This window comes from Ursus arctos, unplaced genomic scaffold, assembly GCF_023065955.2.
Source record: "Ursus arctos isolate Adak ecotype North America unplaced genomic scaffold, UrsArc2.0 scaffold_23, whole genome shotgun sequence".
NCBI lineage: Eukaryota > Metazoa > Chordata > Mammalia > Carnivora > Ursidae > Ursus > Ursus arctos.
The window spans coordinates 20,188,058-20,476,415 of record NW_026622908.1 but is presented as its reverse complement, the minus strand read 5'-3'; the positions used below and the strand labels follow the sequence as shown (position 1 = coordinate 20,476,415).

Here is a 288,358-nt window from a genome sequence, read left to right as displayed (position 1 = left end):
AAGAAGCAGGCTCCCAGCAGAGGAGCCTGATGCGGGGCTCGATCCCAGAATGCCAGGATCACGCCCTGAGCCGAAGGCAGACGCTTAATGACTATGCCACCCAGGTGCCCCATACGAAATGATTTTAACTGGATTGTAGGGTATGTGCAGGAAAGTGGAGGATAAAATAAGACTGGAAATATGTGATGAGGCCGTATTGCAAGGTGTCTTAAATGACAGACTGAAGAGTTTGTGTTTACTTCCACAGAGAGTAAGGAGTCACTGAAGATTTTTGAACAGGGTATAGTGCCATAGGAACCCTACTATAAGATTAATATGGCAGTGACATACAGAATGAACTCACGTGGAAAAAAATTAGAAATGAGGAGACCACTTAGGGTCATCTTAAAAAATTTAATGGGTGTGGATGGTACCATATTAAAACAAGGAGCTACCACTTTTTCTGATTAATTTGAGAAAGATTAAAATATAGAGGAGAGGAAATGAACACTCTAATGTTATGTTGGTGATACATTAGTTCAACTTCTCTGGAGGGCAGTCTGGCATCATGTATAAAAAGGCCTTAAAAAAAAAAGCCTTAAAAATGGTCCATTCTTTTTAATTTAGTATCAAGAAGTTTATGCCAACAAAGTAATCCTGAGCATCTGCAAAGATGTAGTTCTAAAGGTGTTCCTTTCATTACCATTTAAAACAGAACAAAACAAATGTAGCCCAGATACCAGCTATACAGTTTCTCCTCTTTTTTTTTTTTTTAAGATTTCATTTATCTATTTGACACAGAGAGAGAGAGAGAGTGTACAAGCCGGGGGGGGGGGGGGCGGCGGAGGGACTGCAGAGGGAGAGGGAGAAGCAGGCTCCCTGCTGAGCAGGGAGTCTGATGCGGGGCCAGGACCCCAGGATCATGACCTGAGCCAAAGGCAAACGCTTAACCAACTGAGCCACCCAGGAGCCCCCAGTTTCTCCTCTTGAAACCATCCCACCTGAGTCAGGACTTGGCATTTAATTCACTGTAGAGAACTCACTGCATTTAGTTAGCTATGTTGAATTTACTAAAGATTATGTAGAAAAGATGGAAGAGAGTTTTTTTTTTTTTTTAATTGAAAAATGTTCAGCAAACTTGATAGATCACTCTCAGACATTTCTGCTTTCTCTGCAGTGCTGGGCAAGAATTCTCATCTCTCCAATCCTTGTCCACATAGCACTTAGCCTTGCCACCCACCCCCCTTCCTTCTTTTACTGTTCAGACTTATTTTTTCTGCTTTGACTTTGGGTCTCAAAGTCTATTCTGAGTTAAGCTCTTTTTTGAAAAGCTGGTTTCTATTAGAAAAAAAATTGTTGTAAATATTTGTGGAGGATATAAAAATTACTCACAAGTTACACAAAACATTGGGAACACATATGTTAAAAAAGAAGAAAAGAAAGGGAATTTGTTAAACAAATTATGGTACAGCCTGTTACTCACTAATACTTATTCACTCTTTAGAAACAGTTCCTCCCTAGGTGAGTGTGTTCACTTCCATGGTTTTGAATATTGTTTATGTGCTGACAACCCCCGGATTTATACCTCTAGCACAGATCTTTCTTTTGTGCTCCAGATACATATTATCTCACTCCAGACTAGCATCTATACTTGATATCTCCACTTGATGTCTCACAGACAGCTCAAGTTTACCATGTTAAACTTGGTCCTGCCCCACTCTGGTCTTCCCAAACTTGAAAAACAGCAGTGCCATCTGATAAGTTATTAAAGTCAGACCGCAGGCATCCTTGATTCTTTTCTTTTTTGCTACCCCATATCGAATTCATTAACAAGTCTGTTTAGAACTGCCTTCAAGACAGAGTCATCAACCCCTTTTCACATGCATTGCTACCCCCACTCCAGAAGGAGTTTCCACACAGAGAGCATATGATATGTAAAAGTAGAGACTTAAGAGAGCTGGATTGTCCAAGGAAACTACAGATGTACAGGGCGGTGGTAGGTCCATGTGTTTTTAAGAAGATGAGGTGGTGGAGAAGTGGGAGATAACGGGGTTCAGAACAAAGGCAGTAAGTTCTGTTGGGACCCTAACCAGGAACCTGAGGGAAACACATAGGCCATCTCTTTATTTATTTTTTTATTTTAAAGATTTTATTTATTTATTAGAGAGAGAGAGAGAGCACAAGCAGGGGGAGCAGCAGAGGCAGAGGGAGAACCACGCTCCCCACTGAGCAGGGAATGTGATGCGGGGCTCCATCTGAGGACTCTGGGATCATGACCTGAGCCCAAGGCAGATGCCTAACCGACTGAGCCACCCAGGTGCCCCAGGCCACCTCTTTTTAGAAATACTAGTAAAGAAAAAAAATCATACCAACACAGGGCAACAGTGCAAGTCACAGTCTTTTAATAAACAAGGGGATGTTACAAAACTTTTTCTATCCCATCTGGAAGAATAGGTCTGGCTAAAGGTACAGTATCAAAGGTGTTACTATTAAAAACAGTGATTAGAAAAGGAAAGATAATAGTAACACAAATGTTTACGTTTAGTAATTGGTGAATTTATTTAATCTCAAAGTCAGAACTAGCTTTATGTTGGCAGATTATAATTTTGGAGGAAGGCCCAATATATATTTACTTTCCTCTCTCTCTCTCTTTTTTTAAGTAGGCTCCATCTGAGTGTGAAGGTCAACACAGGGCTTGAAGTTGGGACCCTGATGCAAGAGTTGAGATCAACAGCTGGATGCTTAACCAACTGAGCCACCCAGGCGCCCCCCTTTCTTCTTCTTCTTTTTTTTTTTTTGTGTGTGTGTATTAAAACATTTGAAATTAAGGTATAATTTATAAACCACAAAACTGACCCTTTTAACATGTGCAGTTCAATATTTTTAGTATTTTCACAAGGTTGCAAAACCATCACAAATATTTCATTCTGGAACATTTTTACCACGTCCCAAACAAACCCCATACCATTAACAGTGACTCCCCAACTTTCCTCTCTCCAGTCCCTGGAAATTATTAATCTACTTTCTGTCTCTATGAATTTACCTATTCTGGATATTTCATATATATAAAATCACAATATGTAGCCCTCTGTGACTGGCCTCTTTCATTTAGAATAATGTTGTCAAGATTCATCCATATTTGTATCATATATCAGTACATACTTCATCTCCTTATATGGCCAAGTAATATTCCTCTGTATGGATATGACATATTTTATCTATCCATTCATCATTTGATGGGTATTTGGGTTGTTTCCACTTTTTAAACTTTTGTGACTAATGTTGCCATAAACATCTGTTTACAATTTTTTATGTGGATGGTGTTTCCACTCTTTCAGGGTATATATCTAGAAGTGGACTTGTTGGATGATATGGTAACTCTGTGTTTCACTTTTTTCCCCAGCTTTCTTTTTTTTTATTGAATTACGTTTGACATATAACATTATGGAAGTTTAAGGTGTAGGACATTTTGATTTGATGCACATATATATTGTAATATGATTACCGTTGGAGCAATGGTAAGCACCTCTACCACATCGCGTAATTATCACTTCTTTTTTGAAGTAGGAATAACCAAGATCCGGTGTCTTATCAAGTTTGAAAATTACAATGCAATACTATTGTTCATACTTCATGTTTAACTTTTTGTAGAACTACCAACGTGTATTCCAAAGTAGCCACACCCCTTTACATTCCCACTAGCAATGGATTCCAATTTTTCCACATTTTTGCTAACACTTGTTAGTTTGTTTGCTTGTTTGTTTGTTTAATTATAGCCACTATCATGGCTTGCTTTCCATTCTGCTCTCACTTGCTGGCTGAAACCTGATATTTCACTCATCATTCTTTATTTTAAGTCATCTGAAGATGATTGAAACTGGTAGCCCACACAATGTTTTAAAAAAATCACGAAATTTCTACAAACCTGGAATATTTGGAAGTTCTGGTAATACTGGGCAACATTTAGTCATAGTGGAGTAGGGACCCTGTAATCTTCATCATCTTCTTAAGTCTTACATTTTGGTGTGCTTTCCACATTGATTTTTTTTTTTTAACCTGGCTCCATAGATAATTGAATTTGTAGTTTTATTTATTTATTTATTTATTTATTTATTTATTTATTTATTTAACAGAGAGAGCGCACAAGCAGGGGGAGCAGGGAGAGCGAGAGGGAGAAGCAGGCTCGCTGAGCAGGGAGCCAGGTGCAGGGCTTGATCCCAGGACCCTGGGATCACGACCCCAGCCGAAGACAGACGCTTAATGACTGAGCCACCCAGGCGCCCCTGCAGTTCCTGGTTAAAGTCATTTGGCATAATTTAATTTTGAATGTTGACTTTCAGAGCAAAATACAATGTATTCCAAATAGAAGTAGATTTAGAAATAAATGTAACCAAAGTGGTACATAAACTTTATGGGGAAAATTATAAAAGGTTATTGAGAGAAATCAAAGAAGGCCTAAATAAATGAAGAGAAATAATATATTCAAGGTTTGAAAGGTTCAGTTCTCCCTCCTAGAATCTAATTCAGTACAATACAATAAGAATTCCAACAGGATTACTTATGAATACTTAACAAAATAATTCTAAAATGGATTTGGAAAACAGAGGTCCGAGAATAACCAAGACACATCTCAAGGAGAATATGGTAGAAGGAAAGTTGCCCTATCAGATTATCACATGACTTATAAAGCTGTAGTGATTAAAATAGTGTGACATTAAACTAATAGATCAATGGAACAAAATCTAGAGGCCAGCAACAGAAACATGGGAAATTTATGACTTAATATATGAATAGATACATCATTGCAAATCATAAGGATAAAAAGGACTCTTCAATAAATGGTACTGGGACAATTTGTTATTCATATGAGGAAAAAATTCAGTTCTCATATGATACATATGAGAATGAAAATAAATTTTAGGCTGTTTGAAGATTTACACATAAAAACCCAAGTTTAAAACATTGAGAAATACATGTAGAATAATATCAAGGAGCATACCATCATCACATCAAGGAAGGGAAAGATTTCTTATGCAAGACACAAAAAACACATCCCCAGAGAAGAATATTGATACATAAAATAATGTTTTCAGCAAAAGACATAACGAAAAAAATTTGAAAAGACAACTCATAAGAAGTATTTTCAAAACAGATAATTGACAAACAATTGGTATTTTAATAATTTTTTCAAATCAACAAGACAAAGACAAACAACCCAATAAAGATGTTCAGAGGAGGTCAGAATGGCCAAGAAATATATGACAACATGCTCAATATCATTATTAATCAGAGAAATGCAAAATAAAACTATTATCTGATTGGAAGACACGAAAAAAATCTTACACTTCCAAGTTCCAAGCAAGATCTATGGGAACTCATGACCACTGTTAGGAAGAGTAAAACTGGTAAAAATAACTTCAGAAGACAATTTGGCATTATCTTAAATTTGAAGATGCCTATAACCTTACCACTCAGTGGTTCCACTACTGGAGTACTTTTGTCCGCGTGCAACAGGATAGAAGTACAAGAATATTCTTTTTTTTTTTTTTTAAGATTTTATTTATTTATTCAACAGAGAGAGAGACAGCCAGCGAGAGAGGGAACACAAGCAGGGGGAGTGGGAGAGGAAGAAGCAGGCCCATAGCGGAAGAGCCTGATGTGGGGCTCGATCCTGTAACGCTGGGATCACGCCCTGAGCCGAAGGCAGACGCTTAACTGCTGTGCCACCCAGGCGCCTCTACAAGAATATTCTTGGCAGTTTCGTTTGTAATAGTAAAAAAATTGAGTTGGTCATCAACAGAAGAGTGGATAAATACATTTTGGTATGTTCATCTAATGCCATACAATACAGCACTGAAAACAAATACAGTTGACCCTTGAACAACACAAGAGTTGGGGTAACACCCCCCACTTCTCTATAGTCAAAAATCTACATATAACTTTGGAAAGAAAATCATAAAAGGAAATACATTTATAGTACTATACTGTATTTATCCAAAAAACTGCATATAAGAGGACATACAGTTCAAACTCATATTGTTCAAAGGTCTACTGCATATCAAGGTAACATAAAGCAATGTTTAACAAATGAAATGTTGATGAAAAAAAGTTATGGGAACGTATTTATATTTACACGAATTACATAAGGTTTAAAAGCATGCACAAACTAGACAATGTATTGAATAGGGATATATTCACATGTAGGAAAACTGTATAGAAAACCAAAGAAATGATAGAAAAGGAGGAAATGACAGGAGGCTGGTTGGTTACTTCTGTGCATGGGTGAGAAGATGAATTCAAGGAAAGATAAAGAAGAGGTGATATACCAATGGTATGTTTTAGTTCCTAAAAAAAGTAGTGGGTACACCAAGGTGGGTGCATATGTGTGTATTAAACACACTGTTTATGTATGAAATAGTGAAGTAAAATCTTGTAGGAGTTTTCATGAAGAAAGACAGTGGGGACGGGGAAGAGTTAATTGGGAACCTGGTGTGTGTGGAAGTGTCAAATGGGGAGGGAGGGATCACTTCAGAGTTTTGCCCAAGGTTGGCCTTTTCCAAGATAGGGGTTGTATTTCTTTCCATCTGAGCCTCACAAAAAGAAAACTGGGAAAAGGTATATTTTCTTTTCTTATTTTGCACAAGAGATTACTACCCCTCGGGGCATAGAACCGAAAACATTACATACACTAACAATGTGAAAAAGCATAGTAAAGGAATTTTCTTTTCTTCTCCTTTAAGTGGCTTGATGAATTTGGAAGAGCACTGGATTAAGAGTCAGAGACCCAAGTTGCTAGTTTTGCTCTGTCCTTAATTAATTGTGTGACCTTGGGTTACTAATTCAGTCTCACTGGATCTCGGTTTCCCTTAACAAGATGATTTCTAAGGCTCAGCTTTAAGTTCAGTCATTCTATGAGTTAGAGAGCCTCTCAACCAAAAAGAAAGTGGGCATGTACATTCATCATTTTAATAAAGATATATTCTATTAATTTGGAAAAGCCGAAGTGAGTATTAATTTTCCTCCCACAGTCTTAATGAAGAAATAAAGAAACTAATTTTCCATTACCATTCAAGGGACAATCCACTCCTTCACAGATTGTGAAATTAATGTAACAGATCCAGCCAACTGAACAGTCTATGCATCTTTCTTCCCTTCTCCAATTCCAAGCCCTAGAGCTGTATTTTATATAAATAAAGTTTAAAAAGTTAACTAAAAATTAGTGCAGTTTAAAAACTTAGTTTGTATATAGTAATGTAGTTAGAGCAAAATGCCTGCTGGCAGTTGCCGGTATCTTTGACTTTGTACCATTTATTGAGTGTTATCTATGTCTGAAGCACAGCAGATATTATGAACTCTATTAATTATAGTTTTGCTAATTAAAATCCTTGTATCTATAATGCATTCTTTTCCTAAGGTGTTCAGGGTAGTTAGCAGATATTAAATCATTTGTCTTTACAACATATTAATGAACCTAGTAGGAACAAATATTACTCTCATAATTTAGAGAAGAGTATTAAAAGTCAAAGAGTAGGTCATGATCATATAGCCATTTTTTTGGTCATGAATTTTAGGGCTAGATCTTTATATATACATACAATATTTCATGTATTATATATGTATATTATATTATACTCTCTCCCTCCCAGATATATTCCTCCCCCATCCACTTCTTACTGAGGGGCAATTCCCTATTGTGTATAACCCTACTGGGAAGCAAGGGCCTGCCTTCCACTACTAACATGGAAAAGAGGGATGATCTTCCCTTTCCCAAGCCTGGGGCAGCCAGGGTAAGGACACTTTATCTACGATCCAGAATTTGGCATTCTTGCTCAGGGGTTTGAATCCTGAGGGAATAACACACAGATGCAGAAACAATTTAGGAATGAATTACTTGTAATAGCAAAGACAGCAAGAGTCTACAATGGTGTTAAGTGTCTGATGTCAGCTGTGTCTGTGGTGTGACTCTTCTCAACGTCCTCGGTAACCTGCTCCTCTGGTTTTGTCTGGGTTGTGGCTCTGGCCGTTCAGGCTTCCTTGGCATCTGCCCCTTTTTTGAATCTCCTCCAGCTTCTCATCGATTTTGTGAGCTGCTCAATTCCCTTCCAACAAATTCTCTTTCTGCTTATGTTGGCCAGAGTTGATTTCAATCGCTTGCACACAAGAACATAGATTTCCTTAATCTTCCCTCTATTCAAGACACCTTATTTTAATCACTGAGTTGTCCTATATACTTAAGTTTTGCATTAAATTTAAATTTTTTTCTACCGTATTAGTTGAAGCCTAGCTGCAAAATCATAAGAATTCTGTGTGTATAGCCTTTAGAATAATGCCAAACATATATTTTCTACTGGACCTAATCAGTAAAATTAAAATGGAATCATAGATTGAAAATATTTCCATTATATCAAGCAAGGAAAGGCAAGATACAAAGCAGTATGTATAAAATGATCTTAATTTTATAAACATTTATCTGGAAAAGGATAAACAATGAAAATATTAATGGGGTAACATCTGGGTAGTAGGATTATAGGTTAGATTTCTTCTTTGTGCTTTATTTTGACAATTAAAAAATTAACACGTATTAATCATAATGATGAAAAACTCATAATAACTTAAAATTCTGTTTCTTACGGAAATTTACAAAATTTACAAAAATGGAAAAAATAGTTCTTATCCTACAAACATAGAAAGAAAAGTAGTCACCACTCAGCTTCAACAATTTGTCAGGACACATATCCCTACTCCACACTAATGCTATATTATCAACTTAGAAAGATGTTTTTCATCTCACTGATTATTTCTTCTCTCCCATATGTTACCCTTCCTTTTAGGAATTTTTATTCATTATCTCTTTCTTCCATGGCTGTATTCCTTATTCTTATATTTTTCTTTCCTTTATCCTTTATTTCTTTAGTTTGGTTTAATTTCTAAGTTTGCTCCCTACTTTACAAATTCCACTTCCAACTTTTGTTGTGTCCTGCTCTCAGTGCAATTTTAAATTTGGTGATCATGTTTAAAATCCAATCTTTTTTATTCTCAAATTGTTTCATTTTTAAGCATGTCTATTTTGATCTCATAAATTGCAATTTATTCTTGGACCTTACTGGGAATAAGAATCGGAAAATTTTCTAAACTTTTCTCTTGTTTTTGAGACGAATTTATTTTAGAAGGAGCCATTTCTCTGATTCTTCTAGGTCAAGGGTGGGCAAACTACAGCTCCAAGGGGCCCGTTTTTGTAAATAAAATGTTATCGTAATACAGCCACACTCTTTCGTTTACGTAGCATCTCTGGCCGCTTTTGCGGCATAGCCGTTACAGTAGCTGCTTTCCTGCTACAACGCAACACTGTCTTGTTGCCACAGACTTTATGGCTTGGAAAACTTAAGATTTTATTATTTGGGCCTTTATGGGAAAAGCTGACCCCTTTTTCTAGGTGGTTTCTTAGTTTTGAATTCCAGAATGTTTTCATAGATCCAGAGAGTTTTATTTGCATATCGGTAAGTACTGTGAACAAAGGGTTAGTACCAGAATCAAATGGGGGGGGGGGGACTTTTCAAATGTTTCCAGCGTTCAGCCCACATTAGAGCTACCGAATCGGAGTTCTCTGTTGTGCCTCCTTTCTTCCTCACACTGCTCTGGCTCTGTTGTTCACACTGTCCTGAAGATGTCCTGACCGTTCTGCCTGTATGTCCAGCTCTGCGATTTGAACCTGGGGAGGGAGGGTGGGTGAGGGCTCCTGCCTGGAAAAAGTCTACTTGGAAGACTAACTCTTTTTCTCCATGCTTTTGCTGATTTCTCCTCTATGTTAACACAAACTGATAGGAATTAAAATGTTATTTTAAGCTCTTTTGGCTTGACATAAATAGCTACAATCGGTAACTGAAATAAACTTGAATTTTTAACCTTTAACTGGTTTTCTGTTCACAACATAAATTTTATGCATATTAGGAAGTTCACATAGGGCAATGTCAGTTAAACATTATTATCTTGGGTCAAATTAGTTTACTATTTCATAACAAGAAAAGAAGACTTTCCAAAAATGAGTCTTAGACCCTGAGTAGGCCACAGAATGAACCACAGATTTGGAATTAGGATTAGTTCATGTGACTTTGGGAAAAGTATTTGAATTTTCTGGTCTTACCATCAGAATTATAGTTGAAATCGAGGATTTTCTTTCCTTGTGGCCCTAAAATTCTTTAATGGTACTCTTGAGCACTCTTAGAGTCCCTAACAGTAGTTAGTTCCAGTGGGTCTCCACAGAGCAGCTTGCGGTGGTTCAGGGGGCTACTCACGAACAGGGTGGGGGGTGGGGAATAGAAGGGCAAAGGCATAAAGATGCAGAAATTAACTGAAAATTGGTACATTTTTTTCCCCCAGGACTGGTTCTGATCTCTTTTACTAGGTCTTGTGAAATTGTTCCTACCTGACTTTACAAGGATGTTTTAAGCCACATTTGGCTAGAACATGAATTTCTATGTTAGGTAAATTTTATGTGAAGAATTTTTTTCGGAAAATTACTTCAAGTTGGCCTTGTGCTTAACTTTTTATTTAACTCAGATCCATGTTTTGGATGCAGTTTCATACACTTGATTTGACTTACTGAACTCTATGAATAAAGGGGCCCAACAAGCATTTTAGTATATTTTATAGCAGTATATGTTTTAAGAGCTCTTTCATCCTTTTCCTACTTATGTGGAATTCCTACAAATGTCATGAAGTTTTACCGTGATTGAAATGAAGGAAGGCTGTGTCCTTGAAAAGTCTGTCAGCAGTCTTTAGGTATATAAATGGTATTACCTATTTATGACCGTCATATAAAAGTTTAAATAGCATTAGCATGAACTGAATAAAATAAGACGTTGAAAATATGTCTACATTAACAACTGAAGAGAATTGGAGTGAAAATTGAATAAATTATCTGGGTAACAGACTCATTGTTTCACTATAAGTTTGGGACAGAGCATTGGAAGAAGCTTGCTATTCAGGTGGGGTAATGGAAATGCCTTCTTTCAGAAAAAAAGTTTGAGTTTGAGTTGGTATATCCAGGGTTCCAAGAACAGAACTACTTTTTCCTGATTAATTTTTTTTTTCTGTCCTCTTAAGATGGTTTGTTTCTGCATCCACTTCCTTATCTCACAGTTTGAGTCAGGGAAAAATAGGTAGATGTCTTATCTGTATTCTACAATTAGTTCTGGAGGAAGAAGGCAGACGGCAGAGATTAACGTTCCACAGCATCATTTAGCAAAAGTGGGGATTTTTTTTTTAATCTCAATGTAAAAACTCAGTGAAGAATATCCCTATTTCATGCATCAAATGTATTCAACACAGATACAGCTTGGGTAAACCTTTGTTTTGAAGTTATGGATTAAATCTTTAACTACAGGATAAAAGAAGAGGGGAGAAAGTGTGGAAGGCTCAGAGAAACTCATATACACCATTTCTGAGAAAATACTTGGCTTACGGAAGAGAGGAATAGTTTAGTATTTGAACCCCTAAGCAAAAGGTAACTCCCTTCTGGGTCAATTGACTGTCACTGTGAACATGAAGCTGATTAAATCCCTTGCTCCTCTCGTGTGTGTGTGTGTGTGTGTGTGTGTGTGTGTGTGTGTGTGTTTTAAAGATTTTACTTATTTATTTGACAGAGATAGAGACAGCCAGTGAGAGGGGGAACACAAGCAGGGGGAGTGGGAGAGGAAGAAGCAGGCTCATAGCAGAGGAGCCTGATGTGGGGCTCGATCCCATAACGCCGGGATCACGCCCTGAGCCGAAGGCAGACGCTTAACCACTGTGCCACCCAGGTGCCCCTCCTCTCTTGTGTTTTAAGCAGCTCTCGTTAGTGAATTATGACCATGAAGAGAAGAGATATGAGAAATGGTATCTTCAATTTAACAAGAATACCGTATCTAGTGAATTACCCATAAAATGGTCACATAATGGACTTTCAGGTCATACTTGAATTAAAGAGTCGTATCTAGAAGCTAGTCTACAAATATAAATCTATAACATTATGTCACATTATAATATCTAGTAGAATCAATTAATGGATACTATTTGGGTCATGGCAACACAGGATAGCTGTAATCTAATGGTAACATACAAAGTTCAATGTCTAGTTCTTAAGTTAAAGGTGTAAAAGCTCAGTTTTATATGTTCTCTCATGAAATTAATTTGACTAAAGAATTGAATCATATGAACCAAATCAATAAGTGATCATTAATATTCAATAAGAGGTTCATGTGGGGAGCTCCTGGGTGGCTCAGTAGGTTAAGGCGTCTGTCTTCGGCTCAGGTCATGATCCCCGGGGTCCTGGATGGAGCCCTGCATTGGGCTCCCTGCTGGGCGGGGAGCCTGCTTCTCCCTCTTCCTCTGCCTGCAGCTCTGCCTACTTGTGCTTTCTCTCTTTCTCTGTCAAATAAATGAATAAGATCTTAAAAAAAAAAAAGAGGTTCATGTGGTTTAGTGTATTAGTCTACTGGTGAAGACAAAGTAGGATCAGAAGTTGTTATGGTAAATAAAGTTTCAGAAAAAAGGGATGATCTGAAGCTGTGATAAGAACAAGAGTAGTTATTACAACAGTAATTATTAGAGAGTGGTCCACAAACTTTAGCATACTAATCACTAGGAATTTTTTGTTAGAAAACCTTTATAAAGTAGAGTGAGTTTCTGTTAGGAAGAATTCCGTGTATATGTAAGCCTATTAAATATTATGGATGTTTGTCACTTGCTTTTCTATTTTGGTGTAAAATTTTCTCCTTGATCTTCTGTCACTTCTTTATAGTGATAATGATGTCATGTCACACTAACTAATATCATCACAGTTATACCAATAATATCACAGGAGATATTAATGAAGACTCTGAGAGTTATCAAGACGATGACAAACATTTCGAGTCATTCAACAAGATTAAATTATGGTTGATGAGTCCTGATATTAAGCACATTTTACTGTGCTTGAAAACTGGTTGTGCATTTATTAGTAACTCTTTATAAACAGAATATTGAAATAGGTAGATATTCCATATAGCAATCATACCAGAGAAAGAAAGAACAATAGGCAATCAACCATGAACTCCCATATTTGGGAGGCCTGCCTAATGGAAAATATCTTTCTATTTGCGGTGTTACTGTGGTTCAAATGTGGTCATCAGAGATATTGGTTAACATATATGATTAAAGATACTGGGTATTTGCTATGCATCCAGGGCTTTATGCTTATTACCTCAATTGACTCTCATAATCATCTGAAAAGGTAGGTGATGTTATTATCTATGCTTTAAAGATGACCAAATTGAGGCCCTCTTCCCTACTCTGGGTGATCTTATCTATTCCCCAGGATTAAATACTTTATACTGTTGATTCCCAGATTTGTATCTCCAGCCGAGATCCTTATCTGAGCTTCTGACTCATATTTCAGTTGCCTTCTTGATTTTTCATGTGGATGTCTCACAGATATCTTAAACTTAATTTTTGCAAAAACAGAATCATTGGTTGTAGGTGATGGTATTGGGTGTCTATTCAACTCTCTTTCCTCCTTTTTTCTTATTGTTAGAGTCTTGATTTTGTTGGGTCTTCTATACCCTCTGTACTATGTGGCTCAGGGTAAGATGACCCTGTTCCCAGCTCTAGTAGCTCTTAATTGATCTAAGCTTATCATGATTATCTCATTTCTCACATCAGTGATAGGTTTAAGATAGGCATGTGAGTTTGAGCCGATGAGAGATGTCTGCTGGCAGGATTTTTCTCCCTTCCAAGTAGTTACTAGACAATATGTCCTTCTACTTCGTCCTTATATTGTTGTCCCTGGATGTGATGCTCAGAACTGAAAGCTATCTTGCTACCACTGTGAGAATAAAGCAAACACCGGAGGAAAGCAAAACAAAGAGAACCACTGAAAAGTAAAGCAGAAGACTTAACAAATCATATCTGGAGTCCTCCTTCTCTTGACTTCCTTTTATCTGAGATTAACTTCCTGGTATCTGTTGAATGGCTCAATTGAAGTTGAAGTTTTTTATTATTATTATTTTTAAAAGATTTTATTTATTTATTTGACAGAGAGAAAGAGCCCAAGCAGGGGGAGTGGCAGAGGGAGAGGGAGAAGCAGGCTCCCCATTGAGTAGGGAGCCCGATGCAGGGCTTAATACAAGGACACTGGGATCATGACCACAGCTGAAGGGAGATGCTTAACCATCTGAGCCACCCAGGTGCCCCAAAGTTCTTTATTATTTGTAACCAAAGTTATCCTGATAAAAATTTTTACCCCTAAAGTGTTGACCTCCTTTCTTCTCCATTTCCCTAAATGGACACGTGACCTACCTAGTAGCTCAAGTGGAAACTCTGGGATTCGTTGTTTTACTTCCCCTCACCTACTGCATCAGTAAGTATTGCAACTCGGAGAAGTAAAAGAGAGGGAAAGAGTAGAATACTATTACTCTGAGGTTTCTATACTGATTAACTGGGAGAATAGTACAATGATAACAGCATGGCATAAGTAAAGGGGTCAGGAAGAGGATCTGGTTGAGAGGACAGAGAAGATAAATTTCATAAACTTACTGAATTTGTCTCATTGCTTTTCATTATGATTTGAATTACAAGTTAAAAAGAAAAACCCAGTATATTAGGGGAAAAAAGTAAGTCTTGGGGAGAATATGTTTAATTAATATGTTTAATTAGAAAATGCAAATTTTCTAATAGAAATAATTTGTAATTTTTTTCTTCTATGTAGTGTGTATAAAATAAAGTTAAATAAAAATCAATAAATCATAAGCTCAGAATAAACTTCTCCCACAGTATATGTAATACATGTATTACCTCTTGTGGTTGATTAATCCATCATCCCGATATTGACAACTAAAATTCAACAACTAATGGACATGTTACATTCTTATGTATTGTCAAAGCAAAAAGCCAGAGTGAAAACCCATATATCCAGCCCATTTTAGAGAGATTTCTTTTCTTTTTTTTTTTTTAGAGAGATTTCTATCACAATTTGTGGCACTACCAACTATTACATGAAATTCTTTGAGCTATATGCAACTTTGACTTTAAATTTTAGTATATATCCACAAACATTTATTACATGTATATCATGGGCCAAGCACTGTGCTGAGGTTGCAGATACAAAGATGAATAAAATACAATCCCTTCCCACAAGCATGGAAACAAATAACTATAATGAAACGTGGTAAGTGCTGTAGCTGTAACAAGTTATAAGCACTTGTTTTCACTATAGCCTTTACTACCATAGGCTGTAGAAACCTGTTCATTTACTCTGTGCATATAACATTATTCTCTGATGCAGATATTATCTCCTGTTATTCTCCCAGGGAGTCATTGTGCTTATTCATGACAAATTCCAAGTAGCTCCAGGCCTATTAATATAAGATATGAAAACTCTGATTATAGAGAACCTAGTTTGGGAGACATGTAAATATGCTCACTCCCTTTGCTACATCAAGTAAAAATGACATACGTTCACTCTCTGACAATTATGGTTAGGGTCAGGGTTGGATTAGAGGCTTTAATCTATGTCAGGTGTAAAAATTATTCTACATTATAATAGATTCACATTCTATTCATAAAAAAGAACACAGATTTTGTAGTGAGGAAAGCTTTTTCTTTTCATAACATGTAAAGTTATATGAGATTGAATGAGAGGAGGAAATGAAGACCAAGAGCTAAAAGGCAAAAATGGGGGGTGCCTGGGTGGCTTAGTTGGTTAGGTGGCTGACTCTTGATTTTGGCTCCAGTCATGATCTCAGGGTCCACGAGATGGAGCCCTGTGTCGGATTCTGTGCTGGGCTCTGTCCTGGGTGTGGAGCCTGCTTAGGATTCTCTCCCTCTCCTCTGCTCCTCTCCCCCAACGCCCCTTCCGGTTCACACTCTCACGGAAAAAAAAAAGATAAAAATAAATAAAATAAAAGACCAAAATGGAAGAGTGTGGGAGAAAGAGAAAGATCTTAACCACCAGCTGGGCTTGGATTTAGATGCTAGATGGTCACCTAAAATACAGCTCACTCATTCATTAGTTCATTCAATCAATATTTATTGAGTTCTTAGAAACAATAGTCATGATAATAATAGTAGTTATAATAAAAATAACAATAATAACAATAACTGTCAGCCCTTATTGAATGCTTACTATTTGCCAGAAATGGTATGATGCACTTTATGCACCTTCTCTATCATATTTACACCTTAGGGGTAGGTCGTCATCGTCTTCTTCTTCTTCTTCTTCTTCTTCTCCTTCCTCTTCTTCTTCTTCTTTTTAAGATTTATTTATTTATTTTAGAGAAAGAGAGAGCACATGAGCAGGAGGGGCAGAGAGAGCGGGAGAGAGAATCTTAAGCAGACTCCATGCTGAGCACAGAGTCCAATGTGGGGCTCGATCTTGTGACCCTGAGATCACAACCTGAGTTGAAACCAAGAGCTGGGCACTTAACCGACTGTGCCACTAAGGTACCCCAGTAGGTATTACCCTTATTCCCATTTTACTGATGTGGATTTTGAGGCACAGAGAGATCGAGGGCCTTGCCCAAGGTCATAAGTAGTAAATGGCAGAGTCAGGATTTGTATCAAGCCATTTGCTCTTAACCACTATGTATGTGCCATTCACTGTGCTAGCCTTTAAGATATTTAAAAGTAAATAGGATCAGAGTCCCTGTCCTCAAGGAGTCTGTTAGGAGAAAGAAAGTGCAAATAATTGCAATGAGGTGTGATAAATACTATAACAAAGATATGTAGAACGCAGTGATTGTACCAAGGAGGGAATGGGATTAATTTTTGCTTAGATGGGAGTGGAGGGTTGATGAAATTTCAAAGAGGAGATATGTGAGCTAAGATTTAAAGAATAAAGTGTTTTTAGGCAGGCAGAGTGATTGAAAAGGTACAGGGATCAGCATGTGAACAGACTAAGAGAACTTCATGATAGGGTGAGGTAGTGGGGGGGGGGGCGGTGTGAGGAGGAAGACTACAAGGATATGCCAGGCAAATGGCTGAACTATGTGGAATTCTTGGAGGAACCAGAAGAGTGGTCATTTCATGGCTTCTCCTACTGTGTGTAAAAGAAAATTTCTACTACAGCTTAAAGCAAGTCTACATAGTTGTAACTTGAAATAATAAAGCTTTAGAATTTATCAAGTTTTCTTAAATACTTTGACAATTGAAAAAATAATTTCATGAATTTAAATGTTGAATTACATTGTGCTAAAGTTTTCTCTGATCCTTCTCAGAATTCAAAGATATATTTACAGCCTTAATCTTTGTACCAGTTGCTGGATTCTGTCTTTTACACTTGAGTTCTCTTACATTTTTGTGCATTGAAATCTATTTTTTATAGGTTATGAAGGATTTGAATGTACTGATGTACCATGAAGTTTTTTAAGAAAATCCAGCTATTTCAGAATTATTATTTCAAAATTTTCACTACTACAAATAGCTCAGCTCTAAACACCTTTGTAAAAATTGTTATTCTTTCTTCTCCTGTCTCTAGTTGATTATTCCCCTTGGAATATTATCTCCAAAGTGGGAAGTGGGTGAAAAGATACACTTAGTATTATTGTTCCTGTTAACATAATGATGAGGTTATTTTTCAGTGATTAACTAAACTCTTAAAATAAGCACTTCAGTTGAAACCAGGGTATTTTCCATTGAACTAGACATAACTATAATGAATAGTTAATAAAAGAGATATAACAAAAAAATTCTAAAACTTATTTTAAATCTCTCTTCTAGGAACAAGTTGTATTTTATACTTACCAGGCATTGGAAAATTTGCGTAGAATTAGAAGGGGATCAGAGGATATTAAGTTAAACTCCTTAACCTCTCTACACCTTTGCTGCCAAATGTGCAAAAAGTATAATACTATAATAATATCATATATAATATGATAATAGGGTTGTTGTGGATAATAAAAGGAGATGATATATGTAAAACACTTAGCTCATTATCTGACACACAATGAATTATCAGCAAATATTAGTCATTGTTAGAGTATAGCTGTTATAGTTAGCATACATCAAATTGAAAGGTTATATTCATTGGCATTTATATGCCAGGCATTGTGCTAGAATTTTGTATGCAAAATTGAACAAAAGTAGTTCCTATTTTCATGGAGCTTATGTTCTAGAATATAGACAATAAACAGATATACTATGTTAGATGACGATTGTGCTATATGGAACAAAGTAAGGCAGGGGTTGAGTATATTGTATGGGTGCTACTTCTTTTATAGAATATTTGGGAAAGTTCTGCTAATATGGTGACATCTGGACAAAGACCCGAAGGAAGGGAGTCAGGAAAAAGAGTTTCAAACAGATTTGTATTTGGATATATGGTTAAATTTTTGAGGATGAAGATAATTTCTTTCAGATTTTGACAGCGCAGCAAAAACTATGCAGGAGGCCTGAAATATATTCCATTCTGTGTTAGGTGCTGGAGTAGCTGGAATCATCAATATGTTTGTTTGTTTATTTATTTTGATCATCAGTATGTTTAGAGCCATAGTTTTTCTCTTAATTCGTTAAAAAAAATCAACATTTAATTTTTGAACACTAACATTTTCACATCATTCAACATAAAAAACTATAAAAAGGAGTTCAGTGAGGTCTTCTAGTCTTTCCTGTCCGGCTCCACACAGTTCCCATTGCTCCCAAAAGGTAACACATTAGATTTTTCTTAAGTCTTACAAAGATTAAAAAAAAAAAATACGGATAGATAAGCCAATACATATTTTGCTTAAAGTAAACAAAGAAAAACCCCGAACAATCAGAGAAACTTTCCATAAGCTTTTTTTTTGTTTGTTTTTTGTTTTTTTAATCAATCACATTTTGCCCCAGGTGCGCCTACGACCAGCTTCTGGCCTGGAAACCGGAAGTTCTCCAGGGTGGGGAAAGGTGAACCGGAAGCTGTGGGAGTGAGAGGTCGTCGGCTGACGTGACTCAGAGCGGTTTTTAGCCTGCGCTTTTCAGAAGCGGTTCTCATCTTTTCAACCAGCGCCCATTTAAGGGTTTAACCTGCATTTCTGGCCGCCCGACCCATCCTTCTTCTCTCTGGCCGCCCAGGGGTTGACTTCGCCGGGAGTCTCCTGACTTGGGTTGGTGGTGTCTAGAATCTTCCACCCACCCGACCAGGGAGAAGCCTTCACCCTTGGACCTCGCCGTCTTCGCTTGGGCTTCTCATGGCTTTTCCTGAATCGGTATCAAGGCTGCCGGTTAGTAATGTGAGTCTTGTCTGTTCACTACAGAGATGCGCGGGAGCCTCCAATACGTGTGTTTTAGGTTTTGTTTGTTTTTAAACCTCATTTTTGTATTATGAATAAATGTAATAATGGTCGTCATTCTGTGAAAAATTTCAAACAAGTCTGGTGCTTAAAGTTTGCAACATTTTGAACTGTTACTAGTGAATCTCGACGTTCTTTGGTGGGCGTCACTTTGCAGAATGTTTGAAGCATGGTGCAAAATTCGGCCGCAGTTAGCAGTTGCGGAAGTGTGTAAATCCCTGAGGAAAATGTCTCCAGTTTTCTTTATTCTTATAGTAATGTTATTCCTTCTGAAGTGCCTTGCACAAGCAAACTGAATTTCCCTGGGAATAAAATGACTGGCCTGCCAATCCCGATAATGCTGAATTATAGATTTACATTATTCCTGTCATTGTTTTATCTACCACTTACCTTTGCTTTTGGAAATAATCAGTGACAACACTAAAGGCATTTATGGGAACCTTTATAATCAGTACACTAATTTAGAAAGAGAATGTGAAGGTTCCATTAAGACTCTTCCGCTTAGACTAATGAGATCCTTTTACTTTTGGTTATTTGCTGTTTTGCCTTAGTTGTGATAAATGCCTGTGGCTGCTTTGTTTTGTACCTTGAAGGAAAAACCCTTATGAGATAGTCCAACCTGAAAATCAGCAAATATTATGTGGGTGGAATTTATTTTACAGTCTTTCACAGTTGTCTTTTCCAGCCATTTCTTCAGCCAGTTTTTGTGTTCAAACCCTCCTTGGTTTCAGGGTTGACTTGAAGTAGTTCTTGAATTCCTTATTTTTTTTCTTTTTAAAGGATTTATGTATTTGAGAGAGAGAGAGAGCGAGTGCGAGAGGGGGGTGGGGCAGAGGGAGAGAATTTCAAGCCGACTCCACACTGAGGCAGAGCCCCTACCAGGGCTTGATCCCAGGACCCTGAGATCATGACTGGAGCTGAAATCAGGAGTCGGGTGCTCAACTGACTGAGCCACCTAGGTGCCCCAGTAGTTCTTGAATTCTTGAGGTATATTCCCCACTCGATGATTTATCAAGTGTGCTAATGTAAGTTGAGAGAGTATTTTAATTTTTATACTGCTTCATACCATAGTATCAGGAAGGAACCTGGTTATCAGTTTTTATATCATAGTGCCCACTGGGTGGCAGCATAGCGTTTTAAGTTTCTTCAGCGTTGACTGGATTTCCTAACTACTGGTGCTCTAATAGTGTTTTTCTGATAGTAATAGACCTCTTTCATATGTTGAAAGTTTATTACATGCCAGGCACTGGACTAAATGCTTTATGAGCATTATCTTATTTAAAACGAAAAAAAAAAAATTCCATGTCAGTGACCTAAGGATTCTCATGTCTCTTTATACCATACGAGGAAGCTGTGGGAAAGAGACTAAATAATAATGCAAGGCTGATAACCACACAACCTGTAAGTAGTAGGGACAGAATTGACACACAGGTGCTTCACTACTACTTCATGTAAATCAAATTAAGGTTATTGTTAAGTTTCACCAAATAGTGTAGAACTTGGAGTTAAGACATGAGAAATCTGTGGATATTATGAAAGAGGTAAGAATTGAATATCAGTTTTATATAATGTGCTTCAAGACTGTTGAGGGTGCATGGTTTCCAACAAGAAGTATTTCCTAAATTGTGCTCCGAGGAACACTAGTCCTGTGAGATGCTTCAGTAAGAAATTTCCTGTGGCCAGAAATACTCTCGGAGATTTATTAAAGGCTTTCCAAAGTCCTGTAATAAAGGAATCTGTCTAACCCAACTCACAGCATTTTTGGAACTCATAGCATTCTCAAACTTTCTGATTATAGCCTATATTAAGAAATACATTTTACATGCAGGCCAGTATAAATGTGTATATACACCTGAAATACTGAATAAGACAGACAAAACGATTACTTACCTTTAGTATGAGCAATTTATTTTTTTTCTATTTTATTTTTTTCTAGTCTATTTTTAAATGATAAATATCTTTGTTGAAGATAATATTCTTCTGTCAGCCCTGGTAATACATTTCATGTTGGGAAATTACCTTTATAATCAATTCAAGCCACTAGCCTAGTAAGAACATAGAACAATTTCATGTGCCAATTGTTAGAATTTCCCAAAATACATTCTTTGGTACACATGTTCCCCAGAATATTGAATGTTAAATTATCGAAAAAAAAAGTGTTCCATGGTTAAGACAACTTTGGAAATTGAGGTTTAACAGGTTCTAACTATTGCTAATGGTACTGTTAATTTCTAACATGAGGAGGTAGTATGCAGCATTTCCCAGATTTATTTGACAGTGGAACCTATTTTTAGAGATGTGTTTTGTGGACCTCTTGCCCTCTACTTTGGAAAATGATCATGTAGATAATTAAGGGAAAATGTCTGTTGTATGTATTTTGGGTGAGAATTTTTACTGTAAATTATTCATGTAATTTTCATCATTTATTTCTTCTGTTTACTAATAGGGGCGTGACAGAAGTATGTCAGGAAGCTGTTCAGCTTTCTTAGTTTTCTTATGACCCATGGAAACTTTCTCTTAATAATAAGAAAAGCCTTTATGAAAATCTCTGGCACTGGGGGCGCCTGGGTGGCACAGTGGTTAAGCGTCTGTCTTCGGCTCAGGGCGTGATCCCGGCGTTATGGGATCGAGCCCCACATCAGGCTCCACCGCTATGAGCCTGCTTCTTCCTCTCCCACTCCCCCTGCTTGTGTTCCCTCTCTTGCTGGCTGTCTCTATCTCTGTCGAATAAATAAATTAAAAAAATCTTAAAAAAAAAAAATCTCTGGCACTGATTCATATAAACTAAAACTTTATTTTCAGTTTAAATTCAATAAGCAATAAATTTCTAGCTATGTTAGAATCCCTCTTATTAGAATATTTTGGAAATTTACTCTTGTTTTTTCATATTTGAAAAAATTTGGAGTTTAGTATAATTAAAGATTTTAAGTGGTTAAGAATATTTAAAGGATTTTCTTACATTTTACGTATAGGTGACCAAAATTAGTGTTTGTGTATTTGATACAAAAATCTCTTGTATTGCTTTAGATTAGTTGAATTTACAGTACTTTTATTTTTCAAAAAATTTTTAAAAAGATTTTATTTATTAGAGAGAGAGCATGAGGTGGGGGGGGAGGGAGAAGAAGAACCTCGGTAATTTTTGTATCTTGGCCCTTTCACTTTATTCTTCATTTTGCTTTCTAAGAAAGAAAGAAATGCTATCCCTTCCCCCACCCAACCAAGGCTAATCATTCATCAGTGTATTTCCCCTCTACTCAATACTCAACTCTTAGACGTCACTTCTTCAGTTATCCCCTCTCTCCTCATTTAATTCCTTGGTCTTTACTGACTTCTTTCTGTAAAATGTATGTTCCAATTTCTCTCCTTCCCCTACCTTTCCTTGATTACTTATGACTCTCCTATATCTCGCTTCCCACCTCAGTTTGTGAAAACTGCTCAATGACTTCCTACTTTCTAAATCAGTTTGTGTAAGAATTACCCTCCTATCCTTCAGCCAGATTTGATTTTCCTTTGCTCAGGGTCTGTCTCAAAATCCTTTTTTGAGAGTTGTTTCTTGATTTCCTCAATAGCCTGAAATTTCTTCTCCATAGATAAATCAGAGTTTTACTGCTAGAAGAATTGTTAGACATCATGTTCTCCAATTTTTGTTATACTTATAACTATTTTGGTAATGACACATATTTATAAATTAAATAAAAATTTAAACAGTTTAGCATCTTTATCTTATAGGTGAAGTAATTGAGGCTTGGACGTTATGTGCTTTGAATTCTTTGAACACTTAGAGCACACCTCTTTTTCTATTATGTCTTATATCATTCCTACTATTATCATGTCTGGGCTTACATTTATTTGAATGAATGCTTTATCTACCTTTCTAGACTTTGAAGATAAAGACCATTCACTCAAATTTGTATCATTTGCAGTTTCTTAAACAGATGTGTTAAATTATATCAGTCTTGGTTCTTTATTGTCTCTAGATAATAAGTCTAATTTAAAAAAATCCATCTGTGGACATTTTCCATTTTCCTCCATTACACAATTATTCTTCCGTAGGTTTTTCTAGGGTTGTGATATATTTCTTTTAAAGTTTATCACAGTTACAGGGCACACTGGTTGTATATCCTACGTTATTTGACTCATGGTTTCCAAATATTATCCTCCTCACCTTTTTCAAAGGTAGGAGTTATCTAGTCAATTCATTGCAACATGCAATGCAACAAATGTTGAATGCCTGACTTTTGTATATTATTGTATTAGTCAATGTGAGGATACAGAAATGAGAGAGACTTGGCCACTAGTCAAGGAACTTACGATACAATGGCTAATGTAACCATTGCTAATATAAGATAGAGTAGGAGTGCAAATGTACTCAGTTCCTATTTGGCACTATCCTATATGTAAAAGACCCTTTGGTCCTTCACTTTTAGAGGAGATACACTCTCGGAAATGTAGTATTTATAATACTATTGTATAATAAAGCATCTTGATGGAGTTAAGGTGGTTTCCCATTGAGTGTTCCCAATCCAAGATCAGATCATTAAATAATGTTTGTATATTTTTAGATCATGTTATGGCATTTTTTTTCTCAATCTTTTCCAGTCTACACACACACCAGCATGTGTATAATTGATGAATACAGTTTTTCACACATTCACTTTTTGGTGACAAATGTCATCCATATTTTACATTTAAATATTAATAATTATTTATGAAGGAGATAGGCTTATGAGACTGATTTAGCATTCAGTTCAAGTCAAAAGAGTGTTCCTAAGAATAAAAGGCAATATGATGAAACCAATTTAAGTGCTATTTAAGGAAGGAAAGGAAACTTGGAAGTTCTAGCTCTTTAACAAAGAATTTGGGGGGGGGGATTCTTTCTGTTTTAGTTACTGAAAAATCAAATTGTTTTTTATATTTGTAAAGCTGTAGTTGATGATTTTGCTTATACTCTTGAATGTTTTAGCTAATGTCAAATCCTACCAATTGTTATTATGTGAAATGATAGTGTGAAATTGATGCTGTTATAGTATAACAATAAGGACGTGACTCATGTATTTTATGTACACATGCATTCAACTGTAGTGACAAATAGCTTCATGCTGTGTGATTAAATGCATATTAGCGCTTGCCCTAGGCATTTGATTATTACCATCTTTACTTCATTACATTACCACACTGTATGGCCATATAATTTATAAGATAATACACACATCACTTTGTTGCTGATAGGAATTATTCTGTTTTATGGATGGTGTCCTTTAATTTTGCCTTTCATGGATTATAAAATTGGTTAATATCTGCTGAAGTGAATCACTGGAGAAGCAAATAAAGATGTTGGCCTCAGGTCACAGTGTCATTTGTGATACTGGCAAAATCTTACAGGCTCATTTATCCCTGTACATGATTGATAACAGCATGGGTTAAATGGAGAAAGCTTTGCTTCTATTAAAGGATCATCATGAATGAAGACCTCCCACTTAAAAGTCAGGCATGATGAGAAGACAAGAGACTATCTACAGGTCAAATTAAATAACTTAAATAATTTAAGTAGAATGACAGTGTAATTTGTCCATTTTGTGTTATTACCCTGACCCCTATCAGGATTATAGGCTAACTTCCTTTCCCCTGTAGAGTATTTAAGATGTAATTTTTAATAAATACTTTCAAAGATATAAAAGCCTTTAGAATGCCTAAATTGTGGTAAAATATAGATTTTTATTATGTAGTTTTGAAAAAAGCTCTTTTTAAAAGAATGACAATACTTGCAAAATATAAAATCAGTAATGGGGTGAATGCTGAGGTAATGTTATAAACATTTTATATTGGCTTTATTTTTAAGACTTTTTAATAATGAAATATTATAAATATATTTATTATGTTATAAGCATATTATTATAAATATTTACAAATATAAAAATAAACTTATTATAAGTTACTATAATTAAATGAACTATTTCTAAGAGTTTGTTATTAACGCTTTGGTGCCAAATGTTAAAAATGAAGATATAGTCAGCATCTTTTAATGACTTCTTTCCTATATGGAATCATTATTTGAGTTTATTCAAATTGAGTTTCAAAATAGGGAAAAGCACATGCATTTTTGGAGATTGCTATAATAAAATCAGTTTTGAAATGTGAGAGTATTTTGATCTGTAGAGTGAAAAGTAAATGAAACCTCAAATTAAATATTTTGTATATCCTTTAAATGACCAAAAAGGCATGTTTTGTCCATACTAGCATCCTCATTTCTTGTTCACTAGTTGTTGAACCCGTATTTGCCAGGACTTTAATACATTACCTCCTTTAACCCTCACACCCTGTAATGTAAGTATCGTTATCACTGTTGTATAAATGAGGAAACGGAAACGCAAAGAGGTCACACAGCTAGTAAGAGAAGGCAGAATTTGAATCCACATCTGTTGTGGAGTCTTACAGGAATTGATAAAAATGCATATGTCTTTTTCAAAAACACACAATAAAAATCTATATTTTAGCACAAAATTTCAAAACTCTTGTTCCTCACATTTTCAAGCTGTTTTTAATAGTATTGTAAAACTGTTTTGGGGGGGGGTCCTGGGTGGCACAGTCAGTTAAGCATCCAACTCTTGGTTTCGGCTCAGGTCATGATCTCAGGGTCGTGAGATTGAGCCCTCTGTCAGGTTCCACACTCAACACAGAGTCGGCTTGGGATTCTCTCTGTCCCTCTGCCCCTCCCACTCCTGCTTTCTCTCTCTCTCTCTAAAATAAGTAAATCTTTAAAAAACAAAACAAAACTATTTTTAGACTCTGGCTGACAGTATGAAATACATTTCACATTGTGATCCAGTACACATGCATGAATTTACATTTATATATAATTAATATGAAAGCTTAATGAAACTTACTACATGTGAAGATTGCCAATAAAGTCTAATCTAGGGGCGCCTGGGTGGCTCAGTTGGTCTTGGTTTCGGCTCAGGTCACGATCTCAGGGGTTGTGGAACTGAGCCCACTCAGTGCTTAGCGGGGAGTCTGTTTGAAGAATCTCTCCCACTGCCCCTCCCCCCACTCATTCTCTTTTGTGCAATCTCTCTCTAAAATAAATTTTTTAAAAAAGTCTAATCCTGTTCTTTTCTCTTCTCTTTTATAAAAATGCTGCTTGCAACTAAACTGAATTCATATATCTCTCTGAGGGTTCTCAACTGAAATATTCTGTAACAACTTAAAACATGATAAATTTATTTCCTCCATTATATATGCTCTTTACAGAAAGCAGAATGGAGAAAATATCACTTGTGCTTTGATCACTGAAAGATAACTACAGTTTTCATATGTATTCCCTTTCAGTGTTTTTTTGATGACATTTATATGGGTATGGTTTTAATCATGATGTTTATGTAATTTTGAATCCCGTTTTTTAAAAAGGATTTTATTTATTTATTTATTGAGACAGAGAATACAGAGAGAGCATGAGCAGGGGGAGAGGCAGAAGAAGAGGGAGAAGGAGACTCCCAGCTGAGCTAGGAGCACAATGTGGGGCTTGATGCCAGGACACTGGGATCATGACCCAAGCCGAAGGCAGATGCTTAACCATCTGAGCCACCCAGGTGCCCCCCGCATATTTCTTTTTTAAGTAGGCTCCATGCTGGGCGTGGAGCCCAACGTGGGGCTTGCACTCACAACCATGAGATCAAAACCTGAGCTGAGATCAAGAGTCAGACCCTAAACTGATGGAGCCACCCAGGTGCCCCTTGAATCTTAAAAAAATTTAGTATGTACTTCATCAGTGATGTGTATATAATGTAAATAATTAAAATTTTTTACAAGTTTTGTTCAAAAAACCCAATAATTTACACTGCCATTTCTTCTTCTCCAGAGCAACTACTTTTAAACTCTTTTAGCTTATTCTCTAGCCATTTACTTCCACATGTCTAAATAATATACTTACCATTGCTACTTCTTGATTTTCCGGTTTTAGGCATTACCTAATGACTATACATGATTCAAGGTGAAGATTTAACTTTCTTTCATCCTGTGCCCTAATCTCTCTCCCTTCACATACTATCCAACTATCCATGTTATGATAGTTATGTCATAATCTCAACTATATCAGTATTTAGAGTTATATTATTGTGACTGAATAAATGCTATTCATAACTGAACCATTGTAGTATGCTATGATTATTTTTCCTTTCCTGTACAACATCCCCCAACCATTGTCTTGTTTCCTCCATTGCTTGCTTTTTGATTTGTTCATTACTAATTCAACCCCAGACTTTTCTCATTTATATAAAACTCTTATTAGTGATTTAAAAACAGTTGGTAATCTGTTCATTTCATCCTACTGAGTAGCTTCCTACCAGAGCCTACTAAAGCACACCCGTCTAGACTGCTTGCCCCACAAGCTCCCTTCACCATTGCAGGACTTTGTTTCCTCTCTCTCTCTCGCTTAACGCCCCTTGTTTCCTGGATTCCATATGTTCCTCTTCCTTGCAGAAATCCTTAAGTAGCTTCCTGAGAAAGGATGCATGGAAGGTAAATTGTTTAGGACACTGCATGTCTAAAAATATCTTTTACCTCCACACTTGGCATGGCAATAAAATTCCAGTTTGGTAATAACTTTCCCTTATGTTTGAAGACTTAACTTCTTTATTCTAGGTTTTATTGTAGATATTGAAAACTCTAATTCTTCATCCTTTGTATGGAATTTTTTTTCTTTCTGGAAGCTTATAGGACCTCTCCATTTTCTCCAGTGTTCTGTTATTGCACCATGATATGTCTTGGTGCCAGCACTTCATTAACTTTTTGCAAACTGCAAACTTATATTTTTTAATTCTGAGAAAATCAATCTTGACAATTTGTCATGATTTATTTTATTTTCTTTTAAAGATTTTATTCATTTATTCATGTGAGACAGAGGAAAAGAGAGAAAGAGAGAGAAAGAGAGGAAGGGAGGCAGAGGGAGAAGCAGGCTCCTGGCAGAGCAGGGAGCCCGATGTGGGACTCAATCCCAGGACCCTGGGATCGTGATCTAAGCCAAAGGCCGATTCTTAACCGACTGAGCCACCATGACAACTTGTCATGATTTATTCTCTAATTTCCGTATTTGCTTTTTTGGAATTTCTAGGGTATAGTTATTGGACCTTCTGAATTAATCCTCTAATACTTTATTCCATCAATTCTATATTTCTTTGGCTTTTTGTTCTTCTGTTTGTAAGATTTCTTTAATTTTGTCTTTATTTCTACTAAATCAAAAAAAAAACGGTTTATTTCTGTGACTCTTCCTTTTATCATAGCATCTTCCTTTTTTCATAAATGTAATATATGGTCTTTTAATGAGGATGTTAAAGATGTTTCTTTCGAAAGTGTTCCCTCTGCTTAATCTTCGCTTCCACTAAATTGCATTTAAAAGTTTTTCATTGGTTTTGGTCTCTGTGTTTGAAATTAGACACTTACCCTCAAAAGTCTATTGGTCTTTAGCTCTCTGCTGCTGTTTAAGAATGAGGCACCAGAAAAGTGCTTGGAAGCTCTAAATGTACGGGTACAGCTTATGGACTGTGGTCTTTATTATAAGGTAATCCAACTAAAACATTTTGTGCAGAAGCTCCCGGTATCATATTACTTATGTCTTTTCTCTTGGCCCAAATTCTCTTGAAAACACATTTCCAGTTTCCTGCTTCGAGAGCTGTCTGGTTGTCAGCAGCTGTGGGAGCCCTGTAGAGGAAGAAGGCTGGTCAGGCAGGGCTCTCTCAACATTTGGTATGTACTTTTCAGTATAGTAGGTCCCCCCAACCCCTGAGCTGTTATTCCTTATTATAGAGACTCTGCTTTTATCACCTTTAGAACAGCTTCTAATCTGTCCAGATGAGGAAAGGGCAGTCATCTGGCTAACTAGAAAGAGAAAGGGACTCTGGGATCTAACCTCTTCTTAAATAGATTTCCAAGCAATTGTCCTGTTTTTGGCCTCACATTTGCCTTCACCTTTAGTGGTGTTGGTATCACTAGACCTTTGCAGGGGTGAGGGGGAGGGGCCAGGGAAGGGGTATGGGGAAGGGGGTTGGTGAGCAATGTAAGTCAGATTGCTTCCCAATTTTCCGTATTACTGGCTTTGCTTTCTCAGGTCTTGTAAATGCTACTACTCCTCTATCTGCCTGCCAAAAAACAGTATTTTTTGTTTTTGTCATAGTTTTCATTCGCTTTGCCCAAGGTTTATGCCTAAAATTGCCTGCTGTTATTTTAGTGGGGCTGAACTAAATACTTGTGTTCAACCCACTATCTTTTAAAAATTTTTTTTATTGATTTATTTGAGAGAGAGAGAGAGTGCACACAAGCAGCGGAGAGGGTCAGAGGAAGAGGGAGAAGCAGATTCCCTGCTGAGCAGGGAGCCTGACATGGGACTCGAGGATCCCCGGGATCATGACCTGAGCTGAAGGCAGACATTTAACTGACTATAAGCCACCCAGGCCCTGCAACCCACTACGTTTTTTTTTAGAGAATGGTTATGATTTTTTCTTTTTAAGCTTTTATTTATTTATTTGAGAGAGACAGTGTGAGAGAGAGTGAGAGCATGGGCAGGGGCCGGGGGAGAGGGAGAGGGAAAGACAAACTCCCCACGGAGCAGGGAGCCTGATGCGGGACTTGATCCCAGGATCCTGGGATCATGACCTGAGATCAAGGCAGACACTTAACCAACTTGAGCCACCCAGGCGCCCATGATTTTTTTTTTTTTTGAAGACTTTATTTAAGACTTTATTTATTTGTCAGAGAGAGAGAGAGTGCACACAAGCAGGGGTGTGGCAGGCAGAGGGAGAAGCAGGCTCCCTGCTGATCAAGGAGCCTGATGAAGGACTTGATCCCAGGACCCTGGGATCATTACCTGAGCTGAAGGCAGATGCTTAACTGACTGAGCCACCCAGGCATCTCCCCAGCCCACTATCTTTAACTGGAAGACTCTAAATTCTGTTTTTGTTGTTATTGATTGTTTGATTTTTATAAAACATAACAAACATTTTGTTGTAAACTACATAAACACAATATTAAGAGACAATATAATGTAGTGGTTAAGAATACAGGCCTGGAACTAGATTATTGGGGTCATATCTTGGTTCCATCTCTTATGTGTAACCTTGGGCAAATTACTTAATCTCTTTATGCCTCAGTTTTTTAATTTCTGAAGTAGAAATACTAAGAGTAAATATCTCATAGAGTTGTTTGGAGAACTAAATATAGTGTTGAGAGTGTCTTGCATATATTAAGTGCTCAACAAATATTAGCTATTTTCATTTTAAGTGGCTGCATATATTGTACCAGGTAGTGTTAACGTAATGGACTTTTTCTTATTCCCGGACATTTAGGTTGTTTCCAATTATTCTGTCTTGTTTTTATTAATAAGTAGTAGTAAATATCTGTTAATGTGGAAATTTTCTACATTTAGGATTTTTTTTCTTTTGAATAGATTCTCTAAAGTTAGTATACATCTGTATAGTTTATGACTTTGAGACATTCTAAATTGTTTTTTGAAGGATTGTTTCTACTTATATTTCTTTTTTTTTTTTTAAGATTTTATTTATTTATTTGGGATAGAGAGCTGAGATGGAGAGCATGTACACAATTGGAGGTGAGGTAGGGAGAGGCAGACGGAGAGGGAGAAGCAGGCTCCCCACTGAGCAGGGAGCCCAATGTGGGGCTCCATGCCAGTATCCTGGGATCATGACCTGAGCCAAAGGCAGATGCTTAACCGACCGAGCCACTAATGTGCCCCTCTACTTATATTTCTACCAGAACTGATTGAATGCCAGTTTCACCATCCCTTTACTAGTACTAGATAGTATTTTTAAAAGATTTATTTATTCATTTATTTTTAGAGAGAGAGGGAGAAGGAAGGAGAGAGGCAGAGCATGCACGTGAGAGGCAGGGCAGGGGCAGAGGAAGAGGGAAAGGGAGAGAATCTTAAGCAGACTCCCCGCTGAGCGCAGAGCCCACAGTGGGGATTGATCCCAGGATCCTGAGATTATGACCTGAGCTAAAATCAAGAGTTGGATGCTTAATCGACTGAGCCACCCAGGGGCCCTTAGATAGTAATTTTTAAAAAAAATCTGTGCTAATTTGATAAGTAAAAATGTTATTTTAATATAGTTTTTTTTTTATTATTACTAGTGTGGCACTTGCCTTTAATCCAAAGATAAAAAGCAGTGCGTTTGCTCTTGTATTTTAACCCAGAGAAGTGTGGTAAGCTGTTATGGAAAGCCGTTTTTATTTGACCCCCAAACCTTCTTCCTTTTTCCTGCTAACAGTACCTGAAATTCCCTAAATAGTCTCACTTCCTCAGGCATCGTGAGTTGCTGAGATTAACCTGGATTGACTTCACCTGCAGCTCCCGAGGTTGAGCTTGTGCGCTGCGCTTCCGTCAGGCCTGAGCTCAGAAGTTGGTTCAGGGTTGGAAAGGTAACCTATGCAGCCCCAAATAGGCAACCTTAGGACTTTTATCAGGATGCAGACTCTCTTTTCCTTGTGGGAAGAGGGAGCAAGGAAGTATGTCGCTCTGGTAACCGCCTGCAGCCATTTTGTCATTATTAAAGTCATAGCCTATTGAGAATGTAGCCAACATCAAGGTAACATGGGCAAAAATTACAAGAATAACAGTCCAGGTGCTAGTTACATTGCTTGCCTGAAGTCAAACCTGATTCTAGACTCTTAAGTCAGATAAGCCAGTACATTTCCTTTTCTTTTTAAATCCAAGTTGAGTTGTGTTTGCTGTAACTGCAACTGTTATTCTCCTCACCGAGTTAACAGAAATGGTTGGAAGAGCGCTTCCTACTTTTTTCAGCTCATGTCATGCAGAATTGGAACATGATAACACAGTATTTGTACAGTGCAGAGGGGCATGTGGACAAAGTTAATCCTGGCCAATTGCAACCAGTTCTGGGTGTTTTGGGCTTTCCCAGGCTGTGCCCAGCCTTTTGTACAACTGAGTAACTTCTTCATAGCCAGTAACTTCTTCATAGCACATAGTCCTACCACACCAGTTGGGAATCTCTGGATTAGGACAGAATATTTATAAACTTAAGATGCTGGGATTGATTCTCATATGCTTTGTTTATTTTGCTTCTTCTACAACATTCCTGACTCTGATCATAAATTTTAAGAGTGTACTGAATAGGGAAACAAATCTTATATGCCCTGGTTCAGATTTTGGGAATATTTGCAGATTTGGGGTATTTAGCACTAATTTTCTCTGATTCTTTATACAGAAGATTAGAGTTGTCACCAAGTTTCCCATTTTCATTTTTGAGGCCTGATTACAGTGCTCATCATTTTAAATAGGGCTTTAAATCAGCATTTGGTAAATTAAAACAAGGAAGCAAAAAAAAAAAATTTTCCTAGACAGGACCTAAATTTCCTATATATTTAGAAAATGTTTAGTGACCAAGTAATTATGGCATGCTCAGGTTAATTCGTATCAGTGGTTCTCACACTTTAGTGGACTTGTTAAAGCAGGTTTGTTGGGCCCCATCTGCAGTTCTTGATTCAGTAGACCTGAGGCCCTGGAATTTGTATTTCTAAAAGTCCTTTAGACTTTTGTTGTTGATCCAGGAACCACACTTTGAGAACCACTGATTTATTTCATTGCTCTTGTTGTTCGTTTAACACTGTCGATTATTAAACAGGTAATATAATTTTCTGCTTTTGAATAGAGATGTTATTCCCAAATTTGTAAATATTTGGCTAATGATTTTGAACTTTGAGTATTTAAGATAAGTAACATTATGGGGTGCTTAGGTGGCTCAGTTGGTTAAGCATCCAACTCTTGATCTCAGCTCAGGTCATGATCTCAGGGTCATGGGGATTGAGCCCCACATGGGGCTCTGCACTGGTCACGGAGGATGTTTGGGATTTTCGCTTTCCCTCTGCTCTTCCCCTAACCTGCCCCCCTCCTACATGTGCATGTGTGCTGTCTCTCTCTTGCTCTAAAAAAAAATGTTATATGTAGCAAATACTGAGTCACTAAATAAGTGTACTTAAAGTGTATTTATTTATTTTTTAAAAAGATTTATTTATTTATTTGAGAGAGTGTGTGCATGAGCGGGAGGGGCAGAGGGAGAGGGAGAGAGAATCTAGGGCAGACTCAGCACTGAGCACAGAGCCTCACAAGGGACTTGATATCATGACTCTGAGATCATGACCTGAGCCAAAACCAAGAGATGGATGCTTAACTGATTGTGCCATTCAGGTGCCACACAGTGTATTTCTGATAAATGAATAACGTTTTGACATTGACTCCCCATATAAAATGGAAGGATCATTCTGATGGAAATAATTTAGTCTTCTCTAGAAATAAAAATCACAAATGAAAACGTAGCAAACGTCTTCAGTCAGTACTTTAAATCCCTTTTGAGATATGTGTGTATGTAAGTAATAGATAAGATCTGTTAAAGAAGTACAGCGTTCTGGTAAAATAGTAATAATACTTAAAACATTTGTATTATTATGGATAATATTTTTTAGTTTCAATAGTGTAGAAATTGACATCAGACATATTACAGATTTTTCCTGCATTCTCTTTATATTTATTAATTTAACTCATTGGGGTTGTTAATCCATCAAAAAATATGTTTCGAGCTTTCAACAGTGTTGATCTCTTAAAATATGAGCCTTTCTTTTTGGGTTAAACTTGAAATTTATTATCAGATTAGGAAACTGGTTCTCAGAAAAATTAGTCTTTTACCCCAAGGTTTCACAATTGTCAGTGTAGTCAAGTTTTTTGGTTTTTTTTAAAAGATGTTATTTATTTATTTGAGAGAGAGAGGGATAGAAAACACGAGGTGGGAGGAGGGGCAGAGGGACAAGCTGACTCCCTGCTGAGTGGGGAGCTGACTCGGGGCTCGATCCTAGGACCCCAAGATCATGACCTGAGCTGAAGTCAGAAACTTAACTGACTGAGCCACCCTGGTGCACTAGAGCCATCCAATTTTTATGCAAGTGTAGGCCTGAACACGTCAGAGAAGCAACTTAAGGATCAAGTGGAAAATATAGTTGAAATTGCTTTGTAATATGTAAGAAGTTGTATAAAAATAAACTCTTAGGGCACCTGAGTGGCTCAGTCGTTAAGCATCTGCTTTCGGCTCAGGGTGTGATCCCAGAGTCCTGGGATGGAGCCCCACATCAGGCTCCTCTGCTGGGAGCCTGCTTCTTCCTCTCCTACTCCCCCTGCTTGTGTTCCCTCTCTCACTGGCTCTCTCTCTCTCTCTCTCTCTCTGTCAAATAAATAAATAAAATCTTAAATAAATAAATAAATAAATAAATAAATAAACTCTTTTCTAAGGGCCCCTGGCTGGCTCCGTTGGTAGAGTGTCTGACTCTTAATCTTGGGTAGTGAGTTTGAGTTCCATGTTGGGTGTGGAGGCTACTTAAAACACAAACAAACAAAAACTCTTTTAATTGCCATTCAGTTCACTGAGTTCTTACTTTTTGCCTAGAACTGTATTAAATGCTGCAGGATCGTAAATGAAACAAGTGTAGAATAGCTTTTGCACTTAGAAAAATCCCATTTGAAGAGGCAAATTGAACACAGATAAAAAAAACTGGGGAATTATTATTAAATCTTGTGTTGAATTTAAGCACACAACAGGAATTTAGATCATGGAGAGGTCAGAATGGGATAGAGTGGTCAGGGAAGGATTCTTGGAGGAAAAGGGTCTTGAATTGGACATAAAATATGGATAGAATTTCAATAAGGAGGGGTTGAAAATTTATTGTAGGTATAGAAGTGGCAATGAGCATGGATTGAGCATGTATTAGGTAGGAGACAGTAAGGAAATTATAGTAGGGGGCATTTTGGTCCTTTGTTGGGACCTCTACTGTGTACAGAAGATGAAAATTGAAAAGGAGGATGAAACTAGAAAGTGGAGAACCCTTAAAAGTCAGGTAGATGCATTTGGACTTGGTTTGTAGATAAGAGCAGCCCTCTTGAATTTGGAGAATGATGAGATTTAAGTGGTATTTTGAAAAATAATTTTGGAGAAATATGCAGATTAGATTGAAGTGGGGGAGAAGATTAAAGGGATAACAGGAAAAGGTGATTATAACTCGTCTGAGGTAATGAGGGTCTGCCTCGATTGATAGTAGTAGGAGTAGTGATGCAGAATGAATCTAAGGGCCAATTAGAAGGAAGAACAAACAGATCTATTTAGATATTAGATTTAGGAGATAAAGGGGAGTAAAAGAGAGAGAGAAAGAGAAAGACAAAGAGCAAAGATTTTGTGAGCCTTCATCTTGGAGATTTAAATAACTATGTGATATTGCTGACAGAATTGGAGTTTAAAAGATTTGAGGGTGAAAAAGTACAAATTTTGATCTGTTAAATTGGAGCTTAAAAATGAGTACTTTTGAGATAGTTGACTGAGGATGCATTGGGAATTGTTCACATGGTAGACAATAGATAGAACTTTTAGCTGGAAGTAAATTTAGAGATAAAGTAAGAAAGTAGATCTAGAAAGGTCAAGCAATTTGTCTGCAATCACGTGACTACCTATTAATAGATTTGTTAATGTCAGCTGATTCTCAGTCTGTTGCTCTTGGAATGATTATGTGCCTATAGCAAGAGTTACTAACCTAAATACCTTTGAGGACTAGGGAAATGAAGTAAATTCATTCAATATTCAAAAAATATTTATGTAATCTTGGATATTATTCTATTATCAGGCCCTGTTCTAGGTGCTGAAGGCATAGCATGGCCAGTATAGATGAGATTGTACTCTCACAAAGCTTATTTTTTATTTATTTATTTTTTATTTTTTTTTTTAAAGATTTTATTTATTTGACAGAGAGAGACACAGCCAGTGAGAGAGGGAACACAAGCAGGGGGAGTGGGAGAGGAAGAAGCAGGCTCCCAGCGGAAGAGCCTGACGTGGGGCTTGATCCCATAACGCCGGGATCACGCCCTGAGCTGAAGGCAGACGCTTAACGACTGAGCCACCCAGGCGCCCCACAAAGCTTATTTTTTAAAGATTTTATTTATTTATTTGAGAGAGAGCGAGAGAGGGAGGGAGGGAGAGAGAGACAGTGCATGTGTGTGTATATGCATGTGCGCAAAGGGGGAGGGGCAAAGAGGAAGGGGCAAAAGGAGAGTGAGAGGGAGAGAATCTCAAGCAGACTCTGCAGAGAGCATAGAGCCCACTGCCGGGCTCGATCCTATGACCCTGAGATCACGACCTGAGCCAGAACTGAAAGTTGAATGCCCAACCAACTGAGCCACCCAGGCATCCCTCAAAGCTTACTTTTTAAAGGAGGAGATATAATGAAATTAATAGATAATTAACAGATAATTACTGAAGAATAATGTGTGGTGCATATTGAAGAACTTACATTTTTTTTTTTTTGGTAAAGATTTATTTACTTATTAGAGACAGAGAGAGAGTGTGCAACTGGGATGAGGGACAGAGGGAGAGAGAAGATCTCAGGCAGACTCCACACTGAGTGTGGAGCCCGATGTGGGACTTGATCTCACAACCCTGAGATCATGACCTGAGCTGAAACTGAGAGTTGGATGCTCAATGGGCTGAGACACCCAGGTGCCCTTGAAGAGGTAACATATGACCCGAGACCTGAAAAACATGAGGGAAATTCTGTGTAAATGTGGAGATAGAGCATTCCTTGAAGAAGGAAAGGCAAGTATATAGGCATTCAAGCTGGAATAAATTTGCTGTGTTTGGAACTGATAGATTTATTTAGTACCACGATGTGCCAGACGTAATGCTAGGCTCTGGGGGACAAGAATGAATAAGATAGAAATACTGGCTCTCACAACTGAGTGGCACATCATCTAGATTTGGACTACCTGGTACACATTTCTATTGGTAAATTGATGAACAGTGTAAACATATAGTTATGGTCTTGCTTGTTATTGTCTCCCTTTCATCTTTGCGAGACTAGTATTTAAGGTCTAGCACAAATGCTGTCTCTTCTGTAACATTCCTTGTAAGCCCTGTTGATAGAATCAATTGCTTTCTTATCTGTATTTTCATAGGTATTTTGTATATGCTTCTATTTTCACACTGTTAGTTTCTGTGTCTGTCTTTCCAGCCAGGTTGTGAGCTCATATCCTGAGAAAGTTCCATAGTGCTCCACAGTATGCTAGGAACCTAACCATAAAGTTTCTGTAATCATCTACTCTGTGCAATTCATCATGTACTTTTTTTTAGGATTAACATTGTTCAATGTGGTGTTCTATGCCCAGCAGAATTTATATAGTTATGTTGGAGGTGGGCTTTGAAATCTTGTTTGAGGATTCTAAACATGATGGATTAACCACATACATTTGTTTTTCTCACTGTCATTAAAATCCATAGAAAGAGTATTGACTCACAGAGACAAGGGAAAATGGGTGCCTGTCAGAAAGCAAATAGAGGAGTGGTGATTGACTTAAAAGTATTTGGAAGTATGCTTAGCACTTGGAAATACCAAATAACCTGAAAGACAGGAATAAGGCTTGGGCATAAAAAGGAAGATTTGTTGCAAATCTATGTGTAGAATACTTGAACCACCCCAGGTCTCCTTTCCCAGAGAGGATGGGAAATTTAAAAATTTCTGAAAAACATCGAACCATTGCAATTCCAATCAGGACTATACTAGGCATAATGGACAGGGATGAGTCATGGGCTTGCAAATAAATATTGAGTAAAAATCTACCCACTGAACTGTGGGATCCTTACCTTCCATCTGTCATAGTGTTAAAATGCTGTATATATAGTAACATGTATCTCTTTAAGTTACCTTCTGTCATACTTCTACCGGAATGGATGTGCCAGATAAAATCCTCTATCTTATTCTCTTGCACTCCAAGACAGGAGAATGGAGAGTTTTTCTTTGGAAAAAATGAAAGGCCCAAGAGAAAAGATGTCTACATATTGATGTTGGGGAGGCAGTCCCCTAATGAAAAGATTGTCTTGCCATATGATCACACGGTAGTGAAGGCTATTAGTAAGCCCTCCCCCAGAGCTTCCATTCAGCTTTCTAGCATATTACTCCATTTTGAAAAGTAACAGCTTTATGAAGATGTTATTCACATGCCATACAGTTCATTCAAAATGTATAATTCATTCAGCTTAACTGACTGAGCTACCAGGTGCTCCAGCAATTTGCATTACTTTTAGATATGAACAGATAGCAAAGGATCAGCAGACATTTGAGAACAACATGAAAGAGATGAAAACCAAATAGAAAAAAAGAACTTGCGGAAAGAGACAATGCAGAATTAAAATGTTAAAACAAGAAATTTTGAATATATGGCTGCATAGCAAACTTAATGGCTTAAAACAACGATTGATTATTTCTCATAATTTTGTAGGTATGATGGGTGTTGTTTTTTTTTCTTCTGGTCTTGCCTAGGCTTACAGCTGCATTCAGCTTGTCGATTGGTGGAGGGCTGGGCCTCTCCCTCTCCATGTAGTTTTGTGCTTCTTCATGGTATGATAAGGCAAGGCAAGGGAGGTTCAGAGCAGCATTCTAAGAGAGCAAAGACTTCAAGGCCTATTGGTCAAAAGGAATCCTAAGGCAATCCCTAAAGGGGAAATAGATTCCGCCTTTAGAAGGGAAAAATGACCATATCACATTTAATGGGCATGATGGGAAAAATTTGAGGCCATTAAGCAATTTAACAGAATTTACCTGTTTTATATTTTTCACATAAGCAAAATATACCCATCCCCTCCCAAGACCTCCAAAATCTCACTCCAGAACAGTATCAGACTCAATATCCAGAATCACTTGATCTTTACCAGGTATAAATGTGGTTGAGTCTCCTGGGCTGTAGCTTCTCAGATATCGCTTCTCTTGATCTAGGGATCTGCCAAGTAAAAAAATCATCTGCCTCCCAATCCAATATACACTGATGAGACAGGGACAGGTAACCACAATAGACACTTTCATTTAAAAAGAGGAGAAAGAACATTTGGTAGTCATTAGTACGTAGCAATTCTGAAATGCAGGTTGGCACATGTTATCATGGGCATGGAATGTTCCCTGATTAGGTTTTTGTGATATTGTGGTTTATAATAAGAATGTATTGATGAAATTTGGTCTTCATCTTATTTCTGTCACAGAACTCCTAACACCTTTGGAATTTTCTAAGCAATAAGAACAGTGGGAACATCTTTTGTTAGTATTTGGTTTTTTGTTTTCTGTTCTTGAAAATAGCTGTAGAGATACAGGTGAAAGAAATGTCGTTATTCATAACAAGCCCTTTCACCCACATCTGAGTTTATGTTAATGAAGTGACTTTTGGAAAGCTCCTAAGGATGGGGCCTGCTTGCCAGGGGAACCAACCATGTGATGAGAAGGTTGGAACTTTCAGGTTCCCTCTCCCACCATCCTAGTCCAGGAGGGGAGAGGGACTAGAGATTAACTTGGTCACTAATGGCCAATGATGTAATCAGTATGTCTAAGTAATGAAATCTCCATAAAAATCCCTGAACAGCAGGGGTTTGCAGAACTTCTGAGTTGGTGAGCAAGAATGCACCTCTGGGTGCCTGGGTGGCTCAGTTGGTTAGGCGTCTCACTGTTGATTTGGCTCAGGTTCTGATCTCAAGGTTGTGAGATTGAGCCCTGTGTTGGGCTCCAGGCTGGGCATGGAGCCTGCTTAAGATTCTCTCTCTCCCTCTGTAGCCCCCCACTAAGAGAATGCATCTCTGAGCCAAGAGGGTAGTGTACTCCAGACTATATAAGAACAGAAGCTTTTGTGCTTAGAACCCTTCTAGGTTTTTCCCTATATATCTCTTCATCTGGCTCTTTATTTGTAATTTTTAATATTTTTTGTAATAAACTGGTAATCTAGTAAGTAAACTGTTTTTCTGAGTTTTATGAGCTGCTTTAGCAAGGTAATTGAACCTGAGGAGGGAGGGGGTCATGGAAACCTCTAATTTGTAGCCAGTTGGTCAGAAGTAGAGGTGGCCACCTGGATATGCAGTTGTCATTTGAGGTGGTGAGGGGGCAAGTCTTGTAGGACTGAACCCCCAACCTCTGGGATCCAATCTGATGATATTTTTAGGTAGGTAGGGTCAGAAGAGTTGAATTGTAATTCACCAAGCTGTGGAGTGCCATGGTGGTGTCACAGAAATGTCTGGGATGGATTTACCCCCCATTTATTCGGTGATCAGAAGTATCAGAAGTGAAGTATTGTGTGTAGTGTAAAGAAAGTAGAAGTGTTCTTTACACTCTCCATTCTGTTCCCCTAGGGTGTTCCTTCTAGTCAATTTTTTTCTTTTTGGCTCTACCTCTGGATTCTTGGCTCAGCTCTTTGAAAGGGTTTCATTTTCCATAAGAAATCATCTCTGTCACTGAGTAGTTGTTTCAGTCTTGTTTTCTACCAGTAGAACTTTGGTGGCCCAGAAGCCTCTTCATTTTGAATTGTCTCAGTCCGTTTAGTTTAAGCTGGCAGTGCTTCTACCAGTACCTGTTAGAACAAATGAAAATGAACAAACAAAAAAGCAGAAACAGACATAATACAGAGAACAAACTGATGATTGCCAGAGGGGAGGAACGTAGGGGGAATGGGCAAAATGAGTAAAGGGGAGTGGGAAGTACAGGCTTCTAATAATGGAATGAATGTCACGGGGATGAAAGGTACAGTATAGGGAACAGAGTCAGTGGTGTTATAATAGCATTATATGATGACAGATGGTAGCTATACTTGCGGTGAGCATAGCATAACGTATAGCACTGTTGAATCACTATGTTGTATACTTGAAATGAATATAACAGCATGTGTCAACTATACTTCAATAAAAAAAAACACCACAAAATTTTCTGGATTTCCTTTGAATTTTTTTCTCCAAAGCCACATCCATAATTCTTTTCAATCCTGACCTGCCTCTACCTGGGACATATCAGGCTGCTGTGAGATAACTCTCTTGAGATTCTTATATAGTAAGATTGCCTTGTATTTTTCTGAGGCATTAAATGGTCTTTACATCCATGCCCTTGGTTTGATATTTATTTTGAGCTTTTTCTTAGTGTGAGAATTTTTGTTGATTAGAGATATACTAGAAATGTGAATTTGCTTTATTTTCCAACCCAGAACATTTGGACTCTTCATATTCTCCACAGATTTGACTTAATGAACCTGAACAAATTTTCTTTAATTTTCTTTTCTTTAGTTCATCTCTCCTCTTATATCTTTCATATTCATACTGTTTTGATTATTATAGCTTTGTAAAATAGTTTGAAATCAGGTAGTATGATACCTCTAGCTTTGTTTTTCTTTCTCAGGAGGTCTTTGGCTACTTGGGCTCTTTTGTGATTCCATACAAATTTTAGGATGTTTGTTCTATTTCAGTGAAAAATGTTATTGAAATTTTGATAAGGATTGCATTAAATCTGTAGATTGTTGGGTAGTATAGACATTTTAATAAAATTCTTCCAATCCATGGACATGGAATATTTTTACATTTATTTGTGTCATCTTCAATTTCTTTAATCAATGTCTTATAGTTTCAGTGTATAGGTCTTTCACCTCCTTGATTGAATTTATTCCTAAGTACTTTATTCTTTTTTGATGAAATGTAAATGAGATAGCTTTCTAATTTCTCTTTCTAGTAGTTGGTTATTAGTATATAGAAATGCAACAGGTTTTGTATATTGATATTGTATCCTGAAGATTAACTGAATTAATTTATTCTAATAATTTTTTGGTGGTGCCTTTAGGGTTTTCTGTATAAATGTCATCTGCAAATAGTGATAGTTTTACCTCTTCTTTTCCTATCTGGATGCCTTTTACTCCTTTTTTCTTGCCTAATTGCTCTAGTTAGGACTTCTAGTATTTCTGTTACTCTGTTGAATAAAAGGTGAGAGTGGGCAACCTTGTCTTGTTCCTCATCTTAGAAGAAATGCTTTTAACTTTTCACCCTTCAGTGTGATGTTAGCTATGGGCTTTTCATATGTGGCTTTTGTTATGTTGAGGTATTTGTTTTATTTTTTAATTGTCATTTTTAGCTATTATGTTTTTTTTAAAGATTTATTTGAGAGAGAGAGAATGAGAGGGAGAGAGCGATCATGAGCAGGGGGGAGGGGTGGAGGGAGAAGCAGATTCCCCATATAGGACTCTATCTGAGGACCTGGGATCATGACCTGAGCTGAAGGCAGATGCTTAACTGACTCAGCCACCCAGGTGCCCCTTAGCTATTATGTTTTGAGGGGCTTTTTATACTGATAAAGGATTTATATCTTCAGCCTTGTACTACCAAACTGTTTTCTAAAGTGGTTTTGCCAGTTTACACACTGATAGTGACTGGGAGTTTCCATTGCTTCATTTTTTCAGTGATATTTGATATTGTCAAACTTTAAAATTTTTGCCAATCTGGGGAGTATGTTGTGAAATCTTGGGGGTTTTAATTTTCATATTCCTGATTACTAATGAGACTGAGCATCTTTTCCTGTGTGTATTGGCTATCTGGAGATCCTCTTTTATTAAGTGTCTGTTTAAATATCTTGCACACTTTTCTATTGGTTTATCTGTCATTTTTTTTTTTTTAATGTTGTAAGGTCTTTTCGGACCTGCTTGATTTTTCTTTATTTTTTATTTTTATTTTTTAAGATTTTATTTATTTATCTGACAGAGAGAGAGATAGCCAGGGAGAGAGGGAACACAAGCAGGGGGAGTGGGAGAGGAAGAAGCAGGCTCCCAGCAGAGCAGGGAGTCCAATGCTGGGCTCAGTCCCAGGACTCTGGGATCATGCCCTGAGCCGAAGGCAGACGCTTAACGACTGAGCCACCCAGGTGCCCCGTGTCATTTTCTTTTTATTTAAAATATATTCTGTGATATTACTCCTTCTTTGGTGATATGTGTTGAAAGTATCTTTTCTTGCTTTGTGATTAATCTTTTTATTTTCTTTATGACATTCTTTGATGAACAGAAGTTCATAATTTTAATAATGAATGTTATTGTCTTTTGCTTCATTACCAGTGCTTTTTATGTTTTGTTTAAAATATCCTTTCCTAATCCAAAAGTGACTAATATATTCTGTATTACCTTCCAACAGCATCGCGGGCATACCTAGGAGATACTGTGGGTCTAGTTCCAGACCACCATGATAAAGTGAACATTGCAATAAAGCAAGTTGAATGAATTTTTTGGTTTTCCAGTGCATGTAAAAGTAACATTTACACTATACTGTAGTCTATTAAGTGTGCAATATCATTATATCTAAAAAAATGTACATATCTTAATTTAAAATACTTTATTGCTAAAAATTCTAACCATCATCTAAGCTTTCAGTGAGTTATAATCAGTGATCACAGATCACCATAACAAATATAAGAATAATGAGAAAGTTTGAAATATTGTGAGAATCACCACAGTGTGACTCAGAGATACAAAGTGAATAAATGCTGTTGGAAAAATGGTACCGATAGACTTGCTTAATGCAGGGCTGCCACAAACCTTTGATTTGTGAAAAACACAATATCTGCCAAGTGCAATAAAGTGAGGTATGCCTATGTACTTTTGCCTTTAAAATTTGGTTATCTTTGTACATGATATGAAATAAGGGTTAAATTTAATTTTTTTCTAAAATAGATACAGTCATCCCAGAACTATTTACTAAAAACAAATAGTCCTTCCCTTTCTGATATGATACACACACACACACACATGCACATATCTGGGGGTCTAGGTTCCCAGTTTCATTTCATAGGTCTGTTTGTCTTCCCCAGCATTATTATCACACTGTCTTTATTGCTGTAGTGTTATAATAGGTCATCATAATTGATGGAACAAGTCTTCACATTTTGTTCGTTTTTTAAGAGTATCTTGACTATTCTTGGTCATTTTCATTTTCATTTCCATACTAATTTTAAAATTATTAAGTTTTGCAAGTTGGAATTCTGGCTGAGATTGCACTGAATTGAATTTTTCAATTGGGGATAATTGACTTCTTTTCAATGTCAAGGCTTCCAGTCTATGAATGTCATATATCTTCATTTATTTAGGTATTATTTAATCAAGGTTTATATTTTTCTACCTAAGGGATCTTGCATTTGTTTTATTAGATTTATTGTGAGGTATTTTATTTATTTGATTCTGTTGCAAATGTTATTTTAAGTTTTATTTCCAAGCTTTTTTCTTAATGTATAGGAATACAGTTGGGTTATTGTATATTGTTTCTGCTTCCTTCTAGCTTGTTAAATCCTCTTATTAATTTTAATACTTAATGTGTAGTTTTCAAAAGACATTCTGTTTTCTCTATTTCTTTAGTGAACCAGTTTTATTTCTTGCTTTTCGGTCTATATACTCTTAATTTCTCTTTCTTATTGTATTACCTTTAATAAAATGTAGTGATAATTGCCTTATTCCTGATCTAAGGGTGAATGCTTTCAACTTTTCACTGTTAAGTATGATGTAGCTGAAACATTTTTATAGATTCTGCTGATCAAATTAAGGAAGTTCTCTTTTGCTTATTGTTTTCTAAGAGTTTTTTGGTTTTCGTTTTAGAGAGAGAGAGAGCACAAGAGGGGAGGGGTAGAGGGACGGGGAGGGAAAATCTTACTTAGGCTCCACGGTCATCTCAGAGCCCAACATATGTCTCAGTCTCATGACCCTGAGATCATGACCTGAGCCAGAATTGAGAGTCGGATGCTTAACTGACTGAGCCACCCAGGCACCCCTGAGAATTTTTTAAAAATCATGAGTTGTGTATTTTCTGATGCTTTTTTCTTTATGATCATGTGATTGTTTTTCTTTTACCATCTTAATGTAGACAATTACAGTAATTTATTTTTTAACGTTAAACCTTAGATTTCTGTGATAAACCCAAGTTGGTTATGATATATTATTTTTATCTATTGCCAGTTTCAGTATGCCATTATTTTGTTTAGAATTAGGATCTACTTTCATGAGCTATATTGGCCTATAATTTTTCATTCCCATATTTTCTTTGATTCTTTGTTTTGGTAATTTCATATGCTTTAAGTCCTTTGAGATTTAGTTGTATTCTTTTAAGATTTTTTTTCATATTTTTTACTGTGATATCTGTAGATAAAGATTTTTAAAATCCATTTTGGATTCACTTCAATTATTTTTATTTTATTTTGTTTTATTTTATTTATTTTAGAAGGAAAGAGCGAACGAGAGAGAGCACGTGCACACATGGGAAAGGGGCAGAGGGAGAGGGAAACTCAAGCAGACTCCCCGCTGAGTGCAGAGCCCGAGGTGGGCCTTGATCTCACAACCCTGAGATCATGACTGAGCTGAAACCAAGAGTCGGACATTTAACCAACTGAAACACCCAGGCACCCCTGCAGTTCTTTTTTTTCTATACAGCATAATAGAATTTATGTGAATTAAATATATACACACATAACACTATGTATGTTAAAAGGATAACCATAGATTCAGGAAGGTATATCAAAAGTATTAGGGGTGGTCTGTAAAGATTGAGGATGGAACTAGAAAACAAGTACTAAAAAGCATAAAATAATATTAAAGGATGGAAACTGCATGGACCAAAGATGTTTGTAAGCCATGAACTAAGTACAATTAATTCAACATGAAATTAAAACAAAAAATTGACTCCTTTCTCTTCAGTTTCTCAATGCAACCCATATGTTTCTTGATTTTCAGTCAGAATTAAATGTAGTATCTTTGGATTCACTGGACTTCTTGATCTGAATCTTGGTGTTTTCTTCAGTTCTGGAAAATTCTCAGCTGTTATTTCTTCAGAATATAGTTTATGTCTCTTTATTTCATTCTTCTTTCTGGAACTGGTATAGCCTCTCACTTTATATTCCATATTCTTAACATTTCTGCTGTACTGTCCATTTTTATATTTCCTTGCTGCATCCTTGATATTATACCTAATCTGTTTTCTAGTACACGAAATCTCTCTTTAGCTATGTCTAGTCTTTGCCAAACATATTGTTCTCAGTTGATTATATACTTTTCATATCTAGAAATTATACTGGGATCTTTTAAAAATCTTCTTTGCAGATAGTTCAAACTTGACTTTATTTCTTTAAACATAGTAAGCATAGTTGTTCAATTTTTTTGTGATAATGGCAAAATCTGTAGTTGTGTGTTTGTTTCCATTATCTTTTTTTTTCCTGCTTGTTCTCATAATGCATTGTTGTATTCCATGCCTGATTATCTTTATGTTTTACTCATTGTCCTTGAAAAATAATTTGTGAAGATTTCTTGAGTACCTACAATACAGTTACGTTTCTCTGGAAAGAATTTTTATTTGGTTCTGTCAGATTCTTATGGGCACTGCCAGTCTAGAAACATTGAAATCCTTTTCATAAGTTGAAGTTTCTTTCACCATCCTATGAAACAATCTTTGTTAACAAACTCATCTGAAATTAAGTTGTTTACAACTTTCTGGGATGTGACATTTTTTATTTTCTTCCTCCTTGTCTCCTGCTCCCTTTCTTCTTTATGTTTCATTTTCTTGGCACTTAGGCAATTATTATATAGAAGGTGGGTTATTTTTGCTTCAGTCTTTCCTAAGTTTAACTCTTCTAAATTCTACTTAATTTAATAGGTCTCTTATTGGACTTCCTATTCTGGCAGGCCCTAGGTTTGTATTCCCTATCTCTCAAACCGGAGATCATCGATGCTGTTATTTAATTGTATTCAATTTGGCAAATGCCCACAGGGTAAAAATGGCTTTTTGTGTTTAGTTTATTTCTTGGCTCATGGTCTTTTTGAATTTGGTTTCATTATTTTTTTTTTATTATCTTGCTAGGTCTTTGATACTTTTAAGAAAGTTTAAAAATATTTTATTCAGAATTATTAGTTGTTTTTAGTTGGAGGGTTCATCCAGGTAACATAGCCCATCATTTTTAGGAGTGGAAGTTTCCCTTTTAGAAAGTTTCTTGCATACACATCTGTGATGGTTAATTTTATGGGTCAAGTTGGCTAGGTTAGGAAGGGTAAATCATTTTAAAAAATACAAAAAAAATATATTGACCAAATGTATTTGGCCAAACACCTGTCTAGATACTGCTGTGAAGGTAATTTCTAGATGACAGCAACATTTAAATCAGTAGATTTTGAGTGAAGCAGATTACCCTCCATTACGTGGGTGGTCCTCATCCAAACAGTTGAAGGCCTTAAGAGGAAGAGACTCAAGTTCCTCAAAGAAGAAGGAATTCTGCTTCTGAACTGCCTTTGGTCAAGTTGCGGTATCAACTCTTCAGTGAGTGTTCAACCTGCTGGCCTGCCCTGAACATTTCAGGTTTGCCAGACTCCCAACACATGAGCCAATTCCTTAAAGTAAATTTATCTCTCTCTGTATGCATACATCCTATTGGCTCTGTTTTTCTGGGTAATGCTTACTAAAATAATACCTATCAGAATGACTAGAAAAAAATATTGATAACCTCAAATGCTGGTGGGGATTTGGAGGAGCTGGATCACTCATACATTGCCAGTGAGAATGGAAAATGGTACTACCATTTTGGAAAATAGTTTGGCAGTTTCCTTCACAACCAAAAGTGGACTCTGTTCATTCAGCCCAGCAGTTGTACTCTTGGACATTTATCTCTAAGAAATGAAAACTTACTTCATGTAGAAACTTGTATATGAATGTTCATTCATGGCAGCTTTATTCATAAAAGCCAAAACTGAAAACAACTCAGATATCCTTCAGTGAGTGAGTGCATGGTAAACAAGCCATAGTATGTCCATACCATGGACTATGACTCAGGAATAGAAAGGAATGAACTGTTGGTACAAGAGCTTAGATGAACTTCAGGGTGATTATTATGAGTGAAAAAAAAATCCAATCTTTTTTTTATTAGGGGAGATTAATTAATTAAGTGATCTCTATACCCAACGTGGGGCTTAAACTCACAACCCTAGATCAAGAGTCACATGTCCTACCGACTGAGCCAGCCCGGCCCTCCTGAAAAAATTCAGTTAATATGTTACATGACGTATGATTCCATTTATATAACACTGTTGAAATAACAATTATAGAACTAGAGAACAGATTAGTGTAGCTGTGGGTATGGAAACAAAGAAGCTGCATGAGGGAACCATGGTTGATGGTACAATTCTGTATTTTGATTGCAGTGATAGTTACATGAAGCTATAGATATAATAAACTTGCAAAGAATCATACACACACGCACACACAATGAGTGAATGTATAACTGGTAGAATTATTGTAAATTCTGTGGATTGTACCAATGTCAGATATACAGTTTTTATATTGTACTATTATTCTGCAAGATATTAACACTGGAAGAGGCTGAGTGAATGGTGTATAGGACTCCCTGTACATTTCTTTCCAACTATCTATGGATTGATTATTATTATGAGAAGTTGAAAAGAGAAGTTTCTTGCAGCCTGATTCATACACTAGCTGGGTTGAGAAAGATATATAAGTGCCTTGGTTTTTAATAAAAGGCAGCTACTCCATTCTTTCTCTTTCTACTTTGTAGGTTTTAAAGATTGCATTACTATTAGTATTCATACCATCCTTACAGAATGCTGTATATCAAGGCAAAGTTAGGAAGCATTGTGTCTGGCAACCTTGGTACGAAGCAATTACTGAAGGGTCAAGCCTTGCCTGCAACTTTAGGAATCTAGCTTTTAGGACATGGGGCTTGGGGGCATGCCAAAAATTTAGTCCCTGCAGATACTAAAATAACAGAAAGTCTGAGCCACAGAGAAACTGGGGATGGATCATCATTGCTCAGTGTTTTGTGTATCAAGATCAGAATAGGAGTGATGACAAAACTGTTATTCAGTGTTAAACCTAGAGGATTATAGGATACACGTTGTTACATTTTTATGGTACCTGCACTTGTACTTTAAAAACTTCAGTTAAAACCTTTTTATATTACAGGAAATACATGTTAATTTGGAGAATGATTTTAAGACTGATTCGTCATCCTCTACCTTTGCTCTTCAAAGTTCTTCGGAGACAATGTTTTCTATTCAGCTGTTACATTTCAAAACAAGTTTACTGGAAGCGTTAGAAGAGTTACGTATGAGAAGGGTAAGCTCATTTTTAAAATGTTTTTTTAATCAAGGAACTTGATTTTGTCCAGCCATTTGGTTTAAGGGGGAAAAAAAAGGCCTAACAAAATAACTTCTTATTTTGAAAGAAGAAATACAGTCCAGATAATGAAGTAAAAGAGAAAAAGGCAGATACAGTTGATATCACAGAAGGAAAAAGAAGACTTTATAAGCAAAAAGTAAAATGGATTCAGATTGTTAAATACTTAATAAGTCAGCCAGTATTTACCGAGTACCTTGGAGAGCATAGGTAGCACATGGTTAGACACTGGCTGATAAAAAAGAGCTGCTCTTCAGGAGATTACATTTTTGTTAAAGGCTATGAGATAAGTGCCTATGAATGATTAAGTAATGAAACAGGGCAATACATTTTTAAGTGACAAAGTAAATGTATGTAGTAAGTATTCTGATTCAAAGAATAAAATGTCCTTATTTTTTAAAGTGATAACTCTTGAGGTATTTATTTAGAAAGGAAATATCTACATAAAATTAGTTTTTTAAAAGATTTTTAAGAAAGATTTTTAATTTATTTGGGAGGGAGGAAGGGAGTATGAGTAGGGGGGAGGGACAGAGAGAGAAGCAGACTCCTCACTGAGGAAGGAGCCCCGTGCGGGAGTTGATCCCAGGACCTGGGATTATGACCTAAACTGAAGGCAGCCGCTTAACCAACTGAGCCACCCAGGTGTCCCTATATAAAATTATAAAAGTTGTTTGGTTTCAGCAGATCTGTATCGTTCAAAACCCCTAAAAGCCTTTCATTTCTGAGACTCTATGGGTCTAAATTTGAAGCTTTTCTTGTCAGTTTTTGTATAAGACAGATAGGAGTTGGTACGATTATGGAAAGAAGAAAATAGATTCTAAAACTACTGTAATTATGAACTAGGGATGGGGTCATTAGGATTTATATATAACTGTGAAAATAGAACAGAAGAGACAGGAAAGAGGGTGCCTGGGTGGCTCAGTTGGTTAAGCGCCAGCCTTTGGCTCAGGTCATGATTCCAGAGTCCTGGGGATCAAGCCCGTGTTAGGCTCTCTGCTCAGCAGGGAGTCTGCTTCTCCCTCTTCCTCTGTCTGCTGCTCTGCCTGCTTGTGTGAATAAAATCTTAAAAAGAAATCTTAAAAAAAAAAAAAAAAAGGAGAAGAGACACGGAGGAGAATCAATAGAATTTGGTGATTTCCTGAAAATGCGCTATGAGAAAAAAGATCTGAAACAACATTTTTATTATGGGATTCTTGTTCCAGGATTTATTTTTATTATGGGATTCTTGTTCCAGGATTTAAAAATATTGAAACTTGTTATCATAATAAGAAAATTTAATTACCACAATGTTCATCCTATATAAAGGGACTTATTATCTGTATAATTAAGGCCTATTTAATAAAGAGAAATCCTGCTAAAAAAAGATATGTTGGGTAAACAGTAAAAAATGATTTTTGTAAGAATAGCTTTAAATGGTATTTTTTCTAAGTTAAAGCAACTTTAGGTAATTATTTAGAACTTCATATTCTGTTTTACTGTGTTTCAAGCATTATATTTGGTCTGTTTATATTCCCAACTTAAAAAATAAGCTTCCTTTAAAAATCTTTTGAAAGCTTCAGGATAGCAACAGGAACTGTGTTTTTAATAACTCAGTGCAGAGGTATATGCTACTTTTAATAATATTCTTCACTGAAAGAAGAACTTTTCTCTTATGAAGGGGAAAATTCCTCCCTTTTATTGGAAAAAGAGATGTATTGATTTTCGCATTTACCATGATGGTAATACTTTATCCCTATTGTGAAATTTTAATATTCTTCCCATATTTTATTAGGAAAATTTTGAAAATACACAATAGTTGAAAGAATTTCACAGTAAACACCCATATACTCACCATGGTGGGTAGAATGAGGGCATCCCAATGATGTTTACATTCTCCTCCTCAGAACCTTTGAATATGTTGCCTTACATGGCAAAAGGGATTTTGCAGGGGTGCCTGGGTGACTCAAGTAGTTGAGCCTCCAACTCCTGGTTTCAGCTCAGGTCGTGATCTTAGGGTTGTGGGATTGAGCCCCACAATGGCCTCTGCACTGGCCATGGAACCTGCGTGGGATTCTCTCTCTTTCCCTCTGTCTCTCCCCTGTTCTCTTTCTCTCTCTCAAATAAATAAAACTTAAAAAAAAAGATTTTGCAGGTATGATAAAGTTATGGATTTTGAGATAGAGGGACTATGCTGAATTATGCAGGTGGGCCCAGTGTATTCATAAGGGTTTAGAATCAGAAGGAAGCAGGATATTCAATATCAGAGAAAAAGATGTGATGACAGAAGTAAGGGGCATGGTCAGAGAGAGATTTGAAGATGTTGTGCTGCTGCCTTTGAAGATGGCAGAAGCAAATCATGAGTCAAAGAATGCAGATGGAAGCTGGAAGAGGCAAGGGATTTTTCTGTGGAGACTTCAGAAGGTATGTGGCCCAGACAACATCTTGATTTCAGTTAAAAACATATTAGACTTCTGACCTCCCAAACTGTAATAGAATAAATTTGAATTCTTTTAAGCCAACAAATTTGTTTGTTATAGCAGCACTGAGAATCTAATACACCCACCACCCAGATTCTACACTTGATCTCATATACATCCATCTATCATTGGTCTTATTTTTATAATGCATTTCCATGGAAGTTTGAAATTAGTATACTTCAGCATGCATATCATTAAAATTCAGTATTTATGTATTTTTCTTTTAATATAAAATGTACGTACGGTTTACCCTTGAGCAACATGGACTTGAACTGCACAAGTACACGTATGTATGGATTTTTTTTTTGATAAATACACAATACTGTAAAGATATTTTCTCTTATGATTTTCTTAACATTTTCTTTTCTCTAGCTAACCTTATTTTAAGAATACAGTATATAATACATGTAACATACCAAATATGTGTTGATCAACTGTTTACGTTAGGTAAGGCTTCTGGTCAACAGTAGGCTATTAGTACTTAAGTTTTTCGGGAGTCAAAAGTTATATACAGATTTTTGACTCTCCTGGGAGTTGGTGCCCCTATCCTCTGAGTTGTTCAAAGGTCAACTGTACAATGAAATGTATAGTTCTTAAGTGCACCATTTCATGAGTTTTAACAAATGTGTATCACTGTGTCATCCAAATCTTCATCAAGATACAGATTATTACTAACTCCCCCAGAGAGTTCTTTCATGTCCTTTTTCACTTATTCCTCATCCTTATCCATCCAGAGGCCACCATTGTTCCTTCTTTTTTCCACCAGGGATTAGTTTATTGATGTTCTAAAAATTCATATAAATGGAATCATTACAGCATATATTCTTTTATATAAGGTTTCTTTTACTCAGCATATTTTTGAGATTAATTTGTTATTGTAAATATCAGTAGTTTTTTTCCTTTTTATAGTTGAGTATTATTCTATTATATAAATATTACACAATTTGTCCATCTGTTGATGGACACCTGGGCAGTTTTCAGTTGGTGGCTCTTATAAATAAAGCTACATGAATATTTTTGTACAAAATGTTGGGAAGGCATGTATGACACAGCTAAGCAAGAAAAGATCTTATCTGGAAACAATTTATGAGATGTTGATTAACTCACATGCCCTCCCTGCTTTCCTGAATCTTCATGGAAAAATTTTAATATTTCCCCTTGGTAGTCTGTGAAGAGATATTTTTATTTAGCATTTTAAAAAGAAAGCAAAAAAGAATGAGATCCAATCAAAAGTAATAATTATATTTAATTTGTAAAGCTAAAAGGAGTAGAACTAAAATACTGAGCTACAATTATTGATATGCTTGGGTGGAATTGATTCTTAGGTCCTTGTATTGTTCAGGAGGTAAGATCTTGGCCAGCAATAGACTTTGTTTAGTTATGAAGGCATATTAAAAATTTCAGGTTAATCAGCAAGTGAATAGGGTTTGTATCATCCCAAATAATAGAGAGAAAATATGCAATCATAATAAGGTATCTTTGATTTGATGTTGGAAATAGCCATAAAGAAAGAGTAATTTTAGGTTTTAGCTGTCTCCGAAGCTTTATCCTGGTTAAAAATACTGGTGCTGTCTTCTGTGTATTCCAGAAACTGGCCCAGCTAATCTACATTTTTTCTAATTAGTTTTAATACTGTAAGGTTTATTAATGGTAAGCTAAAGTCTTTCTTTTCTCTTTTCTCTCTCCCCTCCCCTTGCCTTGCCAGAAAATGTCTTTATTTTGCCATAGATTTATAGATTGCCATTTATGTTCTGTCAGTATTTTGAAGAGATTCTGTTGAGTTCTTTTGTTGCAGTTGAGAAGTTTGATGTTCATTTAATTGTCCCTCTATAGGTAATCCATCATTTCTATTTGTTCGTTGGAGCTTCTTTTTATCTTTAATGGTCTGCAGTTTTAATATGTCTATATGATAATTTATTTACATTTCTTGGGACTCATTTTGGTTCCTGAATCTTAGGAAAATTTTCAGCCATGATCTTTTTGAGTATTGCCTCTCCGTTATTTCTTCTGTTATCTTCTTCTGGAACTCCCATTAGAGAGCTTAAATTGGACCATGTCATTTTATCTTTTATGATTCTTAACTCTTTTATATTTTTCGTGTATTTGCCTCTCTACTGCATTCTGGGTGTTTCATTTTATTGTTTCCTAATTGTCTCTTCAGATGTTTTTACTTGTTTGCTAACTTGCTTAGAGTTTTACATTTCAATGACTATGTTTTTATTTCTGTGTTCCTTCAAAGAATCTGCTGTGGTTTGAATATTTTTGTTCGTCCAAAATTCAAATGTTGAAACCTAATGTCCAGTGTAACAGTATTAGGAGGTAGGGTCTTGAGGGGTGATTAAGATATGAGGGATAGAGTGGAAGAAAGGGATAAAGAAAGGGGGGTAATCAGAAGGGGGAATGAAGCATGAGAGACTATGGACTATGAGAAACAAACTGAGGGCCTCAGAGGGGAGGGGGGTGGGGGAATGGGATAGGCCGGTGATGGGTAGTAAGGAGGGCACGTATTGCATGGTGCACTGGGTGTTATACACAACTAATGAATCATCGAGCCTTACATCGGAAACCGGGGATGTACTGTATGGTGACTAACATAATATAATAAAAAATCATTAAAAAAAAAAAAAGATATGAGGTATAGAGCCCTCATAGATGGGATTAGTACTCTAACAGAGCTCCCTAGCCCCATACACAATGTGAGGTTATGAACTGGAGAGCATCTGTCACCAGAAATAGAATCTGACCATGTGGGCATCTCGATCTTAGACTTCCAGTCTCCAGAACTGTGAGAAATTAATTTCTGTTGCTTATAAGCACTCAGTCTGTGGTATTTTGTTATAGAAAACTGAACAGATTAAGACAGCATCTAAAAATTTAATGTAATGCCAATCAACACCCAGGGGTATGTTTTTCAGAATTTGGCAGGATGATTCTAAAGTTATATCTGTAAGAAAATGTATAAATATATATATATATCAAATCCTTATGTTGATATATATGCATATATCAAATCCTTAAGCTAATACATTATTATATATGTCAATTTTATCTCTAAAAACTGGAAAAAGAGTATGAGTATAGACAAGAAGCTTTTCAAAAGATAAGAATGAAGTGCTACATGCTTTATCAGATATTAAAACATGCTCTAATCCTATAATAATTAAAAATGTGACACTGTTGTAGGAATAAGCAAATCAGTAAAAGAATAAATCAATCCAATGGGGAAAATAAGGACAGTCAGTCAATAAATGGCTTTGGATGATTCATAATAGTTCATGCACAAAAATAAATTTTAGGAGAAAAAAATCAAATGCAAAGGAAAAGCGTATATGTATGTTAGAAAATATGAGACTTAATTTTTATAGTCTCAGGAATAGAGATTACCCTACCTAAAAGAAAAGATGGCTAGATAAGATGACATACAAATTATTAGCTTCTGTGGGATAAAAGCTGCCTTAAACAAAGTCTAAAAACCAGTGGCTGAGGGGCACCTGTGTGGCTCAGTTGGTTAAGTGACTGCCTTCATTTCAGGTCATGATCCCAGGGTCCTGGGATCAGGCCCCACATCGGGCTCCCTGCTCTGCACGGGAAGCCTGCTTCTCCCTCTCCTTCTGCCTGCCTCACCCCCAGCTTGTGCTCTCTTTCTCTGTAAAATAAATAAAATCTTTGAAAAAAAAAAAAAAAAACCAGTGGCTGAGAGAAAATATTTGCCTCATGCCAAATGGAAGAAAGGATCAATATCTTATTTGCAAAACATTTATACAAATCAAAAGACAACACAATAGAAAAAAGAAAAATATTAATAATCATAAAATATACAAAATTATGCTTACTACTAATAAAATAAATACAAATTATTGAAAAAATAAATGCAAATTACTGAAAAAATATCAATACCAGTGTTGGCAAGGTTTTTCAGGAATGAGTATTGTTATATCCTTTCCTTATGTGAATTAGTACATATGATAAATAGATATTGACTTCTATGTCTCTAAATTTAAAATGTAGAATTTCCTGATCACTAAGTATGAACAATTTACACTTTAGGATAATTTCTTATGTGGGCTTAATTGAGTAAAGAATTTTTACAGTGATATATCCTATAATGTTGTAATGGGAAAAATTATAAACAATATAAATGTCTGTCAACAGAAGGTAAACAAGTGATACTGTTACATTAGTAGTTTTCAATAAGCCATACTTCTTGGTATTCATACCCTTGAGTAAGTTACTCCCATATTAGCTTAGCCCTGGTCATGTGACTTGCTTTGGCAAGCAGGACGCTAACAAGCATGATACAAAGCAGGGGCTGGATAATACTTACACATGAGGGCTTATTCTCTTGGAACATACCCTTTTGGAAGTCAGCTGCCGTGCCATAATCCTAGAATAGATTATTTAATGATGAGAAGCTGCGTGAGGAGAGACACTGGAGTGAGAGAACATTATGGTAATTGTAGCCTCAGTCAAGCTAGCAAGTGAATGCATTTGCATGAGTAACCTGACCCATAGCGTGTGAAACAGAACTGCCCAACTGATCTTCGTCAATGTGTAGAACTGTGAGGCTTAATAAATTGTATTTTAAATCGCTAAGTTTTAAGGTAGTATCATACGCAGAATTAGTGACTGAATCAGATATGTAGAATATTTAATGTAGCTCTTAAAAAGAATAAGGTAGGTACATATGTACTAACATGGGAGATGTAGATGGTCTGTGGTGGTATAGGACCATAAAAATAACCCTGCAAGCTGAAAACATGCAAAAGGATCTTAATAATAAATTAATACAAGTTGTGATTGTTCTGTGACTTGAAAATATTTGTGAAAACATTATATACTCTCTCACTTTCATTATAAATGTAAAGGAAAATGAAAAAAATATTTAGTATACTATAATTTAAGCATTTTATTTATTTATTTAGAGAGAGCACATGGGGGGAGGGGCAGAGAGGGAACGAGAGAATCTTAAGCAGGCTCCACACCCAGAGTGGAGCCCAACACGGGGCTTGATCTCATGACCCTGAGCTCATGACCTGAGCCAAAATCAAGAGTTGGATGCTTACCTGACTGAGCCACCCAGGCACCCCTTAGTATACTATAATTTAAAATGTTAGATACATTGAGAATTAATGTGTTTTATTTCTTCGTGAAACACTTATTCAGATAATTTGAGCAGTGCTTGCCTTATGCTTGTCATGTCACTTACAATATGGAGTTAGTGTTATTTCTCTGCCTTTGCAAATTATAATACACCTATTCAAGTTTGGATCAGCTTCCCACCTTTTATCCTTTGTATTTTCAATGTTGTCAGATACCTTTGAGAACTCCTTCAGTGTGCTGTTTTTGCTGGCATTACTAATTCTGGGACATCTTCATCCTTTTCATCACAATCACTTTCCTTCCACAGTCACTTTTTGTTTATGTTCATATGTTTATCTTCTCTCTGTTCTTCTGGCTGCATTACTAGGGTCTCTCAAATGGCAGTAGTGTTAACATTCTTATGGTCAGCTATTCTTCTTCCTTTTTTTTAAAATAACAATCTGATTTTTATTCCAATATTTAGAAAATTGCTATATACTTTGAATGGATGTACAATGATGTATGAAATAATTATAACAAAGCTCTCTAGAGAAACACATTCAAGCTTAAGAAAAATTCCACAAATGGTTGACACATTTTCTATATTTAAATTTGAATATTTTTTCACATGAAATAATTATAATTAAGCACACGATGAAATATAAAAGCACAAAGATGGAAATCAGCTTAGGTATCAGGTAGTCTTTATGAATAAGACTCAAGTCAAAATAAAAAATAGAGAGATATATGACCATATTGAATTTTGTGTCTACTAGAATTAAAGGAGCATGAAAATATGTATTGCCCACTGGCCAATTGGCCAGAGGAATTTTCTAAAGAAATCTCTCCATGTTGAACTAAAAGATAAATAAAATGTTAATTTTTAAAAGTCTTCTTTTGGAGAATAAATACGACATTAATTTAAATTTTTGTTTTATGAACTGGATTGACAAATCTAATTTTATTTTGAAAAATTATTGAGAAACAAACATCCACAACTCAAATGAAAAGTGATAAGAATAAACTATATGAAACCTAAGTAGTCCTACATAACCAAAGGCTAATACTTAATATATAAGATATCACTGCAGTCAGAATTGACTTACATATATTTTCTCACTTCTGCTTCATCTTTTTCTCTCAGAGTATTCTCTTTATATTGGAAGTATTAAATGTGTATTTTACAATATCTTCCAAAAATCCCAAACACAGAGACAATATTATTATATTTGTACTCAAACTATAATAAAACTTAGGGGATCATAAAAATCACATTCATTTGTTAAACATATAACTATATTGTAATTATTTCAAATTTCATTAATATCCCATTGATAGACTGACAGTGTAGCTATTTCTTCTATAACTCCATTTATATTTTATTCGAATTTCACTTCCAATGTTATTCTCTCTCTTTTTTCTTTTTCTGCACTTTCATCTTTGTTGGCCAATTCCCTTTTTGGATTATCTGTTTTTGTAAAATGTTATGTGGATTTATCACTAGAAGATAAGAAAGAAAACACCTTACATGCTTTACTGTCTTGGCATAAACTGAATAACAGATACACGTGACCAGTCATTGACAGACTGTGAAATAAGTGATGTGATTGATTACTGATCCTGATCTGTTACTTAGAAATGATTTGTGGATTGAAGAGTTAGCAGTGAAATTTGTGCAATTACCCAGGATATTGTACCATGGTAACTGAAATTTGAACCATGTTTTTAGGGAACTGGTGGCGTTTAACCAAACAAGGTAACTGAAATTCATGTTTATTGGAATCGTGAGGGCTGCTTGTATATTGTTAAATGAAAAATGCTGGTTGTTTTTTAAAGAATTAAAGTAAATGTTTGTCTAGCCAAAAAAAAAAAAAAAACAGTTCTGGGAAGATATATATTAAATCATTAACTACAGTTATTTTAGAAGAGTAAAGTTCTTCATAGTATTTTTGTACCTGTTCTGTAAATTTGAGGCTGTTTTACAATAAAAGATTTAACATGATATAAAGTATTCGGCATGCCAAGAAATGCTATATGATCAACACCAATATAAAAACCAGACAATAAAAACAGTATTTTTTTATATGGATATGAAAAAAGGGGCATTTTATTTTATTTATTTATTTAAAAGATTTTATTTATTTATTTGACAGAGAGAGAGACAGCCAGCGAGAGAGGGAACACAAGCAGGGGGAGTGGGAGAGGAAGAAGCAGGCTCCCAGTGGAGGAGCCTGATGTGGGGCTCAATCCCAGGACTCCGGGATCCCAGGACTCCGGGATCACGCCCTGGGCCGAAGGCAGATGCTTAACGACTGAGCCACCCAGGTGCCCCAAAAGGTGCATTTTAAATAGAAAAAGAAATTTAATGTTATAATTAATTCATTGAAGAAATTAGAAAATTGAGAAAATAAGGGAAGAGATGGAGAATTTTATCTGAGACTTGAAATCTTAAAAAATAATCAAAAGGAAATTCTGGAAGTAAAATATATAATACCCCAAATTAAGAACTCCCTGGGTTTAACAGCTGCTTAGATAGCAGAAGACAGGATTAGAGAAATGAATAAGAGAAAATATCCAAATGATAAAGTGCCACCTACAGATTTAGGAAACTCTGCAAAACTTACAAATGTGATGAATACAAAGAAAATCACACTCAGAGGCGTCATAGAAGGACTACTGAAAAACCAAATGGAAAATCTTAAAAGCAGCCAGAGTGGAAAAAGATCCAATATTTTCAAAGGCACAATAATACAATCGGTAGTGGACATCTCAGTAATAATTATTCAGCCCCAAAGACAATGCAGTGACACTTTAAAGTACTAAAAGAATAACTACCACCCTAGAATTCTGTTCTCCTAAAATATCCTCAAAAATGAAGGTGTGAATCTTAATTAAATTTTAAATGAATTTTTCTAAGTGAAAGAAGCCAGATCCCAGAGGCTGTGCAATATCCAGTGCATTTTTATGACATTCTGGAAGAGACAAACTATAGGGATGGAAAACAAATCAGGTGTTGCCAGGTGTTGATAGGCATTGACTATAAATGGAATGCATGAGAATTTTGGGGAGTGATAGACCATTGTGTATGGTAAAGTAGCAGTGGAAGCATTACTTCGCATGTCTGTCAAAACCCCTAAAACTATGCCACAGACTGAACTATACAGTATGTGAAAATTCAGTCAGGATTCAGGAGAATTCCAAGATGGAATGCAGACTGTGAAAATATATGTAACTGTTTTACTAACCAAATGACATCACTTTAGTGAAAGAAATGGGTGGGAAGAGAAGCTGACTTAAGTAACTTTGGAAAACAGTATTTGACAAGATACTGTAAGGATTACACCAAAAAGGTACACAAACACTCTCTCTGGTTGGTAAATTTGTTTCTCATGGGAATAAGACTGAAACTACAGGTATACCAGGGTTAAACAAATAAGCAAAAACTGTAGATAATGAGAGCTGAGTAGAATGTTTATCTCTGTTGAAGGGGGAAGTTACAAATAAGCATGACTGAGCCCTGTGGTGCTAGATTGGAGTTGGAGATACAGTATGAACTCATGATTTCATGATATGCAGATGAAAAGATACATAAATACAGAAGTATATATGTATATGAATTAGTATATTCTAGCTCTGCTGAAAAGGACTAGAAATAGTGACACCCCAGTATCAGCAACCATATCTAGGGCCCAGATCTTGGTTCTAAATATCATTATCTAATAAAAGAAACCAGGACTTCTTGGAGAAATGGCTTATTCCAGGATTGGATATCCTGTAGTGCTGGAAAGTAAGGAACAACATCTCAAAAGGATGCAGAAGCCAATGTGAAAGAGCTCCTCATGGACAAAGCTGGAACAATTTGAGCAACAAAATAAATAATGATAGTATTGGATAATAACCCAAAGAATAAAGTAAATATCCATTATTTCCTACTGATAGAAATAAATGATTGAATAGATAAATGGGGGGAGACAGAACAAATCTCCTTTACAGGAGATTACAATTAATTAATGTAGAAGGAAGGAGAGAAATAGAAAATTGCCCTTAGAATATTATAGTAATAATTACTACAGTCAAGGTCCACTGATGAATGCTAAAATTAGTGGGTGAAACTTATAGATGAAACAGAATAGTTGCATAGGAGTATCTTCCCCAATTTATTTGGCAAGTTACTGTGATTTTTTTAAATTGAAGTATAATTAACATACAGTGTTATATTAGTTTCAAATATACAGCATACTGATTCAGCAATCTTATATATTACTCAGTGCTCACCACAATCAATGTAGTCCCCATGTGTCACCATACTATGTTATTACAATATTATTGACTATTTTCCTCATGCTGTAATTTTCATGTGCATGACTTATTTTATAACTGGAAGTTTAATACTTCATAATTTCCTTTATTTCACCCATCCCCACCCACTTCCCCTCTGGCAAACATGAGTTTGTTCTGTGTATTTAAGAGTCTTGTTTGTTTGTTTCTTTGTTCATTTGTTTTGTTTTTAGATCCCACATGTAAGTGAAATTCTGTGGCATTTGTCTTTTGTATCTGAGTTAGTTCACTTAGCATAATACCTTCAAGCCCATCCACATTGTCCCAAATGGTAAGATCTCATTCTTTTTTATGGCTGAGTAATATTCCATTGTAAATACATACCACGTCTTCATTATCCATCTATTAGTGGGGACTCAGGTTGCTTCTATATCTTGGCTATTGTGAATAATGCTGCAATAAACATAGAGGTGCATCTACCTTTTTGTATTAGTGTTTTGTTTTCTTTGGGTAAACACCCAGTAGTGGAATTACTGTATCTTATAGTATTATGATTTTTAATTTTTTGAGGAATCTCCTTACAGTTTCCTAATAGTGGCTGCACCAGTTTACATTCCTACCAACAGTGCACAAGAGTTCCTTTTTCTCCACATCCTCACCAACACTTGTTATTTCTTGTCTTGTTGATTCTAGGCATTCCGACAAATGTAAAGTGATACCTCATTATGGCATGGTTTGCATTTCTCTGATGATTAATGATGTTGAGAATCTTTTCATGTATCTGTTGTTCATCTCCATGTCTTCTTTGGGAAATTTTTCAGGTCTTCTGCCCATCTTCAATTCAATTATTTTTTTGGCATTGAGTTGTATGCATTCTTTTTTTTTTTTATTGAAGCATAGTTGAGGTACAATGTTTCATTAGTTTCAGGTGTACAACATAGTGATTTGACAAGTTTACCTTATGCTGTGCTCACCACACATGTAGCTACCATCTGTCACCATGTAACACTGTTAGTTCTTCATATATTTTGGGTATTATCATTTGCAGATATCTTCTCTCATTCAGTAGGTTGCCTTTCAGTATTGTTGATGGTTTCCTTCACTATGCAAAAGCTTTTTATTTTATTGTGGTCCCAATAGTTTATTTTACTTTTTTCCTTGCCTGAAGAGACATATCTAGAAAAAGGCCAAAAATCAAAAGCCAGTTACTGCCTGTGTTTTCTTCTAGGACTTTTATGGTTTCATGTCTCAGGTTTAGGTCTTTACCCCATTTTGAGTTTTTTGTGTATAGTGTTAGAAAGTGGTCCAGTTTCATTCTTTTGCATGTAGCTGTCTAGTTTTCCCAACACAGTTTGTTGAAGAGACTGTATTTTCCCCATTGTATATTCTTACCTCCCTTGTTGTAGATTAATTGACCATATATCCATGGGTTTGTTTCTAGGCTCTCTCTCTCTCTCTCTCTCTTTTTTTTTTTTTTTTTTTTGAGAGAGATAGAGATCACGAGCAGGGGGGAAAGATAGAGGGGGAAGCAGACCCCCCGGTGAGCAGGGAGCCTGATGTGGGACTCCATCTCAGGATCCTGGGATCATGACCTGAGCTGAAGGCAGACGCTTAACTGACTGAGCCATCCAGGTGCCCTAGGCTTTCTATTCTGTTCTATTGAACTATGTATCTGTTTTTGTGCTAGTACCATACTATTTTGATTCCTACAGCTCTGTAGTAGATCTTGAAATCTGAGATTGTGATACCTTCAGCTTTGTTCTTTCTCAAGATTGCTTTGGCTATTCAAGGTTTTTTGTGATTCCATAAAAATTTTAGTATTATTTGTTCTAGTTCTGTGAAAAATGCTCTTGGTATTTTGATAGGGATTCCATTGTATCTGGAGATTCCTTTGAGTAGTATGGACATTTCAACATTTTTAATTCTTCTAACCATGAGCACTGAGTATCTTTCCGTTTGTTTTGTTTTCACTTTTTTTCATTAATGTTTTATAATTTTCTGGTTAAATTTATTTTAAGGGGTGCCTGGGTATCTCAGTTGGTTAAGCGGTTGCCTTCGGCTTGGGTCATGATTCCAGGGTTCTGGGATCGAGCCCAGCATTGGGCTCCCTGCTCAGCAGGGGTCCTGCTTCTCCCTCTCCCTCTGCCATTCCCCCTGCTTCTGCTCTCTCTGTCAAATAAATAAATAAAATCTTTTAAAAAATTTATTTTGAGGTATTTTATGATTTTTGGTGCAATTGTAAATGGGATTGTTTTCTTAATTTCTCTTTCTGCTGTTTCATTATTAGTATACAGAAATGCAGTGGATTTCTGTAGATTGATTTTGTATCCTTCAGCTTTACTGAATTCATGTAACAGTTCTAGTAGTTTTTTGGTGGAGTCTTTCAGGTTTTCTGTATATAGTATCATGTCATCTGCAAGTAATGAGTATTTTACTTCTTCCTTACCAATTTGATACATTTTATTCCTTTTTCTTGTCTGATTGCTGTGACTAGGACTTCCAGGACTATGTAGAATAATAGTGGTGAGAGTGGACATCTTTGTCTTATTCCTGATCTTAGAGGAAAAGCTGTCAGTTTTTCACTATTGAGTATGATGTTAGCTGTGAGTTTTTCATATATGGCCTTTATTATGTTGAGGTATGTTCCTTCACTTTGTTGAGAATTTTTATTATGAATGGATGTTGTGTGTTGTCACATGCTTTGTTTGCATCTATTGAGATGATTGTATGGTTTTTATCCTTTCTCCTGTTAATGCAATGTATCACATTGATTGAATTGGAATATTGAACTCCTTTGCATATAAATCCCACTTGATCCTGGTGAATGATTTTTTTAATGTGTTACTGGATTTGGTTTGTTAATATCTTGTTGAGGATTTTTTGCATCTATATTCATCAGAGATATTGGCCTCTAGTTTTTTGTTTTGTTTTGTTTTTTTGTAGTGTCCTTGTCTAGCTTTGGTATCAGAGTAATGCTGATCTTGTAGCATGAATTTAGAAGTTCTCCCCCCTCTTCTATTTTTTTGGAATAGTTAGAGAAAAATAGGTATTAACTATTTTTTTAAAGATTTATTTCTTTATTTTAGAGAGAGAGCATGAGTGGGAGGGGCAGAGGGAGAGGGAGAAAGAATCCCAAGCAGACTCCATGCTGAGCATGGAGCCTGATGCAGGGCTCCATCTTACAACCCCGAGATTAGGACGTGAGCTGAAACCAAGAGCCAGATGTTCACCCAACTGCACCACCCAGGTGCCATGGTATTAACTTTTTTTATACATTTGGTAGAATTCACTTGTCCTGTCCATGTGGTCATGGACTTTTATTTGTTTGAAGTTTTTTGACTACTGATTCAATTTTATTAGTAGTAATCAGTTTGTTCAAATTTTCTATTTCTTCTTGATTCAGTTATGGGAGATTATATGTTTCTGGGGATTTATCCATTTCTTCTAGGTTGTCCAATTTGTTGGCATATAATTTTTCAAAATATTCTCCTATAATCTTTTGTATTTCTATGTTTTATCTCTTCCTTCATTTCTGATTTTATTTGAATCCTCTTTTTTTCTTGATGTATCTGGCTAAAGGTTTATCAATTTTATCTTTTCAAATCAACTCCTGGTTTCATTAATCTTTTCTATTTTTTTTTTAGTCTCTATTTCATTGATTTCTGCTCTAATCTTTATTATTTCCCTCCTTTTACTAGCTTTGGATTTTGTTCTTTTTCTAGCTCCTTTGGTAGTAAGGTTAGGTTGTTTATTTGAGATTTTCTTGTTTCTCAAGGTAGGCCTGTATTGCTGTAAACTTTCCTCTTAGAACTGTTTACTGCATCCCAAAGATATTGGACCATTGTGTTTTCATTTTCATTTGTCTCCATCTATTTTTTGATTTTTTCTTTGGTTTCTTGGTGGACCCATTCATTATTCAGTATCATGTTATTTAGCTTCCATGTATTTGTGTTCTTTCAGGGTCTTTTCTTATAATTGATTTCTAGTTTCATAGTGTTGTACTCAGAAAAGATACTTGATACGATTTCAGTCTTAAAATTATTGAGACTTGTTTTGTGGCATAGCTTGGAGAATGTGACTTATCTTGGAGAATGTTCTTTGTACGGTTGAAAAGAATGTGTATTCTGCTATTTTCAGATGAAATGTTTTGTATATATCTGTTAGTTGCATCTAGTCTAATGTCTTATTCAAAGCTACTGTTTCCTTGTTGATTTTCTGTCTGGATGATCTATCCATTGATGTAAGTGATATGTTAACGTACCCTACTATTATTGTATTACTGTCAATTTCTTCCTTTATGTCTGTTAATAATTGCTTTATGTGGTTAAGTGCTCCTATGTTGGGTGCACAAATATTTATAATTGTCATATCTTCTTGTTGGATTGTTCCCTTCATCATTACATAGTGCCTTTCTTTGTCTCTTGTCTACAGTCTTTGTTTAAAAGTCTATTTTGGGCACACCTGGGTGGTTCAGTTGGTTAAGTGGGTGACTTTTGATTTCGGCTCAGGTCATGATCTCAGGGTTGTGAGATTGAGCCCTGTGTTGGGCTCTGCCCTGAGCATGGACTCTGCTTGGGATTCTCTCCCTCCCTCTCTCTCTGTCTCTCTCCTTTTCTTAAAAAAAAAAAAAAAAAAAAGAAAAAGAGAAAGAAAGAAAGAAAAAGAAAGAAAGAAAGAAAGAAAGAAAGAAAGAAAGAAAGAAAGAAAACTGAGAAACTATCATAGACGAGAGAAGCCTAAGGAGACATGATGACTAAATGTAACATGGTGTCCCAGATTGGATTCGGGAACTAATATTGGTGGAAAAACTAGTGGAATCTGAATAAACTCTGTAGTCTAATTAATGGTATTGTAACAATGTTATTTTCTTAACTTTGGTAAATGTACTTATGTAAGATTTTAATGTTAGGAAAGGGGGGTAGAGGGTATACATGAACTCTATTATCTTTGCAAGTCTTCTGCAAACCTAAAATTATTTCAAAATAAAAAGTTTATAAAAAAATTAGGACTTTGAAACAGTGAATATTTAAGAAAATCTATAGTACAAATTGATTCTTTTTAATTTTTAGAGATATTAGGCATGCAAGACTGTATTTGGTCATTAACATTTAATGTGCATTTACTATGCCAGGTTAGAGATTATAATACTTTATAACAAAGGGGTGTACAATATACCCTGAGAATATGGATAAGGACATGGTTAGCTTTACCCCGGGGGGTAGTGAGGGAGGCTTCATGGAAGGGGTAACTCATGCAGAGACATTATGAATGAATAGGAATTTTGGGTCAGTCTTTCTAAGGGTTTATCAATTGTCTTAGTCTTTTTAAGGAATTAAATTTTGGCATTGCCGATTCTCTCTATTGCATATTTGTTTTATATTAATATCTCCTCTATTTCCTTTTTAATTTGCTGTTAGTTTTTTTAACTTTTGGAGATGGATATTTAGTTAACTAATTAAAACTCTTTTCTTTTCTTCTTTTTTTTAAAGATTTTATTTATTTATTTGACAGACAGAGAGACAGCCAGCGAGAGAGGAAACACAAGCAGGAGGAGTGGGAGAGGAAGAAGCAGGCTCCCAGCAGAGGAGCCTGATGTGGGGCTCGATCCCAGGACTCTGGGATCACGCCCTGAGCCTAATGCAGACGCTTAACGACTGAGCCACCCAGGCGCCCCTGAAACTTTTTTCTAACATAAAACATTTAAGGCTATAAGCTTTCTCTTGGCATTTCTTTAGCTAGATCCCACAAATTTTTATAAATTTTATCTTCATTACCATTCAATTCAAATTATTTTCTAATTTTCACTGTAATTTCTTCTTTGATTCATGAGTTATTTAGAAGTGTATTGCTTCTTTTAAAAATATTTTACTTTTTGTTAACTTTAAACAATTGATTTTCAGCCCAATTTTATTATATCGATAATATGTTTTTATATAATTTCAATAATTTAATATTTGTGGCGTTTTGCTTCATATCCAAGCATATAATCAATTTTGGTAAATATGCCAACATAAATGAACTTGAAAACAATACATATTCTATATTTCTTGCATGCAGTATTCTATGAATTTGAATTTGGGCAATTTTGTCAATCTTGTTCAAATCTCCTATATCATTATTGAGTTTTTTGTCTTTATTTTCCTTTTTCCTTTTCTGCCCATGTTTCAATCTGGTTATTTTCTTCTGTCCATTTACTAATCTCTTTAATTTATTTAATCTGCTGATAAAGTCCATCTATTGAGTTCTTAATTTCACTTCTTGTTTTTTTCAGTTCTGAAATTTCCATTTGGTTTTTCTTATATAATTTTCAGTCCTCTGCTGAAATTAATTTTGTCATATAATTTATTGAGCATATTAGTTTTATATATTTTATTTTATTATTTTTTAAAGACATTTTTCTTTTCTTTTCTTTTCTTTTCTTTTCTTTTTTTTTTTTAAGATTTTATTTATTTATTTGACAGAGAGGGAGACAGCCAGCGAGAGAGGGAACACAAGTGGGGGAGTGGGAGAGGAAGAAGCAGGCTCCCAGCGGATGAGGGAGCCCGATGCGGGGCTCAATCCCAGGACTGGGATCACGCCCTGAGCCGAAGGCAGACACTTAACGACTGAGCCACCCAGGCACCCCTAGTTTTATATATTTTAAAGTCTGTGTATACTCCAATATCTGGACCTCTTATGGATCCATTTCTGTTGTCTCCTTTTTCCTCTTGAGTTTGGTCATTTAACTTACCCCCCAGGTTGTAGGGTAAATTTTGATTGAATGACTGCATTTGTGCATGAAAAGTTGCAAAGAAAATTTGAGGCTTTAGATGATGTTATCTTCATCCAGAGAGTTTAATTTTTGCTTTTGGAAGTTAGGATGGGGCAGATAATCTTACCCATCAGAGACTGAGCTTATTAGAGGCTGAGTATCCTTTGAGGGCTAGTTTATTTCCATTCTCTACTCTAAGAGTGTAGCTCCTTGGCCTTTCATCTAAAATTCTAGGGTATTTTCCAGAATCCCTCCTTCTTGGTGTATCCTGAACAGTAAGTCAATCCCCATAAGACTGCTGGTGGATCCGCCTCAATTCGTCAGCCTCTAGTGATCTGATAAATGGTGATTGTCAGGATCATCTTTCTGTACTTCCTTCTCTCTATGATCTTGGAGATTTGTTTTTTAAAGATTTTTATTTATTCGAGAGAGAGAGCGCACCCAAGTAGGGGGAACGGCAAAGGGACAAGCAGACTCCCCACTGAGCGCAGACCCTGACACGGCTTGATCCCAGGACCCTGAGACCATGACCTGAGCCAAAGTGAGACACTTAACAGACTGACCCACCCAGGCGCCCCAGAGATTTATTCTTAATGATCAGTCTTTTTTTCAGGATCATGAAATAGTAGAATTTTAGAGGTGAAAGTGACTTGAGATAACTTGTAGTCCAACCTAAAGCCCAGAGCTTTTAAGATACTAGTACTCTGATCACTCTACTCCTTGTCTAAAGCTCTTCCATTAATATATATAATAAATTAACTGGACTGACTAATGCAGTCAACATAAAATTGGGCCATACTATAAAGGGTTAGATAGTAAAGTTTCTTTAAAGAAGCAAAACACAATAGACAATAAAAGTCAAAGGAAGAGACTTTCTTACTCCACCAAACTGTATTTAAGTACCTAACTATGCTGTTTAGCGAAGTTACTCATTTTTTTCCATATCGACCTAAATTGGTAATGACATTTTTAAAAATTTGAATGTTTTAAATTAATGATCTTTAAATAAACAATCTGAGGCAACAGATAAGTTTACATTGAATCCATAATGTATGTTTTTTAGAAGTTAGGCAACATTTCTGGTGATTCCCTTATCAGATTACATAATAACTGATGAGTGGGGGTGAACAAATGACAGAGGGGTCACAAATTCATTTCCCTTCAGGATTTAGACAGTTAGCATGTGATATGAATAGGGTAGGAATTGCCTTTGTCTTCGGTTCATCTTATATTTGCTATTCAGCTCCAGAAACTTGTTGCCATAAGAATAATGGGCTCCATATTATCAGTTCTTCCAATTACTGAAGAGAAACTAGAAATCCAGACTTTAACGTGAAATCTATTAGATTGTAAAAATAGGAAGTGGGTTGAAAGTTTTTAAACAAACTATATTTCTCAGCCAAATCATCTATACGATGGGGATAAAAGAACTCTACCATAGAACTTTCACTTTTAAAATATGCATTCATTTGATAACCTTTGAAAAACCATTACTCAATCTTGCCCTAAGAGAATTTGAAGTTTAATCATCACCTAATACCATGCAAATTAATTACTATATTCTCACATCGTATATATTATGTATGATAATAGAATTACGAAGAAAGTAGTATGGGAGTTCAGGGAAAGGACACATTAAATTTATTAAATATGTGAACAGAAGGAAATCTTAGAATTTTGAATTAGCAATATATAAAAGCCAGAGGAAATTTGGGTATTCTAAAATAGCAATGATTTGCTAAGGAAATTGTGAAGGAAAACTGGGTATAATTAATGGTATAATATGTGGTACATAACATTAAGCAGCATTTCAGTGCCCCATAAGATTAGTTATGTTATGGGTAGAATCATACCCCTTTATAATTATAATGATTTCTAGAATATATATCTCTATACCACATGGAAAACTGATAAAATGGGTGTTACTACAATGCTGAAAGGTAATATTATAATACACTTTTACTATATTAGGATTTTAATTTAACTACATGCTTTATAGTAAGCATCATTCTCTTTTTATTGGAACTTTTCATTTTCATCTTTCATTAGTTCTTCAAGCAGCTTTCAAAAATTAACAAAAATCCTTACTGTCAATGAAAAAAATCTATTAAATTTGATAAGAAAATCCCATCTGTAACTTCAATAAAGTATCCAAGAATATAGAACCTTAAAAGTGTTTATTTTTTATTATCTGCCTTAGGACTACAAGGATTTAAGTGTTTTTACAAAAACAATAAAAGAAGAGTAATTTGATGGTTTATTTACTCTTTATAACCTTTAGAACGTGTCATGCTTTTTTTAAAATGCTTGCTTCAGGCTGTAGTTTTACAAGATGTGCTGTGTATTGGTCAGGCCTCTTCAGTTCTTGACCCGGAACAGATTTAGGGACACAGTACATACAGCAGGCATATGTCCAAGCAGCCAAAACTGTAACTGGGTACTTTTAGTCTCCTGTTCAAACTCATAATCCACCTCCTATGAAATTGTCCAATTCAGTTTCTCATGTTATCAATTAAAATACTAATCGTTCTTTCAGATAATTTTTTAGTTTGATTAGCTACAAAGTATTCAAGATAAATATCACTAACATGCATGGAATAGCCTAGAAGTTCATATTTTGAAGAACCTCTTTCCTAATTAGTATTTAAGCTACTGTTTTCATATTATTCAACTTAGTCTATTACAAAGATTTCTGAGAAATATTCTTAGAACATTTGTAGCAATTCTTAATGCTTTCCTTTTTCTATTCAACAAATATTTCTAGTTGTTATTTTGAAATGTTTTACCAAATATCAGAACGTAGTTGTATATTTAAAATAGGTAATATGATTTTGAATGCTTTTCTATCTTCTGTGGGATATGAAGATTACATTCTGAGATTTTTGAAGGAAAGGGGTGTATCATAACAATCCGTATTGTCCTACAGCACCCAAATCTCTTATAGGTAATAAAATGGCATGTTTAAGAGGCGCTGGAGACAGATCATCTAAGTTCAAATACTAGCTCTGCTGTTTAGCTGCTATGTGCGTTTAGGCAGTTACTTATTCTCTTGCTAATGTAGTTTCCTGATCTATAAAATGGTGATAATAAGAGTACTTACCTCGAAAAATTATACCTATGATTAAATTAATACATAAAAAGTGCTTAGAACAGTATCTAAATCACAGTAAGATCTCAGAATCCATTTAAAAGAGAAAAGTATAACCAGGCTCACATGAAGAAAGCAGCATCTTGCACATTTCCCATCCAACTGCTTTGGGATTTGATAAGATGCATATATCTGTGAAATATAAACCCTTATCATGATATAAAATGTTTCCGTCTACCTAGGCCAGTTCTGTCCTACTCTCTCCCCAAGAAGCAACCCCTCTTTTGATTATTTTCCACTGTCAATTAGTTTTGTTTTGTTCTGACATTTCATATAAATAGAATCATACATATGTACTCTTTTAGGTAAGGCTTCTTTCACTCAGCATGTTTTAAATTCATCCATGTTGTTGTGTCTATCAGCATACAGATTCATGTTTGTTAAGTGTGCACCTATTAGTTTCATTTACTCTGGAGTGATTATAAAATGTGTTGTTAATTTTATTTTCTGCATTTTTATTGTTAGTGTATAGAAACATGATATTTTGGGTGTTGATCTTATATCCTGAGACCTTGTTGAACTCAATTAATTAGTTCTGGGAGATTTTTTTATAGATTCCTTGGGGTTTCCCATGTATACAATCATGTCATGTACAAATAGAGACCATTTACTTCTGTCTGATTTGTTTCCTTCCTTCTTTTTTTTCTCTCTCCTCTCTCTTTCCTTTTTTGCCTTTTCTGACAAGGAATGATAGACATATCAATCCATTCAGTCTTTTATCATTACATATGATGTTAAGTATAGTGTTTTTATGAATGCTCTTTATGCAACTGAGGTAATTCTTTCTATTCCAAACTGGCTGAGGGTTTTTATTATGAATGAGTTTTGGGTTTTGTCAATTGTCTTTTCTGCGTCAATTGTTATGGTCACGTGATTTTTTTTCTTTAGCATGTTGATATGGTGAGATATCAATATTGTTGTTGAATCAGCCTTATATATCTGGAATAAATTCTACTTGGTGGTGGTGTATCACATTTTATATATTGTTGGATGCCATTAGCTGATATGCTGTTGAGGATTTTTCCATCAAAACTTGTGAGATGTATTGGTCTTAGTTTTCTTTTTTTGTGCTGTCTTTATCTAGTTTTGGTATCACAGTATGCAGGCCTTATAAAATGAGTTGGGATGTGCTCCTTCCTCATTTATTTTTCTGGATGAGACTGTAAAAATGGCGTTAATTCTTTATATGTTTGGTAGAATTCTCTAAAGATGAAACCATGTGGGCATGGACATTTTGGGGGGGGGGAGTTCTTAACTAGTGGTTATAAGGCTATTTAGATTGTCTGTATCACCTTGGATGAGGTTTGGTAGTTTGGGGTTTTGAGGAATTGGTCTATTTCTGTAAGTTGTCAAATTTATGAGCATAAACTTGTTTGTAGCATTCCCTTACTAACTTTTTAATGGTGCAGTATCTTTGTACATAGTTTCTTTTAGCTCTTAGAGCATATTTAAATTGTTGATGTGAAGTCTTTGTCTGGTAAGTCCATTGTCTGCACTTGCTCAGAGACAGTTTTTTTTAACTTTTTTTTTTGCCTGTGTATGGATCACACTTTCTTGTCTCTTTATGCTTTGTATTTTTTGTTGAGAACTGGACATGGACATTTTGAATATGTGGTAACTCTGGAAATCAGATATTTTTTCTCCCAGGGTTGCTGTTTGTTGTCATTTTTTGTTTAGTGACTTTTCTGAAAACATTTTGTGAAGTCTGCTGTTTCTGTCAGGTGTGGCCACTGAAGTCATTGTGCTCTTAATTTAACGATCAGCTAGTGCTTTGTTTGGCAGAGATTTCCTTAAATACCTGGAGCCAAAAGAAAAAAACAAAACAAAACAAAACCTCCCAGGCTTTGCAGAAGGGCTCTCTCTGTGTGTTGGGGCATAGCTTCAGCTCTGTATACAGGCACTTTTTAAGTCTACCTGTTGAATTTTTCAACAGAAGGTTCAGATTTCTCTAGTGATACCTTGTATTTATGGTGTAGACTAATTCAGGAGTATTCCATGATTTTAAACAAAATCAGAGGACTTTTCTAAATAACTGCTTCCTGCTTGGCTTTTGGCTTTGTTCCTTGACTTTGGGTCTTCCCTTTGTGCTGCCTCCCAGAGAGAGTCTGTCTTTGCAGCCTCCCAGCTGATCCCTGTTCTTTTTATTTGAGGCTTGTTTGTCAGGTCGTGGCTGCAGGTAGGGGGAATACGGGCATTCTCTGACTTTATTAAGCTTCAGTTCTTAGGTGAAACCGTGTCTCAGGGTGAGGTCTTCATAAGAGTTCTGATCCTTCTTTTGTTTTTAATGCTGGGCCTACTGTATTCCTTAATTCCTGCTGTTTTTCTGCTCCTCCCCCCGTGATAGAGCTGTTATTTTATTTTCCTGGCCTGCTTCCAGCTGCAGTGGCTTTCCACAGCTCTCACACTGTAGTTTTTATTGCCTCTCCCCCTGTAGATTAAGCTCTTGCTCCTTAGGGGAGATGAGGAAGACTGGTCTGTCTAGGTAGACTTTTCAGTGGTGGCTCTTGGTCCCCTTTCCCAGCTGTACAGGGATTTCCACTAGTGTTCTTAAGTATAGTTTTTTTTTCCCTTTCCCTTATAGATTAAGATTCTTGGTCTGTAGGGGAAATAGGGAAGATGCGTTGTGACTGCTCTTCTCTTCTCCAGCCAGTCCTACAGAGGAGAGCCTCTAAGATTGTTGGATTCTTCCCATCCTTCCCTGTAAGCCCTTTGTGGGCTTCCTGGAAGAAAGACCTTGTAAAAAATATAAAAACTCCTTATTTCTGGGGTCCCTGGGAATTCACATTCTTACACTGGTCCACATTCTGCCTTTAGCAATTTATTAAGAACTTTCAGCTGAATTTTCTTATCAGGACTCAGTGATTTATGTCCCAGGTAAGCAAATGCTGTGGTTCTCTTCTCCCTGCAGTAGAGAGTTAACCAGAGTTTGGATTAGTTGAATGATCTGGGACCTCAGTTCTCTGATGGGTTTGTCTATTTAATTTACAATTTGTCCAGATTCTTTTCTTGTTGTAAGCAAGAGAGGATGCTCTTTTTATCGCTCTGGAAAGAGCTGAAATGTAAAATTTTAGAGTCCTAATTTCCCTTGCATTTTTCTTTTTGATTTAGGAAGCAGAAACTCAATATGAAGAGCAGATTAGTAAAATTATTGCAGAGACACAGGAACTCAAATGGCAAAAGGTGAGGTTTTGTTTTGTTTTTAAGATTTATTTACTCCAGAGAGAGTGCACATGGGAGTGCACGTGAGTGGTTGGGGAGGGGCAGAGGGGTGAGAAACTCAAGCCAACTCCTCTGAGCATAGAGCTGATGTGGGGCTCAATCTCACCATCCTGAGATCATGACCTAAGCCAAAATCGAGAGTTGAACGCTTAATGAACTGAGCCACCCAGGTATCCTCAAACTAAGTATTTTTAATTTTTATTTCATATTAGTCTTTTTAGCATCTTTAGCATCTTTTTACCTTTTAAAGAAGTATTGTAATCCTTAATTGCAGTTTGAATTTTTAAATTTCCTAAACATATTTGGGGATTGTGCATCATTTTATTTTATTTATTTATTTTTTTATTTAAAGATTTTTATTTATTTATTCGACAGAGATAGAGACAGTCAGCGAGAGAGGGAACACAAGCAGGGGGAGTGGGAGAGGAAGAAGCAGGCTCCTAGCAGAAGAGCCTGATGTGGGGCTCGATCCCATAACGCCGGGATCACGCCCTGAGCCGAAGGCAGACGCTTAACCGCTGTGCCACCCAGGCGCCCCTCCCCCCTTTTTAAAAGATTTTTATTTATTTATTCGACAGAGATAGAGACAGCCAGCGAGAGAGGGAACACAAGCAGGGGGTGTGCATCATTTTAAACAAAGTCTCAAGAGAGTTGTGACTACAATTGTTTTTAATAATAGTTGGGCCACCAGAACACTGAGAATGAAATTTTTTCCCAGGCTTTCTGATAATAATGCTGAAAACTACTATGATCTATTTAGTGTCTGAGACACACATTATGTATTACAAAGAAGTCAAAATATTTTTAAGAAGTGAAACCTCTTTATTTTCCCAGACTGTTATTACATACTGTAATCAAATATTAAAAAAAAAAAAAAACAGTATCAGAGGGACACCTGGTTGGCTTTGTCGGTAGAGCCTGTGACCCTTTTCCCAGGGTCATGGTTCAAGCACCGTGTGGCGTGTGGAGACTGCTTAAAATAAAGAGAAAAACAAAAACAATCACCAGTATCATCAGATCTGATTCTCTCTCTAGCCTTATTTATATGGAAGCATTTTTGATAGTACTTCTCATGCCTTTCCACTAAAGTAATCTTAATAGCTAAAAATTGAATCTTAATTATGGTGGCCCCCTTCTTTTCACTGTTTGGCAATATTGAAACAGGAAGTTGGAGGTAACATATCAGAATCAGAATTCAAGCGACAGAGGATAGCTCAACCTAGAAACGATGGGAATTTTGAGACCAGACAGGCCCACAAGGTTGTGTAGAATGTGGAAGTAAAACTAGAGTTGGATTTTATGAGGCACAGGTCTCAAATCTCTCTGCAGAAAGGAAAAACAGATAAACACCAAGCACAAACTGAAACTCCAAACAGATTTCAAAATGTAAAGTCATATCTTATTTTTGGATAGAGAGAGTCAACAGTATAAAGTTATCCAAATCCTTAAGTTAATCAGTATGTTTAATACAATCCAGTACTAAGAGTGTGTTTGCTGTACTTAAGCTGTTCTAAGGTTTATGTAGAAATAAATGTACAAGAGTGTCTGCGAAATTTTTGAAAAAGAACAGGGCCAAATAATTACACTAGGTTCTTAAATATATTATTATAAACTACAGTAATTAAAGTAGCTTGGTGTAGCATACATGGATAGGTATTCCTCAGAACATAATAGAGTCTAGAAATAGATCCAAATTTTAAGATAAATTAGTGAGTGATAAAGGTGGCATTTTTTTTTTATTCTGACAAAATTGTAAACTTTCTTCAGAATTTTCATGTCCTTTTTGATCTAAAACAGTAAGTAGTTATGTGGAGTGAGTGTTAAAGCTGTCATCTTTAGAACAATAAAAACGTGCCCATATACTGTATAAGAGTGGAGTTACAGAGAAATTTAAGTTCCTTAAGTTTCCTCAGTAAACCCTTGAGGCATAGCTCTCCAGGTAAATTGTTGACTTTCCCAGGACAAAACAAACAGGTCACACCATCTTGATCTAAAGGAACACTATAGAAAGCAGACCTATATTTACAGTGGTAAAATGTAGAGTCAGAGAGCACTGAAGATAAAATAGTATTTGGGCTCAGTACTACAAAGAATTGGGGCCACAGTTATTTATTTTTCTTGAACAGATCTTTATCTTCACCCATTGGGTTTCTTGACTGGGAAACAGCAGTATTCAAAGATCGGTATAAAATGTGATTGAACCATTCTCTTTTAGGCTTTTAGACTATTATTGGCTTTAGTTCTTCTGGTTTTAGAGATATTATGTAAAATTAGATAGAGGTTTTCTGCTAGTATCAGAAAGACATTTTGCCCACAAAGAGTGCCACTTCAAAGAAATCTTAATTTGGTTTGATCATACAGAGAAGTACCACAAAGTTAGTATCGAAATTAGCTGTGATCTGATTACAATAGAAAAATCCTCAGGGATCTTAAAAAAAAAATCGGAGAAGAATTTAATTTTGCAGTTCTGTTTACATAGTAGATTCCTTTCTCTTATGCTAATGGGTGTGGTGTCACAAAGGAGAAAATAATATGTCTCACTTGAGGATCCGAGATAACAATTGGAGGCTGAAACAGTGGGGAGTATCTCTGGATTATTAGAGATATTCACTATCTGACTAGCTCATTGACTCTGAGGAAGAGGTTATGTGATGGTGGCAGGATTTATGGTATGAGTAAAATATTTGCAAAATTTCTTTCAATATTTAGAGAAATTTCTCTTTGCCAGTTTGAGGATAAAATGGGAAGTTGGGTGCATGATTTGCCCTCAGAGCAGTATCATTGATTTGCCCACTTGATTTTTTTCCTCTTCATTTTCTTAGCTAGTTCAGGAAAGTTTTTCCCCAGTGTCCTTTCTGTTTATAATAAATATCTACAAGTGTCTTTACCAAAAGGCTCACTCCTTCAGTGCTTGATGACTGGAGTGGGAGCATTAAGTTGTTTTATCTGTAAGGCCTCCAGTTTATTCTGCTTTTGTTCAAAGGCTTTTTGAACATCTGGATTTGAGATCTAGTAATGGGTTATTTCCCATTCCAGTTTTTGTTGCATGTTAAATCTCCTATTTCCAGGTTTAAGGCTGGTCACAAAAAGTAAGTAGAAAGCTAGAGGTCACATTTACTTGAGAATGCACTCTTCAGAGAACCTATCCCCGAGGTCTTCAATAAATTCTTTCCTTGCTTGCAGGAGTGGAATAGAGTCTAATTTATTTTCACAGAAAACTGGACAATAACCTCTGAAAGATTTTTTCCAACTCTATAGCTTTTCTAAACCTGTCTGGTTTCCTGTGCATTTTGTCATTTCTTGTCATTCTTGGGATTTTCTCACTATGCTTTTTCCATTCTTTTTTTTTTTTTTTTCATTTGAGAATATGAACCATTGGTACAGATCTGGGAACTGATAGTACAATTTTTAAAAATTAGCTGTAAGATTTAAAATATTTTTAAAGTTTATTTTATTATATATTTTTTAGTATTCTCTATGTCCAGCACAGGGCTCAACCTCACACCCCAGAGTACAAGAATCACATGCTCTTCAGACTGAGCCATCCAGGTGCCCCAAGAATGAAAATATTTTAAAGTAATTGCTAACTTCAGAAAAAATAAAAAGCTCTGTTAAATAGAAATGTAATTACGGTATATTATATGGCTGAGCATTGAATAAAAATTGCATACTCATGATAGTATAAATACTGAAGATTGATTTAAGTCAGTTTTTATGTAACTCTGTTGGAAGAATAGAGGGAGCAGATGTTAGGTAATGGTTGTACAAGAAAGACAAACTCCCAACTATCATAATAGAAGTCCGATAAAATTTTTAAGTTGGTAAATCAACATATATCTAGAAACACGGAGTCAAATAACAGAAACATTTGAAGCAGTTCCCACTTTTAGATCTAATTTTTTTCAATTGTGAGAATTATTCACTAAACATAGAAAAAAAAGTTTGAAGTCATCTTGAATCTGAAGAACAGAACACACAACTTCTATCAAAAAAGGAGGGAGAGAAGAAAAAAAAAGAAATAGAATCATATATATGGATTTTAAAAAATGCCCTGTGGTGGTTTTGATTTTATTTAAAAAAAAAATTGCTTCAGTGAATTTGAAGAATTGTGTCCTCATGTGAACGTTTGCGCTTAGAAAATAAAATGGGTTTCTTTGGGAACTCTAAAAGACTGTAGGTGTCTTGTATATGAAGACTATTAATTTTAGGGGTGCCTGGGTGGCGCAGTCGTTAAGCATCTGCCTTCGGCTCAGGGCGTGATCCCAGCGTTCTGGGATCGAGCCCCACATCAGGCTCTTCTGCTGGGAGCCTGCTTCTTCCTCTCCCACTCCCCCTGCTTGTGTTCCCTCTCTTGCTGGCTGTCTCTGTCAAATAAATAAATAAAATCTTAAAAAAAAAAGACTATTAATTTTAATAACTTTCGATGAAATATTTTCTTGAAGAAAGTGTTGGAGTCAGCCATGTTTAGAGTTTTGTGTGTGTGGGTGTGTGTGTTTGTGTGTGTGTTTTAAAGATTTATTTATTAGAGCGTGCGCGTGCGAGCAGGGTTGGGGGAGAGGCAGAGAGAGAATCTCAAGCAGACTCAGCATGGAGTCTCGGAGCCCCACGTGGGGCTCAGTCCCATAACCCTGAGATCATGACCTGAGCCCAATATCAAGAGTTGGATGCTCAACCGACTGAGCCATCCAGGTACCCTGAGCCATGTTTAGAGTTTAAAATTTTAAAGAAATGTGTTTTATCATAAAGAAGTAACTGAAAGAATAATTATTGTATGCTGATCAGGTAAAAAAATCATAGAATTGTTTAAAGTTGCATTTCAAGAGCATACAATAATATATGCAATGAATGTTTAACTTTTATTTAAATTATGAACCTAATTAAAAGTTAAAACTGAAAGTTATTCAAATTTATGTTTTAACTTTTCATAATTTTGTAAAATAGGAAACTCTTCAGAATCAAAAGGAAACATTAGCAAAGCAACACAAAGAAGCAATGGCAGCTTTCAAAAAGCAGGTAATTTTATAAGTATAGACAAACACTACAGTTTCAAATATTTCACCCCCTCTGCCCCATATGAATTATTACGGCATACTCACTGAAGACAAACAGAGTATTAATGGAAGCAGGAGATAAAGTTATTTTGAATCACAACTGACACTTAGTAGAATGAGTTAGTTAAGGAGAGAAATTGGGAAAACTGTTTTCTTGGAGATGTATTTTCATCTGTTCTAAATAAATAAGATTAGTGATGTGTGTGCTCTTGTTCTTTCTCTCCCTTCTCCCCTTTCTCCCTTTGATTAGAATATCCTAGGATCTCACCTTTTCTGCTTTCCTCCTTTACCCAAGCAAGAAATAGAATACTGATGAAAAGCTGAGATGCAAGGGGGGAGATGTGAAGGATGACGAGATGCATTTATCATGCACTGAGGCCTTCATAAATACTATCAGCAGCTAAGAGCAGAGAAAAACATTATATATAATGAATAACAACTTCTTCAGTTATTTTGAGTAATACAGCTCTTCTTTACTACCTCAAATTTTTCTTCAGTCCCTCTTTAGAAAATGTAAGTGTAAGAAATGTGCTCCTGAAAAATATTCTCAAGAAATTTTTTCCTTATGGTCATTCCAGCATCACCATTTTTTCTTCCTTTTTCCTTCCCTCTCTTTTTGCCTTTTTCTCCACACAAGTGTGTATGTTTAGAAAGGGAAATACACCTATGTAAGGTAAATCACTAGTTGGTTGAGGTTGTTTGTAGTCCACACTGTAGTGCAGATTTGTTTAAGCAGAGGATAAACTTTCTTCCTATTAGTCTGAGATTAGCCTCACCAAAGGTATGGGGGCTTTAATTGAAGACTAAGGAAGCAGAAGCCAAATATGCCAGATAGTATTCTCTAGGAGAGGGCAAGTCTGTGTCTCTTTTATCACAAGGGACTTTGGGCAAAATAAGAATATCTGGGTATCTGAAGGGTAATGGAGAAAGTGCTCTTGGGCTCTCCCCCCACCCCGTTGTTGTTTGTTTCCTTTTTTCCTCCCCTCCCTTCAACTACTCCTCTCCTCTTCCTGATTCTTGAATGTGAATGAGGGATGTGGAAAATGAGAAGGAGAAGTTCCAAAGAAAAATTTTATTTCTTGACAGTTTTACCTATTCTTGTGTTGTTTATAATATTTTGTTTTCTTTGGCATGTTGACCCTACTTACTCTGCTTTAAAATACCACTATTTATGAGACACCTACATGCATTTTTAAAAAAAATTTCAGAAAATACTGTCAATGCTAATACAGATGATACTGATTTCATAAAAGTGTGCCTTCAGGAAACTTTATATGTTATTATTTAAGAGTAGATGGCAAAGTACTGACACGTACAAGAAAAAAACTCGTGGAAGGAAAAACTAAATTTTCAAGGATGATTGGTATTCCTAATCCTGTGATTAAATTTTTCATTTCTTTTGGTGACTGGCTTTTTACCCTCTTGTATATCTTTTATTATTTTCTCAGTGTAGAGGTAGCACGTTCACATTGTATTAGGTTCAAACAGGATAGACATGTAAAATACTTTTATAGTCTTACCGACCAGTGTAAATCACTGCTAACAGTTTACTTACCTGTATTTTCATTTTTAAAATTATTTATCAGTTGCAAATGAAGATGTGTGCCTTGGAAGAAGAAAAGGTATTTATTAATTTTTTTAATAATTTAAAGCATAGTTAAATGCATTTAATTATCAGTTGTTTACCACAATGAAAAGGAGTATTAGCAGTAGATTAATGGAGACTGTTAATTGCTTAAAGTCTTAGAAATTGAAAAGAGCCAAGGAAATCATGTTGCCTCTGTCATTTTACAGTTGGAATACTAAAGCCTAGCAAGACTAAATGACTTGCTGAGCTGAAGCTCTCATTCTGAAGTGGTGAAGTTGGGACTAGAACCCAGATCTCTTCAGCCCCCAAATTAATGTTTTTTTCTATTCTACTGCAGTGTTTCTATTAAGTATATTTTTAGTGCTTTTTCAGTGTAATTACCTGTTTAAACATTAAAATGATTTGCGTCTGGATGCAGACCAATTGGAAAAGAAGACACAACTCTGAACTAGAAATTCACCTAGCATTAAATATTTTCTCTAATTATTTAATAGTTAATACATGTTTTTATTATGTCAGTGGGTATACTATTTACAAAGCCCTTTAAAAAAATTCTCCCATATCTTTATAAGAGAAATATACTTGTAACTTATTAATTAGAATACATTTATTCTAGCTGTGTTAATTAAATAATTTCATAGTATCCATAAATTCTCAGGAATGCCCTACTGATAAAATGATTATCATGCACTGAAGCCACCATAAATATTTGTTATAATATTATACTGATAAAATGTTTTGTTATAATTTTCATTTCATGATATTTGTAATCTTATAGAGGCCTTATTGTATGTTCATGATCTTTTTTGAAGTCATTGGGAATGTAAGTTGTGTTGCAGATCCAAGTTTAAAGCTGTGGAGTGTTAGTTTTGTAAAGAAGAGGTTTTGGTTCTTGAGCTTTTGTATCTTGCCCATTAATAATATCACTTACATTGGAAAGTACTGAAATACAGTTTTTTTACTTAAAGGGAAAATACCAACTTGCTGCAGAAATAAAAGAAAAAGAAATAGAAGGATTGAAGGAAACATTAAAAGCATTACAGGTAAAGTAACTTAGTATTGCTTAAAAAATAATTTGGCATATTAGCATTATATTAGTAAAATGTCCACTAAACATGTAAGTTAGCAAAACAAAGCTGACAAAAATTCATATATCATGTAACTTTGTAATTTTTTCCTGAAAGCCTTGAATTTCAAATTAGTAGGATTTTTCCTCATCTTTTATTTTAAAAGGAAATATTAAAATAGCTTCATTATTTCTTACTGTAATATAATTGTTATTTTTAACACTTTATTAACGAACAAACCAAGTCAGACCTATATATTATAACTGATTACCTGTGGTCCTTAAAAGTGAAAATAAAATAGCATTAAGCTAGTCATGATTATTTGTTATGTACTGTGCTTATTTTCTGCAAATACAGAGATGCCAAAAGCATCACATTTGCCTCTAGGCTGTACACAGTCTCCTATAGAATACAGACGTATATAGCTAATGATGTTTCGTTAAGCGTATTTACTGAAGGTCTACAATGTGCCAAGCACTGGAGATATAGCAATGAATAAAAAGGACAAAAATAATTTACTTTTATGGAGCTTCCATTCAAGGTGGGGGGAAGACAAGCAATAAAATGAGATACAAAGTAAAATAAAGATTGTTAGGGGAGAAGATACAGGATTTTGAAGTTATCACCCTATAGATAACATTAATTACAAAGACCAAAATATATTTTTATAATGGAAGTATCCTGATGGTCACTACCTTAATCAGGTAATTCACATCATAGTGTGGATTTCCTTCATGGTTAAGCATATAATAAACTTTCTTTCTTTAGTTGATTAAGGTAGTAAGAAGGTTTCCTTTTCTTCATATCCTCACCAATCTTGTTATCTCTTGTCTTTTTAGTCATAGACATTCTAATAGGTGTAAAGTGATAACCTCTTTGGGTTTGATTTGCATTTCCCTGATGATTAGTGATCTTGAGCACCTTCTTATATACCTGTTGGCCATTTGTATGTCTTTCTAGAAAAGTCTATCCTGGTCCTCAGCCCATTTTTTATATTGGTTTTGTTTTGTTGCTGTGGAGTGTATGAGCTTCTGATACATTTTGGATATTAACCCCAATCAGATACATGGTTTACAAGTGTTTCTCCCATTTTAGGTTGTCTTTTCACTCCATTGATTATTTCCTTTGTTTGCAGAAGCTTTTTAGTTTTATGTAGTTCCAGTAGACAATTTTTGCTTTTATTGCCTGTGCTTTTGTTGTCATATTAAAAAATATCACTGCTTGTGCTAATGTCAAGGAGCTTTTCCCCTCTGTTTTCTCTTCTGGTAATTTTATGGTTTCAGGTCTTATGTTTAAGTCTTTACTCTATTTTGAGTTGATTTTTCTATATAGTATGAGATTTTGTATATGGTGTGAGATAAGGGTCTGATTTGTCTTCTGTATGTGGATGTCCAGTTTTTCTAACACCATTTATTGAAGATTATCTTTACCCCATTGTATATTCTTGTTACCCTTGTTAAAGATCAGTTAGCTGTAGTTGCCTGGATTTCTGGTCTCTCTAGTCTGATCCATTAACCAATATCTCTGTTTTTATACCAATAGCATACTGTTTTGATCACAGTAACTCTGAAATATATTTTGAAATCAGGAAGCATGATGCCTGTAACTTTGTTCATGTTGCTCAAGTTTACTTTAGCTGTTCTGGTTTTAGGGGTTTTCATGGTTCTGTATGAATTTTGGGATTTTTTTCTATTTCTGTAGAGTTTCATATTGTGATTTTGATAGATTGCATTGAATTGGTAGATCACTTTGGATAATATATACATCTTCACAATATCCTTCTATCCATGAACACAGGATATCTTTCCACTTATCTGTCTTTTAAAATTTCCTTCATCAATATTTTATAATATTCAGTGTACAAATAATTTACCTCTTTGGTTAAATTTATTCCTACATATTTTTTTTAGTTGTTGTGAATGGGATTGTTTTCTTAATTTCCTTTTTGGATAGTTTGTTGTTTGTGTATAGAAATATGGCTGATTTTTGTGTGTTGGTTTTGTATCTGCAACTTTAATATATTCATTTATTAGTTCTGACAGTGTTTTTGTTGAGTCTTTAGGGTTTTCTACGTATCTGATCAAGTCATCTCCAAACAGAAAATTTTACTTCTTTCTGATTTGGAAGCCTTTTATTTCTTTTTCTTCTCTAATTGCTCTGGCTAGGACTTTCAGCACTGTGTTGAAGAAGGTGGTAAGAATGAGTATCCATGCCTTCTACTGAATTGGTGGTGATGTTTATCGTGGGCTTTTTATATAAGGCTTTTATTGTGTTGAGGTAAGTTACCTTGTGTACCTCTTTTGTTGAGAGTTTTTATCATGAATAGATTTTAAATTTTGTCAGATACCCTTTCTACATCTATGAGATGAACATATGGATTTTTAAATTCTGTTAATGTGATGTATGACATTGATTGATATGCATATGCCAGACCATCTTGCAGCCCAGGGATAAATCCCATTTGGTCACAATGTATGAACCTTTAACATGCTGTTGAATTTGGTTTGCTAGAATTTCGTTGAAGACTTTTGCATCTATGTTCATCATGGATATTGGCCTGTAGATTTCTTTTCTTGTATTGTCTTTTTCGGACTTTGGGATCAGAGTGATACTGGCCTCATAAAATGAGTTTGGAAGTGTTTCTTCCTCTTCTGTATTTTGGAAGAATTTAAGGTTTGGGATATTAATTCCTTAAATATTTAGGAGAATTTATCCATGAAGCTATCTGGTTTGGGGATTTTCTTCCTTGGGAGGTTTTTAATTACTGATTCAATTTCCTTATTTGTGATGGGTATGTTCAGACTTTCCATGTCATCTTTCTTCAATTTTAACAGGTTGTGCGCTTCTAAGAATTTATCCATTCTTCCAGGTTGGCATATAGTTGTTTCTTTTTATTTCTGAGGCATCACTGTAATGTCTCCTTCCATTTCTGACTTTATTGATTTGAATCTTCTTTTGGTTAGTCTAGCTAAGGGTTAGTAGATTTCATTTGTCCTTCCAAAAAAATAACTCTTAGTTTTGTTGATTTTTTTTCTATTGTTTTTCTTTTTATTATTTATTTCTGTTCTAATCTTTATTATTTCCTTTTGCTGATTTTGGGATTCGTTTGTTACCTTTTTTCCTAGTTCTTTGAGATGTAAGATTAGATTGTTTATTTGAAATATTTCTCTTTTTTAGTGTAGGCATTTATCATTATCAAATTACCCATTAGTACTGCTTTTGCTGCATCCCATAAGTTTTGTTATGTTGTATTATTGTTTTTATGTGTCTCAAGATACTTTTTAAATTCCCCCTTTATGGACACAGTGATTATTCAAGAGTGTTGTTTAATTTCTATATACTTGTGAATTTTCCTGTTTTCTTACTGTTTTTCTTGTTTCCATTGTAGGTGGAAAAGATATTTGGAATGATTTTGATCTTAAATTTGCAAAGACTTGTTTTGTGACCTAACATGATCTGTCCTGGAGAATGTTTCATGTGTACTTGAGAAGAAATGTATTCTTCTGCTGTAGGGTGAAAAGTTCTGTGTACATCTGTTAGGTCTATTTGAGGACCTCATCCATAGTGAAGTTTAAAGATTAAATGCTTGATAGATTTTCGTCTGGATGTTTTGTACATTATTTAAGTGAGGTATTAAAGTCTCCTACTATTACTGTATTTCTGTCAATTTTTCCCTTCAGATCTGTTGATATTTGCTTTATATATTTAGGTGTTCTGATGTTGGGTGCATAAACAGCTGTTATAGCTTCCTGTTGAACTGACTTCTTTGCATTATATAATGACTTTTTTGTCTCCACTTTTTTGTCTCCTTTTGACCTGAAGGATATTTTGTCTGATATAAATATAGTCACCTGTGCTTTATTTTTGGTTACTATCTCTGTACTTTCAGCCTATTTTTGGTTACTTCATCTCTGTACTTTCAGCCTATTTGTGTCCTTAAATCTAAAGTGAGTCTCTTGTAGATAGTACAGTAGTCCTCCTTTATCAATGGGGAGTATGTTTCAAGACCCCCTTGGATGCCTGAAACCATGGGTAGTACTGAACTCTAAATATACTGCTTATTTCCTATACATAAATACCTATGATAAAGTAAATTAAGCACAGTAAGAGATTAACAATAACTAATAATAAAATAAAACAATTATAAACAATATATTATAATAAATGTTATGTGAATGTGATCTCTCTCTTTTTCTTTTTTTTCTCTCTCTCTTAAAATATCTTATTATACTAAACTCACCCTTCAGGGCACCTGGGTGGCTCAGTCGGTTAAGCATCCGACTTTTGATTTCGGCTCAGGTCATGATCTCAGGGTTGTGAGATTGAGCCCCACGTCAAGCTCCACACTCAGCAGAGAGTCAGCTTGAAGATTCTCTCCCTCTCCCCCTGCTCTCTTTCTCTCAAATAAATACATTAAAAAAAAAAAAAACCTCACCCTTCTTCTCTTCTTTTGATGCTATGAGATGATAAAATGCCTATGTGATGAGATGAAGTGAGGTGAGTGATATAGTGTTAGGCTCCTATTAACCTTTTGATGGCACATCAGGAGAGAACTCATCTGCTTCCAAATTGCAGTTGACCATGGGTAATTGAAACCATCCAAAGTGAAACCACAGATAAGTGGGAACAGCTGTGTATCACTTGATTTTGTTTTTTTTATCCTGTCACTCTGTGCCTTTTGGTTGGAAAGTTTAATACATATACATTTATAGTAATTATTGATAGGTGTGGAATTACTGTTGTCATTTTGTAAATTGTTTTCTGTCTGTTTTGTGGTAGTTTTGTGCATCTCTTGTCTGCCTTTTTTATTTGATGTTTTTGTAGTGATTTTCTCTGATTTTTTTCTTTATCTTTTGTGTATGCATTATAGGTTTTTATCTTTACGGTTATCTGAAGTCTTGCATAAAATATCTTGTACTTATAACTATTTTAAGTTGATAGTAACTTTAACTGCATACAAAAGTACTACACTTTGCCTCCTCAACTTTGTGTTCTCATAACCAGTGTTTGCATCTTTTTATATTGTGTATTCATTAATACATTTTTATTTCTAAACTTTTATATAAGGGTTAAAAGTAATTTATGTACTACTCATTCAGTCTTGAATTTCTCTATGTTTGTCTCTATACTTTACGAATGAGAATTATACTTTCATGTGCTCTTGCATTGTTGTTTGGCATGTTTTTGTTTCAATTTGAAGAACTTCCTTCATTATTTTTTATAAAGCAAGTCAAATGGTAACAGATTCCCTTAGTTTTGTTTGTTTGGGAAAGATTTTTCTCTCTCCTTCATCTTTTAAATGATAGTTTTGCTAGGTATAGTAGTCTTGGTTGGCAGATTTTTCTTTTCATACTTAGAATATATCATCCTACTCTCTTCTGGCCTGCAAGGTCTGCTGAGAAGTCTTCAGATAATCTTATTGGAGTTCCCTTACATTTGACAAACTGCATTTCTCTTGCTACTCTCAGAAGTCTCTTTTCTCCTTGACTTGACAACTTGATTATAATGTGTCTTGGCATATTCTTCTTTTGGTTCATTCTGTTTGTAGTCCTCTGAATCTCATGAGTCTGGATGTCCATTTCCCTCCCAAGATGTGGAAAGTTTTCAGCCATTATTTCTTTGAATTAGCTTTCTTCTGCCCCTTTGTCTTTTCTCCTTCTGGTACACCCCAATGCTTATATTGATTCCTTCGATGCTGTTTTATAAATTTTTTAGGCTTTCTTCACCCTCCTTCACTTGTTTTCCTTCTCTGATTGAATAATTTCAAATGATCTGTCTTCGAGTTCACTGGTTCTTCTATTCAATAAAGAGTGGCCTTAAAGCTCTCTCTAGCATTTTTTAAATTTCATTCATTGCATTCTTCAGCTCTACATTTTGGGGAAGGTTCTTTTAAAAATTATTTCTATTTCTGTATTGAATTTATTTTTGCAGAGTATTTTCCTGATTTTGTTGATTTTTCTATCTATAGGTTTTAAGTAAATTGTTTTTTCCTATTAATGACTTATTACATGATCCTCTGGTAAGGCACTTTGTCTTCCTGAGCCTCAATTTCCCTTCAGGTAAAAGGGAAAAGAAATTGAAAACATTAGAATTTCCCAAACAATAAAAAAAAGAATTTCCCAAACAAGATCACTTACTTTATTAACCAGTAACATAAGTACATTACTCTGGATGTCAGGAGTAAGGAATTTGGGGAGAGGTCTTCATTCAGTCACCCAGTAGAGGCATGAATAAGAGAGCATAGATAGAAAATGGTAAAACTTGGATTGGGAGTAATGAATGACCTGTCAGATTTTCAGCTCTATAGTTCTATGACGTAATGTTATTTCACTAAATTTTAAACTTACTGAATTTATAAATTAAGATCGTAATTACTCTTGCAGAACCGAGGGCATATTTAATACATAATGTATTGCTTGTACCATTGAAACATAATTTTATTAGGCCTTAACCACAGTGACAAAGGGAATTATATTCCTGTAGTGTGTAAATTTATCCTTGAGGAATTTTTAGACGTTTGGATACTTTTGTAGTTTGGAGAATCATAAACTTACAGAGATGTTGGAAATACAATATAAAGAACTTATTTTTTCCTGAATGATTTAAGAGTAGTATGCTACTCTGATACCCTACTACCTCCAAAACTATAGTTTATCTTTCCTACAATCAAGGATGTTCTCCTACAAAAGCATAACAACACCATCAAAATCAGTAAGTTAACATTGATACATAATTATAATCTGATTCTCATGCTCCAGTAAGGTTTTACTAGTTATCTTAATAAGGTGTTTTATAGCAAAAAGATCCAGTTTGGAATCTTATGGTGCATTTATTTGTCTTATCTCTTTAATCTCTTTTATCTAGACTAGTTCCTCAGTCTTTGAGTAATTTTTATGACTTTGCTCTAAAAGATTACATACCAGTTCTTTTGTAGAATGTCCCTCAATGTCTGTTTATAATGATGTTTCCTCATGATTAGAATTAGTTGTATATCTTTGGCGTAATATTACAGAAGAAATGTCTTGTTCTTTTAACTGAATCCTATCAGATGGTTCATGATTTCATTTTCACTATTGGTGATGTCCACTTTGATCATTTGATTAAGGTAGTATCTGACAAATTTCTCCATTGAAAATGTACTTTTGGGGCACCTGGGTGGCTCAGTCGTTAAGCGTCTGCCTTTGGCTCAGGGCGTGATACTGGCGTTCTAGAATTGAGCCCCGCATCAGACTCCTGCACTGGGAGCCTCTTCTTCCTTTCCCACTCCTCCCCCTGCTTGTGTTCCCTCTCTCACTGGCTGTCTCTCTGTCAAATAAATAAAATCTTAAAAAAAAAAAAAAAAAAGACAACGTACTCTTTTCCCCTTTGTAATCAGAGTATTTTGTAAGGAGATACTTTGAAATTGAAATTATGTAAATATTCTGTTTCTCACCAGACTTTTACTATATTCATTTATTTGTTTATATCAGTATAGACTCAGTTTGTTTTTTTCAATGGATTAAAATCTATGACTATCATTTATTTTGTTGCTCAAATTATCCTTGATTTGGCTAGTGAGAGTCCATAAAGCTGATTACTGAGTCCTTTGGGTATGTCTTCATTCTTTCAGCATTTTCCTGCTTTTAGATAAAAGCAAAATGTGCCAGGATCATTTTGTAGTGATGACCTTGCACTGGAATGAATCATTTCTCCATTCTCCATGGAAAATGGTATGTAGAAGCAAAGATCTGGGCACTGTTGTGCTCATTACTATTGATACATCACTGCTCTTAGACTTTCTTGGTGAACGGAGATCTACGTATTTACATACAAATATAATTTATGTTTATTTATAATTTATAATGTTTATTTCCCTAACAACCTATGTATATCAAAAACCCTGAATTCACATTACCCCCAGTTTCAATATAAAACCCTGAGGTTAATTTTAGTTTATTTCCTTTCTGTGTTTATACATTTCTTTCCTCTTACAGTGAGAAATGTGACATTCTTTATCCTTAATATATGTACTTCTTTGATAAACTACCCTGTATAAAACCAGTTTACCATTTTGCCATGCCTTCTTTCCTAATATGGATGCCCTCTTTTCCCTGCTTGAACTCTGACACCATGAACTGGGTTGCTCTTTTTCAGGGTTGCCTCCTCACCTTATTCCGCTTCTTTTTAAATTTTAATTCCAGTATAGTTAATATACAGTGTTATTAGTTTCAGGTGTACAATATGGTGATTCAGCAATTCCATGCCTCACTCAGTGCTCTTTATGACAGATGCACTCCTTAATCACAGTCACCTATTAATCACATCACCATCTTCCCATCCACCTCCCCTCTAGTAACCATCAGTTTATTCTCTATAGTTAAGAGTCTGTTTCTTGGTTTGCCTCTCTCTCTCTCTTTCTCTTTAAACTTTGCTTGCTTGTTTTGTTTCTTAAATTTCACATATAAAGATGTTATGGTATTTGTCTTTCTCTGACTTATTCTGCTTAGCATTATACACTCTGGCTCCAACTATGTCATTGCAAATGGCAAGATTTCATTCTTTTTTTATAGCTGAATGATATTCCATTATGTGTGTGTGTGTGTGTGTGTGTGTGTGTATCACATCTTCTTTATCCATTCATCAGTCGATGGACACTTGGGCTGCTTCCATAGTTTGACTATTATAAATAATGCTGCTATAAACATAGGGGTGCATGTATCCCTTTGAACTAGTGCTTTTGTATTTTTGGGGTAAATACCCAATAGTGCAATTACTGGATCATAGGGTAGTTCTCTTTTTAACTTTTGAGGAGCCTCCATTCTGTTTTCCACAGTGGCTGCACCAGTTTGCATTCCCACCAACAGTGCATGAGTGTTCTTTTTTCCACATCCTCCCCAACACTTGTTGTTTCTTGTGTTTTTGATTTTAGCCATTTTAACAGGTGTGAGGCGATATCTCAGTATAGTTTTGATTGGCATTTCCTTGATAATCAGTGGTGTTGAGCATCTTTTCATGTGTCTGTTGGCCATCTGTATGTCTTCTTTGGAGAAATGTCTTTCATGTCTTCTGCCCAGTTTTAATTGGATTATTTGTTTTGGGGGTGTTGAGTTTTATAAGTTCTTCATATATTTTGGAAACTAACCTTTTATTAGGTATGTCATTTGCAAATATCTTCTCCTATTCCATAAGCTGCCTTTTAGTTTTTTTTTTTTTTTAAGATTTTATTTATTTATTTGACAGAGATAGAGACAGCCAGCGAGAGAGGGAACACAAGCAGGGGGAGTGGGAGAGGAAGAAACGGGCTCACAGCAGAGGAGCCTGATGTGGGGCTCGATCCCAGAACGCTGGGATCACGCCCTGAGCCGAAGACAGACGCTTAACCGCTGTGCCATCCAGGCGCCCCTGCCTTTTAGTTTTGTTGATTGTTTCCTTTGCTGTGCAGAAGCTTTATTTTGATGTAATCCCAATAGTTTCTTTTTGCTTTTATTTCCCTTGCCTTGGGGAACATATCTAGAAAGATATTGCTACAGCTGATGTCAGAGACATTACTGCCTGTGTTCTCTTCTAGGATTTTTATGCTTTCAGGTCTCACAGTTAGGTCTTTAATCCATTTTGAATTTATTTTTGTGTAAGGTGTAAGAAAGTGGTCCTGTTTTCCCAACACCATTTGTTGAAGAGACTGTCAACAGTTGGATATTCTTTCCTGCTTTGTTGAAGATTAATTGACCATGTAGTCGTGGGTTTATTTCTGGGTTTTCTATTCTGTTCCATTGATCTGTGTTTCTGTTTTTATACTGGTACCATACTGTTTTCATTACTACAGCTTTGTAATATAACTTGAAGTCCAGAATTGTGATGCCTCCAGCAATTTGCTTTTCTTTTTCAAAATTGCTTGGCTATTCAGGGTCTTTTGTGGTTCCATACAAGTTTTAGAATTGTTGGTTCAAGTTCTGTGAAAAATGCTGTTGGTATTTTGATAGGGATTGCACTGAATGTGTAGATTGCTTTGGGTAGCACAGACATTGTAACAATATTTGTTCTTCCAGTCCAGGAGCATAGAATTTCTTTGTGTCTTTCCATTTCTTTGTGTCATCTTCAATTTCATTCATCAGTGTTTCATAGTTTTCAGAATATAGGTCTTTCAACCTTTTTGATTAGTTTTTTTCCCTAGGTATCTTATTTTTTGTGCAATTGTAAATGGAATTGTTTTCTAGTTTCTCTTTCTACTGCTTCATTATGGTGTATAGAAATGTAGCAAGTTTTGCACATTGATTTTGTATCCTGAGACTTTACTGAATTAATTTGTCAGTTCTAGTAGTTTTTGGTGGAGTCTTTTGGTTTTCTTTTTCTTTTCTTTAGTAATCTTTACACCCAACATGGGGCTCGAACTTATGACCCTGAGATCAAGAGTCACATGGTCTTCCAACTGAGCCAGTCAGGTGTCCCTCAGGTTTTCTGTATATAGTATCACGTCATCTGCAAGTAGTACCTTACTCAGCTTCTTACTCTCCACAGTAGATTTCTCTCCTTCTCACTGGGATCCTCTTTTCCTCATTCAGGCCTTATACCCTGTTCTGGAATGCTGCCACCATGACCTCTTCATCCCTTCCCTGTGGACACCTACCCTGCCCTATCCTGCCCCATGGACTTAGGACTGAATTGTTTAGGAAGGGGAAAAGGTTAAATATTTTTCTTTTTTTTTTTTTTTAAGATTTTATTTATTTATTTGACAGAGAGAGACAGCCAGCGAGAGAGGGAACACAAGCAGGGGGAGTGGGAGAGGAAGAAGCAGACTCCCAGGGGAAGAGCCTGACGTGGGGCTCGATCCCAGAACTCCGGGATCACGCCCTGAGCCGAAGGCAGACGCTTAACAACTGCGCCACCCAGGCACCCCAAGATTAAATATTTTTAAACATAGTTTTGAGGAGTTTTATTCCCCAAAAACATAAAGCCAGTTAATGGAAAATTAATGGGAAAATAAGGTTTGCTATAAAGAAATGTATTTTATAGTCATCTTTTAATAAAATTTTTCATAAAGTGATGGATAGCTATAATAGGAAGACATTTGTACTTTATTTTTGAAATTGTCTTCTGTACTTAATAAAGTAATTAGTGTCAGTATAGTTTTTTTTCTATATTAGAAAGATGTCTGTATCTTATACTGTAATCTACTTCTGTGTAATTTTAGAATGAAAAAAAATGTGTATAATAGCCTCCATAAAATGATTTCATGTCAGTCTAGTTATATTACTTTCAAATTCTACTTATGTTTCATAGGAATGTCACTGTGTGGTAGCTTTTTAAGTTGGGAAGTGCTCTAGAGATGTTGATAAAATGTAGGTGTGGGAGCGCCTGGGTGGCTCAGTCATTAAGCGTCTGCCTTCGGCTCAGGTCGTGATCCCAGGGTCCTGGGATTGAGCCCCACATTGGGCTCCCTGCTCCGCTGGGAACCTGCTTCTTCCTCTCCCACTCCTCCTGCTTGTGTTCCCTCTCTTGCTGGCTGTCTCTCTCTCTGTCAAATAAATAAAAATCTTAAAAAAAATGTAGCTGTGAATTATGATTCAGAAAGAATTAAATGCAGAGTTGTTAATGTATGAAAAATAGTGACTTGAAAGAATTTTGTAAATTTGCTCTAGATGTGTGAATTTTACCTTTTGGCAAATGGTAGCTATGTTAGTGAAGGTTCTTCAGTGAAACAGAACCAATAGTATATAGATACAGGAAGAGATTTATTATGAGGGGTCGGGTTACCCAATTATAGAAGCAGAGAAGTGTCACATTCTACTTTACTGTTTCCACTGCTTCAAATGCTGATGTCATCCAGAAACACCCTCACAGACACACCCAGAAATAATGTTTTATCTGGACACCTTTTGTTCTAGTCAAGTTGCCACATAAAATTAAATATTACAGTAACAAATAATAAATTCAGGATTGAAGTGAAAGTATTCTGAAGTTTGTTTTCCTCTTCTTTTTCTAGATGACTTCTTACCCTTTTACTTTTCTTTTGTCTGTATGCTTTAAAAAATACTCTGATCTCATACCATCTCGTGTCTTTCAGAATGGATCTACGTGCTGCAAAGGACTTTCAAATATATATCTCCAGCCCCAAATCCTGCCTGGATTGACATGAAATTTGATATATTCAAAACCATGAACATGATATTTTTGCTTTAGAAAATATCCCCCTCCTGAAAACGTCTTTGTCTTTTCTTTCCTCATTAATTTTAGCTTCCTTTATTCCAGTTGCAATTTTTTTCAGCATTCTCCTCTGAGTATATCCAGAATCTGACCACTTCTCACTACATTCATTATTAAAACCCTAGTCCTCTTTCATTCCTCTTTCATCTGAATTATGACAGTAGCTTATTAAGTGGTTTTCCTGCTTCCACCTGTGTTCCCTGTTAGTGTTAACAGAGTGATCCTTTAAAAAAAGTAAGTCAGGCTATGTTACACTCGTGCTTGGAATTTTCATTGTCTTCCTGTCTCAGTCAGTGTGAAAACCTAAATCTAGGGTGCCTGAGTGGCTCAGTCAGTTAAGCATCTGCCTTCAGCTCAGGTCATGATCCCAGGGTCCCAGGATCAAGCCCCACGTTGGGCTCCCTGCTCAGTGGGAAGCCTGCTTCTCCCTCTGCCTCCGCTTGCTGCTCCCCCTGCTTGTGCTCTCTCTCTGTCAAATAAATAAATAAAATCTTAAAATAGAAACAAACCTAAAACCTGAATCTATATCATGCATTATAAGACAGACAGTGATTTGCCCCCCTTGCCTCCTTTTCTCTGAACTCCTCTATTGCTGTTCTTCCCCTTGCTTGTTTCCTTCCAGCCACATTGGCTTTCTTGTTCTTTTGTGTATGTGTACTCGTTTAATTTTATTGTAACAAAGCAACTTGTACACTTTTAACATTTAAAACTGAGCATCATCTTTCCTTCCAGTGAAACAAAAAGATATTTAAAATAAACAGGAACAAAATTATAGTAGAGAATATCAATTCCAAATAAGATCCTATAGGTTCTGCTGATTCTCCCATCGAGTGGCAGGGTTCAAGTCATCATTAGGAGAGAATTTTATTTTTAAAGTGTCAACTTTAACTCCAGGATGTCGTTAAACATCAAAATTAAATGTGCCAAAGGAGAAGACATGTTGTCAAAATGTCTACTTAACCTACCCAAACCTCTCAAACTTACCTTTTGCTGACGCTCTATAACCCCATTTTTTAAAGTTTTTTTTTTTTTTAAAGATTTTATTTATTTGACAGGGATAGAGACAGCCAGCGAGAGAGGGAACACAAGCAGGGGGAGTGGGAGAGGAAGAAGCAGGCTCATAGCAGAAGAGCCTGATGTGGGGCTTGATCCTAGATCGCCGGGATCACGCCCTGAGCCAAAGGCAGATGCTTAACCGCTGTGCCACCCAGGCGCCCCTAAAGTTTTTTTTTTTTTTTTAAACAACAGAAAGCAGACAGATACATGTTGGTAAGTGCTAACTCTCCATATTCACATAGAGACACAGTGTAATCTCTGAGCCCAGTATACAGAGAAAGGATGGAAAAAAGCTAGAATTCTGTGCACTACTACACAGGGGCCTACACCCTCTAGTTTCCAGCAGAGCTAAGAGAGCAGAAGATTTTTTTTTTTTTTCCCCACAGAGCACAGGGGTGTTGATTCCATAAAATTTTTGTTGTGACAGGAAGGAATAAAAATGAATTTGGAACAGAAAGGGGGAGAGATTCTTTTCCCAGTGTATTCTGCTCAAGGTATTTCCCCCCAAAGTAAGTTAAGAACCATGGGATAAAGGGAGAGAAAAGAGACTTCAAAAAACAGGGCAAATAAACACAAGAGGAGGGGGAGAAGAAAGACTGCAGCTTGCTCCCAGGGACTGGAGAAAATTCAAAAAGGAAGGGTGGAATCCGTCAGTGTTTCATTAGTCATCTTCTCCTTCATTCCCTTCTTCCTCCCCCTGATCATCATCTTCATCTTCTTCACCTTCCTCATCAATATCTTCCAATCCATCTTCATCATCATCATCATCTTCTCCTTCCCCTTCCTCATCATCCATATCAGGAACCAGGTACTGTGATGGATTTGGCCAAATATCATCTTTGATGACCTCTCCTGACTCATCTGCACCTGCATCAGAATGGCCAGTAAACCAGAAGAAGCTCTCCGGTTCCTCAGGCTGTCTCTTCCTGCTGTCTTTATTCTTTGTTTGACTTGAAAGTTTTGTCAAATCCTTTCCAGATTTCCATTTGATTTCAGTGGACTTTGAAGATGAATCACCACTGTTTATGCAGATGAAATTCTTTGGAGAGAACTTTATTTTTGCAGTAAGGGTTTTCATCAAAATAATAATCTATTCTGTAACCTGATTTAATATCATCAAATTATGTCGCTTCAACTCTTGTCAAATAATGCAGTGCCTCTTCATCTTCCTTCCCAAGCAGTACAGACACTTGTGGATGGTTGACAAATGTTGTTACCCCAACATTTGGGATTTTGGCAATCAGTTCCAATCTTTGAAAAAATGGTTGGTGGAGTTTGTTATATTTCTGTTCTACTTTCAGAATCTCCTCATTGGCTTGTTCATTAAGTCTGTCTATTTCATCTTGTACTTCATCAGTATGTTCAGTTGCTTCTTGCCGTTCTGTTTCTCCCTTCGGCAAGTGCTGAGAGGTCGATGTCTCCTCTGGCTTGGGGGCAGGAGGCAGTCTCAGTTTCTTTGTTTGAGGCAGGATTGAATACTGGTGTTTGGGGGTCATGCTATGAGGAAAGCCCACGAAACAAGGGCAGACACACGTCTGCAAGAAGCTCCAGTTACTCTTTCTTGTTGTTCTTTGAACCCTCCACATGTCCTCCTACCTTGTGGTCTTTGCAGTTGCTGAAATTATCTTCCTCACTCCTATCAAGTCTTGACTCAAAAGATGCCATCTCAGGAAGGATTTTCTTGAGCATCTTATGTAATCTCCTTCCTTGATTTATTTTTCTTTAGTGCTTATCAATATTTAATAGACTATATATTTTAGCTTATTTATATTGCTTATTTTCTACAATCCCCAGAATTTAATCTGGACAGGGTTTTTTTTTTTTTTTTTTTGGTTCAGTATTATACCCCTAATGTGTATATTAATATTTTACTTATGGTATGTATTTAATATTTGTTGAAGAAATAGAACACATATGACCTATTCCACAAAAATGAAATAAAATTATCAGCTTATTCAAGGCTGTATGCTAGATTGATTTCATAGGAAATGTGAAGTAATTATTTTTGCTTAAAATTTAACAAAAACAGTTTAAGAAAATGAGCACTCATCCACAGCTGGTTGGAGTTTAACTTGGTCAGCTACTCTAGAGGACTATGTAAGAATTTTTAAAAGTCTACGAAAAGGAACAAATACTAGGAATTTTGCTTCTTGGAATTTATTCTGCTAAAATGAGTAGCTACGAGTTCTTGGTACAAGCATGTTTATTTCACAGTAGTGTCATAAAACTGCAAACTGGGTAAACCTACAAAAATGAGAGTGATTTGGTAATGATATTAAGGTAAACAGTGGAATACTGTGTAACCATTAAAAAGTTGCATTATGGATCAATTTGTCATAGAAAGGTGCTTGTTTTATATTAAGTAAAAATGGGTCACAAAATAGTACATATGTTATTATTCCACTCCCCACTGGCTCTTTTTTAAAGTATAAATGCATAGAAAAATAACCAGAAGTACTGAATTATTAATGATTGTCATTTCTGGGTTGTGAGATGATTTGTTTAAAACTTTTTTCCCTATGCTTTTCCATTTTACCAAATTTTCTTCAATGAGGAGCTGATACTAAGTAGCAAACTCTCCTAGACTGCTCTTGCTATCCTGCTTGCTTTATTTTCCTTCATAGTAGTTGTCACTCTCTAGCCTTTCTACTTTTTACCTATATTTTATTGTCTGGCTACCACTACCCTCACTAAGACAGAAAGCTTCTTAAAGGCAGGGATTTGTTTAGTTCAGTGCTGTATCCCAGAGTCCTAAGGAAAGTGACGGTAGGTGCTCCATAAATATGTGTTGAATAATTAATGAATATATTGTTTTTGTTATACAGAAGAAAGTTATTGTAACCACCATCTTGAAAAAAATGTCCCAAGGAAAAAATAGTACATAGGAAATAAACACCACATTTTATAGCATACAATTTTAATATCAGAAGGAATTTGTAACAGATGAGTGCAGAATTATGATGAATTTTCTCTTTGTTTTTTCAAGGTTTCTAAATATTCTTTACAGAAGAAAATAAGTGAAATGGTAAGGAGATTACAAAATATACACCCACTCCCCAGATTAGCACATAATGTGTGTAGTATCTTGGTCAATATAAATGTGGCACTTATATTAAAGAAAGTTGAAACTGGATATTAATATTCCCTTTAAAGGACTGAATTACAATTTCAAATATGGCTTAAATGAATTTACTTCATAAATTTATTTCTGGATTACATGGTGTTTATATATTATAAAATAAATTTAACCCAGTTCCCAGATTATTGATAGAGGTCTTATTTTAATATCAAAGAACAAGGGAATAAGAACAATAAACCTATTATTTTATTATCTTTTCTAGGTATTTATGCAAACATGTAGTTATTATTGATTGCCTGAAAAATTAAAATAATACAAAGTTGCATTTGAATATGTCACTTGGGATATGGTACTCATTCTTTATCATTCAACAAGTGATTGTTATGCCTTCCACTTCTATAGTATATTAAAAATTAATATTTATATTTTTACAGCATAATATTTTATGGAATATTTACTTTGATATTCTCTCTTCCTATCCCTATTTAATTCAGAAGAATTTTTTTTCCTGTATTTTTGATTGAGCAAAATTCTCCCATATCCACTTAAATTCTCTGAGGGCTTTTTGTGTGGACTTATGCTATTTCAATATTCCTTCTTTGGAGTAGACTATAAGACAAGTAAAAGTAATTTTTGAGTGAAGTTTACATATTTATGAGAAGTAAGAAACGAGAGATTACTTCTTATTAACTACAGAAAAATAAAGTAACTGTTTTGCTTCTTGAAATTGTTTTTGGTGTGTTAGAAAATAAAAGAGCCTTAGATTGCTAAGCTTGATTGGATAAAAGATGTGAAAATTCTGTCGCTGTTCAACTGGAAAGACTAAAGATAATATTGTCAGACTATTTTAAACTATGATTTTAATTAAGAAGCTGAAAAACTAGATTCTGGTTTAGCTTTAAGTACCATGACATTTGTACTGAAAGTCATCTTCAACGCTACAGTGGTTTTACACAAAATATAGTGAAATTGAATAATGTGCCCTCTGACCTGGGAGATAAGGCTACAAGTTAAAGATCAAAAGCGACATAAAATGTGTTTTATTTTATTCCACTTTAAAATTTCATCAAACAGATACTTATAGTCTTAGAAAAAATGAAAACAAGTTTTTAGTCACGTCTGAGTATTTTGTTAATGTGAATGACAACCTCTTAAGAACCTTCTAAAACGATATTTGAGTTATAGTGACATTTTTTTCTGACAACTCAAAGCATTAAATTTTGCATTAAAATAATTTATATACTGATACGTACAATTAATATTTTATGCCCATTCTAAACAAATTAAATGTGTTTTAGATAATTGATTTAAGATTTAAAAATAATCTTTTTTCTAAACATTCTTACATTATTCTTTTTACATTATTCCTATATAATTCAAATGACCTTTATTCAAAGTACTCGGTACTTAAGTTAACCTTATTTATTCGGTATTTAAGTTAACCTTATTTTATTCAAATCATTTTTCTTTTATGTAACTTAATTCTATGGGCAAGACAGGAAATAAAATGGTCACTTGTGTCAAGGCAGGATTTTGGGAAGCAACTGATAAAGTTAAGTGTCCAAAAAGAAATAATTTAAAAAACAGTATTAAGAAAATTGTAAAGAAGTTCATGATCTCCTATAGGCGAGCCCTTAATTATTAGTGAATTTCTGTCTTTTGGGAATTCAGTAAGCTGATTTTTCTGTAAAGGTGGTAATATGTCTCTAGATAAATTAACACAATTATGAATTGAAGGATTCACCTAGCTCTAAAAGTACCCTAACCTTCTATTGAACAAATGATCACATTGATCATTACCAGTAGAAGGAATGCAAAAAAATAAAAAATAAAAATAAACCAAAGAACATCAAATTAACTATTGTGATTTGGTGATTGATGAAAATCTTTCCTATTGTGTTCTCATCATTACTGTATTAGGTGACTGTGTTTTGTAATGAGTAGCTGATAGGACTTAATTAATGAAGTAAAAACAAATCCAACCATTTCTTAGTTCAGCCATTTCTTAGTTATAGTTTATTTTTTTGTATATCACTTTCTTCTAGAGAAAAGACATAAGATTTATTTTTCTTTATTAAATTAAAATAAAGTTTGAATATGAAGGTTTCATATGATTTAAAATTACCAAATTTTTTCCTTTCATAGTAGAAAGTTTTTAGAATAAAGACTTGTCTGGAAATAATCTTCATAATTATAAAGATAATTTGTATCTGTACACACAAAGTATTTGTGTAACTTTAAGTTGGTTTTTGAAGTATTATATGTCTTATCTTTATGACTAAAAAAGGTAAAAATATCTTAAGAAAGATGCCATAGGTTTTTTAAAAAGTGAGTTTTATAACCCCATTGATTTATTTCGGGGTCATATTGAAGAAATTGAAAGGTAAGTTGCAAAATAGATTTGAAGAATGTATGAAGTTTCTTTTTGAGTTTTTATCTTTTTCTCTAAAATTTACTTTAATGAATTATTTTAAGGGAAATTAATTTTATTCCCAAAGGTTTTCAAATCGGTCTCCATATGGAGATAAGAGGAAATGAGCAGCTATACCTTTTATTAGTAAATGTAATTGTAAAAAGTTGTTTGTAAATACTATTTAAAAATTATTCCTATTTTAAATGCCTCAAAGCTTTAATATAATCTTTAGATCACGCACATGTGCACACACATGTGCCTGTACACTTCACTTTTAATTATGCAGATACTGTCTTCTTTTCCTCTAATCTTGTTTTTCATAGATTGTTAAAATTTAAGTTTGTATTTGGAAAGCAGTGAATCCTAACATTTTCTGTGTATAGAGTCTTTGCATTTAGTAGCAAAATTTTGTAAAAGAAGAAAATAGCTTGAGCCAATTCACAGAGGTAAAAAGAACAAAACCAGTATGTACTTAACTATTTCTTAGTCATCTTAATAAAATTATCTTTACTATGATATAGTATGTAATATTAAAGTTTTAATAACAACGCTATACAGTTATTTATATTATTCTTTAAAATGTTCTTGGGTTCTCAGGCAAGTGATACCAATCCGTTTTTGTTGTTGCTTCCCAAAGAATGTAAGCTATTTTCTGACATGCAATTAGTGGCAAACTTGACAACTAGCCTCTTCATCTTATTATCAAAATGAAATCAGAGCGGCCAAGTAGGTTCATATATGAACAGTCCCGTATGGGCCTGTATGGGCTAATGAGCTATGTGTGCCCATGTAATTTGAAAGTCTTTATAATATCATGGCCATTGAATTGGTTAATGTATTTCAAAATCAGAATTATGTCATGCAAACAAATAAAACTTCATTTTACTTGAATTGACTTTGGCTTTGAACAAAGGATGTTGGAATAAGAGTATATCACAAATTATTCCAATGTGTATAGAGCTCTATGTAGAGAAAACCAATTAAATCACTTTAATCTTTACTACAGTTTTAGTTATCAGGATTATTCATCTTTACAGGCATTGACAGCCTACTATATTTACCATTTTTTAACTGAAAGGTTAAAGAGGCCTATATTAATATGTAGTGGACAGTATTCTCATAAAGGCTACATAAAAATTGATCAAAGCTGAAAAAAGTGAAAAATTCCTTGACCACAATGCTATGAAACTGGAAGTCAACCACAAGAAAAAAATTTGGAGACCACAAATATATGGAGGTTAAATACCATGGTACTAAATAATGAATGGGTCAACCAGGAAATAAGAAATAAAAAAGTACATGGGAACAGATAAAAATGAAAACACAACAGTCCAAAAGTTTTGGGTGCAGCAAAAGCATTTCAAATAGGGAAGTGTTTAGCAATATAAGACTACTAAGAAAAATCTCAAACAACTTAACCTTACACCTAAAGGAGCTAGAAAAAGAACAATGACAAAACCTAAAACCAGCAGAATGAAGGAAAAAATAAAGAGTAGGGTAGAAATAAATGATCTAGAAACTAAAAAAAAACACGGTAGAACAGATCAACGAAACCAGGAACTTGTTCTATGAAAAAATCAACAAAGTTGATACATCTCTAGCTATACTTATCAGGAAAAAAAGAGAAAGAACTCAAATAAAATCACAAATGACAGAGGAGAAATAACAACCAATACCACAGAAATACAAACAATTAGAATATTATGAAAAACTATATGCCAACAAATTGTACAATCTAGAAGAAATGGATAAATTCCAAGAAACATAATCTACCAAAACTAAAGCATGAAGAAATAGAAAATTTGAACAGACTGATCACCAGCAAAGAAATTCAAAAAACTCCCAACAAACTAAAGTCCAGCACCAACTGGCTTCTCAGGCGAATTCTACCAAACTTTTTAAAGAAGAGTTAATAGCTATTCTTCTCACACTATTCCAAAAAATAAAAGGAAGGAGAACTTCCAAATTCAATTTTGTGAGGCCAACATTATCCTGATATCAAAACTGGATAAAGACACCACTAAAAAAAGAATGACTGTCCAGTATCCCTGATGAACATAGATGCAAAATATCCTCAATAAGTTACTAGCAAACCAAATTAAACAATACATTAAAAAAATCATTTACCACGATCAAGTGGGATTTATTCCAGTGATACAAGGGTGGTTCAATATTTGCAAATCAACATGATACATCACATCAATAAGAGAAGAATAAGGACCATGTGATCATTTCAATAGATGCAGAAAAAGCATTTACAAAGTACAGTATCCATTCATGATAAAAAAAAAAAAAAGCCTTAACAAAGTAGGTTTAAAGGAACCATACCTCAACATAATAGAAGTCTTATAAAACCCACAGCTAACATCATCCTCAATGGGGAGAAAATGAGAGCTTTTCCCGTAAGGTCAGGAACTAGACAAGGATGTCCATTCTCACCACTTATTCAACATAGTTCTAGAAGTACTAGCCACAGCAATTAGACAACAAAACAAAATAAAAGGCATCCAAAACGCCAAGGAAGAAGTAAAACTGTCCCTATTTGCAGATGACATGATACTATAAAATGAAAACCTGACAGACTCAACCAAGAACTATTAGAATTGATAAACTAATTCAGTAAAGTCTCAGGATACAAAATCAATGTGCAAAACTCGTTGTATTTCTATACACCCATAATGAAGCAGCAGAAAGAGAAACTAGAAAACAATTCCATTTACAATTGCACAAAAAATAAGATACCTAGGGAAAAAAACGAATCAGAAAGGTTGAAAGACCTATGTTCTGAAAACTATAAAACACTGATGAATGAAATTGAAGATGACACAAAGAAATGGAAAGACACAAAGAAATTCTATGCTCCTGGACTGGAAGAACAAATATTGTTACAATGTCTGTGCCACCCAAAGCAATCTACACATTCAGTGCAATCCCTATCAAAATACCAACAGCATTTTTCACAGAACTTGAACCAACAATTCTAAAACTTGTATGGAACCACAAAAGACCCTGAATAGCCAAGCAATTTTGAAAAAGAAAAGCAAATTGCTGGAGGCATCACAATTCTGGACTTCAAGTTATATTACAAAGCTGTAGTAATGAAAACAGTATGGTACCAGTATAAAAACAGAAACACAGATCAATGGAACAGAATAGAAAACCCAGAAATAAACCCACGACTACATGGTCAATTAATCTTCAACAAAGCAGGAAAGAATATCCAACTGTTGACAGTCTCTTCAACAAATGGTGTTGGGAAAACAGGACCACTTTCTTACACCTTACACAAAAATAAATTCAAAATGGATTAAAGACCTAACTGTGAGACCTGAAAGCATAAAAATCCTAGAAGAGAACACAGGCAGTAATGTCTCTGACATCAGCTGTGGCAATATTTTTCTAGATATGTTCCCCAAAGCAAGGGAAATAAAAGCAAAAAGAAACTATTGGGATTACATCAAAATAAAGCTTCTGCACAGCAAAGGAAACAATCAACAAAACTAAAAGCTTATGGAATAGGAGAAGATATTTGCAAATGACATACCTAATAAATGGTTAGTTTCCAAATATATGAAGAACTTATAAAACTCAACACCCCCAAAACAAATAATCCAATTAAAAAATGGGCAGAAGACATGAAAGACATTTCTCCAAAGAAGACATACAAATGGCCAACAGACACATGAAAAGATGCTCAACACCACTGATTATCAAGGAAATGCCAATCAAAACTATAATGAGGTATCACCTCACACCTGTTAGAATGGCTAAAATCAAAAACACAAGAAACAACAAGTGTTGGGGAGGATGTGGAAAAAAGAACACTCATGCACTGTTGGTGGGAACGCAAACTGGTGCAGCCACTGTGGAAAACAGTACGGAGTTTCCTCAAAGATTAAAAGGAACTGTGTGATCCAGAAATCACAGTATTGGGTATTTACCCAAAAAATACAAAAACACTAATTCTAAGAGGTACATGCATCCCTATGTTTATAGCAGCATTATTTACAATAGCCGAGCTATGGAAGCAGCCTGTGTCCATCAATAGATAAAGAAGATGTGAGATATTCTTTATCTATATGTAAAATATTCCACATACTATGGAATATTATTCAGCTATAAAAAAGAAGGAAATCTTGCCTTTTGCAAGGACATGGATGAGCTAGAAGGTATATATTAAGCAAAATAAGTCAGAGAAAGACAAATACTGTATCATCTCACTCATGTGGAACTTAAGAAAGCAAATGAGCCAAGTTAAAAAAGAGACAAACCAAGAAACATACTTTTAAATATAGAGACCTGATGATTTACCAGAGGGAAGGTGGGGGGAGGGGGAGTGAAATAGTGATGAGGATTAAAGAGTGTACTTGTCATGATTAGCATCAGATTATGTGTGGAATTGTTGAATCACTATATTGTACACCTAAAACTAATATTAGATTGTATGTTAGCTAACTGGAATTAAAATAAAAACTTTAAAAAAAATTCCTTGGATTGAAGTAATGCTTTTAGACTAATTTAAGTGAAATTGTGTTAGGTTTCTACACATCTGCTGAAAGCAAGTATAATTCTCTAGATTGAAGAATTAAGTGGTATTTCAGAGGAATGGAATATGGTTCATTATTTTTCATTGTTTAGTTTTTGAGAATAGTAACTACCCAGGTAGACATAAGATCTTCAGGGTAAGTACAATTGTCAGCTTGTTTGTGTTTGTAACTATTACTTGATTAATTCAAATGACTAAGTTGTGAATTTGAAAAGCCCATAAAAGTATATGAGAAACTTTCAATTAATCCTTTGTGATCATTACTAACAATATTATCACTTTGCTTAAAATCTTCGAAAAACTTACGACTGTTGGGGGCGCCTGTGTGTCTTAGTCGTTAGGCGTCTGCCTTCGGCTTAAGTCATGATCCCAGCGTCCTGGGATCCAGCCCTGTGTTGGGCTCCCTGCTCAGTGGGGAGACTGCTTCTCCCTCTCCAGCTCCCCCTGCTTGTGGTCCCTCTCTCGCTCGCTCTCTCTGTCAAATAAATAAATAAAATCTTTAAAAAAAGAAAAGTTAACATTATTATCAAATTTGCCAAGAGAATATAGTTAGGTACAATTTAAATTGTAATGTGTATTCTTTCTTAATATTAAGGCTTTTCTTTTTCTAAATAAAATTAGTTAAAACTATTGAAGGTAATTTTATCACTTAAGGAATAATAATGACAACATATTGTACTTGTTCTGTGGCAAGCATCTGTTCTTTGCTTTTTATGTGTATTAATTAATTTTATCCTCAGAGCAACCCTATAAGGGAGATACTTTGAGAATTTTTATTTTAAAGATACAGTGGATAATTTCTGCAAGGTCACACAGCAACTAAATTACAGAGACAGTATTTAAACACAGGCAGATTAGTTTTTGACTACTTTGCTATATTTGCCTGTACTTTGGTTTTAAGCAGTAGAAACTGGCTCTGTTTAATTTATGCAAAGGGAAATTTAGTGGAGGCACTGAGAATCAATCTGAGTGAAGAATGGGTTCAAGAATGAGCAAAGACCAGGGTAATTCCAGAGTTTGTGAAGCAGGATGTAGGAACCCAGGAAAGAAGTCTCATCAGTCTGGATAGAATCACTACTGACATTATTTAGTTTTATAGTCATTTTGTTCAAGTTTCAAATTCCGAAAAAGTAGAAATCAATTGGTTTATTTTGAGTAATATGCCCTTCACTTGACTAGGGGAAAATAGAGCATGTGAATTTCAATTCTACTAGATTGTAATGAGGAAGAAATACTTCAAGTAAATACTTGAAATTGTGATAATATTGGATAACAGAAACAGATACAGGCCAGGTAAATCTAACAGATTTACACTGCTGCAACTCCACAGGACAACAATTCATTCAGAAAACAATCAGTGCCGGCGAATGGACTCACACTGTTCTTTATCACTGCTCATTACGGATGCTGAAGTGTGTGGCAAAAATGAATGAAAGTTGTGAAACCAATCAGTGATTCTACCAATGCCAAGTCAAGATGAAAACCTTTAAAAAAAATGTTACTGATTTTATCAACATAGTATTTCTTTTTAAAATTTAAGGTCAAATTTCTAAGTATGACAAAACAAGCTGCTTTAGCCAAAAGCAGTGAATGCCCATATTAAAATATATGTTGGGTCCAGTTTTTACCAAGTATGTTTCTCAGCCTAAGTAGACTATCTGCTATTACTGTATTTCTTCCCTGTCTCTGATGGATATTATCTTCATAATTCAATTTTTTAATGCAATGAGATGGGGCTATACTCATTAAAATCAGAAAAATTACTTGAGTTTCAATACTGCACTCATAATTTGTGCCCCCAAATTAGAGGAAATCATTTCTTTCCTAAATTATCAAGTATTGCTTTAATATTCCCGTGATTTTGCTTAGTGCTGGCTTGGACTAATTAACTTTCTATAAATGAAACTAGTTGATTTTTTTTTAAAGATTTTATTTATTTATTTGCCAGAGAGAATGAGAGAGCATGAGCAGCAGGCAGAAGGAGAAGCAGGCTCCCCACTGAGCAGGGAGCCTGATGTGGGACTCGATCCCAGGACCTTGGGATCATTACCAGAGCCAAAGGCAGACACTTAATTGACTGAGCCACCAAGGCGTGCCTGAAGCTAGTTGGTTTTTAAAAAGAAATTGTAAACAAGGGCAGTATAAATTTAAAAGACTATTTTGTTACAAGACAAAAAAGGCTTTAATTTTACATAGGTTTAGAAATATCTCCTTAACATTTCCTCCCTATGGTGTATTCAGCGCTTTTTCATGGCCTATTTCATAACAAAATTTATTAAAAACAATTTTTATGTATGTTTAAATATATGTGTGCGTACATGTTGTATATATGTGTGTTATATATTTATAACATTTTAAATAACTTCAAAATAGGAACAAAAAGTCCAGTTACATCTTCTGGCTAAAGAAGATCATCAGAAGCAACTGAACGAAATTGAGAAATATTATGGCACAATAACAGGTCAATTTGGATTGGTAAAAGAGAATCATGAAAAGTTAGAGCAAAATGGTAGGTACTATCTTATTCAACATATATTTAATAGGGAGTGATTAAATGGGCTTGTTTATAATGAATAAATTGAACTTATCTGCTACCGGTAATACTAAGTGGCATTTTAGTATTATTTAAATTCAATAATAATTACATACATTGCATTAAGGCTATTTTCCCTGTCCATTTTAGTGATACTTTCCTTAAAATGGGTGTTGAATATAATATTTTTCTAAATGTTTTTCATGTTGCAGTACAGGAAGCAATACAGTTAAACAAAAGACTTACGGCTTTAAATAAAAAACAAGAATCTGAAATATGCAGTTTAAAAAAGGTAGGATTTATACAGTTTCATAGTATCTGGGTAAAATTATAGTCTAATTTGTTTATGAAATAGTATTAGAAAAAGTTGGGTAGATATTTTTTGGTATAAAGAAAAAATGTTTTAAATACAGATTCATAAACTGTGAGTTATGATTCCAATTAATGTAATGAATGAATTTGTTCTAACCCATTCAAAATATTCTATGTCACCAGTGGCATGCCTTTTTGTGGTGACATGAATAGCCAATATTTACTGTATGTCTGTCTCATTAGCACCATTTATTCGTTCATTCTTCATTCATTCAAGACTTGAATGACTGTATGTCTCAGGTACTATGTGGCACTGAGGATACAGGTCTGAAGAAAATAAAACATTTTCCTGGTTTTTTAAAGTTTGTAGTCCAGTGGAGGAGTTAGACACAAAATACATAATCACATAGACCAAATAATTTAAAACTTACAAATGATTTAAAGAAAAAGTAAAGGATGTGATGACATTATAATCAATGAATTTATTACATTAGAGGTAAAGGGATAGGGAGGGAAGAGAATAATGTTTCAGGCAATAGAGATGTCCCCATACTGGACCCAAAAAAACAACAAAAAGATAAGTTACTGGAACCCAGAGAGCAAGCATCACACAGAGTAGGTAATACTCTGACAAGGAGAACAGCATGTGCAAAAGCCTTGAGGCAGAAAGGAGTTTTAGTAATCACTTCTCAGACTTTTGGCTAAGATTAAGTATAGAAAAGAATTTAGTATATGTGAGGGACAGGAGAAAGTCTGGTATGGCTGGAGCATCATGAGTGAAGGAGTACATTGGACATTCAGATCTAAATTGGCAGAAGGCCATAAACATTTTATTCCTCATGTCACAGTCATTAGCTCAGAAGTAGACAAGTGGCCTTAGTTAGTGGTTATAAGCCAGGAAGCATATGACCCCCACTGTGGTTGTCAGTCATTTCTCTACACGAGAAACCAAACAGGAGGAACCTGACGATGTGGATGTCAGATTGGTGTGAAGTAAAGAAACCTATTCTTTGATGAACCCTATCATTCCCCCACCTCTAGACTTTTCAGTTATGTGAGTCAGTACATCTCCATTTTTATTTATGTTAGTTTGGTTTGAGCCAGTTTAATTTTCTAGTATTTGCAACTAAAAATATCTTCACTGATACAAGGCGAGAGTGGTATGAGAGGAAGAAGTAGGCAAGGCCTTGTTCTTACTTTCTCGGAGAATGACCTTGTTTCCTTTCCTTACTCCTTTCAAAGCCCCATCTGAAATAATACCACTTTGGACTATCTTCCTGTCCCTGAGAGAATTGAGTACCTGTCCTTACTGACACTCAATGAATGAATAAATGCTTTAAACTAACATTTACTAAGTGCCACTTAAATACTTACAAATAAATTACACTTAATAGTTAATTTATCAGTGTGCAACATACCTTCCATTTGTCCCTCCAGATTCAGATGTATACATCCTTTTCTCCATGTAAGGCTTATCTATATGGATTCTGTCAGTGGTCCCACATCTTCCAGCTTCCCGTTGAGTTGGGCCAGTGGGGAGCAGCCTGGACAGGAGACAGGAGGAAAGAAAGAGGGTGAATCAGTATATTTCCCCCTGCCACCCATTCCCTCCCTTTGAGATCACTTCAGGGTGGCCTTGTCCCTCAACCTATCCCTAGTTTTCTCAAATTGGCCTACCCTGCGTGATGCTCTCTTTTTGGGTTCAGTAACTTACCTTCTTGTTTTTTGGGTCCAGCATGGGGTCCAGTCTACCGTTAGCCCCTGGAACTTGCACCATATTTTATGGTTCCTTTATAATGTGCCCACACTTTTGCAAATAAATCATCTTCAAATTATCCTAATTTATGTGTACCATCTATTTCTTGTGGGATCTGATGACACACTTGGTTAGAGTGTTAATATTAGTGAGGCCAAGTTTCTCAGTTCAGTTTTTGTATAAGCTGGTTGGTTCATTCAGTACAGAGAAATTTCTTTTTTACAAGAGTTACGCCCCAAACCTCAACAAGTCATTTTTGCAACACATATTGTAGATTTAATAAATAAATGAATATGGATGATATTGTTCAGATACATCATAACTTTTGAGGAAAATTTAAATTTTGGGTCAGTATTTTCATCGTAGTTTTAAATGGAGTCTGCTTTTAAAAGGGAAGAAAAAACACCCCAAGCATTTACAGCTATATGTGTCCATTGAATTTCACTATTTTTATTTATTTAAATTAACAAACTTTATATTTTAGAGCATTTTTAGCTTCACAGCAAAATTGAATGGAAAGTATAGAGCGTTCCCATTTACTACCTAACCCACACATGTACAGTCTCTCCCACTATCAAAATCCTGTATCAGAGTGATGCATTTGTTACAATTGATGAACCTACATTGACACAGCAGTATCATCCAAATTCCATTGTTTACAGTAGGATTCACTCTTGGTTTTGTACTCAATCTGAGTTTGGGCAAATGTTTAGTGACATGTAACCACCATTATAGTATCATACAAAATAGTTTTACCGCCCTGAAAATCCTCTGTGCTCTACCTTTTCATCTGTCCCTTCCCCCAACTCTTGGAAATCACTACTCTATTTCCAGTTTTGGAACCTTTTCCAGAAGGAAAAGAATCATATAGAATGTAGCCTTTTCAGATCAGCTTTTTTAGTATTATGCATTAAGTTTTGTCTAATGTCTTTTCATGGCTTGGTAGCTTTTTTAAAAGTCCTGAACAATATTCCATTGCCTGGATTTACCAGGAACTATCCATTCTACTGAAGGACATTTTGGTTGCTTGCAAGTTTTGGCAGCTATGAATAAAGTTACTATAAATATCTATGCACAAGTTTTTGTATGCACATAGTTTTCAACTTTTTTGACTAAATACCGAGGAGCACGATCGTTTGGATTGTATAGTAAGGTATGTTTCGTTTTGTAGAAACTGCCAAACTGTCTTCCAAAGTGGCGGTATCATTTTGTATGCCCACCAGCCATGAATGAGAGTTCTTGTTGCTCGATATCCTCACCAGCATTTGGGGTTGTCAGTGTTTTGGATTTTGCACATTCGTTAATAGGTGTGAATGGTATCTCTCATTGTTTTGATTTGTATTTCCCTAATGACATCATATGTTGAAAATTTTTTCATATGTTTACTTGTGATCTGTATGTCTTCTTTGGTGAGGTGTCTCTTCAGATCTTTTATCTGTTTTTTAGTTGGGTTGTTTGTTTTCTTATTGTTGACTTTTTAGAGTTCTATGTATAATTTGGATAACAGTCCTTTATTGGATATGTCTTTTAAAAATATTTTCTCCCAGTCTGTGATTTGACTTCTCATTCTCTTGATATTGTCTTTTGCAGAGCAGAAGTTTTTAATTTTAATGAAGTGCAGCTTATCAATTTGTGTGTGTGTGTGGATTGTAACTTTGGCATTGTACCTAAAAAGTCATCGCCTATGCAGAGTCTGCTAGATTTTCTCCTGTGTTATTTTCTAGTTTTATAGTTTTGTATTTTACATTTAGGTCTATGATCCATTTGAGTTAATTTTTATGAAGGGTCTAAGGTCTTGGTCTCCCCACCCCCCGTTATTTTCCATGTGAATGTCCAGTTGTCCCATCACCATTTGTTGAAAAGATTAGTTTTGCTCTTCTGTCAACTATCAGTTGACTGTATTTATGTGGGTCTGTTTCTCGGCTCTCATTTCTATTCCATTGATCTAATTGTCCATTCTTTTACCAATACCACATTGACTTGATTACTTTAGTTTTATAGTAAGTGCTAAAGTTGTGTAGTGTCAGTCCTCCAACTTTGTTCTCCTTCAGTATGGAGTTAGGTATTCTGGGCCTTTTGCCTCTCCATAGAATTAGTTTGCCTGATACACACAAAATAACTTGCTGAGATTTTGATTGGGATTGTAATGAGTCTATAGATCAAGTTGGGAAGAACTGACATTTTGAAAATTGTGGGTCTTCCTATTCATAAACACGGAATATCTCTCCATTTGTTTAGTTCTTTGATATCTTTCATTAGAGTTTTATAGTTCTTCTCATATAGATCTTACATATAGTTTGTTAGATTTTTTACCTAAGTATTTAGTTTTGGGGGTGTGTGAATATAAACAGTAATACATTTTTATTTTCAAATTATATTTATTCATTGTTAGTGTATAGCAAAGTGTGAGATCATAGAAAATATCTGCCCCCATTTTCTATCACTGGCAATTCCCTAAGTTGTAAAAGCACTAAGAATATCTCTTGTTCTAGTATCTGGTCTTTCACCCTGTCCTTGACACTGGGCTCCTAAAACCCTTAGAAATTCTTAAGTGGGGGCGCCTGGGTGGCATAGCGGTTAAGCGTCTGCCTTCGGCTCAGGGCGTGATCCCAGCGTTCTGGGATCGAGCCCCACATCAGGCTCCTCCGCTGGGAGCCTGCTTCTTCCTCTCCCACTCCCCCTGCTTGTGTTCCCTCTCTCGCTGGCTGTCTCTCTCTCTGTCAAAAAAAAAAAAATCTTAAAAAAAAATTCGTAAGTGATAAGAGCGCTAGGGGCATCTTTTATTTCAATAATGTGACTCTGGGTGGAATCCTGGATGGCTTCTGCATGGGGGTTGGTTACCAGAAAGAGCAAGTCATGATTAGAAGCTTAAAATTTTTAGCCCTGCATCTCCCCTACCTCCCTCTACTCCACAAAGGGGAAAGGGGCTGGAAATGGAGTTAATAATTGATCATGTCTACATGAGGAAGTCTCCATAAAATCCTAATAGTACCATTTCAGACTTGATACACCCCAACTCCACCAGGATAGAATCCTCTGTGCTCAGGACTCTCCCAGATATTGCCCTTTGTATATCTTCATCTGACTGTTGATCTGTATCCTTTATCACATCTGTTAAAAAACTAGTTAAGTGTTTCCCAGTGTTCTGTGAGCTGTTCTAGAAAATTAATGGAACCTAAGAGGGGGATCATGGGAACCTCTATTTACAGCCAATCAGTCAGAAACATCTGGACTTGGAATTGGCATCTGAAGTGGGATGGGAGCAGTCTTATGGGACTGAGCCCTTAACCTTTGGGATTTGACCCTGCCTTCAAGTAGATGGTGTCAGAAGTGAGTTAAATTGTAGGACGTTCAGCTGGTGTTGTTGCAGAGAATTGCTTGGTGGGGGAAAGCCTCCACACATTTGGTGTCCAGAAGTGTCAGAAGTGTTCCGTTTAAAGGAGACACACAGGAAAAAAACACAGGAGAAAGAACTGGATTTTTCCTTATACAAGAAGGAAGAACTGTAGGTTTTTCCAGTACAGAAAGTGATGGACTTTCGTATATTAATGTTATATTTTACAACCTTGTTATAGTCACTTATTAGTTCTAGGAGGTCTCTGTTGATTCTTTTAGATTTTCTACATAGTCAATCATGTCCTCTGTGAACAAAGACAGTTTTATTTCTTCCTTCCCAAATCTGTATATCTTTTTTTTTTTTTTTTTTTTTAATTTCCTGTTCCTGTCTTGTTGCATTAGCTGGGGATTCCAGTATGGTGTTGAAAAGTTTGGTGAGAGGGGACATCCTTGGCTTGTTCCTGATCTTAGTGGGAAAGTGTGAAGTTTCTCACCATTAAGTTTGATGTTAGCTGTAGGTTTTCTTTTTAGATGCTCTTTAGCAAGTTGAGGAAGTTCCCCTCTATTCCTAGTTTGCTAAGAATTTTTATCATAAATAGGTGTTGGATTTTGTCAAATGCTTTTTCTGCATCTTTTGATATGATTATGTGATTTTTTTCTTTTGCCTATTGATGTAATGGATTACATTAATTAATTTTTGAATGTTGAACTAGCCTTGCATAACTGGGATAAATCCCAGTTGGTCATGGTGTATAATTATTTTTATACATTGTTATATTCAATTTGCTGTTACTTTGTTGAGGATTTTTATATCTTGTAATGTCTTTGTCTTGTTTTGCTATTAGGATAATGCTGGCCTTATAGAATGAATTCAGAGTAGTCCCTCTGCATCTGTCTTCTGAAAGAGATTATATAGAATTGGTATCATTTTTTCTTTTAATAGTTTCATAGAATTCACCAGTGAACCCATTTGGGCATAGTGCTTTCTGTTGTTAGATTATTAGTTATTGATTCAATTTCTTTAATTGATATAGGTCTATTTAGATTGTCTATTTCTTCTTGTATGAGTTTTGGCATATTGTGTCAAGAAATTGGTCCATTTCATCTAGGCTATCAAACTTGTGGGCATAGAGTTGTTCATAGCATTTTTAAAATTTTCCATTTAATGTCCATAGAATCTATGGTTATATCTACCTTTTCATTTCTGATATTGTAATTTGTGTCCCTTTTTCTTAGCCTGGCTAGAGGCTTATCAATTTTATTGATTGTTTCAAAGAATCAGCTTTTGGTTTCCTTGATTTTCTCTATTGATTTATTGTTTTCATTTTCATTGATTTCTACTCTAATTTTTATTATTTCTTTTCTTCTGCTTACTTTGAATTTACTTTGGTCTTTTTCTAATTTCCTAAGTTTGAAGTTTAGATATTTGACTTTAGATTTTTTTTCTTTTTAATTAAAGTGTAGTTGACATGTAATGTTACATTAGCTTCAGGTGTACAAAATAGTGATTTGGTAAGTCTATACATTATGCTATGCGCACCGCAACTATAGCTACTATCTGTCACCATACAATGCTACTATGATACCGCTGACCATATTCCCTATGCTGTATCTTTTATCCCTGTGATTTACTTGTTCTGTGACTGGAAGACTGTATCTCCTACTCCCCTTCATCTATTTTCCCCATAGCCCCACCCCTCCCCTCCCCTCTGGCAAACATTAGTTTGTTCTCTGTATTTATGAGTCTGTTTCTTCTTTTTTTATTTGTTTGTTTTGTGTTTTAGATTCCACATATAAGTGAAATCTTATGGTATTTGTCTTTCTCTGATTTATTTCTCTTAGCATAATATCCTCTAGGTCCATTGTGTTTTTGCACATGGCAAGATCTTATCCTTTTTTATGGCTGATTGGTATTTCATTGTGTGTATAGACTACTTCCTTATCCATTCACCTATCATTGGACACTTGGGTTACTTCTATATTTTGGTCCTTTTTCTTTTCTAATATCATCATTCAGTGGTATACATTTTCCTGTAAGCATTGCTTTCATCGCATCCCACAGATTTTGAAAAGTTATGTTTTCATTTCGCTCAAAATATTTTAAAATTTCTCCTGAGATTTCTTCTTTGACCCATGTGTTCTTTAGAAGTGTGCTACTCAATCTCTGAGTATTTTGGTTTCTTCAAGCTACCTTTTATTGATTTCTAGTTTAATTTTTTTGTGGTCTAAGAACAGAACTTGTGTCATTTTTATGTTTTTAAATTTGTTAAGGTGTGTTTTGTGGTCCAGAATGTGGTCTATCTTGGTGAATGTTCTGTTTGACCTTGAGAAGAATTTGTAATGTGTTTTTGGATGAAGTAGTTTTGGATGAAGTAGTCTATACATGTCAGTTATATCCATTTGATTGATGGTGGTAAGTTCAACTTTACCCTTCTGATTTTGTGCCTGCTGGATCTGTCCATTTCTGATGGAGGGGTATTAATGTCTCCAAATATAATAGTAGATTCTCTATTTCTTTTTGCAGTTGTTAGTTAGTTTTTGCCTCCTGTATTTTGGTACTCTCTAGGCATATACACATTAAGACATTCTTATGTCTTGGAGTATTCACTCCTTTATCATTATGTATGCCCCTCTTTGTCCTTGATAACTTTCCTTGCTCTGAAATCTACTCTGGTTGAAATTAATATAGTGATTCCTACTTTATTTTGATTAATGTTAGCATGGTATATCCTTCTCCATCCCTTTACTTTTAATCGATATGTGTTTTTGTATTTAAAATGGGTTTCTTGTAGACAACATATAATTGTGTCTTGTTTTTGGATCCACTCTGATAATTCATCTTTTAATTGTTGTATTTTAGACTCCTGATGTTTGAGGTGATTATTGATGTAATCTGGATTAATATATACCATATTTTTTTGCTGTTTTCTATTTGTTGCCTCATTTATTCCTCTTTTTTTGTCTTCCACTCTTTTTCTGCTATTTGTGGCTTCAGTTGAGCATTTTATGATTCCATTTTCTCTCCTTTCTTAGTGTTTCAATCATACTTTTTAAAAAACGTTTTTAGTCCTACCCCTAGAGTTCACAGTATATCTGCATTAAACCAAGTTCACTTTCAAATAACATACCATTTCATGGGTAGTGCACGTACCTTATAACAACAAAACAGTCCTGATTCTTCTCTCCTGTCACTTGTATCATAAGCTTACATAATCAGATACATCATTGTTATTATTTTGAACAAATGATTATTTTTTCAATTTAGAATAATAGAAATGAAATATTTTATTTACTATCACTTATTCCTTCTCTGATATTCTTCTTTTTATTAGGTACATCAGAGTTTCTGACCTATATCACTTTCCTTTTCTCTGAAAAACTTTTTTTTAACATTTCTTGCAAAGCAGGCCTACTGAAAACAAATTCATTCAATTTTTGTCTTAAAAAGTCTTTGTTTCTCCTTCACTTTAAAAAAAAAGATTTTATTTATTTGTCAGAGAGAGAGAGAGAATGCACAAGCAGGGGGAGTGGCAGGCAGAGGGAGAAGCAGGCTCCCCACTGAGCAAGGAGCGTGATGTGGGACTCAATCTCAGGACCCCAGGATCATGACCTGAGCCGAAGGCAGACACTTGACTGACTGAGCCATGTAGGCATCCCTCTCCTTTACTTTTGAAGGATAATTTTAGAGGATACAGAAGTCTAGATTGGTAGTTTTTATCTCAACACTTTATTTCATGTCGCTCTCATTTCTTGTACGGTTTCTGAGAAGTCAGATGTAATCCTTTGCTCTTTTGTAGGTAGGGTGTTTTTTCCCCTCTGGCTTCTTTCAGTATTTTTTTTTTTAACTATTGATTTTCTGAATTCTGAATATGATATGCCTAGGTATAAATTTTTTGGTCATTTATCCTTCTTGGTGTTCTCTGGGCTTCCTGGATCTGCGGTTTGGTGTCTGACATTACTTTAGGGAAATTCTCAGTCCTTACTGTTTGAAATATTGCTTCTCTTCCTTGTTCTCTTTCTTTTCCTTCTGTTATTTCCATTATGCATATGTTACATTTTGTGTAGCTGTCCCACAGTTGGTGGATATTCTGTTCGGCTTTCCTTAGTTTCTTTCTCTTTGTTTTCAGTTTTTGAATTTTTGCCATCACATCAAGTTCACAGATATTCCGCAGTCTTGTCCATACTACTGTTGAGCCCATCAGAGGCATTCTTCATTTCTGTTGCAGTGGCTTTGATCTAAAGCATTTCTTTTTGATTCTCTCTTAAAATTTCCATTACTCTACTTACATTATCCATTTGTTCTCCGGTGTTTTGTCTACTTTTTTTATTAATGCATTTAGCATATTAGGTTTTTTTTTTAAATTCCAGATTTGATAATTCTAATATTTCTGCCATATCTGACATGGGTTCTGATGCTTGTTCAGTCTCTTCAAATTGTGTTTCTTGCCTTTTAGTATGCCTTGTAATTTTTTGTTGAAAGATGGACATGACATACATATGAAAGGACCTGTAATAAATAGCCTTTAGTAATGTAATGGTAAGGTTCAGTCGGGATGGGTGTGTGAAGTGTTCTGTGATTAGGTCTCAGTCTTTTGGTGAGCCTGTGTCACTGGACTGTGAACTTCACAGTACTTCTCAGTTTTTTCCCTCTCTTTGGTGGTACAGCATGGTTGGAGGGGGCTAGATTTCAGTATTACCCTTTCCCGAAGTAGTTTAGGCTCAGGTCCAATAATTTCTCCCTACATCAGGCCTTGTTAAGAAGAACAGAATGCCCCAGCATATTTCAAAATGGTTCCTTTTCCTCTTTTCCTCCTGGAAGCAGGAGGGAATTTTTTTCTGATACTGTCAGAGGACTTGGAAGTGAAATTCACAAAAGTGGGGGGGGGTTCCCCCTATGACTGTGTCCCCTGATTTTTTTTTTTTTTTAACTCCCAGAGTTTTCTACATTGAGCCTTTAGCAATTAGTCAATCACAATTCATGCTTTCCTGCACTGGCACTATTTCCTGCAGAGGTTTCTGTTTGTGGGTTTCTGCTCTGGTAATTTATAATTCTTTATATTCACCAGTCTCTCTCTCCAATTATTGAGGTAGCTGTTTGCCTTATGACCTCATTTCTCTGACAGATCTAAGAGGAGTTGTTGATTTTCAGTTTGTTCGGCTTTTACTTGTTGGCAGGACAAAGTGCTGTCAGGACAAAGTTTAAGCTCCTTACTTGCTAGACTGGAAATAAGTCCCCCTGGTTTTATATTTATCTATAATTTTACTGAAATTAAAACTTTATGAAGAATCTAGAGTAACAGATTTAAGTTTTGGAGAGGAGTGTTTTGTGCTGTGAGATAAATAACATATACTTTTATGCATAATTCAAGAAATCAGGAAATTTTACTACATTCTGTTTTAGCATCATTTCAAGGAAAGTGGGATTACTTAGGATAAAGATTGAAGTGACTTCTAAATGCTAAGCCAGCGTCCAAAGGCCATTAATATTTGTAACACTATTCTATCTATTTCTTTGGTCTTATAACTGCCAATAAATTGATTTTATATTCTGAAGGATCAGAAAGGAAGAGCATAGGAGTAGCTCAGTATAAGAAAGAATGGGTGGTAATAAGCATATGTTCCTATCCCTTAAAAGTCTTAAGTCTGCCTAGCAAACTAGACAGTTTTTATGTAGAAAATATTTATTTTCAGTCACATCCTAGAATATTACAAATGTTTTTTTAATATAAAGAGAAAAGCTGTAATTTAAAAATTTGCCTGTAGTCTCAAATTAGAGGATTGTGAAAAGAACCATTCATTTTTTTCAATGTAAACTTCAAATGCAGATATAAATAACTAAATACTGAGACTGAATAGTTGTGAATAAGCACATATTCAGTGAATAAGCACATTCATTTATTTTTTAATATTTTATCCATGAGTTAACTGATTAATCATATTAAGTGGTTATATTAAAATTTTCATATGCTTTTTAGTTGTTTTTGCATCATTATGAAAGGATTATACCTCCTAAATTTCTGTACTAAGTTATGTAGTTTTTTTCATTAAGTAAGGACAAATGTTTCATTATAATATTATATTTCTAATAACGTCTAGTTTAAGACTGACCTGTAGATGGAGACGGTGCTCATGTAAATCCCTGGAGAGACCCCATTAGCAGATTAGGATAAAAAGAATGTCTCTTTCTTTGCACAAGTACAATAGTGTTGCTCAGGAGCACACTTACCCCTTTTTCCTCAGGTCTTGGAGCCCTGCCAGGGCTAACTAAATGTACTGATATGTCATGCAGTGGTGGCCTGTCTCTCTAGAGAGCATTATAGTCAGTGACTGTGCTACCAAATAGTTCTTGGAAGAGAGAGAGTGTATGAAAGGGTAAAGTGAGAGAATTTTCTTACCTTGAGATTTCCAAGTCTAAGTAGCTAAACGAGTGAAAATTTTAAAATATATTTTAACAGCCATTTTTAATACTTCAGACATTCTAGATATAAGTATTTTGTATTTTGTATGTAGTCTTAATTTTCAACTTTAAGAAAGCTTTTTTCATTTTTTATTGTCTTTTTTAGAAGCTAATCCAGTCTAGTAACATTGGTTATATCACTCATTTAAAACTTTTAATCATTAATTTTCCCAAAGATAATTTTTCTTTTCTTTTATTCTGTTTTATGATTTTGTTCAGAACAGTTAAGCTATTGGTTTGTGATAAGATGGATTTTTCTTTTTTTTTGGAGCGAAGTTAAACAGACCAAACTTAGTTGTTAGATTAAACTAGATATTACAATTCCGAATGCTGGGTTCAGCATTATGGCAATCGTGAAGAATTCCTGATACTATCTGTGAACAGCATTCATAACCTCTGCTATTTGTCTGAGTAAACGTCAGAGCACTCAAGGAGATAGTGATATTTAACAGACTACCCTGTACCAGAAAAGGGAGGGGTAAAGGAAAAAAGAACACGATATTTATGACTCTAGGAACTATAAGTTGTAATTTAATGAGATCAAAGCATGTGCTGTTTACTTGCTGCACTAACAGCTTTGAATAAAATGGTTAGAAAACAGACAATGTACTAAAAGTTCAGGATATTTAAAAGCTATAAGGGCTATAAAATCAAAAGCATATTTTCAGTGGAAAATCATTTCGTGGAGGTCTCTGATTTTAATTTATTATGCTCTTAAGATTAAGTAATTAATATGTAAGAGAAAAAGAAAGACGTAGAAATGATTAGTTTTTACTTTTGTCAGCCATATCCTGAGTTTTCACTCTTACTGTCCCCTTTCCCACTTCCTTGTTGTTTCATAACAATTTTTGTAATAGAAATTGATGCATTTTAGAGTATCTCCTGGAAAACTTAGCTGATTACAACAGCTCCATGTTTTCAGTTGTTGAAAGTGTAGAAAGTCATAGAAGTTTGTTGCACTTTGTAACCTTGACAGAAAAAATAACTTTTAGAAAAATGAATCCGCTTTTATTAATTCAGAGAATTATAAGCCCCTTGATATAAATAGAAGTTTCAGCAACATATACTTCAGTTTAATTGTACTGTTATCAATAGAACATTTCATCTTATGATTGAACCTAGAATAGATCACTAGTATAAAATTAGTATAAAAGGCATCTAATAATTTCTAAGTTGTTTGAATGTTTATTTCTGACAAGTGTATATTGCTTTAGAAAAACCCAATATAAAAAAATTAAAAGTTCAAAGTTACAAGTTTTAAAACTACCATTTTAGTACACAAAAAAAGCAGCTTGAAAGGAAGTTTTTGGAAACACCATTGTGTAAAGAAAGATGTACATTATTTTAAGCCCAGTATTATTGGTGGCTTTTTTAAAAAGTAGAATCAGGGGGCGCCTGGGTGGCACAGCGGTTAAGCATCTGCCTTCGGCTCAGGGCGTGATCCCGGCGTTATGGGATCGAGCCCCACATCAGGCTCCTGTGTTAGGAGCCTGCTTATTCCTCTCCCACTCCCCCTGCTTGTGTTCCCTCTCTCGCTGGCTGTCTCTATCTCTGTCGAATAAATAAATAAAATCTTTAAAAAAAATAAAAATAAAAAATAAAAAGTAGAATCAGTTGAGTACAAAAGATTTGCTTTTAATACTCAGATGATACTTGACTAAATACTGAGTAACTATAAAAATTAGCCGAACATCCTATAAATCTGAGTTGAGATTAAAACTTTGAGCTCCTCTAACAGACATTTTTTCCTTTGAATTACTCTCCTAAATTTTTAAGAAGTTAAAGTAATTGCTGAAATTACTGATTTTTTAAAAATATATATCCTTCAATAGCCATAGTCAATTTGACTACCATCCCATGTTTTTAAATGTTTCTCCAGGGTGGAAATAATAAGGTCAATGCATTCTTTTGTTCAATAAGTTTGTTAAGTCAAAGACTCTCTAGTTCTAGAGTAATGTTTTAGTATACTGTCTTATTTCTGTAATTGTTGTTTTCTAGCATATTCTTGGATCTGTACTTATAATGAAGAATTAACCTATTTTAAATTCACAAATTTAGGGCTGTTGATTATAACAGTCGAGGTTATTTTCTAGCCAAAAAAATACTGTTCTTTTAAAGTTAACATAATGCTAGTGACTCACCACTTACTAAGCTTCATTTTTCCATTATTGTACTAGTCTGTTCACATTTAAACCAGGAGCATCTGTCTATATAACATGGTGATCTGTAGGGCTGTGGCTGTTAACATTGAATGGAGTGAAACCAGCTGGTTCAACCAGTGACTAAACCCTCAGCACTATACTTAAACCTACCACTTTCTATTCAGTCTTACAAATTGACTGTGAACTATTGTGTCATTAATAATACTCTGGCTGACATCGACTGCTCTCACCAAGTATTTTTATTGCCATTTTTTTTATCCTGAATAAATCAACCTTTGCTTTCATCAAATCTTATTTTAGGTAAAGATAAGTCACATTTGTTTTCATAATCATGTTAATCACTTTTCTTTTTATAGGCATTATAATGTTTAGTTCCTTTAAATTCCTTGAATATATTAAGCTGCTATGGGATAAGTATAAAACATGGCACCTTTCCTTGAGGAGCTCATGGTCTACAAGAAAATTTTTATTGTTTTTAGCTATGAAAGAATGAATCTTAATTCTTTAAATAAATAAAAGGATATTTAATTATATCATTATTAAGACTTTGAATAAAATGGTTAGAAAACAGACAATGTACTAAAAGTTCAGGATATTCAGGAAATCTTAATTCTTTAAATAAATAAAAGGATATTTAATTATATCATTATTAAGACTTTAGACTATTTTGAAAGTAGAAAAAATATTCCTAGAATTCCCTTGGATTCACCTTAGTAGTAATAATAGGTAACAGTGCCTGGCACATAGTAGATGCTCAACAAATACTTGTTGTGTGGAGTATTACACACACTGTTTTTAAAAAGTCAAATCTCTGGGGTGCCTGGGTGGTTTAGCCATTAAGCATCTGCCTTCGGCTCAGGTCATGATCCCAGGGTCCTGGGATCGAGCCCTGCATCGGGCTCCCTGCTCAGCAGGAAGCCTTCTTCTCCCTCTCACACTCCCCTTGTGTAAGACTCACTGTCTCACACTGTCAAATAAATAAATAAAACCTTTAAACAAATTAAATTTCTAATTTACAGATGAGGAACTTGAGACAGAAGGAAGTTAAATAAGTTACGTAAAGTTACATAACAAGGAAATAAAATCAGGACTGGAACCTAGACAAATTTGACTCCAGAACCTACAATCTTAACCATTCTAATAGTGATAGTAGCATAAGCAATTTACATCTGCATAAGCTTCTTCTCTTTCTTATTCCCCATTAGAAAGCATATATTTATTAAAAAGGGAAATTGTTAACTATTCATACTCCTGAAATACCAATTCCTTATATGCCTTGACTCTAAAGATCTATAGACAACAGTGTCCCTACCCTGAAACTTTACCGTGAAACACTGCTTCTTTGGGGCTCTTTCATTCGGCCCTCCTCTTTCTCCAGCCAGAGCATCCTTTTCTACCATCTGTACCATTATACTCTCAAATCTGTTGTCTCTGCTTCTAGTCCTTCAGTCCCCAGTAATTCACCCAGTCCTTTAGTCTTTTCCTGCCTACACATCATTCCCTGCATAATATTTCTGATTTATTCTGTTTATCTTAACTCATCACTTTACCTTTTTCTTTAAAACTAAACCTTTCAACTACGGTCATCTCAAGAGAGGTGCTTGACCCAAACCTATATGGGTGTTGCTTTTCTCTTTTCCCCCTTTTGTTTTCTTGTTTTTAATATGAGTAGAATGATCCCTGCCTTTCTTGTTTTATATATGTGTAATAAATATATTTTATTTATTAAATAAAGCACTTCAGAAAGTTAAAAATGCCATAGACATTTATGGCATTATTTTTACTTGCAAGTAAAATTAAGTTAAGATTAGGATTAAGGCAGTTTTATTAGATTCAGCTTTTCTGCCCCACAGACTGTAGGGGGTTTATATGTATTGTCTTTCAAGACAACTGAAACACAGACTCATTTGCCTTTAAATTCCCCTATCAGATAGGAAAGTCTGAAATTCCTTCTGACTCATCAACTGCTCTTTCTCTCTTCATGCTTGAACTATTTTCTATTTTTACAGCATCTGTTTCTCTCCAAACTATCTTCTTCAGATCATCTCTACATTTCATAGAATCATAGAGATCGTCTAATCTTGTTTTTTGTCTTTCTTTGAGCTGCAGAACCCTCAGTTCAAGATGTGGAAGCTCAATATTAAAACGAGTAAGGTAGGGCTGGTTTTGCTTGAAAGGAGGCTTGGAGGAACACTGGCGCTATACCTAGGGGCTCTTTCTCCTCTATTAGCATCTATGATTGGTCTCCATGGAAATTCTAGGACTTCTTGGAGCACAATTTAAAAACCAGTAACTGGATCCAACCTCTTCTTTTTTTGTAAAGAGAACCGAAACCTAAAGAGAGTAGATGAGGGGTGCCTGGGTGGCTCAGTTGGTTAAGTGACTCTTAGTTTCAGCTCAGGTCTGATCTTTCCATCATGGGATCAAGCCCCGTGTTGGGCTCTGGGCTCAGTGCAGAATCTGCTTCAGATTCTTTTTCCCTCTCACTCTGCCTCTCCTCACTTGCTTGCTCTCAAATAAATAAATAAATAAATAAATAAATAAATAAATAAAATCTTTAAAAAAAGAAAAGAGTAGGTGAATTACTGTCAATCAACTTGTAAAAAATATTTTCCATTTATCTTCTATTATACTATATAATATTTGTAGTCAGTAATATTCTAAACAACCTGTGTATTATACAATGTTAGCTGAAATTTTTCTTGTAGTGGCCATTGTGATAATTCCCCCAATATTCAGTCCACCTTATATGATCAGTGTGTCTCTAAGACAGTTAATGTAATCTCCATTTGGGATGCCTGGGTGGCTCTGTTGTTAAGCATCTGCCTTCGGCTCAGGTCAAGATCCCAGGGTCCTGGAATCTGAGCCCCGGCATTGGGCTCCCTGCTCAGCGGGAAGCCTGCTTCTTCCTCTTTCACTCCCCCTGCATGTGTTCCGTCTCTCACTGTCTCTGTCAAATAAATAAATAAAATCTTTTAAAAATATATATATAATGATCCATTTTTCATTCCAGTGTTTGGTTCAGGAATGAGCCTGTGATCTGGTTCTGGACAGTAGGAGGTGGTTCAAAGAAAAATTTTCTTACTCTTTAGAAGAGTTCCAGGAAGAGACAGTTGCTATGCAGTACCTAAATTGGTCTCTTGTTATAGTCCCAACAATGGAAGAAAGAGGATGGTCCCAAGACTGGAAAGTGGAGAAATGAAAATATCCTAGTCTTTGGTAATACCCAGTCTTTATTAAATAACCTAATCATCGAGTGCCTGAATCAACCAACACAAGAACCTGCCCAACTTTTTTTTTTTAAGTTTTTAATTCCAGTATAGTTAATATACAGTGTTTTATTAGTTTCAGGTGTACAATATAGTGATTCAGTAATTCTGTGCATTACTCTGTGCTCATCGTCATAAGTGTACTCTTAATCTCTTTCATCTCTTTCACCCATCCCCCCCACCCAACTCCCTTCTGGTAACCATCAGTTACCTTGGTTTGTCTCTATTTCTCTCTCTCTCTCTTTTTTCTTTGCCTTTGCTTGTTTGTTTTTTAAATTTCACATGAGTGAGATCATATGGTATTTGTCTTTCTGTGACTTGTTTTGCTTCGCATTATATTCTCTAGCTGCATCCATATCATTGCAAATGGCAAGTTTTCATTCTTTTTTATGGCTGAATATCCCATTGTGTACACACACACAAACACACACACACTACATCTTCTTTATCCATTCATCTATCATTGGCCACTTGGGCTGCTTCCATATCTTGACTATTGTAAATAATGCTGCTATAAACATAGGCGTGCATGTATCCATTTCCCTTGAATTGGTGTTTTTGTATTTTTTGGGTAAATACCCAGGAATTCAATTACTGGATCATAGGATAGTTCTCTTTTTAACTTTCGAGGTACCTCCATACTGTTTTCCACCATGGCTGCACCAGTTTGCATTCCCACCGATAGTGCACAAATATTCCATTTTCTTTACATCCTTGTCAACACTTTGCTGTTTCCTGAGTTTTTTATTTTAACCATTCTAACAGGTGTGAGGTAACAACAGATCATTATAGTTTTGATTGGCATTTCCCTGACAATGAGTGATGTTGAGCATCTTTTCATGTGTCTTTTGACCATCTGTATGTCATCTTTGGAGAAATGTATGTTCATGTCTTTGCCATTTTTAATTGGATTATTTGTTTTGGGGGTGTTGAGTTTTATAAGTTCTTTATATATTTTGGATACTAACCCTTTATTGTATATGTCATTTGCAAAAATCTCCCATTCCATAGGTTGTCTTATAGTTTTGTTGATTGTTTCCTTTGCTGTGCAGAAGGTTTTTATTTTGATGTAGATCCAATAGTTTATTTTTGCTTTTATTTCCCTTTCCTTGGGAGACAGATCTAGAAAAATGTTGCTACAACTGGTGTCAGAGATATTACTGCCTGTGGTCTCTTTTAGGATTTTTATATTTTCAGGCCTCACATTTAGGTCTTTAATCCATTTTGAGTTTATTTTTGTGTATGGTGTAAGAAAGTGGTCCAGTTTCATTGTTTTGCATGCAGCTCTACAGATTTCCCAGCACCGTTTGTTGAAGAGACTGTCCTTTTCCCATTATATATTCCTTCTTGCTTTGTCAAAGATTAATTGACCAAGTAACTGTAGGTTTATTTCTAGGTTTCCTATTCTGTTCCCTTGATCTGTGTCTATTTTTATACCAGTGGCATATTGTTTTGATTACACAGCATTGTAATATAACTTGAAATCTGAAATTGTGACACTTCCAGTTTTGTTTATCTTTTTCAAGATTGCTTTGGTTATTCAGAATCTTTGGTTATTCAGAGTATATGAGGTTCCACATAAATTTTAGAATTGTTCTCGTTCTGTGAAAAATGCTCTTGGTATTTTGATAAGGATTGCATTAAATCTGTAGAGTGCTTTGGGTAGTATAGACAGTTTAGCAATACTTGTTATTCCTATCCATGAGCATGGGATGTCTTTGCATTTCTTTGTGTCCTCTCCAGTTTCTTTCATCAATGTTTTATAGTTTTCAGAGTATAGGTCTTTCACCTTTTTGGTTATTTTTATTCCTAGATTTTTTTTTTTTTGTATAATCGTAAATGGGATTGTTTTCTTAATGTCACTTTTTGCTGCTTCATTGTCAGTGTATAGAAATGCAACAGATTTCCATACATTGATTTTGTATCCTGTGACTTTCTGAATTCATTTATCAGTTCTAGTGGTTTTTTGGTAATGTCTTTCAGGTTTTCTATCTATAGTATCATGTCATCTGCAAATAGTGAAAGTTTTATTTCTTCCCTACCAATTTGGATGCCTTTTATTTCTTTTTGTTGTCTGACTGCTGGAGCTAGGTCTTCTAGTACTATGTTGAATAAAAGTGGAGAACCTACCCAACTTTGGACTTCATGTTATGTGGAAGAATAAATGTCATTATTTGTATGGTTTTCTGGTACTTGTAACCAAAGCATCCTGATACTGCCCCTTTGTGTTTTTAATTACAGAATATTGTGTTTTGTACGAAATAATAGATGTTTAAAATATAAAATGTGTTCATTTTATAACATCTGTTGATAGCTCACTTTTTAAGGGTCTTTTGGTTCAAATTCCTTTGGCTCCTTGATTATCCTTTTTCATCCATTCATCCAAAACTCTATCCTAAGGTCTCTTTCAGTGAGCTCTCATATTCTGTGATTCAGTCATTCACTTCATGTGGATGACTTTATATTTCCAGCCTCACATTTCCCTTAATCTCAGTTCTGTATTTTCAACTGCCTGCAGGTCCTCTCCTTTTATGACTTACTGTAATTTCAGGGTCAGCAGGGCACACATTGGATTAATTATTCATTCTCCATATCCCTCCTTTCTCCCTCCACATCCCCCAAAATTCATGCAACTCTCCTTCCAAAGAAGTCCTCTTGCTGGCTATGAAGATGAACCATTGCTGGGACATTGAAACTTCATTTGAGGGAATTCATCACATGTAGCCTTGTATAATTTGAAAAAATATGAATGAAGGACTTTTAAAATTTTAAATAACAACCTATGGCTCAGGTATAGTAATTTGTGCTTTTTTGGCTTTCTTAACAGTCAGTCTGAGAACATTGTTCATCTCTTGTTTCTTATTGTTTTAATACATTTTCATCTATTTTATCAGTGAGGCAGATTTCCCATTTCCTTTCCATTGTCATGCTTTCTCTTTCATATTTCGTGGTTTTTCTTTTCATTTCTTTTAGCTTCACCTAGACACTCTGGAATAATCTTTTTTCTTCATTCCCTTTGTCTACTCAGTTATAACTTCCTTTAGAATATCTCATATTTGCCATTCTTTGTTTCTTAATAGTATAGACATTTATCATCTCATGCCTGTGTTAATAAAATAGCCCCTTAGCCAGTGTTCTTTTATCTGTGTTTTATTCATTCTTTTTTTTTAAAAAAAGATTTTCTTTATTTGAGAGAGAGAGAGAGCAAGAGAGAGCACGCATGAGCATGAGCAGGGAGAGAGGGAAAAGCAGTCTCCCCGCTGAGCAGGGAGCCTGACATGGGGCTCGATCCCAGGACCCTGGGATCATGACCCAAGCTGAAGGCAGATGCTTAACTGACTGAAGCACCTGGGCTCCCTTGGTTTTTATTCATTCTTGTTGCCAAACTAACTTTACTAGGTCATTCGTTCGATACATTGCTTGTGTGTGCCTGACATGCTAGATACTTAGTATGTATAGAAGGAATGGTAGATGGAATAGTTCTCTTTTGCCTACCGAATCAAGTCCCAATTTTTTTCCAGCTTTATTGAAATATAACTGATGTATAACATTGTGTAAGTTTAGGTGTACAACATATTGATTTAGTCCCATACTTCTTTAACTGGTTTTTCACAGCTTCCATGGTCTGGCCCCATTCTATATCTTCAGCATCGTTTCCTGCTACTTCTTAAGCATCTTCTGTTCTACTTAATGCAAAATCTTTGCTGCGGTTGTCATAATTCTTCATTATTCCTTCCTTTTTGTCTTTGCTTTCCTCCATATCCCCTTCCCACACTTAAAATCCCTTCTCTCAGTTTACTTGTGTTAAATAGGATTGAGTCAGGAAACAGGTGGCGCATTGGAACGGGTAAAAGAGAAAAGTTTGATGCAGAAGCTATTTACAAAGTTATGGTAAGTTTTCAGAGTTCAGGGAAACCATGAGGAGTACTAAAGCACCACAGGGATAGAAAGAATGGGGAAATGATTATACCACATAAACCTGAGGGGGTAAGGGAAAGAAGCAGATACTGGGAACCTGGAGACAGCTGTAGGTACAGCTGTAGAAGAAGCGGAATTCAGAAGCTGTGACCTTTGGTAGAGAGCTGTTGTCATTTTGTGGCCCTGTAGGGAGGAACCAGGGAAATACCTCAATCTCTTTGTCTTCCCAGCATACTGATTTGCTGGTGCCTTCCAGAGATTGAACCCAACCAGGAGCCAGAGGGCAAGAAAAACTGTTTGCTATATCCACAGATATCAGCACACAGGGGACAGAGCAGTATGAAGAAAGGGTGGAGAGTGAGGACAGACAAATGGAGGATATCCAGGAAACTACTCACTCTTCAAGGCCTACCTACTTTGTTCAGACTTCTTTCATTATTCAGTTCATAATGATTGTTCTCTTTGTACCGGCTATTAATTTGTCTGCCTGCTTTTCTAAGTGTCAAGTCCTATCTCTTGACCCACGTGCGGTTACTTTAGCAGTCCTCTTATGCAATGTACATATCTGAGAGGGACACGTGAACCAAAACTGTTCATCCTTTCTCCTGGATTTCGAACTAGGTATTGAGTTATAATTGGGTGACTTTTTAATGTGGCACCTGAAGCTATAACATGTAGAACTCTGGACATGTTGACAGCCCTATTTTCTGCTGCTCCTTTTTCAGCTTCCTGAATATTACACTGTTGATTTTCCACCTACCTTAGCTGACCGTACTTCTCAGCCTTCTGTATGAGCTTCTAATGTAATCCATAGGTGTTGGAGTTTTTTAGGACTCGGGCATTTGCCATTTTCTTTCTTCTAACTAATAACTCTAAGTGATTGCCCCTGTTTCCATAGCTTTATATACGATTATATACTATATATATGTATCTCCTATGCACTGATACTTGAGAAATACATGTTTACTTTAGAAAAAAAGATACTAATCAGTGCAATGAAGAAAATAACAATTTCCTGTAATCTCACCACCCTAATGAATTAACTTTTTTTCTACAAGAGAGTTGTTTGTTATTATTATTTATTCAGTTCTTACATACAGTCTTTTAAAAAGTGAAGTATATTAGGACTCTTAACTCCAAGATGATTTTTGTCAGCAAAGGAATTTGGATGTTGGTCATCTCAGACTTGGAAAATGGTCAGAAACAAGGGAAGCTATGCAGTATCCAAGACCATACCATAAAGGCAACTTCCACTCCTGAGTGTTGTACGTTGTAGGTTGTACTGTCACTGCTGACTGTGGTGGATGTTGCTCCTGCTCCAGTGGTACCGTTGTTGTCCATGGAAACGTGGTATTACTAGCATTGCCCCTAAAGCCTACCCATAGAAGGATTTGCAGCAGTTCTTGTTCTTTGTGATACTACTTCCTGATCCAATATCCGGGACAGGTGCGTCTGATTAGCCGAATCTGGCCTCATGCTTATAAAGCTAGTATCTGGCATTTCTGGGTCCTCTAGTGGACAGTGGATTCTTATAATGTAGAATTCCTCCAAAATTCAAAGGGAGTTCAGATACTGTGTAGTTAAGAATGTGAAAAATCAGATTCTTAAGTATTTAATATAGTCAGTATACACAGAACAGCAGAATAATAAATTGCACACCAATTCAGAAGTTGGTATTTCAGAATTATAACGTGTTTGGGTGACATCTTTTAAGTTCAGTGGACATGTAGCTTTACAACGAAGACTTCTTTTATATCTTCCTCAATTCTAATAATCTGTAATGATGCTAGAGTTATTTTTCTGAATTACAAATTTTATGTCTTTTTCCTACTCAAAATCCTTCAATTATTAATTCCTCATTGCCTATAGGATAAAATTAAAGCTCTTTTTAGTTTGGCCTACAAATGCCTTTCAGTATTTGAATCCTGTCAGATTTTTAGCCACAACCATGAATACTCTGCTCTTTCTCCTCCTCCACAACATATTAGCTCCAACCGTATCCTAATCTCTTTTCCTGAAAAGTATCATACTCTTTCATGTTTGTATATGTTTGTGCATGTACAACCTTTTTGTCTGGAATGTCTACTTTTTTGTCCTCTTTGCAAATTTTTCTTTAAAGACCCAATTCAGAATCCACTCTTCCTAATAATGCCTTCTTGATGCCCTCAACCAATCTTTTTCTTTATGCTTCTGTACATTTCTGTAATATATCACTCATCATATTAGATTATGATTCTCACATATATTTTTTACTAGATGCTAATGAACGTGGAAATTGATAATCTTTTATTATTTTTTTATCTCAGAAGATTTTTGTTAAATAAGTAATAAATGAAAACACCCTGCTTCTGGCTGGTTAGTTCATTTGGTTAGTATTATGCACTTTTTAAGGGGGAAAAAATCATGAATTCTATCCCTGTAGCATTCCCACCTTGGCTAATTGTCTTGCAAGGGAACTAGGGGAAATAGACCTTGGTGGACCAGTAGTATTATCTTGATATGTGGAATGCAGTAAATTATAATGATAGGTTTAAAATGGACTTTAAAGCTGTCAGAAAAGTACCTTTCTTTGATGAACTGTTTATACTGAATTTACTGTTTATATTTCTTATGTTTAGGAACTAAAAAAAGTTACCTCAGACTTGATAAAGTCCAAGGTCACATGTCAACATAAGATGGGAGAAGAAAACATCCATTTAACAATTAAAGAACAAAAATTTCAAGAACTTCAAGAAAGACTTAACATGGTATTTAATTAAATGTATTCATGTTTATATAATTGTTTTTGTAAAATGAGAATTTCAGAATTATAATATAAAAACGTTCCTTTGTAAAGTTAATATACGTAGTTTAAAAAAGGTATTGCCAATTATTTTTCATTATTAGGTAATTTTTTGCCATTATCAGCAAGAATTTAAGACAATACAATTTGTCTATAACCATTTTATTTCCACTTTAATATAATGTAGGTAATCTTATGGTACAGTGGTGTCTCCAGAAAAGCTTTTGGAGATGAGGAATTTTGTGATTTTTTAATGTGAGTATTTAAAATTTGCACAGCAGCCTGTGCTGGGTATCTCGTACCACCTCTATTTCACTAGGTGCCACTCCTTCACCAGCAAACAAACGTGGGTACTCTCGGGCAGGAAGGGGCCATGACTCTCCTAAACGTATTGAGCACTGAATTAAATATAGAATTTGCTAAATTTTATATCATAACTTTAAAATCACTCAATTTTTTAAAGGAGTTGGAATTAAATAAGAAGATTAATGAAGAGATCGCACATGTTCAAGAAGAAAAAAAGGCAAGCAATCTTAAGACATTTTGGGAGCCAGTAAATATTTTTAAAACCGGGTATAATGTGGGAAATAAAAAATTAAATTAACAAATGGAATCATGTCTAGGTCAATTCCTGGCACATAGTAAGCTCCTGGTTAGGGTCTATTGAATGGATACATGTGTACCATTTTAACCGGGCCGGACATTTCCTCCATTAAAAAATAAATCCAAGGGTACAAACTTCAGGTATAAGATGAGTAAGTTCTGGGAGTTAATGTACAGCATGATGGTTTTAATTAGCAAAACTGTGTTATATATTTGAAAGTTAAGAGTAGATCATAAATGTTCTCACCACACACACAAAAATGGTAATTATGTGAAGTGATAGAAATGTTAATTAATCTTATTAGGGTAATCATTTAGCACCATATATGTGTATCAAATCATCATGTTGTATACCTTGAATTTACAGAATGTTATTTGTCAATTGTATCTTAATAAAGTTGGAAAAGTATTACATAAAAATATTTAATGAATAAATAAAAAGAATAAAAATAAATCAGTTTTTTCCTTGATGGTTTAGACCATTGGTACCCTAGCAGATAATTATTGAAAGGTCTGTATGCTTAGAGCATGCATTTATAGGATGTTATGCTCTCATTTGGATCTATTCGATATTTATAATTCTTCTATTTAAAAAAGGTCTGTGAAAGAAAAGTTCTTCTGTTTCTTTTTTTCTTTTCTGTTTTTCCTCCATTTCATTCTGAATATATACCATGACATCCTAGCTCATTAGCAATATGACATTTCAGTAGCGATGCATTTACTGTTTTTAAGACAAGCCAACAAAAGTTTTGGTTTTAAATTCTTCACATTTTCCAGTAGTGTCCCATAATTCATGGTCCATTTCAAAAAACTGTTAGTTATTTGAAAAACTCTTAGATATAGTACTTTGAAAGAAGTCATATAATGTAATTATTTTATATATTAAGTTAGTAAAAAGTGCTAGTAGTTTATTTCACTGTCTTATTTATTATGGTGTTGAAATTAAACTATAAAGATAATAAGTGAAGAAATCAGAAAATGTAGTTTAAGAATGAATTTAGAAACATACCTACAAACTTAAAATTCTTTCAACTGATATATGTGTACTTTTTTTTTTTAAAGGGTATCATCATTTCTTTCCAACATATGCAACAGTTACTTCAGCATCAAACTCAAGTTAGTACTGAACTGGAAGCAAAGTTGAAGATGTTAAAAGAAAATAATCAGGTTGTATATAGAGATACAGATAGTATATTTCCATTTAATGAGCTTTACCTGTCTAGTTGCATTTATCTGCCCAACTTTATCTGAGATAATTTTGAATTTTAGGGGTAAGATATGGCCTTCTTCATCAACTTGGTATCAATGTCTGAAGTAATGAACATATTTTTTTAACATTTAAGTTACTAGTTTAATATTCGATTTTATTAAGTATCTGACTTAATTTTGTAACAGATTGGATAGGATTTTTTTTTTTCTTTGTCTTAGAATTGTGACCAAGACCAAAACTGAAAGTAGAAGAGAGCAGTTAGTGAACTTCCACAAATTGAGGGCAGATCCAAACAAATGATTGGAGGGGGGAAGAAGTTATCACCACTGATGTCTTGGGAATGAGAGTTCAATAAGAGAGGCTTTTCTGTTACATCCCTAATTGGGAGGGGGAGTACATTTTCCTGCATAAGCTAAATGAAGGACTCTATGTAAAAATCATGTAAAGACTGGGGTACAAAAAGGGGAAAGTGCCATCTTGTCTTAGAGATGGATGCTTGAGATGCTGTAGAAACTTGACGGTCCACTCTGGTGTTGCCAGTAGAGTAAATTGTGGTAAGTTCATATGGAAGAACTTGGCATATGTTTCTTGAAGTTTGGTATTATACCAAGGACATATAGACTAATGCACAGTTATGGTCCAGAGATTTCAGGTTTTTGGAGTGATATGTACCAATGGGGCTTGAAGTGTATTACACTTGTCTGATGCTATATGGCCCAGGAAAGTTGCAGAAGAGAGAACTTTGGTGGTTTCTTGGCTCCACATGATGGAACATGGAGGTTAGGAAGGACAGAAACTGTCCTGTGTGCCACTGGCCAAGTGATGAGATGTCCAGTTCAAGAGAAGGAGCTGGGGACGGGTTCCACTGTGGTGACCAGTGGAAGATATTTGTGCTCCTCTGAAGGGATTCTTGGTAATGAAGGTGAAGCTGAACATTCCTCAAGAAAACTACAGTTGCCTCCCATGTAAAGACCACTATCCGCAGAGGCCAAGGCCACCTTCCTGGGTATGTAATCAGTGCAGTTGCATAGGGACCCATACTCAGAAGGGCTTTGTGCTTCAGCTTTAATGTTCTGTGTTCACGCTGTTGAAATGTTTATTAATTTTTATCTTTGAATTTATGTTTTGTAAATTAAGTCTGATGGGAAGATGGAGCATTGGGGGCTTGGAGCCTAAGCTTTCTCCTGTCTCCTACTGCCTCTTAGGACCAGTTTTTGACTGCTGGCTCTTCCAGGCTTTGTTATCCTGGGCCCTGCCTGGCCTCATCCTCTCTGGTTCTGCCCCACCACTATTGTGGTCACATTGATGGGGAAAGGTCTGTGTTCTGTTGTCCCTACCTTTGGTGGTAAGGAACAAATATAACAGGCCTAAATATAACAGGGAGGGTCTGGGTCCACTGCATGCGCCCTGCAGCACCCTCTGTCTCAGGGTGGCCATGCGTTGGCACCTTGGGTAGATGACTTGGCAGGGAGTGAGTCCTCAATCCAGATACTGAGGTATATCCCTGCCTGGCAGTTGCCATCAGTTGGGGGTTACCCATCTGCCATGGATTGGGGCAGAGGTCCCATGGGACAGAAAGATTGACTTCCCCACCTCCATCCTGGACATAGTACATGGGTCTAGCAGCTTACAGGAGGTAGAACCCCATTGCAGGTGGATCTTGCATGTGCTGAGTTGTGTGGTGAGACTCTTAGGCATCTGTGAGGGTCTGCATTTGCCCTGTGAGTATCCGCCTGCCCAGAGATTCATGACATTAAATAGAAAATAAAAAGCACCATGATAAGTTGACAGGGAGAGAGAGAAGGGGGGGGGGGTGCAGTGACCATGAAGGAAGGAAAAGGTTTTGTATTTTAGTACCTTCAATAGTGTGTTTTCCCTGCTTTTTTTGTTTTGCATTGGGCCCCACAAATTATGCTGACTTCATCATCACTGAATGGAACCACACTTAACCTGAACAATGCAAGATCTGCCTCCTCACCATTGATGTTCTCTGACTAATCATGTAAAGAGAGTTTTGCCTTCTTTGCCTGCCCCCAGTACTGTAAAACTTAGACCTGGGAGAGGGAAGCAGTATGCTGGATCAAACTCTTCCTTCCTCTTTTTTTTTTTTTTTTAAAGATTTTATTTATTTATTCGACAGAGATAGAGACAGCCAGCGAGAGAGGGAACACAAGCAGAGGGAGTGGGAGAGGAAGAAGCAGGCTCACAGCAGAGGAGCCTGATGTGGGGCTCGATCCCAGATCGCCGGGATCACGCCCTGAGCCGAAGGCAGATGCTTAACCGCTGTGCCACCCAGGCGCCCCCAAACTCTTCCTTCCTCTTAACCCTTCACCTCCTCCAGTAAGACTAGTGAAAAAAATTTCTCTGGAAGTCCAGCCATAAGTAAGTGTCCCCCCACCTCCTTTACCCACCCTACAGATAGATGACTGGGGCTTTCTCTAACATTTTGAACCTTCTCCCAAGAAACATAGAATAGAATTTACCCAAATTCTTTACCCTGAATTACCCTGAATACCCCCGAATTTACCCTGATTCTCTAGAATCAGGATTGTTTTCTTGTCCATTTAAAGGAGTTGAAACAGATTTTTTAGGATGAACAAAATATTAGTGATCAGCCAATCCACTCATTTCATTTCATGGTGAACTAGAGATCCAAAAAGTGTAATCAAGGCTTCTTAATTAGCGGCAAACCCCAAATTAAATTTTTGACCTCATTCTGCTCTAGCACTATTTCTACAACATTACATTGTTAGTGTATTCTTCCTAGATCTGTGAGACCTGCCAACTTTTGTTAGATCACTTATTCGAAAACCACAACTTTTGAATTACCCTTCATGAGCTCTAAAGGCAATGTTTATGTGTTGTTGAATTCTGCGGCGTGTGCAGTAGTCAGAGACAGACAGTCACGTGTTGCTTTGAATTAACAGGGCCTGTAACTATGGTCCCAGGATCTTTTAGATGTAAGTGCCAATATCTTGTATAATCCAGATGCCTCTTTAACTAGCACCATTATTATTTGAGCCTCGATAGTACACAGAAAAACTAGATTTCATATGGAAATTTCATGCAGAGTATTAGCAAGAACAGGATAGAATTGTCAGCTTTTTATTTTGATAAATAAGGACATTAAAAATAAGCAACACCATCTGTCATCACTTTTATAAAAAAGAATATTTTAACGCCACATATTAAGGATATAATCTCAGAATAGATACAGTTCTTTACAAGAAAAGACATTTGGTGACTTGTATAGACTTTGCCATTAACTAGTGAAATTTTGTCATGGATCAGTACTTGTTTACAGACTGGTGTTGGAGAACTACTGATATATAGTATAACAAAATATTAATGTTGAACTGTTGCTGAGGATTATGCTGCATAGATATCTCAAGTGTTTTCTTGAGGAGCATTCTAATTCCACCTGTATTAAAAGGGATCATTACTCTTCATAATGGCCTACTTTTTTTCAGTGCCGTGCAATCATGCTGTCCATCTGTCTCATTTTTTTAATAGTACAGTTTGGAGCATAGAGACCTGAATTTCCATGATAGAAAATATTTTCTACTATGATTTAATCATAGTTCAGTCTAAACCTAAGTGTAGTTCTGCTGCTGTAGTCATCGTGTTCACAAGAATAATGTACTTAGTTTGCTCCTATAGTCATAGTATTAACCAGGATAAATTACTTAGTTTTTGGTATATTAAAACATTAACAGATGATTCTATTTTGACTTGATGCAGTATCCAATTTTTCAGAATGGTTTTGGGGTTTATTAATCCAAATGCAAATAATTTTCTGATAGTGTCTAAATTCCATGAGAACAGTAACAGTTTCGTGCATGTAGCATTAAGAGTCTAAAAGAGTATCTGGCACACAGTAGGAGCTCATTAAATTGTATTAAATTAATGAATGAATAAATTCAGAATCTTTGTTAAGCTCAGATATTGTCAGATCTGGGCTTCTGGTTAAACATGTTGAATTGAGCCTACACATTAACTTCTGATTTCCTCCTGAAACTGCAATAAAATGACATTAATAAATCCTCAAGGACAAGTAAATAAAGAGAGGAAACAATAAAAATTAAGTTTTAAATGGGAACCAGGTGGAAAATTAGTAATTTACTTAGCAGATTAAAGAAAGTAGAAACCAAGTCAAAGGTGCAGAAATGCTCAGGAATTGCAAGCATCACCTCTAGAAGCTGGATGTGCAACTGAAGCCAAGAGCTAGAAGGTGTATATAAGAAGGTAGAAGCTCTCATGTCTCCGAATTCTCTTCCCTACCCTGCACAAAGAGGCACTGCCTGTCTTCTACTTGGCAGAAGATTTATGTTGGAGAGTTTGAGGGACAGCTGAGATTGGGAAATCCAGTCGTGTTCTCGAGACAGCTTATACCAGGGAGATCTGTTAAAGCTGCTGTCATTTTGTGAGCTGGTTGTGAAACTAGTGGTAGCTTGAAATTGCCCATGGTTGGAATGTTTAAAATTGGCAAATGCTGTAAAAAAAAATTGTTGGAGCCAGTTTGCCAGTATGTTCCTGAGAGAATTATATTGAAAACAGGGTGAAAAATCTAAATACTGAAATCTGAGATCTTCCTGCTCTGTTTCCCCATTTAGAGGACAGCTAGCCTTACCACTTCCAGACAGGAGAATGAAGATTCCTTTCTGGGGGGTGGGGGGCACCTGGGTGGCTCAGTCGTTAAGCGTCTGCCTTCGGCCCAGGGTGTGATCCCAGGGTCCCGGGATCGAGCCCTGCATCAGGCTCTCTGCTCTGATGGGAAGCCTGCTTCTTCCTCTCCCACTCCCCCTGCTTGTGTGCCCTCTCTCACTGGCTGTCTCTCTCTCTCTGTCAAATAAATAAATAAAATCTTTAAAAAAAAAAAAGATTCCTTTCTGGGGGAACTAACTTGCACAGGCTGTTACAGTTAAACTCTCCCAGTGAAATTACTCAACCAGATCAGCCTACCGTGAAGCCCATCATTTGACAAAACTTTCAACCAACTTTTTAATACTTCATTTTTTAAAAAAGATTTTATTTATTTATTTGACAGAGAGAGAGACAGCCAGTGAGAGAGGGCACACAAGCAGGGGGAGTGGGAGAGGAAGAAGCAGGCTCCCAGCGGAGGAGCCTGATGTGGGGCTCAATCCCAGAACGCCGGGATCACGCCCTGAGCCAGAGGCAGACGCCTAATGACTGAGCCACCCAGGTGCCCTAATACTTCATTTTTAATATGAACATGCAGTTAAAGATCACTGGGCACTTGACAAAGTCTCTACCATGCAAATCAGACAAAACAGATAGGGTAATGAAAAAAATTTAGAGAAACTAAGAAAATATACTCCATTAAGAGAAATATTTTTATTAATCCACAAAAAACAAAAATTAGGAGTCTTTAGAAAAAGAAACACTCAGAAAAAAAAAAAGAACGTTTAAAATAGTTTAGTAACATAAAAAGTACAATGAAAAGTTTGGAGGGTAATATTGAGATAGTTTTCCAGAAAGTAGAACCAAAAGACAAGAATATGGAAAACAGAAGGGAAAGAATATTAGGGGTTCAGTCCAAGTCTAAGTCTAGTGAGTTTCAGAGATAACAGAAAATGGAAGGAGAGGTGAAAACCAAAGAAATAATATTAGGATGTAACCTAGAACTGAAGAATTTGAGTTTGTTTTGCTCAACACCAATGCATATCATTATGAAATTTTATACTAAAAGAAGATTCTAAAACGCTGTGGAAAAAAGAATTAGGTCACATACAAAGGATTAAGAATAAGAATGGCAACAGAATGACTTCAGGTTTCTCACTGGTAGTCTTGGAAGATAGAAGATAATTGAACCATGCCTTCAGTGGTTGGAGAAAAATTGATTTTTTTAAACATTTTTTAAATGTATTTGAGAGAGAAAGGGAGGGCACTGAGGGGGAGGGAGAAGAATAAGGATACTCCTCGCTGAGTGTGGAGCTCCACACAGCGCTCACTCTTAGGACCCTGAGATCATGACCTGAGCCAAAATCAAGATTTGGAAGCTCAGCTGACCAAGCCACCCAGGCACCCCCGAGAAATTGATTTCTAACGCAGAATTGTACTGTATTCAGCCAAGTGAATCATTATATATATTGGTAGAAAAAAAATATTTTCAAACATGCAGGCCTCAAGAAATGTGCCATCTGTTCCTCCTTTATCAAGAAGTAATGGAAGGTTTGCTTTACCAAGACAAGGGAATAAACCAGGAAAGAGGAAACAATAGGATCTAGGAACCAAGAGACCAACCCCAGAAGAGAGGAAGAAACCCTCAGAGGTCACCTGATCAGTGTATCAGACAGAAAAAGCAATAGGTCCAAATTGTAATGGAAGGATGGAAGGTCTCCAAACTGTGGAAACAGTATCTGATATAGGCAGTTTCTTTTAGATGAGGGTATGGGTCAGGACAGGAAATGATTGACATATCTAATACACTGTTTTAAGAAAATAATGTTCTTGGTCATTTATTATTACTAAATAGATACTATAATATATTCTCTCACATCTCCTTTAAACTTTGATTTGTATATCTTCCAAAATATGGTGTTATCAGTATAAATATACTGTATTAGTTAGAATATTAAAATAGTAAGCATCTATTAAATAAACACATTGTAAATATTTAGAAACTGTTCTATTGTTATATTTGCCTATAAATTAAGAAGAACATGACTTCTGTAAAAATATTTACATTATCTTGAAGTAAAAGCAGTCAAAATAGGTATTCATTGCAGGCTATCAAAGTACAATAATGTTCTTTATGTGCTAGAGGAGAATTTTAATGTTAAAACTGTAAAATGCTTTTTATTAGATATTTCCATAGTTTTACATTATTACTTGTCATTGTATATTGGTATTGTAGATATAATTGAGAACTCTTTAAATAGATGGAATACTGTGAAGCCTTTACAATGAGATAGATCTGTACTTAATGGTTTGGAAAGTAAACAAGAAATACTCATTTTTTTTTTTTTAAGAGAAGAAAGATTACAGAAGAACACGGTATGTATGGTATGGTCTCTTCATTATTTAAAAAGATATGTGTACTTATATGCTTAGAGACAATTTCTGGAAGGCTATACAAGAAACTGCTAGAGTGGTTACCTCTGGCGGCGGAGAACTAGAGAGTTGATAGAGGGACACATGACCTTTCTTTCTCTGTCCTTTGTGTGGCTTGAAATGTTTACCCTGAATGTAAATAGCTTTCGTAATGATAGAACAAATGAACTTAAAAATTCCAGATATATTAGACATGTGGGTAGAGTTCTTAACTGTTTATCTTTTTAAGGAAGTTTACTTGGATTATCAGCAGACATTGAAGAAACCTAATAATATTGGTGACAATAATTTAATAGCTTTAAAACCCTTGTCTTAGAAAACAGTATTTTTACTCTTAAAGGTTTTTTGGGGGAGAGGGTGGTGAAGTGGTGATTATATTATGTTAATTTATGAAGTAATAAATTGATATGGTAAATATCCAAGCTCTACAAAAAAAGTATTAATCTGAAATTAAAAATTAAAATTGTATTTAAGGGTTTTTTAGCCAGTTAATTTCTAAAATAAACGGATACGGAAAAAATGTTCTGAGGTAGTTAAAATTTTGTAGTAGAGTTAGGCTGGATTATGCTACAGTTCAGATTTTTCAGTGCTGTACTTTATATTACTTTTTCAGTACATTAAAACTTATGCAGTGAAACTGAATAATGGCAATGTTTTTATACCCTTTTATAGCCATTTCTTTTTCATAACCTCCCCCTATTTCCTGTTAACTAAACTATAAGCACCTTTCTGTTAATTTATGAAAATTATTGTTGAGATAGCACATTATCACTGATCTGTATGGCACTTTCAGCATGTTAGAAGCAAAGGTCCAAGCAACATAAAACACATCAAAATTCATTAATGTGGTATTGATTATTTTTTGGATAATTAATTTTATTGCAGACCCTTGAAAGAGATAATGAGCTGCAAAGGGAGAAGGTAAAAGAAAATGAAGAAAAGTTCCTTAATCTTCGAAATGAGCATGAGAAAGCACTGGGAACTTGGAAAAAGCATGTAGGTTTATTAAATAGTAAAATATTAAAATATTTTAAGTAGTTGTAGACATTTAAAATAACTATTAAATGCTAAGAAAATATTGCAAAAATAATATAGGAATAGGAATAAAGTCAGACACATATTCTTCTTGACTTGTATTTCCAAGAAGTAAATGCTGTTGAAAAGCTAAATTTAATAAAATTGCCTGTAATGCTTTCTTGCATGAAAAATCACACATATATGTGTGTGTATATTTATATTAATATAAATATTGATATATACCTATAATTTGAATGACTTCCCATATGTGACAAAGAAAAATTAATTTACCTTTTCATAAAAGAATTGCATAGTATTTTAGTAAATGATTAAAATAATTATATAGGTACTATTATTAGCTGATCTATTTAGCTTTCCTCAGCAGTTTTGTTGAGATGTATTAAAGCCATGTTTAGAACATGACTTCTGTAATATTAACATTTTAACATAAAGAGTTGATATGTTATAAATGCAGCTATTTCCTTAACCCACATCCATTTATTTTACACTAAATTTTCATTTTAATAAAGTAGATAATAAAAGTATGAAATGGTATAAAGTCGTAAAATATAAAGGTTCACTTTAAAGATTGGTGGACCCAAAAATTGATTATTCTATTTTAATATGTATTTTATTTCCTTTCAATTTTTCTAAAAGAATTAACACAGTAGAAAGTCACTATGAGTTTATCAAAACTATATTTTGGGAAAGAAAGATTATATTTTGGAGTGTTATACTAATTAAGCTAACCATGCTCCTCCCACAAGGAAAAGTCAACTGAATTAAGAAAAGTAAGCATTCAGTTTCACTGGTGAGGCCTCAGTCTATAAATTTGTATGAAATTGGTTTTGTCTTAGGATTTTTCAGCTTCTACAGTCATTTCACTTCTATATGATTTAGTACTAAACAGAACATAGTTAAGTAAGAAAAAGCTGAGGGCGCCTGGGTGGCTCAGCATCTGCCTTCAGCTCAGATCATGATCCCAGGGCCCTGGGATCGAGCCCTGCATCAGTTCCCTGCTCAATGGGGAGTCTGCTTCTCTCTCTCCCTCTCCCTCTCCCCCTCCCTCCTGTTAGTGCATGGGCGCACGCATGCTCGCTCGCTCTCTCTCTCTCTCTCGTGCATGTTCTCTCTCTCTCTAATAAGTAAATAATCTAATAAAAGAAAAAAGGAAAAAGCTACTATGGTTCTATGTAAGAGTTTTCTTGAATGGGAGGCCAGATCTCTTTAATTGTATTTCTATCTCTATGTAAAGTTTTTCACCATTCTTGGAAAGTGAAGAACAGTGAAAGTATTGCTACTGAGATTGGATCGAAATGGGTTTTTAAAAACTTAAAAAGATACAGACAAAAATAAGATGGAATCATACAAACTGCTATTTTCCCGAAAAGCAAACCGTGAAAGAGATACTGTACAAACAAAATTTTGTGAATATTTTTAGACAGTATAGTTAAAATTCATTGAAATATTACAAAGAAAAGTGTTACGTGTATCTGTTTTCATTTGACTAGTTATATAGCTAATGGGTATATATAGACAAAAAGACAGTAATGAGGATGTTCAGAAATTATTTAGAGGAAAGGGCAGGTCACAAAAGGAATTCCGTTCGCACCATTTGTTGAGCATCTACTGCGTGTTAGGCACTATTCTGGGTACTGGATTTTCAGAGATGCCTAAAATACAAAGATCAATGAAGAGCTCACACTCAAATGGACAGATAACTATGAAATTGGCCACAATAGCATGGAGTGGTTTTAGTGGTGGTAACAAATTACTGTGAAAGAACAAAAGAAATCAGTTAGCTAGGTTGGAGAAAGTTTTAGAGAAAAGATGGCACTAGTTTGGCCTCGAAAGATAAATAAGATTTCACCACACCGTATGTGCCCATTTCCTGCATTTCTCTTTTCATCTTATTGGCATTCCATTTAATAAAGAATGGGAAAAATCATGGAAGCATGAAGCTGCATTTTCAAGGGTGTGAGCAGTCTGATTTGAATAAAGCATATGATATGTGGAATGTGACATTGAAAAATAGGTTGAGATCATCTTCCAAAAGGCTCCTTACTAAGGAAGTTGAATGTTATAAGTAATGGAAAGCCACTGAGACTATTAAAGCAGAGAAGTGACATAGATCTAGGTTTTAGAAGAATAACTCTTGGAGCAATATGGAGGATGGCTTTATGGAGAGAGATCAGCAAGAAGAATACTGTAAATAATCTAACCTTGAACCCATGAGGGTGTGAATTAGGGTAATAGAACAGATAAGAGGAATAGATGCAAAAAAAAACATTTAAAAGTAGAATTGGGAGAGTTAGTGATATTTTATATAAAACAAGTATTGGAAGAGGAAAGGAGTCAAACATGACTCTGAGAGTAGTATTACTAGTAGAATGATAATGTCATTATCATTTTTACATAACTGACATTTTACATAACTGTTCATATCTGACATAAGAAATGTGAAGGGAGAAGCAGATTTGGCAGATGAAAATGAGTTTAATTTGGAAGTTGTTGAATGTATAGTGCCTGCAGGACATCCAGCCTGAAATGCATACCATGCATTTGGAAATGTGAATCTGCTCTTAGGAGAGAAGTTGGGAGATGAGATACAGATTTAAGTTTTATTAGCATAAAGATGAAATTTGAAGGTATAGTTACAATTACGTATGGAAGGAGTGGAGGACTAGAGAAGAAGGCTAAAGAAGAAAGAGTAGGGTTTTGTGTATTGGGGCAGGGTGAGAGGGGGAGCCTGGTAAGAACAGTGAGAAAGGTAGGAGGATAAAGGAAGAGTAATACCATGAAAACAAAGAAAAGAGGCTGTTCCAAGAACGAGTAGTCAACATAGTCATGCTGCTGAGCTGTTAAATAGTATGAAACTTGGGAAAAATCCTTTTGCTAATTTGCAGGTGATATGGGGGGGAGGGGAATCTGTAGAACAATGAGGGCACGAGTCAGGTTGTTAAGGAGTGATGGGAAGTTAGAATTTGAAAGTAGCCAAGTGTGGACTTTTATTTTAAAGAAGTGGGAGCGATGCCTGGTGGCTCAGTTGATTAAGTGTCCAACTCTTGGTTTCGGCTCAGGTCATATGATCCCATGGGTTGTGAGATTGAGCCCCGTGTCATGCCCCACACTCAGTGGGGAGTCTGCTTGAAGATTCTCTGCTGTTGTCCCTCTCCTAACCCATGCACATTCTCTCTCCTCTCTCGAAAATAAATAAATCTTTTTTTAAAAAGAGGAGAGAGGGACAGTAATTGGGTCAAGGAGAAAAATGAATTAAGACTATTAGAAGAGCACATTTGTTCTTTCTATAAGGCTTGTCCTTGTTCTTGTTCTATTTGTAAGGCCGAAGAAAACACGCCAGTATAGCGGGAAGGATTGTAAATAAGCAGCAGAGAAGAGATTAGTGCTAGAACTAGGCCTTGAGGGGGATAGAAAAGGATGGTATAAAAATTCATGGAGAGTTGAGCCTAGGAAGAGAAGTACCTTACACAGATAGATCTTTAAAAGGTTAAAAATAGATGAGATAAGGGAAAGTAATAGATGAGTTCATATCTGTTAGCCTCTGGGACTCAGTGGCACTTACTTTGTCTTATATTTGAGGTTCCCATAAAGGATGCTCCCCCAAAAAAAGATGATGAAATTTTAAATCGTCAGTGAAAGCCCGGTTTATAGATGTAAATATTAGCCTGCAGTGACCGTTACTTTTGCACTGCTTAGTGCTCAGTACTTGCCACTGAGTGGAGTTAAAATCTGTATGTCTGATTTGCAACAAGAAAATAAAACTTCAAGGAAGTAATGAAGTCGTAACTTTTAGAGAATTGCTATGATTAAAAATAATAATTTTTCATTTCTAACAAAAGGTCATTTAATGTAGTAGTTAAGAATACAAGCCCTAGATTTAGCTTTGGGTTTGGAGCCTGACTACACCCACGTGATCTTGGGAAATTACTTAAACATCTGCGAGCCTCACATTTCTCACCTGTAAACTGGGGATTTTTATGAGTATGAAACTATATTTATTAAGTGTTCAGCACAGTTTAATAAATGGTAGCTCTCAATATTAGTAGTTACTTTGGGATCATTTTTATTTTTTTACTATTTCCAAAAACTTGTGTTAATAAAATATCTTCATACTAAACATATGTTTTTAAAGACTTATTTATTTAAGAGACCGCATGCCAGCAGGGGGAGGTGCAGAGGGAGCGAATCTCAAGCCGACTCCTAGTGAGTGCAGAGCCTAACACAGGGCTCAATCACATGACCCTGAGATCCCGACCTGAGCTTAAACCAAGAGTCTGATGCTCAACTGACTGAACCACCTAGGCGCCCCCATACAGACACATTTACGTAACTGTTCATTTTGGTTGAATTTTTTATATTAGGTTGAAGAACTTAATGGAGAAATTAATGAAATTAAAAATGAGCTATCATCACTTAATGAAACTCATATTAAGCTACAAGAACATTACAATGAATTGTGTGATCAGAAGAAGTTTGAGGAAGACCAGAAGTTTGAGGTAACATTCAAGCGTTTGGGGGGTACAAAACTTAAATTAAGACCATCACTGGTGATTTTCTCTCTGCTTTATATTTTCAGTGTCTCAACTTTTAAAAGATGAGTATAAGCACGTAGTCTCATACATTTTCAGTTAATTTTTGTGCACAGTATGATATAAGGGTTGAGGGTCATTTTTTGGACATGGATTTCCGGTTGTTCCAACACACACAGTTTTTGGAAAGAGTTTTTTTCCTCTCATTGTACCTTGGTACGTTCTTTGGAAATTAGTTGATCTAATATATGTGTGGATCTATTTCTGAATTCTTTATTATGTTCCATTGATTTTATGCTTATCAAGTCAATATACAATACAAGTCAATACAATATACAAGTGTTTATTACTGTAGCTTTGTAAGAAGTCTTAAAATGTGGTAGTGCAAGTCCTTGATTTTTTTTTTTCTTTTTCAAGATTGTTTTGGCTGTTCTAAGTCCTTTGTATTTCTGGATCAGAATCAGTTTGTCAATTTCTAAAAAAACAAGTCTGTGGGATTTTGGATTGTGTCAAATTTGTAGATTAATTTGTGAAGAATGGACATCTTAACAATATTGAGTTCTCCAATTCATGAACACAGTATATCTTTACGTTTATTTAGACATTCTTTAATATCTTCCTAAAAAATGCTTTGTAATTTTCATTATGTTGTAAGTCTTTAAAATGTTTTGTGAAATTTATCCCTGAATATTTCATGTTTTAGAATCCTATTATAAACAGTATTTTAAAAGTTAATTTTTCTAATTGTTTCTTGCTGGTATATAGAAGTAAAATTTGATATTTATACATTGACCTTATATCCTATTATCTTGTAAATTTATGGTAATGGTAGGGTTTTTTTCTAATTTTTGGGTTTTCTGTGTACATTATCATGTCATCTGTGAATTTGAGGAAGTTTTATTTCTTTCCTGCTTTGTGTGAATTTTACTTTTTTTCTCAATTTATTGCAGTAGCTAAGACCCTATCTAGTACAAGGTCGAATGAAAGTTGGGACAGTGGACTTGCTTGCCTTGTTCCTCCATCTCAGATGGAGAATTTTTAGTCTTTTACCATTTCATATGATGTTAGCTATAGGTTTTTTGTGTATGTTTTCTAGCAGATTGAGGAAGTTTCATTCTGTTCCTAGTTTGCTGAGTTGTTATCATGAATGGGTATTCAATTTTGTGAAATGGTTTTTCTGTATTTATTGAGATAATCATTTTTTCTTTATTCTGTTAATGTTATTATTAACCAATGAATTACATTAACTGATTTACAAATTTAAAATAAACTTGCATTCGTGGAATATGTATTATCTTTTTTATAGATGGCCGGATGTAATTTGCTAATGCTATGTTAAGGATTTTGCATTGATTAGGAATACTGATCTGTAGGTTTTGTTTGTTTTTTCTTTGTATTCTTTTGGTCCGGTTTTCGTATCAGAGTAATACTGACTTCATAAGATGAGTTAGAATGTGTTCCCTCCTCCTGAAAGAGTATTGTGTAGAATTGGTATTATTTCTTTACTAATAAATATTAGATAGAATTTGCCAGTGAAGCTATCTGGGCTTTTTCTTTGTGGGAATTTTTTTTAAAAGATTTTACTTATTTATTTGACAGAGAGAGAGCACGAGAGAGCACAAGCAGGAGGAGCTGCAGCGGGAGAGGGAGAAGCAGCCTCCCCACCAAGCAGGGGGCCTGATGTGGGGCTTGATCCCAGGACCCTGAGATCATGACCCGAGCCGAAGGCAGACGCCTAACGGACTAAGCCACACAGGCATTCCCAAGTGGGAATATTTTCAGTAACAAATTCCGTATTTAATTATTTATAGGGCAGTTCAGACTCTCTGTTTCTTCTTGTGTTGGTGTGCAGAAGAAAATAGTTAACAGAGAGGCCTGTGAATGCTATCCTTAGGCCTGCTTATAAAGTTGGCCCTTGACTGATACCTGGAAATTTAGATCTGGAGAAGGTTCCCCACTGCTTCCTAACTACCAGGAGTGGCTCACTGTGCCTAAACCTTAAGTCAGACGTTGTGGTTTACTCTGAACATCTGTTTTCTTACCAGGAGTCTGGAGTTCTGGCACATGCTAGGCAGATGGTGCCTGCATGACCAGCCCCCAAAAAACCCTGAGCACTGAGTGATGAGCTTATCTGGTGGACGAAAATTCACATTTGTTGTCACAATTCACTGCTGCAGGAATTAAGCATGTCCTGTGTGACTCCACTGGGATGGGACCCTTGCAAATTTGTACCTGGGTTTCTGCAGACTTCACCGTGATGTGCCTTTTCCCCTGTGCTGTGTTTGCTTTGTATTCTTTTGCTGTAATAGATCTTAGTCATTAGTACAACTGTGTGCTGAGTCCTGTGAGCCTTCCTAGCAAATCAGGGAACCAGGGGAGAATCTTGGAGACTTACACCGCAGTCATTTTTGGCAATTTTTGTCTCTCAGGGAACTTGTCCTTTTCATCTGAGTTTTCAGATTTGTTGGCAAGGAGTTGCTCGTGATATACCTTTATTATTACATTCCTCTCTAGGATCCGTATTGATGTCCTCTCTTTCATTTGTGTTATCCTGCCTTTCCTCTTCTTCCCACTCCTCCTCCCCCTCTTTCTTCTTTCTCTCTCTCTCTCGTCAGTTTAGCTAGATTTCCAGTTTTATTGGTCTTTTCAAAGAACCAGGTTTTGACTTCATTGATTCCCTTCTCATGTTTGTTCATTTACTATTTCATTGGCTTTTACTGTTAACTTTATTATTTCCCTCATCCTACTTACTTTGGATTCGATATGCTTTTTTCTAGCTGCTTAACATGGAAACTTAGATCATTCTTCTTTTCTAATATTAGCATATGAAGCTAAATTTTCCTCTAAGCACAGGTACAGTTTCATCCCACAAATTCTGATATGTAGTGTTTTCATCCTTATTCATATTTTAAAATTTCCTTTGTGAGGTCTTCCTTGATCCATTGATATGGGCATAAATTATATGGGTATGACCTATAACTGTTGTTTAATTTCCAAGTATTTGAGAACTTTCCAAATATTTTTCTGTTAGTGATTTCAAATATAATTTAGTTGTGGTCAGAGAACATTTTCTGTAAGACTTTAATCCTTTTAAATATAAATATATCCTTTTAAATATAAATATCCTTTTAAAAAAGACTTGTTTTTTAGCGAAGCTTATTATCTGTCTTGGTGAATACTTTTTTTCTTTAAGATTTTATTTATTTGAGAGAGAGCACACACAAGGCGGGGAGGGGCAGAGACAGAGGGAGGAGCAGACTCCTTGCTGAGCGGGGAGCAGGAGAGAGACGCAGGACTCCATCCCAGGACCCTGAGATCATGACCCTGAGCTGAAGGCAAAGAGTTATACGACTGAGCCACCCAGGTGCCCCTATCTTGGTGAATATTTCAGGTGCCCTTGAAAAGAATGTGTATTCTGTTATTGGTTGGTTGAATGTTTTATAAATGTCAGGTCAGGCTGGTTGATAATGTTGTTAAGTCTTTTCTATTCCTACTGATTTTTTTGTGTACTTGTTCTATCCATTAGTGGGAGAAGAATATTGAAATCTTTAATTACGACTGTGAATTTATCTTTCTTTTTTCAGTTCTGTCAGAACTTCATTTTTAAGCTCTGTTATTAGGTGTATAGACATTTATGATTGCTGTGACTTCCTGATTAATCCTTTTATCGTTATGAAATATCCGTCTTTTTCCTAGTAATATTTCTTGTCTTGAAATCTATTGTGTATAGTATTAATACAGCTGCTCCATCTTTTATCAGTAGTGTTTGCATTATGTATCCTTTTCATCCTGTGACTTTTTCTAATGGGAATATTCATAATTCCTTTATGTTGAGTAATAACATGAGGAAGTCCTCTATTTTCTCTTTGAGAACTGTTTCTTGTATTTTTTGTTGTTGTGGTAAAGTATACATAATATAAGATTTACTACTTAAACTATTTTTAATGTGTGCAGTTCAGCGGCATTAAGTTCATTCATAAATGAGCATGGTTGTGTACCAATTAAAGTGTATTTCCCAAAACAGTAGGCCAGATTTGGCCCACTGGCCATAGTTTGCCAAGTACTTTTCTAGAGAAATTGATCATAGTCTGCTTTCAAATAATATTATGCCAAATTCTCTGATTAGTAAGAAGCTTACAAAACTATATTTTCTCCTTCCTGGTCTTTGTGTTATTTTTATAATACACTTTACTTTTACATATGTTATCAACTCCACCATATATTGTTATGTATTTTATTTTGTTAATTACCTGGTTAAGAAAATGAAGAATTAGAGAAAGTCTTTTACATTCACTCATATTTGCCATTTCGAGCACTCTTTATTCATTTGTGTAGATCCAGGTTTCTTTTTTTTTTTTTTTTTTTTTTTTTTTAAGATTTTATTTATTTATTCGACAGAGAGAGAGACAGCCAGCGAGAGAGGGAACACAAGCAGGGGGAGTGGGAGAGGAAGAAGCAGGCTCATAGCAGAAGAGCCTGATGTGGGGCTCGATCCCGTAACGCCAGGACCACGCCCTGAGCCGAAGGCAGCCGCTTTAACCGCTGTGCCACCCAGGCGCCCCTAGATCCAGGTTTCTAGCTGGTATCTTATCACTTCAGCTTGAAGAGCTTCCTTTAGTATTTGTGTGTGTGTGTGTGTGCGCGCGCACGCAAGTGTTCACATGTGCGTACATCTGGTGAGGAATTCTCTCAGCTTTTATTTGGAAAAGTGTTTATTTCTCAATTTTTAAAGGGTGTTTTCACTGGATATAAAATTCCAGATGGACAGTTTTTTTTTCCATTCACTGGAAGATGCTGTTCCATTGCTGCTTCTGTCAAGCCTACAGTTGTTATAGTCACAGCCCTCTTTATAAGTGTGTTTTTTAATCTCTGCCTTGGTTTGGTTTTCTTCGTGCATATTTTGCTTGGAATTTATTGAATGATTCATGAATCTGTGGATTCAGTTTTCATCAGATTTGGTGAATTTTTGGTCATTACTTCTTCAAAGATTTTTTTCTGTCCCCTTCCTCTCCTTTTATGGGACCAACTACACACACTTTAAACTGCTTGGTAGTGTCCCACAGGTTATCAGGTGCTGCACATTGTTTTCAGGCTTTTTTCCTCTGTCTTCTCCCATTAGGATTTTCTATTGTTCTGTGCCCTGAAGTCCAATTATCTTTTGTTCTAATATGTTTAATCTTGCTGTTAAGCCTATACAGTGAGTTTTTATTTCAGATAGTGTATATATCATCTCTAGAATTTCCATTTGATTCTTTTGGGGGGATATTTTTTCTTTTTATTACATTCATGTTGTCCTTTAAATCCTTGAACATTTATAATAGTTGTTTAAAAAAATTTTTTTTGGCTAAATCCATCATCTCTGTCCTTTCTGTTGATATTTAAAATTACAATTCAATTGCATTAATTACAATTAATTATAAGTTCAGTGTTGTGCAGTCTTCACCACTATTTCCAAGACTTTGTCATCATCCCAAACCGAAACTGTAACCATTAATCAATGACTCCCCACGTCCCCTCTCCCCAGCTTCTGGTAACCTCTAATTTACTTTCTGACTCTATGAATTTGCCTATTCTATACATTTTATGAAACTGGAATTGTATAATAGTTCTCCTTTTTGTCTGGCTTATTTCACTTAGCATGAGGTTTTCAGAGTTCACCCATGTAACAGCCTGTATTAGAACTTTATTCCTTTTTATAGCAGAATTATATTTCAGTGTATGGATATACCACATTTTGTTTATCCATTCATCTGTTAATGACACTTGGGTTTTCACCTTTTGGCTATTGTGAATAATGCTGCTGAACACTGGCATTCAACCATCTATTTGAGTCTCTGTTTTCAATTTTTGGGAGGTACATACTTAGGAGTGGATTTGAGTCTATATTAAACCTTTCAAGGAACTGCCTTTTTTTGTTTTACCTTAAATAGTGGATATCTTTCAAAGTCAGTAGAAATTGACATATATCACAGTTCCAATCGTATGAATGAGATGTGCCATAATTAATTTATCCACTCCTTTATTGTAGGACATCCTTATACAAATATCTTTGTGTACTTTTGTGATTATTTCTTTAGGATAAATTTCCAGAAATAGTATTGCTGGATCAAAGAGCTTGCTCACTTATCATTTTGACACATATTGCGAGATTGCCTTCCAGAAAGATTGTTTATACTCCCACCAACCACATATAAAAATACCTGTATACCCAAACTCTCTGATTACTTTATTAGTTTTAATTTGCATTTTTCTCATATTAAACATATTTTTTTATGTTTGTCAGTTATATTTCTTTTGTGAGTTACTAGTTTATATTTTCCCATTTACAATTAAACATGCTCAGGTTTCTCCCACTTCACAAAGTACACAAAAAACTTCTTTAATCCTGTGTCCATCTGTAAATACAAGTCTGTTCTCCACCTGTAGAGTCAGGTTTAAACTCATACTCTTTAAACCTGAAAAGAGTGGTCTAAACTCATACTCTTTACTCCCCTCCTTCCCATTCATCCTTCAACATAGGGCAATCTGGCTTCACCCTCCCACTCCATCCAATGGACACCACTTCCATGGACATTTTTCAGTCCCTTTAATACACTGATACTATCTCCTTCTTGAATACCGTTTCTCCTCTTCTTCTGTCATATTTCACTCATCTGTTTTCTTCCTACCTCTCAAACTGCTCTTTAAAGTGGAAATAATGTTATTCCTACCCTTAATTAAGCAACCATGAGTTTTATGCTTTATATACATAACTGAACTTAATATTCACATTTTCATGTTATAGATGAGAAAATAGGCTCACGGTGTTTTAAGTATTGTAGGCAGCCTCTAAGACAGCCCCAAGTGATTCCTACTCCATTTATTATGTTCTTGTAATCCCCTCCCCTTGAGTCTGAGCTGAATTTAGTTGACTTGTTCCTAATTAATAGAATACAGCAGAAGTGACGTGGTATCACTTCTGAGATTACGTTTTAAGATAACTGTGGTTTCTGTCTTAGGTGCACACACACTCTTCCTCTCTGAGCCTATGGAAGGTCCAGGCTATTTGCTAGAGATGCCACATTGTGAAGAGAGGTCCTGGAGGAAGAAAGGCCACATAGAAGAGAACTTAGGCACCCCACCCAACAGCCAGCACCAATGGCCAGCCATTGAGTGAGCCTTCTTAGAAGCAGACCCTCCAGCCCCAGTTAAGGCTTCCAATAATGACAGCTTGCCTAGAACCTCATGAGACCCTGAGTCATCAAGACAAGTTATTCCTGAATTCCTCATTCATTGAAACTATGGCATAATAAATGTTTGCTGTTTTAAACCACTAAGTTTGGGTAATTTGTTACACAGCAATAGATAACTAATATATTCTTCTAAGATTTCACACTAAGTACTGCAAGCAGGATTTGAACCCGTATTTATCCAAGACTACAAAGCTCCTGGTAACTACCATACTATTTTTGTCAGTCTCCTTTACATTTTTCCTTTGCAAGTTTCTCTTCTTCTGCCTCTTTTGTGGATTTCATTAACATTTTATCCTTTACCCTTTTTTCCCTCAAAATAAACTCTCATTAGTTAGTCTCATCAAGTTGTACATCTTCAGTTGCCATCTATCTACCAATGGTTTTCTAATCTGCTTCCAAGCTCCGGACTCATAGATCTAGATGTTCATTAGACATCTCCACCTCATTATCTCACTGACTTTTCACTCAGCAGGTTCAAACAACCCATGACATTTTCATTCATACCTGCTACTACTCCTGTTTTCTAGTTGAATAAATAACACCCCCAGTCACCTACATACCTAATCTGAACTCTGTGAATCAGTCTTGACTCTCCTTCATATGCCATCATTCATCACGTGCTATTGATTAGCTCATAAATAATTTGTGTATCTATTCAGTTCTTCATCTCTACTGGCATCACCTGGACTATGGCACTATGACACTCTTCTGAAGCATCTCTGCTTCATGTTGTCTCCCTTTAATTATCTTTCAGACTTCTTCTAGGTGCAGCCTATTAGTGGTTCACGGAAATTAGTTTAGTGGTTTGTGACCAGCATTCCTTTAAAAATGAAATAAAGTAGCATAGAAAACAATGTAATCTCATCACGAGTAGATATCTGGTATGCTCACTGTGTTGTAGAACATTTATTTCTCCTTGCAGGTCTTTATCAATAAAGTTTAGAAAACATCAATCTATTCTTAATGCTGCAGCCAGAATGGTCTTTCCAATCAGATCATGTTTATTACCTTGTCTAAAACCCTTCAGTGACTTCTCATGGTCTTCTTGCAAGCTGTATTTGGCCCTTAATGACCTGGGCGTAGCTTACCTCAAGCCTCATCTCTCTCCATTCTCCCAGCAATCTAAGCTCTAGATGAAATAAATCCCGAGTAGTTCCATGAAAAGACTATAATCTTGCTCGCTTTTAGCATCTGTATATGCCATTTGTTTTCCCTGGAGTGCCTCCTTATCCTTATCTAGATTATTCTTTTCCTGTCTTCCTCCTGGATTGTTTTTTGAGGCTAGCGTCTGTAGGTTGCTCATCATTGTATCCAAAAGCTTAGTGCAGTGTTTCCATGGAGCATGTGCTGAATACACAGGGGGAATAAAAGGATGTTGCATCGATTCACTATTTTAAAGATACATAAAAATACCAAATACTCAAAACAGTTTGCTTGCCATGACTACCTTGCTTTTAATAAAAGAGCAGTTATTTTATTACATATAGTGTGAGAGTACATAATAATGTGGAACGCATGTTTGAAAACCTCAAAGGGTCTCAATTTTGCTTAAATATGATAAATTATACAAAATGAGGTTAAAGTGGTCTTGTTACAAAGAGTAGCATATTAAATTTAGTAAGTCATTTGGCTTTCAAATAGAAATTGCTGAATGGTAAGACCTGAAACAGACTCTACTTTTATCAGCAAAATTTGTTCAGATCTCATACTATTTAACAATATGTTTTTACATTAAAGGTATTTTTTTTTCCATTTTCCATTAGAATATTCCAGAAGTAAATACTAAAAACCATGAACTGTCAATGGAAAAATCAGAAAACATCATCATACAGAAATACAACCCTGGGCAAGAAATAAAGAAAGATACTTTGAGTTTTCATTCAGATACTAACTATAGAGAAAAGGAGGAGAAAAAAGAAGGCCCGTTTATAGAAGGCGGCATTATAGAAGGTACCCAGCATATTGCTATTTTCTAATTTCATAGTTTGAGCCCCCACACATTTCTCCCACAAATAAAGGATCTGTCAAAGTGCTGTGCTAGGCTATCTGTGGGATTTAGGGGAATGTCAGTTATAGTTTTTGCTTTGAGGATCCTGTACTGTATTTGAAGAAAACCTTTTTCATTTGTATTAGTCTTAAGACAGGCTTCTTTTGAGTTACTCTTTAGTCAGTATTTTTGGGGAAAATTCCATTTCTGCCTTCCCTTATCACTTACTCCATGGCTTTTTGCATCCTCTTGTCTGTAGTCACTGTTTTGTGGAATGTTCTCTGGGCTACAGATAACCTTCTGATCAGACCTAAAACACTTCCCTTAGTTCAAATGGCCTTTCTGTAACCACTGAAATAATTTACTAATTTGTCCATCTTGAAAAAGAGTTGTTTATAAAGACCATAAACTTATTGTATGAAGGTGTTTAAACCTAGGCTGAACAACCACTTGGTGGAGATGTTGTAGAGAGAATGAATGGACTAAAGCCCTTCAAGTCCTGAATTTTGTATTCTAGGTTATTTTAAATATATGGAAATTTTGAAATCTATGGTTAAAACCCAGATGAATAAAATATATGTCTTAAGTATTCTATACATTTGCCCAAAAGTATCCCCAGACTTTAAAATACTTAGAAGGTAAGGAATAAAAAGAGATGACTGTCAGTCTTGAAGAAACAGCTAGCAATTCTGGATCCTAAATAGTGGTAAAAAGAAAACCACAAGCCCAAAATGGAGTCACTCATGTTAAGAGCCCCATGTCAGCAAACCAAAACTTTAACTAACTAAACTGCAGCTTCAACCCCCAGGAATATAACCTTTAGCCAGTCAACCTGGAATTTCCTGGTCAGAAATAAGAAATACATTGATAGACCTTTCTTTCCCCTTAGGAGGGCAACCTTGCCTAAAACAATGTATTCTTTGCTAATAATTTCCTTTTTCCACTCATTCTCTACCTTTAAAAACCTTTCCTTTTCTCTGTAGCTCTCTTTTCTATTTGCTAGATAGGACGCTGTCTGATTCAGTGAATCATTTAATAAAGCTAATTAGATCTTCAGATTTCCTTGGTTAAATATTTGACAGTAGTAATAATTAGAATCTAACTCGTTATGATTAATTCATTTTTATTTACTCGGCTGTGTTTACATGGAATTGTTTTGTATGCTCAAAAGGAAGTGTAACAGACTAGAAAACTAAAAACCATTTTCTAATACCCTCAAGTTACTTTCCTTTTTAAACCAAAAATACCTCTGCTGTTATGAAATAAAAATTTAATATGAGTAGAGCCAAATATTTAGCATGCTAAATATATATTATGACCAAGGGAACTCAATATTTAGTAAAATTGGTATCATAATGTTTGTAATGGCCACTGAAATATTTAAGCCTAAATATGTTTTTACAAAAATAGGTAATACATTATGTCTTATAAAAGCAGGTTTCAGTGTGTAATATAAAAATTTACTGTGTTCTCATCATGACAGATTTACAGCTTTTAGAAAAAAACGCCAAGAATGAAATTGATCCTGCTATATCTCAGGCTGAAAATCAGAGTGAAACCTCCCTAAGCAAAACCCTCAGCACAGAAAAAGAACTAATTAGCCAAGGACAAACCTTGAATGTTACTGACTTCAGAAAAGCAGTTACTTCAGAAATAAAAGACAAGGTGGGTTCGGGAAAAGACAATGGATGTACAGAATTTAAATCACCAAACAGTTCTTTTTTAGTGGCAGACAGATCAACAGAAACAGGAAAGATACGCTTAGAAAGCACTGAAGGGCTCCATCTTCACCATGCAGATGTCCATCCGGAGGTTGAAAATACCAGACCATCTAACACTACCTTAAGTGAGACGGCTTACCATACAAATCAAAAGAAAGATGTTTCTGAAGATGAACCATTCAAACGATTCAGATTGCTTCCAGGGATTCAAGAAAATGCCACAGACAAGGAAATTACAAATACTGACCAAACCAAAGCAGATCTGGGTGCATCTCTAAATATAAACAAGAATGCTGTTCAGTGTCAGAAATACAGTTTACAGGAGTCAAGTAATGATAAGCAATGTAAAACAAACCAAATGCAACTGTTAAATAAAAATAGTGAGTGCAGTGTATCGCCATTTAAACAAACTTCAGTTTTGCAGCAAATCTGTAATGATCCTTCAGAGAAACCTGAACTAAGTATTCCCTCTGATACAGCAGCTAACCATCCCATTTCATCGGCTGCTTTCAGTGAGAATTTGAAAGTACTTAAGAATTCAGATAAAAATGTTAATATTATGCCTATGTTGATGAAACCCAATTCAAGCCCTGATGAAGGAACTATATGGAAAAATCTGAATGAGATGCACACTAGTCAACTGAAGAACTGTTTGGGATATTTAGAAAACAGTGCGACCACTTCCTGTCTTCAGGTTAAAAATGAAAATATACACACTTCAGAAGTCAAAGACATGAAGACTGCTGTTCCTACGCAGACTTGCACAGAAATACAGTTTTCTAATAAAGAGAGTCAGATTGATGAGAATCAGATAACTGACGCCACAAAAAATGACCTCTTCCTTTTTGTGAATGTCAGTGAAAGACAGCATTCATTGTTAAATACAGAGAAAACAGAGTCATTAAACAACATCGTTTCAGGAAAAATTTACAGTGAAGGACAGCTGGAAGAATCATGTTCATTTCACATAAAGCCATCTGGAGATTTAGTAAACAGAAGTGGAAGGTCAGCCTTTGATCTTTCAACTTCAGATAAAAAAACTGAGAAAATTCCAGTATATGTGAATTTCTTAGACCCCAATCCTTGGTCAAAAGTAAATCAAACTGAAAGTCAAACACTGGGCACTTCTACTTCGAGCATTCCTTTGTTGAAGGGGAGACCAGCAGGCCCATCAGAAAACAAAAATATCGTTTCAGTAACACTGTGTAAAAACGATGATGATATCAGGAAGGATACTGGACCAGGTAAGAAAACAATGTTTATGTTTGCTTTTAAAATTTGAATTTCTACACCTTATTCCTGATAAAGGGGCTATTTATGTTTAAAATGAAACCATTTATATATTTTTTTTGTTACCTAAGCCCAGGATACTCTACACATGTATATATGTAAAAGTAGGAAAGGTTTTATTTAAATGAGTGGATTTCTTTTCACATAAATCTGAGCCACTAATATCAACACGTACTGAGGTGCATGCAGATGCATACTGGAAATTAAAAAGAATTTCACCAAGGAACGGGAAATAGCAGAAACCACCACAGGTCCAGGTCATTAATTTTAAAATAGCAACAACTATCTAATTGGAGTCTCGCAGTTGTTGATGAGGCTTCTGCCAGTGGGCACGTTTATTCCTTTTCATTCTATACTGAAAAAACTTCCCTCATTTTCTTCTCCCAATTTTCTCCTCCTTTTCCTGATTTTTCTATTTCTAAGCTTCCCTTCACTAGCTCTAGAATCCAGCTTTCTTCATTTTACAAGCACTGCTGAGTGTAACATTAATACATTTCATATAAAGATATTTGTCAAACACTTTAAGCACAATCCCTTAGTTATGTACCAACATTAAAACATTGAAATATTCAACATTTCAGAGAACAGTGTATTCTAACCACCACATGAAATAACAGTGCCCAAGTTTTGCTTTATAAAAATATTCCAGAAAGGGGGGAGAGGTAAATGGATGAAATACATAGGACTTATAACATTGATGGGTGTTGAAGCTGGGTGACGGTCCTAAGTTCATACTCTATTTTTGTGTATTTGAAATTTTTCCTACCAAAAATATTTTAAAGTAGAAATATACTAGATATCATATAAATGCTGTACAGATGTAATTTGAACAGTGAACAGCAGTTTAAGATTATCATGATAAAAGTTTACTTTGCTAATAGCAATCTCATAACTAAAGTTATTGAGGTTGTTAAAGATATTCTTAGATTTTAAGGGAACTCTGCCTGTTTTACAGTGTGCTTTTTAGACCCATTAAAGAAATGCAGATTACAAGGAAAGCTTTGAATGGACCTCAGAGCTACCGGATTCTTTAAAAAAAGGGCAACTGATAGAACTCTGAAGAGAAAAATTGGGAATTAAAAGCAAAATAAGCATATCAGGTTTACTAGCATAAATGGAGAGGTAATACAGGGAAAAACAGAACCCACCAAAATACAGTAAAAGCTCATTGTGCACACTATGACTTTCCTAATAAAATGTATTAACTTCAGATTGCATTCATTTGGAATCTGTTGAATGCTGCAGCTAGGCAAGTGCTGTTAGTTAAGGCGCTGGTCTCATGTTCACCGTTTTCTCACAGGGCCTTTCTTCTAAGTTAAATCTCAATGATAGAAATAAGGATGGAAGGGGAGATCTAAAATTCTGTAGAAATTCAACTTGTAAAATATCCACTCATAAAAGATACTTGTATCTTTTAACCTTGAAAGCTGACAAGTTTCTCTAAATCATTTTTATCTACTTATTAAATTCCAGTGACCCCTACTAGTCAGCCCGTTTGTTGGGTTTCTTACTGCGGCCAATTTCTTTAAATATATTTTATAAATCTGACTTTTAGTTGATTCAGACTTTTCTCCATCAATCTTAACTGTTAAGATGGCTCACTTAATATGTTTACATCTGTGGCAATGCAATAACCAGGGGAATAAGGGTAACATTTTATGGGAGTTACTTTGTTTTAGAAGATATTTATGCCATTTCACTCATTTTAGCGTGAAACCAGCAGGTTTTAGAAAGTAGCAATAAAATGTTTTCTGAAATGAAATACCTAATGTATATTAAGAGCAAAGTCAGTGAAAACTGTAAAATGTTCAAAGTAAAAACAAAATAGAAATTGTTACTTTTAAATACAAAAGCATAGATAGGATCAGAGAAAAACAAGTTCAGTCACTAAAATGAGTGCCTGGAGAATAAAATTCAGTTGTTGCTATTTCCTCTTTGTCAACCAGATACTACCAGCGTTAACAGAGTTGCTGACACTTTGAATAACTCGAGTATCCATCCAGATCCCAAGGGAGAGCCCAGTGAAGAGAGGAATGCAACTGCAAAGACTTTTTACGATTCTTCTTTTCCCACAGAACACGTAAGTCAATTAAAAATACAGCCGAGCAGACCTTAGTGAGCTAATTCTACAGATATGTGTAGAACTGTATGCATCTGGATGCTTTAAGACCTAACTGATCTCCAAAATAATATCAAGAGGGCAACATGGCACCATTTTTCACAATTAAGGTTGATGGAAAACAGCAGGAAAAAGTCACAGTGTATAAATCAAATAGATATAATCCAGCCTGTTTCAGGAAGGACAGCGTGAGGTAGTGTATTATGTATGTACTTCTATTTTTTTAGTCACCTAAATTTAGGAGTAGTGGCATCTGAGCATTTAAAATTTTATCTTAATAAAAGATGCCTCAAAATAATGCAATTAAGTTCCATTTTTCTTGATAGTGCTTAATTACATCATTTTGGGAAACTAGTGCAAAGAAAGAAACTTAAATTATTTCCGTTAGAACACAGTATGTGAAGGGATCAAATATCCTTAATATATGTGATATCAAGCATGGATGTATATATATTTTAAGCAAAGTATGTGTAGAGATTACATGGCTCCACAAGTCCATTTGTCATGAAAAGCAACTATAACTGACCAGTTTTTTGGAAAAATTTACAAGTTATTTTTATCTTAGCATGCAAAACTTAAGCATGAAAAAGCCTGTATTGTTCAAAATCTTAAAAACAGACAATTATAGGTGTTAACTGCTAGAAGGCATCACCTAAAGAAAGATTACTTACAGAAAAAAACCAACTGCACAGTGACAGATTTTAAAGTAATTGTGTATTTTTAAAATTTTAGAGGTACACATTAAGTAACTTTCCCTTAGCACCTATAAAACAAAAATTACCGCACTAACACAGCCTTAACAAATAACAGCTTTTAACAATGTATTTTATTTTCCCATTAAGTTCATTTAAATTTTAAAATGCAACCCCAGGCTGAAATAAAGAAGACGGTAACCTGGCCTGGGGAAATTTTAGGCCAAAAGAGTAGAGCTTTTAGGCAGAAAGAGGAGGTACAGAGGTAATGAAGTGATTTTTAAAAGGAAGTGATAGAAAAGGAAAAGAGCAAAGATAGGTAGCAACATGTCTGGAACTAGAATTACTGCTGTGGGCTGCAAAACCTCAATTAAGCCAAATATGACGAGTGTAAACTTTCATCAACACTACATCTTGTTTCTCCAACCAATCCCTGCTCGTCCCACCAAGTAGGTAGTTAAGGGGAAAGAAACTAAAGCAGATATGTGTAAATGTCTCTTTTCTCTCTCATCAAGATAAAAAGTCAAGGACTCTGGAAAATTAGGTAATGTGAACTTGATATCAAATGCACCAAAATGCATCAAGCATTGAGAGACCCCATTAAATCATACAGACCATCAGTTTACCTCAAAATCAGCAACCTAAATTTAGATTTGATATATTTCTCTAGATCCATATTGCATGGATGACTGACATTCGTTTTGGCCCTGTGAGCTAAGTGACATATGTTGGGTACTTACATGCCAGACATTATCAGAAATATACATTTATGCACATTGTTATCTATTACCAGTTACTCTACAATAGCATTTTGCAACAAAACAGTGCTGATACGAGTGAGGCCATAAAACTTAAATGATTTGCCTATGGTCTCTGGGCAGTCCTGTGCTGATACTTTCGTGTTTATCTGTTATTTCATAAGACCATAAGCAATCAACTATGAACACAGCATCACCACAAGGATCAGAGGCTAAGAGTTCAAGGGGACTGTGGCTGACTGTACGATTCTCAGGAGCCAAATAGACCCACCCAAAAGGAGCAACCCTTAGGGAACTGAGGTTTAAATGTAAACATTTAAGCTCATTGAAAAATTATTACTATCTAATCTCACTTTGAAAACAACAATGTTATGCATATGCCACCCTTTCCAGTCTAATAGGGAGATTTTAACGTAAGGCAATACTCAAAGATCTTCACAAAGATGTGTAAACAAATTATATTCATTATAGCCTAATTCACAACAGTAAGCGTTTCCCAGCGACTTAAATGTTCAGCATATTACATGTTACATCATGGAACATGGAATATAATGGAGCCATGTTCTTAGACTTTTAAAAACAGAGGAAAATGCTATAAATGTTTTAAACACAGAACAGAAAATGATATAATTATGATCCAGATTTTGAAAGTATATATACCCACAGAAGAGAGCAGAATATTTACAGCAAAATGTTTAACAGTAGTTGAGATTTTAAGTAATTTTAATGTAATTCTTACCCTGTCCTTTATTTCTAATTCTTATTATTTCTAATATATATATAATAACCTTTTACCAGATTTTATCTGGAATTGGAGAAGACCAGTGAAGATGTTTTTCAAGAAAATCAGTGCAGCCACTGACAATGGTTTATGAGAAATTTTAACGACCTAGGAAACAGCCCACAGAGGGAAAAACCAAGATATAAAATTCTATAGAATGATCAAATATGTTAAAAATAGAAAAAAAGACTAATAGCAAACAATACCAAAATGCTGACCAGTCTCTCTGGATAGATTACTAGTGATTTCAGTTTCTTTATTGGAAGTTTAGATAATAGAGGAAAACATATAATTATTATCAGGAAAAAAAATAATACTGTGTTAAAAAGTAAGTGTATGACCCAATGCAGTGTCTTGGAGACATGCCAACTTCTAAATACCTCACTGCCCTTTCCTGTTTGTGCACCAGTGGTGCTCTGAAGCAGGAGGAAACGAAGTAAAAGGCAGCTTCTATATTGCAGTTTACCTCCATTAGCATTTTTTAAAAAAGATTTTGACAGGGCAAGAGAGCTCAAGCAGGGGGGAAGGGCAGAGGGAGAAGCAGCCTCCCGGCTGAGCAGGGAGCCCGATGCGGGACTCGATCCCAGGACCCTGGGATCATGACCTGAGCTGAAGGCAGACACTTAACCATCTGAGCCACCCAGGTGCCCTCACCTCTGTTAGCATTTTTAATTTTCCCCTGGCTTTGACAGAAGATACAAAACATAGACATGTTTGGGAAGGGAAGAGCAGCAGACAAAACAGATTTTGATTTGCAATTGTTTTAATTATCTTTTCTTTCAGTGTAAGCTCAAGACCTTTTAGAAAATGTTCATGGTATCCCTGGACTCTATTAGGGATCTTAAGGAGCTACTATTACATAGACGTAAGCGTCCAGATTCACATTTTTATTGGTTTTTCATGCCAAATTAAGGTAGTTGTTGAAAATTAGTCAAGAAAAACGATGGCTTTATCACACACTCATAATTGCAGAGCCGTGAGGATTTTCTTTTAACTCATATTGATAACTTAAAAAAAACAAGTTATTTCAATGGTAAGCAAAACAAGTTTGGTCTTTCCTAGGTGAAAATAAAGCCTCTGAAGTCAGTTCTGCTCCAAAGCCATTTTCAGGCAACCAGGGTTAAAGATCCTACTGATGTGGGTGCATCTTCTACTGGTGAAGATGACTGGCAGAGCCTGGTAAGAAATCAAATTAACGAACTCGAAAACTTCCTAAGCTTAGAAAATGACAACCAACCTAAGAAAAGAAAAGCAGAAGAGATGTTGGAAAAAATGACAGATTAAAAGAATGTTGATAAATGCTTTCAGTGGTGAACTGAGTTAACTGAAATACCAGTAATAAGGTTTTGACTAGAACAAAATGTTGCACCTAAAGCTTTAGTTACTCACTTTTCCAATTTCTTTTGATGTGATAAAATTATACTACCATTATGGTTTTACAAATGCTTCAGGTAAGATAGCTAAGATGGCTGTTAGCATCAAATTCCCCTTTATTAAATTTGCTTTCCTCCATATATCCTTTCATCAAAGCTCTTTCTTGTTGCACCTTTAACCCCTTTCCTTGCAGAACACAACTTCCGAATTACACAAGATAGTGACCCCCTTTGTAATGGATTACTTTATATCCTCTGAAACTTGTGACTTTTTACATTTCAACTTAAGACAATAAATGTCCAGACTGTAATCAAATTTCAGTTTGTTTTACTATGATTTAGATTTTTTCCAAAAAACAAAATTTTATATATAGCATAAAAATTCATGTATCAGAAAGACTCAAAAGGCTGTTTTTCACTTTGTTCAAGTTTTGTTTCCAGGCATTTAGTGTGTCATACAGTTGTTGCCACTGCTGTTTTCCAAATGTCCGATGTGTACTATGACTAAAAATTGAAAAATTAGAAACAAAGTTATTAGTCAACTTCTTATCCTCCTGCACTCTTTTACAGTACTACACACTCATATCTAGTTAAACAACAAGGCTAAATATACACGGAAGACCCAAGCTTCTAATTCTTCTCTTACAATTCTAAATTATTTTTTAAAAAATCTTTTATCATATTGATCCCGAACTACATAAACCAGACACAGAAGTCATTAGTATTCTGGCCAATGCTGAGCCATTAAATGAAATGTGCTGGAAAATAGGACTCTTTCATTAAATAAGCTAATCACATTCAGTCTGAACTTTAATAAAATTATGATAAATAGCAACTATTTAACTACAGTCAACTGATAAGAACACCACCTTGGTTCTCTAAACATTTAAGTGAAATAATCGGAACTAAATTGTTCTACAGAATGCTGCAGTCTTAATAAGTGTCTTACCTGACAACTACTTTCCTCTGGGTCTGATCAATTTTGCAGTAGACCATTTTAGTTCTTACTGCTGAAAAAAGATATTTTACATGATATGTTATATGGAAAATTCCCAAGAAAAACAGCTAAGATATAAAACTAAACCATAATAAACGTTACAATTTTCAAACATTTTATCAACTGGCCCTCTGAATCTAATAACAAGCACAGCAGTGTGATGGAACCAAGAGGAAGGTTATGCATTTGTGCTATGGTTGCCGGGTGAATCTATACTAAATACCACATACAGTTTTTATTAAGAATTCTAAATGTTCTCCCCTACAATTGCATATGGGGGAAAACACTAATTTCCTAATAAAATATTACTCCTTTGCAGGGCAGTTTGAGACTTAGTGCATTAAAAAGAAACCATGTCAATAGTTCTGTACATTTTATTAATCTTGACTGGACAAGTCCCCTAACTTTCAAACTTTTTTAAAAAGCCCAGAAAAAAAATCTGAGTAACAAGTAAATCATATATTACAATGTAATTGTTAGGAAAGGTCCTGCTTCTAGCCAATGATAAAAAACTGATGATTCATATTTACAGATCATTCATTATGTACCAGGCACTAGGCTAAAGTACTCTTTACCTGCATTAACTCATTTAATCCTCACAACCACGTAGTAACTCCTCCATTCCTGTTTCACGGAGGAAGACGTGGTCCTCAAACCCAGGTCTGATACTAAAATCAAGGCTCCTTTTTTTTTTTTTTAAAGATTTTATTTATTTATTTGACAGAGATAGAGACAGCCAGCGAGAGAGGGAACACAAGCAGGGGGAGTGGGAGAGGAAGAAGCAGGCTCATAGCAGAGGAGCCTGTTCTGGGGCTCGATCCCACAACGCCAGGATCACGCCCTGAGCCGAAGGCAGACGCTCAACCGCCGTGCCACCCAGGTGCCCCAACTAAAATCAAGGCTCTTAACCACTATAATATACTGCCTAAAGGCCTTTCTTCTGTATGATTTTGAGGGACTGAACACCAAAACCACAAAGCAATTTGTACTTCCACTGAATTTTCACTCTACTACAAATATAAGCAAGTCTAAACATACACATCTGCCACAAGAGAACCTAGCTTTGTTAGAATACGACTCAGTTTCAAGACACAAAATCTTTTTTTATTGTTTTCTTAAGCAGGCTCCATGCTGAACATGGGGCTTGAACTCATGACCCCAAGATCAGGAGTTGCATGCGCTCCTGAGTGAGCCAGGCACTCCAAGATACAAAATCTTATATTCCACAAGGTGAAAGAGAAATTCTAGGGAAAAAATGAAAATATTCTAATTGGCTTACCATCAATAACAAATGCTTCAACATCATCGGCTCCAATCTGAAGTTCTTGCTGCATTGTGTCAAAAGAAATTTCTTTGTTTTCCACTGCCATTCCCATGAAAGTAAGCAGTCTCATTTTCGCCATGTTCTGTTCATGTAATAGACCTGAGTAACACAGTGGGTAAAGCCTGATGAACACCCATACTAGTTAAAGATCCGCACAATTACAACTCTTATGGCAAAAATCATTGAGCATTTACAGCGTTAATTCTGACAAAGCTGCTTATATTTGCAAACCATAAACTGACCCCATAATAAAATTACAGAATATTACAATTATTTTTCTAGAACTACATTTCTTTGCTACAGTGCTACAAGTCATAGGTTCAAAGTTAAGAACAGCCTATAAAATGCTATTTTTTAAGCCCTAGAACTTCTGCACATTTTACATTTTTTATAGTCACACATTTTAGGAGATAAAATATACAGAGTTCATTTCATAAGAACATTTTTTTTAATTACTTAAGCTTATTTTTGCTATTTGCTCTCCATTTAAACACAGGATTCCTTATCTTTTTGTTGGGTGTATTACTAGTAAACATGAACCCTTAAAATATTTCCATATACATTTAGTTATGAAAACATTCCATTTCCCAGTTCACTTTGGATTTAATACTTAAGTCAAAAGTGTGTTCATCACTTAACAATTACAGGCTGCACTGATTAGTACCAGATAAAATTAAACAGTACCGTTAACAGTGATACCTAAAGTAGAAAACAGTACAAATAATTCAAATTTTGCCTTATACCTTCTAGTGAAACATGCTGTTACAATTATTCAGATCACAAACAACTGTTAGACGCAAAAGAAAAATTACCTAGTCCTGATTCTTTCATTTTAAAAAATAAGAAAAGTGAAGAGCAAAGAGATTAAATGACTTCATTAGTCAAGTGGCAGTACTCGGCCTAAAAAATAACATTTGCTTATAAAATAAATGACTAGTAATACACATACTTACAAATCCTGATTATCTAAATTATTACCAGTTCCTAAGTGGAAACTGAATTATAACACAATATATCATATATACTTGATTTGATGCTAACTTATTAATTATAAAAACAAATTTCTAAAAATTAATCTAAAATTACACATTCCTTTTCTCTAAAATTTCAAATTATGTAAACTGAGCAAATGACTGATCATGTACCCTCTAATAATTAAGAGCCCCAAGTTTCTATTGTTAAAAAAGTTCTAAGCACTCCATAAATAAATTTGAAATTTATAACACATATTAGCAGAAGACAAGGGAAGCCCATTAATACAGGACATAATCATCTGTTAATTAGCTGTAATTATGATGCAGGCCTTCTATTTGGCACAGATTCAACAAAAACATGATCATCATAACTCAAATGAATGAGGTATCCAAGTAAGTATTGCTAACTGGGTTTAATGGAAATCTACAAGCATCAAAAAATCAATTAGTGCACATTAACCCTAATTAACGAATGCAAATTAGATGCTGATTAACTTTCTGAAGCAAGAAGGTAGCAACTGTATAACACCAGATTACATGTAGACATGTTAGGGCAATTCAGTTGACACAGGAGAATGCTTACTGTTGGCCTAAGTTGTCAGTGTTAATAAAACAAAGTGTTTTGATAAAGTGATGCCACCTGTAGAGTCTAGACATTTGTAACCAGACTTTCAGTTTTAATAAATGTTAGCAATACATGCAAAACCAAAAATGCACACATTTAATAAGATGTTTTGCCGAAAGCATCTTTTATAAATTTCTAATAAAAGATAGCTTTTTGCATACATGTTCAAGAAACTAAAGGCAAAACAGGGAACTGGACTTCCGGTTCGCACCATAAATTAGAAATGTTATGTTTTTCCTATCACAGAGAACAACTACTTAAGATTTTTCTCAGTATTTTCATATACAAGAAAATTCCTTAACATTCGCAGTTCTCTCGGCATATATACTTCGCTTTCAGTATGATAAAATGATACTCACTCTTAAAGTTTCTAAGATATAATTAAAATACTGTTTTACTGCTCTGTGTAGTTACAAGCTTAACACACATTTAAGAATTTATCAGAGAAATGAAGATTATTTCTAGAGTGAATTATGTAAAACCATTATCTATCTTACGTGTGGAAACCTGCACGTTAGAACTCATTCTCAAAATCAAAACTATTAAGCCAGTGAAGTATGAGTTAAAGACTAGTAGAAAGATGTGCTTTGTTTCATGAAACTAGAACATTACCTTCAAAGAGGAAGTCACAGTGTTCTGTGTCATATTTCAATTTTAAAGTTATAAAAAAATCTAATTTTATGGAAACATTTATTCATTACTAATATGTCAAAACCTTAATGCAGTAATAAAAAAATGTGCATCATTGAGCAATTTCTGCATTGTCACTGACCCCTGTCTTAAAATGCTCCAATATAGAAAACGTAATTTTAATGCATGCAATAGCTTATGAACCAGTGCTCCTTTGAAACAGTCAATTACACATCAATGGGGGAGTGTCAAAGTGTTAATTACTACTCCTTTTTCCTTGGTGCGTAAATAAAGAGGTTGCTGACATTAACATTCCATCACATAGCTTCATGCCACAAAACAAATTAACTGGGACAGAATGTGGTTTTCTGGGTCTAGTGCACCTGGCAAAGCATTCTACACAAACATACTTGCATCTACTTTATCTTGGTATATTTTAAATGCCTTATTATGTTCAGAATAATTCAATCTTCCCCAATTCCAATGGCTGCACAAAATATACAGGTGATAGGAATTAATGATTGCCAAGTTGAGGACTAATAGTAATAATCAAAATAGATTATAAATGAGTTCATCTATCTCTCAAACCAGGAGACTAACAATTCAATATTAACATGGAAAATATAACCAACCTCTAAGGTGTCTTGATTATTGCCTAGCAGAAAAACAAAGCACTTCAGTTTCATAGTTGACTTCACTTTCAAAAAACTGGTAGTTTTAGAACAATTTAAATCTGTTCAACTACAGATTTTCTAACTTTTCTCTTTGTAATTTTAGTATGTTAAAAACATGCTCCAGAAGGAAATTATAAATACTGAATAGATATGGAATTTGCTCAATGAAGATAAGATTAAATTCAGTTTGGCAAGCAGAGGCTGATGCTCTAGAAAGAAAATTCAAAGGTTAAAATCACATACAGCTGAGACAACGCTGTCTTCAACAAATTGTAAAGGAAGTTTCTCCCATCCCGTAATTCCATTTCTGATTCCACCTACAGCTTCACTAAGATCTGCTTAACAATATGTACACTTCTAGATTTGTTAATTTTGGGGAGGAAGTGTGCACCAACCATAAAATATATTACAGGGGAAAAAAATTTGTTTCAATTATGTAACTACGGCTTTTTAAAAAAAATCACCAAAAACAAAAGGAATAAGGGTCTTTTACAAACAAATAATTGTATTTTAAATAATAAAGCAGCTTTTATTCATCAAATTTTGTCAGCTGTTAAAATGAGTACTTCTAAAAGTCGCCATTATGAACAAAGTAATGGTGATCCTTTAAGCTGCTTTTCTGCTCCACCCTCCATTCCACAATTTAAAAACACACGTATCAATGGAACTATTTCTATCCGAATCTCCTCTAACACCTGCTTCTTGCTAGAACTTTACCTCAAAGAAGCAGGGTCCAGTAGACCTGGAAGGAGGGCCTAAAGTCCAACAAACTCTTAGAGAAAAAAATGGCTTAGGTTTTCTGACTCTAGTTTTATACTCTTTCCACTACAGATGCTACTTCCTACCCTTGTATTTTTTATTCCCAATTCATTCCGAGTAATCTTTTAAACTGTCCACCTGTTTGCTGCTGTTCTATCATACACCACTGGTTAGGGTACTCTAAACAAAAGGCCAGTCCTATTTGTTGGATTTTACAGTACATGAGAGTTCTAGAACAGCATGTTCCCATCTTTATTTATACCCCAACAAAGAATAAACTCCAAAACTTACCAAGTGAATCAATGAAGTCTTTATTATTCTGATAAAACTTGACATATGATGCCAATTTAGCACTCACAAAAATGGTTAAAAGCTACAGACAGAAAATAAAGATATAATATTCAATACAGAATCGAGATTTATACTCAAGATATTTTTAAGTTATTAACTCAGCAGTAAGGCTCTCCTTCAGTGCAGAAACAGCAATTGGTTTGATCAAATTACCATCTAAACCATGTGCTTTCATTAAGACTCACTTAGATGAAGAATCAGTAAATACAGTGAGCTCTAAGTGAGCTGACCCTGAAAGATGGTGGGAACAGCATAACACAAACGGAAACTGATCCAAAATGTATTTATACTTATACCTGAAAAGTGTGTTCATGTGTTTTTAAGTATAGGATTTATCTTCCTAATTGGGGCTACCTGATACTACATATAAAAAGAAATTTGTATTATTTAAGTTCTTAACAGCCAGGCAAGTATGGAGATGAACGAAAGGGAGAAAGAACAGGTACGCTCAGTGATTGGGAAAAAAGGCTGGTCCTAAATTTTATTCTGTTCTTGATACAAAAAAATAAACAGTTCTCTTTCCAGATCTAATTGTCATGTTCATGAATACAAAGAAAAAGAGTTCTGCTTCAGTATATTGTATTTAGGAAAAGAGAACATTTTCCACATTAAAGATACAGTACTTACGTCATGAATAAGCTCGCCTTCCAAAAATTTGACTGGTTTTAAAGTGAGAAGATGGTCAAAAAGAAATGCATTTGGATCTTTCAATGCTCGTACAATACACCTTTATTAAAAAACAAAAATGCAAGCTCAGACTCCTGAGATTCAGGAACTTTTCACCAATTTTTACAGATTGCAAAATATATTTAATTCAGTAAAATATCTAGGAGTTCAATATACACAACATAAAAAAAGCTACAGGACTGCCATTAAAATAGGCCAATAAATCTCTTTATCAAGTATATCTGTTTTAACAAAATAATAAAGTATTTGTAGACAAAAACATAGGAGAGAAAACATGACCAAAATAATTAAAGAGTAACTAAAACAGCAGCAGCATCTTCCCATATGCGAGACACTGAGTTAAGTGCGGTACGTGTGTTACCTTACTTAATCCTCCCAACACCCTGACATACGATATTATCATACCTGTTATCAATGATGAAACAGGCTCAGAAAGAACGTGTCTGATAAGTACTAATTAAGTAATAGAGTATTTGAATGCAGGCAGTCTTACCTCAGAGTTAAAGATCTTTCCCATACACTAGTACACTTTCTAGCAACACCTAGGTCCCTGTGAAGCCATACCCTATAGAGAAATTATTATTTCCATTTCACAGATTTAAAAAACTGATTCCATTAATATTGCTACTGATGGTTTGAAGCCCTTATTCTCATTAGCAATGGGCTAACTTTCAGCATGCCGCCAACTTTTCCTCATCTCTATACCTTAATATCAAGATAAAATCAACCCAATATTAGGTTCTACTTCTCAGGTTGGGGTCATCACACCAATTCAGCAATACCCTAAACAGAAAATATTATGTGGCTATTCCACATACAATCCGTGGTTATTCCAATACCAAGCCCTGGATTTTAGTATCTACATTGGAATCACCACAGAGCACACAGTATCAAATGGCTCTGGATCACTGGGAGACACAAACATAATTTCTGCTGTAGCTCTATCTCCAAACTGCAGGTAGCTTCCATCACACAGACACCGTGTTCAACATTACCTGTGGGCATCAACACGAGCCTGGGAAGCGTTATCCTCTGTGTAACTTCCTAGCAATTCCACCATGACTTTTGAAGCGGCATCACTAAAAAGAAATATTGCTTTAGGAATTTCAGAATATCATTACTGCCATTCATTCACTCAAAAATTTTTACTAAATGCCAAATACTATGCTGATGATACATACAATGGTGACCAAGAGACATGGTCCTGCCCTATGGGAAAAATCATGGAACTTTCCTTCTAGTAGGAAAGACTGAGGACTAAGGAAAAATAACAACTAACAAGTAAGTGCCATGACGGCAGCCAGAAATGAAAACCAGGAAGAGATATGCAAAGAATAAAGAAGAAGGAATCCACGTATATCACTAAAAGCCAACAAACCATGAAAGAAAGAGAAGGATCAGAGAAAATCTACAGAAACAACCACAAAATGAGTAACAAATTGGCAATAATATATATCTATCAATAATTACTCTGGATGTTAAAAGAGACTAAACACTCCAATCAAAAGACAGAGGGTGACTGAGTGGATTAAAAAAAAAAACAAGACCCATCTGCATTCTCCCTACAAGAGTCTCATTTCAGACCAAAAGATGCCTGCACAGACTGAAAGAGACGGGACGGAGAAACATTCAACATGCAAATGGATGTCAAAAGAAAGCCTAGGTAGCAATACTTACTTATATTGGACAAAACAGACTTAAAAACAAAAACCATAACAAGAGACAAAAAAGGACACTATATAATCATAAATGGGAAAATCCAACAAGATGATATAACAATTGTAAATATTTATGCACCCAACATGGGAGTACCCAAATACATAAAACAGTTAATAACATTAAAAAAAAAAACGATAATAATATAGTAATAGTAGGAGACTTCAACACCCCACTTACATCAATGGACAGATCATCCAAACAGAAAATCAACAAGGAAACAGTGGCTTTGAATGACACACTGGACCACATGGATTTAACAGCTATATTCAGAACATTCCATCCTAAAACAGAATACACATTCTTTTCAAGTGCACAAAAAACATTCTCTAGAACCGATCACAGAATAGGCCACAAAACAAGTCTCGACAAAAAAAAAAAAAAAAAAAAAAAAAAGTCATACCATGCATTTTTTCTGACCACAATGCTATGAAACTAGAAATCAACCATAAGAAAAAATCTGAGAAAAGCACAAGTACATAGAGGTTAAATAACATGCTTGTAAGCAATGAATCGGTCAACCAAGAAATCAAAGAATCAAAAATTACATGGAAACAAGTGAAAATGAAAACACAATGGTCCAAAATCTTTGCGATGTAGCAAAAGTGGTAATAAGAGGGAAGTTTATAGCAATACAGACCTATCTCGCAAGAAGCAAGAAAATCACAAACAACCTAAACCTTACACCTAAAGGAGGTGGTAAAAGAATAAAACTCAAACCCAGGAAAAGGAAGGAAATGATAAAGATGAGAGCAGAAATAAATGATATAAAAACTTAAAAAAAACCCAACAAAACAGATTAATGAAACCTGGAGCTCATTCTCTGAAAAGATCAACAAAATTGATAAACCTTTTAGCAAGACACATCAAAAAAAAAAAAAAAAAAAAGGGACCCAAATAAACAAAATCACTAAGAAGAAAAATAACAACCAACACCACAAAATAAATAATTGTAACAGAACATCATGAAAACTTATATGCAAACAAATTGGACAACTCAGAAGAAATAGGTAAATTCCTAGTAACATATAACCTACCAAAACTAAAGCAGGAAGAAATAGAAAATTTGAACAGACCAATTACCAACAATGATATTGAATCAGTAATTTAGAAACTCCCAAAAAACAAAGTCCAGAACCAGATGGCTTTGCAGGTGAATTCTACGGGACATTTAAAGAGTTAATACCTATTTTTCTCAAGCTATTCCAAAAAATAGGAAACAAAAACTTCCAAATTCACTCTATGAGGCATGATACCAAACCCACATAAAGACATCACAAAAAAGGAGAACTACAGGCCAGTATCTCTCATGAATATAGATACGAAAACCCTCAAGAAAATATTAGCAAACCAAATCCAACAATACATTAAATCATACTCTGATCAAATGGGATTTATTCCAGGGATGTAAGGTGGTTCAATATCTGCAAATCATTCGGTGTAATACATCACACCAATAAGAGAAAGGATAAAGACCATATGATTTCAATAGATGCAGAAAAAGCATTTGACAAAGTACAACATCCATTTGTGATAAAACCCTCTGCAAAGCAGATCGAGAGGGAACATACCTGAACATAAACAAGGCCTTATACGAAAAACCCACAGCCAACAAAATACTCAATGGTGAAAAACTGAGAGCTTTCCCCCTAAGGCCAGGGACAAGATAAGGATGTCCACCTCTCACCACTTATATTCAACATAGTACTGGAAGTCCTAGACATAGCAATCAGACAACATAAAAAAATAAAAGGCATCCAAATTGGTAAGGAAGAAGTAAAACTCTCATTATTTGCAGATGACCTGATACTATATACAGAAAACCCGAAAGACTCTACCAAAAAACTACTAGAACTGATAATGAATTCAGTAAATTCACAGGATACAAAATTAACGTACAGAAATGTGCTGCATTCTTATACATTTAATAATGATGCAAGAGAAAGAGAAACTAAGAAAACAATCTCATTTACAATCACACAAAAAAACAAAATAACTAGGAATAAATTTAATCAAAGAGGTGAAAGACCTCTACTCTGAAAACTATAAAACACCGATAAAAGAAATTCAAGACGACGCAAAGAAATGGAAAGACATTCCATGCTCATGGGCTGGAAAAACAAACACTGTTAAAATGTCTATACTACCCAAAACATTCTACACATTTAATGCACTCCCTATCAAAATACTAACAGCATTTTTCACAGAACTAGAACAAACAATTCTAAAATTTGTATGGAACCACAAAAAAACCTCAAAACAGCCAAAGCAATCTTGAAAAAAAAAAAACTGGAAGTGTCACAATTCCAGACTTCAAGTTATATTACAAAGACACAGTTAAAACAGTACGGTACTTAAAAAAATAAAAATAAAAAAGTAAAACAGTACATTACTGGCATAAAAATAGACATACAGATCAATGGAACAGAACAGAAAACCCAGAAACAAACCCACAATCACATGGATGATTAATCTTTGACAAAGGAGGAAAGAATATCCAATGGGGAAAAATGAATGGTGTTGGAAAAACTGGAGAGCTACACGCAAAAGAATGAAACTGGACCATACACAAAAATAAGCTCAAAATGGATTAAAGATATAAATATGAGACCTGAAACCATAAAAATCCTAGAAGAGACCACAGGCAGTAATTTCTCTGACATCAGCTATAGCAACATTTTTTTAGATATGTCTCCCAAAGCAAGGGAAACAAAAGTAAAAATAAACTACTGGAACTACTTCATAAATAAAAAGTTTCTGCACAGCAAAGGAAACAATTAACAAAACTAAAGGCAACCTACAGAATGGGAGAAGATATCTGCAAATGACATATCCGATAAAGGGTTAGTATCCAAAATCTATAAAGAACTGATATAACTCAAACACCCAAAAAACAAATAATCCAATTAAAAAATGGGTGATGTCAACAGACACGTGACAAGATGTTTGACATCACTCATCGTCAGAGAAATGCAAATCAAAACTACAATGAGATGTTACCTGTCAGAATAGCTAAAATCAAACACACAAGAAACAAGTGTTGGCGAGGATGTGGAGAAAAAGGAACACTCGTCACTGCTGGGGGGAATGCAAACTGGTGCAGCCACTATGGAAAACAGTATGGAGGTCCCTCCAAAAGTTAAAAAGAACTACTCTATGATCTAGCAATCATAGTACTGGGTATTTACCCAAAGAATACAAAAATACCAATTCAAAGGGATACACACACTCCTATGTTTACAGCAGCATAATTTACAACAGCCAAACTATGGAAGCAGCCCAAGCGTCCATAAATAGATGAATGGATAAAGAGAAAGATACATACATATACACACACACACACACACCAGAATATTATTCAGCCATAAAAAAGAAAAAAAACCCACTTGCCATTTGCAACATGGACGGAGCTAGAAAATACTAAGTGAATAAGTCAGAGAAAGACAAATACTGTATAATCTCACTCGTGGAATTTAAGAAACAAAACGGAGGGGTGGGGGGAGAAACAAACCAAGAAACAGACTCTTAACCACAGAGAATAAACTGATGGTTACCACAGGGGAGGTGAGTGGTGGGATGGGTGTAACAGGACATGGGGATTAGAGTACACTTATTATGATGGGGGGGGGAGGGATTAAAAAAACACACACACACATACACCGCAAGTGCAATGAAGGAAATAAATGGTAATGTAAAAGAGTAACAGAAGCACAGACAGGGAAGTACACAGGGAAAGTCTCTCTTTGAAGGAATGACATATAAGATGAAATCTAAAGGATGTAAAATAATTGGCCACAGTGTGTTGGAGGTGGAAGGCTGGATAACTTTCCAGGCACGGGGAAGACCAAGTACAGAGAGCCTGGGTGGGAAAACAGTTTTGTGTTCTAGAAATTATTAGAACAGCATGGCTGAAGTTGAGCCAACACCATATATTTAAATAACTCTACTAAAAATATCCTTCCAATTACACTATCCTTAAAATTATGTAGATGATCGATTTTAGTTGCAGTGAAAAGCACAATATGTATTCATTCGATTTGAAGTCTTAGAAAATGTTTACCTTCACCCTTTATTTCCTCCTTTAAACTGATGAATCACTTGACAGTTATAGAAAACTTACTGAATTATGAAAAATAATTTTTTTCTTTTTTTGTTTCCTAGAAACACTCCCCCCCGCAAACATCTCAATTCAATTTGGGTAAAATCAGTAGGAGCTGTATAATTTATTTTAAAAAGTTAAAAAGTATTTTAAAACTCCCTACAAACCTAAGGTTTATTAAAATATACAAATGTAGGAGCGCCTCAGTGGCACAGTCAGTTGAGTGTCTGACTCTTGGTTTCAGTTCAGGTTGTGATCTCGGGGTCGTGGATCGAGCCCTGTGACAGGCTCTGTGCTCAGTGTAGAGTCAGCCTGGAATTCTCTCTCCCTCTCTCCCTTCCTGCTCCCCCTCTCTAAAATAAATAAATCTTAAAAAAAAAAAAAAAAAAGTAAATATAGGAGTGGTTACGTGGTAACCAGCATCTTATATATAGTGATAGAACTATAAGAATTTGAAGAAAATTTTAATGAAAACCTGTTTTACTCACTGTTCATAATCTTGTGATACTCTACAAGCACATGTGAATTTCATTTTCCAGTTTTAACAGCCACAATATATTTCAACCTGATATATCTTATCAGGTAAAGAAATCTGAATTCACAGATATCAGATAAAAGAATCCATTTAAAGTGCGTATCTGACATACAATCAGGGCTCAAAAAAATGTTCCACGATTTGCACTTACCAACCACTAATATAAGTAAAATAATGGAGGAAACCCATAGTATATAAATATTTATGTATTAGTAAGAATATAAGTATTCTTACTAAAAGGGCAAAGTGAATCTCAGAATTCTGAGAAGCAGGAAAGAAAATTACATTTTATTATACTGGGCAAAAATCAAATCTTAAGATTTAAATCAGCAGTGTGACAGAAACTTTTATTTATTTAAAGAAACTTGTATTTAAATAAAGTAGCCATTCTCTTCTGCTTCCTTAGGGTGGGTAGCATTTATCCATCCAGGGCCCATAATGTGCCAAACACCCTGGGCATGCACAATGGTTGACAGGTAAGGTTCCTCACCCTTCACTGAGCGTACACCTTTCAAGCCTCTCAAAACAAAGGCTGTTACGCGCCATGATAAAAGTAGAGGGTGCTGTAGAAGAGAGGCATTTAATCTAAACATGAGAGTAGTACTTTAGGCAGAGAAATGAAGTTGAATGTAGGTCATCTAGACCAAGGGTAGGCAAACTTTCTATGAAGAGCCAGACAGTAAGTATTTTAGGCTTTGCAGGCCATATGGTCTCTGCTTCAACTACTCTAGTCTTGGCAACAGCAGCCACAGACAATACCTAAATGAGTAAATATGACTGTGTTCCAATAAAATTTTATGGACACTGAAATTTGAATTTTGTATAATGTTCCTATGTCATGAAATATTATTCTCCCTTTCATTTTCTTTCTTAACCATTTAAAATAGTAAAAACCATTTCTGGCTTGTGGGCCATACAAAAAGGTGCCAGCCCCTGGTCTAGACTGGGAAAGAGCAGGGTGCTCTTACAGCTAACACAGGTTCACTGTCTTGCGTGCGATAACAAAACGAAAGGTCTGTGTACTGGGAGAAAATGGAGGGAGGGAATATCCATTAAACAGAGCAAAGTTTCTGTAGTCTGTCAACACACCACACAGAAACGGCATGATGATTATCAACACATTCACCAAGCCCAAGCTACCTCAGTAGGTAACCTAGGAGCCCGTATCAGAAAGGTCTTACATGCTATGAATTTTGTAATACATCCTAAAGAAAAATTTGCTGAAACTTGTTATTTCACAAAATCATTATGGTTGCAGACAGGAGAAAACAGATTACACTTCAAGATGTTTCACTCAAACAAAGAGACTAATTTAGAGAGAGAAAATGACAAATTCATTTTGGTCACACTGAGTTTGAGGCAGCTATGTGCCATGTCTGAGTGGAAACATGCAGAAAAAGGTAGAAAGCGCTTGAACACAAAGATCCAAGGTACAGAAGAGAAGCCTGAGTTAAAGACATGGATGTCAGGGTGCCCAGGTGGCTCGGTCAGTTAAGCGGCTGCCTTTGGCTCAGGTCATGATCCTGGCGTCCCGGGATCGAGCCCCATGTCAGGCTCTCTGCTCAGTGGGGAGCCTGCTTCTCCCTCTGCCTGCTGCTCTGCCTGCTTTCGTGTATGCGTGTGCACGCTCTCGCTGTCAAATAAATAAAACGTTAAAAAAAAAAAAAGACATGGATGCCCATTCATTAGATGACAGAAGCCATGGGAATAGATGAGATGACCCAGGCAGAGTGAGAAAAGGGTCCTAGGACAAAATCTTGAGTAACAGTATTTAATGGAACAGAGAAAGAATAATTTACAAAGGTGCCTGAGAATGAACTGCCAAAGAGATTGGAGAAAAACAAGGAGAGGCATCATCCAAGTCAAGAGCAGTTTCTATGAGGGAAGGGGTACCATGGTCACATGGTGCTGAGAGGTGGAGGAAAACAGGGACTGTACAGTGACCACTGGACTGCATCTATTCTTAGAAATGAAGGAGCCAACACTCAAATACTGAACAGTAACATCAGAAATAGGGGGAAAAGCCAGGAATCTTATACTTGCAAAGTGTTTTAACATTTTTTAATCTAAAAGCCTTTGAGAGCCTTTGGGAAGGGCATGCACTCTAGTTCCATAAATCACCACTTCATGTGCTTTTGTACATCTCTACTTTTGTAGCCACTGCTTTTGCAACATATTTCATAAACAGTCATTCATTTAACAAATACAGAGTATCTACCATGTGTCAGATGCTGAGTAATGAATTAAAGTCCCTGCCCTCATGAACTTATATTTTAGTCGGGACAGATAATAAACATTAAAATATAGTAAGTCTGTTAGTAAGAAGCACAAGGGGGAAATAATGAAATAGGGATGAGAGAAACAAAAACAACGCAAGGGTGTAGGGAAGATATTGTTATATACACAGACAGCCACAGAAGACTTTTCTGATGAAATAACAAGGGAACACATTTGAAGAAGGGAGGGAGCCACATGGCTAACGAGAGAAGAGTGCTCCAGGCAGAAAGGCCAGTACACTAAGATTCTGGAGCCAGCTTGGCCTTTACTCCCAAAGAAGCCACTGGAGGGTTCTGAATAAAGGGGAAAAACAATCTGACCTTCCATATTAAATAGAACTTTCTGGCAGTGGTATTAGCTATTAAGCTGTATTAAGAACAAGCTGTAGGGGGACAAGACTCAAACAGGGACCATTAAAGAGGCTACTTCAAAAATCTAAATAAGAAATAATGAGAGCTTGGACCACAAGGCGGCAATGGAAATAGTGAGAAGTTGGACTGACTTTAGATTTATCAGAGCTGACAAGATTTGATACTGGATAAGATATGGAGTTTAAGACAAAAAGAGAAACCATAAAGGAATCCCAGTTTTGGGTTCTGAGCAACTAGAAGCACAGAAATGGCATTTCCTGAGTTGGAGAAAGTAAAAAAAGATTTAGAAGGAAAAAAGGTTCACTTTTGCAGTAGTTGTACGAGATGTCTTTTGAGTATCTAAATAGAGATGTTAAACAGGAATAGATAAGATATTTGGAGTCCAGAAGAGAAATATAGGAGATAAACATGTGAAAATCACTGGCATACAAACAGTATTTAAAGGCACGCGACTGAATGAAAGCACTTAGGCAGCAGTGGCTCTCAACCGGGTGGCCTCCAGAGCCTCTGCAAGTGCTCGGGAGCTGCTGCAGCTGCTCTAACGACTGGGAAGCCCCACTGGCATTTTAGTAGGTGAGGACAGGGATGGGAAGTATCTTGTACTGAACTTTAATAACTCAACAATACAAAAAACGGTCCTGCATGTACTCAGCCTCACCTCAGCAAAAAAGAAAAAAAAATACAAACAACGTGCACAGGGAATGAATGTAACTGAGCAGAAAAAGTCCCAAGGAGGAACCCACAAACAAGTTGTGAATGAAGAGAAGACTTGATGGGCGCCTGGGTGGCTGAGTCAGTTAAGTGTCTGACTCTTGACTTTGGCTCAGGTGGATCTCATGGGTCTTGAGATTGGGCCCCCCGCTTCAGGCTCTGCACTCAGCAGGGAGTCTGCTTGAAGATTCTCTCCCTCTGCCCACCCCCATTCTCACTCATGTGTGCTCTCTCTCTCAAATAAATCTTTAAAAAGAGAGAGAGAGAGAGAAGAATCGAGAGAGGAGCCCCTTGTAGATAAATGCAGAATCACTATGCTGTAAACCTGAAATATATTGTATGTCAACTACACTTCAATAAATGAGGGGGAGGAGTCCCCAAAAACCAGCTGAAGAAAATGTTTCAAGAAGGAAAAAGTGATCATCTGTGCCAAATACTGCAAGTGTTTTCCAGTATGTTAACATTAGGACATGTCCAGCAGAGCATTGATGGGTACTGACGTCCTATTTCAATTTCTCTGAAAATTAGATTTGGAATTCCTTAGAACATTAGTCACTTCCCTTCTGCTTATACCAGACTGACGACCTACTAAACAGCAATTAGAGAAATCACCCAGGGAGTAGTCATTATCTCTGATAAGCACTAGCCATTCAGAGGGAAACCATAACACTCATCATTTTAAAATACTCTACCAGAAAAAAGACTAACTTCTTAAAGGTGAGCTCTAAAAATGAAAAGGATAGTAAGAATATCTAACTTTTACTGAGTGCTATCCCAATATTGCAGCCACTGTGTTGAAAACTATTATGAATATTATCATCTTGTTTTTCAGCAGCCCTATGAGGTAAGTATTACTATTATTTCCACTCTGAAACTGGAAACTGAGTTACAGAGATGGTAAGAAATTTATTTAGTCATACAAGTAGGAAAGTCAAGATTTGAATCCCAGTAGTCTGGATGCACAGCCTGCCCATCTGAAGTGTGAATGAAAATAAGGATTCTTTCTCTAACAGCTTTATTCTCTCCATTTGAAATGGTCTTTGTTATAAACTATTTACTCTTAATACTTCACTGACTACTGGCTAGAATGCTGTCCTAAGTCTGCCAACATACAATAGGTGGTAGCCACTGATCAGAATGAAACAGGCTATTCGTGCAATACCCACTGCTTCTCTTCTATAATAAAATGTTCCAACTTTCACAACAAAAATTTCCTCTTATATTGTTAAATTTAAATAGTTGCAAAAAGTTTACATTACTTATAACAGAAACTTATTAACCTTGTTGACCATCTCTAATACATTAAATACCCAGCACTAAAAGCCAGTATAAAAACTGCACAATAATAAAACTAAAGGGAAGACTGTTTACTTTTTCTAAAAGTATTTATCCATTATCTGAAGAGAGAAATTGAAAAGCTAGGTCAAAAAGGTAAGATTATCTTTTAACCCAAGTTCTGAAAACTGAGCCAAACCTATCATTTGGTAAGCATCCTAAAACTGGATATATAGAATACGTATTTCAGGCATGAAGTTTTGCTAGGCTGAATTACAAACCCTAGAAACCCAAGACCTTGCAGAAGCCCAAGAGGTACTCATTTAGTAGAGTCTATTGCAAAATTTGATCTTGGGGGCACTGTTTATATGAGACTGATTGTGGAAACTTTGACTAATAGACCCTCACTATCACTAAACAAAAGTGGTAGCACTACCCCGTACTAAGACATCAGCTGTACCATTTTTAGAACAAAAGCAAGTTCTGCTTTTAAAACGTTTAGAGAAATAGAAAACAGAAAACTATTTTAAACTTTGTAGGTGTGTTTAACTTAGTAGGTGAAATTTACAGAAATACATTTACAGCAACTCTGTGGAGAACAAAACAGAGCCAAATCACTCTACTTGTTTTTAAAAACAGCCCCAATTTAGACTGTCTGTGAAGTTTTAAGTTAGTATGTTAATTCGGAATACCTTTTCTTACAATCCACAAGTGCCTCATAAAGGAGCCTTAAAAGGGTGTGCTTTTTTTCAGTGGTGAGGTTCCAATCAGAAATCCATTTTCTCACCTACAAGGTTGACAAGAGGAGGAAATTTAATGACACAGCTGAATACAATTTCGTCATTTAAAAGGTAACATTTAGAACATACATATTTGTTATTTTAGTTATAACATATTCTACACTTCTTATAAGCACAACAAGTAGTATTCCACATAGTAACTCACTTGATCCAGCTCAGTCGGAATATACTGGATGGCCCCACAAGATGCTGCCACTTTAATGAGGCTGCAATATACTGTGTATCTTACAGGAGTGTTCTTATCCATCCCATGGAAAAGGTTGCTTAGCCTGATTAACAAATAAACAAAACAGTGTTTGAGATCAGTAACTATGATGATTGAGATTATCTGCTTTCACAAGAAACCTGAGACACCATTAATAATATCACATTACAAGGAGGGAAATGGGGCGCAGAAAGGTTAAATGACTTGTCCGAGGTCACACAACTAGTTAAGAGCCACAGTTGACAGTCAAGTTCCATAATTCTTGTTTTTAACCATTAAATGACAGCGACGTAAAAAGAGCCTCTTGAAAAACCGAGCCTCTTTCAGTTCTTAACTTACAATTGCAGTCTCAGAGATGGGCGTTCACCTTCCCGAAATTTGACCAGCTTTTCACACAGGCTTTCAATCAGAGCTTCTTGCTTGTCTGGTTCCAAGATCAATAGGAGGGACACCACGCTGTTCATCACACTTTCCACATCTACACATGTATGGATAACACAACAGTGATACTATCATACTTAATGTGTCTAATTAAATATGAATTTCCAGTGTTTTAATATATCAAAGACCATTAAACATAAGACACTTTAGGAAGATGTAATCTGGCTACTGTAAAACAGTTCCAGAGGACACTTTTCCTTCAATGGTGTGCATTATGCTAAAAATATATTATACATGAAACCAGTTCTGTTGTACAGCTAACATTCAGAAAGGGCTGTGTACATTTTATTAAAGAAAAAGGAAATTATTATCTAAGATTTGGTTTTCAACCTGTAAAACAGAAGACTGATATGCATGTCTATATATATGGTTTCAATTTTTACTGGCAAGATATTCAATCATTTGGAAGTTATTGGTTCGGTCTTAAGTTAGAATGCTTTCCCAAGTAAAGAAAACTTTTACATATCAATAGGAAATTACTGAGAAATGAAAGCAGTCAACTTCCTGGCTGGGTGATTGCTTTTTGACTGTAAGATATTAATTACAAACCAAATTTAATTTCAAACTTTAACTAAAGATTACAGGACTCCGAATTTTCAAAATTTCCCATTTTATGTAAATAAATAGGGAATCAGCCAAATAATTAAATTATTTAAATAACTGTCTTTTAGATTACCTGAAATTATATCCCATTTGATATTAGTGTAAACCTATGAAAAGGAAATAAGAGCTTCACTTTTCTTCAGTTCATTCTGAAATTATCAGTATTGAGTATATGCACTTAACACTCAAAAAACATGACCTATTAAAAAAGATGTTTTCTCAAAATAAGCTTACTTCACAGGTGTAACAGATTAGAATAACCTGAAACTACGTGCAAAGATTAAAAAAAAACAGGGCTTAACAGTTCTAAGACAAATTTATAAGAAAAATGTAAAAGTAGATCCTTTCTGATTAGTAAGAAATATTACAAAAAAATTAAAAACAAACCTTTATCATCTTCCTTCAGACATACATCACAGGCCTCAATAATTTGAGCTAAATCTACATGAAGTCCACCTTCGGAGTTCTCTTCTGAAATTTCAGCTCCTTTAGATTTCAGATAAGCTCGAAGCTCAGCAGCCTGTTGAATCAAGTAAGATTGCTATACGTCTCTAAAACCAACAATGCCAAAATTCAAGATCTCAAACCATTCTTTCTTTGAAAAAGTAGGAAGAAAATACTATACTTAACAACTTTAAATTACTATGTTGAAGTGCCTCTCCCTCACCTCAGTCCCATCACAACCCCACAGGAGCCACAGGTTTTCCTCTACAAAACCAAGCGGCTACACAAACCCACTATGACCCACAAGGATCACCTTCAGAATTTCTCTCATCACCTATATGCTGCTGAACTTCCAGTAAACAGCAAAAACTTCTAATATATACCAAAGTGTTTCTGAGGGGGTTGTGTGTGGAGGATAATTAATCTCACCTGGCAAATTCAACCTGTTTTAAAGAAATGAAATTTTATTGCTCTCAAGTATACATAATGGAGCTACTTTAAAAAGTTACAGACATTTGCCATTACCTTGGCAAGAAGGTAATCATTTGTTAAAATGTTTGAGAACCTATACAAGACTAGCATTTTGGAACACACAAAGATAAAAAGGTGATGCCTTTGAATGTTGAATATAGTACTTTTCAAATTGGATCTACTTTGTAATTAATTTTTTAGAATGCAAAATACCTATCTAGATCTGAGAGCATCCTGGGACCTATAACTACAGTACCACATCCAGGTATTGAGATATTTTATACTCTAAAGCATATACATAATATTTAGTAAGGTGCTCTTTTGAGGGCTTGGTATTTATGGCAGCCAAATGTGAATGTAGATGGTACTTAAGGTAATAAAATGAAAAACCTAAGCAAGGAGATGAAAGGATACCATTAGTAAATGCACAGGTATCACATTTTCTAAACCCACAAATATGTTTGGCTACCTACAAAAGGTACGTTAAATCTGTAGATCTGATGACGCTATCCTTTCACATAACACAGTAATTTCACCTATGAGTTGGTATTATAAACTAGATTTCATGGAACAACTATCACCATATCAAAGAGCATAAAAACGCTAGTGGGGAACATGTTTTTCTATGAAGGAAACACAATATGGTCAAAAAAGAAAAAAACCCCACAAGAAAGCATTTTTTTCAGCTTCTGCTTTGTCGATAGAAAGCAAACTTTTCCTAAGAACCATTCAATCAACAGTTTATTGTTTTTATCTGTCATCCTCACTGGCTACAAGTAGTTGTGGTGTAGGACAAGTAAAGGAAAAGACGAAATTCTGAACTCCATTTCCTACTCTACTCAAACACAGAATTTGACCAAAGCTGAACTTCGGAAGCAATCACATATCTACCTGAAAGGAATGGCTGGTGTCAAACTGATGTATTACAAAAGCAGCATAACCTAACTAGAAATGACTCTTTAAAACTAAAATAAGGCCAACGACTTCCTACATCTACAAATTCTTTCCTATGTTAAAATCAAATTCTTTTTTGGGGTAATCTAATAGCCAATTTGTTGGTAACATGATTCCGCTAATAACCATATATGCTTATTTCCTTGTTTTCCACATTTTCCTTTCTAATATGCTCAACTCCTTCCCTAGCCTTATCCACTGCACCCACCCGGCCATTCATTTCCCATTCTTACTGGTCCTTCAGGACTGAGGATCTGCACTTCTGCCATGGCGGGGGGGGGGGGGGGGGGGGGGGGGGAGCAACGTCTGTAATTCTGAGAGTTATCTTATAATAGTAATGGTGTTTTCCTTTATGAAAACCAAATTTCCACGTTAGTGGAGTAGCAAAAAATACAAAACAACACCTACGACTTCACAGAATATGGTTTTCAGTTCTACAAAATTAACTTAGAGAAAATAATTTCAGGTTTCGCTTAACTCCATCAACTGAAGTTTTAACTTTTGTTATGGGAAAAATGAGAAGTATCAGCCAGGCATACAAAAGACCAAGCCCGAAATAAAAAATTTTAAAATATTACGATGGTTCACCAGATGTATGCCTCAAAGCATGAGGTTTATGAAAGGGACGTTTTTTTTCAGGTTTCAGAACTCTCACTCTTGCACAACAAAGAATATATAATATGGCCTCCGTTTAAAATAGGGTCACCTTTGCCTCTGTGATCACAAAATAAAACTATTTTCAGCTTCAATACAAAATAATTTTTTCCTAGATTGCTTACGTCGTCTAAAGATTCGCAACCTCCCACTCCGGATGTGGCTGCAATTGGGAGACGGAAGCAGACACCATTCCCAGTCAAAAAGTGGTGTCGTCAGAAGTGACACGGACTAGAAGAGTCCTGACGCCAACCACGAAGCTGGCCGTAAAGTCTCGGGCCAAGGGCTGGAACCGACGGTCGGCGGGCTAACTCAGCTCCAGGCCGGAAACTAGCCCCACAGCCTCCCTACTCTAGTGTGTGGGAAGGGAGCCGCGGCTCTCAGCCCCGGAGCGGGCTCCGCGGGGCGGCGTTCCGCCCGCCCGGTCCTGGCTCAGCCCCTCCTGAGACTCCCCCAATCCCACCCCGGAGATACTCGCGGCCTGAGAGCACACCTGATCTTCCTCACTGATGTCGATGAAGGCCGGGACGCTCATGTTGAAGGCCCGGGCACGGCGGTCGCTCCACTCGCAAAACCACGCCGACCGGAAAGAGAGCGGCAGCTCGCGGGGGTGCCTCACAACCGCTTCCGGGTTACCCTGCGGGGCGGGGTCATCGAGATAGGCGGGGCCAGGGGGTCGATCCCACGGCGCGCGGGGGACGGAGCGCACGCGCTAGGGCGAGTCTCGCGGACGCTCTGTACAGGGCCAGGTGCTGACACCACCTCTCGCTTCCAACCTTTAGAATGGTGTCGCCTATTTATCCTTCGCGTGAACTCACTTCTTGCACCTTACCTCACCTCCTCCCTGAAATCTTAAGCCAGTCCGGTCTACGAAAATTCTGCTTAAAATTGTTCTTTGCAGCCACAGCCGCCTCTGCCAGCCAGTCTCTCAGGCTGCACTGCACGCGCCTCTGTTGTTGCTTCCCCCAGCCGCCGAGCTTTGACTCTTGGCAGTACGAGAAGAGCCTTCAGGGTTTACGTTTTTTGCTGAGCCCGACAATTTTTTTCGAGTTAAAATTTATCCCACTTTTCAGCGTTTATTGAGGGACCTGCTGGCAGGCAGTGTTCTCTGAGCCAGGGATAGCCGTACTTTGCAAAAGGAGCTCCCGCTTGCGGCTTCCATTGCAGCGGGCGCACACAACACAAATATTTCAAATTAGAGAGGCACCCCTGGATGGCGTGTTTTAAAGCATGGTCTCCAGAGTAGAACTCCTAGAGATGGAATCCCCGCTGTACCTTTTGATAGACGTGTGATTTGCGGCAATTGCTTAACATCCCTGCCTCAGCTTCTTGGAAAAACAAGAATAATTAAGTGCTTACCTCGATGATGTGAGGATTAAGTAAATTAATATATAAAGCGCTTAAAACATGGTGAGCCCTGAATGTATTAGCTATTACTAAAGAACTACTGTATGTAATATGTTAACTAGCATTACCAAAAAGGTAAAAGAAAAAGAGGGAAGGGGAAAAAGAGAAAAAGAAAACCAGAGAGAAAAGGGTGGCTGCCTTCTTAGGTAGGGTGATGAAAGAAAATAGCTCAATTCATATTGAGAACTGAAGAAAATAAGGAAAGTATGAATTAAGAAACCTGCAGGAAAGCATTTCATTCATAAGAACAGCAAGGTAGGGATGCAAGGTAGGGGCAAGCAGGCCTGTGGGCTGATCTAAGTAAGAGAAGAGGAAAGAAAAAATGAAAATAATATTTTAAAAAAAAAAGAAAAATGAAAATAGCCATGGTCAGCCAGATCATGGTCCCCTAGGCCGTAACAAGAATTTTGGCTTTAACACTTAATCAATTAGCAAGCCTCTGACATGTTTTGAGCAGAAGAGTGAGGAGATCAAACTTAACTTTTTTTTTTTTTTCCAAAGGATCACTCTAGCAGGTGTATTGCTCTTTGAGGTAAGCTGGGCCAAGGTCAAAGTAGTGACACCAGTTAGGAAGTTAGTATAGAAGGTGGAGTGAGAGAAGATGGTGGAATGGTGGTCAGAAGCTGAATTCGGATGTTTTAGTTGTAAAGCCGTTAGGATTTAATGACAATCAGATGTGGGGTGTGAGAGAAAGACACAGTCAAAGTGACTCCAAAGTTTTGTCCTGAACTCAAGCCAATGCCTTCTAATATTCTGGTGCAAACTATTTATGGTTATTCCTTGAAACTGCAAGAAAACACAAGAAGCCCACGGTACACACCTGAGATGGTTATTTTTTAGGAAGCAAGGGAAAAATAAATTTTTAAAATGAGAGAATCAAAAAGAACAACCCAATTTAAATGCAAATTAAAAACCTGAGATACCACTACACACTTACTATAATAGCTAATTAAAAGAAAAGATTGACAACACCAGATGCTGTAAGGATGTGGAACAACTAGAGCTCTAATAGGAATGCAGAATGGCAACAGTGATCAAGACAGACAAACAGATGAAAGGAAATGAATAGAGAGAATAGAAACGGACTCACACATGGTCAACTGACTTTTGACCAAGATGCAAAGGCAATTTTAGTCTTTTAAACAAATGGTGCTGAAACAGTTGCCCTTGGCCACCACTACGCTATTTTCTGTCTCTATGAATTTGTCTATTTTGGACAATTCATATAAATGGAATCATACAATATTTGGCCTTCTGTGTCTGGCTTCTTTCTTTTAGCATGATGCTTTCAAAGTTGTAGTATGTATCAGTCCTTCATTCCTTTTTATTGCTTAATAGGATTTCATTGTTATGAATATATCACATTTTATTTATCCATTCATCAAGGGATGCATATTTAGGTTGTTTCCATTTTTTTTTTTTTTTTTGGCTATTATGAATAATGCTTCTATGAACACTCATGCACAAGAATCTGTGCGGACATAGTTTTATATATCTCTTGGGCAAATACCTAAGAGTGGAATGCTGGGTTATATGGTAATTATGTTAAGCTTTTTGAGGAACTAGTTTCCAAAAAGGCAGCAGCTCTCTATGTAATAGCCAAAAATGGGAAATAACCTAAATGTTCCACAATAGCCGAATAGATTAAAAAAATTGTTATACATCCGTGTGATAGAATACTATTCTGCAAGTAAAAAAAAGATAAGCTATTGATATATGCAACATGGGTGAATCTCAAAATACTTTTACTGCATGAAAGAAGCCAGACTTACTATATAATTCCATTTATATAAAATTCTAGATAATACAAACTAACCTAAGTAGTGGCTCTGTAGATTGTTATTGCCTGGGTGCAGGGGACTAGGCAAGGAGAGGGAGAGACGGATTACCAACGGGCATAAAAGGAAGCTTTGGGGGGGGGAGGTTATGGACATGTTCATTACCTTGATTGTGGTGATTGTGTCATGGTTGTAAGCATATATAAGATTTATCAAGTTGTACACTTGAAAAATGTAGTTTGTTGATATTATGAGTCTATCTCAATATAAAAAATGGCACATAAAGAGGGAAAAAAGAGAGGGCTGGGAAGTGCAGAGCCGTCTGGCTAGACCAAACTTAAAAGGATTCATTCTTGCATGGAATACCCTTGATGATGTAGAAACTGAACCTGAGGGCAGGGAACCTCGGTGTCATGTGTGCACTGCATTCCCTGCTCCCACCCTCAGCGCCCAGCACCCAGCAGGTAGTCCGCAGATTGGTCCTGAAGGAATAATCCCTGAGTTCCTCCTCCTTATTATAGCCAAGTCCTAAGAATACCAACTAAGTTCTAAGAATACAAAAAATGAACGTGCCATTAAGTCAAACATTTCTAAGTCTTATCCTTTTTACCACTTTTCTTCATTCTATGGTCCTTGGGAAGTAAAAGAACATCCTTTCAAGGGAAGTTCTTGAGAGGGAGATGGTGAAGGATATGGGCAAAATCATTTGAAACTAAATTTAACCTTTCATTCCTTCATACAGACATATTTATCTCTGTTATGTACTAGGTACTGCTTAGGTATGTGGGATACCAGAAAGAGTGAAACTCAAGGATGCATCTTGAATGGGGATAGGAAGCTTATGTGCCTCAGCTTGAAATCCATTTTTCTAAACTTTCTTCCTAATTTTCAAAACAGGGAATTGGGTTCCATTCCTAATAGCTACTGGGTAGGAGAACCACTTTCAAATGGGTTATAGGGACCAACCTCATGTGAAAAAGTGTATGTTGTATATTCCTATGGTTTACAGTCATTTAAAAATGAGGCACCTGGGTGGCTTAGTTGGTTAAACGGCTGACTCTTGATCTCAGCTCCGGTCTTGATCGCAGGGTCATGAGTTCAAGCCCTGCATTGGGCTCCATGCCCAACATGGATCCTACTTAAAAAAAAAAGAATGATGTCTCAGGTCAAATTGATTTTTACAGGAATGGAAAAATTTTTAGCTTTATTTTTGCTAAATAAAATAAGTGTTCTATGGACTTTTTTTTTCTTTTTCACTTAGGTCTCCTTAACTTAGACAAGATTCTATACATGGCACATTCCATATGTTCCAAATATTTGAGATAAAGAAATTTGGAGCCAGTTGAAGAAATCTGCAGCCAGCTGAAATTGGAGCTGGCTGATTTGAACTTGATCCTATGCCTGAAATAAAATACATGTCACTAGTGTGTTAAAGGCAATAAAATAAGAGTTGTCATTTATACCACCACATTAACATCCTGTTATCATAGACTTCAGAGTTTCTTAAAAACATATCTAGGAACTTTCAAAAAATGAATTGCCAAGAAGTTGAACAAAGCTCCGATCTTCTGCAAGACAACATTCTCTTAGCTGATTTTTTACCTGAAAAATACTAACAAATTTTTATAGTTTTTCTTTATTGTTTAATTTATCTGCTTTTCCTCTAGTGCTATCTCTTTGTTCGTTCTGATCAAGCATTCTGGAAAATGTGGATTTAGTTATATTTTTAATTATTCTATTTGCAAGGGCCATATTAATATATTCACTTGAAATTTTATTATTGGACCAAAACTATCATTTTTCTATAAGGAGAATGCTTTGCATATTATATCCAAAATTTATCTTCAAGTCTATATCAGGCATCTCAACACCATGGAATTATTCATCTGATAAGGGAAAGTATATTTTTATGTCAAAATAGTACACGTAGTTGATTACCTAATAGTAATGCTATATTATCAAGGATAACCCGTTTGAAACAGGCATCATTTAAATTAATAATCATTATCCTTTTACTGATTACACTGACCTTTAAGAAGGTGAGATGTGTTCATTCTTGCATCTCTTCACTTATCAAAGTGTCAGACAAAAGAAAGTTCGATAAATAATTATATTAGTGAATGATACTTTAAAAGTTAACTAAACCGATTTATAATAAATCCTGATAATCGCCTCAAATTTTAATTGTGAATGAAAAATAGATAATTATAAGATTCTAGAAAGACATAAAAGAGTTCAAAAAAAAAAAAGTGTGGCAGAGACTACCACTTGTCACCCTGCTACCCATCTTCTTCCTCCTTGGTCGCAAAGCCCTCCCTGTGGCACAGGCGTGGCAGTGTACCCTTCTGTGCAACTAAAGTTATCAGCCTAATTATGGTGAGGGATGGCCAATGAGATGTAACTGGGGATTCTGAGAGTACCTTTTTGGAAAGCTCTAATAAAGGAGCAGATTTGGCCTGGAAGCTGATTCTTTTGCCCTTACCCCTTTCCCCTTCTTGCTGCCTAAAACAGAAACTTGATGGTGAGAGTTGCAGCAACCAAACGAAAACCAAGAGGTGGCCTTAATGATGGAAGCCATGATGATGGAGAGGAAAGATGGAAGGATTCCATGTCCCCGATAACATCAGGAAGATGCGGTGCCTGCTCATGACTACCTCTGGACTTATTTTACTTAAGAGAAAAATAAACCTCCAACTGGTTTAATCCACCACTCTGTTGGATTTCTCTTATGTGCAGCGGAACCTAATCCTGACCGACACAAAGAGAAAAGCCTAAAATCTAAAGTCATAATTTTGTAAGTAAAAAAAGTTTACATAAGTGTAAATTCACAAATTTTTATAACGTGTATTTGTGATGGGAATTGCAATCTCTTTTCGTGCTGTTGTGGTGTAACATTGAATTTACAAAGCAACTATCATCTCAGGATCTCAGAGATTTACAGCTAATAATTAAATTTTACGCTAGTGATGCAATGTACGATCATAGTGACTTTATAGGTGAAACAACCTTTGAAGCCAGTTGATTGGTGACTCACTGGGACATACTGCACCTGAGCTGTAGCTTGAGCAGTAAAACAACACAGTGCCTTAAATCTCAAACACTTTGACCAATAGAAAACATTAATCTTCCCATTAGTCTTTGTAGTAAGAGAAAATTCATAAGGTGAACTTCTTCACTTCCCATGGCATAACCAATCATCGAAACATTCATAAATCTGTTGAATCTAAGGAAGACACGTTCATCATTTATGTTTTTGAATGACTTCAGAAAGGCATGTCTACACCAGAGGGGGGAAATGCACTCACTACTCAAGAGGCTTATTAGCTATAGACAATGCGAATGCAAGACGAGCTTTATGAGCTAATAAGTTTGATGTTTTTAGAAAAACCCCATTATTTTGAGCTCCTACATGAACCACACTAACCATAATCCTGTAAAGTATTATTACTTTTTTAAATAATTGTATTTGAAGATGAAGCCACAGAGGCTCAGAAGAGTTAGGGAGCTTTGCCACCAGGAGACACAGAGCATCGGCGAGCATGGATTCTCACGTTAGAAGCACTGCTCTTATCTCCTCTTTTTTGTTGGTTGGTGATGATTACATTTTTAAAATAAAATGTAAGACGTCTTTTCCCGATGTGGAATATATACATTTAAATTAACTTTTGTATTGAAGTGTAATAATGCCAAGAAAAATGCACCAATCATAAGTACACACTTTGATGAATCATCACGGGGAACACACACGTGTCACCGCCGTCCAGGTCAACGGAAGACTAGTCATTAGTCTGGTAAAGGCAAATCAAAACCCAAACGAGATACCCTTGTGCATCCGCTAGAATGGCTGTGATAAAAAGAGAGTAACAAGTGTTGATGAGCATGTAGAGAACTTGGAGCCCTCAATACGCTGAGGATGAGAACGTAAAGTGACGCAGCCACTTTGGAAAACAGTCTGGCAGTTTCGTTAAAAAGGCTAACCATACAGTTAGGTGACCTACCAATTCCACTCCCAGGTATATATCCTGAGAATTGAAAACTATGTACAAAAACATGTCCACAAATATTCATACCAGCATTATTCAAAATAGTCGAAAACATTCATAACAGCCAAATGATATCAGCTGATGAATGGATAAACCAAATGTGGTATATGTATACAGTGGAATTTTATTCGGCAGTAAAAAGGAATGGAGGACTGATACATGCTCCGACATGAATGAACGTGGACAGTCTGATGCTAAGTGAAAGAAGACAGAAACCAGAAACAGCACATACTGTACAATTCCATGGTGGGGGGCACAGGGGAGAGAATGGGGAGGGATAACTAAAAGGGGAGAGGTTTCTTTGTGGGGTGATGGAAGTGTTCCCAAAATCACTGTGGTACTGGCTACACACACTGTGAGTATATGTACTAAAATCCATTGAAATACAGACTTGAAATGGGTGCGTTTTATGGTATGTGAATTATACCAATAGAGTTAGTTGTTTTTTAAAAGGAAATAAAGAATGCACAGCAGAGGCAGATGGGGGACAAAATAGCATCTTCATTACTGATAGAAGTAGGTCATATGGCTTTTGACCTCTTAACTAGATATGCTGGGTAAACCTCAACTCCAGAATTAGCAGATTTACCTACCTGGCCACAGGCAAGGCTGGATAGGGAGGCCTCGGACACTAGTTAAGACTTAGATCCTGGAAGAGGACTGAACTGATGCTCTCTGTGGCCAACTTGCCCCAGGGGAAAAAGAGGCAGTAACACACTGGGTCCCCACTACGCGGGGCTAGTGGAGAAAGACACCTCCAATTTCCTAGCACAAGGCTGCACGCTATGGGAGACCCGCTCCTCCTGAGTGGAAAATGGTGGATGTGAAATGAGCCTCATTGTTCTTCCCACAAGCACTGATCAGAGAAATCACTCCACTTCCCATTGGGCAGAGGCACAGGAAGATAGGCAGAGACCAGAGGGACACTTTGTAAAGCTCTCTTCACATGGAAGGAAACATCGGGGATAGGGAGGCGACCATATCCCGCAATTCTGAACAGCTTTTCTGTTCTCTCTCTCTTTTTTTTTTTTTTTAAGATTTTATTTATTTGTCAGACAGAGAGAGAGAGCACAAGCAGAGGGAGAAGGAAGCTTCCTGCCGAGCAAGAAGCCCTGTGTGGGATCCATCCCAGGACCCTGGGATCATGACCTGAGCCGAAGGCAGACGCTTAACCTACTGAGCCACCCAGGTGTCCCCTGAATGGCTTTTCTATCCTTTTTATGTACATTTCTATTCAGACTCATTATTTCTTGTCTAGATTATTGAAGGCATCTCCCGTCTGTTCTCCCTGTATCCACTTTCACTGCCCTGCCTCTGACCCTCGGAGACTGTACTCCTAGGACCCACAGGACAGTTAGAGCTGAAGGATCGGTTCTGTCCAGGTAGCATTAACATTTTTTAAAATAAATTGCTGTGGTGGACACTGCTGGTAATTTACCCAATACATGTTTTCTCTGTTTACTTTTACTAGCAGAATGCTGCTTTGGTTCAGGGTGGCATCATGACCACCTAAGGAACTGTTTTCCAGCCTCTGTGTGCAGCTGGGGGTGGGGATGTGACCTCTTTCGGCTGATAAGATGAAAAGAAAGTTACTATGTGGGGCTCTCTCAAGAGTTCTTTAAATGGAGGCATACTCACTGGCAGGAGCCCTTACCCCTTTGTCTTTCCCCTTCCTGCTACCGGGGTTGCAGACTTGAGGCGAAGGTGGGGCAAGCCCTTCGAAACCCCGGGGTAAGAGGCTGAGGATTAGCGCCACACGCTAACAGCATTGGATAAGGCAGCTAGACGGAACCCCCTTCTCAGCCCTGGGAAAATCACCTCTAGATTTCTAGTTTTGTGAGTGAAATTCACCACTTATTTGCCTAAGACACAGTATGGCGGTTTTATTTTATTACTTGGAGCCAATCTCACTGGACAAATTTGGTACCAGAAGTAGAGTGCTTTAATTAAGAGAACCTAAAATATGGCCGTGGCTTACAGAAAGAAGCCCTTGATGATGAGGACAGATTTTGCAGGCTAGAAAAAGCATGAACCTTGTTGCATGGTATCAAAGCATTCCCCATGGAAAACTCTCTCCTATTTCTTGGGACATAAACCCTGGTGTTTTAGGTTGTTGTTAGAGGAAAAGAGTAGATATAATTCATATTGACATATGCTGGTGACTTCTTGCCACTTTCTACAAAGAGCCAAAGGGTAGGGGTGAATTCAGACTGTGTGGATGGGCCCAGATGTATGTCAGACGTACGTGTCACAGGAAAGGAACCCCAAGCTTAGGGAACCCAAATATTTGATAAGGGGCTGTAAGCATGCTTGACCCTTGTTCTGGAGAGAAGCACTATTGTTATCTTCCACGGGACTGTCTTCTACACAGACATTCTTGGAAAGAGAGTTGGAAACTAAAGGCTGTTATCAGTGCTTCAGCACACAAGACGTGTACTGACGCAAGAAGCCCAAGGAAAGTTGTCTCAGCAGTATATCGGCAAAGAAACTCCAGACTTGTCTGGAAACAGCCACTAAGTGTTCAACCCTTAAGGCCACCCCAGGACCCTAAATTCACACCTATGAGATAGAAATGGGCTATGAGGTTCTGTGAGGTCCCCAGGGAAGGCATCCTTTCCAAAGCTCTTCTCATAGGATGCCCTGGAGGATAATGGACTACGATTTCTCCAGAAAGCAGAACCAGAAGCAATCAGATGTGCTAACCAAGGTCTTATACCACCACCAAGGCAAGAAGTCCTCAGTCCTGCCACCAGAACACCATGTTTGATGTCTGCTCTGTCTGCCATATTTCCCATTCTCCTCTTTCCTGAACTGAAGTTGTTACTGAAATCCTGGTCTCTCTCTATTGCACATTTAGTCACCGTGTCTTTTAGTGTTAAGGTCACCAAAGGAGGAGACACATCTGGAACTGTGCATATCCGGGGCTAAGATTCTGAACTGTATGAAGTACTTGGATGGACATTTTTTTTTCTTTAAGGTGCTCTCCCTTTTGGATGGAGAGGTAGCATGCTTAGTTGCCTGAGAGATATTTGCATTATGTTCTCCTGAGAATTTTAGTATGATTGGTCATGTGTCATTACTAAGCATACTAAACAGCTAAGAAGGATGTTGTAGTGGGCTTTCTCATGTTTTTTGGCTATTTATCACTTTTTGGACATCCTTGTTGTGATTTCCAGCCTTCTGATGGCTATCTCCCCTGAGGGGGAATTCAGGAAACAAATTCCCCAACATTTGACCTCAGGCTCCATCAGTTAGATGGACCCACTTGAATCTACTATTTGTGAACCAGCGACTTGAAGAAGAGAACTCTATGCATAACCTGCTTGGAAAAGGTTGCAGCAGAGGCCCCTGGCTTTCAGGCGCTACAGTGCCGGTGGCCTGTCCCCATATGTCCCCTGGGGCAGCAGCAGCTGTTATGGCTTTTGTAGGCCAGGCGGGCCATGTAGTTTGGGGTGTTGTTTTAAGAACAGCCTCAAGCCTATTTGTCCAGCTCACCCAACATTTCTGTGAGCGGCCCCAGATATTCCTTTTATTTCTTTTTACCTTTTTATTGAAACATAGTTTGCATACAGAAAAGCACACAAATTTGGCAGCAAAACAGGGGTGGGGTCTGGGAGGGGTCCGCCCCCAGGTACAAACAATATGGAGGTACCTTGTCTGTGATCATTTAAAAACAGTAACAAAGCTGATCCCGCTTCTTACTACCGCCATGCACAATTCCTTCTAAATAATGTGAAGGACAGGGGCGCCTGGGGGGTTCAGATGGTCAGCTCAGGTCACCATCTCCAGGTCCTAGGATGGAGCCCCACATCGGGCTCCCAGCTCAGTGGGAAGCCTGCTTCTCTCTCTCCCTCTGCTTGTGTTTTCTCTCTCTCAAATGAATAAATAAAATCTTTAAAAATAAATAAATAAATAAATAAATAAATAAATAAATAAATAAAGTAGAGGATAGAATAGTCCTCCCTGAAAAAACCTTTTGATGGTTAAGTTTTAAGTAATCAGTGCAGTTACTATTGAATTAAATATATATAAATATTTTTAAAATATATAAATACATATGTTAACCTGTGGAATCTGATGCTATCTTACATTCTTATAACTATATTAATTTATAGGAAAATACATTGATATATTATTCTGATGCAATTATATATATTTATAAAACATTAAATATATATTTCTACCATACATATGAGAATCAAATTAGCACACTATAATTTCTTATTTTTTAATAAGCATCATATTCTATAAGGAATTGAATTTGGAGGCCATCCAGTGATATAGCTGGGCCGTGACATATGTGGGCTCAGCTACGTGGGTACATCTCGAAAGTAACTCTTTCCCCTTCTGAAATCTTTTGAGCTGGCTTTCTGCACAGATTGGGTTTCTAACCCCTGTGGTCCTACATATTTCTGTTTAAGTAAGGGGTTCAAAATAAACAACTAATGGTGTGGTGAATGCAAAGACAGAGAAACAGAACTGAAATTACTTCAATTCTGTCAATCTATGACTACTTTAAGTTTTATTTTGTATTCAAAATTTGAACAGTGAAACGGGAACTGCAAGATACTTTCATAAAAATTTTTATTTTCCAAATTTTACTTCATATGTAATATATTTTATTGAATTTGAATAATGTCTTTAACATTGAAATTTCTTTTTAAAAAGTTGGTTAATTATTGATAGAATTCTGATCATTTCCAATGTGTGTGTGTGTGTGTGTGTGTGTGTGTGTGTGTGTAGGGGGTGGTTTCCCTAGACCAGCAAGCAATTCCGGACACCAGCCACCTACCCAGAGACAGCATCAGATTCCACAGGTTAAGAACTCGGTCCCATAGGGCTGCTCCCCACCCCCATCCTCCACTTCAGACGCCAATCCCAAGTCCAGGTGACTTGTTACCTGCACTTCTGCTGAACCAGCTGGAGACTGGAGTTTCCAGCAGCCGCCTCCTCAGCTTTAACTTGCTACAGCGGCTCGCACAACTCAGAGAAACATTTCACTTACCAGATCCCTGTTTTGGTATAAAAGGATATAACTCAGAAGCAGTCAGATGAAGAGATGTGTAGGACAAGGTAGGGGGGTGGGGGGGGCAAGGGCAGGGAACTTTCATGCGGAGCACCCCCGTCCCAGCACCACCACGTGCTCACCAAACCGGAAGCTCCTGGAACACAGTCCTTTTGGGTTTTTATGGAGGCTTCATGACAAAGGCGTGATTGATTACACTATTGGCCATTGATGACTGAACTCAATCTACAGCCCCTCTCCCCTCCTGGAGAGGAGACGGGTGGGGGGACTGGAAGTTTCAATCTTTTAATCATTTGGTTGGCTCTCCAAGCAACCAGCCCCTAGCCAGTAGGTCACCTCATTAACATAACAAGAGACACCTTTATCCCTCTGATCACAGGAAATTCCAAGGGTTTTAGGAGCTCTGTGCCAGAAAGGGGGATGAAGACCAAAACATTTGTTTTTCACTATAAATCACAATATCAAAATTATTTAAAACCTTATATATAATGTGTATGGGTGTATACACCCATACACACACACACACACACACACACACGTAAAATTTAACTCAAAAAGATTTCACGGTCTAAGTTTCTTTTATAGCTATGATTATTTTAGTTTTATTTCATGACTATTATTGAAAATGATTTTGTCACGTAGAGGAGGGAGGTGTTTAAAATAAATACTCTGGGGGGGGCGTGGTGCCTGGGTGACTCAGCTGGTTGAGCTTCCAGCTCTTGGTTTCAGCTCAGGTCATGAACTTACGATCGTAGGATCAAGCCCCACATCTCTCCCTCTGCCTCTGCCTGTGCCCACCCCTCCCAGCTTGTGCTCTCTAAATAAATAAATACATAAATAAATACTTAAAACAAATAAATACACTAGGGACACCCCTGCACATATCATAAACGTATGGCCCAATAACTGCTCACAAACTGAACATATACCAATATATCCAGAGCCAGATAAAGAGACAATATTTTGAGAACCTCAAAACATCCTGTTGTGTTCCCTCCAGTCACAACACTCCTTCCCAAGGGTAACCACTATTCTGATCTCAGACAGCATGGATCAGTTTTGCCTGTTCTTGTGTTAAATATAAATGGAATCACACAGAATGTACTCTTCAGTTTCTGGCTTCTTTTCCTCAACATTTTTGTAAGATTTATCCATATTGCTGCATGGAGTTAGATCATTCATTTTCATTATATATAGTGTGCCATTGCGTGAACATATTACACTGTATTATCCTTCCTAGTGTTAATGGGCATTTGAGTAATTTCCATCTCTCAACAGCTCTGTGAATATCCTAGTATGTGTCTAGTCTACATATCCTAGTATGTAGGGAACATGCCTACACACTTCAGTTAGGTGTATATCTAGGGAAGAGGTTGCTGGAACACAAGGCATATATATGTTTGCCAAACAATTTTCCAAAGTGGCTTTACTGTGCTAAATATCTTTTTCAAAAAATGTATTTTCTCAGGATACCTGGGGTGGCTTAGTCGGTTAAGCGCTCCACTCTTGATCTCAGCTCAAGCCTTATCTCAGGGTCATGAGTTCAAGCCCTGTGTTGGGCTCCACACTGGGCATGGAGTCTACTTAAAAAAAAAAAAAAAAAAAAAAAAAAAAAAATATATATATATATATATATATATATATATATATATATATATGATCTAGAATCACTTTCTACTCCTTGCAGCTAACTAAGTACCTTACTGACAACATTGCCATTCAAACACTAGGGAATTTTACATTAAAATATAGATGATCCACTTTATTTTGAAAAGTGAACAATCTGACAGCACTGGGTTAAAATTCCTGCTTGTCAGCAATTGACTGAAACTGCACAAAGGCTGTTCCTTTAGCCAAGGCTTATGCTTCTGCGTTTGCCACCGGGCCTGCTACTCCCTGTTGTTACACCTGGCCTGCTTGAGTCATTGATCCCACATGCCTAGGCCATGGAAGCACCTGTGTTTAGGATCTTTCATGATACTACTTAAAAAAAAAAAAAATCTTTGTGAAAGTAGATCTGATTGGGGCACCTGGCTTAGTCGGTTAAGCGTCTGCCTTTGGCTTGGGTCACGATCCCAGGGTCCTGGGATGGAGCCGCACGTCATCGGGGAGACTGCTTCTCCCTCTCCCTCTGCCACTCCCCCTGCTTGTGCTCTCTCACTCTTTGTCAAATAAATAAGTGCAATCTTTAAGGGAAAAAAAGTAGATCTGATTGTCCTCTGTTTATAACCTTTGAATGTCTCCCATTGTAACATATGCAATGAGAATGAATGATTTACATGGGTATAATAGCAGTCCTCAAACTTTATTGTACATAGGAATCACCTAGAGGTCTTTTCAACCTCACCCATCATTTTTCTTGAGATTCGGAATCCTAAGAGCCCAGGGATTTGCATTTTAATGAGGAAGCTCTACAGTAGTCTGAGACAGGTGTTCCTTGGATCACAGTTTGAGAAACACTGGCTTATTGAGTGAAATCCCAACTCCTTACCATGCCATATAAAGAGTCCTATGCCCCACTGCCCACACACATTCACAGGCACACAGAGCCCAGATTCAGATATATTGAACTATTTGTACTTTCCTGAATTCACCAGCCAGTTTCATATCCTCGAGCCTTTGCTTATGCTTCTCCATTTACCTTGAATGTCTGTTGTCCAATGTCCACAGATGAACACACACTAACTTTCAAGACTCTGATCAAGCATCATCTCTTTTGGGAAACCTTGTATGCCCACTTACTCCTCACCCTCTCTCTAGAGAAATAAAGGACTCTTTTCTTTGTCCGCCCTCTGTATCCCATGCAAACTTCCATAATCGACCTCTACAACATTATATTGTATGTATATGTCTGCCTATCCCGACCAGTCTGCGAGCCCCTGAAAAGTCATGACCCTGTGTTATTAGTCTTTGCAGCAAAGGGCCTAGCACAGTGCTTGATACATTATTAGATGGTTTAAAACAGTGAGCCACTCAAAGAATAAAAATATTACTCTCCTGAAGTTAAGCCAAGTACCACAACTCATCTCTAACTAGATATACTCTAGCTACAAAAATACTTTTCAAACTCTGAAAGGGCAAAAAAAAAAAAATAGGTTTAATAAGGAAAGACATATCAAATTTCTGCTGATCCAGAAGCTCCATGAATGAGCAGGATTAATATTTCAAGGTATGTACTCTAGAATTTTCTTCTACAGTCTCAAGAGATCGGGGTGAAATGTCCAGACTCCAGACTGTTTTCCTCTCTAAACTATTAACATCGGAATTAATAACGTCGGCAATTTTTCACTGCAGAAAAAGTGTGTTCTGAAGCATAGTTGTTTGGGACGCATAAGCCACCTAGTCGCATTTGAATCTGGGGCAAAGATGTAGTTTTTTATGTTCGAGAGCTCTACGTTTCTCCTACACAATTATTAGTTCTCTGGCCTTGTATCTTACCCCCATATGCATCCTAAGACCAAGCTATAAAAAGTGACTTGTAATTTCTCAAATGCAAAGATTCTCCCCCACCTCCTTCTGAACTTGGTGAACTTGCGTTTTGCTGTCAAGGCTTTTTTTTTCTATCACCCACTGGATGGAGCCTAAGCCTTTCCTGTCTGCGGCTTTCTTCTACACCTGCCAGGCTCCTGCCACATTGGCTGCCGCTTATCTGTGTTCTCATCTCACCCCCCCACATATCACCATCACTGCACTCCCCACCCTTGACCCGCAATGCTGTAGTTCACTTCCCTTTCTCCTAGCCCAGGGACTGTGTTTCAACTCCGCAGCCTCGGTGTCAGAACAATGGTCCCTTAATTAATGCTTTCTGAATCTCCCGTGCACTTACCATGTGTCAGATTCTGTCCTGGCTGCTTGGGATACAGATTGGTAAGTAAAATCACCAAAGGTCCTGCCTGAGAGGAGCAGACATTCTAGCAGAGGGAGACAGATAGGAAGACTTCATAAATAAGCAAATCACATAGTACGTTAGAAGGTAACAAGTTTTATGGAGATAAAAAAGAAAAAAAAAATAGAGCAGGGTAAAGGGGAGCAACCAGGTAGGGGCTGGTGGCTTGCAAAGAGTGACCAATTTACCCAAGAGAAAGGAAGCCAGAAGCAAGATTATAAAGGAGGTTTCGTGGGACTTACATGTGGGGGCCTGAATAGGGATTTCAGGTGTAGCGAGAGGTTTAAACCCAAAAAGGCATTCCAGGCAGAAGCCACATACCCAAAGTCACGCAGTCTTGAGTGCTAACGATATGTATGTGGGAGGGGGGGCAGTCATGGGGGGCTGGGGAGTGTGGGGTGCCCGCCCAAGGAGTGGAAGATGAAGCTGGTGAGGAGCACGGGGCCAGGATGTGAAGGGACTTGCATGCCCCGCTAAGGAGTTTGCACTTTACCCTGTAGACAGCCGGGGTCCTGTTGATGATTTTATGCAGGGGAATGTCATGTTTATATTTATTTTTAAAAAGATAATTCTGGCAGATGTACTGGAGTGGTGAGAGTCTGGGCAAGTCACTTAACCTCCCTCTTCCTCTGTTTTACCATCTATCAAATGAGATGGGCCATATCTGCTCACGTACCTCCTAGGATTTCGGTGAGAAATAGATAAGAGACATGGAAACACTTCGAAAAGTATATGGTATTGTAAAAAGGCAAGCTGGAGCTGTTGTTATTTCAGCTGTGCTGTGTTTGGAAATGCGGTTTTACAGAAACCCAAAGAATCAAGGAGCAAAGCAGAGGGATGACCCCACTTCTGTTTCCCTAAAAGAATAAAATCCAATAAGGCTCTAATTTGTTGACTGCCGATGTCAGCTCTCCACTACAAAGAGCTAAGGGGGCTTACAGAATATAAAGAAAACCACTCCTGGAGAGCGTAGAGTCTACCTGGAGAGGCATAATCCTTCTAGGAAATGAAAACAAGTGCAGGAAAATATGATCCAATCCAAAAGGAAAATGCTGGAAGGGGGCAGAGATTGAAGGAGTTGAGACTCCCTACAAGAAAAGACACTCATGAAATTTGTCCTAATGGAGATGACGATTTGCTAATAACAGCCCATCTGTCATTCCACTCCCTCTTATGGGGCAGAATGGGTAGAGGAACCAGGAAAATATTTCTCCAGGTAGAAAATTTTATTTCATATTTGGTGGCAGCATGCAATCTATTCCCCAAAAATAATGCTAATAAACAAGTTACAGAAGTTCGACGTTTTCAAAATTATGAGTTACTTGGTAACCAGCATGAGAAAGCCTCATTACAGAAATATCTTGGGTCAGTCTACCAAGTGCTGTTCCCTTTCCAGGTATTTGGTGGGTAAAAACAGATCCTAGGCATATGAAATTATGTCTTTAGGTTCCTTCTTGAATGCAAGTTTGAGTTAGTTTCACCCATTTTGAATGGTAATTTTCTATCTCCAGCTAGCCCTCATTGTTCTGTAAATATATAGCACTTAAAATTTTTTGTCCAAAAAAATTAAATTAAATCTAAAAAAGAAAAAAAAATTTTTTTCTAAAGATTTTATTTATTTGACAGAGATAGAGACAGCCAGCAAAAGAGGGAACACAAGCAGGGGGAGTGGGAGAGGAAGAAGCAGGCTCCCAGCGGAGGAGCCCAATGCGGGGCTCGATCCCAGGATTCTGGGATCACGCCCTGAGCTGAAGGCAGACGCTTAACGACTGAGCCACCCAGGCACCCCTAAAAAAAGAAAATTTTTATGTCCACCTGTACTTTCTTTTGTAGATTACAATGACAAGGTGTATATCTTTGTACGGCTGGCAGAACCCTCAATGTTTGGGAAAGACTGAGAAAGGATGATATAATAAATAGCTTAAGAAGGGATACATTAGCTTCTTCTTGGCCTCCGCAGAGATATTCTTTCATTTATTAAACATGTCCCAAGTTGGTAAATTATCCTTTTACTCAAGGTTTTTAGTTAGGAATTATGTAACCTTTGAGATATTATTTTGATAAAGCAAGATTTCAACTGAAATGAAGTTCTTAGTCTCTGAATTCTTAGTATGTACTTAGTATGTGCTTAGCACATGGCCATCATCTCCCGAAACCAGTGATCTGATTAAGGAGACAAGATTGATACGTAAGAAACAATTAGCAAAAGTACAATGTAAAAAGAGCAAAATGAGGAGCCATAAGCTAAAAGAGCTATGGGAGTGAATGAGCTTGGCTAGAAACCATTTTTCAGTTTCAATGCCAATGTGTCAATGTGTGAACATAAATATGAGGAGTTCTCCTTGCCAAGGGTGCGGCGTGTTGGAACATGACAAGAGCACGGCTTTGGCGTCCAGCGGACGTGGGTCCTAATCTGGGCCCTCATACCTTTCAGGGTCATGTGACCGTGGGAAATTACTTAACCCCATCCATGAAATGCAGCTATTAATTGCAGCAATTAGGACTCTCGAAAATAAACAACAGCAATTCCTAGAAAGAAGATAAACATGCCAACATCCTTGTATTCAGTTCTACTTCTTACCACCTACCCAAGAAAGGATTTTTAGCCATTGTGAGGTATTTTCCTGAGAGCCCTCAGACACAGGGAAAAGGCAATCATTTTCCTGCTGAAAGGTAGGATTCTATCCTTGGGCGATGAGAGGGTGCAGCAGGGAATATGATGAGGTGGGTAGGGAGGGATGAATTATGAAGAAGCACGAAAGTCTGACAGAGTTAAGAGGGCTTGAGGAGAAAGGAGGAGGAAGCCGCTGTTAGGTCTAGGGCAGGGGAGAGAGTCCAGGTAAAAGTGACAGACCATGGAGATGGTGGGCACAATGGAAATGGAAAGGAAAAACCAGATATGTGACATTTAAAGTACCATCTTGTCCTCTTATGCCAAATGTAATACATGCGTTGTAGCAAGTTGGGAAGTATTCGAATATAAAGGAGAAGATAATTACCCAAAGTCCTTCCCCCGAGATACTCATTGCTTATGTTTTGCCATATTTCTTCTGAGCCCCTCCACATTCATTACCTAATAGACATTTGGGGGAGAATATTGAAATAAGGATGATTTAAAGCTTACAGGTCACCTCTTCCGGGAAGCCTTCTTGGGTTTCCATGCTGGATTCATCCTCTGTGCTTATAATATTTTATACCTATGCAGAATTCTTCTTTGAGGGAAGATGGCTTGTTTATTTGTAAGAAAAGCAAATTATAATGTTCCTTTTGAGTAAAAGGAAATCCTACCTGGGGTAGAGCAATTCAGAGTGAGTTGCTGAGTTACTTTGCAGAACAACAAGTAAAAGACAGTCTTGCTGTGAGGAGAGAGCATTTCTATAGAAATTATTATTTACATAGGGCTTTTGCTTGCTGGGGCCAAGGGAGAGATGTCGGGGTGCTTGACTTGGGTGGGGGCTGAGGACAGGCTGTAGAGGTTTAAGAGCTGGCTGAGGCAAGGCCACGGCGGACTGAGGGCTGAGCAGAGAGAGGTACTGTAAGTGGCTTCCCGGAAAGGGGCGTCATTAAGGGACGCTAGGTCTAGCAGTGTTCTCATAAACACGAGGCTATTTATTAGCAGTGCTCTGTGGGATTAAGGGAAGCAAGTGTGACTGCTGGAAGGGCTACGGAAGGATGGGAAAACAGGAGTCTGAAGCACTGCGTAAGACACTTAAGCAAATAAGGTCCTTATTATACCAGGTACTATGCTGAGACCTCTGTAGGCATGAACTCTTTAATCCTTGCAACAGCATTATTACCCCTGCTTACGGATGAGGAAACAGAGGCACAGAGAAATTTAAGTCCTCCAAAACATCTAGGAAGTAGTGGAGCCAGGACTCAAGCCCAGGGAGTTTGGCAGCCGAGTCTCTGCTCTTAACTATTGAGCTCTAATGTCTCTTGGACCTTGCCATCTACAGTCACAGAGGATGGTTCAGACAAGGTCCACTGGGAATTGAAGGGAAAGAAGACACACAAAAGCTGAGAACTTGACGATTTCCATCAGAGCATTGACCAGATATGTTCATTCATATTCATTCTCTCCCATGCACCAGCCTGATTTCCTCATGGACAGGAATGTGTCGTATATGCCCTATATCCTCAGCACCAAGCACAATGCCCTGCCCATAGCAGCCACGCAAAAACAGTCACCCAAAAGAGCACACGGGACACACTGGTGATGACTCCGAGGTGTTGAATCTGGTTTACTGAGAATATGTAGCTCTGGAGACAAAGCTAACTCTTTAGCTGGACGATCCTTACAGACCAATAACCATGCTATTATTTTTTTTAAATGTGTACATTTCTCAGCCTTCCTTCCCAGAAAAGTCTGCCTTAGGAGATGGGCTAAATCTTGCTTGTAATTTTCTCTCCAGTGGCAAGGTGCACTAGGGCAGAAAGCAATCTGAGATTTACAGCCTTGAATATTATCAAGATATTTGAGAACAGGTAATAAGAGCAATCTATGAACTTGGTAGGATTTATAGCATGTTTAAATCTTGTGTCTAGCCTTGATATATAACTAAACACAGTGGGACATTCAAGAAAAATTCACGTAGGATGTAAGGTGCATAGAATAGCTAGCTAGTGCCCCAGTGCTTGAACTTGGAACGTATGTTCCCTACTAACAAGTCCACGGGGAGTTTGGGACTACGAAGGAACTGTAGCTAAGGACATTTGACTGTGTTTAATTTAAAATAAAATACTCTAAATAATCTGTGTTTAGTATTATTGCTATTGATATAGTTAGGTTAAAGCCAAAAGCAAAAGCAAGATTTTACCACAAAAACCAAAAGGCGATTGTGAAAATAATTCAAACCCACACCGAAGTGGAGAGAAGAGTACAATGAATTCTTATGCACTCATCATTCAATTTCAATAGTTATTAATTTGTGGCCAATCTTGTTTCATCCATTGATCCTCACTCCACTCCAGATTATTTCGAAGCAAATCCTATTTGTCATTTGACTATAAATAGTTCAGTATACAGCTGTAAATGAGAACTTCTTTTTTAAACTGATCACACCTTAAATACTAATGCTAATTCTTTAACATCATCAAATATCTAGTCAGAATTCAAGCTTCCCTTATTATTGTTTGATTTTTGTAGTTTGCTTGAATAAAGATGCAACCAGATTCCATACCTTGTGATTGACTGACATGGCAATTTATTTACAGGCATAATTTACAGGGTTCCCCGCTCTTTTGTGAATTTCACAACCCATCCCATCTTTTTTTTTTCTTGTGATTTTATTTTCCATTTTAATGATTTTTTATTATATTATGTTAGTCACCATACAGTACATCCCCGGTTTCCGATGTAAAGTTCGATGATTCATTAGTTGCGTATAACACCCAGTGCTTTTTTCTTGTGATTTTAGTTTTATAGCGTATCTCGCATGTAGATTTTACAAAGTGTACCTAACCTATTATTATTTAATGAGTTTCTTTTGTTTTTCCATTTCCTGTGAATTGGTTATTAGATCTAGAGTTTTGATTAGATTCATTTTGGCAGGATGTTTTATAAGTAGTGGTTCATGAGTGTGTTCTATCAGCAGGCATTTATACTCGGTTATTTAGTTTTTGTGATATTAGCAACCATGGGTCATCATTACATAGATCCATTAATTCATTGGGGCTGCACGATCCACTAATTCCCTAGAGGTTACCTTGATTTTCTTAATTCCAGAATTCCTTCATTATTTATCAGCTAAAATCGTCCTGCAAAGAGAAACAAACTCTCTCTGTTCAACTATGTGATTATCCTGGGATGCAGCCCGTATAAGAAAAGAAGGACAAATGTCTGATTCTTTCCTTTACCAGATTTTAAAATAGTAAGTTGATTCCCTAGCATCCTCTAAAGATGACAAGGGAGATACCTTTTACATATCAGCTAAAACTCATGGATTTATATACATTTGATATATTTACAATTATTGGCCAGTGATTATTGGCCAGTGGGAGCTTTGGCAAATGGCCCTTGATAACTTCAGGAGTCTTTTCTAGCTTTTATCTGAAATGTTTCCAGCTCATCTAGTAGCTCTCCCCCCCCTACTCCTGGCATCAACTATTTATTCAAGGAGCTCTGAGTCATTCTGGAGCAAAATGGTATTTAGAAACCATAATCTGAGAACTATGGGGAATAGGACTTCTTTGAATGTAAAAAAAAAAAAAACAAAACAAAAACCAAAAAACACTAAAAAACTTTGTAGATTCAAATATCAAAAAAATTGGATATTTAGAGAACCACCCATTTTAAAGCAGCTCACGAGACTCCCGATGATTTTTCCCCTGAAAGAGTCACTACTTTGATGAAGCACTGTATTCTTGGAACATCTAAATTTAAAAAGAAAACATACTATCTAGACACAAATAATAACAATATTATTATTTTCCAGAAGCTGGAAAAGAGAAGTAATAGATCCTTCTTCTGGAGCCTCCAGAAAAAACTGGACTGGCTGACGCTGATTTTTAGCTCCATAAGGCTTTTTTTTTTTGTCTACCAGAATGGTAAGAGAAAAAATTTTCTGTGTTTGAAGCCACTAAATTTGTGGTAATTTGTTAGATCGACAATAGGAAACACAGAGCCTCATCTTAAAATGAGAGATAGGAAGTAGGGCCATACATCTTGGAGTATAACAGAAAATCAGAAAAGTTGCAAGCCTCAGGAGGCTTCTGGGATCTGGGGGAAGGGCTTGTGCTTAGATGAAAGTAAAAGGACTAGTTAACAGGGCAGTTGTTAAACTTCACCTTCCACATTTGTCTTGTCTGGAGCAGCTCTGGAGAGAAGGTGTTTGGAGGCCCCAGGGCAGGAGGTCTGAATGCGGGGAGCCACAGCCAGGTTTAAGGAACGCGTGCAACTCACAGGAGCAACGAGGGGCTAAGGTGATGGGGTTTGGCAAACCCAAGGCGTTACTTGGGGCTGGCAGCAGGATGGGAGGTGGGGATTGCAGAGGCTTCAGACGCGCTGTTCTGGGTAATAACAATGACTGTTAACAAGTAATAAAAGAGCTTTTCATCACCTATCAGCAGTGGAGTAATTCAAAACGTATTTTTGTGAGGAAAGAGGAGGTAATAGGATTGTGCAGTAGTAGAAACTAAGGAGCTGAAACTATTGCTTTTTTAATAGGGGTTCGGAGGCTGCTGCTGCATGCGTGTGTTTTTGTGTGTGTGTGTGTGTGTGTGTGTGTGTGTGTGTGTGTGTGTGTGTGGCTTACGCGAGAAAGTGGGAATCATCCTGCTGACCCAACGCTTCGTAAACTCTTCCCTCTGACTTATGGTTTCTGGGACGGACACTGGCGGCATTTTGCTTCATGCTTCAAAAGTTTAAATAAATAATCCTTCACTTCAATTCAGCAGCTATCAGGGAAAATGATCTTGTTTTTACTCATCCTGGCGAGGGGAGGCACTTCTGAAGTGCCCACGCTTTCAAGCAGAAACAGAGCATTTCTGCCAATGAAGCGTGTAGCGAGGTCCCGAGTCACCAGCCTAACTTTTTATCGCAAAGGAAAGATGAATGCCCCAATCTCAACTTCGGCTGCCTGCTATTTTTCCTATATATGGTCAGTGGTTTCCATAGAATCGAGAATGAGAAAGGCTTTTGATAATGATGTTTCCTTCTCTTGGCTAACTGAAAGTTTTTGATATTTAGGTGAAAAAGTCAGAACATTCTCTGGGATGGGTTGTGAAATTCACAAAAGAGCAGCAGACTCACGCTGGTGTTGAGCCGCCTCAAGGGGCCACGGCAAGGTTACTGTACTTAGGAAGAAGGGAAATGGACGTCCTTTTAAAATTCCACAAAGTCCCTTTCATAAAAGTGTATCAATCCCCATTAAAAAACACAACTTGATGTGTTTGACTTGATGACTTTGACTTCTTTGGCAAAATAACCATGAGAGTTTGCCATGAGCCGGACATCAAAGAACCAATAAATTTAATGAGTAGTTTCCAACACTCCAGACTCACTAGCTAGCATGTGTCACTGCTACTATGTTCACATTGAAAACAACAAACAAAAGAATCTCAGTGCTAACTGACATACCTCTCAAGCTTTAATGGACTGTCTCAAGACCTATTGTCTGAATGGGTAAAATAGTGATGTAAAGGCTTTGGCCAAGTATGTGCCTCCTGGTGCCTAGAACAGTGCCATCAAAGACAAACTGCTTTCCGTTAAAAACGGACTTTTCTAGATTCTCTTCTCTGCAAATGCATAGGACGCCATGCTGAGTCACACATGGTCAGGTTAATTTTCTCTGGGAAAACAGGAAGCAAGCTGGGAAGACTTGGGAAATAGGGGTAAAGCGAGGCTGACAGATGGGGAAAGGTGTGGAAAGGGGCAAGGAGGTTGGCCGAAAGGACGAGCTTCATCCTGTTCACAGGATTTCAGAGGGTTGCCCCGAGTCTCTCCATCATCTCAGGAGTTGCAAACTCTGGTGTCCCGGCGGCATCTTAAATTACAAGGTAACGTAAGTGGGTGGTGAAGACCATGGCAAATTGGAGAACAGGTCTCTGTAAAGAAGCCGTCTTCTTAGCTGCAGCCCATTGCCTCCATGCACATTGCCAGATGCAGATATGGGCTTAGTCTTGCTAGAGCTTCTGATTTTTTTTCAAAAGCCGGAAATCCATATTTTTTATATGTAATCTTGAGATTTTTAAATATAAACAACTAATTCCAGTACTCTTAAAACACTGTGCAGACTAAACAAAATGTGTCTGTGGGCGGAATCAGGCCCTGGGGCCACCACTTGATATCTTTTGCATTAGCTTAGAACAAATTTCGCCTTTTTGAGAATATGCAGGTTATTTATAAGAAAAGGCCAGGATTCTCTTATATCTTCTATACAGAATGTCCCAGGTAAGAATGAAGAAGGAAAATAATCACTCAAAAGGGAATTTTAAGTGATTTTTTTTTAAAAAAGGCCTTTTGGCCTTTGATCTTACAGACTCCTCATTTCCAAAGTTACTGGGCTCAGCAAGTTCCTCCCCCATTCCTTCAGCAAGTTTGTCTCATACAATCGTAATGGAGTTGATAATTTTGTCAGATTCTCCAGGAGAATCCCCTAGCCCCCTAAATGAGTTTTTAAAATTTTGCATACATTAGGGTTCACTTTTTGTGCCGTGAAGTTCTATGGGTTTTGGCAAATGTATTGTATCAGTTGTTCACCAGTACCATATCAGACAGACTAGTTCACTGCCCTAAAAAAAAATGCCTCGCGCTTCTCTGTCCAAATGACTGTGGTCTAGTCACCACGAGCCAGACGTAAGAGATAGTATGGGGCTCAATTAAGTGATACCATTTTGAATGATAGTATTTTCTTTTCAAAAAATTTATAGGAATGTATTGGCAAAACAGGAATGAACTGGCAGGGTTTAGTTGCCTAAGTTGATACTTGAAACAGAAAGCAATTTAATATAAGGTTGTAGGTTGGACACCCAGAATTACTCCCAGAACAACCCCCAAAGAGCTGACCCACCAGGAATACTGTTACCTCTGCCCCAGCTGGGCAGGTGGGAATCACCTTCCTTCTTGCTGCCCTCGAGAACACAGGGTTCTAGCTACATGCTAGAGATCAGGAAACCACTGCACAGGAACTGCCCTTGATCTGCACACATTCAAAGGCTGTCCCCTCCTAACTTGCTGCAGTAAATCCCAAGATCTTCATAACTATGACTACCAACAGCTGCACCCAAGGAAGTGGAGAGATGGCCCCCTCCTCACTTCTGCATTCCAACTTCTACACGGTACATCGAATGGACATAACCTAGTTCACATCCAGAAACTCCGGCGTAATGGATTGAATGGTGGCTCCCCCAAAGATATGTCCACCCAGAACCTGAGGCTGTGACATTATTTGGAAAAAAGGGTTTTTGCCGAAATCATTATGTTAAGAATCTCAAGATGAGATTATCCTGGATTATCTGGAGGGACTGGAAATCCAATGACAAGTGTCCTTGTAAGAGACACAGAGAAGAGAAGGCCATGAGAAGATGAAGACAGAGATGGGAGCAAGTGACGCGGCCACAAACCGAGGAACGCCTGGAGCCACCGGAAGCCGGAAGAGGGGTTCTGCCCTAAGCCTCAAGGGAACACAGCCTTGCCAACACCTTGGTTTTGGACTTCCGGCTTCCAGAACTGTGAGATATACATTTCCACTGTTTTAACCCATCTAATTTGTGGCAATTTGTAATGGCAACCCTAGGAAACAATACATCTAGCTTCAAGTGACTCTAAGAAGTGTCCTTCTCTTCAGCTTTCCAGCCTCTGCCATCTAAGAACACTCCTACAAGGAGGGTGGATGGACGCCGAGGGCTAATCTACCACGCTTACCACTTGGAAATAGAAAGGACGTAGATCGGGGCGCCTGGGTGGCTCAGTCGGTAAGCATCTGCCTTCGGCTCAGGGCGTGATCCCGGCATTCTGGGATCGAGCCCCACATCAGGCTCCTCTGCTGGGAGCCTGCTTCTTCCTCTCCCACTCCCCCTGCTTGTGTTCCCTCTCTCGCTGGCTGTCTCTCTCTCTGTCAAATAAACAAATAAAATCTTAAAAAAAAAAAAAAAAAGTCTACAGGTCCAGCCTTCGTGTCATGCCCTTAAATGGATCCACAGCAACTGCACACATGTAATGTGCGGTGCCAATAGCAATGTCCTTCCTTTTTAAAGAACAATGTTTTGGGCGATGTTTAACTTGTCCAAATTAATCTTAGTTTATGAAGCATCAGAAGGTATCTTATATTTGTAAAAAAAAAAAAATCTTGGGTATTCTTCATTTCTACTGCTATATGCACAGCAGCCTTTGACGGCACATGGCAGTATGGCTCCTGAAGTGAAATGTAAGGCATAGAATACCACGCTGTGGGATATACATTCTCTTTAAGACACACAAGAATACGTCCTGTTTCTAGCATCATCTAAGTAAGGTTGGCTAAATGAGATTCGTAGTCTTACAAAATAAAAGAATCATTTTCTCAAGTTGTCTCAGCAAAATTGAATCTAAGTAAGCCATTGGATAACAAAGGATTACCTTATATAGCAATTACTAGTGTGGAGGTGTGAATTCTACCACCCCTTTGCTGGGACACTGAGCTGGGCCGTCAGATTCTGTGCAGGTGGAGGTCCTCCTCTGAAACTAAGTGGGATACCAAAACTGGGAGAGGGACCAGAGTCTAGAATCTGGTGAGAATCTGAAGTTCAAAAAGCCCGAAGGGAATGTGATGTGTCTTCAAACAGAAGGGGGAGTCAGGGTGAAGGAAGGGTGTGCAGCCAGGGATCTGAGACCGTAGAGAAATAACACGGTGACGACAGAATCTGGGGAAAGGTGCTCGTGAGGGTCCCGGAGGCATCTGCTGTTTGTGGGTTCGTTTTAGGAAGAGCTAGGGTGTGGTGCCTGGTGGGACAGGCAATTTAAAGGGTCAGATGAATGGGACAATGAACCTCCTGGTGTAATGCTAAGCTTCTGATAAACACAGAAACTCACTGAAGTGAGTGATCCACATTTTCTCAGTCACATGGATCGTGAACATACAATAATAAGCAATTCAGCATTAAAGATGCAAGATTCAGCCTCTAACTATTCAGAAATTCAGAAGCCTTATACGTTTAATAATACCGCAGAGTAGATAGTGGCCATATGATGTAATGTCTGGATGGATGGGTGGGAAACCTCGACCTCCCCAAAACCTCTATCTCACTTACCATTCCACCATTACCTTGGGCCACAACATCACCACAAGCAGCCTCTGTTAACATGCAAATACACCATACTGAGTGATAATAACAAAGGCCTTTTCTAGAGAGCTGTGCAGTTTTCAAAGAATCATCTTGTAAATATTCCATATCGTTTTTCTAACATTTATGGAGAGAGGTCGGGATGGAAAGAGGAGCTTTGATGGAGAGATACGGGAGGACTAATTTGGGAGCAGAGGGCATGGTCAGAGGGGACAGCTTGAGTGGAGAGACGCACCACATCAGAGGGCTGCAGGCGTCACAAGGACGCTCGGGGCCAACAGGGGCCTGAGAAGCCCAGGAGAGCGGGCACTGTCGAGGGGAGCGCGCGCTAGATGACTTCACTGCTCGAGTGTCTTGCACCCCACAACTCAGAGGGAGGTGTTTGTTGACACTCTTTTTGCTGCTCTGCTAGGACTTTGACCTACTCTCTCTGTGTCCTACCAGACCACAGCTGTTTTCAGAGGCAAATCTGTCATATATTGATTCCAGGGGCAAAAATCTGGGACAATATTTTTATTGCAGTAGAATATGGTGGGGACTATTGAATTACAGCTACAACCCTACTATTTGGTAACTTCATGCAAGAACTTTTCTTTACCAATTTATGTCTGGAATTTAAAGGGCATTTTGTGTGTAATATCTCAGTACTTTAGTACCACTGTCATACCCGCTGAGTACTAGTTATTGGCAAGCATCTCAGAAAAAAGGGTCAAATAAAAACTGTGTTTTTAATATAGTATGAGCCTGAATAAGGGATAAAACCAACAACAACAAAAAGAAGCCGTCTGTATTAAACAAACAAGAAAACCCTAGCAACTGTAAGTAGCAATTTTCAGTTTGGTGGGAGTTTTTTGGTGCTTTGGTTTCAAATGAGTTACAAAGTAAAACTTACTTTGAATAGTTGATCAAATGGAGTGAGTGAGTTTACATATTGATTTGGTAGCCTTCGAAGTCTTGTTAGAGCCAGGCTGAAAAGGTTGGGTCACATTCTTTCCATGACATTTTAATGAGCAGATTAGGGAGTGTGGCTGGTGTGGTGATAGTAAGTGGGGACAAGTGGCAAAGATTAACTCACTATTCATCTTGCCTCCTGCAGAATTTAATACCCCACTGTGGCTGTCAACACAATGATAGAAAATATAAATCAGTTAAAGCTCTACCACATCTTGTATACAGTAACTCCACTTGCTAATTAAAGTATTTTTTAAGGTTTTCAGTCGTTAATAATATTCCTTTCCCTAATTTTTCTATAAGGATCATACATTTATAGTAGTATAATTACATTTTTGTTAAAATACAACGCACGTACCATAAAATTCACCTTTTTAAAATATACAGCTCAGTTGGGAGGGTTGCCCCCAAAGTTTGTGAAACCATCACCAGTACCCATTACCAGTCATTCCCCAAATATATTTATATTTCATTGACTTACAAATAAAAAGAGAGGTTGTTTAGGAATACGTCACCCATGAGAATCAGGGGCTTACGACATACTTTTAAGACGGTGTGAGGGTGCCACTTTCTCTGATAAGTCAGTGTGCGCCAGGCCCTTGGTTTTTCACATTCTTGCCAATTTCATTTTTTTTTTAACTGCGTGCAAATCCCAGCTGTTGCCAGAACAGAGAAAAGCAATACGAGATAATGAGTGGTTTACAAAAAGTTCCACATATCATTTTATGTCATTCCCTTTCATTAAAAAAAAACCTTCCCTGGATTTTATTTATTTTACTAGTTACTAGTACTGATAACACTTTAATAGCCTACTTACACATTTGTGGGCCGGAGTTTGGAAACCGTAGGTCAATGATCTAAAACAGTATCTGGCACAAAGCTACCAAACACACAATGACTACCATTCTGTTAACCTTAAAAAATAAAACTGCCAGTTACTTCACTAGCAAAAATGGGTTTATTTGGGAATAGCAGAAAACCGCAGTCCCAGAAAAGCAAGCGACGGCAAAATCATAGCTTAAGCCCGCAGAACGGAGGTGAGGACCGCTCTTTTATAGAGGAAAAGGGGCGGGGCTGTTATAAACAAAGAGTCTATTGGAGTAAAGGGGGAGTTCAAAGTATAAGGGCTTTTCATTGGCTGAGATGTGCCGGCCTTTCAGTGGCTGGACTACAGACGGTGGGGGAGGAGAGACTTTCTTCAAGGGCACAGTTTCTCTCTCCCGGTGGGGTCTGCGGCTGATGACGAATGGTGGGGTGTGAGAGCTCCCCCTGTCAGCCTCCCATTTTAAACAAGGTTTCCTTTTATTAATTTTCACATTACTAACAATAATAATTTGTGTCCCCATGAAATATTGAATTCATAGATATAGAAAGATTGTATCATAATGAATAGACTTATTGAATCACTATGTTGTACACCTGAAATTAATGTAACACGGTGTGTCAACGATACTTCAATTAAAAAAAAAAGACTTTGCAAACCATTTATTGTCTATTTTTCAGGAGAATTGAGTAAAAATCCTAATGTGAAAAATACCTTATAGTTCACTGACAGTGTATGTTATTAGCAAGAGCTACAATTTATTGTCTTGTAGTTGACAATGGTTACCAATATCTGCGTGCTTTACAAAGTAAGCGGCAATAGAATACAATATCAGTAGTGGGTAATGTAAAAACTAGTAACTGATGGGGCACCTGGCTCGCTCATTCGGTAGTGCTGTGACTCTTGATCTTGGGGTTTTGAGTTCAAACCCCATGCTGGGTGTAGAGATTACTTAAAAATAAAATATTTTTAAATAAAATTTTATTTTTCTATTTGACAGAGAGAGAGAGAACAAGCAGGGGGAGTGGCAGGCAGAGGGAGAGGGAGAACCAGGTTACCCGCCAAGCAAGGAGCCCGAAGTCGGGCTCGATCCAAGGACCCTGGATCTTGACCTAAGCCAAAGGCAGATGTTTACCCAACTGAGCCACCCAGGAGCCCCCAAAATAAAATCTTAAAAAAAAAAAAAGTAACTGGGTTATTCCCAAAATGAATAATAAAGTTTTAGAAGATTGACTTCATACATCTGAATATAATGTGAATAAGGAGATGAGGGTTTCATTTCAAATGCAGCCTTTTATACCTGCATGGAGAAAAGGCGCATTTGCTTAAGTTTCCATTCACTACAGTAGCTGGTAGTTAAATACTGATTTCTACCATTTCTAGAAGTATTTCATGTAGGGTGTAGCGGTTTTTAAAGTGGTCACAAATTCTTTGACAGTTCTGCCTTTAAGAGTTAGGGTTTATGTTCCCTTCCTTTGAAAGTAGGCAGGCTTATGACTGCTTCAACTAAAAGAGTATAGAGAAGTGATATGTGTGACCTCCAAACCGGGTCATAAAAGGCCATGCAGATTCCACCTTGTTCACTGGGACACTGGCTCTTGTAAGAAGTCTGACCCCCTCAAGCTGCCACGCTGGAGAAACCTCGTGAAGTCATTCTGGTTGAAAATCCCAGCTGAGCCTAGCATTTCAGCCATCCCTATCAGTCACCGTACCTGGGAGGGAAGCCATCTTGGATCCTACAGATAAGACCATCCACTGGACGAATACCCCCAAGTGACTTCTGTACACCACATGGAATAGTCAAGCATTTCTCAAAAGTCTAACCCACAAAATTACAAGATACAATAAGAAGAGCTATTGTCTTAAGCCACTGAGTTTCAGGATAGCTTGTTACACAGCAGTAAATAACTGGAACTGAGGTCATCCTCCTGCATCATTTGCTCTACTGTTGATCCCTTGGATAGGTTATACTGGCTAAGCTGATATTCCCCTCCTCCCTCACAGCTCTAAATGTTCTCCAAAGAGAAACCTTCCCAGGGAGAGACAGTTGTTTCAGTTCTATCCTGCTCTTCCCTTCCTTGTCCCTTGCCCTATCCTCTATCGTTTTGTTTGTTTGCTTTGTCCGTTTGCTGAAAGCCTTTGAATTTATGTCTGAAAGCCTATGAATTTAGTTGTTTTGGTCTCTGAATAGTTCAAACGATCTGACCTCAGGCCTATCATACACAAATACTTTGGAAATTTTACAAAAAGTGATTTCTTGAATGATTTAAAAATTGTTTCCGCTTACATTTATCCAATATAACATGACTGTTCTTGAAGTCTTTTCTTTCATTAATTTGGGTATTCATGTTCAAAGTGAAGTGGAAAATTGAAGCCAGCTCCCTTGATCTATAATTTTTAAAAATACAGAAAACAAAAACAGAGAAAACAGAGATGCCAGTTTTCCACCTGTCTAGATTAGTGTATCTCTTCCTCTAAAGAGAAAAGAAGAAAAATCCATGAAATCCAGTCCACAACAATAGATTCTAAGCTAGGCAATGACTTTTTAAGTTTGGAGTGAGTTTTGATTTATATCTTGGCTGAAAGTTTAAGAATCGTCCATCTCTAGCTACATATACAGTATGAATGATACAGGAATGAGCTGGTACTGGAGAAAGAAGTCCCCTGGATTAGTGACTAAAGCCTCAGGATATCTTAGGAGCATATATGATGAATCCACATTTCCTCCCATCCTTCCCTGAGAATACAACTAGGCTTTGAGTAAATTTGTATGCATCTTACCAGAGGCATATCTTGGTATCTTCTTTCTTTTAACAGTACAGCTGTGGGGTTCTGGATGATGGTTGGTGAATGAAAGCAAAATTTATGTAAGTACAGGAGCCACCCAACTGAATGTGTGTGTGTGAGAGAGGTCAAGGTTATCGGAAGAGAAGAGAGAGGGGAAGAGAGAAAAGTAGCATGAGAATGAATAAAATAATTTTCTTTTGACCCAAGACAAAGATACATTCAACATCATACTTGCTGCTAATCAGCTAGTGTTAGGTTACTTTTATTCTCCTGGTTGAATTTCTTGAAGAAGGGCAATATATGCGGCTTTCAAATTTTTAAAAATTTTCTGATCAGGATTTTGGGGCATTTCATAGACTCTTCAGTGACCCCACAGGAACCCCACCGGACCCCCCAGCATATGCCATTAAAGTTGGAAGTGAGCTTTGATATCATCTAGTTCTTGCTACTTAAAGTGTGGATTGAGGGTTCAGTTGTATTGACATCATCTGGGGGCTCGTTAGAGATGCCCCACTTGAGACACACTAGGTCAGAACTACGTTTTATTTATTTAAATTCCAGTATAACTAACACAGAGTGTTATATTAGTTTCAGGTGTATAATATAGGGAGTCAACAATTATACATTACTCAGTGATCATCGAGATATGTATACTCTTAATTCCTTTCACCTATTTCAGCCATCCCCCTACCTGCCTCCCCTCTGGTGACCACGAGTTTGCAGAACTAACTTTTTAACAAGATACCCAAGTGATTTGTGTGTACACTAAAGCCCAGGAGACATCCATCTCCTACTCCATGTAGGAACCAAATGGACTGAATGTTGGCATATCCTAAGATGATGAAATTACCATTATAATGACAGGTAAAGAGAGTTCAAACTTCCATTTTTAAGTAGGAAAACAACAAAATTTTGAGCCAAAATCAACCAATCAAACAAAACCAACAAAGTGGTGGAAAATCAAAGAAGATGAATGTAATGTATGACTTTAATGGGAAGAATTAAGAGTAGCGTCAAGGTAACACCAAACCAAACCAAACCAAACCAAACACAGCTGGGTTCGGGGGCCACGATATAGGCCACGATATAGGGGCCATGAGACCGGAACCATTAGTCCAAGGGAGCAGGGTGACCTAGGGATTACTCTCTGCATTTAGTAAACAGGAGACACTTCTCTGCTGATTTTCAAATGACCCTGGCCTTGTGGATTTGCTTGTGGAAATTCTTAACCTGTAATAGACCAGCAAGTCTTCAAGAGAAGTCCTTAGCAGTACTGAAGTATGTGTTTATTTGTTTGTTTTAGCACAGTTTTGTTTGAAGCAAGTAACCCGCGTTTTAGGACTGTCTTAGCAGGTGTTTTTCTTAATCTTTTTTTTTTTTAAAGGAGAACTGCTGAGTTCAGAGGAAATGAGCACTCTTTTATTTAAATTTCCTGAGATTAGAGGAAGAACATATTGCCAAACAATGCCTCTTCACTTCAAAACCTCTCCCCATAAATTATTTGAGGATATCTTATTAAAAGTCTGTAAAATTTCCTATTAAGAACGGTTGATTGCAGTCCAGACCATCATAGCTCTGGTGCTTTCCCTGAAATACCACAGCTGTCGGGAAGAAATATATTTTGAGACAAAAGGTTTTGTTTCCCCAGCAATAAATTATTTTAGTGATATCTCAAGATAGATAAAACTTTCACTTATGTTTGAGTGAAGGAAGATTCTACTGATAACTTGTTAAAAATCTATAAAAAGCATATGAGAATGTAGATGTAGATAGCAAATTAAAATCAGACTTCCTTTAAGTTTAGCAAAGCAATTACTTGTAAAGCCGGGGAAGATTATTATTATGGATAATGAAGTGATTTACTGGAAAATGTGGAAATGACATTCAATATGGCCACATCTCTGCACAACCTCACGTTGGTATTTTCAACTTTAACCTTAAAGCCATTAAGGAAAAAAAAAAAAGCAACTTACCTCTAGTAATATTTTATGTAAATTGCTAACCCCCAACCCTACTTGTGGTGATGTGAATCCTGAATAAGGTAAGAAATGCCTTGTTTGAGACTCTTTTTTTAAAGATTTTATTTATTTATTTGACAGAGAGAGAGAGACAGCGAGAGAGAGAACACAAGCATGGGGGGGTGGGGGAGGGAGAAGCAGGCTTCCCGCTGAGCAGGGAGCCCAATGCGGGGCTCGATCCCAGGACGCTGAGATCATGACCTGAGCTGAAGGCAGATGCTTAACGACTGGGCCACTCAGGCGCCCCTTGTTTGAGACTCTTCACTGTAGAGAACAAACTAATGCTTCCCAGAGGGGGTGTAGGTGGGGGAATGGGGGGATAGGGGATAGGGATTAAGGAGGGCACCTCTTGTGATGAGCACTGGGTGTTGTATGGAAGTGTCGAATCATTAAATTCTACGCCTGGAACCAATATCACACTGTATATTAGCTAACTGGAATTTAATAAAAACTTGAATTTAAAAAAAGAAATGTCTTGTTTATAGTGCTGATATAATAATCCATTGATTTCATGGTAGATGATATCTTTAAAACATAGTTGCTCCCACTAACCCTAATAGGGTAACCCTCTCACTCTCCTTTATCCCTAAACGGGGAGGATCTTTCTTACTGTAGTCATAAGAAAATGTATTTCATCAAACACATTGATTTTAGAATTGCGCATATCTTGTTACCCACTGGAAGTAATGATGTATACCAAGCAAGCTGCTAGAGTCTTCCAATTTTATTTATTTCCTATGAATCTTTTCAGGGAACATTGGGTTCATAAAACATTTTGTAGGCCAGGAGAACTTTTTTTTTTTTCCTTTGTTTTCAGTTTTGGTGTAAAGCCAGTGAGAAAAGTTTGTTATGTCTTCACCATTTCCAGAGTGGTGTTAATTAAGAAAGAGCCAGTCCATTTCTCATCGAGTCCCTGAAAGCAAATTCTATTGACGTCTGGCAAATGCAGATCTTTGATATTTAAGTGATGGATATTAACTGTGGGTAGAGTTGAGGGGCTTGAGACTTCACATAGCTCGGTAATGATATAACTCACCAACTTTGATGATAACAGAGGAGTGGCACAAAAGGCTACTGAACGTTGATAAAACAATAATATTTTAAAACGTGTGATAAAATTATCTTATCTGTCCGTTCCCTTTTAGTTTGGGGATGACGAATAAATTGTGTCAACAATTTCGGGGGTAGGAATGAAAAAACGGAGGGGACCTTTGTAACTTTTTAAAATAAAAAGCATGCATCACAAAAATTCAATGCTGGCCTTTGGTAGGACAACTGAAGTAAAAAATAATGCAGCTCGCCACGTATTAGAGCGTGCTTTGTGAGCAGTCTAACGTCGGAACAGCTCGATTTTGCCTCGAATAAAGGATCTGTACCCAGTCAGCGCAGCCTGCAGTTGTTAAAAGGACATCAATCATTTAAACAAGGTCACAAGCAACAAAGGCCAATGAGGGTTCAAAGTTTACAGGTCCCAGCATTTATCAGGTAGAAATGGGCTACATTTCAATATTTCATAAAGTATCCTTTTATGAAAAAGCTATCAGTCATCGTAGAGCCTGGCAAAACTCTGGTTATTCCAGTGAGCAAAATGAATGATGACACTGAGTCGAGAACCCCCATATGGGTTTATGTTTTTGTAGGACCACCATGGCTGGAACATACGTTTTCAATTCGTATAAGGATGTGATTATTACGTGGGGATGTCTTCCTCCCTCTGGCTAAAGCAAAAGATATATCAACATTGTCTCGGCTTCTGATAGGCAGATTAGGACCAATTGGTTAAGGAAGTCACAGAGCTGGTATCACTAAATACCATGCAAATCATGGTTTTCCACTGACTTAAATTATTTTTATGGGAGAGGTAGAAGGCTGAATGCTTTTGTTTATATTCAGCTTGCATAGTTGCATCACCTCGCCCCCCACCATTTGATGGTGTCTTAAAAATTACTCTATATGTATTGAACTTCTGATCTAAGTTTTAGATTGGGTATTTTCCCCATTTGTTGGTGGCTTCAGATATGCCTTTTCCCATTCGTTTGAAATATTACCTTTCAGGTACCTCAAACCTTTCAACACTCCACTTCCCAATGTGTATGACCTTGCATCTAATCAGAGAAGAGCCTTTTTTGTATCTGAGTTTATTTTTTAATAGCTTTATTGAGCTACAACTCACACACCTTACAACTCTCCCATTTACAGTGGCCAATTCAATGGTTTTTAGTATAATCACAGAGTTGTGTAACCAGCATCCCAATCCATTTTAGAACATTTTACCACTCCGAAAGGGAACTGTATCCGTTCGTGGTCAATCCCCATTTTCTCCCCAAACACCCCTCAGCCTTAGGCAACCACTACGCTCCCTTCTGTCTCTATAAATTTGCCCATTTTGGATGTTTCATATAAATGGAATTGTACGATACGTGGTCTCTTGTGACTGGCTTCTTTCACTCAGCAAAATGTTTTCCGGGTTCATCCGTGTTGTAGCATGTATCAATACTTCATTCCTTTCTATGAGTGAATACTATGCCATTGTGTGGGTATACCACATTTTGTCTACCCATTCGTCAGTTTCCATTCAGATGGAAATTTGGACTGTTCCACATGGGGCTATGATGAGCCTGCTATTACCATTCATGTACAAGGTTTTGTGCGGACAATGTTTTAATTTCTCGTAGGTGTATATATACCTAGGAGTAAAATTTCTGGATCATATTGTAACACCATATTTAACAAATTATAGAAACTACCAAACTGTTTTCCAAAAAGGCTGCACCACTTTACATTCCCACAAGCCATGTTTGAGGGTTTCAATTTCCCCTTGTACTTTCTAAAACTTATTATTACAGAATGTTTTGTCAGAGCCTGTCTGCGTTTATTTGTTCTGTTGTAACCGTGCCAGAATTAGACACCGAAAAAGTATTCAGCTAGAAAAGTATGTACTTAGTAGAAAAACTACTTAATTATTTAATTAGACTAGGAAAAGTATTCAACAGAGATATAACACTGAAATTTATGTAGCACTTTACATTTTCAAGAGTTTTCCCATCTTTCAGTATACTATAAAGAATTAAAACCCCACTTCTGGAGTTACATAACTACACCCCCGTCCTCATGAGTCCCATTGGAGCCCAGAAGGTTTCTGTGGCGGTCATAGTTAAGAGGCTACAGGATAGAGTAGACAAGGCAATAATCGGTAAGTTGAAACATTATAGAGGGACTTATATAAGATTTCACCAGGCTGAGTCAATACGGTGGCAACATGTGTCAAAAATATAAAATAAATCATTTTTCAAATTAGCTGTATAAGATGCCTAGATTCTAAGAGAGCAAAATCTCATTGGCTGCACCATAGTGCTTCATACAAATAGACCATAATCGATTTAAACATTTCCTAATTTTTGAGCATGTAGGCGGTTTCCCAACTTCACAATGATAAATACTGTTGCAATAGGCAGTATAGCGATTTCTCCCATGCCAAATAAAGAGCTGATGGGCTGAATTTCCTATTGCTGGCTTCGGCTTCATGGAGATGCAGTCTGAGATTATCTTGAGATTGTGTAAAGTTGATGCAAAGCAGACGGAGCTTACTTAGCAAGGGGCTCATCCAAAAGACCCCTGCAAGCCCACTAAACAGGGGCATTCCAAGAACTCAACTAATCTGTCTTAAAAGGTTAAGCTATCACATTGACCCTGCCAACATTCGAACCTGGGCGCCCAAGACGGCTACATATTTTCAGGCTGCTGAAGGCCCGAAGTAGCCATTCCCTTCAGCTCTATCAGTGTGATTTCTTTATCCCCACAACTAGAAGGCGAAGACTCCGTGATCGAACAGAAATTTCTCTTCCCATTTGAGACTATGCACTATAGAGCTCTCTAACTTCCACAGACGTAGATTTCACTGTAGTGGAAAGAATTTGAAAAAACACATAAGATACAGCAGAAAAACCATGTCACACTTCCACATGTAAATCAAATGCGAGAAGTTGCATACTAAGGAAAGCTTGAGTCAAGTTCCCATCCTGTCTCTTACTAGCTGTGTAACCTTGAATGGGTTACTAAGCTTCTCTGAGCACATTTCTTTGAAACAAAGTCAGCATTTGCTAAGATAATCATTATAGACCTTTCCAGCTCCAAAGTTCTAAGCTCTCCAACACAAAAATATTACCAGACTAACAAGTGCACAGAATTTTCTGGAGTGGAGTTTGTGTCTGTGAGCCAGTTCTAATTTGCGTGTTTGAAATGGATGTTACATTGTATTATCTGTTTGGCTCTTTACAGTTTATAAAAGAGTTACATAAATTTTGTTATTTGGCTATTCCACAATTCTTTTTCCCCCCCACAATTCTTATTATCCCCATTTTGCATATGAGAAACTTGAGCCTTGGAAATACAAAGGACTTGGCCAAAGTCAGACATCTATTCAGGATCAGAGTCTAGGGCCCTGGTCTTCTGTATCTAAAGTCCATGCTCTTCACCACTTCCCCGCCCCCTGATATCAACTATCGTATGGTTCAGGCACATTGAGAAACTATCATAGATGGATTCTAAGAGCAGATTCTTATGTGCATGGGAGAGATGGGAAACACTGGACATGTATAGAAGGTTTCACTGGTGATACCCTCTCTTAATTCATCCACTCTGGTTACCACTTTTCTCACTCCGTCCCATCGTGGCCAAGTTCTTCAAAGCCGACTTTCTTATTTCCCATTCACTCTTTGAGCACTGCGGTCTGACTTCTGTTCCCACGAATTCTCCTGCAGTGGCAATCTGTGGTAGACCCCCACGGGGGTGGCTCCCTGCTCCCAGTGGTTCCTGCTTCTCTGCCTCAGCCCCAACACACAGGAATAGCCCCCCACCAGCCATTCTGTGCTGTTATCATACCCCATGGCCGTGGCTGATTATGTGAGAGGAGAAACCTCACCTGAGCTGGGCCATTCTCCCAGAAGTTTGAATAGAAACCCAGAGATGGGAGTGCCTGGGACTGAGCTGGTATGTGGCTTCACCCTGAGGAGTCTGGCCAGGGCTCCTGGTTAAGTTCCTGGCTTCAACTCTGGCTCTGACTGTCCACACTACCATTTTTCTTGCTTAAACTCTTTCTTAGGCATGCTACCCAGAGACCCTTAACGAACACGTTCACCAGCAAACCCTTTTACGTTTAAATCCAATGGACACTATTGTCAATTCCCTTTTTTGAAACTCTTTCCCCCAGTTGACTTTCATGATCCCCGCTCCCCATTCCCTTCCCACTTTTTGGATCATACCCTTTTAGTGTCCTCAGGGGTTCCTCTCGAACTCTACTGTCCCTGAGGCTCCATCCTTACCCTCTGTCCCTCAGTTTATTCTAACTTTTCAGCCAGATGATCTGTCTACCTCTATGGCTTCAGCTCTCCGCCAGGTGCCTCACTCCAGCTGTAGGAGAACACTTCTCTTCACTATGTCAGTCTTTCTCTCCGGTCTCCCCGCCTTTGCTCCTGCCCTGCAAGAGCCCCCATCCAGTCCCCAGTCCAAGCCTCCTGGAGAGTTCATCATCCTTTTGGATTCAGTGTGGACCTTGTGTCCCCAGACAGGGAGATCCACAGGGATCTTCCAGCGTTTTTGCTCTTATACGTACCAACTGCATTTTGAAAAACTATGCATCCCCTTGCACAATTTATGTTGACCATCAAAAAGTGTGATCGTGGGGCGCCTGGGTGGCACAGTGGGTTAAGCGACTGGCTCAGGTCGTGATCTCAGAGTGGTGAGGCTGAGCCCCGCGTCGGACTCTGCACTCGGTGCAGAGTCTGCTTAAGGCTCTTTTTCCCTCTCCTTCTATCCCTCCCTGCTGCGCTCTCTTTCTCTCTCATCAATCAATCAATCAATCAATCTTTTTAAAAATGTCATCATAAGCTTAGAAAGCTGCAAATGAAGCAATTTCTGGTTCATTGTAAATGTTGACATTTTAAAATAAAACTGGACTTTAAAGACTTTAAGTACGACAGTGTTTGATGTGCTTCCCTGCCCTTTTAAAGCATACACACAAATCCACTCTTTTAATAGTCAGAAATTGTATATCATTTCTCTTTCCTCTTGAATTTATATTTTCATTCTACTTCCACCATACAATTTCACCCTCGTGTAAATTACTTTACTCTTGACAGACTTTTATTGATGACTCTCACATTTCTCTGCCACTGAAATATGTAAATAAATCGAAATTTTAAAAAATGTTCTATGATCATAAACCTCCAAGAGAGAGATTGTTCCCTTCTGGGTTGAGTTTTTATTACAATTACACAGTACATGGCAATACCCACCTAAGCAAAAAATTATAAAATAGGTTACAAATTTGGTAAACAATTATTGGCCCCCAAGAGCAAATGATTATTGAGACCATGGGCCTTTAAAAATGGATTTATGTATCTATCATGGATATTACTTATTACTAGAACAAAGTAGCATTTTGCAATGCAATTCTATTCCAATCTATTTTTTATATGTAAGCATTGAGAAACCTCACTCATAAATAGAAAAGAAGTTTTATTAGGACAGTGTCATTTGATTCTTTGAACTTCTTTCAAAATGTACATTAAAAGTAACAATTTTCTAGCATACAAATTATTTTTAATTTTCCATTGGCTGCCAACTATATTATACCCTCCTTTAATGTTGTAAAAGGATGTGTGGTTCAGCTATTAGAATAATTTGCTTTCTAAATTGCTGGGACATAAACCCAAAGTTTTTTACCAAAACTTACTAAATGACTGTTAATTATATCTATTTTGATGTATCTTATTTAATCCATTATATTCAAAAAGATTTGGGAGTATCCAGTTTTTTTATAGATACCTTGTTGATGCTTTTTTTGGCTAAAATTATTTTATATTGCCACATGCTTTAAATGTATTTTTTTTTTATCAAATCCTGGGATCTTCTGATTATACTTGCTCAATTGATGGAAAATATCTAATATACAACTTAATTGGCATACATAGTCCCACTCTTAAGATAGATGCATTTGGTCTTTCTATGTGGAAAGGAATCAACTGTTTTATGGTCTGTTTGGCTTCTGCTTATGTGAGTGCGTGTTTTATTTAATGACATCATAACTGACCCGGCTGTTCGGTTAATGCTCACATTTCTCTGACTTTATAGCTTCTTGTGTCTTGCTGGCATTTCTGAAGGGCAATTATTGCCTGGGAATTGAATATCAGAATGAATTCATTTAATCTACAAACTATTTTTAAAGCTATTTTCTTCATAAATTTTTATTATATGGTTTATCTGAGTCCAGTGAGACTGGTTAAAGAATTAGACGCAACAATATAATTGTTTTGATCATATGTTGGTGTGATTAAATTATATTGATTACATGGCAGGTAGCCTCAAATAATCAGAGTAGTTACAACGACCACGTGCCGAACAAGTGCTTTGCTCAATGAATGAATAATGAATGGGAAAATCCCAAACAGACATCTCAAAAGTAGCCTGAAATTTTTTCAGTAAACTCTGTCTACTTCTGAAATTTCTCCCGTTTCTTATTCTCCCCAAAAGAAAATTAATACCAGCATCTTACATTTATTAAGTCTTTACCAGATGTCAGGCACTGTTCTAAGTGTTTTGCATGTATTAATTAATTTAATTATCACAATGCCATGGGGTTCCTAGAAAGATTTAAAGAGAAGATTTTATTTATTTGAGAGAGAGTGCAGGGGAGGAGCAGGAGAGGGGAAGGGAATGGGAGGGGGAAAGAATCTCTATCAGGCTCTGCGCTGAGTGCAGAGCCCAACTCGGGGCTCAATCTTACGACCCTGAGATCATGACCTGAGCAGAAACCAAGAATTGGAGGCTCAACCCACCTAGTCACCTAGGCATGTATGAAGTTCTAACACATGCTTAGAAATCTGTATCTGATAATAGGTTAAAAGATTTAGTTGACATCTTTCTAAAATTAATTTAACCGGAAAATGTCTCTATTCCCCAATCTTTCAAGAGTAAAAGTTAGGTATTTCTACAGTTGCTACAGAGGCCTCGGACTTTATTTTATTTTATTTTAAAGATTTTATTTATTTATGTGACAGAGAGACAGCCAGCGAGAGAGGGAACACAAGCAGGGGGAGTGGGAGAGGAAGAAGCAGGCTCCCAGCGGAGGAGCCCAATGTGGGACTCAATCCCGGAACGCCGGGATCACGCCCTGAGTCAAAGGCAGACGCTTTAACGACTGTGCTACCCAGGCGCCCCACAGAGGCCTCTGATTTTAAATAACCAACTCAAATCCTTAGTGAAGAGGCCCAGAACCTGTGTTGATAAAGCAAGCTCTGCTTGATTTTTTGGCCCTCTGAAATATTCACCTTTTCCTAACATAAATAGAATGTAGCCAGGCACATTCAAACTGTTCAGTTAAATCTACCTTGTCTAAAATGGTCATTTTACTATCTAACCTTCTGATTCTGCTCACAGTGGCCATGGGTGCCATCACCCTTAACCTGCATTGGAGGAAATTTTCACATGTACAAATCGCAGAAACTCTGGAAATTGGCTGTTGACTCTTGGCAGTTTGTTTTTATTCTTCATTAAGACCTTGCTTACCTCAAATCCGGTGTGGCTAGAGATCTCTACCCACAGAATATTTATCAAGACCATGCTATCGGGTTATCACTGACTTCAGTGACATCTCCCAAGGGCATATGATAGAATGGAGAATTTTAGTTTTCTTCTGAGCTTTTTTAGGTTCTATTGGTATTGCCGAAGGGCACTCTTCCAACCATTCAAGGTTGTAGGGTGTGAGAGAATGTTCTTGAGCACATTGTAATTCTGTTACCTATAAATTAGGGTGACTGTGTGTGTTGGTTTACCCCAGACACTGAGTTGGTGCCTGTTTTCCCAACTCCCATCCAGCATCTGTACCAGCATTTGTATTTCGTTTTTTAATGGGATATTTTTTTAAAAAGATTTTATTTATTTATTTGACAGAGATAGAGACAGCCAGCGAGAGAGGGAACACAAGCAGGGGGAGTGGGAGAGGAAGAAGCAGGCTCATAGCAGAGGAGCCTGATGTGGGGCTCGTTCCCATAACGCTGGGATCACGCCCTGAGCCGAAGGCAGACGCTTAACCGCTGTGCCACTCAGGCGCCCCTTTAATGGGATATTTTTATTAATAGTGGAATGAGAAGCTGGGGGTTTGACAGACCTCCACTCTGAACGTGCAGATTCTGTCATGATCTGCATTGCACGTGAAATGGTTGTGTAATGGATGGAATTCTCACTTTAACCCATGGTTCGATCTGGAGATGAATCATCTTCTCTTTACTGGACCTTTCAAGGGGCAAAGCAATTGACACCTTCCTTTCAAGGACAGTGTGCAGAGTGCTTGTTGATAAAAACCAAAGTGCCCTCAGATAGGATCAGTCATGACAGTTAATTCCTTCTATCTACAGAGATGGTGGGAGAGACAGTCAATGATGCTGCTTCGGCTGGTCTCTTGGTACACCTGCCAGACCACTAGTGGGCTGGGTCAGAGAGAAATGGGGAAATCGTGGGTTAGGTGTAATGCAATGTATGCAGGAAATACAGGCTGAGCAGTCCTACCAGAAAATGAATAGAGAATAACCCCAACACTCTTAGTACAGAGGTTTTGTTATTTATTGCATGATGAAAATAGCATTCACTTCATGGTTTAGTAACGCTTTTTAAAAAATGTTGCAAAAAAACCCTTTCGACAGCTGTCTTAGACTGGATTTTTGAGGAATAGACTCTAAAATGGAGGTTTGCCTCCAGGGGGTTTATTGGGAACAACACCTGTGAGGGAGCGAGGGAAGCAGGATTGGGCGGTAGGAAAATTGATTTGTGATGCAGGTGCAGCAGAAGCCCCAGCCGATCCCACGGGCGTTCTGGAACTGCGCGGTCTATCAGGGTTGTCCTGAAGTGAGGCAAGCGGGCCACGTCTTCATATTTCACCACCACCTTCCATCCACCTGCCATTACCGGTGTTATAGGGTAGGAGCTACCCCCCCCAACCAGCACCACGCACACACCCAGGGAAAGAACATAACTTTGAATAAGGCAGCACATTTCAGCCAAGGGCAATTCCTGTGAGCCCTCAACTGCCAGCATTCCCAGAATCTGGGAGAGCCTAGCCACAGTCCTGCAGGGGGAATCTGGGCAGCCCATGACAGTATTCACTACAGCAGCAATGAAGGGGGGGAGGGAAGGAGGAAGGAAGGAAGGAAGGAAGGAAGGAAGGAAGGAAGGAAGGAAGGACAGAAGTTTTGTTTTATAAAAATTAAATACTGAGTTTCTGTTTCAAGAAAGTCGACGAATTTGGGCACCTGGGTGGCTCAGTCATTAAGCATCTGCCCTTGGCTCAGGTCATGATCCCAGTGTTCTGGGATCAAGACACGCATCAGGCTCCCTGCTCAGCAGGAAGCCTGCTTCTCCCTCTCCTACTCCCCCTGCTTGTGTTCCCTCTCTCTGTCTCTGTCAAATAAATAAATAAAATCTTTTAAAAAAAATTAAGTCGATGAATTTGCACAGAATATTTGCATACATTTACCATCTGTTATGGGATCCATAGTGAATATCATTGACTAATGAAAATGAGAAGACATAAATGTTCCGAAGAAGTATTAGGTTAGGAACTATTTTAAGAAGACAACACATGCAGCTTCAGGAGTTATATTCAGGTGTCACTTGTTAAAGCTTGATTTCTTCTTTTTATAAATTAATTTGGCTGTATCTTTTTTCAAGATTTATTTATTTATTTTAGAGAGAGGGAGAGCACGTGCACTGGCAGGGGGAGGGGCAGAGGGAGAGGGAGAGAGAGAGAGCGGGAGAGAAGCAGATTTCCTGCAGTGTGCAGAGCCAGACGGGGGGGGGGCTCAATCTCACCACCCTGAGATCATGACCTGGTCCAAAATCAAGAGTGGGTCACTTACCCAACTGAGCCACACAGGCGCCCCTAATTTGGCTCTTTTAGTTTGAGTTTTCTTAACCTGGGTTCCCCAGAAATTAGCACCTAAGATAAATCTTTATATTCAAATATTTTATTGGTGAATGAAATTTGGGTTGCAGGAATGAGGGACAGGAAGAGCAAAGCAGGGAAGGAGGCAGAGTCAACATAAAGAAGTATCAAAGTTGGCCACTACTACGCGTGACCTACCGTTCAATCCATGAGATTCCTGAAGAGCCATATTAAACACATCTCAAGACAGTCCTTCAGATGAAGAAAGAGAATGGCATTTAACGATTGGCCCCATTGGTTACAAGTTCCTTCCAGGGCCCTTCAGCTTACTTCCTGCTCGTACATGCATGCCAAACATTCTGCAAGCTGTCTGCAAGGCCGGTCTGGAGCACAAGGTAAGCAATCCAAACCGAAGGTGCAGGGCTGAGATGAAAGACTTCGGGGGGGGCTAGTGTGGCAAGCAGGCGGAACCGGGGAGGCTGAGCTCATCTGAAGTGGTTCACGACAGACACCCAATATATTTTTTTCTTGTGCATTTATAAGAAATAAAGCAACAGGTGTTAATGTATTGCCTCCATTAGCAGAAGTTTACAAATAGTTAAATGATGCTCGATTTAGAGGCATTACAGCAGATATTTCAAATAGACACTGAAATTAATTTCAATAGTGATTCTACCTTTTAATCCAGTTCATGAAATAAGAGTAAATAAACTATTTGAAAGTTCGTTTGGTCAAAAGTGAAACAGCTGCCATTTCTTCCATTATTGTGAATGCTATCATAAATTGAGTTTAAAGGTTCATCACTGAAGATAAAATAATTTATGTTTTTGGTAATAATACAAATGTGAATTTTGGCAGGGCACGGTGTTGAGGTGGCAATAATGCTTGTATTAAATGAAGAAACTTAATTTGGGGTAGAAACGTATTTGAACTTGGTGGTAGCGCCCATATCATTCATAGTTGTATCTGTGATATTACTCTTGGTCAACAGGTTGATTTGAAACCAAATAAAATTGGCCTTCTTGATTTGCGAAAGATGAAAAAGTTGGAGAAATTACTTTACTTGATTGAAAGTCTTGCTGTGAAGTTACGTCAATTGAACCGTGTAGATTGGATGTAAGGATGGATACCTAGATGAATGGAATAGATTATGTAGCCCAGAAATGGACTCATACATATATTGTCAGGAGATTTTTGGAAAAGGTGTCAAAATAATCCAACAGGGAAAGAGTTTTCTTTCCCCCAGTAAGTGGAAGTATTGCAACTGGAGATTCATAGGGAAAAAATAGACCTTGTTCCTTACCGCAAACCTTACCGCAAAATGTAATCACGATCATAATGAAAATGGATCATATGCTGAAATGTCAAAGCCGAACCAGCTTCTAGAAGAAAACGTAAAAGAAACTCTTTGTGACTGGTAAAGCAAAGATTTCTTAGGACACAAAAAATACAAACCATAAGTGAAAAAAATTGATAAATTGAATTTCATTAAAATGTAAAGCTTCTTCTCTTCTAAAGTACCATTACAGTAAAGGAAAAGTAAACCACTGACTCGGAGGCAATATTCAGAATACATTAACCTGATAAGGGACTTGTACCTAAAATATATAATGAGCACTTGCAACTCAACAATAAAACAAAAACCCAGCTAAAAATAGGCAGAAGATTTGAACAGAAACTTCACTAAAGCAAATATGTGAATGGCTAACAAGCATATGAAAAAAATACTTAACATCTTTAGTCATCAGGGAAAAGCAAATTAAAACCACAGTGAGATTGACCTACACGCCTATTAAAATGGCTAAAATTAGAAAGAATCACAGTACCAAGTGTGAGTGAATGTGGAGTAATTGGAACTCCCATGCCCTGCCGGTGGGAGTGTAACATGGTAGAGCTACGTTGCTTTTATATGAAAACATTCACTTTTCATATAATCCAGGAATTCTGCTCTTAGGTATTATCCAAGAGAAATTAAATCATATGTCCACAGACAGACTTGTACACGAATAGCAGCTTTATTCACAATGTTTTAGAACTGGAAAACAAGTGCTAAAGAAATTGTGGCATTCCCATACAATAGAATACAGCTCCGCAATTAGAAAGAACAAACTACTGAAATGAACACCTACATGCAAGAATCTCAAAACGAAAAAAGCCAGATCCAGAAGACTGTATACTGCAAAATTGCATTTAAAGAAGCTCTAGAACTGGCAAAACTCATTTCTAGTAAGAGAAAGCAAATCACGGTTTCCATAGGAAAGGGGCGTGGGATGGTGAGACTGACTACAGGAGGTACGAAGGAACTTTCTGGTGTGATATATTCTATAGCTTAATTGTGTTGGTGGTGATAATGCCCCATTCTCAACCCCATCCCCATTTCCACATACTCGTTTCCCACCCTTTCTCCTAGGCCCCAGCTACCTCCTCTATGAAGCCATTTTCTCAAGCCAGATCTCTGTTCTCCTAGCACTTTAATTCTCTTGGATGATGTATCAAATGTTTTATCCATAGTTTTTTAAGGGCATATTTTATCCCTTTTTTCCTCTAAGTGCTTTAAGGCCAGAGAGGTAGTATCTTATTCATCTTTATATCACCCATAGTTCCTAGCACAGAGCCCATAGTATGTACTCGGTAAACATTTGTTAAATAAGTGAATATGAGAAGGAAAGAACTAATAATCCAATGAATGAGTGAATGAATGAATGAATGAATGAATGAAAACTCTGTTTAGCACAGGTGCTGAGCATAATAGTATCATGGTGTAGTGAAACAGATTTTTAAGTCCTTTTGTTTCATTACATTTGTGATCATTGATGAAATTTACAAGTCCATTTTCGGGTAAGGTCTGTGCACATGAAGTAGTTAAAAATCTTTCTTTCTCACATCAGAATTTCTTGTGCTTCATTGGAATGCACTTGACATCCTGCTACAAAAAGAAAAGGGAAGTTCTGAAGTGCGGAGGTCCTGATTTAAAAGGTCTTGATCCGTGGTTTTGCTTCCCCCCGGACAGCACGGCACGTTCCAATAGAGACAGAGTCCAGCCAGCAGCCCAGATACTGACGTCTGATGCCCATTGTTTGCAGATTCTGCCCCCACTGTTCTTCCGTGAGGAAGAGCTGAGATTTTTATCTGATCATAATTTAGGCTGAGTAAGGGACCCCAGGTATCATGGTTCAGAATTTTTTTGTGTGTCCTCCATGATGCTTAGCACGTTGCCTCACACCTGGTACATGAGCATGACTCAGAAAATAATATTCACTGAATTAACAAATGAGTGAACAATCTAATTATCACATGAAGCAGGAAGGGCTGCCCTTTTGTCCTGAATTGTGCAACTGTGGACCTTCCAGGGACGTGGGAGTGCTGTATTGCTCAGCCTCCCCGCTTCTAACTTTAGCCACCAGTTAGAGGTAGCGGTTAGCTCCAATGACACAGATCTACCAAGAAGGACGATACTTTCCATCACCTTTGCTCCCGTGCCTAAAACTCCTAGCTGAATTAAGACAATGAAGGATCAATCAGCCAGTATTTATTAGGCTCTCACCGTATATATACATTTTGTTGGGATGCAATATTAAAACATTTACAAAACAAAAAATAATGCAAAACTATAACAAAATATCAAGTTGTGTGGTTTGGAAAATAAGGAGGTGTTGGGTTTGGAGCAGAAACTGATTGAGCTACAGAGACTTGTGCCGTAGAGGGGGTTAGTATTTGTCGGCAGATACCGTGCAGGTTGTTTCTGAGATGTTGCAGCCCAAATTCCTTATGTGATGCCAGCAATGCTTCTAAGCCAACGGTGGTCCTTTCAATGTTACCATCTGGCTGGTCCTGGTGGGGAAGTGAGCTCTAGGCACAAAGCCTCCACCAAAGCATAGAGTACTTAGAAGCAGGCTGGACCAGACGGAGTATGGATGCAGGGCTGCCAGAGGTGTGAGCTAGAGAGAGAGAGAGAGAGAGAGAGAGAAGGCAGTGGTGGAAAAGAGACAAAGGGTGAAAACGAACAGCTATCAGGGATGGGGAGAGGCAACGATCAGGAAGCTGACTTGCTAGGTCATCAATGAAAAAGCTCTGACAGGGCAGGAAGACAGGTGTTCAGCAGCTCAGGGGATCCTGGATTGTGGACATTGCAGCTGTGTTGGAAGCCAAGGGGGTCAAGAGTAGAAAAGGGAAAGCAGGGATTAGAATGCAAAGACGATAGATCAGAGGCAGGGAAACGTGATTTAAGCAACCACCAGTTAAAGATTAGTCAGCCTAAAAAGTCCAGAGATAGGATTTTGATCTAATCTGTGTCTTGGGGAGCTCCAACCTGAGTGCAAAAGTTTCAGCCTTGCCAGTGTTGTCCTTTATACCAAACTGTGCAGGAGAGACTTGGGAATGAAGAATAAAACTTATTTAGATAGGTTTGTTCCAGGTGACTGCTCAGTTGCTGTATACACGTCTCACCAGTGTTTTTCTGTTTCTTATACATGTAAAGCCTATTTGCATCTCAGGAGCTTTGCACATGCTGTTCCCTCTCCTGAGAACTCCTTTGCCTTGAGTCTTCAAATGTCATCTCCTCAACCACCAAACATTGGTTCCCATCGATGTTCAGCTTGGCTGAGTGTCTGTGGAAGACCTCACTGAGGGTGCATTCAGTTTGTGGTGGGCCACCCTGTTTAAGGACACTTGTCCGTATCCCGAGGAAGCTACTCAGTGGTACTTGGTGGCCTAGCACGGGACAGACTGATGACTTGGAGGAGCCAGGGAACACTGGTCACTATCAAGCGAGGACCATTCAAACTTAGCTTTGTCTGAGTTAGAATGAATTTAAAAATACAAAACAGAATGCAGTCAGCTTCAGAACATTTTAATGCCTCTTAAAGTATTGAGAATGTAGAATCAATAAAAGCATGGGCATTCCTAGCCCACAAAAAAACTGTCGGGTTTGGAAGTGCAGAGTAACCAAAGCCAAATACTTGCAGTGTGTTCTTAAAGCAGTGAGAACGTTAGAAATAAACTAGGGATAGGAATATGAAAGCATCCTGCTACCTGCTTTACTAATTTCGCCATTTCTTACACCTGCCATGAAAACTGATAAGAGTTTAGTTCATGACTTCAAGAAGTGTTGGTAGATCACATGGGCATCCAACACTGGAAACCAGGACAGTGACCTAGAATTTAGAACAAAGGGATAACTTTTGAAAAGGCCCTGAATAAATGAGCAGACACCCCTCAGTCAATTCTGCAGAAGACATTCAAGTGTACGATTTTTATCACTTCTATGGGTCTTGTGATTTTCTGAAGTAACGTCTAAGATTTCTGAATCTCAGACTATATCAAAAATGATCTAACAATCTGAGACACTACTATAAGTAGGACTATTTTTAAAAGTCCTCATGGTGGCGGGGGGGGGGGGCGCTGGGTGGTGCCTGGCTGGTTCAATCTGAAGAGCATGAGACTCTTGACCTGGGGGTGGTCAGTTAGAGCCCCACGTTGGCTGTAGAAATTACTAAAAAAAAAAAAATAAATAAACTTTAAAAAATAAGTATCAATCAATCAATCAATCAATAATTTTAAAAATCTCTTTAAAAATCCTTATGATTTCCTTATCTGAAATCAGTTTATCCATCCTTAGAAGGACTCAGACTTTGGGCAGTGGCTCAGTTTCTTCTATCCCATTTGCACGTCCCAAGCCCTGGGACTATATAAAATGTCTGCTGGGAACCCCAACTTTCACAGCAAACAATTTCTAAGAACACACATCTTATTTAGTAACCATACTTAATCTGGACTTTGAAAAGTTGATAAGAAGAAACGGGTGAAGTGGCGTGGGGGATACAGGCCTCCAGTTATGGAATGAACCATGGGACTAAAAGGCACAGCATAAAGAATATAGTTAATGATATTGTAGTAGTGATGTAAAGGGACGGATGGTAGCTACGTGTGTGGTGAGCGTCGCATAGTATCTAAACTTGTCAAATCACTAAGTCGTACACCTGAAACTAATGGAACATTATGTGTCAACTATACTCAAATAACAAACAAATAAACTGGTTAAGAAGAGAGGAAGACACGCTATGAAGGCATGGGTCTGCAGAATCCCAAGACTAGACAGGACCTTACTGTTGCTCTGGTCCCATTCCATCATTGTTTATATGGAGAAGCTGATTCCACTAAGGTCAAAAGATTTTCCCAAAGTTACTTAGAATCTGTGGCTCTTTATTCCCATTTCACTATCTTCAGAAAGATTGTTAGGATGGTTTAATTCTTTCATTCAGTAAGCCACTGTGGAAGGCCTAGTCACGTGCCTAGCACGATGCCGGGTGTTGGGACCACCGACTGGGCGACGGCGATGCCATCCCTGCTCGCGTGGAGCCTCACATCCATTAAGGAAAACAATCGTGATGAAGGTGGATAGGTCATGATAAGGCAAGTGCAGGATAATTCATTCATTTATTCAGCCAAAAATTATTAAATGCCTTCTGTGACCAGGCACCATTCCTATATCGTGAGAACACAGCAGAAAACAGACAAAAGCCTGCCCTCGGGGAGCTTATGTTGTACCAGGGGAGTCCCATAATAAATACAGTAAATAAGGTAATAAATACTAAGTTAGAAGGCAATAATAATGAGAACGAGGGAAAATGGAGCTGGGGAGGGGGCTTGGCGGCAGCGGAGGTCTGAGGGAAGGCTCCCTGAGAAGGGGCATTTGAGAGAGGCACTGAAGAAGGACAGGAGAAAGGCCCACGGAGAGCTGAGGGAAGACTGCTCCTAAGACCGGGTGTGCCTACCACGTTCGCAGACTCCCCCCAAGGACAGTGTGGTGAGGGGATGTGGGTGGGGGATGAGGAGGCTGCTTGGGGCTGCAGGTCAGGGCCCCAAGCCAGGGTGGAGGGTGTGTGCGCGCTGCCGTGCGCAGTGCCCGTGAAGTTCAAGGTCAGGCCTGGCTCTCCTTTCTAAGCTTGCTCAGATCTCCAGCCAGCTTACCCACTTAGGAAGTCGCCCTGCCCTTGTGGAGAACAAACATTTACAAAAGATGGCCCGGAATTTCGGTCCGGTTTCATTTAGAGAAGCCAGTTCTTCCAAAGGCAAACCCCGCAACTCGAGAAAGAGCTAGACGTTGCATGCCCTCAGCGAGAAGGAAAGTGCTGCCCGCCGCTCCACGTGGGCCCGTAATTATAGAGTTAAGGGTATAAATGAGGTTGATCTTCTTTCTCCTCCTCTCTTCTTTCCTTTCATAGAAAACAAGGTTCCCCGTGTTTTCCTTACTTTTACTTTCATTAATCTTATTAGAGTTTGGCAAAGCTTGTTCCGTGAGAGCCCCGATGGGGCATGTTTTCTTTACCAAAGTTCACGATTCTCCTATTCAAATCACTAATGTCCATGGTTTCACTTCGGTGCTTTTGTGCTCCTTCGGCCTTTCAGGAATGAGCTCAATTATCAACCCCGAGTGAATCTGAAACCTGATTCAATCTTCTTATGATCTGATTAAAGAAACGGGGTTTTATAAATGTCACTAAAGAAATAGTCAGACCTAGACTGCTAGAGGCTGGCCCCGGCAATAATTTCCTCCTGTGAACCGGTGGCTTATTATCTTTCGAATATTTGAAGCAGATCAGTGGTCCGGTGGTCCTTGTGTGTCTTAGGGGGTTAAGATTTTACCATGAAAAACATTCTTTATAATACTTGGCATGCACATTCCAAAAAAAAAAAAAAAAAAATCCTATCAAGAGCCTGGCAGTTTTTAAATTAATTATTTGAGCTTGAACAATTCAAAAGCATCATCAAATTAAAACAAGGTAATTTGGCACAGAGGTTATTGCCCATCATGTCTTCTAATTACTTTTCTGTATTTTGAAAAAACAAAAACAAAACATTAAATGCTGAGATAATGAACTTTGGGGGCGGCGTTCCGCAGCAATCCCCTTGGTGATGGAAAAACAGCGCTGACTTCCAAACAGACCCATCTGCTCTTTCCCAGAAAGATCTGTTTGTAGAAAGTGGTGAGACTAAGACTCAGTCTCCTTAGAATGCCTTTACAGCACACTAGCCGTAAACTGCACACATGGTTACAGAGCAAGGAGAATAAAAAGAAAAATAGGGCACTCTAATAGGGTAGGATTGCTGGGTCAAAGGGTGAATGCATGTGTAATTTTGATAGTTTTGGCCAAATTCTCCTCTATAGGAATGCACCCTTATATCTTAACTGTAATGTATGAGAGGCCTGTTCCCTCACAGCCTCACAGCATTATCAAGCTTTGGGGTTTCCGCCAGCTAATAGGTAAGAAATGGTGTCTCAGTGCGGTTTTAATTTACAGTCCTCTTATAATGAAATAAGTTGAGAATCTTATACAGTTAAGTCATTTGTATATCTTTTTCTATAAATTGCATGGTCATGGTTTGTTTTTTTGTTTTGTTTTTGTTTTTGTTTTAATTTATTTATTTGAGAGAGGAAGCACGAGAGGGAGAAGCAGACTCCCTTCTGAGCAGGGAGTCAGTCTGATTGATGCAGGGCTCAATCCCAGGACACCCTCTTCTAAGATCATGACCTGAGCGAAAGGCAGAGGCTTAACTGACTGAGCCAGCCAGGCACCCCTGCATGGTCATGTTTTATGCCCATTTTTCTATCAGGTTTTGCTGTTTTCCTTCTCAGTTTTTAAAAAAGATTTTATTTCTTTATTTCACACACAGAGAGAGAGAGAGACATATCGAGACAGGGAACACAAGCAGGGGGAATGGGAGAGGGAGAAGCAGGTCTCCCGCGGAGCAGGGAGCCCAGTGTGGGACTCCATCCCAGGATCCCGAGATCAGGACCTGAGCCAAAGGCAGATGCTTAACGACTGAGCCACCCAGGCGCCCCTTCTTTCTCAATTTTAAAAGTTCTTTATACAATAGAGAAATTAGCCCTTTATATTAAGAGTTCAAATACCCTCGCCATTTGTCTTTTGTTGTTATTGTTATTGTTGTTTGCTTATGTTTTTATTTCTCCATAAAAAGCTTTAATCATTCAAATTTATTAGTTTTTATCTTTTTATTGCTCCTAGGATTTGAGTCAGACTTAGAAAGGCTTTCCCCAGTACAAGTTGTAAAGAAATTTGTCCATGTATCTTTTTAGTAACTCTCTGGTTTTATTTTTTACATTTAGATCCTGGATCCATTCAGCATTTATTCTGGTAATACTGTAAGTTTTTAAATAAATTTTATTTTGGCATTTGACTTTTTCTTTATTTCATAGTATTTTTAAGATTCTCAATTGAAAGTTGTTATATTTTATCATTAACATATTTTTCTGATTTAAAAACTAATATATGTTAATGAAAAGTAAAGAAATGTACAGAGAAGCAAGGGGGAAATTCCAAAGAGTTTACACATGTTCATATTTCCACTTTTTAAAAATCATATTGTATATTATTGTGATAATACTGCCTATACAATTTGTATCCTCCTCTTTTTCACTTAACATTTTAGTACAAACACGTTCTCATGTTACTAAAAGCAATTCATAAACGTGGATTTTAGTGCCTGAGAAATAATCCATAATTTGAATGTACTGTATGTACTTACTCATTTTCCCATTATTGATTTAGTTTTTTGGCCGACGTCTCATTTCTTAACTATCTCTAACTCTTAACTAACTCTGTGATTACTATATCTACACAGGTCAGTTTGGAAGATGGATTCCAGAAAAGGAATTGTTTTGTGAAAACCTAAGCACTTTTTTTTTTAAGATCCTGATACATAATGCTTCATTGCTTTCTAGAAAGGTTATAGCAATTAATATTGCCACCAGCAATATGTGACACTGTCACTACATCTTAATACAGCATTTTTGAGAAATATTGTTTCCCGCCAACAAGTTTATTTTTTGAATCAAAAAGAAAGTAAAATTTTTAGTATGGAGCAGATAAAAGTATTTTCCAGAATATCTTTGCATTTACCAATAAATTAAATTTTTTCCACCTTTCGTGTTGTATAAGTCAAGATAGTCATCGTTATATAATCAAAACACTGCTAAAATTCCAGGTGTGTAATTTGCACCCAATCAATAAAAAAAGCTTACATTAATTCTTTAAGCAAACATTTATTAAGTGCACCAGGCCCTATCTGGGCCACATGAGATACATGAGCGAACAAAACAGACAACCCTTCACATATTTAAGTTACCTGGCCAAGCCCTGAAGGCTTCTGAGTTTGTAGCATCTATTTAATATATGCCATCTTGCATTTATTTTTTTGCAAATTTTTGCCCATTCATGTATCAAATATATATATATATTGCTTATGTTGGGCCAGACACTATTCTGGGATCTCAGGATAAACCAGTAAACAAAACAAAGACCCTCCCTCCTGTCTTCTGTAGGGGAGCATGCCATACACACTAACTATAACAAGTAAGTAAATTATATAATATGTTAGAAGGTGGTAAGTGCTATGGGAAAACAGAGTAAGGGGAAGTCAGGAGTGGCAATGCACTATGAAGATGGGGCCTTCAATTTCCTCCACTATTATTTCCTATTAAATTTTCTTTGAGGGCCAAAATATTTTTAAATCTTTTTTTTTAACTATTATTTTGAGCTAATTTTAAACTTATAAAAACAAGTGGCCAAAATAGTGTAGAGGGCTCCTGGATACCTTCACCCCACTTCCCTGAGTGTTAACATCTTTTTATTTTTAAGATTTTATTTATTTATTCGACAGAGATAGAGACAGCCAGCGAGAGAGGGAACACAGGCAGGGGGAGTGGGAGAGGAAGAAGCAGGCTCATAGCAGAGGAGCCTGATGTGGGCCTCGATCCCACAACGCCGGGATCACGCCCTGAGCCAAAGGCAGACACTTAACGACTGCACCACCCAGGCGCCCCCTGAGTGTTAACATCTTACATAAACATAGCATAATTTTCAAACATTGATACAGTTTGAATATCACCACTTTCTCCACTAATGTTCTTTTTCTTTTCCGGATCTTACGCAGCTTCCCCCATTGCATCTACCTGTTAAATCTCCTTTCTCCTTTCACAGGATTTTCTTATCTTTCATAACCTTGACACTTTTGAAGAGTACTTCTCATTTTGTAGAATGTCCCTCAATTTGGATTTTTGATATTTTCTCACAATTGAAGCAAGGTTATAAATTTTTGGCAAGAACACCACAGAAATGATGTTATGTCCTTCTCATTATGATGTCGATATGTTTTACTATTGGTGATTTTAACTTTGGTTACTTGGTTAAGGTGGTATCTGCAAAGGTTTATCCACTATAAAGTTACCGTCTTTCCCTTTGTAGTTAATAAATATCTTGAGGGAGATACTTTGAGACTTTTAAAATCTTCAACTTTTTGTCCACTGATTTTTTTTTTTTAAGTAGGCTTCATGCAGGGCTTGAACTCACAACCCTGAGATCAAGACCTGAGCTGAGATCAAGAGTTGGACGTTTAGGGGCGCCTGGGTGGCACAGCGGTTAAGCGTCTGCCTTCGGCTCAGGGCGTGATCCCGGCGTTCTGGGATCGAGCCCCACATCAGGCTCCTCCGCTGGGAGCCTGCTTCTTCCTCTCCCACTCCCCCTGCTTGTGTTCCCTCTCTCGCTGGCTGTCTCTATCTGTCGAATAAATAAATAAAAAATCTTTAAAAAAAAAAAAAGAGTTGGACGCTTAACCGACTGAGCCACCCAGGTGCCCCTTTCCACTGATTTTTTTTTTTTTTTTTTTGGCCATTCACCTATAGAGCTTGTCTGCTACAAGAATTACTATAATATCTACCTAATGGTGATTTTCTACTACCATCTTTCCTTCTACATCTTTTCATTAGAATTCTGCTGTAAGAAAGACCTATCTCTTCTTAGCCATTTATTTATTTACCTATTTAATCAATTATATATTTATAGCAGTGTGGTCTCATGAATATTCATTTTATTCTATGGGCAAAATCCAATGGTATCAATATTTGTTTTGTTGCTCAAATTGTCCCAACTTGTCCATTAGGAGTGTTCATAGGTAGACTTTTGTTTTCTTTTGACATGTCCCCATCTTAATTTAGAGTATTTCCCTCCTTTCTGGCTCCACAACACTTTCCAGGCTCATCTTATATTTTCCCTCCCCTTGCCCCTACCCTACTATTTCTCCAAGAAGCCCTGGTTCCTTTTATTGGAAATGGCGCTTACAAACCAAGATCTGGGCACTAGTTGTGCTCATTGCAACTGGGGACCGTTGCTTCTAGGCCCTCTCAGTAGACAGAGTTAGGAAATTACATATCTATAAATCATGCATATATACCCATCAGTACCATCTATACCCATCTGTATCTCTGTATGTATCTGTGTGTATATGTATATATATATATATATATACATAAACATATAGCACATAATAATATGAATTTATATTTGATAACTTAGATTCTAATCCACAGGGTTCATTTTAACCTTTCCCTTTTCCTTACTTGCAACTTCTTTCTCCAACACTGAGAAACCAGCTGTGATTATGTACAACCTACTCACTTATTATTAAATATTCTAGTGAACATTTAATGAGACACATTAAATGAGCTTCTAAATAGAAGACAGCATTTGGATGCTCCTTTTGTCTTTAGCCTGACAATATCTAGTCAAGATAACTGTTTTCTTTTTTTTTTTTTAAGATTTTATTTATTTATTTGACAGAGATAGAGACAGCCAGCGAGAGAGGGAACACAAGCAGGGGGAGTGGGAGAGGAAGAAGCAGGCTCCTAGCGGAAGAGCCTGATGTGGGGCTCGATCCTATAATGCCGGGATCACGCCCTGAGCCGAAGGCAGACGCTTAACCGCTGTGCCACCCAGGCGCCCCAAGATAACTGTTTTCTATAGTTACTTAAGTCAATTCTTTTCATCCCCCTTCTTTAGTGTAGTTATGGTATTCATTTGTCAGTGTTTGTTAATGTTAGTGTTTATACGTTTCCTCTATATCTTGGTTGATTTTGTTTGCTTATTTTTTATGGCATATGAAAAGTATATTGAAATATTAGTATGCTTTAATAAGAAGAGCTATATGAAAATATAGACTCAGAGATGTTATTAGCCTCTTAAAACTCAGTTCTTGGTAGAGTGTTGGCAATTCAATCACTGTTTATTGAATAAAAGGTCTTATTTGCATGTAAATGCAAAATTGTGATAAACTAAAAGTCCAGTTACAACAGTATTTGAAGCTAAAATGATGGCTTTTTCTGTTTTTTTTTTTTTTTTAAACATGGCTGGGAAAGAAAAAAATTTAAAGAAATTAACAGAATCAAAAAAATCAGAGAGAAAATAGCCTCAGATTCTCATTTTGAGTTTTTTGACTAAATTCTATACCTTTTCAATCAGTACTGTAAGGGTTTCACACAAATTTGAGAAATATCAACTTTGTCAAAGATCTCTCAAAAACTGGGTTATACCCATATCAGAGTTTAAGTTAGCTAGAAAGCAGAGTTATCCATAATGTTATTTTTGTATTTTTAGGTATTTTTTTATTTCTGTAGAATCTAAGATGTCTTCTTTCCATTTCCTCTGTCTCATAAGGAGTTTAAAGAATTTTCAAACAAAAGAACACATTTAATTATTTCACGTTATAAATCTGCATGTTTCCTCTGAGTAAATGCCATAATAAGTCACAACTAATTTAAATTTCCAAATAATTTAAATTTCCTTGTTCAAAATGGGGGTGGGGTCGGAGGACTAGGGGAAGTTTTCACCTTCTTCTGTTATTAGTTCTTGTGCAATACCTTCCATTGTCTTTTTTTTTTTCTGGGTCATGTTCAAAAAAAAAAATAGTAAACACAAGGTTCTTCATCAAGTCTGTAAACATATATTCTTTTTCAAAGTGGGGAGATGAGTGACAAGATACATGACAACAATAACAACCTAGACTACAGAAAGTGTTTTCTGAGCAGAGTCTGAGTGAGATTCCTGTCAGTGGGATTTCTCCTGCATGTTGTGTTCAGCTTGGCTGTTAGACATCAAATGGCCTTAAATATTACAGATTTTCCCACACATACTTTTTTGCTAGCAAACTACAGTGTTCACCAAAACAGCACCTTTCCCTGAGTTCCTCACTGACACATCTCCTTAGCTCTCCTCCTCCTTTTTCCTGCCAAATTGTGCTTCAGGAAAGAATCTGCCTCAGGTTACTCTAACTTCCATGAATTAAAGCCCACAGGACAGGAAAAATGAGAAGGAAACCAGCAACTGGGGGCATATTCTAGGCCCTGTGCAAGGGATTCTCCATCTATTCCTTTTTAAAAAAATATTTTAAGCCTTATGTCTAAAATGAGAAATGGTGGGGATTTGACCGCCATGTTCAAAAAATGTTAGTGAGAAAATTAAAAAAAAAAATTATTTTAACAGATGGAGTCACCCGTCCTGTGAAAGGTGATGCTACTCTCCTCACCCCACAGGGAGGGTTGGGAACATCACCTACCTTTAACTTCTGCTCATCTCTTCCTCCTCCCCTGGCTAATCTAGCTCTTCACATACTAGATTCTGAATGGTCTTAGCTGAAGATTAAGTTGTTTTTACTGACAATCAGAGCAGATTCTGCTGTCTGACTGAGCTCATTTCACAAATATTTATGGAGCTCCTGCTTCGTAAGTCTCATTTCCTCTAAAGGATGATTGGGAGAGCATGAACAGGATATAAAGCCTCGCCCCTATCTTCAAGAAGCTCACAGTCCTCGGATAAACACACACACACACACACACAGAATGTAATTAGAGAATATGTGTGTGTCCAGGAGGGGCGTCTCTATGCTTTCTAATCTCCGTCAGGCTCCAGGAGCCTCACGAATCCTGTGTGGAGTTTTCTGATATCCCTGTAACCTGCTGTAAACACAGCCACCTTCTCTGGCCCTCAAACAATAATAAACATGGTGGGCGAGTGATAAATAACTCTATGGGGGCTGTTCTGTTTCCAGCTGGAAGGAGCCTCCTTATCCTTGTTAGTGCTAGGCCGGATTTAGGGGTTTAGGCTTGGTGTCATAGTACCTTTTCTCTCTCAGGATACATGATTTTTTCCCCCTAGCTCTTATCTTGATTCACGCAGAAGTGTCTATTTGTACTCTGGTCCCAATCCAGGGTGAGTGGGAGGGAGTGTTGGTGACTTGTCTTCCCAGCAGAGTTAAGAGAGACACCTGAGTACCTCATCCCAAGAACATCCCCATCTCTCTGGATGTGTTCTCCCTGCTGGTGATAAATACAGAACAAGAGAAGGAGGCAATCAGGCTGATCACGTCCACCATGAACTTCCGCTCTCCTTCCCTGTCTCTGGCGTCCTGGGTGTGGGACAGGATTTGGTTCCATGTGCATTTTCTCAGGAATTGCTCAGGACTTGATAAGAAAAGTGACTTCTAACTCGACTCTTGGACTCACCCTGGCCAGTTTCATTGAAACAGCAGCCGTTCCAGCAGCTAGGAGACTTAGGTGTACCCTGTTTCTTGACGGGCTCTACGCTCCTGGCTGGTGTGGTTGAGGGCCTGGTCAGCCTGTCCAGGGTAACCACAGAGTGGACAGAATTTGTCTGTTCAAGCACACACACCATCTCCTCACCCTGATAAGGCAGAGTTGCAGAGAGACCTCTGGCGAGGAAGACAGTGTCTCTTGCTGCCAGGTTTCCTTTGCACGTGTCTCAAATTCTAGAAAAAGCTGAAGACAGAGAATTTCCCAGGAAAGGGAAGCAGGCTGTAATCGCTAAACTACTGTGGTCTTAGAGAGAAATAAAACAGCTACGAGTTCTTTGACATAGTTCCTCATCCCAAACCTAACGCTTTGGAACTCCTTGGATGAAATCTAAAAGATAGTGACCAGGAGGACAAAGCCAACATTTCTATTTACTTTGTTGAATGTCCTGCAGAACTTGGGTAAAGATCTCACAGTTTTGTCTAGATTTTCTCAATAGTAGCTGGGAAAAATGTCCATCATCCTTTGGACTCGGGGGGAAGAAAGCAAGTTGCAGTGTAATATTTATTCCATGTCTATATGATTGCAGGTGTATTTTTAAAGTATCGACATTTTATTTATTTTATTTTATTTTTGGTATTTACGAGTCATGGGAGGTTATTTACAGAACAATTGCTGTTGGTTACCTCAGGATGGGGGCAGTGGAGTGGGGAGTAGAGAGGGTGGAGACAGCAAGACTATTAATTTTGTCCCTTTATACACTTTATACATCGTTCCAATTTTACGATAAGCATATACTTTTATGTTTATAATTAGGAAATAAAGCATTTTGTTTTAAAAAGTAGCTAGAGGGGCGCCTGGGTGGCACAGCGGTTAAGCGTCTGCCTTCAGCTCAGGGCGTGATCCCGGCGTTATGGGATCGAGCCCCACATCAGGCTCCTCCGCTATGAGCCTGCTTCTTCCTCTCCCACTCCCCCTGCTTGTGTTCCCTCTCTCGCTGGCTGTCTCTCTGTCAAATAAATAAATAAAATCTTTAAAAAAATAAAATAAAATAAAATAAAATAAAAATAAAAAGTAGCTAGAAGGTTTGCGTGTGTGCTGGAGGCTAGGAGGAGGATTAAGTCAGAGCCTCCCTCAGGCCGGAGCGTGTCGGGCCACACGGAGCCCCTGCAGCCGGGCAGACAATGCCCAGTGGGCTGTTCTGCCACCACGAGGAGGCCGAAGCTGGCTGTTGGCCACTGGCCTGCAGCTCCTCAGTCCCAACCTCCAGGACATGTCAGTGCGGGGATCCATCAAGAATCGGGCTAGACTCGTGACTGGAGGGAGAATCTGAGAACCCAATGAGCTGATAAGCAGGGAGCACTGCTGTGGGGCCTAGAATCTCACACTGCATTTAGTTACGGCCAGCACTGAGCGGCCACCCTGGGAGCCAGAGAGCATGCCGACGCTTTGCAAACATCTTGTTTCATCTACCCCATGCCTATGCTGTTGGTACTGTTACTACCCATCTTACAGACAAGAAACAGAAGTTCAGAGAGCGGAGTCATTTCTCCAAGTTCGCTCAGCTTTCAACACAGGGCTAGAGTCAAAAGCTGTAGTGTATGAATATGTGTGTGTACAGCTGTATATTTATGCACTTAGGGTATATGCTCTACAGCCTCCTAATTTTTCCAGCACTTTCTCACATCTGGGTAACCTGTAATCTACAGTCTTCTAAAAAACAACAAACATACCGATTTATTTCAAGCTGCCCCAGGGCCTGCCGTGTCAGAGACACTCTCTGAATAGTAGTAGTGTAGCTGTATTTACTTGTCGGACACAACACTGACAGGACTCAGACTGCAAAGAGGCTGGAATAGAAGCTCCCCGGGATGAAGCAGCTAGACACAGGTCTGGCCTCGGGAGAGCCTTGGGAACACTGCTTTATGTGCAGAAAGTGTTCTAATGCTTCAGCCCACTCTCCTCGTATCGCTCTCCTTTTCCTCTTCCTTTCCCTATAAAAACATCTGAGTTTGTGTTCTGGGATAAGAGAAAAATGCAGGTTCTACCCAATTTAGTTCTTCCTCTACTGATCTGATTAGAATAAACAAGAGCCTCCCAGGACTTGTAAAAAAAAAAAAAAAATCCTTACTCAGATCTTAGATGAATTATTGCTGAGAGGTTTTAATTGGCTGCGGTTGGCTTCTGACCTCTCTCTCGTACAGATTGATTTATGAGGTGAATTTGCAATCCACTGTTGGAAAAATTGATAGCATGGTAGCAGATAGAAGTTACTGTTTGAATAAGGCTTGGAAAATAGTCATGCCATCCGAGCCCCCACCGCAAACACCCAAATTCATGTCCACAGGCAACATTCCCCCGGACCGCTGACGGGCCCTAAGCTCGCCCTATGTGTTTGTTCTTAGAGACAGATAAAGGTTGCTATTTTGTAGTCTGCAGAGGGAAAAACAATAAAATGTGAAGAATAATCTGTTTTATTTTTCCCTGTAATTGTTTTTAAGCCTTCTGCAAGATTTTACCTATGAAGCTTTCTCTTTTAACAGAAAAGTGATTTGTTTGTTTGTTTGTTTGTTTGTTTTTGCCACCATTTTAGTATTTTGTGTAGTTCTTCAGAAGACGTGATGACTTGTACCACATACCAAGTGGTAGAGGTTGGCTCCACTTTAACCGATGTATCTGGAACTGGATACCTTTACAAAAATGGGAGACCTGTGCTCAGTGATCTCTCTCTCTACTTCATATTACTTCTAGGATGCAGGGCATAGTTCATATCCAAGGAGCCATTCTTAGAAAATGGTTTAGATAAGCAAAGCATTTCCTTGTATGAATTCTTGTAGCCTGTGTGTGACACTGATTTACATTGGTTATCAGCCACCGACTATCTAGTTCCTGCCTCTATTCTCTGAAGAGCTTTTAAACCTTCCCTGGCACTTTGCTAGGTGTAGAGCCAGGGCCTAATAATTTTGTATTCTCTTTGTTCATTTATTCATTCATTCAACAAGTCTTTCTTGAGTACCTACCATGAGTAGCCTCTGAGTACACAGTACAGTGGTGAGCAAAACGGAAGTGGACCTTACCCTCACAAGACTTACCTTCAATAAGCAGGTAGACACTGAACAAGTAAAACCCATCCATGTGGGGGCGCCTGGGTGGCACAGCGGTTAAGCACCTGCCTTCGGCTCAGGGCGTGATCCCGGCGTTGTGGGATCGAGCCCCACATCAGGCTCTTCAGCTATGAGCCTGCTTCTTCCTCTCCCACTCCCCCTGCTTGTGTTCCCTCTCTCACTGGCTGTCTCTATCTCTGTCAAATAAATAAATAAAATCTTAAAAAAACAAAAACAAAAACAAAAAAAAACCCATCCATGTGTCATTACCAATTATCTCGTGTGTGAGCATAAAAAGAACAGGATGCTGTGGGGGAGCACAGAGGGGGATGCTTACATTACATGAGGTAGTCAAGGAAGGACTCCGCTGAAGAGGTGACCTTTAAGCTGAGACCTGAAGAAAGAAACCAGCCATCAGAATGGGGAAAACATTCCTGGCAGCAGAGACAGCATGTGCAAAGTCCCTGCATAGCACTAGGGTTGAGCATGTGTCGTCCAGGAGCTAAAAAGGGCCTGTGTCGGGGAAGCATAGTGAGGAACGCAGAGGGAGGGTGGATAGATGCTCAGAAAACCAGAGTTATTTAGGGCTTTCCAGCCTAAGCTAAGAAATCTGGATTTTGTTCCATGAGGTGGGAAGACAGACTGCAGATGCAACCTCACAAAGACAGTGCACTGAACCTCTGGTTAAGGAACCCTTCTTGTCAGCCTTGAGCCAAAGTAAATGAGGTCGCATCTTCTCAGAAAGTTCAGTGTCTCTCTTTTAGTATTTTTTTTAAAGATTTTATTTATTTATTCGACAGAGATAGAGACAGCCAGCGAGAGAGGGAACACGGGCAGGGGGAGTGGGAGAGGAAGAAGCAGCTCATAGTGGAGGAGCCTGATGTGGGGCTCGATCCCAGAACGCCGGGATCACGCCCTGAGCCGAAGGCAGACGCTTAACCGCTGTGCCACCCAGGCGCCCCTCTCTTGTAGTATTTTGCAACACATACTACATATCCTGTAGGTACGCTACACAGCTGGGGTAGCATCTCCTCGTGTTCACTGAACGCAGGATAGCGGTATCCTCCTGTTCCCAAGTATTTTTCTACAGCATGATTTGTAATGACTTCCTAACGTTTCCAGTGTGAATGTACCATAATGGATCTCGCCTAGCTCCTATTAGACATTTGAGCCTAATGAGATTAATAACTTCATGTTAAGTAACTCAAATAACAATGTATAGAACTTACACATTAATTTTTCCACACATATGCCTGATTATTTCCTTAGGGAACATTGCCAGATCCGAAATTAGTGGGCCAAAAGAATATGCTTACTTTTATGATTGGATCAAAGGCACCACAGCTATCCGCCTGAAAGCTATCACTTTATACACCCGCAGGTGAAGTGTGAGAGTAGCCATTTCCAATGTTGAAATGGAGTACGGTTTCCAAATGGTGTGTTTTGGGCTAGAGGGGAAATGGGAGTTACATATCCACTTGGGTTGGAATCTTGCCTCTCATAAGCTTTGGGTGCTATAAGTTTAAGTACACAAACCTTAACTGAAAGACTCAGTTTGTTCTCCCAGAACATAAAGGAGAGAATGCCTCAAGAATTGATGCGAAGATTAAGAGTAATCATGTATGGAAAGCACTTAACAGAATGTAGATCTTCCTTGACTTATGATGGCTTTATGTCCCAATGAACCCACCCTAAGTCAAAAATATGGTGAGTTGAAAATGTATTTAATACACCTTCCCGATGGAACATCATAACTTAGCCTAGCCCGCCTTAAATGTGCTCAGAACACTTTAGCCTACTGCTGGGCAAAATCATCTAGCACAAAGCCTATTCTATGATGAAGTATCATGTAATTTATTAAATACTATACTGAGAGTGCAAAACAGAATGTCTGTCTGGGTACAGAACGGTTGTGAGCGTATCTGCCATTGACCCGCGTGATCGCGTGGTTGACCGGGAGCTGTGGCTCACTGCCCTGCTGACATCACAAGACAGGAGCACATCACTAGCCCAGGAAAAGATCCAAATTCAGAATTCAAAGTACAGTTTCTTTCTTTTTAATTGTTGGTAGGCTCCAGTCCCAACGTGGGGCTCAAACCCATGACCCTGAGACCCCTGAGATCAAGAGTCACACGTTCTGTGAACTGAACCAGCCAGGCGCCCCTGGACGTACAGTTTTTACTGAATCCATATGGCCTTCCCACCATTGTAAAGTCGAGAAATCATAAGTCCAACGATCATAGTCAGGGACCATCTGTACCTACCCCGAGTAAGCAGTGATTTGTGTTCTCCCCTCCCCCACCCATGTATACACAAAGACATATACACACATTTGGGGTGTGTGCCTTATGGTTGTGAATTTTGACACTCTCTTGAGCAAATGGAAAAAGGAAAATTCCTGTCTCTGTTATCACATCTTCGAGGCATTAAATAAAGTGTTTAACCACCTTCTCCTGGCAACTGAGAGTATAATCTCCACATTCCAAGGTAAAACCTCTCCCACATGGATATTTCCTCTCTAAAACGAAGACAAGTCATCTTTGACTAACACTGGGCTTAGACACTATCTGTTTTGCCTTAAATCTTTCATATTATGAGGCAAGAACATGGCATGGGAGTAAGAGCCACTGAAGACCTGGGTTGGAAGGCTGACTCTTGCCACTCACAGGTGGCTTGGGCTTGACCAGTTTCCTCATGCTCTCTGAGCCTCATTTCCCCCACTGCAAAATAATACAGTGCCACTTCTCAGTGCTGATGTGAGGGGTATATGAGAGTAACATAAGCAAGGGCAATTACCGCCGCTGTGTCAATAAATCAATACGCGTGTTTGAATCCAAATCTCATCTCCGCCTCCTTTAAGCAATGGATATAGGAAGGATAAAAGCACACAGAACGTCCTACATCCATGAGACAAGACATCTGCTCTTAGGTCCAGCTCAGCCTTTTATTCCTGCAATGATCAACTCTCCTCTTTTATATGCAGTCTTCAAAAATCACAGCCACTCTGATCTACAACCTAGATAAGAAAACTCCGGCGACAAGGACACTGATGAATCTCCTGATGCATTTGCAGAGCTGTTTGAATGATTAGGTTGACCTGCAATCTTCCTCCTTTGTCAACCTAGAAAAACTCTGAAGTGGCCAAGCGGCCTAGAGAACCAGGAGCCTAAAGAACTGAAGAGTGGAAGGAGCTCCTGAGTTCATGGCGGTCCTCAGAGAGTGTTAACAAGCAGAGAACCACTGTTGCTGTCAAGTTTGTTGTGAAGAGGCACATCCATTCCAGTTGGGAGCAATGGCCCTGTTGTTATCATGCCAGAACCAATTTGGGCATAGACAGCTTTTATTTGAGGTGAGAGTGGGGAGCAGTTAGGGTAGGAGAAGGGCCCAGATAATCAGAGAAAGCTTGGCAAGATCAGGAGTTTGAAAGTCATGACTTAAACTAGGTTTTGAGATTGTCGAATTCGTTTTTTCATTCTTGTTACTTCTGGAAAGCTGTGATTCCCACCCCTATACAAAATAAGTACAAATCCCCAAATCCCGAGTTTGTAAGGTATCAGTTACTGCATGGGCTTTGAGACCTGTTTTTGAGACTGATTTCTACCTGCAGCCCAGATTTCTTCACTCCTGGGTGTTGAACCAGACACCCTGAACATCCCCAACTCAGAGACAACTCCATTCTCACTTACTGGAGCCAGTCATTGAGGCCCCTCTTGTCTCCTGGTTTTTTGTTTGTTTGTTTTGCTCTGTTTTTCTCTCACCCCTGTCCCATCTGCCAGGAAATCCTATTGGCTATACCTTCTAAATACATTCAAGCCAGGGGCACCTGGGTGGTGTAGTCCTTCTGGGATCGAGCCTCACATCAGGCTTCTCTGCTGGGAGCCTGCTTCTTCCTCTCCCACTCCCCCTGCTTGTGTTCCCTCTCTCTCTGGCTGTCTCTCTCTGTCAAATAAATAAATAAAATCTTAAATAAATAAATAAATAAATAAATAAATACATTCAAGCCAATCTGACCCTTTTTAATTACTCTCATTGTCACCCCTTACCTTCTCTTGTTGCCAACCTTCACCTCTTACCCCATTATTACAATACCCTCTTCATTGTTCTCCCTTGTTTTATCCTCGTCCCTTCAGTCTACTTCTAACACAGCAGGAAGACAGAGCTGGTCAGGTGTACAAGCCGAATCATGTCCACGCCCTCCAGCTGCAGCTCATCCCCCTAGAAAGAGTCTTTGCTAGGGATTCTGAGACATAGGCGCTCCAGCCCCATGACCTGCCTGCTCTCCCTCTGGCTCTCCGCATTCACCCCACTTCTGCCACACTGGGCTCCTGGCTGTTCCTCCAACACCATGGCAGGCACACACCTGCCTCAAAGCCTCTGCTCTTGCCCTCGCCTCTGCCAGGAAGATCCTCTTCCCACATACACACCTGGTGGTGTTACTTTCTTCCCATCTTTGCTCAGTGGTCACCTTCTCAGTGACACCTTCCCCGACCACCCTTTCTAAAATTGCACTCTGCCCCTCCCAACCTATCCCCCCCTCCCATTTTAATTTTTTCTCCTTAATGCTTATTGCTGTCTAAAACACTGTATCTTTTACTTACTTCTCTGGTTTATCATCTGTCTCCCCACTCAAATGTGGCCTCTACAGCTGCTCCAGCAATATTTATTAGACTGAATGAAACACGGACCTGATCTAGATGGGCAAATAACGCCGACATCACGCACATCACGTGGAAAGTGTGGTGGAGGCTCTGAGCTAGCGGTTATAATTGTGAGAACTTCAGAAGGGGACTTGCTCACTTCGACATCAGCCCAGGATGCTGCTGACGGGGAAGGAGGCCAGGCAGGGATACTGGAATCCAAAGCTCTTAGAAAGGTGCAGTCTTTCTAGCAAACTTGACGGCGGTCCCCGGGCTGCTCTGGACACAGTGAAGATATTCAGGAGCTGGACAGTTTCCAAAAGATGCATTTATAATTCAGGTGATTCAGAGAAAGAACGGCTGTGAGATACGCTCCCCCTCTTCGCCTTCCTGCCCCCCCTCTGTTGTGAATCGTCAACCTATACAGTGGTGAAATGGAGAAGGAACCATAGACAGCAAACCCTCACGTTACACTTGCACATGCCAGGCTCTGCGCTGTGCAAGTGACATATATGAACCTGTTCGATCCTCACAGCGATCCTATAGGGTAGATACTATCATTATGCTCATTTTAAAGATGAGAATATTGAAGCACAGAGAAGTTAAGTAATTTTCCCAAGGCCATACGGCCGGTAAGGGGCAGAGGTGAGATTCTTAATTTGGAAGGTGATGGAATAAGAAAGAGGACTTAACCAGTCTCAAAGATCATATTAATCATGTGGACGTATACTTGTTCATCAGACTCTAGACCTGCTTTTGTGTCTTAACAAGCTGGCTGTTGTCCATGGTCCTCTAGTCTCTCAGCTGGCCTCATCTCACCTATCCAATTGGTACTACTCCCCACAGATGCACCCTACATTCTAGACTGGCTGGGCCTTTCTTAGACCCAGACCACACTCACACATTCATTCTTGCTCAGCCTTCCTCAACATTCTTCATGGCATGTTCCCCACTCAGAGCTGGAGCTCCATGTCCCATTAGAGGTGTCTGCCTTTGGGATGAAGAAGTTTGGGAAGGCTCTCCAGATTTCATTTCTACTTCCCTCCCCAATTCTCCAACTTTGGGCTGAACTATCTAGTTCCTACCTTTTGCCCTGTTTCTGCTTCCTGCCTTTGGCCAAGCGCTTCCAGGTGGACACCTCGGGGGTGGTCTTCCTGGCTTCTGGTTTTGGTGTCACCCTGGGTGCTGTCACTTGGCCAGGCTCTGCTCCATGTTCGGCATCCCGAACAGACCCATGCCTGGCCACCCTTGGTGTAGCAGCCCAGGTGGGCACTGACTTGAACCACCTCTCCTTCTTCCTCTATCTGTCCAAATCCTGTGAGAGTCCTATTGAACCCTCGGGTCCTCAATGAGACGTTCCCGAACAACGCCAGCTGGTATTTTCTCTTTCTGCTTCTTGGTCAGCCACATGTTTATTGGCTATCCCGTCCATTTTGACACGTGCTTTAACTTCCCTTTAGCACTCTTTACAGTTGGTATTAGTCACCGCCTGCTCCCTACCATGTCTTTCCAAGAAGACAGCGTGTCCTTCTCGCCGAGGTCTGTTTTGTGGACTTCCTTTATGTTCCCTGTCTCAGCAATGCTTGTTGATCTGAAGATTTTATGACCAATCCATGAAGAGTGGGTTATGAGACATAGGATGTTCTGGAGACACCTGCAGTGTGATATGTATGAGTCTGGCTTTGGGGGCTGGCAGGTGTGGCTGGCTCTGCCTGGTTATGGGTGACCCTCCTGTATTACCTCCGTTACATCTGTCTCCTCATCTGGAGGGGGATCGTGAGGCTGACCAAGAAAATGTATGAACAGTTCTGTCAGAAGATGTCTGGCACATAGCAAGTGCCCAATGAATAGTAACTGTGATTTTTCTTGTCCCTAAGCTTTGAAGTTTATATTAAATAGAACAAGAGAACATACCAGTATACATTCCCTGGTGAACTTGTCTGAGGCTTCTCAGACCGTGAATCTGTCCCAACACAACATTTTTAATCACCTTATATTAAACTGGATTGTAGGGTTTTCAACCCCTTGAAACTGTGGAATTAATGTTATTAAACATTCAGGACGGAAGGTTCTCAGAAGAGTCTGTGAGATTGGATGGAAGGGGTAAAGCAAAAGCTTTTGATTATTTCCTGATTGTGACTTCCCACCTGGCCTTCCCTTGCTTCTTTCCTCCTTCCCTTCCCGTCAAGTTTTGAAGGCTTGCCATGAAAATGAATGAAAGATTGAGGAAATCGTTGATATATTTAGGTTATGTGCATATAGATATTTATAGATTCTTGCAAGTCTTCAACATTTAAAAATTGAGTTTACTGTTCTTAGTAAAACATCACTGGTTGAACCCTGTTCACTTGTTCTATTTTTAGCCTGTACCTTTTATAGTTGCAACATGAGGCAAAACCTCCTATCAAAATCTTGACTATTCATTCATCCTTTCAGATGTGAGTTTTTAGATTTTGAATTACAATTGCTATGTTAACTTTTGACTCGTGAGTTCAAGACCATCTCTCACTCTTAATGTTTTCTCTTTATTTCATTAATTCACAAACACTGGGTTCTTGGTATGTGTCAATTACAGAAGTAGAAAGATGAATAAGACAGGGGCCCTCCCATCAAGAAGCTTCATCTATGGGATCATAATGATCTATTGTGATAGACTAGTTAGATTTCCAATGAGGCATCTGAATACTACCCTCATTAAAAAATAATGAAGAAGTTTTATCTCCTAAAAAGAGTGTATGTGCATGCGTGTATGTATTTACTATCCCTGAACAATTTTTTTGTGTTCTAACAAACTTTTGTAAAAAGTCCTCAAGTCCAGCTTATAGTTGGGGAAGATATGTCCCCTTGGATTTCCTATAATACTGTATTACAGTGTTACAGATTCGGTTATTAAAATTTTTATTTTTTTCCCCATAGTTTTATTTTTTATTGATTTTTTCTAAAGATTTTATTTATTTATTTGACAGAGATAGAGACAGACAACGAGAGAGGGAACACAAGCAGGGGGAGTGGGAGAGGAAGAAGCAGGCTCATAGCGGAGGAGCCTGATGTGGGGCTCGATCCCATAACGTCAGGATCACGCCCTAACGCCAGGATCACGCACTGAGCCGAAGGCAGACGCTTAACCGCTGTGCCACCCAGGCGCCCCTCCCCATAGTTTTAAAATGTAAAAGTCATCTTATACCTCCAAAGTGTTCTTTTATAAAACGAATCCTTTTGTCCTCAGGAAATTTTTGTAGAATCATTAAATAAACCTGTAGGAAAATTTAAAGACGCTGAAGTCTCTCGCATAATTGGAAACATCTTATCCAGCTACATTATTTACCGTTTTATGAACTTTAATATGTATTTAATTTTGGAGGGGTTTGCTTTTCTAAATGATACATGTTCTTTGCAATTAATGACAATGAAAATTAGTTCTTTTCTAAGCTTTATTTCTCTTACTTCTGTTCCCTGTGTTGTTGCATTGAGCAAGGTTCCGTAGCTTCAGCACTGGTGACGGTTTGGGCTGGAAGGTTCTTTGATGTGGGGCCGTCCTGTGCACTGTAGGGTATCAGCAACATCCCTGGCCTCTACCCACCAGGTGCCAACTGCACTCCAGTTCCCAAAGTTACGACAACCCAAATTGGTTCCATACATTGCTAAATGTGCCCTGAGAAGCAACGACGGGTCTAGAATTTCCAGAACATTGAGTAATACCGACAGTGATAAGGGCATCCCTAATTTGCTTCTGATTTCACAGGGAATAATGCTTCTGGTGTTTTTTCATTAAATATATCAGTTTAGCATAAGTAGTCTTTATGAGGTCAAGGAAGTAGACTTTTACTCTTATCTTAAAATAAATAAAATGTAAATTTGCAGTGAGTGCTGACTGATGATAATGTAGGATAAATTCTTTATGGTCAAAAGAATTAATACAATTCAGGGGGCCCCTTAGGACCAAGGCTGGGTAGGGAGTGCGTGTGTGTGTGTGTGTGTGCGCGTGTGTGTAAAGGAGTTGGGGGGGAGTGTTGTGTAACTCTTGATTCTGGACACTTGGCTCATAGAAGCCGAGAAGAATCTGTGCTAAGACAACACAGCCAAAGCTTTTGCACAGTGAAGGGAATCCAAATGCCTGATTATTGCTGTAGCTGAGAAATAGCCCCTAGGTATTCAGGGTAGACGAATTCTTTAGCCACTCTTTTCAAATGATAATTTATTGCTCGTTTTGTTTTTCTGAACTCATTTTATGAGGCTTCTGCTTTCAACATCTCAACCATAACAAAGAAGTTGAGAGTCCCTGTTATTCGCCTCCAACGGCCTTGAGAAGTCTGCCCCCTTGACGGAGGTGACCACGGCAGGCTTGGCAAAAAGCTGGGGGGGCATGTTCAAACCTTCCCAACCAGACTGGGGTAGGGGCCACAGACAGACGGCACAGGTGAGGGGAAGCATAAATCCTATTCCTAAGCTGTTCAGACTCCACTTGGCCTGAATGGGCCTCCCTCCGTGGGGGTTCAGAGGCCCCTGGGGCTGGTGGATTTATGTCAGCAAGAGCCGTGCAGGAGAAAGAGATTACGGATGCTTTCAAAGGGTGTGTGAGGGGGTTGCTCCGAAGTCTGAGCGGTCTGGGACACAGAGCTGAGTCTGTGAGGACCTGGGCTCGTGCCAGCGAAGGGAGTAGGGTGGCCTGAGGAATGGAAGGTCACTGGCCAGTTGAGGGTTGTGATAATTATATCCTTGTTTCCTTGAAGGTACCAGCGTCCTTGATTTTCCAGCTTCAAAGAGCACTGCCTCTGAAGTAGGGGACGTTCACACCTGCTTTGCTGCAGCGATTTCGGCCTTCCTGGCTGCAGACTCAACAAGGCAACAATACGGCTGTGGACATTTTCAAGGCCATATTTAAAAACCAGGCATGGGAAGCTTCTCTTCCACCCTTTCTTCTTAAATGAAAATGAAAAGCTTAGTGTGCCCCGTGAGAATTCAGCAATGAACCCAATTTAATGGTTTTACCTTAAATTCAGATACTTCGTAGGTCAGGCACCCTAAATCAACACACGCACACACCCTTGTCCCCTCTCCTTCCAATTCTTACGCCACCCCAAAGGGGCTGGCATAGAACCGGAAGTCTAGTAATTACTAAAGACAGCAGTATACAATACACCTGGAATGTTTGTTTTTCCTTTTTCCTCTCCCGTTCCTCTCCAGAGAAGTTGTGCCAACAAGAGTGAAGAAGTATAAGCATAGTTCTGCCTTTCATGTTTTCCTTACAGCGCTTCCATTCCCACGAGACCTTCAGAGAGGAGAGAGGTATTTACTGTTTTTCAAAAGGACCCTGTTTGTCTACTGGACACAATGAATATGATCTAAAAATGGGATTTCCTCTGACTAAATGTATACTTGCTGCTCCTCACCCCATCTTCCACTGATCTTCTGAACCCTCCCATCGTTAAATGTGCAAATTTAAAACCATGTTTTGGGTTAAAAAATTCCATTTGTTCAAGATGAGATGACTGGTTTCTGGCACTTGAAATCTTCCCGAGAATTAGAATGGGTATCACACATAACTTCTTGGATCCTGAGCTCTCATGTTTCTCTTGCTGCCACCAGCTCTGCAGACCAAACCTTCTTTCTCTAGGCAAAAGCAGGTGCTGGTCAAAGCCTTTTTAAGAAATTAGAAAGAGGGAGATATTGTCTATTTTTCTAGCAAGTTCTTGTCTGACCTTGACAGTGATAGGGCTTCCACACACAAAATAGTCCCTCTTTTTAACTTTTGTTCTGAGATTGCACAAATACACAGTTATGTTGATGAATTCCCAATTTAGTGACATAACTAGTTAGAATCTTCCCTCATTGAAACATATGGTCTCTCTCCAACGCCCCTCTCTCTGTCTCGCTCTCTTTCTCCCTCCCTCTCTCCTTCTCTTTCTCTCTCTATCTCAGTTGTGCTAAGAGTTTCCCACTTTCTAAGTCATGGGTAATGACTGCTATGACTCCATCCTCCAAAGTCAGCTCCTACCTGTCACCTGGGACCCTGGGATTCTGAGCTTTTGCCTGTGATTTAATAATGAGACCCAATGGAGCAGCCCAGGTGCTGTATCTCATACCCTTACTGATTGCCAAGGGAACATTTAATCTGTTGACTTTATTCAGTTGTGCTAGTCTGGCAAACATACCTGGAGCTGTAAATTATTTAGATGTTTAATTTATTTGGTGTAGAAGGAGCTCTCTTATACCTTAGTTATCTAATAGCAGAAGATGAAAAACCACTTTGTTTGCAAATCATAAAAACTTTAACAGATTGTGCCTTAAAGAGTAAAACAGACTTCCCTCACCTTAAAGGTATAACAGGGGTCCAAACAAGCATTGTTAACACATTATCCCCTAAGATAAAAATTATGGCATAAATCTGGCTAGGTTAGAAGTGAAATGTGAAACAAAGGCCTTCCACTGGATAATAACAGACCACAAAAATAGACTATAACTGAGGGATCAGGAGTGGACAGCCGGGGTGTTTGCCAGAAAGCCCCTCTCCCCCCATACTTCCCAATGTACTTCCCAATGACCCAGGGAGGGAGATTTTTAAAAGCCTAGGTAATAGGATATAACTTAAACCCTATTAGTATGCAAAATTACTACCTAATAGTGAAACATGTCATTGTTTTATTTATTCTTTTTTTTTTTTTTTAAGATTTTATTTATTTACTTGAGAGAGAGACAGCCAGCGAGAGAGGGAACACAAGCAGGGGGAGTGAGAGAGGAAGAAGCAGGCTCCTAGCAGAGGAGCCCAATGCGGGGCTCGATCCCAGAACGCCAGGATCACGCCCTGAGCCGAAGGCAGACGCTTAATGACTGCGCCACCCAGGAGCCCCTGTTTTATTTATTCTTTGACCTCATACTTAGTACATTATAATTAAAACAGAAATTCAGCACGTTTCATTAAAATAGAAACAACATAAATAAATGGTCTCAGGGAGCAACTGCTGTCACATTAGAGGGTGGGAGCCCCTACCCTCCCACTGTTTCACTCACTCCCCTGATGAAAAAGGGGTTGATTCAAAGCAAAAATCAGCATTATCGATAATAACACAAAAATATTAACAAGAGTAAAAAATTCTTTGTAAACTTTTTCTTTTACAATTGCCTCGCTTTAAAGGTCCTTCTGGAATCAGGTGACATGATTGGGCTTTTATTTATCGTCACACAAATACATTAAAAAAATTTGTTTAGCAATGGGAGACAGCAGAATTTTCGCTGAGAACGCTGGTTCTGCAGTCCAGCTAGCTGTCTGGATTTGAAGTCTTGACTTTTATTAGCTGTGTGACGTTGGAGGAGTTGTTTAACTTTTCTGCACCTCTGTTTTCTCATTTGTAAAATAGGGATATTATCTTTCTCGTGGAGTTTTTGTGTGGTGAAGTACATGTCATGACACGTAAGTGCTCAATAGACGTTAAATTATTGCTGCTAATCATTGCTATGTGCTTTGGACTCATTTCCTCATTTCCTTACAATAAAGAATGCTATGAAGTAGTTATTACTTCCATTTTACTAAAGACGAAATTTACCGCTAGACCCAGCCTTGAACCAAGCAGAGCCCCAGTTCGAACTCCGTTCTGTAAGTCTCTGTGGCAGGTCTGGCTCTCCACAAGGGGACTCTGAGAAAGAGATCTTAGGGCGGGAAGGTTCCTGAGGAGTGCTCAGGGGCGACATCTATGGGCCATGGGAGAAGCTGCACCGCTCAACCCGCACTACTGAGCTCCTAACAGCCCCTAAAAGTTACACCCCGCTGGGGCGCCTCGGTGGCTCAGTCATTAAGCGTCTGCCTTCAGCTCAGGGCGTGATCCCGGTGTTCTAGGATCGAGCCCCACATCATGCTTCTTCCTCTCCCACTCTCCCTGCTTGTGTTCCTTCTCTCACTGGCCATTAACCAGCCTCTCCATGGAATCTGCAGTCCTCAGATGTAGGCTGCCCGGGAAGTGGGGTGGCTGTGGGCAAAGCAGCTCTCTTCACCCAGAGGCTGTCCCCTGAGGGGTCTGAGCTGAAGAACTGTCAGCAGCCAACCCTCAAGGCAGCTGGGGGCGTACGAACTTCAGTCTCGAGGGGGCAATCTGGGCAGGGTGCCACAGGGTCCACACCTCCCTGCAGTTTAGGAAGGCATTCAAGGTCATCTTATGGCCCATGGCAGTTGTGATCACTGCTTCTTTGCCCAGAATCTCTCAGACCCCATTCGTGTTGGGGAGCCAAGGAAGCACATGGACGGACTGTCTCTGTGAACGACAGAAGGTGCTTGGGGACTTGAGACAAACACAGCAGCTGCTGACCAGCACCAAAACCAAGTAAATCACTGATGGGCCCTGGCTGCCATGTTTACATTCTCTTTATAACTGGCTCGAAGGTAGGTCACACACAGATGTTTAAGTAGCCCAAATTTAAGAAAATCCTGTCCCTCTAGCAAGCTCTTTTTATGGTGTTTTATGTCATAATCCATAGGCTAGAACCACAGAATTTTAAAATAAGAAGGGGCCTAACAGATCTACCTCCTTAATTTGGGTTGGGGTGGAGGGGAGTGAGTTTGTCAAGGTCATACAGTAAGTTAATAGTTACACACAATGGGATTGGGACCATAAGCATGAAAACTGATATCTCAAGTAGAGTCTAGCTGTTTGCCAACTGCAAAGAAATTGTAAAAACAAATTCTTGGCTGAAAACTTGAAAGGATAGGTTTGGAATGTTATCTTAATGCACATTACAATCTTGAAGTTTCTTGCCATATCCTAGATAAAGTGCTGTGTTTATATTTTATTCATTTCCATGCAAAATGGCTTCTAAAACTAAATGCCAAGAATTCTCGCTGACGTTGTTTGGTTCACGTTTCTTTTATTATATTTTGCTTCTTTTCTGGCAATACAATATTTTATGATTAGAAGATTCCTCTCCTCCTAGCACCATAGTTTTTCTCCATATAATTGAAACGATTCCATAAATACTGTAGGGTTTTGGATATGTTTAAAGAACCTATTTCAGATTTGAGAGTAAAGTCTTATCTTTAAAATTACTTTCACAGAACATATCAGACACACAGAGCTGTCAGGTTTAAAGTGTACCACCAATTTTTTGTTAACTTATTATCTAAAGTGCAATTCTCTGGCACATGAATATATTCAGAACACAAAGATTAGCCAAAAAAAAAAAAAGGCTTTTAATTTTTCATTACCTCCTCACTATACTACCTGGCTGGAGTTAGACATTTAAAAATCCCATATGATTGTTCAGCTCTTCAGAGAACTTAACCCTTAACTTTCCTTCAGAAAACCTCTGGAAAATATCTGAAGAACAGTGGCAGTTAAATATTAGAGTTCAGAGTACAGACAGGATCCATACTGCATTGGGTCAAAGCCCAACTTCACCAGCTCTATGACTTTGGGAAAGTTACTGAACCTCTGTAAAATGGGAATAGTATTAGCACTTGTGGTTGTCATAAGGATTAAATGAGATAATGCACGTGAAATGCTTAGAACAGTGTCTATACACAATAGTTCTCAGTTGACACCGTATCACTAGAATTCGCTTTTTAAACTACGGAGGATTGAACTTTTTCAAAGACAGTGAAAGATGCACGCTTAAAGTTACGGATGAAAAGATGAAAATCTAAAGACACTTAAGTGATCATGTTAAGTTTTTGAGTCTTACAATGGAGCTCTTGGGTAAAACAGAGTCATAAGCCTAGATAGACCACAAATTTAGATTTTAAAGATTCATTCCACAACCTGATACACATAATAAAGGAGACAGTAAATGCTCAATTTTTAACTAGATGAAATTTGATTCTAGAAACCAAAGAACAATGTTCTAATAGTGGGCTCTAGAAAACCATTCTCAACTGGTGGCGAATGAAAGCATGCCGATCTTACTCATCATTATATGCCCAGTATTTTGCACACTGCCACCCAGGAGGAATTTAATATGTGTGGAATGACTGACTGGCTGTAAGAGGAAATGCTCTCTAATTCATGGAACTTTAGAGAGTTTGAAGGGACTGCTTATGATAAGATATGATCTGCTTATGATATGTCATAAATAAGGAGCCAGAGAACACATGACTTGCACTAATTATGTGGTGGGGCGCCTGGGTGGCTCAGTCGTTAAGTGTCTGCCTTTGGCTCAGATCATGATCCCGGGGTCCTGGAATCCAGCCCTGTATCGGGCTCCCTGCTCAGGGATCCCTGCTCAGCCGGGAGTCTGCTTCTCCCCTGCTCATGCTCTCTCTCTCAAATAAATAAATAAAATCTTTTTAAAAAAACTAATTATGTGTTTAATTGTTAATAGAACTAGGGTCCAAAATGTTGACTCTCTGGCTTGGATACTCAAATAAGTCATTGTCTTCTGTACACCAGTCTCTTGAGATATTCATGGGGTGAAGAGTGGAAGGAGTTGCTGTATTATCAAATAATTTGGGGAACTGCCGACTTAAACTGTGGATTTCCAACAGGGAGATAGAGTACTCCCTGCAGCATTTTTAAAGAGCGTTTGATCATAACACCCTCTTTGAAGGGAACATCTTTGGGAATGGGTAGTTTATAAAAACAGAGAGAGAACACAGGAGAAGACTGACCAGTGGGCCTCAACAAATGATTAATTATTTACTTATTAGTTTACTAATAATTATTAATTATTAATACTACACACACATATCATGATAGGAATTATACAAAAAGTTAAGATGAATTAGACACAAAAGTGTTCCTGGGGCCTTTAATGAGAGAGGGCGAGAGCAGTGGTGGGGGGGAGGGCTTAAGAAAAGGCACATATAATCTCAGTCTGTGAATATGATAAGCCTCAGGAGACAGGATCAAATAAAATGCTACTAAAATTCACAAGAGGAGAATCAGGCCAGAGCTCCATAGAAGAAGTAACATTTGAGATGAATCTGGAGGGATGGGTGCGAATTCCTTTAGTAAAGTTCTGCTAGTTTTTGTTTATCTGAAAACGTCTTCACTTTATTCTCATTCATGAAATGTAGCTTTTCTGGATATACAGTGGACAGATATTTCCTTTCAACACTTTGAATATATTATTCCACTGTCTCTTTGCATTTACGGTCATTATTGATAAGTCCGCTAGGAGTCTGATTGTCAGTCCATTTTAGGCGATGTTTCTTTTCTCCCAAGCTGCTTTTAAGGTTTTCTCATTGTCCTTGGTATTCACCAGTTTCCCTATAAACTTGCCTAAGGCATACACTTCTTTTTAATTTAATCTGCTAGGGATAGGCTGTATTTCCTAAATCTGCAGATTTTTCTTTTTGTCAGTTTTGAAAAATTCTCAGCCACTGTTGCTTCAAATATTATGTCTCCTCCATTTTCTCTATCCTCTCCTTCCAAAACTCCAATTAGATGTATGTTAGAACTTTCCATTTTAACTCCCATATCTTTAACCTTCCCCTTCGTACTCCCGCTTTTTCCCATGCAACATTCTGGATAGTTTCTGCAGTTAGTTCTTCGATTCACTGATGGTTCTTCAGATATTTAACATGTTCATCAAATGCTTACCTCCAACCATTTAATCCATTTAATTTTCATTTCTAAGTGTTCTTTTACTATTCTTTTTTCAAATCTACCTGGTCTTCCCTGAGGGGCTTTGGTTGCTTGCTCATCTTTGGTATTTCACCCTTATTTCTTTAAATTCTCCATATGTACCGATTCTATATTAGAAAGGCAGCAAAACATAGTGGTGGAGACTGCAGACTCTAGAATCAAACTGCCTACATCCAAATTGTAGCCTTGCTACTTAAGAAATGTGGACATAGGACAATTTACTTAATCTCTTTGTGCCTCAGCCTTTTCATTTATAAAATGGGGGAGATAATAATACTTGCTTCATAGAATTGTTATTAGAATTAAATAAGTTAAAATTTGAAAAAAATCTTTGCAGTGATGCCTAGCACCTAATCATTGCTTAGTACACTCTTGCAAGTTAAAAAATATATGCTATTATGAGAATTCCAATATTCAGATTCTTGGGTTCTAAACCGGATGGTTCTTTTTCTGCCGACTGTCTCAGCAGCCTGCCTCCTTCTGTGCTTGGTCATCTTGGATTTGAACTCAAACATGGATCTTAATGGCCTTCCTACTGTGAGCATTTGTTTCTGCTTCTGATGGGAGGCAGGGGGAAAATACCAACCTGAGACTTTCTACCCCTTCTGGAGTGTCCTGGCCTAATGCAGGAATCTCAGATTCTTGGTGTCCCCACCCTCTGATGCTTTAGGGCTCCTTACAGTGCTACACTGGTCCTCAGGATAACCCAGTTTTCTTATTTTCCTAGTACTTTGACTCCCAGTTCTAGTTTCTTTTTTTTTTTTTTATTTTAATGTTTTTTTATTATATTATGTTAGTCACCATACAGTACATCTCCGGTTTCCGATGTAAAGTTCGATGATTCATTAGTTGCGTATAACACCCAGTGCACCATGCAATACGTGCCCTCCTTACTACCCATCACCAGTCTATCCCATTCCCCCACCCCAGTTCTAGTTTCAACTCACTTTTGGGGGGAAGAGCTGTCCTTAGACAATTGCCTTACTACTTCTTACAAGCCCAGCAATGCATTTAAAAAATGACTCTGTTCTTTTGTGGTCGTAAGGCCTTCAGGATATCTGGTTATCTACACTGCCCGAAGCTGCCTCCTGTTTTGCATCAGTCAAAACTGTGGCCACCTGATGCCGCAACCGCAAACAGCCCCCAAACATCAGTGGCTTAGAAAAACAAAAGTTTAGTTCCCACTTATTCTACAAGTCCATCTCAGGTCAGCAGAGCCTCTGCTCCAGGTCGTACTTACACAGGGACTCAGACTGATGGAGTTTCGACCATCTGAACATCGTCCGAACCTGAAACGGGAGAGAAAGCATGGTCAGTCATACGGTGGGTGTTCAGGACTTCCATTTAGCAGTTACACACGTCATTTCCACTCACATTTAATTGACCAAAGCAAGTCATAAGGCCACACATAACTCTGAGGAAGTGCTTAGGAAGGGGAAAGGGAACTTATCAGTGGGCATCACCAACAATTACTACATGCTTTTTTTTCACCTAAAATTATAAATATTCTTATGTTCTGATACAGACTTGGTAAGTATTTTTAGGAACTTTATTATGAAAATCTCAAACATAAGAAATGTAAAAAACAATAGCATATAATAAACACCCAATTTTGAATGTCTATATAACAGTCCAGATGGGAAGAGTCAAACAAATTTTTCATGAAATATTTCAAACATACAAAATTTAAAATGTTGAGAGCTTTTTTTATTATAAAAATAATATATGCTTATCATTTAAAATTTTTAAATATAAAAAATTAAAGGAAAATGAGCAGAATTTTAATAGATGTGCATTCCAAATGGAAGAGAAAGTACCAGCAAAGAGTGTGAGGTATGAGAGTAGAGAGAATATTTGTAGAAAAGCAGTTAGTTTAGTTAAGTGATAACCCATTTTGTTAAATGGAAGGCTCAGATGTCAGGCTGGCACTTCATTCAGTAGGGAATGGAAAGCCACTGAAAAAATTTCAGTAGGAAAACAACATAAATTTAATCCAGTCTTTATTGGGTACCTACTATGTACCAGGTACCATGTTAGGCACTGGGATATAAAAATGAATAAAATGCAGTCCTCACCATCTAGTAATATGATTGAAAACATAACCAGGAAGATTGAGCTAGACCATCACAGGAGTAACCAGACACCAATGTGAAGAAACCAACTTTGGAAGATAACTGTAATGGTTCAGGTAAGAGCTTAGGAGGGCCAGGACAAGGGCACTGGCAGTGGGGATAGAAAGGAAGGAGTGGATTGAGAGATCTTACGGAGATTGCATCTAAAGAATATTCTAATTACCCAGATGTAGGAAGCAAGGGAAAAGAAAAACCCAGAGATCATTTGAAGACTGTAAACACAAAGAACAGGGAGAACAGCACCATTAATAGAAATGGAAACATGGGGGGGGGGGGGTGAGCCTGGGTGGCTCAGTTGACTAAGGTTTTGACTCTTGATTTCAGCTCAGATCATGATCTCAGGATCTTGAGATCAAGCCCCACGTCAGGCTTCATGCTGCCTGCTTAAGATTCTCTCCCCCCATCTCTCTCCGCCCCTCCCCCCACCTTACCCCCTCATTCATGCCCTCTCTCTCTCTCTAAAAAAAAGAAATAGAAATGCCAGGAAGAGGGCTTGGTTTTGGGGGAAAGATGATGACTTTGGTTCCACACATACTGAACTTGAGATTCCATGAGTATATCCTGGGGGAGCAGGAAGTTGAATTTATGAAGACAAAACTCAGGGGAAGTTAGAAATCAAGAGTCCTTGGCACAGCAGTCATGGTTTATACCATTTGCAGAAGATGAAATTGCCAAGGAAGAGGACTGCAAACCACCCCCGCCCTGCAACACACACTTTTTAAATTGCTGAATAAACATGTGAAAATCACACGGTCATCCTTGAAAGTGAGTGAAGCAGAAAACAATTCCTCCATCCAAAAATCTTGTCCTGTCACAATGAAAGAAATTCCATCCTCACAGATCCATTCTTTTGTGTCTTGGCAGCTTTTTAGTCTTCAGTGTCCCCAGTAACAATGTAGATATCCCCAAACAATCCTTGGGCCTTGATCAGAAAATACCTGGCCCAGCACGCATTTATCAGGGACTTTCCCAGCTGGCGTCAGTGACAATCAGGCTGAAGTGGTGTGGAGGCTAATCTCCTTCTCAGGAGATCAGGAAGAGGCAGCAGGACTCTGACTAGAAAGTGATCTGGTAACAGACAGAACCACCTTTGAAAGTCTCGCAGGTGTTCGAGTGCCCGTGTGTGTGCGCGGGCACACACACACACACACACACACACTAAGGCACAGGTGTTGACCAAATGTATATGGTAGGAATATGGCATAAAGTTCAGCGGGGACACGTCAGCACTGTAACTTGGTTTGACAGTTACAATGTTTATGTGTCAGGTTGGTTGAGTAAAACATTACATTGGTTCCCTTTCCCTTCATTCGAACAGACTTCCAGGCTTTGCAATGCTTTGCCTGGAAAATTTGGGCAGAGCTAAAAATTGGATATAGCCTCTTCGGGTAAAAGTTTTGCACCTTGGTACTCGATGCCACCGAACACTAAAAAAATGGCTAAGATGGTAAATTTTATGTGAATTTTACCACAAGTTTTAAAAACGTCATTGAATTAGGGGCGCCTGGGTGGCTCAGTCGTTAAGCATCTGCCTTGGGCTCAGGGCGTGATCCCGGCGTTCTGGGATCGAGCCCCACATCAGGTTCCTCCGCTGGGAGCCGGCATCTTCCTCTCCCACTCCCCCTGCTTGTGTTCCCTCTCTCGCTGGCTGTCTCTCTGTCTGTCAAATAAATAAATAAAATCTTTAAAACAAAAACAAGTCATTGAATTAAATACAAAATAATTTTGTTCTGAGTATTCTGACGTATGTATGTTATCATAAGAAATAAACCTAACATTTATGATCTCAAAAAAAACTATGCCTTGAGGGATCATGAAGGGTGGTCTGGAGAGGGAGGGCCCAGGGAGGATGCCTTTGAGAAGAGATGGGTCTAGGAGAAGAGGTCCCCCCTCAGGAAGGAGTGTAGAAACATCTAGATGGAGATCTTCTCCCTGCTTCCTGGCAGTGCCTAGACAGGCAGCACCTCGTGGGGAGGGGCTGCATGAGCTCCTAGGGAGGAGCGATCCTAGCTTCACCAGTGAGTTCCTCCTGGGGCCCAGGTGAGGAACAGAGTGCTGCTCAGCCTGGAACAGAGGGCAAGGATTTAACCTCTTTCGCACATCACTACTTATCAGCTCCTAGAGCCAGGCTTGGCACGTGGTAGGTGTTCAATAAATATTTGTTGAACAAATGAATAATGATGATAAGGCAGGGCCTTGGTGTTGCATAAGACCTCTGGACTTCTGCACAAGCCTATGGATTGAAAAGAGGAAGGTAGATAGTTACCTTTCTCATAAGCCTGGCAGGATGAGGACTTGGAGTCAGAATTAGGCGGATTTAAGGAAAACGATAGAGGCGTATTACACATCTGATCGGCAACTTTTAAAAAACTGACTAGTCCCCTGTGTCCTTTACCACATGTTATGTGACATATTATGTTTGCAAATCAATTAGGGTTGTAATTACACATGTTACATAACATGAATAGTAGATGTAGGTAAAAGCATAAATAGTAGATGTTTATTTACTAGTGGATAAAGAATCAACACTAGGACGAGCAGTCTAAGAGCTAGAACTCGCAGAGTGGAGGTACAAAATTTTCCCCACCTGGGATCCCTCGAGAATCAGACACCCTGCCCGGGCAGCCCTGGGTATGAGTCAAGTCTAGGATAAACCAGTAGGGCACCTGTCTCTTGCAGGCCTTGAGGCCAGGGAGCAGTCAGATGTGCAGCAGAGAGGGCTGGACGGTGAATGCAGGAGACCTGGCTCCCATTCCTAGCCCTGTCACTGTATGGTCTCAGGTTAGTCCTTCAACCTCTCCTGCCAAACAAGTATCAGGTTTGCTGGTCCCTAAACAGGGCTGGGGTTCAGCCTGCACACACTCTGTGCAGCCATCCCGATGGCTATGGACTGTGTCATCTGACTGGTCTGGTATCTACGATACGGTGATTAAATATTTTCAATGTCATCCTCACTGTCAGGTCCCTCCATGTGAGGAGAAGTCTCTTGCACGTCTGTGGAAGACAGATAATTTGGCTTTCCAGAAGCAGAAGAGTCTCAGGCACTCATCCAAAGCATCAACTTATCTGATTATAAATATTACTCCTGATGACTCCAGGAGCAGTTGCCATGAGCCATAGAACACGGACTGCTTATCCTGGCTCTATGCTCGAAGTTTCCATTTTCCACCATCCTCTAAATGTTTTCTTCCTCAACTGCAAAGTAATATGTCCCTTGGCTCCAAAACACGCGGACACCTTCCCATTGATATGGAAAATAACGGAAGGCTTCAACCCAGAGTACTCAAGGTTCTCCCTTGGTGCCTCACTGGTCCTCTTAGGAAGAAAACAAAACGCAAAGAGAAGTTGCTACGGTAAGACACTGCCTGGTGGCCAGAGGCGGCCTGTGGTCTCTCATCACCCCATTGCTTGTCCTTTACCTGGAAAATCCTCTCGATACCCTTTCTCTGGGTGACCTTCTACCCACCCTTCGATGCCCCAACCTATAGTTATTTTACTTCCATAACATTTGTTACCCCTCCCCCCACCGTTCTAGAACTTACCATTTTGTGATGTAAGTATTATTTATAAGTCTACTTCCCAATTAGAACGCTTTAAGGGCAGAAATTAGGTTTTGTTCTCTGTGTCCGATTGCCCAGCATGACACCTGGCATGGAGAAGTCAGGTGTACAAGAAATGCCATTTATGTCCTAAATAACACTAAGCCAATGCCTCCCCGCACCACCCCATAGGTAAGTGAACCAGGAACGCATGTGTCACCCTTGATCTGGACAAATCAGATTTGCTTACAGAATTCTGAACTTTAGAGTCATAAGGGCTAGGAGTCAGAAAATATGGCCCCTGAGGTCACATAAAACTGTGACCTCCAAAATCCAACCTTGAGACAAGAACTTCTGTGCAGGAAGTTTATTTGGGAGGTCTTTCAAGGAGGTACAAGTGAGCGTGGGGGAAGTGAGGCAGAGCAGGGAGAAAAGCCAATATAAGGTATATTAATGAGCAGATTACCACCACGGGCAACTGTAGTTTAATACCTCTTGAGACGCCCTGGGACACCATGAGGGTCACACCTCAGAACTGTCCCACTGAAGAACCAGAGGGTTGGGGCATTTATGCAGTGACTTCTGACATTCACTGTTTGGGGATGCACATTCTTGCAGTCCAGAAAGCTTTCTGGTACAACAACAACAACACAAAACACAAAAGCTCTTTGAGAAGAAGAGATATGGATACTTGAGGTGGGGAGTTGCCAGGCTGTGGAGACTGTCTACCCCTACTGCAGGTGAACTCCAAGGTGGGCCAGACGACCTGGGCAGGACATCAGTGACACCTGCTACAAAAACCCAAAGCCAAACCAAGTGGTGGAGCAGTGGGAACCAGGAGCTTTACAGAGCCTCACAGATCTGCGGTGGGGAGAATGCTGTAGGGAAGCTGGTTGAGAAGCAGAAGAAGCAGAGAGCACAGACAGCACAATCACAGACCCAGAGCAGAGGCCTGGCGGTCACCCCTCGCTATTTAGCAGCAGCCCAAAGAGCCCCACCTGGCACAGTCCCCATAGGGATGTGACGCAGGCTTTGCACACCAGTCATCGCTCTTCCAGTCTCTCTTCCGTAATTTCTTCCAGCGCCTGTTCAGATATTTGTTGGTCAACTTTTTTTTTAAGATTTTTTCATTTATTTATGTGACAGAGAGACAGCCAGCGAGAGAGGGAACACAGCAGGGGAGTGGGAGAGGAAGAAGCAGGCTCCCAGCGGAGGAGCCCAATGTGGGACTCGATCCAGGAAGGCCGTGATCACGCCCTGAGCCGAAGGCAGACGCTAAACGACTGCACCACCCAGGCGCCCTTGTTGGTCAATCTTGAGATTCCCTGACCCGTCACGAAGACTTACCTAAGTCAAAGGATTCCCACCAATATCCCTATTTACCTGCTGAGCTAGACTCTCTGCTTCTTTCTCCAATGCGTGGGAGGGTCTACAGCCTCTGGAAAACCTGTATTTTAACATCTAACACAACACTCTCCCTTTTATTTCTTTGCTGTAGGTCCAGTATGACTAGCTATACATTTTGGTCAGCCAGTCTGGGTTGGATTTGTTTGCCAGAACCCAAAAGTGATGGCGGAATGGGAGGTTAGGGCAGAAAAAACCAATGTACATCACAGGACACATTTAACTTTGGCAGTGTAGTGAAGAGCTCAGCTTATTGGCTGGAAACAGCCACAGTAGAATACATTAATGCTCATTGGCTGAGAAGAGTCAGAATAGTTTCTTTGCTCTAATCTCACTGGCTGCGAGCATCTGATGGCACTCACAGGCCGGGGAGAAACTGTATATACACTCATCAGATTTTTTAAAAAACTTCTTTTTATTTAAGTAGAACCCAATGTGGGGCTCAATCTCATGACCCCAAGATCAAGAGTTGCATACTGGGGCGCCTGGGTGGCACAGCGGTTAAGCTTCTGCCTTCGGCTCAGGGCGTGATCCCTGCGTTAGGGGATCAAGTCCCACATCAAGCTCCTCCGCTATGAGCCTGCTTCTTCCTCTCCCACTCCCCCTGTTTGTGTTCCCTCTCTCGCTGGCTGTCTCTATCTCTGTCAAATAAATAAATAAATTCTTTAAAAAAAAAAAAAAGAGTTGCATGCTTTTCCAACTGAGCCAGCCAGGCACCCCCTACGTTCACATTTTTATTTTGAAAATTATCTCTGATAAAAATAGTGCTATAATGATTTGATATTGAGGAGGGTAATACTAAATATTAAAAGTATTCCCTGATGTTTAATTCTAACGGATTCCTCTCTATCAACAATAAATTTCTTTTACTTATATTAGTCTGAGATGCTTTCTGTTCCTTTGCCATCAGACAATCCTATGCCAATATCGTGCCACCTGTATTAGGGTTCTCCAGAAAAACAGAACCAATAAGAGAGAGAGAGAGGTTTTAAGGAATTAGCTCACATGATCCCACAGAATAGCAAGTTCAAAATCTGCAGGAGTACCGCCTGGCTCAGTCGTTAAGCATCTGCCTTCGACTCAGGGCGTGGTCCCAGAGTCCTGGGATCCAGCCCAGCATCGGGCTCCCTGCTCCACTGGGAAGCCTGCTTCTCCCTCACCCACTCCCCCTGCTTGTGTTCCCTCTCTCACTGGCTGTCTCTCTCTCTGTGTCAAATAAATAAATAAAATCTTAAAAAAAAAAAAAATCTGCAGGGGTAGTCCATTGGTGGGAGACCCAGGGAAGAGGGACAGTTTGAATCCAAAGACAGCTTTTTGGCAGAATTCTCTCTTTCTCAAGGGAAGTCAGTCTTCGATTGGATGAGGCCCACCCACATTACGGAGGGTAATCTACTTTACTCAAAATCTACTGAATAAAAAATCTAAACAAAGTCTATTGACTTTGAGTAAATCTCAACTGAAAATATAATCTCAACTAAAAAAAAAAAAAAACCTTCCATAGAAACGTCTGGAATAATGTTTGACCAAATATGTGGGTACTGTGGCCTAACCAAGTTGAGACAGAAAATGAACCATCACAATCCCATCTCTGATCCTTAACAGTAGCTGCCTTGAGGACCACACTGCAAAGGATTCTGAAGCCACTTCAGACTCAATAGGAAAGAACGCCCATATGAACGAGTAATGTCTGCTGTGAGCACAGACCGGAGGAGTGGCAGCCTGTGTCACATATTCACTAGTCCTGCAGTAGAAGTTTGTTCATGTTTATTGAATGAATGAACAAATGACACATCCTGTCCATTTTGCCATTAAACCTAGGACTAATCTTGAGTCAAGCTGTGTTCATATTGCATTGTTTGACATTAACCAGACCGGCCGAGGAGGTTCTCATGTGCACCTGCACGCATGCCCGTGAGCACTCCCAGCGGCTTTATTAGCCACATCCCCAAACTGGAAAAAACCCTGACGTCCACCAACAGTACATGTAACAGTTCCGTAAATAAAAAATATTGTGGGGGCACCTGGGTGGCACAGCAGTTAAGCGTCTGCCTTCGGCTCAGGGCGTGATCTCGGCGTTATGGGATCGAGCCCCACATCAGGCTCCTCCGCTATGAGCCTGCTTCTTCCTCTCCCACTCCCCCTGCTTGTGTTCCCTCTCTCGCTGGCTGTCTCTATCTCTGTCAAATAAATAAATAAAAAATCTTAAAAAAAAAAAATATTGTGCCACCACGACTGTGCCACGGTGACTATGAACCATAGCTCCATACGACGTGGATGACTCTTACAAACGTAACGGCAAATGAAGCCAGGTACAAAAGAACAGGGCATGAATTCCATTTACATAAAGTTCTAAGATATAAAGTTAAACTATTCTATATAGATGTGCACTTAGGTGCTAAATAGTTATTTTAAAAAGCACAGAAGTGATTCCCATAAATGCCACAATAGCAGTTCTGTCTAGGAGCATGATAGGGGCTTATGGGGGAAAGTTAGCAATATTATATACGCCTTGACTTGGGTGTTAACTTTAAAACAACTTGTTAAATGGGTTTTTTTTTTTTTTTTGTCCTGTGTGTTAAACCTCACAATCATAAACTTAAAAAAATGTTCCCAAGGTCCCCTTATGCCAATTCCTGAAAAAAAGCAAAAATGCAGGGGACATCACAAACCGCTCACCCACTCATTTAGCCTCTAGCCAGAGAGGTCAGGCTTCTTCCTTACTAGTATCTACTTTGTACCCTTCTCTATCTTGCCTCTTCCTCCAGAACAAAGGTCTCCGTTTTAGACAGTGAGTAGATTTACAATATAACAAATTTAACAGTTGAAAGTCCTAAAATTCATCCTCAGCAAAACCTGCAAAGCAGCTGCAAAAAAGATGAATGCCACTCGTGGGATCAAAAGCCTAGAAGGATTTTGTGGAAAAGTTCAGTGGTGTGTGCAGGCAAAGTCGATTCTGAGCAGAAGGCCCCGTTTGAGGGTAGAGTGTCCATCTGTCTCATTATGGGCTGGAAGTGCCACGGATAACTGGGTTTTGAAGGACAGAAATCCTGGTACAAAGTGCAGGGTCTCAGGATGCCCCTTGCAGGATCCTACGCTTAAAATTCAGGACGCAGCTTCCAGAGGGTTAGAGAAAAGGCAAAGTAATTTTAAGGGCAGGTACTGGACATTTACTTTTGCCTCTTTTCAGAGCTTTTAGTACTTAGAAATTTGTAGTTAAATATGCTGCTTCTCTCTGGAAAAGAGACTTACCCCTGTCCCACCTCTGCCTGGGGCATAACAAATTTCATATGGAAACCTGAAAACCCAGAGAGGAAAATGCAATGCTTCAGACACCTCGTGTCGGACTGGCTGTCACAGACCCTGCTTTGGGTCAGGCTGTTTAAGAGTCTTTGGAACAAGCCTTTATCTAGAGGGGTCATTTTATAGATCCATTAAATCTACATTTTCTCTTGGGCTCCTTTCCCCAGCCCTCCTCAACCCCGCTCTAGTCACACACTCTAAAAACCCCCTTAAGCCCCAGAAATAAATCTCTATAAACTGCCAAGTGTTCAATCAGGCTTTTACTATATCTCTTTGCAATTAGAATAAATTTACTGCTAGGAGAGATGGGGGGAAATATGCAAGGTACTCCTTGGATAAATACACTGCAGCGAGAAAAGTAGAGGCTCTGTAAAAATTATCTTTGTGAATTCAACAAGAATCAAGGTCACTGGAGCTGCTACATACCAGGGAATGTTAATTAATGGGCCTGCAGCTGGTGGTACCACTTGGCTGCTCGGCTCCAGCTGCTTGCTCCATATTTCTCTCGTTCGTAGGACCATTCTTGGACCAAATCCCATCTCTTTTTTTCCTCCAAGTACAAAAGTACATAAGTCTATCCTGGAAGGATGCCAACCTTTCAGAGAACTAAGGAAAGTGTTGTTTCTTCGCTATTTTTATCTCCTTTTTTTAAAGAAAGGACACTCTATCACCTCGGGAGCTGGATGACTTGCGGTCAGCGTTCAAGCTGTGGTCTGAGGTCACCGTTCTGGCACAGTCCACGGGGAGGTGTCCTGAAGACGGAGAGCCGAGAGGGACACTCAGAACATCCCCTCCGACTAAAGTGGAAGACACCTGAGTCATGATCTTCTCCACGACAAGGTTTGCATGTTAGGCTAGTCTGAAGGCAAGGTAAAAATGCAACCAGAACATCTCAGAGATGAAGAAAGAAGAAGAAGGAAACAGGAGAGAAGGACGAAAGACAAGTCTGACAGGAGAGGCAGAAATTATTTCCAGGGTCAGGGTAGTCTCTTCCATTTACAGCTGCTGGGAAGCATTAAATGAGACCGGGCATGTAAGCCACTTAGCGCGCTTGGCAGGGACACGGGCCGCTATTGTGAACTGTAATAAAATTTCAGCGACGAGGTAGAACAGAAGTGTTCAACGCGGGCCTCGCCCATGCAGCCTGTATTTAGGCAGTGCGTCGTTCTGGCTAAGTATGGACTTCAGAGCAGAAAGATCTGGGTTCAAGTACCCGCTCAACCCCTTAAGTAGCTATGTGTCACGTGGCTGCTGCATTATTAGTCTTTTAGACCTCAACATTGTCATCTGGAAAATGGGGCTAATCATAGTACCTGCCTCAAGGCTACCGGGTGGAATTAATGAGATGCAGCATGTAAGCCCTTTGACAAAGTGCTTCGTACCTGTTTCATCTCAATCCACATTCATTGTTAAAAGGCAGGCTCTTATCGTTGCTTCCATAGATCAGCAAGGGAAGAATCAGGAAAAGTGTTTCAGGACAAGGGTTGGCCTCTCTGGGCAGGTGAGACCGCTTAGGAAGAACAGTTTTCTAAAGCAGTGAAAACAGTCCTACTTGCTTATAACCAGCCTTGTTTTTCTTCTCATTTGGAAATTTCTTTCCTTCAGTGTTACACAGTAGAGGGACTGGGCGTTCTTCCACACAATGACAGACATGCAAATCTCGCCCAGAAATAACAGGGAAAATGCCTGACACTGCTTCTTTAAGGAATTCTCCAGGTAGTCATTAGCCATCAACTCCAGGCTCATGGCTCTGGGGACCGCTGCCCCCACTCCCTGCTAAGACAGGCAGGTCGTCATCCACTTGGGCCAGTTCCTTTGTGAGGGGGGACCCAGCTTTACCGCGCCCCTTTTTAAGGAAGGAAGAATGTTCTTAAAAATTGGGAAATGTTTTCCATTACTACTTCACATTGTAAAATGATACTTGGGCCTTTTAAAAGACTTGGGAAGTGTTCTGAAATTAAGGAATATGGATTTAAAGAAGCCTTGGGGGATTAGATTGTTCCTCCTCTTTGAAGCATTTGAAACAACTTTAATCTGCTTTTAGACTTCTATCCAATTTGGTATGGCATTCTAGTAGAGTACTGTTGCCTTCCTCATGGAACTGATACTTTTGTGCCTCTTCTAAAACGCATGAAGAGAAATATTTGGGGCGGAGAAAAAAAAAAAAACTTGAGTTTAAAGAACATTCAAACTATTCAAGGTGAAAGGACAACTTCCAAGATGCTTGAAAGACATTTTAAAATTTGTGTTCTGAGCATAAGAAAATCAAACAAACAAAAGCCTAGTTGTATATGCAACCACAATGATCTGATTGTTCATATCTAACTTCCTGGTTGTTGGTCCTTCTATGATATATATGGTGTTTTACGATATGCAAAAAAATGTAAATACTCTCATGTAATAATACCAGTCTGGGAGGCAAGTGTTATAATCCTTATTTTACCAACAAGAAAACTAGGGTTCAGGGAGTTAAAATTTTGCTTAAAGGAAATGTAATACATCAAGAACTTGACCTGGGTCTCAGGGCTTTGAACCCAAGACCTTTTCCACAACATCCCATTACTTTTAACCTCTCATGTGGCCTGGGCAGCCCTGGTCAACTTTCCATGCCTCAGTTTCCTGATCTGTGAGATGAAAATCATACCACTCTGACTTCCTTTCAGGGCTTGGAGAATAGATTTTCCAGGACAAGTCCACGTGACCAAGATTTCAGGGAACGGTGTACAATGAGTCTGAATGAAACACACTCTGTATTATACCAGCCTGGAGAAGCAGCAGACAAGAAAGGGGGGCACACACTTGTCAGTTTGGGGGCTTAATTCCCTGAAGCTATCAAAAAGGAGATAACGGTATTATCAAAGTAAGTGAAAACTCAACAGCTAGGCCAGTCTAGAAGAATATATAGTTTTGAAATATCTAGGAAAATATTATATTCTCCTTTTTATTTATTAACTTGGAACAAGTATATCTATTCATTGTCAAAATAATCAATAGAAAAGTGCAGAATCAGAAAGTGCATTCCTTCCTTCATCTGCTCCTTACCTGCCTCACTTGCTAGGCTTCTCACTGTCAAGTGAATGTTTATCTCCTAAAACTTTTTTCATTCAAACACTATGTGTATGGGTGTATTCAGAGACACTTGATTCACAATATGTATTTTTAAAGTGGGGTCATACAACACGTATTGTTCTATAACTTGCCTTTGTAAAATTTTACAATGTATCATACATACCTGTTCATATAGACCTCTCATTTCCACCTGCCCAGCTTTATTGAGGTCTACTTGACAAATAAAAATTGTATATATTTGAGGTGTTGAACACATGTTGTTTTGATTTATGTGTACATTGTGAAATGATTACCACAATCAAGCTAATTAACACATCAGTCACTTCGCAGAGTTACCGGTGTGGTGAGAAGATCTACTCTCTTAGCAAATTTCAAGAATGCAATACAGAACTATTAACTCTAGTCATCGTGTTGTCCATTAGATCTCCAGAACTTATTCATCCTGCCATTACTAAAACCTTTGTACCCTTTGACGAACATCTCCCCGTTTCCTCCAACCCCCAGCCTCTGATGACCACCATTCCAAACTCTGCTTTTATGTGTTCAACATTTTTAGACACCTCTCATTCTTTTTATTTTTTTAAAGACTTATTTATTTATATTAGAGAGAGCAAGTGAGCAGGGGGAGGGGCAGAGAGTGAGGGAGAAAGAGTGGGAGATAAGCCAACTCACCACTGAGCACAGAGCCCAATCCCACAACCCTAAGATCATGACCTGAGAGGAAATCAAGAGTCAGACCCTCAGCCAACTGAGCCACCCAGGCATCCCCAAGACCTTTCATTCTTTTTAAAGCATGAAGAGAGTTCCATTAAATGGATACGCCATAGTTGATTTAACTATCTTCCTACAGATGAAGATATAGGTTACTTCTGTTTTTTTTCTTAACTATTACAAATAATGCTTCAGTGGATAATAATAATGGTTCATTAATATGAAAGAAAACAATCTAGGGATAAATAGGCTAGAACAAACTTGGCAAAGAAAGCTATAACAAAACCCTTACCAGTGAGCCCCATGTGGTGCACCTGAGACAAGCAGACCCTTCTCAGTTTAGTTCCTTGTTATTTCAGATCGCTAGCTAGAGCCAAAGAAGGAACGGGGGTGGGGTGGGGGGGTGGGGACAAGTTAAAGAAAGAAAAAAAATGCGGAGCAGCAGTTTTGAGAAGTTGATTAATTTGAACTACGTGTACATACATCTTAAAGAGAACTCAGTAGCAAGTGTGTAGAAACCCCGTGGAGAACTATAGGATGTGTAAGGAGCATCGTCTATGAAGCTCAGATTGATGGCATTTAAGAAGGAAAATGATGGTGACAGTGAGAAAATGTTTGAGCATTTAGTCTCCACGTCAGTCCCCATAGGACAGGGGCTGTGTCTTCTTTCTTCGTAGCCTCGAAACTTGGCATAATTCATGACAAGTAAAAGGTCTTAATAAGTACTCGAAGAAAAGCAAAGGATACTACCCTCAAGAGGACCAAGTCTTTTGGACACGAGCCAGCAGAATCTACCTGAATATAGATAAATCTTGATTTGTGACTTGAAAAATTATTTAAAAATGTTAAAACATTCAGCTTAAGTTGAGAAGCAATAAGTTTAAAAAGGTGTCGCTAAAATCCTCTGTTATTTAGCGTATGGAACATATTTCTCAGCGTACTCTTCTTTGTGTTCCATTCACTGCCTGCTCAAACATACATAACAAGTTAAGCTGTAACTAATTGGTCATTGAATTTTTAAAAATTATTTTTTAAAATTGAGGTCATTTTTTTGAACCCATCACTGAATTGTTTTGTGTCAAGTTGCCAATTGTGTTAGTGGACTGTTTTCTGCCTCTTGGCCTCAAGATTCATGTTCTAAATGAGAAAAAAGGATCAAGTGACCCATGGCATGTCTCCCATCTTGCTAACAGAGAATTCAGGGGAAATGTTTAAGACATAATCCTCTGTGCGATGGTCCTATTCAGTGGCTAACTATGGTCCAATCAACCAAAGTCTCAGATAACTAGACGTGTGTGTGTACATTCCTTAAGATATTATTATGAAGGAAAGGGTAAGTGAAAGATAAGCAGACTGATATGAAGGGATTCACTCTTTAAAAAAGAAAACAGCCAGCTTGAACACCCTCACTTTCTACAACAGGGTCAGCAAATTACCAAAAATTTGCCGAAGGGAAGATTGCCAACCCTGTTCGCCATCGGTTGAATTCTCCAGAACCGTAATCCATACTCACCATGATGACCTTGACACACTAGGGGAAGAAAGACTGAGTTAAACTCAGTACCACTGCTCATATTGTATTTCAATGCCTTATGTATTGAATATATTCATTCAACAAACATGAGCAGAAACACTAGATAATCAGGAAGACCACTCTCCAGTCATTCTGAATCAGCACGATTGTTCTGTTGAGCCTTTTCATCACTTCCGTTCTCAAACCAACCTTGAATTCTCCCTCCCCATCTCGGCAGGAGCTCTAGTTCATGGTGAGGCGTGCTTCAGAGTACTCTGAATAGTTTGTGGATAGAATTATTTGCTGGGAGGTGACCACCAGCTTGGTAAGAGAGGAGGAATGATCTAGGTAGAAGGACATTTTTAGAGTCATCTTTTAGCAGTGTGGCTCAGAGCGTGGGAAACTAGACTGAGGGTTGTGGTCTTGGGTTCTGGACCTTTCCTACTATATTGCTGTTTGACTCTGGGCTTCAGCTTCTTCATCATAAAGTAAAAGAGTTCAGTTAGGTGACGTTGCCATGGAGATTAGTACCTTCTACTAACACATGGAATAGGAATGCTGATAAAACCACATCAAGATAAATTTCTAAAATCTTAAAGACTTATGATTCTTTATAGAGATGACCCCCCCCCCCAGGGAGGGATTCTAAGGGCACTTCTCTTGGACACCAGTCCTAAGTGTGTGTCCCCACCTCCCCCTCCCCCACCCCCAAATCAGGCATTCCTTATACTAAGGGATTCTGGAAAGGGCCTCTCCTTTCCAAACTAGATCAGCTGTAAACCCTGTCCTTCCTGAAGGCCATGAGAGCCTGGAGTTTGTGTCAGGGACTCAGAGCAATAAGCCCTGCCCATGGTCCTATGCTAGCAGTAGCACTCTTTTCCTCTGCCCAAAAAGGCCTTTCTTTGTAGCTCCCTGAGCTCAGGGAGGCCCACCTGTTTCAGCCCATTGGATGGAGAGGCCCATCTTCCTTCAGCCAACTTAGAGACCCTCAAAGAGAAGACCTTCACAGGGGACTGGGATTCCCAACTGAAGCCAATTTTGGCCTGGTCTGAAGCCATCACCAATTTAGAGGAGTGAAGAAAGACTCAACTGCAGGGCTCTTAACCTTTGCATCCAATCACCGTGAGGTCGGTAATGTCTCACGTTATCCTTTGGTTAAAGAGGAGCTTTCTGAATCGGTTCTGGAGTTCCTGGAATTGGTTCTCTAATCTGATTAGAGTTAAAGGCACTAATGGTTGTATTTCCCGTAGCACTGATCATCCATGGTGTGTTGCGGAAATAGAGATACACTAAATATGAACACTGGATGCTCCTAATCAAATATGTACAAAAGGCAACATTCTGGGTGACACATAATATGGCTCTTCAAAGGAAATCCATTGCTGGCTCTTATAGGAAAGAGTTATTCCCCCCTAGCCCCCTTGCCTGTCAGAACAGCGGCTTACTGCTAACCTGAAGAATGTGGCTCAGGAAATGGCTGGTGTGGCTTTGCTAGTGGCTGAAAGGCCCTGGGGTGGGAGCAGCAGCCTGGAAGCAGCACGTGTTCTATCATTTGGCCAGGAAAAGATCTCATGAGGCAAATGGTGTCTGGTTGGATCATTTGTTTTTTTTTCCTGCCTCACTGTCCCATTTTTAAGAGTCAGTGTAATAATAACAACCACGACACCAGTGATCGCTCACATGGCCCTTAGCGTGCGCCAGGCACGTAGCCGTCAGGCTGTAACAGATTCATGTATTTAATTTTCACAACAACACGATGAGGTAGGTATTTTTATTAATCCCATTTTACAGATAGGAAAATGGAGGCAAATCCCAACAGCAAATGAACAAGGAGCCAGGACTGGAGCCCAGGAAGTCTGGCTCCCGAGCCTAGGCTCTCAGTGCACTTGGATGATCCTGTGAGGTTTTATCCTCACCAAGCCACTCAGTGGGGATATGACCTTGGACTGGACCCTAAAACTCTGTGCACCTCTGTCTCTGAATCTTAACATAAGAATAAGAACAGCTCCTGTCTGATGGAATTGCTCTGAGCCCAAAGTCAGATGATAACTGCAAAGGGCTCAGTCTGGGACCTACACATCGTAAGGGCTCAGTAAATGGGCTTCACGTGCACTACGACACCAAGGTACTATGGGCACCGTCAACTCAGCCCAGCTGTGACATCAGTGACAGAAGGAAAGGATGTTTGGTAGTGGGTAAGCTGGTGACTGCAGCACTGTGGGACAGAAAGCTCTGGACTCAGGAGCCCCATGCGGAGAGCAGGGACACTCAGGCAAAATGTTTGTGTTTCCAAAACAGCTTAGAAAAGCATTGCTTTGGGAAAAATATTTAGTGCTCCTTATTCTAGAGAGGTGAGTCAAGCCTGTGACCAGGAGGCTATTAGAATTGCTCTGCTGCTCCATAGACAGGCTGGCTGTCTCCCCTCCCTTCTGCCCTGACACCGTTCACCACTGATGGGCCACAAGGAGATCCTCCCCTGTATAGATCCTCTGGGTCCTAGTTAATGACCTACCTCATGAAGCATCTTGATTTCAGGAGGTGATGCTGAGAAGTGAGGGAACGAAGCTGAGGGCCTCCAGATGCCCACATATGTCGGCCTGGTTTGAATAATGGGAGGTCACAGGTCAGCAGTCCAGGCTGGAGAGAGTTCACTAAACTGACCAGTGTAAAAGAGACCTGCAGTAAGGGAACAAAGAAAAATTGTATCAAAAATTAAAATTAAATATATTCGTGCAATGGAATATTATTCGACCACAAAAAGCAATGAAGTACTGATGCATGCTATTACATGCACGAACCTTGAAAACATTATGTTAGGGGAAAGAAGCCAGTCACAGAGGACCGTTGTACCCTGTCGTATGACTCCATGCATAGGCATACTTCATATTCATGGAATCATATAATGTGTGGAAAGTAGCTTAGTTACTGCCGGGAGGGAAAATGGCCTGATGGGTGTGAGGTTTCTTTTTGGCTGATGAAAATGTTTGGAATTGTATAATGGTGACGGTTATGCAATACTATGAATAAACTAAAAACACCACTGAATTGTACGCTGAAAAAAGTAAAAATGTTTTATGTTAAGTGAGTTTTATCTCCAAGCAAAAATTGAGCAATAATTCTAACATTCTAAAACAAATACGTCCAAAAGGTATGACTTCTAGAACTCGTATTCTTCATATTTTTTCCTGCATATTCTAAATTTTCGATAATAAGCATGAATTTCTTTAAAATTTTTTTTTATTTTGAAATTATTCCAGATTCACAGAAAGTTGCAAAGATAGCACAGAATGGTCCTGGATACTCTTAATCATTTCCCTCTATCGATGCATCTTATTTAACTACACTACAATAAGAAAGCCAGGAAACTGACATTGGTACAGTGTGTGTGTGTGTGTGTGTGTGCACGCTATTTCATCACACGTGTGGATGTGTAACCACCACGGCAACACAAATGCAGAACCATTCCATCACCACAAAGATCTCCCTCGTGCTACCCTGATAGTCACACTCATGCCCCTCCTTCCCACCAACTGCTCATCTCTCTAATTCCATCACTATAATTTCAAGAATGTGGTATCAATGGAATCATACAGTGTGTGACCTTTTGAGATTGGCTTTTTGAACTCAGCATAATGTCCGTGAGGTCCTTCCAGGTCGTTGCACATATCAATAGTTGGCTTTTTGGCTGTTGTTGAGGATGATTCATGGTATGATGCACCACAGTGTAACTAGTTATTCACGGGCAGTTTGGTGCTTTGCAGATCTGGGCTATTGCGGGTAAAGCTGCTGTGAATACTCCTGTTCAGTTTCCTTCATTTCTCTGTGATAACCGCCCAGGGATAAATTGCTGGGTCGCCTGGAACGTCTATGTTTAGTTTTGAAGAAACAACCAAACTCTTCTCCAGAGTCACCGTACCATTTTACGTTCTCACCAGCCACGTATGAGAGATCTGCTTTCTCTGATCCCCTGTTAGCAATTGGCATTGTCACTATTTTTTTACTTTATTTGTCTTAATAGGTGTGTGGTGGCATCTCACCATGGTAAATGCATTTCTTTAATGGCTAGGAATGTTTAACATCTTTTCCTGTGCTTATTTGCCATCTGTATACCCTCTTCTATGACATGTCTCTTATAGGTTGCCCATTTTCTAATTTGGTTGTTTGTTTTTACTGTTGAAATTCAAGCGTTCTTTATATGTCCTAGATACAAATCCTTTGTCAGATGTATGGTTGGCAAATAATATTTTTCTTCCAGTCCACAGCTTGTCTTGTCATCCTTTTACATCGTCTTTCACACAGCAAATGCTTTTAATTCTCTTGAAGTGTAATTTGTAATTTTTTTTACGGGTTGTGCTTTTTGATGTTGGGTCTGAGGACTCTTCATCGAGCCCTAGATCTTGCAGATTTTCTCCTTAAAGTTTCCTGGTTAAGGATTACTTTTTGAAAGAAAATATTTTTTTCTACGGCTAAAAGAAAGACATGCCTATTGTAGACCATTCGGAATATAAAGAAAAGCTCGATGGGAAAAGTTAAAATCACTAATAAAACCAACATCCGGAAATATGTTTGGTATTAGATGCCAGGACTTGCAACTTAATAAAAATGTCACCTCCTTTATAATGGGAAAACAGAACCCTCCAACAGTAAACTGCACGATTGAGTACCAACCCGAGTGCTGAGGAAAGGTGCTTCTCTTAATGCCAAGATCAGCCGGGGGAGTTGCCTTTCGGAAAAGGCTAAGAACTACTGACCCAAACAGTGAAACTATGTTTATGAACCACAGCTGTTAGTCACAGACTGTAATTGCCCTACCAGATAAAGAAGCTATTTAAGAGAGCAGGTTGCTATAGCCGAAAAGAAACAGAAAATAGTCTTTTGGAAATCACAGGATGGTAACTAAGGGGAATGTCAGGTTTGAAGGTGGAACGGATCTTTGTGTATTCACTGGCCTGAGACAGGCTGATCTTGCGCGAAGATGATCCGGCCCTGGCTGATGTTCTGTTTTGTTGGAAAGAAACTGGTTGAGGTTCTCTTTTTTTCAAGTCCTGGCTTGTGGGGCTTCTGATGGCTAGACTCCTCCAACCTACCCACTTCTGAGCACCTGGAACTTTGCCTCTTGCCCCGCCCCCCTCACTTGCCTGACATGTTGGTCACACAGTAACAGATATTGGTCACACAGTAACAGTTGTGATCAGAGCAGTGGGCTCCAACAGTACTCACTCCTACCCTCATCCCACCCCCTCTACACAGCAGATGTGAGCTAGTCTTCAAACAAAGCACCAGATAGATTTCAGAGGCATTGCTCCCTACCACTCACCACCAACCTTCTGAGAAGTTGATATTTTATAAAAGGGTATTTTGTGGGGTACCTAGGTAGCTCCATCAGTTAAGCCTCTGACTCTTGGTTTTGGCTCAGGTTATGATCTTAGGGTCATGAGATGGAGCCCCGCCTGGGCTCCTGCTCAGCCAGGAGTCTGCTTCCCCTCTCTCTCTCCCGCTGCCCCTCCCCCTACGTGCCCGCTCTCACATGCTCTTTCTCAAATAAATAAATAAATCTTTAAAAAAAATGAAAGGGCATTCTGAGTGAAACTTGCTGTTTAAACTGTTCAGTGACATTAGGAAACAATTCTGAATTTGATTTGGTCAGTCTAGATTTTTCAAACATTTTCAAACATCTAGTTTATACTCATTAAGGCTGCTTCAGTTTCTCTCTCCTTCTCCCTCTGCTCCTCCTTCCCCACAGCTCTCTCTCTAAAATAGATACATTTTTTTTTTTAAATTTGGGTTAAAAGTTAATTATGTGGTGAAAATTGCAACCTAAATGTCCGTTGACTTAAATTATAATAGATGCATAAAAAAGCTCAGCATTTATTGTCATGG

General features: G+C 37.7%; 2 protein-coding genes and 1 pseudogene across 2 annotated transcripts; 1 reads left to right on the top strand and 2 right to left on the bottom strand.

Moving 5' to 3' along the window:
* Positions 1 to 47,913: 47,913 nt before the first annotated feature.
* Positions 47,914 to 164,140, top strand: CCDC73 (coiled-coil domain containing 73). The gene is made up of 16 exons (XM_026511883.4): positions 47,914 to 47,952; positions 49,076 to 49,228; positions 74,109 to 74,180; positions 79,161 to 79,232; positions 80,857 to 80,892; positions 81,827 to 81,901; positions 98,148 to 98,186; positions 107,573 to 107,708; positions 107,945 to 108,024; positions 131,561 to 131,689; positions 132,188 to 132,247; positions 133,390 to 133,494; positions 141,497 to 141,607; positions 146,011 to 146,145; positions 155,174 to 155,360; positions 156,881 to 164,140. The coding sequence occupies exons 1-16, from the start codon at positions 47,914 to 47,916 to the stop codon at positions 158,398 to 158,400; spliced, it is 2,949 nt and encodes a 982-aa protein (XP_026367668.3). The 3' UTR covers positions 158,401 to 164,140.
* LOC113265069 (protein SET-like) lies at positions 95,515 to 96,867 on the bottom strand (annotated as a pseudogene).
* A 302-nt stretch (positions 164,141 to 164,442) lies between the features above and the next one.
* On the bottom strand, positions 164,443 to 216,585 carry EIF3M (eukaryotic translation initiation factor 3 subunit M). Its single transcript, XM_026512163.4, has 14 exons — positions 216,377 to 216,585; positions 216,103 to 216,215; positions 190,922 to 191,031; positions 187,202 to 188,033; positions 184,573 to 184,705; positions 183,481 to 183,619; positions 183,082 to 183,205; positions 182,829 to 182,923; positions 172,148 to 172,231; positions 171,093 to 171,192; positions 170,406 to 170,487; positions 166,408 to 166,551; positions 165,081 to 165,141; positions 164,443 to 164,635 (listed from the first exon to the last, which is right to left on the bottom strand). The coding sequence occupies exons 4-14, from the start codon at positions 187,241 to 187,243 to the stop codon at positions 164,515 to 164,517; spliced, it is 1,125 nt and encodes a 374-aa protein (XP_026367948.1). The 5' UTR covers positions 187,244 to 188,033; positions 190,922 to 191,031; positions 216,103 to 216,215; positions 216,377 to 216,585; the 3' UTR covers positions 164,443 to 164,514.
* Between the last annotated feature and the right edge of the window lie 71,773 nt (positions 216,586 to 288,358).

Coding starts and splice junctions, on each gene's coding strand:
- CCDC73 (XM_026511883.4), top strand. CDS start 47,914: ATGGACTATGACTCAGGAATAGAAAGGAATGAACTGTTG. Junction 81,902..98,147: donor AAACATTAAAAGCATTACAG/GTAAAGTAACTT, acceptor TGTTTTTTCAAG/GTTTCTAAATATTCTTTACA. Junction 133,495..141,496: donor TGTTAAAAGAAAATAATCAG/GTTGTATATAGA, acceptor ATTTTATTGCAG/ACCCTTGAAAGAGATAATGA.
- EIF3M (XM_026512163.4), bottom strand. CDS start 187,243: ATGAGCGTCCCGGCCTTCATCGACATCAGTGAGGAAGATCAG. Junction 184,706..187,201: donor ACATCAGTGAGGAAGATCAG/GTGTGCTCTCAG, acceptor TTGATTCAACAG/GCTGCTGAGCTTCGAGCTTA. Junction 165,142..166,407: donor TGAAGCATTTGTTATTGATG/GTAAGCCAATTA, acceptor ATCTTTTTTCAG/CAGTAAGAACTAAAATGGTC.